Source organism: Schistosoma mansoni, chromosome 1 (assembly GCF_000237925.1).
Source record: "Schistosoma mansoni strain Puerto Rico chromosome 1, complete genome".
NCBI lineage: Eukaryota > Metazoa > Platyhelminthes > Trematoda > Strigeidida > Schistosomatidae > Schistosoma > Schistosoma mansoni.
Genome location: NC_031495.1, coordinates 21,747,307 through 21,995,295, shown reverse-complemented (window position 1 = coordinate 21,995,295; position 247,989 = coordinate 21,747,307). Strand labels below are relative to the sequence as shown.

Sequence of the window (247,989 nt, the reverse complement as noted above, 5' to 3'; positions counted from 1 at the left end):
CTAAAGCATAAATCGAGTGTTGTGTTGAAAAAATTCAAGTGTGAATCGATTTGGAAACATTTCATGGAAGAGGTCACGTATCTCTAGACTAAAAAGTAAGATATTTTGAAAAAAAGTCTCCAAGTGAACATTTATGATTTACAAACATAACTGATTATTAGTGAACCCTATATTTCTTATATAAGAACTCTCGTCTAAATTATAGCGAATAGTTTCACAGTATTTGAGCGCCGAGCTATATTAACCCTTATCATTTCACATCACAAATCTCTTACACACTAATACATATACCTAGTCTAGACATTATTAACGTTGATTGGATGATCTATTCAGTGTACAATGAAACGAAGAACCGTGTACCTATTTATATTCGATAATTTTGATGTTTGATTATAATTCCTTGAAAAAGCTTGGACCAGATTGCCAGGCGAAACGTTGGATTTACTACAAATTCATTCGCCGAGATTTTACAAATATATTATTCCTATATTTCTTAGTTACCAGCTGAATAATATCGAAGTATGGAGTAGGTGGAAAAAGCTGCCTAAAAATACCAAAATGTTTGTAAGCAGTATGTAGGGAAATGTGGTGTCGAAGTTGTAACTAATGTTGGGCAGAGCGAAGAGTTTTAGTGCATCAAAAGCGCGGTGTTGGTAGAACACTTGGAGATCATCGTAAAGTGTGTTATTAGTTGTCTGGGTCATTTAAGAGATTAATTACCATTTTATAATCGACTGAATGTTAAGCATCTCATTGAGTCAGTCAAGATAATTTTTACAGCTACAGTTGCATACAGCCACTGTCTCCATTTGTATTCTGCATTATACCTCTTCATATATTGCAACTACTTTGACTTCACGAAACAATTTATTTTCTCAAGTAGTTCAAGTAACAGGGCTGTATGAAAATATTTGTAGTTGAGTCGAATGTGTTTGAAATCTAAATACTACAGTTAAATGTATTTCAAAATATCAAGAATTCCCGTCGTAAGGTTGTAACAGTATACATGAACGAATAATATTGTTTTCAATCAGCTCTTCATTAGACGAACAAATATTACTGTGTATTAAAGTAAAATCGAACGAAGATGTAATTAAAAGCAAATGTATTTCAGTTGAAGAGCTTAATATTACTTCTTTTGCAATCCAAAGTTTTACCATACTGAAATGTGGTCTGTTGAGAATAGTATCAAAATACAGAGTAAAAGTGAACTACTATAGAACAAATATTAAGAATTATTGTAAATAGAGATTACTTTCACTGACTTTTAAATGTTTCTCTTTTTCATAACCTACTGTGCCTTCAAGTAGATATATGGATTAGATTTTCTCAGGTTAGCTTTAGACCATCAAAATTAACATTAAGGTCATATTTCCCTTTGAAAATGGGAAACTTTCCTCTTTCCAATTGAAACATTCAACAAAGCTAACTTGCTACTCAGAATTATAAAAAAATAGGTATTTTTTTGAAAATGTATACACTACTTATTATTAACTAGTAGTTGGTTACAAATTACTATAAACTCTAAGCAAGGATTGTTGACAATAAACCTCCCGCTACCCGCCTTGATGCCTTCAGGCACTTCAAATCTCACTACCAGACTAATTGTTAACAAGAGCATAGGATTATTGGTTGATTACTACCGTGTTTAGAGATCTGCAAAACAGATAGCCTTTTTTAACCGATCAATGAATTCTGTAAGGTGGTCTGTAGTTCTTATTTGCACTATTTTCGATTGGTTAGATGGAACAGTTTTACAAGGAACTTATCAGTTAAGTTACCTTAGTCGTTTCTCCATCTTACCAAATCACTTGTTCTGTCAAAAAGCAGAAAATTCCTTTTATTCACAACTTTCCGATCCACTAAACATCATCAATGGGATACTAATATATGTTTACTCAAACCCGCGACTTGACAAATCAAAGCTTTCCATTGAGACTTCAAGAAAAAAAACACTGTGATATACAATACCTATAGCTGGGGTGAAACCGATATCCGGCTATTTTAGAATCGTAGTGAATTTATATCACGACCGCACCTGCTACCTTGACGTAATGATCAGACTTGCCTGTCGCGATGAATAAACCGAGCTATATTGGCTGGATCATATTTCTTAGGGACCTAGCACGCAAGAGAGGCAGGGTGGAGAACGGTGTGACTGAAAGAAGTAACTTAGGGTCCGAGGTTGAGGCAATACTGCTGACTGTAGAGGGGTGTGACGGCAGTAAGGTACTTCCCGCGGACAACCGACATCTGCAGCGATGCCGCCTCCTCACAACTGAAGGGGTTAAAGGTCAACCCTAGATATGACAAATCTCACCTTACCCCACGGATTTCCGTCGCCATAGTAAAGCCTTTTGAAGCGTGCAGCTAACGCATCAAAAACTTCCCATAAAATGGCCTTGTGTGACCGGCGTCAAGCAGTTGTCCGTTGAGCTTTGCCGTTACGATCCCATGTCGCTAAAATCAACCCTAATTACGCTTCTTCATTAGGTTCCTCAAGAAATATCCTCCTTTAGTGTGAGCACTCGGGAAGTGACAACCGCCTCATACCTCTATCAACAACCGAGACCGTTTTGTTTACTATCAAATCCCTCCCTCACCTCTTAGTACTTCTGATTTCACAACTAACCCTTCCCATACATCCTTATCACCACACGCCACCAATGCTAACAATTCGACTTCACGACATGTTATTCCTGGTCTCCTGCAACCACACTCTAAACTAAGTGTTGGAGCTTTCAATGTTCGAACCTTGTGTTAGATAGGACATTTTTAGCTAGCACTCTAGCATCTCACGCTATCGATGTACATTTCGCCTCCGAAATGTATATACAGGATCTATGTATAGCCATCCATTTGACGTCACCTTCTTAATATAAAGAACCAGCTCGATACACCCTTAGTGCATCTGGAAAACCTACCGCTCCCCTCGTGTTCTCGCTGGTGAACAGAATTAAGTCCAGAAATAGGACAGCCTCTCCTATAATGGATAGTCACATGTGCACTGTCCGACTTAATGAGACATTAAGAACTCAGGAAGATAGGGACACACACCGTTAACTCCTCGTTGTATATGCCTATGCTCTCACTGATTTTAACTTGAATGAAGTAAAAGATTAATCTCCACCCTCCTCCAAAAACTAAGCGCTCAGATGTGATTTTAAACCCGAAGTAGGTAGACTAAACCAAACTGAAAGGCATTTAGGTGGTTCTCGAGGTGTCGTGGCTCACTGAACGGTTAATGTTAATAGTCTGGTTCACATATGTCCAGATAATCGTCTACTCTTAGCAAGCACCAACTTTGATAATAAGGAAGAAAGTCCTCTAACATGGCAACCCCCACAATCAACTCAACAATAATCTCAAATAGGCCACATTGTCATTAGTCATCGCTGGAAAGGTTAGATAGAAGACTGCCGCCCATTCTGAAACACATATTTGGTCCCAGATCACGCCCTAGTATGACCAAGTATTTGTTGACGTCTTATTCGAAGTAGAAAAGACAAAGCAAGAAAACCCTGTAGAGCTAAAGTTAACGGTGATGAAGTCAAGGATATATTTCAGGAACAACTAGAAAAGCAGTTAGTCAACCATGCAAAAGAGATTCATTATTCTGTATTTTCTTGTTTGCTATGTTCGATGTCAGTCAGTCAGTCAGCTACAACGTAGGACCAGGCACATATATGCATCAGTCCAAGTTGCCATACCTCGTTAGCACAACAAGATGAACACCGGATTCATAGAAGTAATTAATTTAGTGGTGGTAGTATATAAAGAAAGGTTGTATATAAGGATATAGTATAGGAAGGAAAAACGTTATGAAGCAATTGTAATCTTAAGGTTTAAGGGAAGATAAAGAGTGTATACACCTACGCTATTCTGATCGATTCTGAGCCATGTCACACAGAGTCTCCAACAATTGGTTACGATAGTCACGCGGACCCCAACCAGGTAGTCTGCATCTACCAACATGGCTCAGACCAGAAGTTGGTGACTTCAAACACTGATGCCATGTTTTCGTTTGGCCGCCCCTAACTCTCTTCCAACCATCGCCAATACTAGTCAGCATTGCGCGTCGTGGTAATCGGTGTTCAGGCATACGTAACACGTGGCCCAACCATCTCAGTCGATGAAGATTCATCGCCTCATCAACTGATTTACCATCATTCCCTAATAGTCTGTGTCTAACCTCACTATTACTTACCCGGTAATCCCAACAGATGCGAGCAATATTTCTAAGGCATCTGTGGTTAAATACTAGTAACCTAAGAGCATCTTCTACTCTTAATGGCCATGTTTCACAGCCGTAAAGTAGAACAGAGCGAACTACTGCGCAGTATACTCGTCCCTTAATTGATAGACGGATATCTCGTCTTCGCCATAGGTCACGTAAGTTGGCAAAGCCAAATGAGCCTCTTGAATCCGTGCTGAGATTTCGTCAGACACCAACCCATTAGAGCTGATCAGACTTCCAAGATTAGTGAAGTTGTCAACGCGTTCGACTACTTCACTCCCTATCCTTAGTTCAGGTGTTGACGCAGGCCAGTCCTGGAGTAACAATTTACATTTGGATGGGGAGAAACGCATCCCAAACATCCTGGCATTATTACTTAGTTCTAACAGAAGACTCTGCATTTCGTCAGCGTCTTCACCAAACATGACTATGTCATCTGCGTATTCTAAGTCGATGTCTGATCTTTCGTATTACAACTAATACTGTTACTACCTCTAATGATATGAAATCCTCTCATCTCATCTTGCTGTACTAATAGAGTTTGGTAACTTGAATCGTTGTACACACTGTACCGAGCTTTACGATGTGCTTGATTTACCGATTTTATGTACGTGTAGGTGATTATTTCAATCATTTATAATACAGACGGCGGAATGGATATGCGAATAGGTTAACTTATTATCCAGCAGCATGAATAAAGTAATTTAATACGTCTTAGAGAAATTCGATTCATTCTATGAAGGACTAAACATGGCGAAACACGAGACTAGCAAAAGAATATAGGATGCATGTTAACACCTCTTTAGAACCCCTCAGTTGGATGTGGCTGGAACCATGATGATGTTTACACAGAAACTAGGGCCAAGTAGTTTTGCTTCAAACCTCAAACGCAATATCCATCTATCTACTGTGCCCATATAACCATTGGCCTGTTCGACGCAGAGATTCAGTTGCACTTGTGAAGGTTTGAATCTCCTCATTGTTAACGTTCAAGACTGTAATTAGTCATTCTTTTTTGGTATATGTGCATCCTGAGTGGACTGTATTAGCGTCACAAAATTTCCTAAACAAAGTTTTTTTGAGTGTTATAACGCTCGATATTCCACGTCTACACGAATGGGACGTTAATTTGCCTTAGAGGAATATCTACAATAGATTTCCTCCCAGTGTTTGTTCCACAGGACTTCAACACAACTCAGATAAAGAACACGTGATTAGCCTGACTAGAACGTAAATATATTTCCACACGAAAAACCGACACGATCACAGTAATAATAAAGGTAAGAGAATATATAACTCATCTAATACCCGTCGGACTATCTACTTGTCTGACTAAGCAAACAACCCATCATTATCGTCCTCGCCCACACATCAGAGAGGTTCATCGACTCAGCTCAACCACGGAAATTCAAGGTCTAATATTAACAAATATTCACTGAACACATGGTTGTTGCAATACATCAACTTAATATGACATATCAACCATGTTGAAGTGGCTACGGTTTAACCACTGCCTGTATTCCTTTACTAATACTGTTTAAAAGTAAACTATAAATTCCTTTTGAATGGTGAGTAAAGGAGTTTTATAGTAGATCGCACTGTTTTTATTGCTACTTATTAATTATGATTTTTAGACTTTGTCTGTAAACCTGCAAAAAAGATCATTTCTCGTTCTTCAAAACACTTGATATACAGGTCATTTGTTTACTTGTAAAAAATATCTAGTTACTTATCTTAACCAATTGCAAGAGCGGGATAAGAACGTCATAACAGTAAGATGAATTCATTTTATTTCATTTCATACAATGTGTATAAATAAGTAGAAACACCCCGGAAAGGTGTACTAAAAAATATTTTACATTAAATTTTAAGATATTTAGTCTATGCTCTGAAAAAAATACATAAGAGAATATTATTCAAGCATATCAAGAAAATAGAGTATTTTCCAAAATTTAAGACGGAATTAGACCAAAATGGATACTGAATTATTGTTCAGGATTTTTAAAAATAACTAAATGAGCAAACTGATATCATGTAGAGAAGTGGTGACGACTTAAGTAGAAAACATTAGCAGCAGTGTAATTTAAAACAAAGACTCTTCAATAGGATTAAATAAAAAAAACCTATCCTGACTTAACAATAGTCAACCTTAACAAAATCACAAAACTTTAGAGTAGATTGAACCTCACTACATGTATTTCCATCTAGAATCCTAGTCTTTCCTGAACACAAACTCAGAAGTCATTACATATTGACACCTGTGATGAACTGAGTCAATTACGCCAGCTTTTTGTTTGCACATTGATTTAACAGCTCACTATGTGTGAAATAGTTGCTCTATCAAGTTATAGTTGGACAAAGAAGATAACCATAATACCAATTGTAGAAAAATGCATGTTGACTGTGAATAGAAGTCTCCATTATATTCGCTAGGTTCCATCTAAAGTGAAAGTTCCTAGTAGAATTATTTCACTCAGTTATTAGCCTCCATAACAGCTTTCTCATAGTCAACAAAGGATATGAAGCCTATAAACGCAAAAGGATTATCACCCTTCCCAAAAATCACACCACTTCACAAGTTTTTAAGCAAAGCTCTTCAAAAGCTAATTTATGACAATCGATCACTGCATAAACGTTAGTGAACAACACCGATAAGTTAAGACCTGTAAAAGGGAAATAATTTGCCTAGAAAACAACGTGAATAGAGCATCTTCAGGGTCACAAATTCCTTGATTATTTACCCCACTAACGTTCAGTGATAGTGCTGTAAGAGGTATGCCTTAACTGTAAAGTACATAATGTTTCCAAATAACTGTCCAATACTTGATACGTGATCCTGAACTGTAAGATTATTTTGTCCTATCTAGATCTTAGTCCTATATACCAGTAATAAATGTACGCAAAAAACATTTGTTTGGTAACTACTTAACCCGTTTCATAAGATATACGGTACTCGGGAACGAAAACTTGAAATTTAATTGTAACCAAGACAACCTGCTTATCAGTGTTAAAAAGCAATGAAACATATTTCCTATAATGGCCAATTATCAACCTGATCGGAACAATTATAGGCTCTACTTACCATGCTTTCGACACCCACCCGGTGAGGAATAAATCTCTGTATTCCGACAGCATTCGTTACCATAAGGACGTTAGGTCTGTCCATCTTAATGACCGATTTGGCTAAGATACTCGTTTCCATAGAACTTAACACACTAGGCGGGTCGACTAGCGAACAGCAAGATCAAAAACAGGTACGAAGGCGAAGTCTGACTGTTGACCGTACACGAGCGCGGTGGAAGTAAGAAGTTTACCACAACCAATATCAGGAGTGGTACTGCCTTCTTACAGAGGAAAGAATGAGGTAGAAAATTTCTACCCTAAGAAATAGGATATCTTACCTCATCTTAACAGACCTACACAGCCGGCAGTAGTCTGATATCTCGATCCTGACCCATCTAAAACTGCCTACCAAAGACTGAGGAATCATCCTCGTAGAAATTGACACTCGGATGCTACCGTCACTTTTAAGGCAACCAACACTTCTAAACCAGTTTCTTTTTCAGGCCCCTCAAGAAGTATGGTTAAATGGTTTAGGGAAGTGGTGACAACATCCCTCGAAACTCTAACAGAACTCGGACTCGGCTGCGTTCAAAAAACGAAATCCAGTAGATATTTGTCACAATATCCAGTCGTTCGTCATTAAATTCTATTTCGTGCAGGTAAGTCTGATGTATCTGGTGGTAAATTGATGCAAAAATATGTCTTGTTCGTGAACAACAGCTACGGTGAACTCACTACGGGAAATTTCAGTGGAAAGCTTCTAGCCAAACGACGAATAGTTGTATGATCCGACCTGACAGTTGGTTTTTGATTGAAATGCGATTGAATAAATGTAATGAAACAAACTGAAGGATGGGTTTGGTAAGATCCAACCAATGACTGATATGAAACAATCAATAATTGCACACAAGGCTATTATAGAAATCGCAACTAATCCACCTACTTGTTGTGGGTTCATGCATTTCACTTTGAACAGCACACAAATACAGTACTAATGACGATATTCACTGATGTGATTACAGTACTATCCAGTGACATAAATAGTACGAAGTCCCTAGAATGGACAATTTGTTAATACCAGCGGAAATTATTGACAAATTTATTGCCTCTTAATTTGCATTTAGACACTTCCAACGTAATTTACAGTTCGCTGAATAGGGATGCCATGAATATACTTCGTCCAACCGCTTTTTGCGTCATACCAGTTTACTATTAAAATGTGGTTTATATCCTAAATCCTGTAATAAGCTTAAAAAGCAACCATTTTAGTCTTGTTTAAAGATGACACGTGGATTAGTCTTTGACCATCATGTTAACATATTTGAAGACTTAAAATATCTTAATGACACTAACTCGACATATTGACTTTATACGAACACTATATCATTAACAAATCTAGAAAATAGAAGAGCTCATGAACTCAAGTTAGCTTCAGCACTATGTGTGAGGCAACTGCGAACGCTGTACCTACTTAACTGCGATACTTAATAATTCGGCATTTTATTAGGAGGCATACTTTATGAGATACGAAAAGAACTATCCTGCTGATATTTCTAAAGTTACTAGATAGAACTCTACCTGTACAATATTGACTGATTAGTACAAGGTGATTGGGATATCTACAAACTAATACGAGCATGATATTTAACCAGTAGGTAGGACACCAGCCACTATGAGCCGCTGAAATATCAACCTGTAGTCAAATTGCGATCAAGCATTAACGTAGAGTCACGCATCTACTGAATGAACTCTTGTTACTAAAATAATTTCATTCAACATCTGTGGGTGGGATTCGGTAACGAGGTTCGTACTGAAAACATAGAGACCCCGACTAACGCTCACGAGTTTGAAACTGAAAGGAACTCACATTCCTTAACCCGGCACGACTGAACGTCTTTTGAAAGCGTCTCATTGTGTGCAACGAAATCTGAACAATGAAATATGTAATAACCCTACTAAAAATACGTGAAAACCTAGTCCTTGCAGTCAGATAGTAGGATCAAACAGAGAGAACCAGTTACGTAATAATACTGGGACATATGAAAGCAACCCAAAGTACCTGAATCCCATACCTCCAACGTATACAGTTACATATGCACTATGACGGAACCTAACGCGACTAAATCCATCCCAAGAAAAAGAGCATAATCATCACATACCAAAAGTTTATTTGCATCTACGCTGAAGGTACCGATATTTCCCCGGCATTTACTTTTTCGATCATGACTTGAGGGGACTCTCCATCAACTGTACAGCCAACCGATCGTGCCGTTCCCAAAACCTCTTTTACTGTTCCAGAAAGTTCACGAGCGATACTTCTAGGCCTCATCGTTCGTGCAATCTCTATTATTTCATCAAATGTCAAATTCCCATTGTGTTTTATGTTCTTTACTTTCTTCCTATCACGAGGCTCTTCCTTAAGGGCTTTGATTATAAGAGAAGAAGCCGTAGGGACAACACTGATGGTCGCTTGTCGATTTTGGATAGTCAATTTGACACAAATACGAAGACCTTTCCATTCTTGAGTGGCTTTTGCGATATCGTCACCGACCTTTTTAGGAGATAAGCCAAGAGGACCGATCTTCGGCGCTAAAGACGATGTTGCACCAACCTCACCACCAATAACTCTTAGGTAACCTGAGAATGTGTGAGAAATTACTATCCAGCTTACAATAAGTGACGGCAGTAGGATCAAGCTTGGGAGGCATGGCGAGCTAGAGACCTGGCGCCTAAATGTAGCGGGAACTAGTTCCGTAACCTATCACGAAAATTATGTTGAACACTTGAACCAACCATTTGATTAATATACACCAGTTTTACATCAGATCATGGCGAAATCATCTGCGATTACAGGGTGATAAATAAACTGGGTTGATTTTTTAATGTTCAAAAACATTCATTTTGTAGGGCCAGTGAAATGTCACTGAGCCCTAGCCAAAACATCCGACAGTTGGGTCACTGAATATAGAACAGATCATCGATCCCTGTCACAGTCGTAAATAACCGACGCGCATCAATTAACCTTACGTCATGGACTATCCAATTCGGTGTTTATCACACTTTCGCTTGTACATACTTTAACTAATATGTTTCTGTAATAACGTTGTAACTGTAAATAAATCCCCCAAATCAATAGCTCTGGAAGTGTTAGACATTGGATGGTGAACACATTAGTTTTAGTGGACTCATTTAGCTGAAGGCTCTTGATCATGCATCCGTACCAGATCAAGTTTCAGAACGGCGTGCGAAACATATCCTACGATCATTAGCCACATTAGATCAGTCACTTCTCGACGTATTGATAAACCATCAAATATATCTTCCAACATCCTTGCTTCTGAGTTTTGATTCTACTGGGTGGACGCGATTGGATTATAGAAGGTGTTGCTGGTAAAGTGTTGTCAAACTACAATACTGGTGGTATCTTCAACGTTCTTTGTGTTATACGGTTTCAAAGCATGCATACTACCTTGATACAACGAAAGGGTAATCTACGTCAGGTGCTGGCCGTGAGGTGTGACTTCAACGTTAACTCTTGGTCACACTATTCCCGTCTAACTCGAGTAGGTCTCCTATTATTCGACAGAGATCATCGGCGGTGATGATTTACAATTTTAATTGGCTTCATTATGAATGAATTGAACATAATGATTATAAATAGATGAGTACAGTGGACTGTAGAAAAATTTCGAATAGAATGGTTTTTTATTATGACATTTAGCGACTGTTGTTTTGTTCAATCTATCGCATTTTGGATTTCTGTATCGCTTCAAGTGATGTGTAGTTATTCATTGTGATTCACTGGACTTCACGTCGGACCCATAAAACACTCTATTCGCCACAACAGCTCCATAGATAATTTCATTTGCTGGTCAACTTAGTGAACTGATCTGTCATAAGTAACGGATGGGGCTCACAGTGTTATGTCTGCCCTCTAGTCTATCTGTGATTATGGTAGTCATTCCGAACCTTCGACGATACAGAACTTAAAAATATTTCCCCTAATAATACCACCTTTAGTGTATACCATGACTTTCCTGACCCTTTCACCAATGTTTTGCAAGCTTCTACTGATTTTAGAGGCCATGAAATGCGAGTTTTATTGCTTGAGGCTACGGCCGCAACACCCGTCTTTAAGTTGCGACACTTCTGAAACAATTAGTCAACCTTCAATATGTCTGCAACTAACTCTACTTTTTCCCGCGAGTTCGAAATCTCTTAGCAATGGCAAACTATTCCATTGACACAACGTAAAAGTTACGTGGTTATCACGCAGCCATATATCATACAAAACAGCCCGTCACCTCACAATTCGCAGATGGTAGGCCACCAAGTTATTTTAAGTCGCGTCATTGTGCTCCTTCAGTATTCATAGAGCGCTATGTCAGGAACATACTTTTTCGCCAAGCCTTTAAACAAATATACCATATATTTCCTCATCACAGCTCATTCTGCATATTTCGGAATGGAATCCACCGTAGCCACCCTTAACACTAGCTTCATTAATATGAACATATATAATGATAACCACTTTCAAATATATTTTGTAGTGTGCAAGGGTTTAAACAAGTTAACAGGCATCTCTACATGAGGTTTAATACCATAAAAGACAACATTTATCTGTACCCATTACTCGATATTTGAAATTGTCCAGTAAGACAATATACGCTCATTAGTTCCAGATCATGGTTATCCTCATAATCAGCAGCATCGCTAAGCATTTTAGAACACGGGGCAAGACTTGCTGTAATACACATAAACCATGGCAGACTATAGAACACAATCAAATATGGTAAGTCATAACAAGAATTTACACTTCACAGAAATTCCAGCAGCACTCTAACTAGTGTATTTGCGGTGCTTGGTATCACCCATCAAAATAAAAATGAAATGAGACGACAGAATTTATCGATCACACTCACGATAAGGCGAAGACCTCAACGTTTGGGGAGAGGGCGTCGACACCAGAAGTTGAATGGAAAAATTCTCGTGGATCTTCAGAAGACATAGGTCATGTTTTGGTGGCCCTGTATCTGACTTCAATTGGATCTTATTAAAACTGCTATCTAAATACACATCCAGGCTACCCTCGTATACAATCGTTCACTGAAGTCGCGTTAGTGAATAACGAAATTAAGTAAGTCAAATACGAGGATTAAGTTTGAATATGTATATTTCGTGCATTCATCGATCTGAAAAAGCAATGAAGGAAACGAAGCAAAGGAAGCTATGGAGAGAGAGAGAAACGAAACGAAAAGAAATGACGCGCAGTGGAGAAGGCCAGTATGTCGACTTCATTTATTTATGAGTGACTTAATATTTGCATTCAGACCGAAAATAAGTTACAGACACGTAATGAATAGGATAAGCAATTAACACACATACGATCTTATAAAAACATTCAGGGTTAATAAGCGAATAAGTGACAGGGTCAAAATGTAGCTTGGCAAGAATGACTAAATTGGTCTATTCAGAGGCTAGAATAACCTATGTGAGCTTGACACAATACCAGCCATTACATAGTAATACTTGCAATGACCTTCTGGTTGCCAATAAACATTACCTCTGCACATAGTCTCTACCGTGAAAAGAAGTCGATTATCAACTATGTGAGATTACAGAGCAATCAAACAGGAGACAGTATTAGGTGGACACCTAGTATCGCTCATTTATAACTACACTTACAGCCTATGAGATGTCGTCATATTCACTAGAATTGACTTAGGATATATTACAATATATTAACAGCTGAGTATGATATTCTCTAGACAACCACTGTCACACTTTTGGGTTGTTCAGGTTCGTCCTCAGACCATTAGGTTTAGAGATTTGTGGACAGTTTACATCGAGATAGGCTTTTCACAAGAGCACACTTTAATGACCAATGATAGCTAGGATTGATTTTAAACCATATAAGTAGCATGGGAGAGTTGTGCTAAAGCAAGTAGATGAAATGGAGTAAATGTCCATCAAAGTAAGTATACTCCTGGGTTTAAATCTTTGGAATTTCCGAAACTCTACTTTTAACGAAGAACTCTAGTTTTAAATCCAAACAGTTACCGTCATCTACCAAACATAGTCGGACCTACTGTGCACGGCCAAAACGATGCCTCGATGTTTTGTCTTCTAAAATGTAACAAAAGCAATCTTTTATAATTAGCATATCTTGACTCTGCTAGCGCAAAAACCACCAACAGACTGAAAAATATGGGATATATGACTAAATTAGCAGAGAAATGAATACAGAGGGGCTGAAATATGTCTAGCGTGCCGACAATCAGAGATTAACCCTCATATGAATTTATCTATCAAAGTTTTGTCACAGCCACAAGCACGAACTGTCTGAGTTAATCTAGATTTGGTAAGTCCTTTACCGTGTTCTAATGGTTTTTACTACAGATTTACATACTTGGACAGATTCACAAAGATCCAAGTAACCATATCATTAACCGACATCACAGCCAAATCAGTGACCAAGGGTTCCATTCAAAATTGTGTGGCCATTTCTAGTACGTTTATCACAAAAGCGACTGAGCTACTCAACAGCTTGTCAAAACTTTTAGGTTCCAACAAAATATGTTGCAAGCATATCATGTTCATGCTAATCAGTTGGTTGAATGTTTCCACCGTCAATAGGGTGCCCCAATAATTCACGCAAGTCTTACCAAATGGACGGAATTTTCGCCTTAAGTTGTGTTGAGAATAAGAACAGCTCACAAAACTGATTTACACTGTCTAGCAGCTTAATTGGTCTTTTAAATAATTATATATTAGTTTGTTCATCCTTGAACTGAAAGCAAAGGGGTCAACCTAGGTAAATACGTAAACATACTACAGGGTCAGACGTCCATACTTAAACAAATTTACACTCATGAAAATTAGTGAGCTACATATGACCCTAAAGACATGAACATCTGTAAACATATCCGAATAAGGTGTGTAAAAGTAGAGACACCGCTCAATCATGTGTTTGAAAATATATATCATGCGGTCATGTGTAAACCTATAGTGGCATTGGGCACTAGCCACACAATTCTCAAAGCTGAGCACCAGACAACTGGGAAAATAGATGTTCAACATTTAACGCGGGAGAAAAGCCGAACGGTGGAGAAGGCAGGAAGAATGAATTCAATTAATTCAATTGATCGGATGGCATGGTTCGGCCCTGCAGGCATGGTTATTCTAGTGTAACGCACCACTTTGATTCATACCAAATGTATTGTTCTATCTCCAGTCTACATGTGTTACGATACGATGAGTCCGTGTAGACAATGATGTGACTTCCACGTAAGATCGCATAGATTAGGAAGTCACATCATGACAAATCTACAATTTCAGGATAAGGTCTATTTCCAGAGCAGTACTAGCAACGAAGTGGACCATAATCCTACAAACCTACGTATTTATTTGTACGAAAACTTGGGAGCACAGACACAATGATTATTGGTGGACGAAAATTGGCTTATATATATAGAGAACCATTTTATGTGGCCTTAAAGCGTGAGCGGATGCTTACAATATAATGCTAACAGCAAACTCTTTAAATGGTTATCTTAGTTTAATGTTCAGTTCGTTAATAATTGCATTTGTCTTTGCTACCAGAATAACAGACTCAATCCCCAAACTATAAATTTGTCATGATTTGACGACTAAATTCGTAAGATCTTATATGGAATTCACATCATTGTCTATACTGATTCAGCCCATTTGACAGTCAGCAATATACTGTTTAGTATTTCCGAATAATACGTTCTGGCTTAAGATGGAACAGTTTCCCTGGTATGGAAAAGAAAAAGTTGCATAGAGTGACCACACCTTCATTGCCAAGTCAAAACATACCGACCAATTGTTCCCTCCGTTCACCATTTCTGGCCTTCTACAGGGTATTAAATCTTGAGAGTAAATCTACTTGATTCTAATATGCTCGGCTTCAAGGATCATGTGGTTGAGAACCAATATCGCTAGAGTGAATATAAAAGTGGTTCATTCCACACAATATGAGGCTGTATTATTGATGGATGATTTACTACGCTAAGACACTTTTTGGCTAATACGAAGAAGATTCAAGACAGTAAGAAAGTCAATAACGAGAGGTTTGTCAATAAGTCGGTCCAGGGACTCGAAGTAAAGCTCTAAGACACAAATAATAAGTCGCTGGACCTTCAACCTTTAGAGTGTAAACAAATGAAAAGCAATCTCTTGATGGTCCACAACATCATGAGCGCTTATATGCATCCGTAGGAATAATCACCCCTTTCATTAAACTTGAAGAGAATACAGGAAAATTAGAAATAGAGTCCTTCAAAGGCAAGCTGGACATATTATTAAAGGATAAAAATAAAATTCCGATATTTATTTTATTTCCTCCCCTCTTATATGTCTAGAACCTCTCCTAGAGGCATTGTGTTACCACATAACTCTTGGATTTCCTGTACATGATGCTTATCCCCCAGTATATCTACAATTATCAATGCCATATATCATAAACTTATCTTGTCTATTTCCAGATCCGTCTCTTTTCTATTATTACACTTTGGTCTGTTCAAACTATATGCATTTCGAGCTTATTAACCCGTTTATTCATTTCATATGACATTCTTCCGTTAGCATTTGAAATCCCGTCTTATTATTTCCCATATAAAACTGACCTTCATGGTTATAAAATAGCAAATGAGATCTCAAACTCCTGAGAAAAACGCACTCGCTCAGACGAAAGGATATTAAAAGCTACAAATAACTACCAAGCTGACTGGAACCAGGGAAGTCGAGTGGCTAGACTGCTGCCCATTGGTATTTACCAAAGTGTGATGTTTAAATAAATAAATGACTTCTTTGTATTGATGACTGTTGTGATTTTGAATTCCAAGTACACACATTCGTTTGTGCTCATCTAGTACTTTTTGATTAAATTGCGTTATTCCTGGGATTACTAGTTTATACTACAATTCAAATACTTCTGATTATCATATTGGCGTCGCGATTCAGCCTGTAATGGAACGGTTGGATATAAATTCAGATTTTAATGCTTTTGAGGAGTACATGGGGAGGTTTGAAATCTGGGCTATGACCAAGGAAGATGATGAAGATTTTAATATTGTGACCCATTTCCTTACATTTGTCGGAAAAGAAGCATACAACCTAATAAAGACTTTGGCACTTCCAGACAAACCGATTTCACTCCCCTATGCAACTCTCAAGCAACTACTGTTGGATTATGTAAAGTATACAAATTCCGGATGCGGTAAGAGAGAAAAATTCGATAAAATGACTCGCCAGAACATCAGGAATTCCACTACTTTAACAAGTCGTCGCATTTCGATGCGTAATTAAAGTTATTCAGATAATACTTCATTGAGCTGTGAAACAGTCCATGAAGATGAGCACGAGTTTAGTAAATGCTTGTTCTGCGGCAAGTTTCAACCATGTAATTCATGTGTATTTCGTTATTCTGAATGCTTTAAATGTGGTAAAACTGGACACATTCAGTCAGTTTGTAATACCATGGTTCATTTCTCTGAAAGTAATGTTAACATGGATGCTGCTAATGATCAGTTATCATTATCTAGAAGTGGTACAGCGTCACATAACAGTCCAGAGTTGAATGAAACCCAGAATCATTGTGAGACAAAAATTTTTAATCAACAAACTTATCAGATTTCTCATGTTATTGTACCAAATATGGTTTGTCGTAATAATTCACATACTTCTGATTTATTTCCTACAACTCTGAGAATAAAATGTTGAATGAGTCGAATCATGATCAATAACCAGATTCAGTTTTGGTAGATGCTGATTTTTCTTATAATCCATTATTCTCTAATGAAACTCTTGATAAATTCGAGGGAAATATTTCAGAAAACTCAAATTCTGATATCATATTAAATATCATTTACCCTAACAATGAATTTATCTCTAATGATATTCCTAATGAATGTGACAAATATGTTCCGAATGAGTCGAATTCTAGTCACATTTCTGATGTTATCGTATCATATGTTGCATATTCTCACGAACAATTTTTGTTGAGTAGAATCCCTAGTCAGTGGTATGATGAATCACAGGGGATAGCAAAATTTCCCGAAGCAATCAGAGAACCAGTTTTCCCAGATGTGAAGTTTGCACAGACAGAGAATCCAAATCAAGCCCAAGATTATCCTAAGTAAAATACATTCGTTTGTGCTCATCTAATACTTTTTGATTAAATTGCGTTATTCCTGGGATTACTAGTTTATACTACAATTCAAATACTTCGAATCATCATACAAAGACATAGAAGGATAGAATAATAACAAAAAGCGAGCACAAATACGTCTGTTGATAATATGGGTTGTCAAAAGATATTGGTTATACTACATATATAGATGCGGAACCTCGTTCAGAATGGTCTGAACCATTTCGGTCTTGATTATCACTTACACCGAATCATAACATGTCATGATCTCTTACAAAAACTCTACAGACGAATGCTAAATTCATTCTTTGCTGTTCAAGTTTAGCAATAGATGTGTAGAATAATCGAGTATATCTCAAGATAAGATTGGGCAACCATTCGGAAGCGGGCAAATTGTTCTAGATACCTATTCCAAGGTCACCGTTTTGTTATCTGGATTAGGATTTCTCATATGGTTGATGTGAAATTTTTGGTTTTATGCGTTGATAAATCAGTTTTCAAAACAAATTTAAATGAATTGGATCAATGTATTCAGAGAAAAGTTCAGGGGTTCGATGCCCATGATTCACGAGGCATTTATCCCAAAGGGAATTTTCGGTGAATTTTAACAAGAAACCCCACGGTGTTACAAAATTCCGTGGAAATATTCGAAAAAACCCGAAATTCCTCCAAACGCTTCGAGGATCTTACCGAGGCCTGGGAAAGTTTTGTGTCATTTCCTCAAAGTTTTCTATAACGGTTTACCCAAAATTTTCGCAAACTGGACAAAAATTTCCCAAAGGTAGAGAGATTGAGATAACTGTCAGAAATGTATCCGAAGCTTCTATTTTCAACTCGCTTTACCTATGAGCGGGATTTAGCACGCAATAGCCTCACCTGTCAAATTGAGTATATTTTTGTAACAAGCGAAAGATCAGACAAAAATAAAAGAAGACATATTCATATGAACTATATTAGCAGATGTCAGCTCTGTTCACGGTTGTTCTATTAGGTACATATGTAAGTATCTTTTGGGTTGCCATGAAAATGCTCATAGTATTAGTTACCATGCTACTTCCCAATCCAAATTCAGTGACCAGATATACTGCTTCGTAGAAGTAGCAATTCATTGCGACTCTTCTTAAACATCATTATTATGAAGATAAATAATAATTCGTTTAGTTTCATTTGCTTAGAAATCAAATCTGTTTATGAGACCTCAGAATGTATGGTTTTCGTCCATTTGTGTTCCAATGTTAGGAATGATGGTAGTATATATCTGCCGCATACTTTTCAGAAAAAAATTTATAGACTAGTGTTCCTGCTCATTTTCATTTATTGGCTTCACCTCAGTACGAAAAATGCCTCAAGCATCATAATATTTGGAACCTGAGACTGGAAGCATAATCTTAGGGACAGTGTAGAAGCAGAATAAAACAATGTGAAAGACTTTCTGCATATTATCTACAAATAATATGGTTTTAGGGGACTCTTCATCAGTAAAGTTTAAAAAAACTTTGTTTTTCTCTTACCCTCAAACGAGATTAAGTTGCTGGACTTCTGAAAACAGTACGAAAAAGATTATATTTTCCCTACCACTTGTATCTGTTTTGTCAGGATTACTAAAAAAACTTCCAGGACGGAAAATAACAGAGCTGTATTCCGAAGAGATGCATTTATGTGTGCTTTCGAAAACCAAACTTCTAATAAATCTTTCACATATATTTTCTTTTAACTCTGTGGTTTTATACTTATAGGACAGGCCGAATGTATGATGAAACATTCACAATTGCTGTCTAATATTTAGAAGTGCAACAGAGTTATGGTAACTTCTTTATGTGTTATTGTACTTTAAAGAGCTCAGAAGATATACTCGATTCTTTTCGAACTGCGATTTCCACATGTAAGTTTTCATGTCATTTTCATTTGTGGCAGCTGACATAGAAAAGGTTAAATCTCTCCTTTCAGAGGATAGGTCACTAATTAACTCCCATGACAAAGTGAATAATTGGATTTCTAGACTAATTATCTGAATAGGAGGGCTTGTCTCCACTGCAATTGGCTTGTTTCCGGGGTAAACTTCCGATCGTTGAGTTTCTTCTCAAATACGGAGCAAATGTAAATTCTTCTTCCCACAAACAGGGTTATACTGCCCTAATGTTTGCTGCTCTTTCAGGTTTGCCACTATAGGTTTACAATTTTGTAGGGAATATTGAGGTTGTTGAGCTTCTTCTCCATTATGGGGCTCGGATAAATGATGTTAACAGTATTGGAAAGACTGCTTCTCAAATGGCCGCATTTGTGGGTAGGTATTCAAACTTACTTGTAATAATAAATGAGGAAATCATAACGTCGTCACTCTTATTAATAACTATCTGGAAAGAGAAGAAATAGCCATTTATGTGTCGAAGTCCCAATTACTACCTGAACATGTATCTGCGATTCACCAACTAGTTTTGCAGTTAAATATTTCACCTATTAAAGTATGTTACCTCATATCTTTATGTTAGTAGCTGTTGTTCCATCGATAGCCATAATATTCCCGCAATATACGTATACATCTTAGCAAAACAATGCTTAAGTCATTTTATTTTCGCCATTTAACAATAATTTGCCCATTCTATCTTTCGCCCTATTTATGCACTAAGGTCACGGTATTTTAGTTGCAAATTTTTGATGCGCAACTACCGAAAATCGATGTGAAATGACAATCAGTACCTCATAAAGCTATGTCCTACACATTCGTAAATGAAGTTTCGTACGATTCACACCTTACATCAAGTGTTTTGTTAGGTTGACGAAGAATTACATGAAAATTGTGTTTTAATGGAAAAACACCTCGGATCTACCAAACTAAATGCTCATAAAGTAAAAAGAAACTTCATAACAAGTTCCTTCACATAAACCCGAAATTGTGTCAAATTGGTCATTCTGGAGAAAATATTTAAGTAGACAAGCGTATGCAAGTCAAAAATATACATCTTTGTCGTTTCCTGATCAGGCAACCTGTATTAACCGATTGCGTCCACATTCTAAGATGCTGACGAACCAAAAATAAAGACTCAACAACTTTATTGATGAGGGACTCATAATCTGACAATCTTAGCACACTCAACTTTCCCTTCTAAAATACTTTGTCAAATTCCTCTGATATTATGTATAAGAGTTCATCATCTATTAATAGTTAATTCTTTACCTGCAAATATTTCAGCACGATTAAATAAAAGTCATCGAACCGCTATCAACGTGTAAGAGAAAATAATGTCATTGGATACCCAGATCAGTAAAGTTCTTGAAAACTTATGCCACTTGCTTGCTAGTAAAGTGACTTTTTGTTGTTCAAATATTCTACATAAACAGCTATCAGAACAAATACCTGTCAAGTTTTCGATAACTAAAAACATCATTTGAGTAACGCCGTTCTCACTAGCATTGTCACTTTATTGAAATATTTAGTTTCTAATGACATTTCTGGCGTCCCCTTAGTATTTACTGTAGTTTAAGATGATTGAATACTTATCTTAACAAACTTTGGCAGATATTCAAGGTGCCCTGATCCAATTCACACTTTTACATCTAAACTTGTCTTCATTTAATCTAAAGTTGGATATACTTTACATTACGTGAACTAGTATCATTTTAAAACAGGGTTCCATATGTAGTTAGGAAAAATCGTAAAGTACTGAGTGCTTTCGACGCACAGAAATATCTTTTTACTTGGTTCATTCGGAAAATCATACTAAAATAATCCCAGTTTGAAATATTTAAGCGTTACAATGATCTTAAACGATCAAAAGACTTGGAGCAAGTGGGAAGATTTCGTACTGGTGAAGAAAAATGTGCATCATTGTTAAGTGTGTCATAATGCGGTCCAGCCACCATACACGTAATCGAAGTATTCAAATGTGTTAGATGTTTTCATTAAATTTACAGAGAAATATATTAGGTCTGGTTATTTTTTAAACTATAGAATATCTTCCACCCGTTGACCTAATACTCAAATGTCGGTTAACTCACTTTTTTACTATGAGGTAATATATTTATTGAGGGATCGCTTACATATTTTAGGTCTTTCTGCTACTGAACAATGAGATCGAAACCTGTAGTCGCTCGGGAGAAAATTACGAGAAGTGTATGTTGACTCATTGGCGTTGCATACATACTATTTTTGAAGATCTATGCAACAAATATTTCACACCTCATTTAACACACGAACCATTATCCTTAAAATTTCATTTATTGGCCTGTTGTATACGCCAAGCCGGAGAATATTACGATAAAGAGCCGGAAACTACAGATGTTCAAGATCATGCTTTTTCACCATTAAAGCAACTGATTAGGAAATTCTTAGTCGGTACAGAGCCCTATGGTTTGCCGTTAGGTAAGTAGTGTGAAATAGCGCATTCATAACTTATCAAATAGGTCAAGAGCAATTCTTACGACAGTCCTTGACTTCGTTCCCCCACCATCAATCGACCTTATGGAGACATATTGTCCAACAAATATCCCCACTACATTTAGGCCATATGCCAACAGCGTTATCCGTTCTTACAAAAACAATCAACGGTACTATCATGTACAATGCTCGTCCTCTTGAACTATGCGCAACATGTGGAGATGGTCCTGAACTAGGAATACCAGGGAAGTTGAAAGCATGTCAGCAATGCAAAATTACTTCCTACTGTTCAGTCTCTTGTCAACGTTTACACTGGTTTACACATAAGAAATTTTGTCCAGTTATTAAAAGTAAGTACTTATTACACAATCGATATTTATCTACTACCTAGACTAAATAGATTAAGATGTTCTTATACGAATAGGTGGGAGATATTTCAGTTTACAGCACTTAGTATGCGTTTAGTTAGATTTCGGCAGAAGTCAACAGTGTAAGTTATTATAAGTAATGTAACATAGGAATTTGCCCAAAGTCACTAACCGTTAAATGCTTATGGATACTCCTCATTATTCGCTAGAGATACTAAGCAATAAGTGATAATAAATTTCTCGTTTTTTCATTGTTGATCGATGTTACTCTTCATACTTCCAAGCATTCAATAGTAAGATCTGTTATATGAGGTATTAATGAACCTCTTTCATCGTTGCGAATGTTAGCACGTTTTTGATGGGATGTTGATAACTTGTACTAACAGTCTGCGTGGGTTTATCATATTAATTTTTATACGGCAACAATTTTTTTTGTTCATACCCATTCTTAATTTGCGTACCATTCAGACACTACATTAACATGCCAGCATAAATTATTGTTTACTTTACAGAACATAAAAAAGAATTTGAATTTGCCAAGTGAAGCATAAATGACATTGCAATTTGTGATACATACACTAACTTTTATTCCACTTTACAACGGATTTGTTGTTCATATTTAATTTAGAATAATTTATTAATAATAAAGTTTCTAATCGAATAAATGGATTTTTATAGTCTATACATGAAATCAATGTACTGTTGGCGATCATAAAACTATACACAAAAACAACGTATGTACTTTCGAAATAAATCATTTCAAACTGGTGCACACTGACTTCATTGCAATCACAGTTAATTTCAGGTTATAACTTTGAGATTAACAATCGTGTAAAACTATTTGTTAACTCATCAGTTAGTGGTTTTTGCTTCTTTCCGGAATCACTTCACATATTTCTTTGGGAGTCTAAAAAGTAATTAGAAGTCACAAATGGAAGTGTGTTTTTTCTTAAATTTTAAGGAAAATTATAATTAGAACAATCACAGTCACTGACAAGAAATACGGTATACAAATTTAGAAAATTTTAAATCACTCATTCCTTAGGCATTTTATCAAACCGTATTGATAAGCCTGTAGCAAAACAGTGAGCTGGAATTTGCATTCAGAGTATAATTTGATATCTGTTAGTCTGTTGTGCTCCTTGTAACATTTAAGATATTGTTCCAGTGAGCTTACAATCATCGGAAGAAATTCTTTTAGCCGGAATTTCGAGCTTTAAGATTCTTTTATTCATGTCCAGAATGGAGAACATTTAAATTAAATTTAATGCTGCTTACCTACAAATCTGTCATGAGTGTATTATTTTTCTTATTACCAATTAGGCATATCTTAAAACAGGTCTATTATGCAAATAGTGGACCTGGATAAAGATGACACAAACGATTAGCTACTTAGTACCGAAAATCAACCGTAGGCTGCCAATCTCGAAATTTCTGTCGAATTTCCCAGATAAGCAAACTCTACATAATGGCGTACTTTGTAGATGACGGCACTTGAGATGAGAGTGGATTATACTGACCATAGTGTTTAATGAACTAAACTTTATGTAGCAACTTATTAATGTTCAAATATTGCTATGACTTGTATTAGATTGAACTGTTTGTCTTGGAAATAATGTCTACGACTAAAATATAGGAAATTCAACACCTAAAATCAAGTGCTTACTTCCTATAATCTGGTCCATATTCCACATCATCACGGTTTGTAGACTGTCGTACTTCTTTCTCGTAGCTTTGCATTTTTTTCCGGTTCAGCAGCTTCCGCTCAGTTGACTCAATCTCTTTCAATCTGGCTTCGATTTCGCGTTTTCGAGTTAACCGATCAGAAGTGAAGTCAGGAAAATATGCATTTACTGCTTCTAAAATACCGAGATAAAGTGATATAAAAAGAGTACATTAATTAATTAAAAAGAAAAAGTGATGTCTTATTTTTGAAGCTCAATGTTCTACCTGTTTCGAAAGTTCTATGAGTGGATGAATTGGGGTATTGGGAAGTTGCTGTTGGATCTGGTGTCACACGTTCTGAAACTGACGACAACGAGTAGTTACCTTGTGAGAACATTGAGGATGATCTACTGGAATGTTCTTCGGGGGAATGTGATTCATTTCTTGCCCATTCACAGGATGATGTAATGTTAGGATAACTTTTATTACTTCGCATCTTCATCTGAACCTAAAAAAACAGACAAATGAGAATTCTATATCATAAAGTATTTTAAGAAATCGTATGTAATGTTATTTTTTCAGTTTGACTTATCTTAGTAAACTAACTGTTGTGAGGTCGAGACTGAAACAATGAAGATTCCAACGTAAAATTTCTGCTTCTGATCCTATTTGAATGATCAACGTATGTTTGATGGTAGAGCTATATAAGTTCAGTAACAAAACATCGGATATTCAGCAATGTACAATGTTAGACTTTAAATTAAGTTCCATTAAAAAGTATTTCGGAGAGAAACTATCGTTGATATTTCGAGTTCCAAGCAAACCGATATATACTTCACTGGACTACATTGAAGAAACTGGTTATCATCATATCCTAATAGATCAGTCGATATACTGGTTAGCCGAAATCCAAAATTCTAGGAAGCTAATATAGAAAATCTTATAGGCAGAATCAAGAGAATGCTGTTTCAAGAAAGATGGTCAGAATAACAAAATATGACTACGCTTGAATAGATAACTGAACTGGAAAACTCCATCTACTCTGAAAATAAGTCTTAGTTTGAGTACCAGGGACTTTTCTGGAGCTCGGAAATACAGGCCGCTTGATAGTCGGCAATTACAGAAACAAATACAACTTACCACATAATCAGAAGGCATACAAATAAGTTTATTGATGAAGCTAATATAAAATCAACTAATAAATAGTTTAGGGATTGATGATAATAAAACTGATAAAAAGTTCACAATAAGTAACAGTTACGTAATGAACAATTCGAACATGAAATTAAGGGACTGATAAAATTTTGGATAAATCCAACAATAATAACAGGTGTGCAATCATAAACAGATTAAGTAAAAACAATGGTAGAAATATTTTTAACAAGTCACTTGTAACTCACTCAGACATTATGACGGCTGAGGTGAGGATTAAGATTGTACAAATTTCACGTAGACACAGACTCAGCTTATTTAAGTGGATACCGACGGTTCTTGCTATATGGAAAAGACATGCCTAAACCAGGCGGCATATTTGGTAGGACCCAGTGGATAATTTGAAATCGGTTGTTTTTGTCTATTTGATATCCTGTATCCCTTAAATGAGCCTGTATAGAGCTATCGATTAATCATACTTGTCCTTTACTCACCCAGGTGGGATGATATCCCGAAACAGGGCGATAGACTCGCCCAATATATCTGGCTCCACATGAGCGGTTGAAATGATAATCGCACATAGATGAAGGGAATTGGGGAAGTTTACCCTTATTTTTTGTCCTAATGCTCGGTTGGTTGTAAAATAGAGCGTACAATTCTACCACATTGAATGTTCTTTGTAAAGCCTTTTTTACTCGTATTACTAATTTAATTATAGTGTCGTTGAAGAATTGCAGCGTTAGAAATACTGCCTTTTCAGAATCTAGTTTTCTTTTATCTTAACCTGGGTCATGCGCTTCCCGATAGATTCTAACGGATAAGCGTTCACGCTGAGTAAGTTGCGAATGGTACTTAACTATTCTTTAATGGTATCATCGGAGCAAATAATTTTTACAAGATGTATTAAATTCATGTTCCGCTTGCAAGAGGTACGGGACTATAAAAATGAATATACTTAACAACTGATGTTGAATTTTGATATATACTTTTCCTTATTGTCATTCTAGTGTGAATGTGATAGATGGATGGATGCAGTTAAATATTTTAAGTAGACTAACCTTGCACTATAACGGTGTTGTCTATGTAGCGATAATAAAATATCAGCTGGGCAATTTCGTCTGAATGAAGATTTTCACCTTACCGAAATCCACTAGGCAAGGATTCGCGTTAAGGATTCTTAATGAGTATTTGAAATACCATGAAAGGCTTAACCAAGCGAAGGTGAATGTGAAATTTGTAAATCAATTCATTAGAATCAACCTACATCCTAAAGTATATTGGTAGTTTTACGTTCTTTAAGAGTTCGACCTAATGAGAGGACACTGAAATGTTAGACATTAAATGAAAGCTCCACAACACTTCCAAGATCCTCATTTTGTGCTAAAAATATTTCAGATCATCTTGGAATATGCGACATGAGGTCTCTCGAAACTTTTAATAATGTTTAAATTAATAACTTAGACTGAATAACCTTCATGACCTTTCAATAATACATACCATAGAATCTGGTGATGAACGGAACTGATTGGACAGAGAACTGCTCGATGGATAATCTGATTTTAAACGACGATCCATAGAAATATCCGGACTTTTCGTGTAATGTGATTGTCTAAGAGTGTCTGAAAGATGACGTTCAGAGTGGCTTGTTGGGCTACACACCGGTTGATCTATTTCAAAAGTAATATATGGAAATAATCGTTTTATAGTAACAAAATTAATTACGATCGCTTAGCAGCTTTCAATACACTGGCACGTTTCACTAGATGAGTTACTGACCCAACATACATTTACTTTGAATAAATTCGTTTCCCTTACAGTTACTAAATGATCATAAATCATAAGAGACGTTGAGTTCTTACAAAATCTTACTAGGTCATGGAAGTATACATCGATTATCATCATAAGGCTGGACACTAACTGTAACAAAAGCTGTATGTAACGGAGATTTAAAGCTAGCTGGACCTAATTCAATACAAGGTAACAACTTCTTATAAAATGGCGAATACATTAAATGAGTTCCTAGACTATGAAAAAATGTCTAACAGGGAATTTTAGAGTTTATCTAGAATTAAAGCTGTAAGGAAACTTTGAGCTGTTCGTACTACGACTTGTTCAACCTACTTTCTCACCGGCGTCTCATCAGTTTTGCACGTTATCAAACGTAATTGTAACTAATCATCATTCATATATTACACGCGACCACATTTTATTAAACAAATCATGTAATGCACAACGCAAGAGTTTTGTACAAAGAGACTGTTACTTGAACCCATTTCTGTATATTATTGGAGTGTAGTTAATAAAATTAAAATGGGATCCATTTCCTTGTTGATAAACTACATAAATTCCTTACAAAAACTACTAGGTCGAAATTCCGTAAATGCATGATTTCATAAGTACTTTATTTAAAGTAAACATGGTCAGGGTAGGTGAATACTTGTTTGGAACGATCGCTAGGGTTTTAACTGATACTCAAATAAAGCCTTTCCTCAGAACTGGTTGTTTTTGAAGTTGCACAAGCAATTGAATCTTACTTTGACATACTTATGAAACAAATTATAGTTGTATGATATACCTAATGGGCAAAATAACGAAGAATTACAATTCGCTGTTCCCCTTAAGTAGAATATACGAAATCTGCGACTATTACACTTTCATATATAATTCAGAAAATTTTAGAAAGCAAAATGCCCTACATTCACACTATTTTATGATACATATCTCTTTCTAGCATATGTTATCTCCTTACAAAACATAACTCATTGTTCCCATTTTAAATTGCTTAGGTGTAAAATAGTACACATATAATTCTAGACACGGTAAACCAAAATAAATAAAATTGTATTGATCAGAGACGATTTCCGAATGGAAACAAAAAACTCGTAAACTTCATTGGTAAACATCGCAGAACACAGTAAAAGAGAATCTCTTATTAAACGCCTTACTTTTAATCGAAGTTTGGGATCTTCTTATTGATTGACTACTGTGATATATTTCGATTCGTGAGGTCATTCCCGTGGATTTAGTACACCAGTCGTTCGAATCACATAACTGACTAGTAGCGAATGGTGGAGTGGACGACCTTGAATACTTCGTGTGATTATGATTCATACGATTAGTAGATGTATTTGTTGAGTATGAATCGTTATAATCAGACTTTTGTTCATGACATGATCTTACACTTTCAGTTTTAAGGTTCGAAACATAATTTTCTGGATTATATTCTAGAGTAGATGTCATGTATTTATTTCGATGTTTGCGTTCATCGTAAGTGATAGGTGAGGTAGAGCGTATGTAATCATCTGTATTATGAACATTACGGGAGAAAGTATTCTGAACTGATAGGTTCCGATCATAGGACTGAGAAATTGTATGTGGTGACCTTGGAACTGGGGAATGATCTGAATATGGAATCGAGTTTCCAAGTGAGGTAGGTGACTTCGAATTCACATCTTTTTCTTCATCTTCAGAAACATCATCCAACAGTAAATGGACATCATGCCAAGCAATCTGGTTAGGTTGCCGATATGAACTTTTCTCGCTGACTTTAGATGAATGACGTTCTCCGCAGAATTCCGAATTTTCATGTAACAATGACGCAGAGGATTCATCAACAGGACTATTAGAACTTAAAGATTCTGTGAAAAACAAGGAACACAAGTGTAAAAATTATATCTTTTAAGAAAATATAAGTTGTATAATTATTCAGTTGAGATTTTAATTCATAGAGTGAACATTTCGGAACAATTTTAAGACAATAAAACGTAGACAATAGAAAACAACCGAAGAATCGAAATCGTAAGAGAAAATTTATACAACGGGATTGAGAGTCCCATCTTGTTAGCATGATATGATTGAATTAAAGCATATTCCGGAAGGATTGTGTTGGTAAATGCTGATTGTCTATTTCTTAGCCAATATTTGGAGAAAACTATAGAATCTTCTTACGTAAAAATAACAAATATACTAACGTTTTTCTAATTGTGATTCCTACTTTCATTTAACCTTGTTATTTGAGATATAATTACGGAGGGTGTATCTTATCGGCTACTCGTTTTGGCAAGGTGAGGTCAAGTGAATGACCACACTAGGATTCTGTATGTGTATTTCAGAGACACAGCATACATCAATGGTACGAAATTCTAGGGTCTTAGCCAGGGTGGCCTGCTAGCTGATTTGACATAGCGTACGTACATTGAAGGCTCCAATGTGTAGTTTGGAGCGAGGTTTCAGTAGACCTGGGATAGTATTTCACACACTAGAATCGTTGGTCGTGGTGACACTTGAGGGGGAAGTTTAGAGTTGATAGACGAGGTAGGAGGAATAATAGGAATGGAAGGGGGAAATTGACTATGTATATAGCGGTCTTGAGTGTTGTGAGAGTTATGAGGGTGGTTATCACTTCCCGGTTGCCCATAACGTGGAAGCATTTTATCTAGAGGTACCTGAAAAGGAAATTGGGTTAGAAGTGTTCTTAGTGACCTGAGAGCATAACCGCAGTGCCCAAGGGACAACTGCTTGAGGCCGGTCACACACGACCTTTTTGTGTTAGCTCCATACTTGTGGAGACCTTACCGCTGGAGACAGAAACTCGTGGGATAAAGCGAGGTGTGTGTTTATAGTGTCGAGCTATTTTAACCTCACCCTGCCCTGTGGGAAGGCAGCAACGCTGTTATGATGGTTTTATGAGAGACACACCTTAATGCCGTCACACCTCTGTACAGTTAGCAGTAAGACTTTGCCCTCGGGCCTTGGGTTTGCTGCTTTTAGTCTTACCATTCTTCAACCGACATGTCTGGCATAGTGGGACCTTGACGAACGATTGTTCCAGGCAGTATAGCTCGATTGGTTCATCATGATAGGCAAGCCCGACCACCACGTCAAGGTAGCAGCAACGGTTGTTTTGTTAGTATGTGGTGCATATGTATTTAGTTCCCTTTTGTACCAATATTTATGTGTTCAAATAAATAAATTGAAGTAACTCATATGAATTTGGTGTTCATCTTGTTGTACTAATGCATATATGTGCTTGGTTCTACATTGTTTCTGACTGACTGAACAGACGTTATTGTTTAGGTGTGAAAATCGTCTGTTTAAGTGAAATATGATTGCTGAAACCGTATATTTATCAGGCTGAATAATAAGCTAATATTACCAGGGTAAATTTAAGGTGAGGATAAACAGCTTTCGAGTACAAAAAGGCAGTCTGAATTTCCGTATGGCTAAGGCTTCAATAAACCTTAGTATACGCCCTTTTGTACTTCCATACAACACCACAAAACTGTGTTAAGACCAGTCTTATGATCTGTTTCACCTGTGTTTGTCAATAGAGGATGATGGATGTTTATCACCTACTCTAATTGGGTCATTTGATTTTACTTGTTTTTGCAGCCATTTAGGTACATGTTTAGACACCCTAATTTGGAGATCACGACTACTCCTTTCTATGCGTTTACAGCCACACACACATTCAAATTGATAAACACAGTGGGATGTGACGCAATCGTTTTCATGTCTTTTAGGTCTTTGTTGAAGCATGAGCCTTCCTTTTTCTTTGATAACTTTCTCTGAGTAGTACGACTTATTAATAACTGATTTAAACCTTTGTTTCAATAAAGGGCTATTTGAATCACCTGTAAACGATAAGGTGACGTAGACAGGTTTTTTGTGCCAAAGCTATAGTAGGTCTTACTATATCATGACCTTTCCTTCGATTTACAAATTTTAGAGGATAACCACTTTCCATTAATGTTCTGTTCCACAACCAAATGTCGTCATCAATAGCGTCGTCTGTGCAAGTACGCATAATCCTGCTAAATAAGCCCCTTATCAAACCCCGTTTGAATTGCTCTGGATAGTAACTATAATAACTAAGGTATTGACCTGTCCAAGTTGGATTTCTAAAAATAATTTGTTTGATGGGACCGTTTTCTCGTCTACTGATAAGCATATCAAAGAAAAGGAGCTGGTCGTTTCTATTCTCGTATGAAAGACTGATGTGGTTTTGAAGAGAGTTAAGTTTACTCAACAAGCAGTATTATTATTATTATTATTTAAATATATAAACATTAGTACAAGGAGGCACCAAATATATATGCGCCACATAAACCATTCAATTTGTATGAAGGCCGGGATACTTCCCGAGTGCCCAAACCGAAGCAGGTGATTTTCTTAAGGGGCCACACCCGGAGCCTTTGACCTAAGAGTCTAATACACATGGCAGTGGAGCAACGTAAAGATGTACAGTCCTACGGTAGCCGGTGATCAACACTTGGTTCACACGCCCGGATCCTGGAGCCCATGTGCACCATTTGTTTGGAATCAGGGTTTTCCAACTCCCCTAGGCGGACCCTACGTATCCACTAACCCGGTTAAAGCACCGGATATTCGCTTTTCGTCATTTCAATTTAGTAAACAACACCCCTGGTGCGAGAAGGCAGTGAGTAGGACTTCCCTGACAGTGGCTGTATACGCATAGTCATGTAAGAGCATTTCGAGAGGGAGAGCGGACTCTCCACACTCTCGGTCGTACCAGGGTATTTGGGGGCATTCAACAAACAGATGAGACTTTCAACCATAGGGTATTTATGGACTGTAAAAATAACATTTTGACGTAGTTTAAAAGCACTTGTAAAAGCAAATTTACGTAGTTAATTGATTCACTTACCTATATCCATAGGATCATCGCATGGTACTGATTCTTCTACTGTAACTTCTAGGGGTTGTGTTCGAACCTGAAAAACATTTGAGCAATATTTCGCGTTTTGATGTCACCACAGCGATCATAATCAAGCAACAATTAAGTTTAGAATTTTAGACTATCATCTGGATTATTATTAACAAATCTAAAGAGTTTTAATCACATGAGATAGGATGACTAATATCTTACAAACTACACAATCAGTATGAAACTTAACACAAAGTTACCAGTAAAGCACACTACTTGCCAAAAACCGCTGATCTGGCGGATTTTATCGTTTAACACTCCCGTCTTATTTGGGCTTTTGGATCCGATATACGCATACTACATGATAGTACAAAATCCATAAATCTACTGAAATTGGAGCTTTATTACCGGTTTATTGTTCTTATCAATACTTCATAATATTTATTAGGCGCAATGGACGAGTATATGGCTAACCAACCAAACCAATTATATCAGTCATATATTATACGTGATGCTAAGATTGAAATATTTGTCCAAGTATTGGAACATAAGTTACGAAAGCTTCAGTAAACATGCACATAGGCAAAAGTTCCGGCGATTCGCATCAATGCACAAAGAGGAAATTGGCTAGAAGGAAAGTGATGAAAATATAATTTTACCAGGAGCAGTATAATACTGGAAACTAAGTAAAAATATCAAAAGAAACGAAAAGTATTATGTAGCATTAAGTGCAAGGGTTAGAGAACGATCATAAATCGAATCAAATTTCAAAGGATTTTAACCATACCATTTTATCAAATGTCCAGATTTACCCATCATAAATGCGCATCAATAACACCTGCTACTTTAAAATATCAGTGAACAGAACAAAGTACCAAAGGGTAAGTCAGAAAATATAGGAATTACCCTAAATCCAGAATATGTATGTGTTGGTGCAATTAAAGGGTATTATAAAATGAAGAAATAAAGTGGTAAGACGAGTGAGTATGCACAAATAGACAACTGTTTTGAGCTTGAATGTTAACACTGTGTACAAAGATTCCAAGTACTTTAAATCTTCCATTTGTAAATTTTTCAGCAATAACCCTGACATGAAGCTGAGTAAACGACCGAAAGTGAATATAAAGCATGGTGAAAACACCAGACCACTAATATGACAAAACAAACGTTTTAGGAATTTCATAGAAATTATGAACCAAAGAATATTAAAACACAATCTCCACAACCCAAATGGGAAATGATCATATCCCCACTAGTGACTGGTGCTGAGAGGAAATTCTTGAAGTTCTAGCGAGAAGCCATGACAACTGGAATTTAATCGCGTTGAGTGTGAGGTGATCACCCTACGAAGGCAATGAAACGTGGTCGCGCGACATCATAGACTGGTTGAAGTTAGACATTAACGCCATTGGATCCCCGCTCAATCGTCTAGAAGTCAACGGTTCGCGAGCGAGATCGTGGGTGCATACTGTTGAGGAGTCCTATACTAAGACGAAGTGGTCAACCAGAGCTTCCAGGTTTTCAATAGTAATCAAACATTGATCGGTTCATTATTTAAATGGTCTCCGCAATCCCGAACTAAAAGTTTGAGGAACTATTAGACCTTCAGCCTTCCTTGGGGATTTCATGATGCCCAACAAATACCTTGGGATTTATCCGCACTAGTGAGATAAGAAGTCTTAATCTTAGTCATAAAAATTCTACCGGCTCAGACCGCCCAACTATTAAGTGAAACACTAGAATTTGGCGATTCCAAAGCAATGGACGCAAAGAAAATTTAATACCTGCATAACAGACTAATTTTTAATTTTATCTATATTAATTAATCTACTCAATACATAAACATGTTGGTAGAAATGGGTACCAAAAATGTATGGGCCATACAAATAAGTGGTCACATTGTGAAATAAAGCAAAGTGAAGCGCAGTAAACAAATAAGTAAACAAGAATAGCACATAAAAACGGTTCAATTAAAATTTCAACAAACGATTTTTTAAATTAAGGAAGTTCTCGACTATATGACAAATGTAAGATAGAACCACAACAGAATCGTCACCGGCTTCTATTTTGAGTCATTTCTGAAATCACTGGGTTGCATTATTCCTTGGAACCCAACCAGGAATTCGTAATGAATCTATAAGACAGTTTTGCCCTGCTTGCTTTCACGCCACGGTGTAAAAAGATAAACTGACCACCTCTGTTTTTCAACCCCATCTCAGAATCTGCAATATATGCACAATAAGGAAGCCACTGGTGTAACGTTCGTTAGGCATCTCAGTCAGTCAGTTACAACGTAGAACTTCGTACGTACGTACATCAGTTCGAGTTGCCATACCACATTAGCACAGAGATGCAGTTGTCGATTCAAATCCCATAGTGGTAGAAGTAGTAAGAGTATAAGTATTATGTGAAAGATTAGGGTTTGAAGATGTTATTGAAGGAGTATAATACGGTAAAATAAATTTGGAAAGAGAAAAAGGATAGGGACATGAGGAATTCAGAAGATTAGAATTTGGTAGAACACAAAGAGTGGATGCACCTTCGCCATTGCAAACGATTTCGAGCCATGTCATTCAAGGTCTCTAACCATCGGTTGCTATCATCTCGCGAATCCCAACCAGGTAGTCTACACCTACCAACATGGCCCAGTCCACTTGTCAGCGACTTCATGGATTTATGCCATGTTTTGGTCTGGCCGATCCTAGCTTTCTTCCAACCTGCTCCTACACCATAAAGCATTGCACGTCGGGGCAGTCGGTGGTTGGGCATACGTAACACATGTCCCAGCCATCTCAACTGATGAAGTTTCACTACTTCATCAATTGATTTTCCATCCTTACCTAGTACCCGTTTCCTAACAACTGCATTACTTACCCGGTGGTCCCAGGATATACGAGCAATGCGTCGAAGACACCTATGATCGAACACTAGTAGCCTACGAATATCCTCTACTCTTATCGGCCATGTTTCACTGCCATAAATTAGGACGGGACGGACTGCTGCACAGTAAACCCGTCCTTTTGTTGCTAGACGGATATCTCGCCTACGCCATAAATGACGCAAGTTCGCAAAAGCTAGACGAGCCTTCTGTATCCGTGCTGAGATTTCGTCACACACCAGACCACAAGGGCTGATGAGACTCCCAAGATAAGTGAAGCTGTCAACACGCTCAACTACTTCACTCCCTATCATTAGTTCAGGTGTCGATGCAACCCAATCCTGAAGTAACATTTTGCACTTCGAGGGAGAGAATCGCATCCCGAACATGGCTGCATCGTTGCTTATAGTGGTCAGAAGACTCTGCATATTGTCAGAGTCTTCACCGAATAAAACTATGTCGTCGGCGTATTCTAAGTCAACAAGTGAATCTCCCAGTAAAAGTTCAACTCCAGGAGATTGAGATGATAAAAGTGATATCTCTAAAAGCATGTCAACGACAAAGTTAAACAAGAATGGGGAGAGTGGACAGCCCTGACGAACACCACTTGAGGTAACCAATCCTGATGACAGTTCGCCATAGGCTCTAACTCGACCAGTTGTGTTCGAGTAGAGAGTCTTTATGAGGTTAATGTACTTTTTTGGTACTCCTTTCGGTGACAAACACTGCCATAGAACCTCACGATCAACAGAGTCAAATGCCGCCTTAAGGTCAAGAAATACTACTATTGTGGGACGTCTGAATGTATGTCTATGTTCTAGGACCTGACGTAGAGTGAATATCTGGTCTATGCAACCACGTCCAGGTCGGAAACCAGACTGGTTTTCTCTAGTCTGCTCTTCACGAGCTTTGGTTAGGCGTCCAAGTATTATTGAAGCTAATATTTTAGACACTATATTAGTCAAACTGATCCCTCTGTGATTGTCACAGGAGGTCTTTTGTCCTTTCTTATAGACTGGCACAATCAGTGATTGGGACCAGTCAGATGGAATTACGTCCAGTTCCCAGATTCTACCTAAGACCTCAGTCAATCTCGTTGCTAGTATTGGACCACCATCCTTAAAAATCTCAGGGGTAAACCTGTCAGGGCCTGCGGCTCTCCCTCGCTTTAGATTTCCTATAGCTTTTTCAACCTCGTAGAGAGTTGGAGGACTTACCTCAATTTGCCATTCAGGACGACTGGGGATCGTGGGTAACTGAAGTGTGGCTGAAGGCCAGTTGAACTGATCCCTAAAGTGTTCTGCCCATCGATCCAATCTCCTGGATTGAGAATGAATAATATACCCATCTTTATCTGAGTTTCACTGATATTTGGGTTCCTAATACCGGTTTCTTTAACAAGTCTGAATAGCTGTCTGCTGTTACCTATTGCCGCTGCCTTTTCCATTTCTCTTGCTTTCGCTACCCACCACTGTTCACGATCATTGCGTAGGCTTCTTATTAGCCTTCGCTTAAGCTGACTCCGCTCTTCGTTATGTTCAGAGCCAGGTGGGATGAGTTTTCGAGCATCTATCAGTGCGGTAGATGCTGCCGAGATCCATTGTTTCTCCCTAACCTTATGCCTTACCTTACTAGCGGATATCACTGCTGTTTCCACAGCTTTTCGCATGTCATTCCACGCTGCTTCGGGGTGGCCACAACTTACATGACTGCCTGACTGTTTTTCTAGTTGTTCCTGAAATATATTCTTAGCTTGCCTATCATTAAGTAGAACCATAAGAGACGTCCCTGCAGCGTCTTTCCTACGTCTAGTAAGACGCAGACAGATACGTGCTCGCACTAGAGCATGATCTGAGTCTAAACATGTGCTCCAGAATGAGCGACAGTCTTCTATCGAGCCCCTCCATCGGTGGCTGATAGCGATATGATCTAATCGGGTCCAACGTTGGGACGAATTCGGGGGTCGCCATGTCAAAAGATGTTTTTCCTTATGCTTAAAGTTAGTATTTGCAAGAAATAGGCGGTTATCTGAGCACAGCTGCAACAGACGGTCGCCATTATCTGTTCTTTGAGCCACGACACCATAAGATCCACACATGTGTCTTTCCCTTTCATTTAGTTTACCTACTTGAGCATTAAAGTCACCAGCCACTATTACTACGTCAGAACGCCTAGCTTTTCGGAGGTCAGAAAGTTTCCTGTAAAACTCATCTTTTATATCGTCTGAGCTGCAGTCAGTGTGAGAGTAGGCAGAGGCAAAGACGAGTTTCCCTATCTTTCCGAGTCCTTACTGATCCGTTTAGTCGGACAGCGCATAGGCGACTGTCTACTGAGATCCAGTCCAAAAGAGCTAGTCCAGCCCTAGGACTTAATGCTATACCTACTCCAGCGAGGCCACGGGAAGCAGCATCAGGGCTTCCAGATACACGAAGCGTGTATCGAGATGGTTCTTTATTTTGATTAGGTGAGGTCAAATGAATGACGCTACTCGGATCTTGTATGCGCGTTTCGGAGACGCAGCACACATCGATGGTGTAAGATTCTAGAGTCCTAGCTAAGGAAGCCTGTTGTCCTATTTGGCACAATGTTCGGACATTAAAAGTTCCTATATGTAGTTTAGAGCGTGGTTTCAGGAGACCAGGAATAACGTTCCGTGTACTTGAATCGTTTGCCCTAGCGGTGCGAGGTGATAAAAGGACGTGGGAAGGGTTAGTCGTGGAGATAAGAGAGCTATTAGGTGTAGGAAAGTGACCAACTTGGTCTCGTGTGCTGTTACGGGTATGAGGGCTAATATCACTTCCCGGCTGCCCACACCGTGGAAGCATTTTATCTAGAGGTACCTGAAAAGGAAATTGGGTTAGAAGTGTTCTTAGTGACCTGAGAGCATAACCGCAGTGCCCAAGGGACAACTGCTTGAGGCCGGTCACGCACGGCCTTTTTGTGGGGGATTTTTGACGTGTTAGCTCCGTTCTTCAAAGGACCTTACTGCCGGAGACGGAAATCCGTGGGATAAGGCGAGGTGTGCATTTTTAGTGTCGAGCTATTTTAACCTCACCCTGCCCTGTGGGAAGGCAGCAACGCTGTTATGATGGTTTTATGAGAGACACACCTTAATGCCGTCACACCTCTGTACAGTTAGCAGTAAGACTTTGCCCTCGGGCCTTGGGTTTGCTGCTTTTAGTCTTACCATTCTTCAACCGACATGTCTGGCATAGTGGGACCTTGACGAACGATTGTTCCAGGCAGTATAGCTCGATTGGTTCATCATGATAGGCAAGCCCGACCACCACGTCAAGGTAGCAGCAACGGTCGGGTCGTTAGGCATCTAAAAGCCATAGAAGATAGTGTTCCAAGATTGTGACACTAAGTGCATTATCGTTACTGTGCTACATTACTCGTATGGTGTTCCCATTCGATATCAGAAACAATGAATAGTCACCGATCAGCTTCAACTCGGAAGCCGGGTAACAAAGAGAGGACAAAACCCCCCTCACCGGCATGTTGCAGATCCGACCTTAGATGAGTAGACGAATATCACGACAGTTCCAAAAATAGCCTATAATTGCATAAGCCGCTCTGGTTATCACCATACGTAGATTGGTATCACCAGTCACATCACTAACACCAGACAACCACCCAGATACACGAACTCTTCAACTACTTCTAATGACTAGCCACAGAGTGGGTACAGATACAAGCTCCTGGCGGTCTCGTAGAAGTACATTGGACTTTTTAGATTCAAAGTACGTGAAGTGCCTGTAGATAGTAATTCCCGGCCGAATAAGTGTACATTATATAGCTTAAGTATCATAACACAGTGAAACGATGTCATCCACATACTCAAGATCAAAAATCATTTTCATAAATAACAGCTTTATATTCCTTCTGTGACGTGGCTCACAATCGATCACAATGGCGCAGGTGTATACACTCTTTATCTTCCCTTAAACCTTAAGGTTAAAATTGTTTCATATCTGTCTTCCTATACTATATCCTTATATACAACCTTTCTTTTATATATTACAACCACGAAATTAACTACTATGAATCCGGTGTTCATCTTGGTGTGCTAACGAGGTATGGCAACTTAGACCGATGCATATATGTGCCTGATCCTACGTTGTAGCTGACTGACTGACCCCTCTTACCTTCAGATCCGCTTCCAGTATCATCGATGGCAAAGTTCAAGAGAAATGGTGAGTGGATAACCCAATCTAACCCCTGTCGGATTGAAACAGAGTTAACTCAGTGGCCGTCACTCTGTCTGAAGCGTTTGTGTTGAATTGTAAGGATGCTAATGAGCTTCCCAGGAACATTCTTCTTCAACAGACTTATAGACCATGTTTCTGTCCAACGAATCGAAGGGTCTGATATTAAGAAACCGTACCAACTGACGAAAATATTGAGTCTGACACCATGTGAGTTAGTAGACATTGAGAATGAGTGAAGCCTGTCGTAAGTTTGTTTTACATTCAGTAGGGGACATTGTTTTATACCAATACCTCACATTTATAAGACAACCAAAATATAACTCAACACGGCTGCTGGTATGAAAACAAAAGCGGACCACTACATTAGGATTGTTTACGATGGAATCAGAAGGTCTATGAAGATTTATTATAACAAAATGATTTCAGAACTAACAGATTATGCAAACCGTTCGAGTGAACTTCAAACTTACAGAGAACAAATGTATAAAAAAATACGTTAACTCACGTGTTCCATTTCAGAATGAGTGGCTGTTGGGGAAACACTGTTATTCACTGGAGTGTGAAAGTTTTGTGGTGGAACTGATGACTGGTTGTTAAAATGGACAAGTGGTTGACAAAAGACACTTGGGGGAGGAGGGGGTGGTGGAATCAAATAACTTGCACTTGGTCCCACATAAGCGTTGATCGGACATGGAACATTCGCCTGAATAACTGAATGCTGAACAGGAACTGAGGGGTACGGGTATGGAAACGGTGGCTGAATGCCTTGAGGTGTGGGGATGGTCACGGGATTACTCATTACAGATCCATAAGCTCGATCATATGTATCGGTAGGATACGGTCCTGTTGGATTTTCAGGGTATATTGCAGGTCTTAGTTCGACACAATTTTGGTTACCTAGGCTACTAGCTAATAGTGACTCGGGGTTCAAGTCAAAGTAATCGCAAACAATATTCTGAACTTGATTCTTGAAATTTTTAGGCATTTTGGCACTAAGTGCCTGGTTAACGAGTCTGTCAACTCCACAAGACAACATCTTGGTACTTAAGAGTCGAGTCCGTAGCTGTTCCCTTAACTTTAATTTTTCAACCCCAGGATTCCATGACTGATTTTGAAGAAATGATGAAACAAAAGAATTCACCTTCTTTTGAAGTACTTGGTAGTCTGAGTTTACATCAACATCTTCAAGACACTGCTTTCTAATTTTATCAAATAATCCTTGGCTTTTTATCTGGTCTACAATGTGGCTAGCTGTTTGGGATCTTTGTGAGCCTATCTCCATAAAGTACCGTAACAGTAAAGATGAAGCGCTTCCAATGACCCAATATCCAAATAGTCCAAGTGTTTATGTACGGAATGAATGAAGGTATTGCTGAACGACCTTCCGTATTCTGAGTCCTCTTGAGGGTTTAGTGGAAATTTCTATAGGGCTATATAAACTGATAATATATTCCGATACTTGACAATACATAAGGATTAGGTTGCCTTGTAGCGTATAGTACAACTACATAAATGATTCACACTAGTTTTTGGGCAGACTTTAATAGCTCAGAAAACATATGACTGCTGAGTCATTTTCACCTCGATAATAACTATATTCTTTGCATAGAAAATTGTGACCTTCAGCAAGTATATGTTATATTCATATACTTGTAATTCTACGCTTATGATCTTTGTATATAATTGTACACATGTATGTCACTCATGATTTTATCCAATACCTGTATCTTTCTCGCATTATTCATGAACTATTTTGAGCCATACTAACGCTTGTAATGAGTAGTAAAAGGAGGTTTGCAGGCCTGTCTTTTTTTACCTTGCGTCGCTTCCCCGCTTCATGTTTTAATGCCTGTATGAGTAAACGAATGTCTGAAACGAATTCGTCCAACTCAATTCCTATTCGGCTTCTTGTTATAACCAGTGGCCAAAGGGGGTTAGCCTAATTTTAATGTAAGTGATTAAGCTGAAGATTTATGTTCATGGAGTATTTATTCGGCTTTCTAAACCGGAGTCAGACTACGGGCCACTAAAGCTTACAGTCCAACTTTCTGAGTAGTACCGTTAATTTCCAGGCATCGCTGATAAGGTGTGTATCAGGACTCAGTTTTAAAAGGTATTCTAGGAGGTGGTCAGGATTGTTTGGGATGATGCAGTTCATTAAGTGATCTCTGAGTCGCCTATACCCTAATAGATAAAGATCCAGTAATTAAGGATGTTCCCCATAGTGTTTGAATTGGAATTCTCGAAACGATTGGGTGACTAACCTATGGACACGTTCCGGACTATTCTTATGCCTCAAGATTCCAAAAGGAAACATCATATTTCTGTGCTCTAAGTGGAGCTGAATAAAACTTAAAAGTTGAGTGAAAAGTTATGCTGTTAAAATACCCGAAAATACCCTTCAATTTTACTAGTGCAAGGTTCGCCCTAAAAGTAGTTTTGTCGCAGTTAGAAAAGGACTTTAGATTAAGTTATACCAATACATCTATATCGTTTTCTTCTTGAGACACCTCTAGAGAATAATTGTGCTAATTGTCTCAAATGGACTACTTTACACTTCCAGATGTTGAAAGTATATTCAATATTTTTCGCCCAGCTTCGAGTCAAGTCAAACCCTTGTGAGGTTCCAGATTGTCATCCTAGTTTAAATTTCCACCCAAAGTTTAACGTCGTCAGAGAAAAGCAATAGCGCGAACGGTGATTGTTGAGGAAAGTTACTTGCATAAAGTAAAAAAGATCATATGACTGAATCTAGAGGTAACTCGCCAAGATATTCTCTTGTTTGAGGAAACATAGAGCGTAACCTGACCACAGAATGTTTGCTATTCGGATGTAGACCAAGCCACCTTGCCAGTTGTGACTACTTATTCAAAAGCTCTGTTGTATTACTATCGTTCTCTGCTAGACTGTTAGAACGTGACCTAAAAACTCCGGTTTTGGCTTGTCAATAATAGGCTACACAACCGAATATGCCTTCGGGACTAAAAACAAATTTACTGACCTGCTTAATCCGATAACGATGTTTGCTTTCTGGAACTTTTGTGTATTGCTTCCTTGTTTATTTAAACTTTATGTATGTACTTTCATTACAGGTTTATTTGTATCCCGACCGGTAGTATGATTTGAGTTTTAGCTCTCAAAGATTCCTTAAGGCCTTAGGTCGCTTTTGACTTTTAAGGACCACTCGTGAGACAGACTGGTTTGTAGCACGTAAGACTGTCTGCTACATGAAATCACAATGAGGATCTCTACGAAACCGAGGGCGAGCTTCTCAGCCCATCTGCTATAAACCGTCCTTCAAGTTTGACACACTAAACCACTTACAAACCCAATACCAGTTGTCATCAGGATACGTATGTCTAATTTTACCCTGAAAGTTGAAGCCCATGAAAATGGAATCCCAGTTTTCCAAAGAAGTCAGGGTTGAGATTGTCATCTGATGACTATTCGTCGATGAAAATAAATTTTATGCGTGATGGCATTTGGCTGTTACCCCATCAGTTTCTCGACTTCATATTTCTGAACAATCCCAGTTTCCTAATGAGGCTGAAGGAACACACTTCCGTGGTCGTAGCCTCCGTTGCGCGTTTGTTTAAAGAAGTAAACTTAAGGAAGGTTGAAGCCTCTTAAAATTATGACGTATGTACATCCTAGACAAACAAAGAGGTGGCTTATCTGATATCCAATTTTCGTACTGAATTTCAGAGGTAGACCTTCTATGTATAGCTCCAAATAGACATACTGAAAAGCTAGACAATCTCACGGAGTGCTATAAAAATTCACGGTTCTGACGACCTTGTATGAACCAGTATTTTCACCTAGCATGTGTTTTGGTGTTTAGGAGCGGTTACGAGTCTTTGGTGACGTCCAATATGGGTAGTTTAGTAAGTTTCGGTTTGAGATGACTAGGGGGTTAGATGAACTTCAGTAGTTATAAATTTTAAGATCTCTTGGTTGATCCAACATTGTGTCTTAACCTGTCAATAGATGGGGTATAAACTAGGTGTTAATGTGAATAGTTCTATCGGTTTAAAACTGGATAGAAAAACTGACAGCCAGATGGTCACTTGATGATTCTTCATTTCTAAACCTTGCTGAGGTATAGTCAAAAACTTCTGTCACAATAGGTAAGGAAAATGGGAGCATGTCAGGTCGAAAACCGTCGTAAAATAATTTAAAAGTCGTTATTATTATACTTTTAGTCCCCTTGTATGACATCCGGAACAGACTTTTTCAGACAATTTCTTACCGTAAGGCAGCTTTTAGATCCCATGAATCAAGTTAGTAGCAGTTATCTGTTATTCTTCTGGTTAAACATTGTCAATTTTTGAGCAGAATAATGTTATCTGTATGGAACACTCGAATTTTAGTACGGTAAAGTTAGGAATGTCTTAATATTTATGTAGCTAAAAACTATACCTATTGACCAAAAGGCTCTGAAGCTCTTATTAGCTGCTGCCCAACATTGTGTATTGGTTTGTATGTATTATTTGACAACGATTTTTCGGTCACTGTGTCTTGACAGCAGGCACCTGACCATAACTCGCCGTATAAGTACTTGGACCTTAGTGACCAACGTATGTTGTGATGTACTTGTACATTTATAAATCCTCCGCAGCTCATGACAGCGGATGCAGGAGGTAAGGTGATTTATACATATGATGAAAAGCACTTGTCTTTTTAAACTGTATCGTAGAGTGCTACGCTAACCACGGTTTTTCATCAAAACGGGTTGGAGTTAACCTATATTTTTTGTGAACATCTAACTAAGAAATCACTCATCTCCAGAGGTAAGCTTGTAGCAGTACGGCAGTGGGATGTAAATAAATCCCCAAAATAAATAATTCTCTATATCTCCTAAATTTGTCCGACCCTATCAGCCCTACTGTACACAACCTAGCAGAAGGCGCTCGGTTGAGCACACACACCAGATCGACTCTGGGTTCACCGTTCTACGCATAACTCGCAACTACTAGCCAGCCAAAATCAAACAACTTTTTGGTATGCCGGATGACTTCTAGACACATCTTCGTACACTTTCATTCTTATTTCTGTATTGGCTGGATTTGGGACCTTTCATTCATAGAGGTGTTACACAAAAAGCGTTGTGAAGACCAGAATATCCAAACGACTGGCAAAACTAAACCTATTTCCATTGTCAAATCGAAGAACTGGAGGTGACTTGATTAAAATTTTCGAATTAATTATTGATACGTTGTATCTGATATACACTTAATTTTCTTATCTTCCATACAGAGATTTTACAACAAAAACATTCCTCCAGACGCGCTCTATTTAAAAAGGACAGCGGCTTTTTCCCTCTGAGTGTACTTGATAGTAATGATCATTTAACTACGCATCAAGACTACTGTTTTTGTTCTAATTAAATTTATTTCAGTTGAAAGTCGCTCTTCTTCTGGAGAAGTTTATCACCTGTACTTTTCGGGTAAAAATACAGAAAACAAAGGGCACTGTTACCTACTTTTCCTAGTTAATTATATCTCTTAGTATTGTTTGTATACAAAGGTGTTAAGGTCTTTTTGTAACTACTGAGGTCGGATTTTTTTTGGTTGTTAGGTACAGCAATAAACAAACCCATGTTTTTCTTTGTGTCCGGTGCTCGTCACCAATCAAGCCTTAAAAGACACTTTTTCTAGAGATCGGTTTTTGGTGTTTTTTCTTCCTGTGAGACCATGAGACAAATTTACGGCGTAAGTAAAACATCGTTGTAGTAGATTTGCATGCTATATCCCTGTCTATGAGGGGATGCAATGTGACAATGTGACAAAAGATGAGCTAGGTAGGTAAAGGTCAATCTTTTCAGCATCTTTTATTGACCCATAGTTCTCCGACAAGGAACCGAAGGCTAGATTTCAGCACGATCTCAGTCACGTTATGTCCTTAATAAGCTAGCTACTGCCAGAAACAGTTTCAGGAGTTAGCATCAGTAAACATTTAGAAAGTACTCAAAAAAGCCGCCCCTTAAAGGTTACCTTTCTTCGGCTGAAGAAAGAAACTTAACACTGGGCAACTCACGCAAACTGATTGGATCCGGAATATATGTCCGTGAGGAACACAACCTGGCTTACCATATTAAGAGACGAGCTACAGAAGTGGAAATGAGCGTCACCGAAACGGTGAAAAATCCATGTGCTTAAGGGTTTTCAAATTATAAAAGTTCGGAGCGAAACGATTCCCAAACCACTCTGGGCGGTATGGGAAAGTTCTTCACAGAATTAAGGGTGTGTTAAACAAATGCTCGTAGCCTAAAATATAATGGGGGAGCTCAAGATAATGACGTATATAGAAAAACCAGTTGTCACTAGTGTCTCAGAAATATGGTTAGTGTTACAAGTGTTTGATTAAGAAATTCAGTTGATTGGGTTTTTATCCAGTCAGGCTGACAGATTAAACCGTAGGAGAAGTGGGGTTTTCCTGTATACGAAAAGTACCTTAACCATACGAGCTGTCGAGACAATGGCACATGATCCAGGGACATGTTAACTGGTACGTTGCGGGCTGAAATGTATAAGGGAAGATATTGGATTACTTGTAGTATACCGCAGTTCAGAATAATGATAATAATATATTCTGGAAATAATGATTACAAAATTCACACCAGTTTACAGACATGATCAATTTGATATAAATAGCAACATTTGATGTAGAGAATAAATATGTGATACAAGATTGTTTTGTGTTTGCTGGTTCAGCAACTGTTCAGTGGTTTATGACATGTATCACGACAATCCAATACATCAGCAGGGAACTTTTAATTTTTTCTTAAGTGGATAGCCTGATGATTTATGAATGCTGTTCTGTAAGGTTATTTCCAGTGCCAGAACGAGTTATTGATAATTCTCTACAACTAGAGAAAGTAAAATTAAAGCAGAGAGAACGGAACAACAAAACGATGATTGCCAAAATATGTCTGTCAGGTTTACCACTGTTCATGTTGGATATTATTCAAACGAGTTAAGGTTGCTAGTGACAGTGTCAATGTAAAATGACAGCAAGTAAGTGGTTAAACATTTAAAGTTCCTGTAATCTCACTTGTGGAGTAAGATACACTTACAGGCTCTAGAACATTTAATGCATTTTCAGAGGAGCAGTAGAGCGAACAAATGATAATGGGAGAGATTTTATCGTATGGATAGGTTATGGTAGATTATTCCAGAGTCTAGAAAATTTACAGGTAAAGTAATTCATATAGAGAGAAGATCTAGAATATGCTTGTTTCGCTAAAGACAAGCAGTTACGTACGTCGTAATGTGAAGTGTCTGCATATTGAATCGCCTGGTTGGATGTAAAGGATAGTTTGTTAAGTATTTTGAAGAGCAAGATAAGATTTAGTTTGAGTCTCCTCTTCCATAAAGGGTCGAGCCTAAGTTTATTACACCTAGAATTACTTGTCAAGGTACAATCAGTTCCAAGAGTACGAAGTTTAAATCGTCTTTGTACTGATTCCAGCCTTAATTTATACTTTATGCGTGCGCTACTAAGAATAAACGCGCAGTATTCAAGGGGTGGACGAACACAAACCTTGTACATTAAGATACGTGATTCCTTGTTATAAAGGTTCCGAGTTATGTAACCTATAAGGCGTTGAGACTTGGAAGATTGTTTCATTATCTCTTCGGTAAATGACAAGTTGTAGGAGTACCTAAGTCTACTACTGTGTGTAATCTAGATAACACTTAACCATTTATGGTAAGATCGGGTTTAAGTGATGTATCACCGAAGCATAGCCACCCACATTTAGCCGTATTAAGCTCCAGCTACCATTTTGAGCACCACTGTGCTACCTTGTTAAGCTCCGTGCTGATACAATTTTGAATATCGCTCAGCTCATGTACAGAAAATGAATACACTACTTTAAGATCATGCGCATACTAAAGGGACTTACCCACACAAAAACACTCACAAATATCATTAATAAAAACTAAAAGGAGCAAAGGCCCTAAGACACTACTCTGTAGTAGATGATTTCCTCCTAGGCAAACTTAAGTTCTGGTGTAGTAAGGATAAAAACCTTGCAGTAGGCGACTTCGATGCACCGTATATAAACAGGGTAAACTTAGAGGTATGGTGATCAACAAGTTTATTTTATTGTAAACTGTTAGAAACCACAATTGCCCTAACTTTATTCCAGAACTTCATTTCGGATTCAGTCTTCACATACAGTGATGATTTCGGTCAAATACCTTTTCATTCACCTCTAGGCAGAAGGGATCATGCAGTCATCTCATTCAAGTTCATGGCTCAGATGGCTTTTCAAACAGTTGCGCCGGCCCGTCCTAACATATGGAAGGCAGACATGAAGGCGATAAACTCTACAGCATCGGCTGAAAACTGGATAATTGACGCAGGGGCATCAATAAAAGGGACATAAACTCATTTCGGGCAGTTATACAACACACATAACTCAATTGTATATACCGTAGACAGTCCCAAAGAGGAAACTCGGCCATCACTGGATAGGCCGGGGTATTCAACGTTTACCAAGACAAAAGAGTAAATTTTGGAACATGCTATCAGCGATGGGGCAGCAAGTACGGTGGAACGCTACAGGTCGGTAAGAAATAAGTGTAAAATTACAATCAAGGAAGCTCAGAGAAAATAAGAAATGAACTTAGCCCAACCTGCAATCAAGCGACCTATGAGACTATTCTCGTACAGAAATTACAGAACAATGACGCATCATTGGATGCCCAACCTAATTACAGGAGACAATGAAAAGCAGAGGCTATGGCAAACTTTCGGGGCAGTTTTCATTCAGGATATCCTGGGAGAAGAACAAAAGAGAGCTACCTGAGCAATTCCAGGACTCCGGAGTTTACCATACAAAAATCGGCTTAAAAAGCTAGACCCCTTTACAAAGTCCTATCGCAGACTAAGAGGTGATCTGGTTTTGATATGTAGGATACTAAGAAATGATTTGTGACCCTATATGTCCACTTTTTTTCCCACCAGATCAGGCCAGTAGAAAAGTCGGGAACAAACGAAATACCCGTGGTATACAGGTTTTCACATCGAGTCGTCAATTCTTGGAATCTGTTACCCGAAGCAGTGGTGTCTGCATCTTCAGTTGACTCATTCAAGAGACTAGACATATCAGCATACTAGGGAAGAGGTAACATACGCAGCAGGCCTTCTGTCCTTATCACACAAATCTGAATCTGAAATCTGAAATCATATACCCAGAACAAATCACTTGTCAGCTGACTATCGACTTTCCCACCAAATCATCAACGAATGGAATTCATTACCTCAACACGTAATTGGAGCTCCATCTGTCGATACTTTCGAAGGAAAGTTAAACCCACTGAGAAACAACGATTGCCAGGACTAACTCAGGCCACCTGGCCTCCTGTCCTTTCCAAACTGAATCTGATGTGAACTTGGATACTGTCGAAACTAATTTTTAATTTCAACCAATGAAAAGTCAGTTCCGTTCTGATTGTGTTTTTAAATGTGCTAAAAATGTAGAATAATCCAATTACATCACTAGATATAATGACAAAATTATTGTTTTTTTGAGGCACTTTGTCGGTTGTACATCAAGTTCGCAATTCAAATTCACTTTCCGTGATACTGCAGTCTTTGTTATTCGTGTTTGTGCACTAGTATTGACAGGCCTAGAATTGCAAGTTCACCATATTTTTACTGCATGTTATTGTTTTTGGATTTTTGGAACCAGCCTTTTTTTTACGATGATTTGCACCTTTTATTGTATCTGGGTATTGCAGAACCTTATAGCCCCAATTTCCCGATTTTAGGGAACGTTTTGTTGGTTGTTGGGAAATATTGAGGAAGCCTCAATAGGGAATTTTGAGACGCTGCGGAAACCCCGGAATTTTCTATGGTCTTGAATTTTCCCCTTAACATCAACTCGTTTCGGAGAAGTCCTCAATAGTTTGGGAAATTTCAGGTTTCCCCCATTATTTCCCCAGACTCGCGAGAAACAACAAAATTCCTCATAACTTAGTGGAAAACCCTGGAATTCTCTAGAACTGTAAAACCTGGAGACCGGGGCTACTGATCACAGCGTCCAGCCTCCACATTTAGTAAGCAGCAGATTTTTAGATTTAATAGTATTCTGCCTATAAGATGACATTTCTTTTTTCGCTGTATTTCGTAGTATGTATTGGTGCTGAGGCTTCGGCAGGAGCTATACTCAGACAGGCTACAAATAGCCTTGTTATGCGGTACGCTGTAAAATTTTACTTCAGAAGGTGCCTTAAGTTTATTCGGTTCCTGATAATACAAAGTATTGTCCTCGTGTTTTCAAGGTGCCAATGTATTTAGGTTCTATATGTAGAGGTTATCAGACGTTCTCTGCTTTTGTTCTTTTAGGCCCATGAATAATCTTAAGGGTTCAAAACTATTTATTTTCAAAAGTCATTCTAAGTTTCTCAATCATAAAGCATCGTGGTTTCTGTTCACGCCCTGGAAAACAGTACTTACTCCGCCTCTCGTATACGCTTGCGAATGCAATCAGGATTTTTAGTTTACACCTCATATTCGTAAGTAATTCCACTAATTATTAGATCGGAATTTATTAGAAACATCGTCTCCCTGATTCCATTCTGCCCTACACTATTTCGAATGTATCTCACCCTGGTAGTAAGATTGCTTACATATTGACTGACTTATTAGGAAATACCGCAAGTTTGACTTGTCGCAATAAGTCCTTCCATGTCCACTTTGACAAGTGGGATTCCATATGTACAACTTAACTTTGTCCTGTCGTTACTGAAAAAGGTCGGTGGTGAGAATGCTGGAAATAATTTAACTAACAGAACATTCAGCATATGGCGGCTTGATCAGTTGTAGGGTCACTGGTGCTTATTTGTTCTAGTACAGTTCGAGTTAGAATTTTAGAAATAAGTTCGATGCGAAGTTGAATCGGTGACTCAGTGGTTAAGGAGTCCGACTTCCAGCCGCTAAATTCCAAGTTCAAACCCCATTACGTCCACTCTGGTTTCAGTAACTGAATAGTACCATTGGCCCTCGCACTTAGAGTGCAACTCATGCCCAAGTACCTGGCGATTGAGTCGACTTATTTATTTTGCAATCTAGAATACGTTATTTCGGGGTCCTTAACTTTAGCCGGAATCTTTAATTAGAAATCCATGTCTATAAACTAGCGAAAAACCCGGTTGATTGAAAGGCTGTTCTAAGATTGAACGTATTTTTCAGTGTACTGACGTCTGCATCGTAAAAAGAAAATGGATATTGTGTACTTCTATAGATAATCCAATCCTGCATTTCAGATGCTTTACATTCCAATAAGTTTGGAATTATTTTATTAATAGGACTATAACTTGTGGTTGTTCACCTATGTGGTGATCTTGATTGATTGTATTTTTCAAATATTTTCATGCTGATACCAATACTTCAAAACAATGTCTGTATTGGTGTAATTAATTCGTTATGTTAGATGACAATGATATTCAGCAATTTCACTCTGAACTATCACATTATTAAATAGAGTGCATTAATTTCATTAGATCGATCCAAACATAAAAACATGAGTTTGTTTCTTGCTAAAATATCGTCAGTTTGAGGAGCTGTCAGTCAGTTAAATGCAACGTTGAACTTGGTACTTATGTACATTGGTTCAAGCTGCCATCCCTCATTATCAGAGATGAAATTGTCAGACTACATCCCTGAATAATAGAGGTAGTTACGGTATCATTGATGGTTGAAAAGAATTTGCGTCGAAAGTGTGATTCATGAAAATTTAAATTAGTGAAATGAAAAGTAATGAGGTATTCAAGAGCTCAGGTTTTGTGGGAAGATAAAGAACGAATGCACCTGCGCCATTTTGAACCATGTCATTCAGTCTCTAGCCACTGGTTACAATAATCACACGGACCCCAACCAGATGACCTACACCTATTAATATGGCCAAGTTCAACTGTCAGTGACTTCATGGACTGGTGCCACATTTTGTTTTGGTTATCCCTAGCCTTCCTCCAACCTACTCCTACACCAGAAAATATTGCCCGTTGAGGTAGGCAGTGGATAGGCATACGCAACACATGTCCCAACCACCTCAATCGGTGAAGATTTACTACCTGATCAATCGATTTGCCATCTTTACCTAGTACCCTATTCCTAACCCAGACATTGCTTACTCTGTGGTCCCAAAATACACGAGCTATACATCGAAGACACCTGTGACCGAATATTGGTAATTTACGAATATCCGCTATCCTTAATAGCCATGTTTCATACCCAGAAAGTAGGAAAAGCCGAAGTTCTGCGCAGTAAACTTGTCCTTTGGTTGGCAGACTGGTTTCTGGCCTATATCACAAGTGACTCAAGTTAGCAAAAGCTAGCCAAGTCTTCTGAAACCGTGCCTAGATTTCGTCAAAGTTGAATAGGCCCCCTACCATTTATACAAACGTTGTCTCTCGAATTCTAGTATTGTTTGCTGAATTATATCCATTCACCATTCATGTAATAACACAACTTATCAAGTACAAGTTAGGGTACTCGATTTTGAACCACACTTTTTATGTATATAGACTATTCGTAACTCATGAATCTCGAAATAAAGTGGGATGGTGTTCGAACCAGCGATATACTTTGATCAAAAGCCGAGTGATTAGATCAGTTCCATTCTTAATATATCAGTTGTAATTGAATGCTTTGACAGAGCACAAGTTACCAGGTCTTGTTTGGTATATTGGTCACAATTCGAAAGCATCATATGTTTTAAAAATATTTGGTACAACAGGTCGTTTCATTCATCAATAAATGAACTAATGAGCGTGAATTTCATGAGTATTCAGACCGTCCCCCAAATGCCTCCAAATGGCCTAGAGTGTGGAGAGTCCGCTCTCCCTCTCGAAATGCTTTCACATGGCTATGCGTATACAGCCACTGTCAGGGAAGTCCTACTCACTTCCTTCTCTCACCAGGGGTGTTATTTACGAAAGTGAGAGGACGAAAAGCGAATGTCCGGTGCTTTAACCGGGTTGGTGGACACAGAAACTCCACCTAGGGGAGTTGGAAAACCCTGATTCCAAACAAATGGTGCACATGGGCTCCAGTATCCTGAGGGAACAAATGGCGTATGAACCAATTGTCGGTCACCGGCTACCGTAGGACTGTACCTGTTTACGTTGCTCCACTGCCATGTGTATTAGACTCTTAGGTCAAAGGCTTCGGGCGTGGCTCCCTAAGAAAACCACCTGCTTCGGTTTGGGCACTCGAGCAGTATCCCAGCCCTCGCACAAATCAAGTAACTTGTGTTGCGCATATGTATTCGGTGCCCCCTTGTACCAATGTTTATGTGTTCAAATAAATAAATAACTAATAATCAGACCGTCCTCTGTATATTCACAACTTTCTGATCGAATGTGACTAAATTTGCTAATTAATTGTGGTCTAAGGTATAAGCACTCCATAAGACGTTAGTTGCATGTCAGTCCGATTATTAAGGACCTAAGCTCTTATTGCTTATATTCGTTTTTAAGGTTTCGACTAACTTTATTGATATTAGTGTATTGATATTTCCTCCTTTATTTTAATCAGAGAAGCTCGTTAAATGATCTCAATAAGTCATATGCTTTTACTCGTTCTATACTGTAAAGCTTCGAATTATTTTTTATGTTTTGTTTATTGACTGACAAATATTGTTTTTCGTAGACTTCTGAAACGTAGTACTGTTTGTACCTTAATATTGCAGTCTGTCCCTTTTTGATTGTGCTCTCACTACCAATCTTTATACTGGAACTTCTGCATTCCTGAGCAGACATAAGCTACTATTTGGTTGTTTTTGAAAATATGTTGCTCATTTTAATATCTAATAAAAATGTTCTAAGACCATGCATTTAGCTTAAATAGGATTTTTTAATCTTAGTATAAATCAGATAATAAACATATTTGGTTGACATTCTGGAAAATATTGATACTGAAATGTATTGAATTTCAACGATTACTACCAATTAGCTATACATTTATAGACCGCAAGAATGCTTCATCTGCGTTTATCCGGTGACTGTTCATGAAATTACTGTTATAATGAGCACCATGATCGGAGGAATACTTGAGAACAGGAGAAAGTTCAGTTAGAAAAGTTACAACTAAAAAGAGTTCTTCCAGTGAAAGAAGTTACGTCCATTATTTTATGGAAAAAGTAAAAGAAAGTTACACCAGGATCGCCACTGGCTTCTATTCTGAGCCATATTTGATAACGTCTCAAGCTACTGTGTCTCACCATCTCTAGGACCCCAACCAGGGAGTCGTGAAGGACTGACAGGAGCCAGTTCTGTACAACTTTCTTCCATACCACGACACCATGTCATACACTGACCACCCTCCGCTTTTAGCAACCAGTCTCACCGTCGGCAAATAATGCACGACATGGAATTCTCTGGGACGAAATTCGTATAACATGTCCAAACCACCGAAGTCAACGTTTCAATGCTTCAACGGCTTGTAAGAAGCCTTCAGGAACCCAGTGCTCACAAGCGAGACGTCTCGTGAAGCCGCAAGCGACTTTACTCTCCATTTTCATGGCGTCATGCAATTGCAACCAATGTTCATCTATACTTTTCGGTGGGATGGTAGCTAGCCTTGAACCTAGCTCGGTTTGATATTTAGTTGCAACAGAAGCTGCAACCAATTTACTGACATTAATCTGTTTAGAACGATGAATTTGTTGGCCACTGAGAAAATTAAAATTAGCGCAAACAAGGGGATGATCAGAGTCCAGATAAGTACTCCGAAAGGAGAGGCAATATTGTACACAACCACGCCAGGCTATAGTCTGGGCAAAGTTGCAGTAGGTGGTTACCAGTACCTGACATGCGACTAACAAGTCCTCATTGGTCACTCTACCGACTCTCCATTGTGCCTAGATGCCCAACCTGGGCATCCAAGTCTCCGGCTAGTGCTACAATATGGTCTGCGCACAGTTACAGTGGACGGTCCCACTATCTGGCCTGTGACCAGCAAGTCCCCATCGGCCACGTAAACAACTCTCTTCTGTGTCTTCATTTATTTTATTTATTTGAACACATAAACATTGGTACAAGGGGGCACCGAATACATATGCGCAACACAAGTTACTTGATTTGTGCGAGGGCTGGGATACTGCTCGAGTGCCCAAACCGAAGCAGGTGGTTTTCTTAGGGAGCCACACCCGAAGCCTTTGACCTAAGAGTCTAATACACATGGCAGTGGAGCAACGTAAACAGGTACAGTCCTACGGTAGCCGGTGACCGACAATTGGTTCATACGCCATTTGTTCCCTCAGGATACTGGAGCCCATGTGCACCATTTGTTTGGAATCAGGGTTTTCCAACTCCCCTAGGTGGAGTTTCTGTGTCCACCAACCCGGTTAAAGCACCGGACATTCGCTTTTCGTCCTCTCACTTTCGTAAATAACACCCCTGGTGAGAGAAGGAAGTGAGTAGGACTTCCCTGACAGTGGCTGTATACGCATAGCCATGTGAAAGCATTTCGAGAGGGAGAGCGGACTCTCCACACTCTAGGCCATATCGAGGCTATCGCTTAACCACATCGTATCATTGCATATTATCAATTGATAAACATTATGTACATCAATTTTTTAATCCCTAAACGTTTTCCTACTACAAATCGAAAAATTTTTATTCAGAAAACACTTGTTCGATAGTGTTCGGCAGCCCTATTTTCCAAAAATTTCTTGCTTTCAGGTATAACACTAAGTATACATAGTGTCCGTCTCAACGGAGATCACTTCAAAGATCTTACCACTTTAAAGAACCGGTTTCAGTACCCTAAAGATATTTTGCGCATGTCGTCCTAACGGCTACCATCGTGAACACCTTTTTTTTAACTCGAATGCGGAAAAAGGATCGGTTACGATGGTATTTGTTGAGTTACGTGATCTGACGCAACCAAGCTGAATTTTAATTAGAAAAGATATTCCGATCTTTTTTAAGAACTATACAAAATTCAGTATAATTGATGCTGACTTCTGTTTTAAACATTATCTAATAACATCTCAAATCACTGAGTTGTGTGATCTTTACAGCTCTAAAAATCTTTAAGTTGTTGATTCAATTTTAATTAACAATTTGATACTGTTTTTTCTATTCTTCATTAGAGCTATAACTTATTGAGTTGAGACTCATTTTCTAAATAGTTGGTCATGTGGTTCAAAACATCTCTACTGACTGGGTTTAAGTAACCAAATAGTATGAAATTTTAGAAAGTGCTGCGTATAAACCAGTAAACAATAATATATATGTTTGATGTATTAGTTTTTACTGTGTTCTTATGACAACATAGATGCTTACAAACTGTGCAGATCGTTGTTCTTAAAGTTCACAAAAATGGTTAGTATGCCAGTCTAAATAACTTAATGTCTCAGTAAAATGACTTTGTTGGTTATCGATTACAATATTTTCGAATGTAATAAACCATTGTAAAATCAAAGTTTTATCCTTGGCCTCGTTTCTCACTTTATAATTTTCAGATGTTTATGCGCCGGAGTAAATTTAAACATGTCTTCGGGAAACCGTGCAAGAAAGAATGCTGTTATGAAGACATCCGAATAACGAAAAGTAGTTGGGATGCCCGTTTTTGTGCTGTAAACCCCAAGTACCTTGCGATTATTACCGAAGCTGCGGGGGGCGGATCATTTCTTGTTTTACCTATTGAAAAGGTAATTTCCTTTACATTGATTATCATATGTAGATAAATTAAGGTACATCTTGTTAATCGTTTGTTCAACCATCGTGTTAATACTCTTGTTTTCTCCACTAATTCTAAACGCTTTGGTCAAAAATATATTTCGATAAATTCTAATCGGTGTATATCTTGAAGCAAAAGTTATATTGTTCAGATACTAATTTTAATTAGAAGGTCTATCTTCTCGCCTACCAAGGTTAGAAAAACCTTGCAGATTTTTGAGTCATCATAGCAGATGTGGCTCATACTCTGGTACAGTTTTTCTCAAATTTATGCGGATCATGCGTGTTCTAAGTGATTTAGGCTGGTACTATCCTTGTTGCTCTTCCTAACCCCAGATTAGTTTGTATAAAAGAAGTCATATTCATATTGTTTTGTAATAGTCGTAATTTCCGACTGTTGCTGCTACCTTGACGTGGTGGTCGGGCTTGCCTATCATGATGAACCAATCGAGCTATACTGCCTGGAACAATCGTTCGTCAAGGTCCCACTATGCCAGACATGTCGGTTGAAGAATGGTAAGACTAAAAGCAGCAAACCCAAGGCCCGAGGGCAAAGTCTTACTGCTAACTGTACAGAGGTGTGACGGCATTAAGGTGTGTCTCTCATAAAACCATCATAACAGCGTTGCTGCCTTCCCACAGGGCAGGGTGAGGTTAAAATAGCTCGACACTATAAACACACACCTCGCTTTATCCCACGAGTTTCTGTCTCCAGCGGTAAGGTCTCCACAAGTATGGAGCTAACACAAAAAGGTCGTGTGTGACCGGCCTCAAGCAGTTGTCCCTTGGGCACTGCGGTTATGCTCTCAGGTCACTAAGAACACTTCTAACCCGATTTCCTTTTCAGGTACCTCTAGATAAAATGCTTCCACGTTATGGGCAACCGGGAAGTGATAACCACCCTCATAACTCTCACAACACTCAAGACCGCTATATACATAGTCAATTTCCCCCTTCCATTCCTATTATTCCTCCTACCTCGTCTATCAACTCTAAACTTCCCCCTCAAGTGTCACCACGACCAACGATTCTAGTGTGTGAAATACTATCCCAGGTCTACTGAAACCTCGCTCCAAACTACACGTTGGAGCCTTCAATGTACGTACGCTATGTCAAATCAGCTAGCAGGCCACCCTGGCTAAGACCCTAGAATTTTGTATCCTAGTGTGATCATTCACTTGACCTCACCTTGCCAAAACGAATAGCCGATAAGATACATCCTCCGTTTATCTGGGGATCCGACCAAAATAGCATCGAGGCGTCAAAATCATTGTGTAACGACCATAGAGGGATTAATTTGAGTAACATAGCATCGAAAATACTAATCTCAAGAATTATTGAGCGCCTAAAAAAGACTTGTGAACATCAAGCACAAGAAAATCAGGCTGGCTTCAGACCTGGTCGTGTCCACATCGATCACATATTCACCAATAGTGTAAGCGTATACACTCTTTGTCTTCCCTTAAACCGTGAGGTTAAAATTACTTTATACCTTACTCTCTACGAGCTAATTCTTCCCTTTATATCATATCCTTATGTGCAATCTTTTTTTTATATATTATACTCTCTTTACATTCTCTATCTCTTCACATTCCCATCGTTATTGTGTGTCGCATAGGTATTGGGTTCCCTTTTGTACCAATATTTGTGTTCAAATAAATAAATTGAAGTAATTTCTATGAATTCGGTGTTCATCTTGTTGTGCTAATGTGGTATGGCAACTTGGACTGATGCATATATGTGCTTTGTTCTACATTGTAGCTGACTGACTGAACAGCCGTTATTGTTTAGGTGTGAAAATCGTCTGTTCAAGTGAAAGATGATTGGTCAAACCTGAAAGACTTAATAATTTTTGTCTTTTGATTAGGGTTTCTGTAGAAGTCTCAATTTTTAACATGTAATCACTAATATTCTAGGTTTCACTTGATCATCTCTTAAAACTAAAGACAAATTTAATTTATAATTACTGGACTTACAATTTCTATTTAAACAGCAAAAACATGAGAGTCAGCGACGGGATTTCTTTTCAACTTTTCAGTGAAATAGTCATCTTAGCATCATCACTACTACTTGCCTTTAAAGAAGAAAATTCTTCGTAGTTTTGTGTAGATTCATAGTGTTTTTGCCTTGTTTGAATACTTCAAACATGTATTTACACTAGCTGGACGGCTTTAAATATCATCGTTCAGCCATCTTGTTTGTGTTTAAGGACTCCTGAGAAGTAAAACTATTGTCTTGTGAACCTTGGTCTTCATCGGCTGTCAACATGTAATCGACTTAATCAAACTCTTAAAGGGTACTTATAGTTGTTTGCTGCTTATTTTAAGGAATGTGGTAAACAATATTTTAGGAATCAGGATTTAGGTCCTATGACTGGTCACTCTATTTGGTATACCTGTTACAACTATCAATGGGATATTTATAGTTTTGAATGCCAGAAATTGTCATTATTTTCTGGCCATTACTAATAACATTCAATGAACTATTAAAGCCCAAGAAACCTATTCAGTAATCCTGTCCCTATTGGATTGTAATTGATTTTTGTCGGCTGTATTATTTATAATCGACTATTATGTTATATTTTATAAAATATAACGTGGGTTTTTCGAAGAGTTAAAATACATTACTTCAAGTAAAAGGATTAACACACACACACACTACAAACGACTGCCTACACATGAGGTTCACTCAAGCGACATTGTAAATATGTTCATTACTTGACGTTTTACTCAACAGTTTCCACAATAATTGTAAAATAATATATTAAAACTGAATGCCTTTCGTCTTATAAATGCCCTTCATTAAATTGATTGATACCTACTCTAGTTAGTGTTTAGAACAAATTTAACTATTCTGATTGTATCATTGAAAATAAAATACTTTGATACAGTTTCGGGTTTTACGTGGAAGCTCAACACACTGATTGTATACATAAGTTGGCTTTAGGGTGATTGTCAACTTTCCAAACAAATACTCAATATCAACCGTCATTTAGTGTTCTTGATAATCTGATTAAATTGATATCGTTGTGTACTTTTATGTTTAGTATAGTTGAATACCATCTGAAATAAATCATGGATTAAAGCTTTATGCTCCACAATAAGGAATATTAGTAATACGTAGACTATTCACAAGCCATTTAAGATTTTTAATATAATCTCTTAACTCTTCAATTGAAGAGACTGGTTAAGTTATGATGTTAGTTAGTCTCTGAATACATGTAGAACATGATTTTACGTAGTGAAGTTGTGAACCCACAATTTAAACAATTTAAACTATTATAAGATCTGTTATAGATTAATTGTACATCTGAATTCATCAACTTTATTCTAATTAACCAAATTAAACAGTTGATTCTCATGTAAGCGATTGTTATTTAGAACGTAAACTTGAGTTTTTAGGGAAATTATAATTTTTATCTCCGGACTCTTGACAAATTGATGAGTACGAACTGTGGTAATCTTCGTCGGTTGTATGCCACAATCTTCACTTATTGAAACTCCTTTGGATAAACAAGAGTTCAGGATATGCTTATGTTTATTTTAATACCTTTTCTCCTTTTTGGATGCATGCTTTACGATTATTGATGTTGATTTATGTAAATATTCACTTGTATAGGTGGGTCGGGTAGAACGTGATGCTCCTCTCGTTGCTGGACATACGGGAAGTGTATTAGATATACAATGGTGCCCACACAATGATGATCTTATTGCCAGTGGTTCAGAGGACTGTACTGTGAAAGTTTGGCAAATCCCAGAAGGTGGACTGTTACCCAAAACAAATCTGACCACACCAGTGGCAGATTTGGTATGTCATCAGCGCCGCGTTGGGTTGGTTGTATGGCACCCAACAGCTGAACATGTATTATTATCTGCAGGTAAGATTTTCAGTACTACGCTTGAAAATTCTTATTACTAAAAGGTATTTTCTGTAGTCATTACATCTCTAAAATCACAAAATTCGTTCTCAAAGTTCTAAGAATAACACAATATCAAGTAAACAGCAATTTCGAGAAAACGTGTTGGTCATATTATCTTTGTCCACAAAATGCTTAAGCTGCATAAGGGAGCCTTTCAAGGTCAATAAATGACGCTTTACGTTTAGTAAATTAGTAATGGTAGTGCTAATGAATTTTAAACTCACATGTAATGAGATTTAGCACTTGTTTGCAGATTTATTTATAAGAGTCCCTGAACGTAATATTAATGGACGGACTAAACTCGTTTGTATCTAACAGGTTATATAGTTTTTATCTATCCTTTGAGTATTGTACATTAAAATGAAGTTCAAGTTACTAATCAACTTAAGTGATGAAAATAATAGCGACAGTACTAAAGTATTAGAGTGACCTCAACAAATATACGACCACTTTATCATAAATTATCAAAACCAAAGTATCTCCTGAATTCTTGTTTTCTAAATCAGATATAAAGGAGTATGTCCCAAAGTTTATTGAGATTAACTTGAAAAACACGCTTTATTATTATTATCATTAGACTTTCATCTGATTTGTAATTTTTTATACCGTGAACTAATAAGATATACGAGTACTTATTTCCCTTTTCTCACTGATTAGTTCTGGCCACTTTCTACTTTTAACTAATCTCTGCATTCCTAAGTGGTTTCTAAAACTGAATAGACAACATATTTTGTAATAATATGATTTGTTTGAATAAAGAAAGCTCTCTCAAAGTCTAGCATTCTCTTTTTCCTCAATACCTACATCATTGTTTCTGTCATAGTATTAATAGTTCTGATTCATCTGTTGTCTAATATTTTTATTACATCTCTTTGATATATCTGCTATCACTTGTTCATTTCATTTCAATTCAGAATACGACATAACGTCTACAAATCTGCAATAATATTACTACACATTGTACATACTCAAAACAGTCGGTCAGTGAAAACCCACAAAGAGCTTTACACAAATGTCCATTAGCCTAAGTTTCCATGCCACATCGCAACAAGACGAAATTATGAATATCAAAGTAGTAGCAGTAGTATCAGTCCTAGTAAAAAATATATAATGAACAGCTTGGTTGATCATGTATTTACTAATAGATATTTGGATATTTACCTAAGTTGATTTATCAGGTCGTTCAATAAATTTGTGGTTTTTATTTTGGTAATATAAATAATTTTTACTGTAAGTAGTAAATATATTTTTACTTAATTTATTTAAAACTATCAATTCTAACCTTGGCATGGATACCCATAAATTTTTACTGTATCTTGTTATACCATAATGGATTAGATAGCATAGTTGTATGATATGTAAACGTTGAAATTCAATCGGTTAAATTTTACAGTATAGTTAAATTCTTCTTTACTGTCTAGAAAGTCAAAATAAGTTATTGGTTTATTGGTTCATATATCTAGCGTCAATTTCAAATGAAGTTATTGTATTTGTATGAAACGACAGCTTGTTTTGATTATAAGTGTTCACAGCATCGATTTTCATCTCATTTCTGATCTATATTTTATCTGATATCTTAGTTACAGAGTTCTAGTTATTGTCAAATGTGTTGTTGTTGTCATTTTTTTCATTGCGTTATGCACTCTTTTTTTTCTGTCAAGTAAGTGAGAAATCAGCTATAAGTTATATACTTGTTTCTCCATTATCAATTATATCGATAGAATATAGTCAGTGTAAATAAAAGCTTCTTATCAGAAGCTATGGGTTAGCTGTCAGATAATTTAAATTCTAACCACTGCGTTGAAGTATTGCACCCGAACGCACCTACTTTATTTTGGCCACTTCAGCAGTAACAATAACTCACATAAAGCGTGTAGTTCAAAGCTAAGTAAATAAAATTGGGTTCGACAAATGAGTTAAAGTATCATATTTCTGGAATTCATGCTAGAAAGCTTTCTGTGGTGATTTTTACGTCAAATTATTCATGATACATGTGGCATTATTTTTAAACGTACATCAGTCAGTCATAATCAATGCAGAGCGTGGCACATGTTCATTGGTTTAGGTGGTCACATCAACACAGCGAACTCAAATTGTCAAGATAAATACCATACTAGTGGTAATGTTAGTGATAGTGAAAATGATTAGGCACAGGACATATTTAGAGAAGAAACTCAGGATCTAAAAAAAAGAGGAAACTGGGTGTATCTGTGTCAGTGTGACAGATCCTGACCCATATCACTCAACGTCTTCAACTACTAATCGCATTACTTTCAAGGACCTAAACTAGGAAGTCTGCGTCTACCAACATAGCTCCGGCCAGTAGTCAATAGTTTCATAGATTTATATCACGCCATTGTCCGACCCCCTCCATAGCGTTTTTCCAGCCTACTCCTTTACTAGCTGAAATTTCATTTCGAGAAATTAGGTGCTTGCATGTGCATACCACATTCCAGCCACTTCAGTTGATGAAAGCTCTCAACCTTACCAAGTGATTTGCCATATTTGCTTAGTATCCTATGCCTAATCTCAACATTGGTCACTTAGTCGCTTCACGATGTGTGAGCAATGTTTCTAAGGCCCCTGTAGTCAAGACCTACGGATGTCTCCTGCTACCATAGAGCATGTTTCGCCGACACAGTAATGCTAAGTATTTTATGACGATAGTCTACTTATTAGATTATCATAAATAGCTGAATAATTCAAAAGTTATCACCATTGACTGATGTGTGTTGAGTAACTGGATAATCGTTTCACTTATCTGAAGAGCTGGCTCACCTTCGCCAATCCTATGATTTTTAATGAAGTGATAGAGTTCTCTATCGTACATAAATGAACATTTATTAAATTACATGTTTTAAAACCGCTAACTTGTTTCATGGCTATGTATTTTTTCGTCTGTTCTTATTTGTGTGAAACCTGCTTTATTTGGTCCCTTTATTATCTAATAAAAGCTTTAAATTGTTCGTATAGTTTGACGTGTTAATCTACCTTGCTTGCTCAATGGAAATTTATAATTTTATCGGTTTTATCTTTGTCTTGTATGCAACAAACTGAAATCTAGTTTGATTTTTTAGTTTTATTTTTGCGTAATTTACAAGTGAATGGTTTGTCTGCTAAAATAACTTCTCATAGTTCTTAACAAAAGCTATAACGCGTTTACCTTTTGGTGTTTGATGTATTTCTTTGATGGTCTAGTTGTGGCATTATATTATTCGGGTTCCTCTCTATTGCTCATATTCATTGCTAAAATAATATTGACTTAATTACTATTGCGTGTTATAATTTTTAATACCCTTGTTTATGTGTTTGCCTAAACTTTAAATTAATTAGGTGCTGATAATAAGGTGTATATATGGAATGTTTCTACAGAAGAGCCATTGGTTGAAATAAAATTCCCAGATATTGTTTTATCTGCTTGTTTCAATTATAATGGTTCTCGTTTGGTTACAACTTGTAAAGATCGGCGTACAAGAGTGGTTAACCCACGTACTGGAAAAGTTATTGTTGTATGTTTCTTTTTATTGTATTTGCTATAACTTGTATATTTTAATGACTCAGTCAGTTTTTGTATAACGTAATATGTTTTTCTAATAATTTTGTTCTTACATGAAATATAAAATTATGTCTATTCACGGGAACATAAAACGACCAAAATTGATAAAGAATAAAAGAAGACAGTTAAATTAGAAGGCGTGAAAACTAGATTTCTTTCACCTTTATGATACTTCTTGCTGGTCATAAGACAGACGTTCGATAAAAATTCATAACCGTGTTAACACTGTTATTCTCAGCCATACTAAACAATGTTTTAATTCATCATATTGTCGATTCAAAGAGTCTTAACAAATGAGCAACATATGTTAACGCAATACAGTTATCTTCGATTCCTCTGAGCCATGTCACAGTCATCTGTCTGCTTTTCCCACTATCAGTCCAAGAATTAGCGAATAGTACTTAATATGAAAGCTACCAAAACAACATGTGTCAAATGTATACCATTATACTAAATATTTTAATATACCAAGTATATTAAATACCTGGTTACAGCAGCAACAATACAGACAACCTACAAAGTAAACTGTTTACAAAACTTATTCAAAGGCGTGAAAACATATTGCAGTATCACCACTGTATGCAGAAATGGAAGGAAATACTTAGTGGATATATTTTTACGGAAAATAGCTACCTATAAAAAATATTCCAGAAATGTTTATCAAATCCACCATTTAATACAAAATTATTAGCAAAAATTATTCAAGGGATAACTTAACTCCATATGAAGAACATCTCCGAGATCACAAACATTAGGATCATTTGGAACGGGTATAGCCCACAAGCTTACAAAACTGTTCCCCTTTAATATTATGTGAAGCAAAGAACACAGCAACAGAAAAAAACAAGGCGTAAACCGTATAGATAATAAATTGCAGCAGTCGCGATAAATACCATACAAAACAAAGTGACCACTCTATATGTCTACGTTTACACAGACACCTGTTAGCCATTAAATGCCACAACATACTATTTATATCTGTCGACATGAGTAACACATCACAGTACCAGTGCATATGAACATAAGTTCAACTCCGAAAATGTTGGAATATTTAACGGTAAAAACACAAAGAGTTAGCGAATCTTTGAAGCCCTGGCACTCCACTGAAGCACCAATCAATAAATATCGGGACCAACCAAGTCGATAAGCCAATAAAGGGAGCCATTAAAAACTGCAAGGTCAGAGATCAGATCAGGAGGGAAAATAACCAAAACAAAGATGCAGACAACGACCACACAGTTATAGACAATAACCACCAATGTTCCTGATCAACATAAAAAACTGTTAGTTTCATTTGCAGAGATATTTCAATACCTCACCCCTCTTTGAAGTGCATGCTGATTGTTATAACTTGTAGCCTTGTGTCCTATTATCATATAATGTAATGATACTGCCAATTAGAGAACAGTGACTTATCGACCGGACCAATGACTCATAAACCCATACAAGCAGTCTAGAGTCCTTGTCAGTATTTCTTCCCGCCCAGCCCTGCCTGTTAATCCAGAACACAAATTTCACTGATGATGTTGACCAAAACGACAATCAGTACTACACAATCAAACCATCCAGTTCATAAAACACTTCTCCAATATATATCCAAGTCTATAAAATCTTTGAAATGAAATTCGTTAAATGGTCAGTCACTACTGTACCTAAGCATACGTTTTTATGAACTTTAATTTTACTAAAAGTTGTTGGAACGAAATACGCATGGTCATTTTACAGTAACAATGACTAACTGCAACGAGCCAACGAACTTCCTTATTAAGTGAAGTTTAAGACCTAGAATCTCATGGCGTAACTAGCGGTGGAAATAATTCACTTTGCCTCCTATACTTGTGTATATATCCGTTTCCAGGACAATTATGTCCTATGTTTACAAATTGGGTTGGTGTTTTGGGCTTAAGGCGGTTTTATATGTCTAGAAAGTATGTTAGGGCAACAAATCATGATTCCAGATCAATGACAGACTTGAGGGCTAGGATTCTGAAAAAACAAGTATCATGTGATTCTGCTTTAATCATCAGTAGCCATGTCGTCGGTCTGCCGTCCTCTGGGTTCGAAGTTTACATCGAACATGTTTAGGACTCAGCGTTCCATCCGAATATCCACCTGTTTCTGTTTGGTGATTCTAGAAGTGTTGTAGCTCCCCAGTATTTTTTAAATATAATTAAGTTTTACGAGATAGCTTTTATCAACATCTTTTGTTTGTTTGTTGAAATGTTTACACGCAATAGTTTTATTGTTTTAGAATGAAATGTGTTCTATCTAATTGATATTATGGCATGGGTTTATAGTGCATATGATTGTCATACACTTCATGCTTTGTAGCTGAAAATTGTGCTTTTGTGCTGAATAATAACTATTTATCTCAATGCATGCAAAATTTATTTTATAGGAAGGTATTTGTCATCAAGGCACCAAACCACAAGAAGCTATTTACATTAAAGACGATCGAATTTTTACTACTGGTTTTTCACCAATGAGCGAACGCCAATATGCATTATGGAATAAAGTATGTTATGTATTGCTTTTCTGATACCTTGCTTTTTTTGTTTGACAGCATAACTTTTTATGATAAAGTTGAAATGTTTCTTTCTTGAAAATTAGTGCGATTTCAAAGAATACATACTGGCGCATCCTTCAAAGCTGTTCGGAATTGTGCATTAGCTGAGAAAGCAACCGTAGAGAAAAGAGTCAATAAAGCCATTAGCTTTAAAATTATCTAAGTTTTCCAGAACAATACAAAATATAACATGTATCACGTCAGCTTTCTCACTAAATTCCTCAATTAAGATTTCCGTTTTCCGAATATAAGTTAATCTTACCGACTAGTATCACAACTTAATCCCAGGATTCCTAAAACTCCCTTCACTTGGATTATCCAGCGTAGTACACGATGATATAAATTTACCGTTACTCCGTAATTACACTCTACGCTGCTTAGTCTTTCTAATGTAAAGAAAAAAATTTGGTTTCTGCATATTTTTCGTTTTGTTTATTCGTTTAGCTATATAGCGTAACATAGTTCACTTTCCGTCTATACTCAGTGACATGACTTTTTTTAAAAATCATATGGGTAAACTATTTGTACCTTGTACAGTTTTCGTCCATATTGTTCAAAGGATCGTGTTATAAAAATTTTAATCCCATTCTGAAAAGAGAAGAGATTCACAGCTTATGTTTTAAATATCTAGGAATTCAAAGGCTAATGACTGTACAATGCTTTGACTACATTCGTATTTTTGTAATGATAAAAATAAGGGTTTCTGACAGTGAGATGCGCCAACTCTTTTGTTACAATATATCCTCCGTTAATTATGATTAAATTTTTTTTTGTATTTCTGGAATCCTGGCTACTTAAAAATCGTAGAAAACATATTCAAATGCATAATATTTGTTAACTCCTTCGACAATCGACAGAAGTATAGCTTGTATAGCGAACCTTATTTGTAATCAGTATAGTTTATTCCTGGGCTTCTCCTAGCGTCATTGTTTTTCGCTATGGTTTAGTTTCCACTTTTTTATACCATTTTCCCATCCACATAGGATTGTAACAAAGTTGTGAAGTGTACCAGAACTTTATGTGAGTTTTGATAGAATCACATCACACTGGATAGTTACCATGAGTTCTACTTAATAGGTTGAATGCCTTAATATGTTCACTTGTATGAATTTTACTAATCACTTAAATTGTAATTTTAGGACGACTTTAACGAACCTTTACACATTCAAGAACTGGATACAAGTAATGGTGTAATGTTTCCTTTCTATGATTCAGATACCAATTTGATATATCTTTGTGGAAAAGTAAGTTATACTGTCGTTCCATATAATATCTAATGTTGATTACTTATTGGTAGTCTTTTAACTATTTAACCGCTTCCAAATTTTTCCTAAATTTTGAAATTTTCATCATCTCTGCTCGTACAATCATTTGAAATATTTGAAAGATCTGAATATTGTGTCCTTTTACGGAATACATGTCTTTTCTTAAACTGTGGCACTATGGATTACATTTCCCCACCACATGGTTCGAATTATGATTTACGTAATAACTTATTTCCAAGGTGTAATGTAGAAAAGATTTATTCAGTTCTATAGTTTGTTTTATTCAGATAATTACTTTCATTCTTTGCTCTTGCTCACAACTTTTGTTTACTTTGTAATGAATACTTTCTGTGGCATTTGAAAAATCCTTCGCTTTAAACATTCTATGAAACCTACGAGTGAGATTGTTTAACTTGTTAAATCAATTCTAAATTTTACAAACAATATGATACCTTATGATCGCTTGGTCATTCCTTTTCCAAAAAGTGAAGTGGCAAGAATTAACACAAGTTACTCATTTTCATCATTCGTCTTTGTTTTTATGTTCATAAGGTACTTCTCTAATACCTCTTCTGTACAATCATGTAGAAAACAAAAGGTAACCAACAAGAATCGAATATTGGTTACTTTTCATTATCTCCCGAACTTCTTTCCTCTTGAAAACTTACATCCAAAGGAAAACATATTTAATTTATTTACTGCTATATTTCTAATGAATTGGTCGTTGTCTCTGTCTCTGTGTGTGTTTATCATCAAAGGAGATAGAGAATATCTGGTTTTACATCACATTTATCTTCCGCATTAAACTTTATATCCTAGTCACATGTTTTTTCCAGCCACGTGGATGCTATAGGTATATGTGTACAGATATTACTTAAAAGCTTGTTATCAAGACCCGTTTTACTTGTTTTTTCTACGTCTTCTAATGAAATGAAAGTGTGTTAAATCGTTCAGATGATTATTAAAAAATCTTGCACATGATTTTGATGGGACTTAAATCTGACAGATTTGTTATTGCTTTGTAAAGCATTTCTATTAAATTTCTCCTCTCGTCCCTGATTCCGATATAATTGCATGGTTAATGGTTCTGGAATGAATATATATATATATATATATATATATATATATATATATATATCCACTCATGTATGAAATACAGATTCAAGTATTTGGTTATCAGTCATATTTTAAATATTGTAGGCTATTGATACTTCCAGGCTACTCTAATCGAAATAGATGTATAGTAGACCTTGAATCTATTGGTTGCAAACTAACTACTTCTATACATGGTCGAGCTTCATTGAGTTTTAAATCGTTTCATTAGAACTCGTTGTCTGTTATTCTATCAGGAATCAGTGGAAATTTCGTCTAATCTTTGAGGCACATGACATTTATGAATAGGTTCTTATTGTTCATCACATAAATAAGGGGGCACCAAATACTTATGTGCCATGCAATAACAATGAGGCCAGTAACAGTTGTCATTGATTTGTGTCAGGACTGTGATACTGCCCGACTGCCTAAACCGAACCAGGTGGTTTTCTTAGGGAGCCACACCCGGAGCCTTTGACCTAAGAGTCTAATACACATGGCAGTGGAGCAACGTAAAGATGTACAGTCCTACGGTAGCCGGTGACCGACAATTGGTTCATACGCCATTTGTTCCCTCAGGATACTTGATTTTTTTAATTGTTCGATTCGGTTGTTTGTCTTGAAAGAGTTATTTCCGGGAGTGTTTGATGTAACTCCCCATCGTTCTGTGAAATGAAATAAAATAAATATTAACTTCTTAACATTTCTGCTGTTGTGTACATCGTTTCTGCTTCTTAGAATATGTTTACCTTATATCCATTTTGATTAAGTTTGGTCTGACTGATTAACTGAATTGAATATTTGCTGTTGTTCAGTTAATTTCTTACTCAGATGTTCAATTGTAGAAACTTTACATTTGGAACATTTTCTCAACTGAATTACTTGCCACATTTACTGCTGCATTATTCTAATCTGTTTTACAATATATCTTCTACTATTCATTTTGTGCTAACATTGTATGGCAACTTGAACCAACGCAGATCTATATTTGGCTCTACTTTTGATAATAACTAATTAATTGACTAACAAACTTCAATAAAATTAGAAAGTATTATTTATTCAACTGTAACGGCTATCATGATAGACGCCAATTTAGATCAGTGCTCTGTTAATGCTGCTTGTTTTTTTATTTACTTATGTGAATGCCCCTTTATAATAAGGTTTTCCTTTGTTTTTTTTCTTCTTTAAATTGTAAAATCATGTGTACCAAAACAAAATCGGCATATATGATTGCATATTGCTGTTGTATTCTTATGAGTTAGTTAAAAAGGATTATTTATTTATGGAAAATTTACAAGTTTGTTATCGCATATATTTTATGGTTAAAAATAATCATAAATTTCAATATTGGTTTGTTTTTTTTCTTTGACTTTTTCATTAAGAAGTTTAACGTTTTTCTTTCTTTTTTCATAAATTAATTTTTACGGCCATATTTGGTGAACTATTCGGTATTTTTTCTTTCTATCCACATTCCCCCAGTAGTAAATTAAGAATAAAATAATCTAATTCGCGGATTGTTTATCTATTCTATCCACCTACTATACAACGGTAATTAATAATGATACTTGTTTAAGCCCAAGATAAAATTTGTTTGTAACTTATGTGATTACTTCATACAGTAGACAGTGTAATATATATATATATATATTAAACTGCACGTTCGAATCTTGCTCCAACCACTCAGATTTAGCCAGTGAATTAATATTATTGCTAACCCATACAGCAAATCTGCTTAAAGCTAGTTATCTCAAGTTCTAAACGATTTTATCTAATTATTCAGGCTCAGATTCTTACTAAAACAAGTAGTATCTCGGAGTTATTTAATAATTTAAACACTAATTGGATTTTGCTAAATCAATGTCTATATCTTTCGACTATTTTTTTTCATATTTTGGAAAGGCAACATTAATCGCTGTTAAAACATCATGTAGTTTTTTTGAATTATATTTCTTATAAATACTCATGATTTCGTGCTAGATTTTACCCACTCACTTAGTCATACGCTTACTATTTTTCCTCAAGTAAGACATGCAGTGACTATTGAGTCATGTCCATAGTAATCTTAGTCAGTAAATATGTGTTTTGTTTAAAGTGTATGTAGGAATTTTACTTACGATTGCTGGTAGATATGCATGTTTTGCTTTGCAGCGGAAAATAATCAAAATTTAGAAGTTACATCTACTACTTCTGTTTTGCCAACCAGATACTTTCACTAGTCCTCCTATATAAAGTGTGTCTAAAACCAGAATATATCAATTTGTACTTGCTAAATGAGGTATATTATATTGTTACCTATAATTAAACTGAATTAATAGCATATAGTGCATAATATATTGTTAATAAATGACTAAATTGTTAGTAGTCGAAATGCGAAAACAATATTCGATGCTAATTTTTTTCGTGTAATTTACTATGTCTGTAACAACAAATGAACAAAATTAAAATTACTGTAAATATTAATGTCTTTATGTGTAAACGTTTATTCGTATGTATTCCCTATCGTTGGTTGATTTTCTGATTAGACAGGCTGTACAAAAATAGACATATGTTCACCTGACAATAATGGTCTTAAATTGATCAGTCTTTAGTATCATTTAAATGTGTTTTATTTCCAAATCAATAACCGATTGCACTTTTTATAGATATATCTGTTCTTGAGTTTTGGATTTTATTTTCTCGACTATTCACTGTCACAAAGTAAAGTTTATGAATGAAAATCTTTCATTGATATGGTCTGTTTGAGAGCAGTAACTTACCCGTTAGCGCACTCAACTTTGGACCATCGGGTCACAGATTCAGATTTCACTTCATGTATTTTTTTCTCAGTTAGATAATTTCATTAACCTTTATAAATATGGTGTGGTTCAAAGCTAAGCCCTTAATAAATGACTGACATCATAAGTCCAGGTCTATGAAATTCATCGTTCCACATCCACATAAATTACTTTTCACTGCGAAATGTACTATGACAAAATATCAGTATATAGGGTTTATGAAAAGCTGTGCTGTGCTTTCTGGTTTTCACATTTAAGCGCTAACCACTCCAGTGATTCCTAGCTTCAAGTGGTTGTTTAATTATAATGTCATTGACAAGAATTACAAGATTATATATATCAATGAAATCTAGGTAATTGTTGATTCCTACCTTAGGTAAAATGATATGTAGGCTATTCTACACAGATTTTTTCAACTAACGTAGTATTTCTTTGATCGATAAGGGGAATATTTGTATTTCACAGATGTGTTGATGTGATTTACAATTTTCATGAACAATCTTGCATTAAATTCTCTAGACTGCTAATATTTGGATTTGGTTTTAGTTTTTTTCAACTATTATGGTTTCTAATCATCAAATTTTAAATTACTTCCCTTGTTTTTCATTTGTAAAAACAGGGTGATAGTACAATCAGATATTTCGAGATTACCGATGAACAACCATATGTACATTATATCAATATGCTTACTAGTTCGGATCCACAACGAGGAATGGGTTGGATGCCGAAACGAGGATTAGATGTAAATCAAAATGAAATTGCTAGATTTTATAAATTACATGCGAAAGGTTTATGTGAAGTTATCCCGTTCACTGTACCTCGGAAATCAGAACTATTCCAAGATGATCTTTATCCAGATACAATTGGTGATATGCCTTCCTTAACAGCTGATGAATGGATGTCCGGTAAAGATGCAGATCCTATTTTAGTGAGTTATTTATTAACTTTTTCAATAATGTATACCATAATTTAGCTATCAATATAATGTTGAAGATTTTTTTTTGAACTGTGGTCCCAAATCACATAGTGAAATTCCACTACACTTATTTTAGTGGCGGGTCAATAACACTGTCCTATTTTACACTGTGTATGAGTGGCATTAAATTTCGTCTCTCAACATATCTATGACCAAAACTATACATTGTTTTTTCTGCACCGTAGACCTTCCATTCGTTTTTTGACTTAATTACATCGAGTATGAAGACGGGTGGTCACTCGTGACAATGATGGTGGTTAACCTAGATAGGAAGTCAAATGAAGATTAACAATATAAAAATTGTTTAATTTCAGTGCCTGAATCTTACTATAGGGTACTTTAAGGCTCTAATTCTTAAAATTTAACCAATATGCCGTCGAACAGTTTCAAGCCATATCATTTTCCTTTACTTTTTATTGTTTTCTTCAGATAATCTCACTTTAAAATTAATTTAGTCAGTCGTACACAACATGGAACTTAACAAGTGTGTATTTATGTAACACTTTTGGAATGTGATGTTATTCTAATCTTTACATTTTTCTTGTAAATTGACTGTTGTTCATGTTCTAAATTTATTGAATCACGTATGGAAGTGCCGGTTGAAAAAAAAACAAAAAAAATTAGTTGAACACTTCAGTTAAACTCTATACTTAACAAACTACCTTTAAAAAAGCACTTATTATTTTTTGTAGATTAAATCAACTTTTTTTGTGTTAGTTTCAATATTCTTGAGACAAAACTGGTTTTTTATTGTTCAATGATGATATAATTTACAAAAGTTGTGTGATAAAAAAGATAATTAACTGTGTGAATAATGATCTCGATTGATTACGGATACAAGCAGATTTATAAGTGATATGACCTCATGAGTGACCTTAAGTCCATTGTCTTAAAATAAAGTTCTCTTTATTCTATTTCACGGTAAAGTCTGTTTACTGATAAATAAAATGACTTGTTTTAAACTACCTGCATTGTGTCGGTCGGTGCAATAATAATATTAATAATTAGTTATAATACTACTAATGATAATAAACGTTATCTATCTTAATAAATCGGATAAAAGCTTCCTGTATTGACATATAGATATTCAAATACTATAAATAAATATTCCCTATGCAAATCGATACTATCAATCACTTTTCGCTTCCTATCGATTTCTAATCGCTTATTGATTCTTGTACCGATCTGTCTACGTGTCAAATTTAATCGAACGTAAAATTAAATAATAGCTTCTTATCCCCTATTATTTGCCTTCTCTGTTATATACATACTTATACATAATCTAGTTGTAATCAGTTAAACTTGATATCATGTTATTATTATCACTACTGTGTTTTTAATATTGTAAATTTCCGCCACACCATATGTTCGTTCTATGCACATGTACAGGCATATATTTGTATACAATACTTAATATTTTCAGTCTATATAAGGTAAAATACTTTTCATATATAGCTAAATATTGTAACGGTCAATCTCCAATTGCATGATTATTTTGAAGTTGTATAAACACACCTATGTAACCTGACTGTGTGTTCACTACTGGACAATTGTCCACATATTTTGCGTCTTCACGTGCTGCACCATAAATGAACTAACTTTTATGTACGTGAAGGCTAAAAATCAGCTGTTTTTTGTACACGCTTTTATAGTACGTATATCTATAATATATATAGACTGCCAGTTGCTTAGATTCAGTGGGAGATTGCAAATATATTTTGTCCAAATTTTTTACATTTCTAACTCTAATTCTACTGGCCCATAAACTATTCTTTTTAATGAAATCTACGTATGTGAATAAATGTTTATTTCGCAAATAATCTGTATACACTCCCACATTCGTATATTCTATTCACGAGGACATACAATGTATGTTTTGAAGTTTTTGTTTAATCTAGTATTTGTGTATGTTTGGTGTTGCGAAAACAATTTTCACAACTCTTTGCTTATTGATCCTTCGCGTTTTATTATTATTGCTCTTGGATCCATAATTCAGTACAAGTGCACGTGTCTGTTTAACAGTATGTTTTTCAACTATGAACAGTGCTGCTTTATTATTGTTTACACCGTAGTATTTTATAATTAGTTAAGGACTTCAATCTCGTACAAATAAGAATCGCATAGTAATATTCAGTGCTTTTGATTCAAACTGTCCCTAATTATCATTTCTATTAGTTAGCACATTTACTTTTCCATCTTATCTCGCTTCACTGTTACATTAGATCTATTTTAATATATTTGTCACTCGCCCATCACTCTTGTCAAAACTCAGCATTTATTTTTTGTATCCCAGCTTATCTTATCGTAAATTAAAAGGTCGGTGTTAGGTCCTATATTCTTCTGACTCCACAGTGGTTTATTAGTTTTTGTACATCATCTTAATATTTGTCGTTTATGTGCATTTGTTTGAAGAGTTCAAATTTTAAAAATAATAATAATGTATTGTAATTCGTTCATAGTTCATCTGGTAATCATTTTCTCTATTCAGTTTTTGTAATGATAGTGACTAGGGTTAAGTACGTAAATTTTTGTAGAAGTTAACATTTAAATTTTTTTTTAAACTTAACTCATTCTATTCAATCTATTTATTGTATGAAAATAAAATATAAATTAGTCTACTCTTTTTACTAGACAATGAAGATATCAATCAAACTCTTTATTTATTCAAATAGTTCTAGGGTTATATTCCTTTCTATTAGTCAATCATAAACATTATAGGATATGAGATATATATGTGCAACATTTCAGTTACTATACATTATTATCATTTATGTAAAATATTGTCAAGTACCTTCATTTATTTGAAAATATTTACAAATTTTAAGTTAAACAAAATTAGTAAGATTATCACTAAACGATAAGTTCATCTTTCCTTTTTTAAATCTTCATTGGCTGTGTATAAATTACTAAATATAAACAGCTAAACATAAGTAAATTGGGAAAAAAATGAATACAAGTATACTACCGTATTATGAAATAATGTTAGATCAAAATAAAATACAAATATCAAATAAGTAGTATACTTTATAGTTGATAATGAGATGGTGGAGAAGATTTGTAGCTCAGGTGGGTGATTTTGATGGAGTTTTGTTCTCTGAGCTAGATGGTTTGTCCGTGGAGCTTTCATCGTTCTTCTGAACGACATCATATATTATAGTTGATAAATTAAAAGCGATCAAAATTGAAGTTTTAGCTTTCTCTTTTTTTAAAAATAACATCTCTTCGTAAAACAAATGCTATAGGTTCTTGTATATTGATAATATTTAATCGCATCTTGAAATAAATAAATATACTTACAAAGTCATTTTATTTTGTTTTAATAGTTCTGGTTCATCCATTGTATGGTAACATTACCTTGCCTTGCTCATATATAGTAGAGTTTAGTATGAGAGAGATGAATGACTTTGGTTGGTTATCGTAGTTTATTAGTCTATTTGTTTCAAAGACTTTTAAATATGTCTAGCTATGAGCTATTTCATGTAGGGATTTTTCAGTTTCAGATTTAATAACAGCTCCTAAAACACAGAGAACCTAACCCTAATTGCATACATAGTGGTGGATCGCTCGATATTTCCGCCTACGTATAGTCACATTTTCATTCAATCGATTTGTTTTCTCTCAAAACATGGGTTTAATAAGTTACTGGTAGAAAAAAACATACGTATCCTTACGATTAGGACATGTTGACTCCTCTTGTAAAAATATAAAAGCAATATTAATGGTCGAAAGAATGTGAGATTACTGGTCCCCTTAAATCAGAGAAGTTTTCACACAATTTTTTCTTGTTTCAATATTTCAATTATATCATTTCCTATGTTTTGTATGTTATTTTGATTTTGTAGATATCTCTAAAGGAGGGTTATGTTCCAAAGTCGAAACCGAAAAAACGTATTGGGAAGGTAATCGCATCCACTCCAGCAGCAGATAAAGAAGAACAAGATTCAAATTTGACAGTTCCACAAAACAAAGTAACATCGCATCATAATCAACAACCTGGCTCTAAATCGCCAAATACTGAAAATCCTCCCAAAGCTGATCACTTAGATGCAAATCGACAACGATTGACTAAGAGTACTCCACCTAAAGATATTCCATCTTCTGAACCAGTGGTATGCTTCATCATATATTTTTTAATGGCTTTTTAGTTTTTATGAGTCTTGTCTGTTTCACATTGATGACCTATTTTTATATATACTTACAATATTTTTTATTAGTAATTCATATGCGATTCTGATGTGACATTGATTATTAATAATCTAAGCTGTCAAAAATTTATAGCAGTATAATATTCTGCCTATAAACAAGTAATAATCGTTCATTACGTGTATCGCACATTAGCCTAATCCCCTTAGATTAGGATTAGACCTGCGACACTTCTTAACAATGTTTAAATATCAATAAAAATTTGGAAAATAAAATAGCGGTAATATAGAGTCCGTAGACAAAAGAAGTATGTACTAGTAAACCGTCCTGAATCTAGTATGGTTGAGAAGTCAATGGTTTTACACCATTTTAGTCGATCTTTAACTGTGTTACAGTCGACCTGTGAGGTATGTTTTCTGATATTTCGGAAACTTTAAAAAAAAACTGTTGCCGATCCCGACTCAGATCAGCAATTGGCGATATTTTGTTTCATCTGATCACTTCAGTGTTATTCCTACTTCACTAATTTTTAATGGAGGGTGATCACCCACCTATACGTGTAATGCATGTCTCGACTGCCTCAATCAATAAATGCTCACAAAGAAATACTCTTATCTACGGCATTTAAGTTAACATTATTGGACACTCAGTTGTTACACAACAAACTGATTATTCTTTTAGTCGAGTAACTTTAATCTTCTTATTTTCAACTTCAAATCCCTTGTTTTATAGCTGTGTAATTTGTCATTGCTGCTCTTTATATTTGCTTTTTAGTGGGAACTCATTTAAATTCTATGAATAGTAAACATAGTGTTATTTTACAAACGCTAACAGTGATTCTGCTTAAAACAACACAAGCTACTGAGTTTTGTGAATAAATGTTAAATCTTTCTTGTAACAAGAACCATGAGTGCAGCTTTCTCAATTTGTGTTTCCACATGACCTTTAATATTTTGTGATTGGTTGTTGTCGCTTTTAATTTGCCACTTTTTTGTGCGTTTCAGTGTTATATATATATATATATATATATAGAAAGAGGGAGATGTCCCACTTTGTTGTTATCTAAAGAAATATCAAGTTTTCTTCTGGCTTATTTTTTTATTTCTCTTTGGTGGGGATTACTATTAAAGAGAATGTGCCAGTTTGCCGCCTATCATTTGTACACAGGGATTACTGTAGGCCAAAGCAAAGCAAATTCCAAAATAAAACGTGTTTGTTTTTCGTAATGAAACATTATAAGCAACTAATTTTTTTTTGACTGATAAAACCTTTTTAACCTTTTTTGACTGATAAAACCTTTTTAACCCAGTCATTTATTTCCTTCCATGTTGTCTAAACGATTTTGTAATAAATATTACTCAATGATCACCACTCTAAGTTTTCCGAATTTCAAAAATATTAAACAAATTTAGATTTTCATTCAACATGTTCGAAAACCACATATTTTGTCAAACATCATTTATTTACTCTCTATTTTTTTTTAACTAATTGGTTTATAAAATCATTTGCTACAAAATGACATTTCACTAGTCAGTATTTTTAAAAGAAAACTAAAAAACAAAACCGACATTCGATAATAATAGTCGTTGACCTTACAATAATTTCATACCCTAGATTCCCTGATCTTCTGAGTTTTTAGATTCACATTTTATTTTTCAAATTCAAACTGACACTGTAGTTCGTAACATACTCCCATAACAATGTAGTTGAAACAATTAACTGACTCACTTATTTCAAAAGTTGCATATATTTCAGTTGACTGAATCTCTGTACCAGTGAGCAATGAATGACTCAGTTATGGTTTGAAATACATACATGTGATTGCTATGATACCATAAAGATTGATTTTATATTTTATTGACTCTTGTTTTAAGCTATATCATTGGTGATCTTCGTCTTATCTCTTTTAAATTAGAAAATAAAATAATGTTAGAGATTAATTAGTAAGTTTTCGTATCTGTCATATTATCTAATATTTTTGTATTAATTCCATTTTTTCTTTAAAACGACTTCATTTTCCCTTCTTCCACTTTAGAATGGTATTTCAACCGGTGCTTGTCATGTAAATCACACTGGTATTCATCATCTCATGGAAGATATTCGCAAAATGAAGATAATTATTAAAGGTCATGAAAGACGTATACAAAATCTAGAGGAACGTCTAGACTTGACCGATAGTGGTGGTGATTGTGTATCTTCCATGTCTGTTAGCTCAATTAAATAACTGTACACTTACATCATTCATCAGGCCTACAACAATACCCCCTTTTCATCTTTATTATTATCTGTTATATGCTACCAGTAAGTTTACTAAACACTGTGTAGATCATGTCATATTTTTCGGATTGAACAAAGCAACAATGACAATTAATCTCACCATCATATATCCATTGCATGTACTATTCTGTAAGCTTTTTTATTAGTAATAAACATTATCAGAGAAGAAAACAACTTGTCTTCCATTCACTGTAACCAAAATTAAAGATACAAGCTCATTTCTTTATCTCTATGATCAGCTCTTTTCAGTCTTACTCTTTCCCCCTTTATTTATCTGTGTGTATGTGTAAATCAATTGATAATTGATTAGCTGTTCAAATAAACAATACTTCTTAGCATTTATTAACAAAACAATATATATATATATACCCTTTGGGATTTTGCCTTCTTTCTTGTCTTTTCTCTAAAGCATAATGTGCGGTTTTTATAGTTTACAAATTTACATTTTTGCTAATTAGCTTACTTTAACACAACAAACGTATATACGTAGTCTTTGCATTATATCTTTACATGCCTTTACAATTCACTAAAAATGTGCCACAACCATATATGTATATATGGGGTGTGTTTGCGTGTTAACCTGTGTTTACTTATTCAATGTGTGTGTGTAGAAAGAATTTATAAAGTTGACGAATAGCACCAGAGTGCCCACAAATTCTCTTTTCTTCACTGCACGCATATTGTTAATGATTTCGGTGTCTGTTTCCGTTCCTTCGTTTTGACACTTCTAGCAAATGATGAGATGTTTCTTTGCAAATTTATTTATTAATTTCGGTTCAAAAATCTTCAGTTGTCTTACACATGTATGTATTTATGTTTGCTGATTGTTCATCTGCCATTTGATCTTATCAAAAAGCATATTGTTCACACTGTTAACACACGAATATAATGATGACAATAGTTTATATATATAATCACTTTCTTACGCGTGTTACTTGCATGAAATCTGTTTTAATCTATCTTTCTCATTGTTTTCTTGTAGTTTAGATGTTTATATTTCCTGAGTCACTAGATCGTCTTAGACTGTTCATACTAAATTCTATGTAGATTTTTTTAAAAGTTATATTTAACTGTATTTCTGTAATTGTTTACAAACTTCACAGCTTTACCTCAGTTTATTCGTCTTGATATTATATACGTGAATGTGTGTCCTTTCTGTCTTTACCTTCTAATCAATGTATGTGGGATTCTGCTTTTTCGAGGAAATAAAACTGATTATCAAATAGAATTTTCATGACATAGAATTCAGAAATATTCTCATTAAATCAATGCTTTTAGTTAATGTTATTTGTTGTTTATTTAGACGTTATCGTTTATACTGTTACTGTTGCTATTTCATTATTTCCAAGGTAGAGGATAATAAGTATCCTGAAATGGATTTTTTGTTCTTTACCTTTTGTAAGACAGTTTTATTTAATGGGCTTTGATAGGCGACTCTGTATGTAGTCTTATTTCTATGAATAAAAATCAAATTATTTTTCCATGTAGGATAGAATTTACAAAGGCTAACACAGTCAGTCTTTGTGTGCTACAATTGTCAGGTACATCTGAGATGACATGAATTCTACCTGAGAATGGAAAATTTAGTAATGATAATAATACTAATTAGATTGGCTTCTTCACTTAAGTTAGATACTCATACTATTTTATTTTATTTGAACACATAAATATTGGTACAAGAGGGCACCAGATGTATATGCGCCACACAGAAAATTGTCATTTCATTTAATTGTGTAAGGGCTATGGTACTGCCGGGTGCCCAGACCGAAGCAGGAGAATGTTTTATAAGTAAATAATTTACAGTTATTGGAACATTCATTTTTACTACAGTTAACAGATGGGATGTATTCCAAACAAATAAAAAAAATACTTAGGAACTCCATCAACAAGCGCGTTGTAATTAAAACCTTAGAAATTTTAGGCTACCCGTGATTATCACTAGTTAGGAATGATCGTGACGTAGCTGATGCCTACCATGAACAGAAAAGTAATTGGCGGTATTACCGGCGTAAACATTAAGTCGTTTGTCAGTTGTTATAACGAAGAATTTATGAAGATTTAACTATAATTAGATTTTATCCTTCATTTATTTTAATCTAAATAAAGGAATATAGAGGATTATATAACGAAGAAAAGCCGTTCTATAGCCTGTCAACCAGTGGTGGTTATCAAAGTGAAATGCGTACTTCGTTGTGCAATGAGGCTACATGAATGAGTATAAGTATAAACCAGCCTGCTTAAATATCCGGGCTACCTGTTCCTACCGCCTAGGTATTTCGACAAGTTATCTGTTTCCTTGTTTGTTTAAACAGATCATTATGTCAATTAATTGCATAGCATAACTATGCTGTCACAACGATTATAGGGAAAGGGGATTATAATAATCAAATTAATCATTCGAATAATCATACAGTTCCCACATTGCAAATTATATAAAAAAATATATAATATTTTGATAAAAGGTCAGTTATATAGTAACTACATAAGAATCGAGAGACGGACGTTAATAATATGTAAAATGAATTAAGAAATTCACTTAGTATTGTTTGTTTGAATCTTACCATTGATGTTTAGGACTGCAACTGGTCAGTCCCTTACTTGCATATGTGCATACTGTTTGTTTTGAATATTTTTGAAAGAAGGGATTCGATCAAAGTTCAGCTAAAACTCACTGCTATACTGGTGGCAGCAGGGGTAGTTGTACAAAGCTTTTTTGGATGCAAAGGTTAGGTTTGTAAATATGGATTCTGATAGCTTCAGCAATATCCAAAAATGGTAATCGTAAGCCATGTGGTAAATTTTATGGGATATGGTGGATAACCTTAAAAGCATTATTCAACTCAACTTGATGTTCTGTGTTCACCAAGTGGGCGAGAACAGAACTCTTAATCACTTACCTGTCCTTCACTCAAACCAAGATAGTGTTCCACTATGCGATGACGGACTTGCCAAGTTGTACGCTCTGTATAACTGGTTCCATAGGAACAGTTGAGATAGTAAATGCATATGGGTATGACAAATTACGACAGTCTGTCTTTATTGATGCTTTTTCTTATACAAAACCGCACTCAGCGTATCTGAAGTAGATGTTTTCTGCACTGCATATCTTAACCTCTGAACTACAACGTCCTTGTTAGCGTCATTTAATGATCGTAATCTTAAGAATAATACCTTTTTCTAAACAGAGGTTACCTTCAGTCCTCTTTTCATTCAATTCCTGTTTCTGATTAATTTCGTTGGATATATATTCCTACTAGGCAGGATACGAATATTACTCAATTCGTTTACAATAGTGTCATCAAAACAAATCATTCTGAGACTAGTCAGGATTTTACCAAGTTTCTTTTATATCTGATTGCTACAGGATGGATGAATGTTATTCAATATATTAATCAAATTATACCTCTCATGTTCGTTTTCTAATACCATGAAAGTATCACTTATTTATCAACAGTAAGATGTTAAATGACTGATTGTGTCATCAATCGGTTTATTTTCCAGCTTTTATTATAACTTAGGAAATGGACTGGATTGAAATTTAATATACACCTATTTAGGCAATATTTAGTAAAATGTTATTTTCATTTCTCAATAGCTTTGGGCTACTTTAAGCGCTTAACACACACTTTGTATTTACATGGCTTTTAAGAACAGCAGTAGTCTAATACAATCCTCATCTCCATAATTTCTTATGTCATGGTCAAAGCCAATAATTTTTATTCTAGATCCCTCATAATCAATATATGAGTTGTTTAGATTCTTTACAAATACTATTGAAATATACAGAATATCCTTACTGTCATTTATTGATATTCAGTAGAATTAGGTTACATGAAAAATGTCTAACTACTAAAATGATCAAATTCTGTCCGGGTGAATATTTTTTCTCACCGAATATACTATTTTAACCAATTCCAGCTCGCTTGTTAGTGATTGTTTGATTTAAATTTTATGCTGTTACTGATTTTTTTAAGTCTTAATTTTGCACGGCGTTGAGTTCTTGTATTGCTCAAATCAAAATATTAAGTGATATTTTTGATAATTTTACAGTTCCTGTGTTTCACATTACAGAACGACCATTGGTATTATGAAAAGGAGGTAGTATAGAATAAATAAATAAACTGTGGTAATACAAAAGAGAAAGTATTGCAACAAAAGAATAACAAGGTCTGATATTATGCCTCGTATTAAAATTGAATTAGCGAAGAGTAGTCTGAATATAAGGACGTCTAGTTTTACAAAACACAGTCGGGGAATTTTGATGTCCAAGTTTCTGACAAAACTTAAAAACACATTCCTAACAGTTTCTATGAATAGCTTTTATGGCCGATCATCTAGTCAGTTTACATTGTGTTTAGCTGTATAGCACCCTAACTCTTGGGTTTTTGTAGGACTGAGATTCTAATCGATTTTGAAAATATTTAACCACATGTTCCGCCATCTCGATGTGCCAACCTGGATACTAACTATTCATTTTCCCCTGACAAACATTTTAAGTGGTTAATATAGTGGGTACGATCCGGTCAGTGAAAGTTTGCTAAAGCATGAGTTTTGTTTTCTTGAGATTAATAAGTTGGATGAACCACATATCAATTCAGCAAATACTGTTTAGAAAAAAACACATACAAACGTAGATAGAATCGAGTTTGAGGAAAGCATTGAAAAAGCCCTTTCTGGATAAACGACAAAAAAACTCCGTTTAGTGAGAATTGGGTTTCACAAAACTCAGAACCACTATAGAGTATGATCTACAAAGTTTCTTATTACGTTTGACTACAGACTGACATAAGTTGAAGAACAAACACGGAAGACCAGCGAGCGTTGGACAGCTGCTTCATCCCAGATTATGATTACATGATGCTGGCACTTATAACTATCAAGAGGGGTTAAATTAAGCTCCAGATATCAGCTTTCTGTAATACATCAACCTATAGACAAAACTGGTTTCCATATGAATAGTTTTCAAACAACTCCTTACAATTCAATAACAATCGTTTCCCCTCTAGTAATTAGTTTTGAAATAGATTCCCAAATTCCCAGAGAGAAACTGCGATCGATGATATCAGATGATGTTCATGTGATAGTTCAAATTGACTGAAGTTAGTAGTGTAAAACACTGAATTTCGACTCGGTGATCTGTTATAAAGACCCTCTGCTCAATGAGAAGTGTACAGGGTGAATGAGCAATACTGAGGATTTCAAACTGAAAGTGAAGTAACTTTCCGAAGTTCACCAGCTTTCAAGAAGTTCTTCAAAGAATTCATTCATATATGGAAACTGACTTCAAATGGTACAATCTCCATAAACTTTAATTTAACAAAGTTTCTAGTATTTAGTTTAATTTTATGAAAGGTCGACATCTTAAAGCAGTTTTATAAGTGTCTAGCGTTTCATGTCCTCAAGACATAAATATTAGAAAAACAAGTTTATTTTCGCAACAAAAAGCGTTCGTAATCCAATATGAGTCGTTATATATTATCATAAAAATGTCTATACTATGACAATGAAAATCCTCACTAATATGAGATATATATGTTTTTAGTGTTAGACTCTCAATGTCTTGCATATCAGTGTTGTATTTTCGTTGCATAGTTTTCTTAGCTAAATACTAATGGAAAGGTTGTTTTAGTTTAAGTTATCGCTTAAAGTTCAAAATAATATCAGAAAATGTATATTTAAAACAATTTCTTCATACAGCGATAGAATATCCTGTTTCATTCCTCCTGAATCCAATTGCTGTACATCCCACCAATTTAAAAACAATATATACACTTCAGTAAATAACCTTTGATTCATAAACAAATAATGGATAGTGAAAACAAACTAAGCAAATGCATCAAAACGCCTACAGTTTATGGTACTGTTATAACGTGTGCCAGAAATTGTTATTATCTTGTACCCGCCTACAAGAGAGCAGTGATTTATTGATCGGACCGGTGACACAAAACCGTACGAGCAGTCTAGAGTACTTATCGGTCCTGCTTTCTGTCTAGCCCGGCCAGTTAAGTCCAAAACACTAATAACAGCCTCTGCAATATGAATCATTATTTCCGAACATACTGGGTTTATATACCAAACAAACAGACCACATCGTACCATAAACAAAAAAATAACATTTGTACAAGATTTGGCTAAATGTGGCCGTGAATAGAGAGAACAGTAACTAATAGACTGGGTATAACTCAGGAGTGGTAAATCGTACAGTAGTAGTCTATGGGTCAAAATAAAGCTTATAATAAGAGGAACATGAATACGAATAGTTAAGTTACTTAACAACTATAAAATAGGAAATATACGTATCGTATTGGTCCATAGATAGTTCTCAAAATTTACCATCCATATTTCTCTTCGGGATATAACAGGTACAATAACAACTGAATAAATAGAGTAGTTTCAGCGTAGGGGGTTTGTGGGATCTGTTGAATACTTTTATGGTCACAAACCGACCTAAGCTAAAAAGTCATTGGGAAACAGCTGTTTTGATACATAATGGGGATTTTCAGCATCGAGAGTCCACAACTCTACAAGAAGTCGAACACAGAACCCTCAAGTCCCTATGGAGTTCGACCATGTCAGCTGAAACAGTTGCCCACCGTCGACCATAGATGGTTGTTCAATATCACAAATTGATCCAAGTTAGATATGTAAAACACAAGATCCTGATTCAGGGTTTTAAAGACTAGGGGTTACCCATAGGACCCTGGGTTCGATCCCCAGTGGGGTGGGTGTTGATACTCAGGGGTCTCATATTAGAACGATATATCCGCCCAGTGCTTTTTCATTTTTAAATGGTTGTCTAGATTACGCCAGTTCGCTATCCAAATAATATATTTACTTGGGAATCGAAAATAGTCCAAATGACAAGTTTTGATTGAATTAGTTCGGAAATTTAAAACATTGGATAGATTACATTTATCAAGTTGATATTTTCCATTCAACCAATATAAAACAAACGAAGAAACACTCTTTTTGAAATCAGTAGAAAATATGCACATCTAGCAGCATTGTTTGAATTAAGTTAAGAGTTCAATAGGAAGAAAAAGGATTTTTAAAAATCAACTATTGAAAATAAACAAATAAACAAACCAGGAATATCAAAACAACTACAAAATACTAATAGGCACTACAGTTTTTAAGATCGTCTAACATATTTAGTTGCAACGAATGGCATTTTTGTAACTGTATATGGATAGAATTTTTGACGAATTTGAACAAAAAGTTGTCGGTCATTTTCACAATATTCAGATTTCACATACGCCATTGCAATATTCTTACTCAATGTAGGTGAAAAACAACCACTTGTAATGACACCTATTTCCAGTTGCAAAGAATGGTCAAAGATTTTTGCACCATCTATATAAGAATTAGAACAAATTATGATGATGAAAATTTATCAACACTACTCAATGGATGCAACAAATTTTGTATGTTACTGATAGTTTAACGACATGTCTAAATCGAAGTAGGTGGATTAGAGTCCGAAATTGAGATTAATTTGTTGAAAAACAAATTTCAACATATGGGATCTTAGTTCTAGTTTAACTGTAATCTTGATTGATTGCTGACTTTGTTAGTCAGTGAAACACACATCTAAATTATGTATTGGTTGTCCTCGTCAACAAGGTAGTTTTCAGAAAATTAGTGAGATTTGGTTTATACAATAAAATCAACGGTATTACACAGTGCAATCACCTAATTGTGTTGTTGCATGATCAGACATTTCAAGAATATTATTGTATGAACTTCGAATAGTTAGTTAATTGATGATAATAGAGGATTAATTTGCTTTCTACCTTCGTTTTCTGACTGGCCACTGACTGAGTTAGGGGCTCGAGGACAGATAAAAGTTAGCGCCTTGGTTATCGCTCATTGGTTTATGTATCAATCGGTAATTAGGTCACAGGTTCTACTGGCGATATAGGTGAATTAATCGATGATCGGAATAGAGAGAGAGGGTCATAACAACTGATTACCTATCATTACGGCCCGATCACAGGGAACCTGAAACAATCAAAACAAGCAAACAATCTGTTTCTTTTCTTCCAACACAATTAAATGATTGAGCTATGTATGGGTTAACGTGATAGCTCAGTTGTTTATACTATAGTAAGACTTTAATTAGTTATTACACTTAAATTCTAGCTTCGCATAACCTGATGAATTAAAGATCTAGTGTTTTTGAATTCAAAAATACGATATCGGATAGAACTGATAATATTTCAAGCAATTTATTATTTTCTCTGTAACATATGGTAATTTCAATGGGTTAAAGTGAAATCTCTTAAGGAGTTTATGCAGAGTGAAGTGAACTAGTTCAATGTGAATATATAGCACGACAACTTACCCTAGTTGCTGATGATTAGTGAATAAAAGACATATAGCTATTAAATTTCATAGATTGTCAATGACACTAAAATATCGAATATTTTATTTCAATTTAATACGTACTTATCTACTTAGAGAAAAAATGGAGAATAATTAGTAATTGATGAAAATATCTCTTACTACAAGATAATATCACTAGAATAATCAATGAAAGTCGGACATTTCATTCTACAACTTACTACTCAATACTTCTACAATTAAATCAATATCTCTAAACAATCATTTTACCTTCAAAAGGTTTACGAAAATTATTAAACCTTAATGATTTTTATGAATCATAAAATTCAAGTAAAATTTCTTTTATTTTTTGAACTTACTTCTTGCTGGTGGACCTGATTCACAAATCAAACCGATTCGTTTATTTTTTAATGCATTTCTATTTTTCAGTTGATAAGTTATGATTGAGCAACCAGGAAATTTCGGGTCTTTACACAAACGCCTTCGTTTTGCTGAAATATATATATTTTTTTGTTAAAATTACGATTTAGATTATATTTAGTATAAGTACACTGTACTGTCTAATGAACTAATGAGAATAAAGATAGGACATTCATCATATTTCAATGAGGTGAGAGTAAATAAGAAACAACAATAATATCTTTTGATTTTTCACATTACATGGATCATGGAATTCCTCGTTGTCGATTTAGAAGACGGAAATTATTCCAGTACTAATATTTCATTAAGTTCATTTCGTTAGTATATTTTACTAGCAAAAAGATTTCATAGATGATTACATACCAAAACGTCAATTAAAATGTTCTAACAAGAACAACAACTGCTGTTATGCAAATGTTTTACAAAAGACAATTTACTTCTAAAAAATGTGAATCTTGTAATCAAAGTCTGACTAATGTTTAAATGAATAAATAATTACTATTTTTATTTATTTATTTATTTGAACACATAAACATTGGTCAAGGTAGCACCAAACTATATATGCCCCACATAATAAAATGAGATTATGAAGAGATGGAAAAAGGACAGTGAGTATAATCAAGAAAATAAAGAGAAATTAGTGTATGAGAGTGAAATAATAACAAAAATAAAATAATAATCATAATAATGGGAGAAGCAGCTCCGTTAAGAAAAATACAATCAGAAAGGATTCTTTCAGTTAAATTAGTTACTCTCAATTTTATCAAGAAATTAAAAGAAAGCTATACCAAGATCACCACTGGCTTCTATTCTGACCTATATCTGATAACGTCTCAAGCCATTGTGTTGTATTATCTCTTCAAGCCCAACCAGGGAGTTATGAAGGACCAACAGATGTCAGCCATGTACAACTTTCTTTCATACCTAGATAAGATGTTATAAACTGATTACGTCTCCGCTTTTTTCAACTAGTCCCAGCGTCGGCAAATAATCCACGATGTGAAAGTCGATGGAATAGCATTTGTAGTACACATCCAAGCCACTGAATTCAGTGTTTCAAGATGGTGTGATCAACTGGAATGTTGACATTGTGCCTGAACACACGTTGCTGAACATCCATATTACTGATATGGTTTTGCTATTGAATGTTGGCAATCTTTTTGAGACAAAGATGATCGAACACAGAGAACCGTCTAGTATCCTCACTTGGAGAGGCCAAATATCACAAGTGTGGAGCAAAACTGCTCTCACCGATGCGTTGTAGATACGACCATTTACAGCCAGACTAACATCACGAAGGCGCCAAATGTGGTCCACATTGGCATACGTCGCTCTGGTTTCCATGATACGTGAATTGATCTCATCACTGACGCCACCACCAGAATTCACACAGTAGCCCAGGTGCATGAACTACCCGACCACTTCTACCTGCCCACTATCAAGAGTGAGTGCAGGTTCAGGGTTCTTCCAGTCTTTTAAAAGTACTGTGTAATTAGAAAGTGTAAAGGATATTCCATACCTACGGACACTGATTGGTAGCTGATTAAGTGGATATCATTGCACATTAAGACGATATCATCCGCAAACTCGAGGGCGAAAAGTACTTCTCCAGGTAACAGATCTACGCCATCATGCCCCACATCCATCAGAGCTAATTCCAGAAAGTCATCGATGGCAAAGTTGAAGGTGAATGGTGAGATTGAGCAACCCTGCTTAATCCCACTGTTCGTACGAGATAATTGAAGAGGGGTGGATGTACGCCCTTACTCTGCCTGAAATGTTTGAATGGTAGGCTTTTAGGGTGTTAATAAACTTCTCAGGCACACCCTTCTTCAATAGACAATCCCACAGCACAGTCCTTTCCAACAATTAGAGGGCAGCCGTGATGTCAAGAAACACGATTGTTGGCTTGAAAAAAGTATAGAGGTGTGTTAACGTTTGGCAGAGGAAGGAGACACGACCAACACATTTTCGGCCAGAACTAAAATCAGCCTGATCCTCGCCAGTCAATCTTTCTCGGGTTTTGAAGAAACCGGAGGGACGTCGGTAGACGTTATTAAATGGCGTCTCATCAGTTTGACAGATTGTTTGAAAGAGATTTCGATAGTTATTAGATGCAGCAGCCTCTTCCAAATCGTTAGCACGCTCGACCACCAGGCTTATCAGTCCTTACGCAAACATTGCACAATTTCATTACGTAACGATCTTCGCTCATGGTCAAACTCACGGTTAGCCGGATTAGATAGACATGTTTCAGCGGGTTGTAAGATGCCTTCAGGAACCCAGTGCTCACAAGCGAGACGTCTCGTGAAGCCGCAAGCGACTTTACTCTCCATTTTCATGGCGTCATGCAATTGCAACCAATGTTCATCTATACTTTTCGGTGGGATGGTAGCTAGCCTTGAACCTAGCTCGGTTTGATATTTAGTTGCAACAGAAGCTGCAACCAATTTACTGACATTAATCTGTTTAGAACGATGAATTTGTTGGCCACTGAGAAAATTAAAATTAGCGCAAACAAGGGGATGATCAGAGTCCAGATAAGTACTCCGAAAGGAGAGGCAATATTGTACACAACCACGCCAGCGGTAGCTAATCGCAATATGATCAATCTGAAACCAGGCTTGGGATGCAGAGGGAGGATGCCAGGTGGCACATCGGCGATGACTATGCTGGTAGTTAGTGCTAGCCAGAAACAGGCTATAGTCTGGGCAAAGTTGCAGTAGGTGGTTACCAGTACCTGACATGCGACTAACAAGTCCTCATTGGTCACTCTACCGACTCTCCATTGTGCCTAGATGCCCAACCTGGGCATCCAAGTCTCCGGCTAGTGCTACAATATCTGTCGGACGCACTTCCTGCAAAAGAACACTCAACTGATGGTAGAAACCGTTCTTGATCACATCCAGACTGAAATTTGTCGTGGTGCAAGAGGAGATGACGAAGACATCGTTGCTCAGGCCGATTTCTTCGCACTTTGATGGAACTTTCTCATCTAACAACATGTAATAGAGATCCAGTCTATTTGTACCACCTCAGCTCTAGCGCCTGGTGAGACACCAACACTAGCGAAACCGGACAAAAATATCACAGTGTCCCTGGATGGACGCACGCGAAACAAGCTTTTCAAAGCGACAGATGAAGAGAGAATTTGCAGTACTTCACTATAGTCTTGAAAACAGGTCTCGGATAGACAAAATACATCGATCTTAAGAATTTCTAAAGACATAGCTAACCCTGTGTTGTCCGATTTGTATTAGTGTGCGAACGTTGGAGGCCAGTTCGAATGGTATACATGGTTTTAAAAAGGCTGGTTCGGAATTCATACTCAATGAAAGAATTCAACCTTCGATCAGTCAGTGACTTGATATCGTTTAGATAGAACAGGATTTTCATCATAGACAAGTTTTTGTATGAAGTTAAGAATAAAGGAATATACAAAGTGGAGATAAAGGAATTAACAAGTGACCCAATGTAAAGACGACTATCAAATAGTTTTGAGTATGGTTTACGAAAATGAGATTTAAAGGACGAATACATTTCTAGTTTTGGTCATCTTTTAGTTTGTGTCGGCTGAGATACTGCCCGGAAGCCCAAAATGAAGTAAAATGCTTGGAATATCAATGATTTAAAACTTACAAATAAGCCATGATAGAGAAGCTTCGACTGGAGTTGTTTCCTCCGATATGTCGCTTCCATATAAACACAAGCCAGCTTCTAATCTCAAGGTATCACGAGCAGCTAATCCAATAGGTTTTACAGAAGAGTTCCTTACCAGAGCCTCAGCAATCGGGATAGCTATTTCTGATGGGACACTGATTTCGTAACCATCTTCACCTGTGTATCCGCAACGTGTTAAACGAATGTCACTATCAGGAGTATTCAAACCGTATAATGAATCAATGAGCATACTTTCCATAAAAAAAAGATTTTCAAAGTTTTGTATATCAGAAGATGAGATACCTGCACGGAGAACTGAATATGCATCTGGCCCTATAAAAAAATAAACGGGTATTTGTCAAGGAAAAATAACAGGTAAAATTTACGAAATACTCGACTACTTTCAAAAATTCGATTTAAAAATTCAACCACCATTCATAATTCATATAGTAGAACAACTACTAGGGATCTACGGAGGTTCGAGTCATTTAATTAAAAAAAGACTTCAGTTTTAAATATTTAAGCTGTCAACAACGATTGCTACAAATGACAACTCACTCGGTACATTAAATAGCTTCTGTAAAGCTGTCATTTTCCGAAGTGTATTAACATTGAAAACCGGTTTAGTTGGGTCGCAAGTTGTACATAATTATTGTAAATTTACATTTTATTCAATTTAACCTATAAACCAGCTAAGTCATCAAACAGCCAATACCGAATTTGGTAAAGTAACGCACATATATATAACCTGTAGTAACAGCTTTGAACCAACCTTCAATAAGTGTACAGTGCGGTACCGCTTTTAAAAATTGACCTTTTTGTAAACATTTATACAGTTAATTAACTAAGTTATAGAAAAAAGACCTATTTTCACTTTACAGACAGGAATTCAATAAACATGTTCAATTTTCGATGCTTTACACTATGGGATGGCAATGATTAGATAACTATTAGAAGTAATAGAGTATTGGCCGTCTTTTTTAGTTTGAAGTTTCTCATTGGTGCGAAACTCTGACTGCACAGCGCCTGGGGTATCCAGAGTTAAGGATAAGTGTAGTATTATCCAGTTTGTGGTTTCAACCAACTTAGAAAGTGTCGCAGCAATTTTTATACCATTAAACAGAACCGGAATAACTTTGGACTTGATTGATTGCATAAGTTTATCACAAAACCAGTCACGAGCCAGCACTGGATTATGAAAATTGGTTACAAGAGGCTGTAAGTGGCACAGTACACAATCGGTCGCAGACGTGATCGCCTTTTCATTGTGAAGACCAAAAGTCTCGTTGTTCTTCAATTACCTTATACCGTGACCAATATTACTTTTGTCAAATTCAACACATCCTCAGTTTTATTGACTGTTTATTGTTGATAAATCTGTTTATGTACAATCTTTGATGTTCATAAATATTCTTATATGACCTCTTTGGTCTTGTGAGCGGCCATCAACCGGTCATATCATATCACTGAGTATAATCTATCGACTGACACTTTCCCACCTTAAATTCCCTCTCGAAAGTATTATATCTTCCCCCACAATTTTTAATGCAGATTATAAAAATTAAAGTTCTAACACAAACTAAATTACTTATACGAAGATAAACAGAAAAGGAAATTATTACCAACGTTTTATGTACTAACTAATACGTTTGAACGACCTGTTTTGTGACTAGACATTTCGTATCACAATTTGACATGGCTAGAGCTAGGACAGCAACCCTGACAGGTGCTAGAAACAACAGTAAACTGACTGGTGCAATTTAAATACGTTTTGGTATGTTGAAAATGCCTTGTAAACAGCTACTTTAAAAACCTGGAACTTAAAGGGAAATTTTGCCATGAACTAAGTGGTTCTTATTATATTGTCCTGAAAATTTAAGATAATTATAATAAGTATTTTCCATTAGAGATTACTACATACAATTTGGTACTCTTTGATTACTTCCTATTTGCAAGTAACTCGGACCTTCAGAACATTTATACAGATTTAATATGACAAAGAAATTTAACGACAAACAGCGTGCAAGACAACAAAAAAGAGTATCATTCCGAGTCGCTAATATTCATATCAGGACGAGAAAAAACTGGCAGGAAAGGGAAAGTGAAAGTATTTATACCGATAGTAGTAGAAAATTGATCTGAAAACGAACGCAATCTAACTAGCAGTGAATGATCAAGTACCTAGAACAGTTGTTCACACTAAAAGACTGGTTAACAACTCATAATAGTGAACCCTCAATGCACAAAAGCACTTACACGGAATTATTAGGATGGTTTGTAATTTATAATGAGAGTTGCACTGTGTTGTAGTTTCTCTTATTATGACCCAGTTATTTCTATTGCTTAGTATTCTTGGACACCAATTCACTCAACAAGTCCCCAAATCAGAACACGGTTGAACAGGAACGAAATTACGCTCCAAATAACAAGGGTAGATGGAAGTAAGGAACGCAACAAGAAAAACGTTTGTATATTTATAGTTTTTACATGCGAAGATTCTAAAGTGTTCTCCAAGTATTGACTAGCACTGATTGGATAAGAAATAGCCAGTCAGCGTGCACCAGCGCAATCGTGCACGAAACATGCTTTAATCCAATATATATCCCGCTAACACTAAAAATTCAGTGAATACAGATGGGAACAAATCTAAACTGCAATTAACAGATCGATAGTTAAGTATGACGATGTTATTTGGGTTTATCTTAACAAACATTTAGTACTGGACCATTCATTTAGGACTTTCGAAAGGTACGAAGAACAGTTGCTAGGACCGCTTAGATTTTCTCCGTATAGCAGATGAGTGCTGTATTGCTAAGGTCTGTTACCTTCATAAAATATAATAAAGGACTACCTTCTGACAATCAACAAGCTTTTGGATGAACATTTGCCCCCAAATGCCCTGGTACGGCCGACAGTGGGGAGAGTCCACTCTACCTCTCGAAATGCTCTCACATGGCCATGCGTATACAGCCACTGTCAGGGAAGTCTCATTCACTGCCTTCTCGCACCAGGGATGTTGTTCACGAAATTGAGAGGACGTAAAGCGAATGTCCTGCGCTTTAACCGGGTTGGTTGACACGGAAAGTTCACCTAGGGGAGTCGGGAAACCCTGATTCCAAACCAATGGTGCACATGGGCTCCAGGATCGTGAGGGAAAAATGACGTATGAATCAATCGTTTGTCACCGGCTACCATGAGACTGCATCTCCTTACGATGCTCCACTGCCATGTGTATTGGACTATTAGGTCAAAGGATCCGGGTGTGGCTCCCTAAGAAAACCACCTGCTTCGGTCTGGGCACCCGGGCAATATCACAGCCCTCACACAAATCAAATGAGATTTGTGCGGCGCATACGCATCTGGTGCCCCTTTATACCAATATTTATGTGTTTAAATAAATAAATGGATGAACATAGTGGCTCTCATACTTTACTTGCTTCTTATAGATACAATGTTCTTAGACCATGTAAGGAAACAGAGACAAACCACTTGTTCAGTTCCAGGCATTTTAATTATTAGTTAATAAAATAAACCACTACATCTACCTAAAGAGCAAATGACGTTTGAGAATATTCATATGAGTGAAAATTACTTTAAGTGGAACCCTAACAAACTCTTACGTGTGAGTAAGGGCACAATGACATTACTTCATTTTCTTAGTATTTAATAAAAATGGCTCATTGCTGAAAGATAAAACCCGTGACATGCTGAATTAAGGAAATACATACTCTACCAAAAAATTACTAGGTAGTTATCATAAAACAAGTGAACAAGTTAGTTCTAGTATAATATGGTGTAAGCTACCCCTACTCCTCAAAACTTGTGAATCTATGCTGAGCACACTCTATGCAACTTGCTTCAAAATTGTATTAATTCAAGAGAAAAGAATATTCCTCGTAGGAACCATGTAAGCTACTTTAAATGAAGCTTTACAGGATTGATATTGACTATACAAGACAAATTACCTTGCAGTGCTAGGAGAGAATGGTTAAGAACTTTAATATTTATTTCTTTACCATCATTTACGCCTTTAGTCATCATTTCCTAAAAACAAAGGAATTATTTCAATTACTCTCTTACTGTAACATGAGCTATAATCTTTGATGAACATGCTGCATTTGAAACGATATATAAATAAGGTTCTTTGCATTTCATTATGATGGTATCATCTAGTATTCCGCCACTGTTCAACAAAAATACAGAGAGAGTTCCAGATGAAATAGGCAATTCCTCAATATCCGCACAAGTGAGGGATTCTAAGAAGCTTACTCTATCCTTTCCAGAAACTTGCATCTGTTGTAAATAAATATAAGTAAAATAACTTGCCTGCAACATATGGGAAACATCAAAAAGACCGCAATGTTGACGTACAAACTGATGACTATCAATGATACTTTGGTCTGCGTAGTGTAATGGCATGGAAAAATTGCAGAAATCAATCATTTTGGCTTTTTGTGAGATATGAAAATCATAAAGTGGCGTTCGTTTTAGGATTTCATTGCTAAATGATCGTAAGACAGTTATGCAGAGCCTGCAAACTTGAAGTGGAAGTCTCATCTCAAAAAGTGGCCAACGTTTTCCGAGGTTATTATGAAATGTATATCCAATGATTTTTGTAACGACAAAAACCACATTTTTTCCTATTTTTCACACTTTATATGTAACCACATATTCATATTCAATATATATTGTTTCTCTGTATCAATGGTAACGAAACGTATATAATTGTTTGGTTATATCTAACATATGTACACTACCGCGATCGGTGAAATATAAACACTTTTTCCGCCTTCAGTTTTTCTGCTTTATTGGCTACTACCTTTGATAGAAGATTATGATAGTGTTATAACATTGTAGCTGTAAATAATTCCCCAAAATCAATAGCTCATTAAGTGTTCGACATTGGATGCTGACCATGTTGTTTAAGTGGACTTGTTTAGCTGAAGGCTTTTGGTCATGCATCCGCACCAGATCACGTTGCAACACGGCGTGGGACACAGCTCCTACGTTTCATTAGCCAGCTTATAGAAAAAGTCCTCGATATATTGGTAACGAATCAAATATATCTTTCCTGCCTCTCCTCGTCTGACTTCTGGTTTCTATCTGACTGGGAACGATCGAATATAGAAGGTGCTACTGGTAGCTAGTTGTAAAACTAGAATATCCGTTGCATCATCAACATCCTGTCAGGCCTTCCCACACTACGTTAGAGATTTGGTCCGGATTATTATTAAATAATGCTGTTGGATTTAATCTTTCTCATTACGCCGTTGGTGCCACCACATACAACGGAACTTTTGTCAATCAGGTGAGCTCATTTGTGCTTGATATCTCAAAGATCAGCGTACAATTGTACAATTGTTACTTAAGTAACACTCATTTCTTAACAACTGTTATCATTTTGTTGTTTAATATACCATTAGTATTTTGACTGTAATTTGTTGCTTTTTGCGTTACTCACATACAGGCACTTCGGTTTGTAGTGTTAATTCTTTTCGGTATATCATTGACAACCCTGCGTATTGTTATATCTTGAATAAGCCTTTTTGCTGGGATCCACCACAAATCTGGTGAGCCCGTACATATTTCTCAAAAACTGTAACTTATAAACATTGTGGCGTTACTTTTCCTCCTGATGGTGATTATTTTTTGTACATTTGTGATGCATTCATCCGAATCTGAAGGCATTAGCCAGGATAGCCATTCAAAAGAGTTACACTTTCTGAACCTGATAAGCGTGCCCTCATTCAGTAGAATAAACCCACGTATTTGGTTTGCACAGGTGGAAGTACAGTTTCAGCACCTTAACATACGTTCACGGACGTCAAAATACTCTTTTGTGCTTGACATCTTGCCGACAGAAGTATCATTTGAGGTATCGGATCTTGGAGATAATGTCCCTGCATTTGATGCCTATGATCAGATGAAAAAAATTACACCAATTGCTGCATGAGTGCGGGTTAGGTGACAAGTCACCATCTCAATTATTACGCCAGATGAGATACTTGGTTGGACCTTATAAGGTTGGTGATTCCTTTTTTTAAAAAATTTAATTACAACGCTTACCGACGATAGTCAGGCCAATTCTCTGTGCTTCTAGCCAATCTTTAGATTTAGAGAGTCTATCCAGCATGGCTGACAGGATTTTAGAAGTAGCACCTGGTATGACACCTCACGTACAGATGGTATCAGAACCACCGGCTAGCGCGCAAACCCCGAACATAGCATCGTTAACAGTGGAATTAAGTGACCAACGTACACACCACGCACGCACTGTTTCCAGTCTTGAAAACAAGCTAGATGCATTACGACCATTTATTTCCAATCTCACATCTCGAAGGTCTTACTCCAGATCCCGACACACCACAAGAACGAATAAATACGACGACCATATCTGTTGGTCCCATGGTAAGTGTGGCGATAAAGCTAAGAATTATGTTACGTCTTGCAAACTTTTTAGAATCTTTCTCCTTGCCAAAACGTGTCAACCAGGCAGTAGTAGCGACAAATATTACTGGTCATGCACTTAGTCACCTCTTCCACTTCCTTTACAAGACTTCCAGTTATAAATTCTCAGTAGACACTGGGGCCGAAGTTAGCGTTATTCCAGTTACCTAAGCACATAGACCTATTGATAAACCTGAAAAACAATCATTAAGAGCGGCTAATAAAACTGAAATAAAGACACTTGAAGAAGTCCTGACATTATACTTCAGAATAAGATGTAGCTTAGGCTGGGTGTTTATTATCGCTGATGTCCATCACGTTGCAGACTTCCTAAGCTCCTACGACTTAGTAGTTGATGCTAAAAAACGAAAACCTATCAATGCTTACACAAAACTTCAAGTTCTGGGAATTCAGTTGGACTATCACATACATGGTATTAAAATCAACACCCCGGCAAACTATATATTCGCTAACATTTTATTCAGACCTCCAGAGATAACGAAACCAGAATGCAGTGGAAACACTATCCGACATACTGTAGTACATCGAATCACCACAAAAAGCCAACCAATTTCCGCACGTCCACATCGATTGCCTCCGGACAAGCTTACTTTTGCAAAAGCCGAATTCGAGAACATGATGCAACTTAGAATAATACGTCCGCCAAGTAACCCTTGTGCATCACCACTCCACACGGTGCTCAAGCGTGATCGGGATTGGCGACCCTGTGTTAATTATCGGTCACTGAATATCTTGACGTTACCTGATCGTTACCCCATTCCTCATTTGCACGATTGTTCGCTTACATTCCTCGGTAAGCAAATTTTTTAAAATCAATCTTGTTAGAGCACGTCATCAGGTTCCACTAGCATCTGAAGATATAATAAAACCAGCCATCGTTATTCCTTTTGGCTTGCTTGAATTTCTGAGAGTGCCATTTGGATTAAAGAACGTCGGACAGACATTTTAACGTATTATGGGTAAGGTCACCAAAGGCCTAGATCTTTTTTTAGTGTATATCAACGATATATTAGTAGCTAGCAGTTCGCTCCATGAACACATTAGTCACCAACATCAACCATTTGAAAGATTTCAGAAATTTGGTATAGTTATTAATCCATCCAAATACATTTTTAGAGTCGAGAGCTTAGAGTTTATAGATCACTCGATTGACAAACGTAAAGTCAAACCATAAGACACGAAAACTGCGGTCATCAAAAGTTTTCCAGAACCAGAGTCATTAAATAAACTTGGACGTTTCTTGGAAATGATTGATTTTTAGCGTCCGTTTATTCCACGCTCTTCAACCTTTAACAGAGGCGTTAAAAGGCAAACTCAAGGAGTCCATATTATTCTCCGTAGCGAAAGATGTCTTTTATGAAGCTTAAACAGCGATTGCTTCTACTACCATGCTGATCTACCTAAGTCCTGACCCGGATGCAACACTAATTTTGTGTACATATACGTTCCAATCAGCAGTGGGTGCGATACTGCAACAGCGAGTAAACAGTAAGATCAAACAAATTGCTTTCTTTCATAAGAAACTAGAACCAACCCACTTTAGGTAAAGAGTTGTTGGTTATTGACTTAGCGGTTTATTATTTTAAACATTTACTGCAAGGTATAGACTTCGTGATATTCACTGATCACGAACCTTTGACTTACGCTTTTAATGCCAAAACGACCGTTATTCCCATAGAGAAATTCGACAACTAGATTACATTTCCCAATTTTCAACCAACGTACAGTAAGAGGTTAATCAAATGTTGTGACAGTTTTTTTATGACGTTTAAACGTCAACGCTATTTACTCCACCAAATGAATGGATTTATTAGACATTGCACGTTTACAGGCGGATGATTCTGATCTTGCCGCTTGCAAAAACAACTCGGGTATAGTGTTAAAAAGTATTCTAATACAACATTCTGACTCTGTTATAATTTGTGATACTTCGACTGGATCACACACACCATTTGTGCTAATAGTGCATGGGAAAAACCTTTTTGATTGTCTTCACTCATTATCTCATCCAATAATCAGTACTACCGTGAGACTAATCTCAGAAAGTCTTGTTTGACCAAAAATGAACTGAAATATAAGGCGATGGACCAACAATTATTTAAAATGCCAGCGCAGCAAAGTTGACAGACAAACAATCACAATACCGTAAACATTCAGTCTAGCCGACCGTCATTTTTTACATGCTGTTGTACTGATTTAACCTTACGTTATCAACTTGTAATGAGTAAGGGCACATCTGTATGTACGGGACCCCCATCCTTTTGTGAAAGACTGATGAGCCATATGAATAACCTTAGGCCTGTTGCATCTCGACTAGTTTTCTTAAGAGAGCGAATTGGCAAGCAACTAGATACATTTAAATCCGTATTTGTTCATGTTGACTCCGCAAGTTTACGTTTACAACACCCTTATGAAGGACCTTATGAATTAGTAGAGAGGGAAGCGAAATATTTTACAGTCAAGAGAAATGAAAAAAACGAGTGTTTCACCTGATGGGATAAAACCTTTTTTAGAGTCTTAAACACACGGCGGCCGAAAGCTGTCCAAAGACAGCAACATTTGCACAACACAGCTTCCTGCATTTCCAGCTAATTCTTCAGCTACTTCTGTGAAATCAGCGCCTCTTACAACCGCTAATGCTGATATTACAGCTACTACTAATTTAGTTCCCAATTCCATCAATTTATCTATTTTGAAAACAACTCGCATGGGAAAACAGTGACATCTTCTCTGATGTTTATTCATTACTAAATCTTCCTTCTATCACTTTATATGGTGCAAGTAAATAGCTATATACTAAGATAGTTGCTAATAACATTTTTTCGAACAATTTTTTTAAAGGAAGCATTTCGTGTGTACTACTACTGATAAATTCATTATTTATCAGCCATAATTTAAAATGATATCTGAAGCATGGACTACCATTTGTAATTTCTGATTTAGATGTATCTCTTGACAACTATTTTCTATGCAGAAGTGATACGTTACAAGCTAGAGGCGGGAGCTGCCATATATACACCCATTCAAGCCTAAACTTGCTAATACGTGATAAGCAAGGACTAAATAAACTACGAAATTCTGTGTGGATGGTTTTGGGGCCCTCAGACTCAGTTTTCTTGCTGTGTTCACCGTCAACCCAAAGTATCAACAGCAGAAGCAGCAACGTTATCAGAACTATTCACATTAGTCTCACCCCCACCATTCAGATAAGCTTATGTATGGAGACCTCAAAAAGTTTGAAATTTCTTGACTTTAAGTCAAGGCACCAAAACGTTTCCAGCCATTTGTTGAGTGCTTAGTGCTTGGTTAGTGGACCCGGTATACAAGTAACCCTGCCAGACATCAAAATATCTTGCATTTACATCGAGTAAAGTATGAATTGTAAAAATTCTTCCAGGTAATGGTCATGATAGTATCATCTACAGTCTTGATACGAAGACAGAAAACGTAAAACTACCACATTTCCTAGATTCCATTGCAAGTTTGTTTGTAAAAACTACCTAAGAGGCATTGAATAAGGCAATTTCTTTTTACCACAAACGTTACCGAATAACTGACATATTCTTTTACAACGACGGTTATACTTTCTATAAAAATATACATTGAGGATACTGAAGACCTAGGATTTCCAATAATCTATATTTACTGGTTCATACACGAACGAAACCCTGATGAATTTCCCCTTTGGTTATTATAACAGAAATGTTTTTCAGGGAAGAGACAATACGCACACAAATGATAGTTGCATAGTAGAGACTTGATAATAACTATTCAGTACTCATCAAAATCCTTCGAAAAAATCAAAGGTGTTTTTAATTGAAAGGAGGAAATGTATTTATTGAAGCTAACCAAGTATACAAAGGTCCTAAACTTCAGAACTACTTAGCAGACTTGTTCAATAACCAACCTTCCTGCTAAGTAACTTGTGAAGACAGTCAACATAGACTTACCTTATAATTCGTTTCTGTTGTTCCTTGCATGTTTCCACCAATCCTCATACTTGTACAATTACAATTATTGACTGTAGGATGGTTGTTTAAAGAGGCATAACATTTGATCTTCCGTTCCGGTTTGTGAACACACAGCATGACCCATTGATTGTCGCTCTCAAATGCATTGTTTTACATATAGGCTATTCTAGTTTCTTGACAGACCGATTTATTAATCCTTCTCAAGACACATTTTGTCCTTTTCACGCATTGGCTTTTAAACCTTGACTGTTTCCATATGATCAAATGTGTGTCAGTAACCTGCCCTATTCATTACATGTCTGTAATTTATTTTTGGTGTGACTATGGATAACGAGTAACGCTTGATCAAAACTACTTGTCTCACCCGCCTTCTCCATTGCATGTCATTTCAGTTTGCTTTGAGCTCTCTTTCCTTTCTCCACTTCGTTTCACTGATTGTATATTTAAATCAATGAGTGTATGTAATGTACTTATTCACAAATCATTGTCTTATTTGACTTATTTTATTCCCTTATTCTCTAAGGCGAACTTGTACGATATTGGCATACGAGGATTGATGGCATATAAATTGCTATGGCAACCATAATACATTCCAATAAGAGTCAGATAAAGGGCCTCTAAAATTTAATGTAGACTTCAGTGTTCGAAATATTTTAAGACAATCGGGACACTGAAATACTGCTACGTTAGAGGACCACATGGTATCTTAGCTAGCATGGTGAAAAGTGGAAGTCGTGATCTATGAGTTTCCAATATCACCCTAGAGTGTACTACCCTATTAACTGGAAAACGACACCTATCATTTTCAAAATTAAGTTAGAACCTCCAGTAAATGTTTAAAATCTCCAGCCCATAAACATGACCTCAGTAGTATCTAGAGCAGTGGAGAAAGTAGTTAAAACAGCACTTGTTCAATATCCTGCTATTAATCTCACATCCACCTCTAAGTACAGGTTTCTTTGGATTAGATCATGAGGAACTCACCTGACAGACTACCTGAATTTTATGATTGTAAAACGAGACAACAAGCTTCCTGTGTCAGTCCTATTCTCAAACTCAAATAAAGCTTTTCACAAGCCTCCAGGCTTTTCACCGAATAAAAGTCCTTTGGAATTGAAAATTCATTCACGACCGGACGTAGACAAATGGTAATGCACGACGACCCATTCTCACCAGCAAAAGCAATAACTAGCTGTGTTATTCAATGAAATGTATTGGATCCACACTTTTTTCTCAAGTGTATAAATGGCATATGTAAAACCAAAGTATTTGAGAGACTATGCTCATATGCTGTGGTCTCAAAATGCTGAGCCGGTTTAAGCATGAAGCCTTAAGTTAAAGTATATTCAACATCCGAATGGCCTTGATAACACATCCATCTCGAGCGAACAGTGGCCGCCATCATTTAACTACAAGTTTATGATCATGTTTTTGAGGAAACATCAACATGACATACCACATCAGTTAAATAAATAACATTCAAGCACTCGGTCACTACACGATCCACGTAATAATTAAACAGGAAACCTAATATTTCAAGAATATGGCTCCTCTACTATTTATAAATCTAGGCGACTAATGAGTTTTATAGCGAAGAATTTCTTTATAAGGGGGCTAAGCTAGATCTTTTCAAAATATGCATACGACCCACCCTTGGGTTCAGCTCACTTATTTACTTAAACATGAATACCACAGTGCGGGTACGATTAGAAGTCCCCCACAGAAACTTCACATGTCGACTGCTAGGATGCGACTCCACTCCCGACTACACAGTTAGATGCAAACGCCACTCCAGAGAACCTTTGTGGTGCCGGCTTAAAAAGCAACCAATATTTCCTACAAAATAATATATGGCCTCTTGTCTCTAACCTCCCGGCCAATCATGATCCGTTACCCTGCCTACAGACTCAAAACAACGTATATACGCTAATAATAGTAATAATTTATTCCCAAATAACAGTTTGTTATATGAGGCATGCCGGTTTACAGGCAAGATCAAATTGTTACAGAAGTTACAACTTTCACTGTAGAGAATTACTCAGCTGGGTTATTATTTTATAAGATTTGAATGAAAGTGGATTTCGTAAGAAACATGTTGTCAACATCACACTTGGCGCGCTTTATGAAGGTAGCGTTGCAACATACAGCTGATGATCGAGAATAGATACATGCGAAGTTGGGGGCTTTTAGAAGCTTCGACCTTATATCCCTCCGGAATATCTGGGGCTTTAATAACGGTGTAGGATGAAGTCACCAGTGCCATATCTGTTTTCCGTGGGGTATCTCCAGGGGGCTGAAAAAGGTGTAAGAAAAAGGAAGGACAAAAAACAGAGTACACACTATTCATGGAGGAGTAGTTAGGGTATAACCATTTAGCCTATTTTTCCGTTACTGAAGTACTTATTATTATTATTATTATTCACAAACACCTTATGGGTACATAAGTGCTGTGAAGAAACCATTTCGGGTTTCTTCAAAAATGCGATAATACACAATTTTCAATAATGTTAGCATCACATTTGCCATGTTTGAGAAAGGAAGGAAAAGGAAAATAAAATATTAATAATAATAATAGTAATAATAAATCAGGTTTTGCGTAATTGGCAAGAATTTTGAATTGATTTTGAAGGAGGAAAGGAAGAAACTAAGGAAATAGAAATAAAGGAGTCGCGGAATACGTAAATATCTCAACGCAGAACAAGAATAAACAACTATGTATGTATAGCAAAACGAGTAATAAAAATAAAATAAATTAATAGGTAAATAACTTATTATTGCGGTAAGATATGACGTTAGAATAAGTGTTTGTTCGTGCAGATATAGTTTTGGGTGATGCTATGAAAGTCCCAATTAAGTGCAAAAGATAATCAATATGTATGAGGTGTATATACATAGTGAAGATAAAACGAGTCTGATAAGTTGAGTTCAGCATAACACAAGTTATTGTCTCAATCCAAAGCTTCGTAATCTTAAGAATATTTATTTAGAAGGAAAAAAAGGGAGAGAGAGTAAAGAAATGAACACATAGTGAAAGGGTCCAACCATGATCATAATAGTGTAATGGATATAGACTTTTGAGATAAACGAATAATTTAAAAAAAATAATAATAATAACAATAGTAACAATAATAATAAACCTTTACTGCACTCGGATAAATACGTGTAGAATTATGTAACAGTATACAGAGTGAAACCGGGTATTAGTATGAACATTAGTACAATAATAATAATAATAATTTAGAATGATGCTATAATAGTCACAATTAATTGCAAAGGATAATTTGAATATAAATTTCTATATGTTATATATATATATATGTTGTGGAGATTATAAAAAAAAGTAAGAGCATACTAATGTGTTAAAGAAAAATAAGTGTGAACAAGGTATGAGTGGATAAGGAACTTTATAAATGAGAATAGTTCAGATAGAAGTATAGAATTATGTGTAATTATAAAATAAAGTGCCGAAAACAATATTCCGATACAAATGACTGTCTCCCTTTTTCTCGAAGCTGTTTGAGCTCTCTTTTTTGTTTTTAAATTTTATAGGGTACGGAGTGGGCTTCATTTTTAGCCAATTGTCTAGTTTGCTTGCAATAGGATTACTCGGTAGGGAGTGGAACCAATTCAGCTTTTTTAAACGTGGTTTAAAGAGGTATTTTGCATGAATAAGTTCGCATTAATACCGTTGGTTCACGACATCCCACTTGACATAAGGAGCCGTAATTTAATATGTTCTGTCCTACAGACACGGGTGGATTGAAGTTATTCCCCCCCAACTACTAACCGTAAAACGCTAAAAACCATTTCGTTGACGTTTTACTATATGACGTACTTTATTATTGAACAAGCTCTCATTACTTATTTGTGACAGTACGTTTTCAATTCACTACGAGTTGTAACATAAACTTTCGCAGCTCACATACATTTCACGTATTGCTGAGTGCATTTTGCCAAAAAAGTATGATTCTCAGTTTTAGTGGTAATTATTACACTGGGGATGTCTTTGTCAACTCATATCATTAAAACAGTGTTAATAGTACATTTACACTAATTACATAAAAGACTAACCCTTGAGTCATTGTAGTTACGGTTTTAAGAATTGTCTCTCAAGAATCGACACATTTCTTCAGAGAGAAACGACTTTTCAACCCAAGTCTGTAACTGGTTTTATGTTTAATGGTGTGCGACAGAGAACACCATTATGCCCAAAATAATCCATAGGTAATTTTTGAATTGAGTGAAGTTTGTGAGATGATATGAGATCAACTGCGAATAAAGGGTGAAGAGTTTCGTGTAAAATGGGAACTCTGAAGATCTTTCAATAGAGTCTATAGGACTACCTGAAACGTCGAAGAATTCCTCGGGAATTTTCCTAGATTATCAGAAGGCATGGATATTTACCAACAAATTTCAATGGAAAAGTTGATAGGAACCCTAGTTCAATGGAAATATGGGATATTTTAGTCTCATTTTCATGGAAATTTCGTCAAAATTTCTAATGAGGTATCCCTGAAACTGCCGAATTCGAGAGATTGGGACAATTTCATCATGCCCGTTATTAATAAAATCTTAAATTATGACATATACGCCAGGACTCTAGTACTCTCAACGTTTCTAGTCTACACTGGAAATTGATTTACTAAAGCTACACGGATCTTTTAAAAGTAGGCCAGTTTCAGGGTCGTTAAAGCGAAACGGCGGGCGGCTCTGAGAGGTTCCAACGTTTTTACCATACCTTCAAGGTAAGTGTTGCAGTTGTGAATGAAAACTAGTTACATTATCCTTATACTCTAAAGAATCAAATATTTTGTTAAAGTTTATTGTATATGTTTGGGGTTCTATGCGCTTTGTTTAACCTTTGTGAAGCATTAAATCGTAACTATGTGGTATACCACCTAGCATATATATCTACTACGTTCTGAATTATAATTGCAGAATGAGATTCTTTTCATGAATACGATGATTAGCTAACAGTTCCTTTGCGAGCTCGGGCATTACATGTTCTCGGTCGTCGCGCCTTCTTAGATCAGATACTATATGCTTATAGGCATTAAATTCGACCGTGCCATGCGTTTAGGGTTGCTAAGGTCATCTGAGACGTTTCAGGTATTTGTCAGTTTACCGGGTATAGTACTCAGGGGTTGGTATAGTACACGAACACGGGCTGATGCGTAAGCCATGATAATCACTCAGCTTCAGTCTAGAAAGCACAGGAGGCTGGATGGCCTGTGCTAGTCCTGTCAATGGTAATCTCTCAGTCGGTCCAACTTTCTTTTAAAAGCGTCGACAGATGGAGCTCCAATTACGTGCTGAGGTAATGGATTCCATTCCTTTATGATTCGATAGGAAAGTCGATAGTCAGATGACAAGTAATTTGTCCTGAATATGTGAACATTTTTGGAGTGTCCTCGCAAATTTTCTGTTTTGAAAGACAAGAAAATGAGGGCATATCATATGCAAATTTATCAATAGGTAATTTGAAAATTGTAATCAAATCACCTCTGGTTCTTCTATATGGCAATAAGGCTAGGTTTACTTTGGCCAGTCGAGCATCATAGGAGAGCTTTGCTATCTCTGGAATCAGAAGGCTCACTGTCTCTCTTTAGCCAGGGGCTAGCCAACTGTACACAGTATTAGAGTTTAGGAAGTACGAATACTGTGTGGTAGACTAAAAATAATATGGACCCAGAAATGACAACAAAGGTATTAAGTCTAAAAGTTAACGTCATAATATATCAATTATAATCTATAAACACAAAGAAAAGTTATGTGACGTTACTTAAGTCGGTAGACTTGGGCTTGTTCCAGCTGCATTTGGTATCGGAATCAACAATTATAGGTAATAAATAATTCCAATAAGGTTGTTGTAATTCCAGAGATATAGCCAGATGTAGTATATAATGGAAATATAGTTGTAGTCTATAAACGTAGGTGATAGATATTTTATAGTTAAATTATCGTAACCACAGGCGATTGAGAACAGGAAACGTATGTATAACAGTGTATTTACGAGCGGTTAACAGTGTATCATGCCATGAGTGATTCAAAACAGAAGAGAGGGAGAGTTCAAGGTCATGCATTTAAACGACTTTGACAATCAGTTGTGGAAAATGTACAAACTATGAAAATTAACGAAACGAATGCAAATAATATCAAAAACTAATCACGAAATACATTTTACCTGCTTATCTCCACAACTGTATACAAAGTCGAAACGGTTTCAGCATCAACACTGCTAAAGGCCCTATGTTTGACCATAGGGTTCTAAAAACTTTAGCAGCTACCGCATGGCATTGTGCAGTAGTTTTTAGGCCTGAAGTCGTTTTGTTTCAGGACAACAAGTAACTCACTGTTATTCATCGTGTATGGATCTGTACCTTGATGATAAACATGTATCACAATATACCTGTAAGTACTTATCGGCATCTGCCAAGTTTGTGATCATTCAGATAATTTCTACAAGTCCTTTTGAAGCTTTAAGCTATCACCTTTACATTTTATCGCTCTCCATATCCTGACATCCTCAGAAAATAGCAAGACAGATAACGATAGAAGACGAGGAAGGTCATTTACATACTAAAGAAGCAACACTGGCCCCGAAACTGTATCTTGAGGCACTCCGTTAAGCACAATTTCTCAGCTAGACAACTTGAAGTTCATCCGTACTCTTTGTTGGCACCCAACAAGGAAATCCTTTATCCACATTCTTAGGTTGCCTCCAATTGCGATATTTCCTAACTTATATAACAGATGGTTGTGAGTAACTTTGTGACCACTTTGTGACCAAGTATTGAAACCGTTTAGCAAGACCTCATTCACATCGCAGTTTGGACTTTGGCAGGCCAAATTAATCAACACACCCTGTCGTTTGTATTTCAAGCGGCGACTGATTCTCAAATCCCACTCATGGGATACGTCATCAATAATGGTAAATGGGATTGTATTTTCATTCAACAAAGCCACTACTCCTTTACACTTCTGGATTCTGTCGTCTCTGAGTAACTCGAAACCTTCAACATCAAGTTATTTACTGTCTATAGACTCCGTCAACCGATTTCCTGTGACTGCGATTTCATCTCTCTTGGTAGTCTATTTGTGCAGTTAAATCCGATAGCTTATTAAGCAAGCTCTGAGCATTTGTGTAGCAGATCCGAAGCAAATTTAAATGGCTTCCTGCTTCACCCATAGTGGCTTCGATATCATTCCTAACCACTCGAAAATTTGCAATTTTGAAGTCTTATTCGCGAGCATCGAACCATAATTTTATTTCTTTTTCAGCTTCTCGTCTTTTTACACTGTCTACCAGCGGCATGTCTTTACAGACAAAAACTCCTGACCCCTTTACTTTATGTGCATTCTGTAGTATTAGGCCCCTTTCGTTCGGAGATTTAAATGACATTAGCAGCCTGGTTTCATTCTTATCCAAGTTCATTTGGCTACCTGTTATATCCCCCGGTGAATTACGAATGGTAACTTTTAGGTTTATTTATGGATCAATGTAATATGCCTATTTCCTATTGTACAATTATTTCGTAACTGAACTATTCATATTCGTATTTCTCTTATCATTAGCTTTATTTTGACCTTTGACTTATTATCATACGATTCTTGAGTTATAATCAGTTTATTGATTGCTTTGGTTTGCATAAAAACCCAGTGTGTTTGTAAATAATGATTCATATTGCCGAGGCTGTTATTTGTGTTCTGGACTCAACTGGCTGGAATAGGCAGTAGCAGGGCCGATACGCAATCAAGACTGCTCGTACGTATTTTATGTATCATTGGACGTTTATGTATTAAGAGGGCATACGTTATAACACTACCTGAACGAGTTTTAGGTTTCCAGCTTTCAATCCTCGAATGCCCTGGTACGGCCGACAGTGAGGTTTGCTCTCAAATGGCAACGTGCATACAACCACTGTCAGAAAAGTCTCATTCACTACCTTCTCGCACCAGTGGTGTTGCTTACGAAATTGAGAGGACGAAAAGCGAACGTCCGGCTACCGTGGGACTGTACCTCTTTACGTTGCTCCACTGCCATGTGTATTAGACTCTTAGGTCAAAGGCTCGGGGTGTAACCCCGTAAGAAAACCGCCTGCTTCGGTTTGGGTGCTCGAACAGTATCCCAGCCCTCGCACATATCAAGTGACTTGTGTTGCGCAAATGTATTCGTTTCTCCTCTGTACCAATGTTTATGTGTTCAAATAAATAAATAAATACAAAGGAAGATAAATGACCTGTCACTATTATCAGTCTTCGATTTCTCAGCTACGTTTTGGACGACTGGCTTTTCTTTAGTAATTTTGTTGCATCGTTTTCTTGATCTGTACCCACTCATCAACTTTCATTGGAGTAGCGATCACAGTCGCGTCACACACGCTGTGAAATCTTGAGTGATTGTGGATGACTTGGGTGGTAATTTTTGTTCTTCCCGCCAGAAATGGATCTAGTCTTGCAATTAAATCTTCTGGGCGTTTCCTGTCCGCTGCCATTTGGAGGGAGAGAAGCAGGTGAATTTTCCTTTCTTGAGCTTTTATTTCTGGCAGACCTCTTTTAAGTCGGTACTTTCTCCTTTGGCTCATGTAAGTCAATCGACTTTCAGCTTGTTTGAAGGAACTTCACACCAATTTGAATGACGACTGAGAGATTACTGTATGATGTGTTTCGACCACGTTTGCCAATACTCGTTTTAGCAGCACTGCACGTTGCAGTGGCTTCGGATAGCAAGCTGTGTGCGTTCAAGCAGCACCGCCGGTATAAACATATACAAATCTTATTTCCATACCATTTAAAAGCACCAGGCGTTAGATTCGTGCGAACGTCGTGGTACCACCCTTTGCAATTATTGCACTGCATTCCACTTTCCACAGGGCATCGACAGCTTGGGGGTTGGCAATTGCCTTTCACAACGTCTAGCTATCGATCAGAGGTTTTCAAATATAACTAGACACAAACAATACCCAAAGACCAGAGAAAGTAGAAAACTAAGTTGTTAGAACAAAAAGTGCAAACAAATACTGATGGATCAAAGTACTCCAAAGTACAGCTGATAAATTACTTTCGAAAAAAGCGATACTCTTGACGATTACTTTAAATGGAATAAAATCCATTAAATTGAAAAATAGTTTTGATGCGTAATTTACGATCAAAACAATGAAATAAACTGAGAGAGGAAAAAAACTATTGTCCTTTTTTAAATAGCATGCTTAGTGTTGAGCTCTTATTATTTGTAGTAACCACTTCATTGAGCACTTAAACGGTTGTTACTATTATTAAATAATGTTCATTAAATATCAATAACAGCAGTCACTAATTTTCGTAGTGAGTCACGTCATTCTGTTCAAAGAAAACCCTACTGAATGACTTTGGATTCTTAGGTGTATAAACTTCGAACGGACCCATCAGAGACTGTCAGGTCGCTTCATGGTCTGATCAAGAAATTTTATTGCTTACAAGATCTAAGTCCAGAAAGAAAGTCTAGTCATGTAGAATCGATATGTTCAGACCAACATGGGAATAAAAACTCCCCAGGCTACTAGTTTTATTCAAGTTAAATTTAAACACGTTATCTAATTGCATTGAAACCTTTAGGGAGTTTGAGTTCACTCATGTTCTTTAAAGTAGGGAGTTTTGGTCTTGTAACTACTACATAGTTGGTCTTCAAGCCAGGATGATGTTAAGACATAAAAGTCTGTGAAATGTACAGTGATTTATTTTCCTTAAGATGTGTTAACCACTCATTAAATGACCAGGTCTCCATAACTTGGGAATCACTGTAAGGAAAAAGTAATCATTCTCATAGTTAAGCCTAGTTTGTTCGTGCTTGAAAAGTACCATTCATGAGCCTTTTTGGATTAAAAGGAAAATATTTTGCGGTTCTAAAGGTCTATCCGAATGGCATGATAGTGTAATTTGCTTACCACATGACTGACTGAAGTTGCCATACTATATGGTATGTGGGTTTTTGTAAGCAGTTAGCTAACTACTAGCCATAACGCTCGTCTTTTTTATGTGGAGGTGGCGGAAAAGAAATTAACTTGGGCACATAGTAGTAGTTTTTAGTATGAGTTAACTTATTAGCACAGGAACATCTCGTACGAGCTTTTGGAATCATTGTCCAGCATTATCAATTATATTGCCTGAAATATTAATTCAAGGGATAGATGTAATCCCACTTGATTGGTTGTAATTTTTCAATAAAGAAAAACCATCCTACTTCAGTAAACACAGAAAAGGACTTACTAACGTGTCTTCGGGTAATTTTGATTACACCGTTGTCCGAAGTTTAATTAGAGCTGAGAGTCGACACGTTCCAAATATGCACATCGTTTGACTGACTGAATCCCTATCGTGCGATTGATTTTGATACGCCGATTTACTTTGACAGTGGAGGTGGGTTACGTGTTCCTTGAACATGTGTTAGTAAATAACTGCAATTAAAATTTATCATTCTAGGACTTACCATCTTAAAAGAAGGTAATACTGTCGGAGAGCCTGTTAACTTCTTTTTCATTTAATTTGATACTCATCAACTGGAAGTACACCGTTAAGTTATCCAAATTAATTGGATGAAAGTACAAGATGTTTCTCATCTAAATTCAAGATGTTACCTTGAAGCTGGTCCGCGTTAATGGATTGTTTAATGATAGCGAGTGACGTAATTGGGCGTGTTAACCACTGTTTCAACGTCTTTGGTAGTGAGATGAATATAAAAACTACAACTGAATGCCACCAACTTACCTCACCACTTAACTGTATCAACGTATATATGACATACATCTGTGTTGTGTGACGGTTGTAAAACATTTGAAGGTTGAAATCATGTGCAGATTACAAGTATTTGAACCTGTATACTCTATTCACTGTGTCATGTATGGTAGAACCACTGAGTAACGCTAATGTTAAGGAGAGTGATAGTTTGGATTCGTAGAAAAGGTTGATTTATGTTGAAACTTCATCGACTAAAGTGCTTTGATATGTTACTATGAGTGTGTACACGTCTTGTGATTGCTAGCAAATGATACCGTTAAAAAATTAGAGACAGATGGATGGTGGTGTAACACAGTTCACATGACCACTGACTTTGTCCAGTAATTCATATAGCATTGGTAGAAAAGGGCACCAGATACATATGCGCCACACAACAGAAATCAAACAAGTAGTAGTTATCACTGACTTGTGTGAGGGCTGGGATACTGTTCGAGCACCCAAACCGAAGCAGGCGGTTATCTTACGGGGTTACACCCCGAGCCTTTGACCTAAGAGTCTAATACACATGGCAGTGGAGCAACGTGAAGAGGTACAGTCCCACGGTAGCCGGTGACCAACTATTGGTTCACACACCATTTGTTCCCTCAGGATCCTGGAGCCCATGTGCACCATTGGTTTGGAATCAGGGTTTTCCAACTCCCCTACGTGGATCCTACGTATCCACCAACCCGGTTGAAGAACCTGACATTCGCTTTACGTCCTCTCAATTTTGTGAACAACACCCCTGGTGCGAGAAGGTAGTGAATGAGACTTTTCTGACAGTGGTTGTATGCACGTGACCATGTGAGAGCTGACTCTCCACCCTTGGTCATACCAGTGCATTTGGGAGCCATGCGTAACATTAGAAAAATCACTTACGTTCAATCCATATATTTAACTGAAACTTTGCATCTTGTCATTGCTCACTTTTTTAATTTATTTGGACCTCGGTTATATTCAACAAGTCCAAAGCTTTATGTTGCTACTTGACCAATGTAAACCCCTGAACACAATGCACTATGGTAGTAGCTGTTTCACTGAAACAAAATATTGTTGGCCGCATCTAGCAAGGATCAACAAAAAACAACGAAGTTCTACCACATCCTTTGTTTTCAAAAACGCGGTGCATTTGGATGTTCAGCTTCAAATTCATCTTTGGACGTCTTTTACTTATTTATCATAAATTGACGTGACTGAGTGATACTACTGTGTTCACAAACAGTTTATTGATTATTCCACCAATTTATTATATGACTAAATACATAATAACAATATTTTCATGATTTTACTGTGCTTTATTTAGTTGTTTTTCACAGTTATAGAACAAGTTTCAGTACTCTCGGTTTGTACTGATGTGTAAATCAACCAAACTGATTCTCTAAAACTACTTATTTGGTTTGTACCTACAACAGAAATGTTGTACTTTGAAGATTTCATGGAAGGTAAATCTCAATTTCTCAAGTTACATCTACAGCAATTGAAAATATGCCATCTGAGCTAAATGAAAGCCTTACAAATGTTCGACAGCTAGACCTACAAGCCCAAAGTAACTTTACAAAAGATAATGCTCAATTTTTAAGATATTTTAGATTCATTATCAGAAACCATCCAGACATTTTTTGAAAACTGCAGGTTCGGTAAACTCTTAGAATATGAGAAAAGTACTCAGATTCTTAATATTACCCGGGTAACGTGTGGCATTTTATCACGAATCTCAACAGGAATATGAGCGAGCACTCAATCATTGCAAGGACAAACGAGAAATAGTGGAAAATATATATAGCATAGTATGACAATTCGTTATAACTCTTATCTCAAAGTATCGTAAATTAGTGAGAAAATTAGATATTGAGTTGGAGAAGTTCCGAATTGAGTTAGAGGCTGACAATTCAGGAATAACAGAACAAATAGAAAAAAGTAGGTTATTTTATTAAGCACATTACACCCAAGGAGTTCAGAATGCACTGGGGAAAGCGATAACAACGAATTCGAAGGCAGAACGTTGGTTATTTCTTAATTAACATACGCTTTTAGGTAGAAGACAAAGGCTGCGATTTCAGCAATCTAGTCATTGCAAAAATAACTTCTCAGTGAGAAGACGACTGGTTGGGCCGGCTTTCAGAGCAGCACTTAAATCTGCTTGCATGAGACCCATGCAATCGGGAGGAGTGCCGTCTCTGGAAAATACTAAATTCTCACTAAATGGTGATCAAAAGTCCTTCAATAACTCCAGTTTAATCTCAACTTCTGGATGTCATGTTCAAGATACAGGTTCCTACAGAAAGAACCCTGTTCATACGGATGGTCTAAGTCCTCTTAAGTCAATTGACGAAAGTAAGTCTACATTTCTTAATATACCCCCACTTCACTCAATAGTAAAACAAATTAATATTGTGTCCTATAAAGCAAAACTCAGCATCTTTTCTTGTGCGCATGCATTTGAATTATGTACTTACTACTACTTTAGATAAAATGGATATCCAGCAACATGAAAACCCATTGTTTACTAACTACTGATGTTTGTGAGATTTATGCGTAATTTTTCTTGGCTTGGATACTATATTTAGTGCTTTTCACCAAAGTTCTCATCCGTCAAATAATACCACAGGGCATTCAGTTATAAGTATGCTGTTGCCTGTGTTCTCAGTTGAAATAATTCTCTCAAGCTGTATAGGGTATTATTAGTTGTATAAAACTTAGTATATAATGAATGTATGATAGCCTTATGATGACGCCATCTAGGGATTTGCTTAAGGATGTGTTTTTGAAGAGTCAGTAAAGCATCATTACACCAATTTTTAATGTTCTTACTTTATGCCGCGCAAATCCAAGTGGTTCCAGTCTCAAAGTTTAAGCAGTAGGACCACGGGACCCCACTGATTCCTGGTTGTCAAGTAAGGGCAGTAAAACTGTGAACCCAACAGAGTCGATAAACACATAAGTGCGACGTTACGTCAGACAACACGTATTCGCATAAAAGAAGCGGACGTCGATATCAAGTCACTCTTTTCACGCTATCTATCCACTTTTGAATCGATAGTGGTAAAGATCGGAAAACTGAACCAACTACAGAGTTAGAAATCAACAAGACTGGAGTTTAAAAACAAGTCTCTCAAAAAACTGACGCCAATTGAAACACTATTGAAAAACAAACACATATGAGCGGTTCTCTACTTGCGCATTCCTTAGATGAACCCTTGTCAAAATTTGAACAGCTTTAAAAACAACCAAGTAGTCTGCATCTACCGACATAGCTCAGACCAGAAGTTAGTGACTTTATGAAATGATGCCATATTTTGTTTTGGTCGTATCAACTGATTTACCATCATTCCCTAATACTGTGTCTAACCTCGCTATTATTTACCCTGTGATCCCAGCAAACGCCGACAATATTTCCAAGACATCTATGATCAAATACTAGCAACTTACGAGTATCTTCTACTCTTAATGGCCATGTTTCGCGGCCGCAAAGTAAAACAGGACAAACTGCCGCACAGTATACTCGTTCCTTAATTGATAGACGGATATCTGGCTTTCGCCATGGGAGACGTAAGTTGACAAAAGCCAAACGAGCTCTCTAAATCCGTGCACAGATTTCGTCAGACATCAATTCTTTAGCGTTGATCAGACTTTCAAGGTAATTGAAGTTGTCGACGCGTTCGACTACTTCACTCCCTATCCTTAGTTCAGCTGTTGACGCAGGCCAGTCCTGGAGCAACAATTTACCTCTAGAGGGGAGAAACGCATCCAAAACATCCTTGCATTATCACTCAGTGCTATCGAAAAACTCTGCATTTTGTCAGCGTATTCTAAGTCGATATGTGGACCTCCTGGAAGGAGATCGATCCCTGAAAATTCAGACGACGAGAACCTTATTTCCAGCAGTAGGTCTATGATGAAGTTAAACAAAAATGGAGATAGTGGAAAACCTTGTCGGACACCAATTTTAGGTTGCAAAATCAGATGACAGTTCGCCATAAGCTCTCACTCGACTGGTAGTGTTCGAGTAGAGAGTCTTCAAAAGGTTTACGTACTTTTGAGGTACACCCTTCAATGATAAACACTGCCATAGAACCTCTGGGTGTACAGAGTCAAATGCCTTTAATTCAAGAAAAACTATCATTGTTGTACGCCGATAAGCATGTCTGTGATTTAAAATCTGAGGTGTAGTAAATATGTGGTCGATGCAGTCACGACCAGGTCTGAAACCAGTCTGATTTTGTCGTGTTTGCAGTTCACGAGTCTTAGTTGGGCGCCTGATAATTATTGAGGCTAGTATTTTATATGCTATGTTAGTCGAACTAATCCGTCTATGATTATTACAGGATGATTCCGATTCTTATATATTAGGACAATCAGTGATTGAGACCAGTCAGATGGGATTACGTCCAACTCCCAGATTTTAGCTAAAATACTAGTCAAGCTGATCGCTGAAACTGGACGATCATATTTAAGGACCTCTGGAGTTAGTCCATCTGTGCCAGCTGCCCTTCCGCGTTTCAGATTAGTTATACCCTTTTGAACTTCAGGTAGGGTAGTGGGACCTACTTCAATGTTCCATTCAGACTGTCTGGGAATAGTGGGTAGTTGTGCAGTAGCTGAATGCCAGCTAAAGTTTTCTCTGAAGTGTTCCACCCATCGTTCTAAACGTCTGGGCTGAGAGCAGATGAGAGTGCCGTCTTTTTCCGAGATTGTTTCGCTTACACTTGACTTATTAATTCCGGTTTCTTTTATTAGTCTGAATAGTTGTCTGGTGTTGCCTACAGTCGCTGCCTTTTCCATCTCTTTTGCTTTCGGTTGCCCACCACTGTTCACGATCGTTCCGTAAACTTTTGGTTAACCTAGATCTGATTTGTTTTCGCTCTTTGTCGTGTTCAGAGCCCGATGGGATGAGTTTACGAGAATCTATCAGTGCATTAGACTTAGGAGAAATCCATTGACTTTCTGTAACCCTTTGGTTTAAATTACTAGTAGATAATACTTCTGTTTCCACAGCTGTTTGAAGGAGATTGATTATGAATACGGTGATCTTGAGTGCTGTTCAAGGTTGCTCACACCGTGGAAGGGTTCTTCTAGAGGTACCTGAAAAGGAAATTGGATTAAAAGTGGTCTAAGTGATCTGAGAGCATGACTGCAGTGCCCAAGGGACAACTACTTGAGGCCGTTCACACACGACCATTTTGTGGGTAATTTCTGTGATAGCTCCGTACTTGTTGGGACCTTACCGCCGGAGACGGATATCCGTGGGATAAGGCGAAATGTGCATCTTTAAGGTCGATCTTTTCAAACCCACCCCTCCTTGTGGGTAGGCAGCGTCGCTGTTATGGTGGTTTTCTGAGAGTCACACCTCTGTACAGTTAGCAGTGCGACTTCGCCTTCGGACCTTGGGTTTGCTGCCTGTAGTCTAACCGCTCTTCAACTGACCTGTCTGGCATGGTAGGACCTTGAGGAACGATTGTTCCAGGCAGTATAGCTCGATTGGTTCATCACGATTGGCAAGCCCGACCACCACGTCAAGGTAGCAGCAGCGGCCGAGCAACAGAGGTGGTTACTTCATAAACTTATCAGTATTAGACCATTGGAAATCTGAAAGCACTGGACGGCCGCCGTTCTAGCACAGGACCAAACTGCACACATCATTGACTCTGCACGTTGACCCAAACTCAGGACTTTTGTTCTCGCGCGCAAGCACATGATTGTCAGTATATGGGTTCTAGGTAATTTAAGATTGGTCGGTTCATTACATTGAATGAAACTCAACAGTCTATAAACTTATGCTGACAGTTTTATAAATGTTAAAGCCCGGGTTTGTAGCAGATATTCGAGGTACGTTTGTAGAAATTCGTTTTACAATTGTGTTCAGAAAAGAGAACAAGTATTTGCTAATAACACGGATCCTAAAGATGCCACAAGTACATATATTTTTCGAAGTTTTCTATGCCATATGTTGACGTACGAAATAACCAATATTTAAGTGGATAATCCTCGTCAAATTTCACTTTACTTTCTTGAAAACATTTTCTCATGTAGACTCAATATGTTTGGACCATCAGTCCAGTGACAGTTCATACGACCGAACCTTTGACGCGTGAGTCCGAATTCCCTTTAAATAATTTAAAATGTATGAATTGCCTGGGAAAGTCTCCTTTCGTTTTTAGTGTGAAAATCCTAGCTTTATGACGCCTAATTACGATCAAATACAACTTTCACGGTTTTCAGTTAGTGTTGATAATGATGAGAATACAATTGGATAATCTGTCATCAACGACTTCAGCACGATATTGACTTTCGCCTAATGACAACGTTCTAGTAAAACAGTAGAATTTGTGCAGTTATGACCATCATCAAGAAATTACAGTTTCCTTAAATTTATTGGAAGTAACCGGAATATTTTTGAGAATGACTTGATATATAGTTTAACGAGAATCAGCCTCTTATAATTAGGACTCCAACAACTACTAGGTAGTTACGTATACTATCTCCCATGTTTGTTATCCCTTTAAAATAAGTAAATTTCATAATGATCTCCAAATACTACGTTTACAGGCTTTACTAGTTTTTCATTTAAGCCATGTTATGACCCAGCGAGTATTAACATCATTTAAAAAAGTTAGGGTTAGACTACCTACTAAGTACTACGTTAAGAAATCGAATGATACAACTGAATCTAAATAGTCTGCGTTAGGACTTCAGAGTATTTACTTATCTTAAATAATCATTTAAGTTATCTGCTTTACGTCAATTTGTGTCATCGACATTTCTTATCAGTGGTTAGAACCTGTAGATGATAGCTCAAAACTATTCATAAATAATTGTTAATAGTTGTAACAAAGATACACATTTTCGCTGCATTGAATATTTTACATGGATTTACCCTGAGAATAAACCCGGTTTTTGTGAGCATTCTGAGTTTTTCTTTTAATCAGATATGATGTTACCGAAAACCCATGGTAATCTTTTGTTTCGCGTTTTACAGGGTTAATCCACAAACTGGAGGAGTTACAAAGTTTGAAGAGGATACTATAAACGGTCACAACGCAAGTTCTGGATTCCCCACAATTTTAAAAAGCAACCCATGCTTGCTACCAGACATGTCACTGGATGCTAAAACCCATACTGGAATGCACGATCGTGTTATTAAAAGTGCTAACTCTTCCAGTAGTCATTTGTTTTACGACACAGCAGAACCTAACTTTGCAGATCGTGACAAGCTCAATTTAACACCAAGGACAGGTTCAATTGATAATCAAGTGACAGACAACATCAGTTCACCCGGATGGCACGGTTTAACGCCAAGTTTCTCTAGTACTCGGGAAAAACGCCGATACCCGCGAAGATATGATAGGATAGGTCTAGCATGTGACCTTACGGTTGATGAGTTCGGAAAGCTCGATGATTCACCCAATTCTAGTGTCAATGCAACGCTGGAGCATGGATTTGACGACCAGACGTATGAATTTAGTGGAAATCCGAAACCAGAAGATTCTACTGACCCACCAGATGATGATGAAGATTACAAGCGTTACTGCATATGCCGAGATGTGAGTTATGGTGACATGATAGCATGCGACGCCCCAGACTGCCCCTTCGAATGGTTTCACTACGCTTGCGTGAACCTAACCGTTGCACCGAAAGGTCGATGGTTTTGTCCTACTTGCGCTAAATCCCTAAACAATAAAAAAAGCATCAAAAAAAGTTCATCTAGGAAATAATGATTGCCTCAGATGATCAGGGAATGCAAAAGAACCAATAAAGTGCTTGAGAGCAATTCTGATATATTCATGACTTTTAAACTTGTGTATAAGCTCATGAAATATAATGTAATACGCTGCGATATTTATCGACAAAATTTAGGGTGAACAAAAAAGAAAAAAAACAATATTATTTATATGTACATGGTCACAGTGCCTGATACACCAAAAATGCATAGAAATTCGTTTGTAAACAATACGATTTACAAAATCACTCTATACATTATTCAAGTAGCTTGTTGGAAGCGTAACAGAGCGTACGAATTTATTTTTATTTTAAGATGACTGTGTCGTTGGCGAATACATGTTTGAAGTCCCAACTACAAAAAAAATGAATAATTAAAACGAAGGATTATTAATCATTAATCAACATTACTTAAGTACCGTTTCTTCAACTTTTGTGCGGTATATAAAGTATAGGGAACAGCTGCATGATAGGTATTTTTTGTAATATCTCAGCAAACAGTAGGATGTTTTTACAAAGTCTCGTCACCTCATTTAGTTTTCAATGTAACTTAGTACCTATATCCTTCCCTGAATATTTCTCGGTAATATTTACATCAGCCTTTATGTAGTCAATGGTATTTCAGTTTTCTGGGTTTTCAAAGTCAGAAGCTATTACACTGGATGTAGGGAAAAATGCATTTCATTTGCCGTCTATTGATTTAAACCATATAAAACAATTCTTTTAAGTATCACGAGTACTAAATTTCAATGTAATCTGTTTCATATCTAAACATTAGTTGGTACTAAAACACAGACATGATCAACAAGCAGTTTAGCACCCAACATTTAGTCACATATCCGAATCCTGTTATATCTACTTCAGTTTGAACAACTCGATAATATACTATATGTAGCCCTCACACGCAAAGTTTGGTTTAAAGCCATGCATGTGAGTTTCTGCTGGGTCATTGAGTTATTCACTTTATCTTATGAGAGTTTTGAATTAGAATTGTTGAGGTTATGTGAAGTTGCATGTATTGAGGAAGGTGTTAACCTAAAAGCACGTTATTCATTTCTTAGTGGCCCGTGATCTGACTCCGTTCCAGACGAACAAACCCCGTCTGAGCGACGGCGGAAATGAAAAGCCAAATACGTATTAGATAGAATTAATTAATTTCGAGCATCCGTATACACAGAAAGATAGTAAAGATGAGAAGCGAGAAAGCGAAGCAGACTGGAAAAGCCAAACATGCCTACTCAATTTGATAAAAGGTGATACAATACTAATAGCTAGACAAACATACGCTGAAGACGTGAGGAATAGTGTAAGCAATACACACTCGTAAGGTAGTAAGCGAATATTTGAAAAAGTCGAAATATGACTCAGGTAAATGCATAAATTGGTCTGTCTGAAGGCTAGAATAACTCACGTGGGCGTGACAATACTAGACAATATAGTCTGAATCTGTACAGACACGATAAGTACATTTCGTAAGCTAGTTTTATATGCAACAGTTGCTGCTACCTTGACGTGGTGGTCGGGCTTGCCTATCGTGATGAACCAATCGAGCTATGTTGATCTTCTTGTGCTAATGAGGTATGGCAACTTGGCTCGATGCATATATGTGCCTGGTCCTACGTTGTAGCTGACTGACTTATACAAGCTTCCACGATTTAATTCAACATAAATCTAAGTGTGCTGAACTTTACAAGATGGATTTGTGACAGATCAACTTATTGCAAATAAAGTAGGACTAGGTACAAATGCGCATAAGTTCAAGTTGTTAAATTTCATAAATGTCATAGAAAAGAAATTAAAAAGACGAGATCAAATGAGTCGAAATGTTAGGATTAGTACTGGTAAACGACAAAACATGGTTTAAGTATGACGAATGAAATCTGAAGGATTTTAATCGCATTTTTAACACCATATAGCCATAAAGTTATTTGTGAAAGGTAGCGAGAAATAGTCGTATGATGTGGGCGATTGATGAAGTTATAGTACAAGAGTGCTTGACATATGTAAAAGATACTGATAATTCTAGTTTTTTGTTGTGACTTTCAATTTAAAGACAATAGGAGGAAATCATCTATTAGTATGAGAAGTATTCACCAGTCTTATTTCAACGGACTCGCAAGTTGTGCTACAAGTTCGGTTGGTAGATCTTAATCTACTCTAAGCTGACTAAATGATTCAGTTTTTTTTGTAAAGGTCTTGAGCTACATAAGTATACGTCCTAATTTGGACACTTTTTAAGTAGGTACTCAAACATAATAAGGAGAAATTACGTTTTATGCTCCTCCACGTGTTGTAATAGGCGTAAGTAACGTTATATGTGTTAACAGCTTTGCATGTTAAATCGGAGTCATTAAGTGCTTTAGGTCATATGCTCGGAATTTACTGTCCACTTCCAGGTGACTGTTTGCTCCCGTATAACGAAAAGACAACTAAAGTTCTGCTTAACTCTAGTGTACTGAATACCCGAAGGTCGATTTTATTTATTCATGGTCACAAATATTATAAATAATTAAGTCAATTACGGTTACGCAAATTTATCAAATAGGTTACTTACCACCGTGATCATTTTGTTCGTGGCTTCTTCGTGACTCTGTATCAGGAAAACACTTCAAACATTCATGGCAAGCAAACACCTTTGAAGCTGAAAAGCCAAATGTTCAATTAGTACTGTTTCACAATTAATCATAGAGAAATTCAAAAAGTAGGGAACTCACTATTATGGACCGTAAGGTTGTGTTCAAGAAGAGCGAACTTCGATGGAAATAGCATATTACACGGGGAACATAAGCTGATTGAATCTATACAGTTTTAGAAAGATAAGATTTGTGGTTAGGCCTATGCACTGTTGATTGCGCTTATACTGATAACTGAAATAATCTTGGATCTTGTTTACAAAAATATGTAGAAAGATGCAAAGTTTTACAAATATTAATGATCTCAGAAAATTAGACAACACTTTGAGAGGGTAATAGGGATTAAATTACCTGAGTGCACAGTTTTTGTGTGACGATTAAAGGCAAACTTGGTTGAAAAACTCCTGTTACACAAAGGGCAAATGCACAATTCCGCACCTAAGTAAAATATTTGAAAACGGTAGTAAGTGTTCATCAAGTAATAGAATGTCAAATGCTAAAGCCGGTGTGAGAATACTCACTTTCGTGTATCAATCTCATATGACGCTCTAGACCATGTTTGGCAGAGAATTTCTTCCCACAACAAGCGCAAGGAAGAACAAGTTCTGATATACCTAAAAATATTTGGAAATAAAAACGATCCTTAGGAAATTGGAAAATATAAAAGTACTTAACAATTTGGATGAACTTAATTTTTTCTAAAGCCAATTAGGTATACTTCTGCCTTGTTACATAAGACATCTGCTTGGGTGTGAGAGATTATATTTACCGTTCCTACTTGAGTACTCAAATCTACCATGATAAATAACAGAGTTACTTGTTTAATGAGGAAGGGTGGGTAAACGACGGGTCAGTATTGATAAAAGACTTTCTTCGTAATAGTGTAAATTTATCTTACTTTGAAAAGGGCAAAGTAGAAGTCGAAAGCCCGATGTGTCCACCTGATGACTTAAATGTTAGCATTCCACAAAACGTTTTGTATCTTTCTGCACGTAAAAGATAGACCTATAGGATCTGGGGACATTTACAACAAGCGATGATAGTAAAGTGTGGAATACCGAGATCGGAATTTCATATTTACTGTATCATCTTCCCAATGAACTAATTTATAGAATTAGAACACTGGTCTTGAAGTTAGCTAGAATGGTACAATAATATCAAAAATAATGGAAATGTGTAATGAACAGGAACACGAATGTGGACAATCGAATGTATTTGAGCATAAAACTACAGAATATCTCACTAAAATCTGACAACCATACAGTAAACAGTTAATTTGCAAACTATCATTCAGTCGTCTCAATCTTGACTGTTCCTTCTGCTAATATCAGTCCATTGTCTCTGATTTTATTGTTTATGCATTTTCATACCAATCGCGTTTCGTTCCCGTTATTTCCTTATTGATCTTCTGCTTAAATACATCCTATGCCTGACCATCATCATATACTACTTATGTGGATGTAAGTAACCCACACCACAAATATAAATCTTTAAATGTGAGCAGTGCGTGCTAAAACTTAGTGTATCAGATTAAGATTAAGAACAAATGCGAAAGAAAACCACTTATCAAATTGGTAATCAAAAACTTTTAAACATTAATCTAGAAGTTCGGCTTCATATTATGTCATCACATGATTTAGAAACATGAATTTTGGGTTTTGTATGGTATCTTGTTTAACTCACCTTCATGAACTTTTCGAATATGCCGATGGAGGGCAAATTTTGTGGTAAACTTTCGTCCACATGAGTCACATTTACATTCTTCGAGACCTGTGTTTTCAAGCAATAATGACAGTTGGATTGATTTTTTAATAAATAGGCATAACATAAGAAAAAACAAAAATGATTAGCAAATTAAGATAATTTTACGAATAGTAAAGATAAATTCGGATTAGTAGAGTTCTATGGGATATTTCACTTTGATTCTTACTTACCTAAATGTTTATGAAAGCTAAAGGATTTAACCTCACGATATTTCTCATGTCTGTACTATTTTCTTTAGCAGTACTATACGTCTATTCCGAAATGCTTAGACTCGCACGGTTGATGAACGAGTCAGTTTCTTCGTTTGATCCTTGACGATGTTCAAATATGACAACGCAAACAATGCTGAAAGTGTATACACATATGCTAAGTCTCTTGTGAAACAAAATGAAGAAGGCCTAAACGTAGAGATATAAATTCAAATAATCTACGGTATATATTCAAACCTTCGTTATAAATCACATGAAATCCATGACGATTAAGGGTATTATTGGCTGCCTAATTGATGACGCATAAATTAGGGTTATTATGTGCTTTAGCGACCAATAAATGTTGACAAGATCAATTAAGCGGAAAAATATAGGCCCTCTATCTGCCGGGTTTTAAAAAGTAAAACATTTTCGTTGCAGAACTAGACAACGCTATATTCGAAAATATGTATAAACATACAATGTTCAGAACTTACCTTCATGAACAATTTTTAAATGCCTAGCCATACCGTGTTTAGTAGAAACAACCTTTCCACACAAGGCACACGCCTGGTCATTGAATGCTAAAGTAAAATGGAATAAAATTTACTAGGCAATAGCTACTACTCATTTTACACCCGCCTTAACAAAAGGTTGCACTTGTTGACCATTACAGGTTTCGGTCTCCGTTGTTAATGGTACAATGAAGTAGAAATATAACCAATTTATTCAGTATTACAAAAATAAGTGTAGACATATTTTTTGGTTGACTAAAATTTATATTATTCCAACGTTTCGTTCAATAATCGATTCTGGACTTCTTTAGGGTAATTAATTACCCTGTGGATTAATAACCACTTGTACACACTCAGCGCCCAACCTCTTCAAGATTAATTGCTTAGATAATGATGGATATTCATATAAACAGGAGTGTTTACACTGCAACAAATAGTTGTCAAAACTTTGGAGCAATGAAATTAAAATCTTCATTGTTATTACTTTTGACGTCACTTGTAGTTAAACTAATATCAAAATTTTCACCAAAATAAATGTATTCATCAACAATTCAGTCTATGCTGGTCCATGACTATGAAATGCAACTATTGAAGACAGAAAAAGCATATATATATATATATATATGACATTAGATTAGAATCATCTTTCAGGCATCACGCCGTGTTTAGTGAGTAGTGCTATAACACGAAATAAAACCCCACTACATAGGTCATTCGATGAAGCAGGGTATGCTTCACGCACACTATTCTGCTTACAAAAATTTCCGAGTGCTGATTCTCGAGTATTTTCAAAACTTCAAGTGTATATGAAACCCAAATTTTAAAACTCGCGAAATAGTAGCTTTTGATTTTATTTCATTTAGTAAACAAAAGTTTTGGTACAACTAAGGATCAAAAAGCTAAACACCAACAAAATAAAGAAATAACATTGATACATAAATAAGGGGAGGGGAACGGGTCAGAAACAAGTTTTAGTCTGCATAAAGCTGTAGGAGACGGTCATTGTTATTTGAACCGGGAAAAATGACCACCCTTTATGCCTTGTGAGCTTGAACTCCCGGGTAGCACTACAATATCTGTCGGATGCACTTTCTTGAAATCATTTAACTGATGGTAGACTTCATTGTTTATTGCGTCCAAGCCACAATGTCTAAATACAGCTAGGGGCTACGTAAAGACATTGTTTTCTTTAATCTTAATGGAGCCATCTAATCTAACAGAACAATCATTATCGTCAATGATTTCCAGTGTAAATTGTTTGATACTACTGAATTTTCATAGCTAGATCTTGAGCTACTTTTACATCTAAAAATTTAGTCTCCGTTAGATAACGAATCATATGTAAGATGTCCTGGCAACCACATTTGTTTGACAAACCAAAGTGATATGGTTACATGTTACATGTAGTTAGATCTTCAGGAGTCATAATTTGACTTCGTCAATTAGTTATACCTGCTGGTTATAGATGCTTAATTGTATGATATAGTAAATATGTTCACAAGGCGTTATCAATTAACTGATGTTGAATACCACTGTTTAATTAACACAAACCTGACTATTAAATTGACTAAGCAAATCATGTTAACACGTAGTGTATTACTATATCAGCTTAATCTATTTCGAGGGTCAAATAGATCCTTATCACCAGTATTTTTCACCTCACGTTGTAGGATTTACAGTGGTTCCTGTTTCCAAATATAAGCGGTAGGACTGCCAATAAAAACATTTGCGATGGAAAATATGTCTTGATGCACATTTATTATGTACTAGAGATACATTTAATACTACATGCTAAATAATTTCTCTTTTGAAAAACCAGTAAATGTATCTGGTATTCATTTGATTTAATTTAGATAACAGCTCTGGAAGAGGATAAGTTTGAGAATCAAAAAAATACATGAGGGATAGCTAAACATTAATTAACTAATAGCGCAAAATACAATAGGCATATGTATTTTTTTGACTTACAATTCATGAGGATTGAATAATATTGAACCTCAACGATATTTGACTGATAACAGATCCGAATGGCTAGAACGGTAAGTTAAAAACAACTTGGGAATTAATTTGGAGCAGTTTCATGCAGGATACCCAGGGGCAAATGGGATAGAAATGTATATGCCCCCGGAAGACCTGGTACAGCTTAGGGAGAGGGAGTTTTGTTTTTCCTATCAAGATACTTTCATGTATCCATCCGAATATAGAGACCGCCAGGGACGTCTTGCCCCCATCTCGCAGCGGGTCAGTCAGTCAGCTACAACGTAGGACCAGGCACACTTAGGCATCGGTCCAAGTTGCTATATCTCGTTAGCACAACAAGATGAACACCGGATTCATAGAAATAGTTAATTTAGTGGTGGTAATATACAAAAGATAGATTGTATATAAGGATATATCATAGGAAGGAAGAACGTTATGAAGCAATTGTAATCTTAAGGTTTAAGGGAAGATAAAGAGTGTATACACCCACGCCATCGTGATCGATTTTCAGCCATGTCACACAGAATCTCCAACCATTGGTTACGATAGTCACGCGGACCCCAGCCAAGTGGTCTTCATCTACCAACACGGCTCAGACTAGAAATTAGTGACTTCAAACACTGATGCCACGCTTTGGTTTGGTCACCCCTAACTCTTTTCCAACTATCCCCAATACTAGTCATCATTGCGCGTCGTGTTAATCGGTGTTCAGGCATACGTAACACGTGGCCCAACCATCTCAGTTGATGAAGATTCATGACCTCATCAACTGATTTACCATTATTCCGTAATGCCCTGTGTTTACCACCGTGGGATTTGAATTGACAACTGCATCTCTGTGCTAATGTGGTATGGCGACTTGAACTGATGTACGCACGTACGAAGTTCTACGTTGTGACTGACTGACTAACAGCCAGAAACTGAAGACGACACAGAAGAACGGACTGTAGGCACACTTTCTACTCCTTAAGTGTAGTCAAATGCTGGAATCTGCTGCTGGATGAGCTGGCCCAAGCGACTTCCCGAAGTCTTTTAGAAGACTAGACATATTTTTGAGGACTCAGGACAGTATTTCGCTATAGTTTACTGATTTTTCTACTTTCATCGAAAAATATACCTGGGTGCTTACCTGAAGGTATTGGTGGTCCACTGCAACTAGATACGGAAGCCCGCTAAGCGTAACCTCCTTTTGCTCTGTTCAGGACGTGCTTTGGTTTGGGCACCCAGGCAGTATTATAGCCCTCACACACATGAAATGATTTGTGTGCCGCATATATATTTGGTGCCTCGTACGAATGTTTATGTATTAATATAATAATAATAGAACCATTTGGAACGCTCTATCCATTTTGTGACTCAATAATTTGTGTGGCATACTCATTAGTGATTTGGTGGCTGAAATATTATTCACATATCTTTTACTGACATCTAGACCGTAAGACCTTTATTGTAACCAGATGGTTACGATAATGGAGCTAGTTGGACAAACCGATGGCTCAACAAAGATATTTATGACCCGGGTACCTGGTTAAGTCGTTTTAGAATATAAGAATTCCATTCAAATCAGGGACTGATCAACGTTAAATAGGCAAATATTAGCTGTCGGACAAGTTGTGACGACCTTAAAATCTCATATGTAGGAACACAGAGTCGAGCACTAACAAATCCCTTTAGGATTTTTCATCATTCGACTTGTTTTTCTTTAAAGTTTTACCTTAATCTCAAGTAAAGGACCTTTAGGTAATAGTTTATTCAGGAAGTCAACTTGAAATTGTGATTAATGAAAACTTGCCACTTATAAAAAATTATGAAATCGCATCCATAGATTATGGAGCTGAGCTGCTTGTTTACTCACAATGTGTGCTTTTGGTGAAACCTAGTAACCATGAGAGATATAAATAATTCAATCGATGCACAACCCCGGATTTTTAAAAACATAGCAGTGACGAAACCAACAGTTTCTAGTGGTTAAGAAGTATTTCGAACATGTTTACACAAAAAATAATAGTGACTGCTCATAAAACAACATTAGTCCAAAAATTAAATATCTTCTAACAAAGGGAAACCTCCAACGAAATTAAAATTGCGACAACCGCATAACGCGCGTCCCTTCAATATACAATTCATTCAAGAAGAATGAGGACAAAGGATTTTAACATTTGTCTTTAGTCTGAATAGAGGAACTTCTAGTAAGAGTGAAATTTCATTGCGTACACTGAAAGGAGCCACTATAAAACGACAAGTTTGTAACTCAAAGTAGGGTAGTGATTTCGTACTTGTGATTATCGTTGCTTTAGTGTATTTATTGCATCAAAAAGCATTCTTGGCCTACTTTAACTTGAATTATTTTAGTCAACACTTAAAATTTTGTTGAAAACTTTGTCTCGTGGTACCTTCTTTCGCATTGACTCTGACACTTGTGTTTCTAATGTGATCATATTGTGTTTTAAACCCTAATCTGACTACAGTGGTTGGCAGTACTTACAAATATGGACAGCCGAACTGATTATTCTACATGGATGAAGGTATGCAGTGTGGTGAATGTAAAAAGTCGTTCCACAAGATGTATACCCGTCTTAGTCACGCTGCATACAAAAGATGCTCTAAGCCTAACTAGCATTGGCTTTGTATGTTCTGCTGTACAAATAGGCCGATATTAATCCACAAGGCTATGAGCCTATTAGCTCTGGCCTGTAAAAAGAACAATAGTAGTTGCGCTGGTGACACAAGTACTGACAGTGAAGACTGTGTCTGTGCTGTACGTGCTGTTACAAGACACTTTAAACAACCTACAGTGATTGATAGAAAAGTGAAATCTTCTTTACAACTAACGAAGAGTGAATCACACTTGATATTGACATGAGCAATCATGCATCTCCAGTAAAAATCGAGGGCCCGGATAAAACCGTCACTGTTCCAAATAGTCCCGATGTGGCTGTCCTGAGTGATGGAAAATGGACGGTAGTACGGAGAAAAAGAAAAGAAAAAAGCTGAAGGTAATAAGCACATGGTTGGCGATTCATTGGTGAACTCGCATTCTGAGTCACTCAATGCACTACCACACTCTGATAGTAAGACAAAACACCACCCTGGCGTGACTGAGAAGAACTCAATCTCATCAAATATCGTTGTGAGTAAACTGCTAGACTCGAACGATCCAGATCCCAAAACTAGACACGCCCATGTTTTGGAGAGGCTCGGAGAATATATCCGTACCATATTACCAGATAACTCTAGAGGTGTTCATGTCAAAAACTGGTTATAATAGGTATAAAGGCTGATGATAGTGTTCAACCACGACCATGTAGACTCCTTGAAATAATCCTAAGGTCGGAGAAACAACGTGATCTTCTGTTAAGTAGCGCTCGTAGTCACGACAATTCTGACGTTTGAGTAGGACCGTATATGTCACTTGAAGATAGAATAAAAAGGGAGACGTCACTAGCTGAACTAGAAACCCGTCAACAAAACGGTGAGAATAAACTCCAATTAGTGGGTTTTCGAATAGTCATGTCTTCGAAGCGAATGCTACTAAGGCCTGTGTGGATAGGTCGCTCTCCCTAGGAGTTTTATGTGTCAACGCTCGTAGTCTAAGACATAAATTCTATGAACTGGGAGTATTAGTGGACAAATTAAGTCCACTCACTGTAGCTGTGACGGAAACATGGTTAGTCCTTGACTTCAACATCACCCCAAAATTATCTGCATACCACTGCTTCTGAGGTGAGAGACATAGATGCAGGAAAGGTGGCGTCCTTTTATACATAGTCAATAATATAAATACCCACTCCTCTGTTTGCGAATTCCATGATAGTGGAACTAGTGAGGTCATTAGCTGTGAGCTAACTATCGGATGTTGTACATTTGTACACGGTGTCATCTATCGCAGCCCAATCTGCTTAGCTGATGACTTTATTTTAGAGCACATTCGAGTATGGAGTGCAAATAACAGATGATTGATATTAAGAAGACTTCAATGCACCTAACATTAGTTGGACTGAGATGACCATGAAGGGATCTATAAACTCCTTTAATAGTAGGTTTCTGGTAACGGTAATGGAGCATGTATTAGTACAGCATGTATCTAAACCTACACTTTTTGGTGTAAACCGAAGTTCTCTGCTGGACTTGGTAATAACTCATGAGACTGAGGATATTGCCAACATAAATATTCTTCTCCCGTTAGTGAATAGCGATTACGCTGTTTTATCATTCACTTTTCCAGCTAGTGAAATGATGTACGGTCACGTTAAGCCTCGCTCAAATGTATCGAGAGCTAACAAATCAGCCATTCAGGATTGTACTGCTAAGACATATTGGTTAGTAGATATTAGCTTATCAGTCGAAGCAGCATGGTATATATTTGAAGGCAAGTTTAATTCAGTCACGTCCTAGTTCATACCATACTTGGTACCACGTAGACCGAATAATCGTCCACAATGGATAAATAAAAAATATCAAGAAACTTCTTGGACGTAGGAAAAAGCACTAGAATATGTTCATCTCTACTGGCTTAGGACAGTACATATCCATTTATTGGAAGATTAGGAATACTTGTAATGCTTTAATTAGTAAGACTAGACGGTCATATCAAAAACAATTGGTTATGGGTTGTAAATATAGTTCTCATATATAAAGAGGCGAACTCAGAGAAAATCCGTTAATATTGGCAAGAAATGGTGTCGAAAAAGCTGGAGCTTTATCGGAATATTTCAGTAAAGTTTCTTCTATCAGTAGTGTGAGACAATCACCTATTCATTGTGATTGTGGCGGCTAGTTGATGGACCTTGTAGTTATTGGGAAAGATACTGTCCTAGGACTACTTCAGCATCTTAAACTTGATAAGTCCAGTGGCCCTGATGATATTCATCCCAGGATTATGAAAGCCTTATCAGATGTAATCACTGAACCTTTAGCGTTACTGTTTGAAATGTCCCAGCGGCAGTCCAGATTGCCCGGAGGCTGGAAAGACGCGATAGTTAGTCTGGTGTATAAGGCTCGGAGTAGAGATTTAGTTAGTAACTTTTGACCCGTTACCTAAACTAGTGCAGTTGTAAAACTGGTGGAAAACATTATTTGGATGACTCTTATAAACTATGTGGAAGGACATGATCTTTTATCCAGGGGAAAACATGGTTTTCGGAAAAACCTATCATGTTGGACAAATCTTCTTATTGCAAGAGAAGATTGGGCTGAGGCAAAAGATCGCGATATTCCTGTAGATGTGATTTTCATAGATATAAGTAAAGCCTTTGATAGGGTCTCTCATTCTGGTCTTAAATTAAAACTAGAAAGTTTTGGAATTCGTTGTCCAGTCCTAAACTGGATAAGTGACTTTCTACATGACAGGAGACAAAGGGTAAAAGTAAATGGAGCCGTCTTTTCGCGTGAACCTGTAGAAGGTGGAGTTCCGCGAGACACAATCCTCGGTCCTCTTTTCTTTTTACTTCATGCGAATAAATTACCAGCTGTAGCTATGTCATCCTTCCTACTCTTCGGCAATGACGTAAAGATTTGGAGACTCATAAACAACATGTCAGATAAAATGGTATTACAGGATGATCTCAACTCATTAATGGCATGGATGGGCGGGTGGTTACTGGAAGTCAATCCTAACAAGAGTGTGGCGATGCAACTAAATAACTACGATGATTCGTATTACTGCCCAAAGTAAGAAACTATAAAGATCTAGGAGTCATACTAAGCAATGATCTCAAAACAACCAGCAACCGTAAGGCCTCTGCTGCAAGAAACTATAGGGTATTATGGTCTATTCGTAAATCTTTCTAGTATTTGGATGAGGAAATGTATAGATTATTTTACCTGACTTTTGTGCCACCACATTTGGAATATGGGATTCAAGTAGCGAGTCCTTGTTTCAAATATGAGGTGGATATGCTGGAATGAGTCCAAGGCCGAGGGACTAAAATGGTAAAAGGTCTATCTGGCCTATCTTATGAAGAATTATTTCCGTTATCTTACCGTAGAACACGGGGTGATCCAATATTGGCTTATCGTACCCTGGGCGATGACCTTGGTACTAATATGTCGTTTTCCACCCGTCTAGGACTGACCATTTGAGAGGACATTCGAAGAAAGTCTAAAAACTGAGCTCATATCGTCTAGGTCTGGGGCTTCGTTCCTCGCATCGAGTTGTGAATTGCTGGAATTCTCTACCAGAGCATGTAATATCAGCACCTCCTGTTGATATATTCAAAACGAGATTGGATCTCCATACTGTAACAAACTGCAAGGATTAATATAAGTCAACAGGCCTCCTATCCTTATTACTGGAGACTGAAGAGATAATACTGTGAAGGGAAATGAAACTGTTAAAACTCATTGTTCTGTGCAGCCTTTCATCCGTCCTTAAGGCTCCTCCATTTGATTTTTTAATGCTTTCGACCTACAGTTTTACTGTACCTGCCTCGTAGTCTGGCTATTTCATGAACTCTTCTTTTCTAAACTAACGTTTCTCACAGATATAAAGATGTCAAGATACCCTGGGTTATACATGGCTTATGTCCGTAACAACTTCATAATCTAGAAATACCAATCCATTCAAATCAGAAGTCAAAAAATGAATGGGGTTGAAGTCAAATTTGGAAGGAATCGATATGTTAAGAAGCGTTTGATAGAAGTTGGCTAGTTATTGCGATGTATACGCAACATGGCGTGCCACATAGGGGTCTGCCGAGGTACCTGACCGGGCGCCTTCAACTAGGATGTGTCCAGTAAAACCAATGAGGTCAGCACTGTTGTCGAAGACTTATGAACTATTTTTTCTAAGGATTATTTTATAGCTACATATACATCTTAATAAGATGGGTTTTACTTAGTTGTTTTTACTTAAGGTACCCATTTAACTTGTCTTCGATTTTTACTTTCCTTACATCTATGTCAACAACATCGCAAAGGCCAGTAAGGACATACTTCTACTTCGTTCCATCAACATCTGACCAATCTGGTCGGATAAGGATATTCAAACTACAAGTTGTGTATAACTTGCCTGGAGCTCCCCTGGGACTATTGCCGTGGCGGCAAATAAATCCTCAAAATCAATAGCTTTGTATGTGTTCGACATTGGGTGCTGACCACATTAGTTTTAACGGACTAGCCTCGGTCATGCATCCGCACCAGATCACGAGTGAGAACGCTGTGCTCAACTTCTCCTGCGATCGTTGCCAGGTTAAGTCACTTGTCAATATATTAATAAGCTATCAAATATATCTCCCAAACTCCTCACTTCTGATTTTCGATTTCACTGGGTGAGCACGATTCAATTATAGTACGTGTTGCTGATAAAGTGTTGTCAAACTACAATACCTATAGCATCTTCACCCGGATAAAGTAGGAGGGCAAGGTATCGGGTTAGCGACCCCAACCTGTAGGAAACGAACTCGCCAAAATACTCTAACCAGAAGAAAGTAATTCCATTTACAATTTGTGTACACATTTGTCGTGGCATTGATCTTAACTACAATCCTCAAAGTTGAACAGGGGACAATTTTGAAAATAAGTAATGATAAGTCGAAAATGGTGAACGTGGGAAGATTCATTCGAAATTCAATTCATCGAAAGGCGTGGCTCGGGCTTGCAGGCGTGGTCACAATTATGTTACACACTTTTTATTCATATTAAACATACTGATCTATCTCCAGGATGGATGTGTTCTCCGTCGAATACCGGTTATTTTTACGATACGACGAGTCAGTGTAGACAGTGATGTGACTTCCACGTAAGATTTTGTAGATTAGGCAGTTACATCATGACAAATTTAAAATTTTGGGATTAGGTGTATTACTAGAGCAGTACTAATGATGAAGCAGACTGTAATTCAGCACATTAATAAGTGTAAATTCACATGACAGCATTTAATACACTGACACATTTTTCGCTACCAGTACTCATATTACCAGCCCAGCCCTCCTAAGCTTTCTTGCTTGCCAACAGCAGAAGGCCGATTGCCTCTTGGATCAGCAACGTCCTACTCGAACAACAAAACACACAATGGTAGCGGGAGTTAGGCTTCGAGTACCTTTTATATGCTGTGAGATTCAAATAGGAATATATATATATATATATATATAATATAATCTATTAGATGAATAAAGGTAGCAGTACTCATTATAAACCACAATTATCGTCAACTCATAAATTGTTTCTACTTGATCTTTTATACTCAGAAATTCGCTAAGTTTTCATCGGCATAGACTTGATTATTAGAAAGGTTTGGACCTTTCAATTAGTTGGCAGAAGCCATAAGTTGCATGTCAAAAAGCGAAAAAACACGAAAATTGACGTGTGACAGGAAAATGCTGTTAATGGCTGATAAATAACGACACATTAAATCCGTGACAGCATGTCATATGAGCGCGAGATTTCATGGTGTGACTTCTTGACCGTCCCCTATTATGAAATTATTGCCCTTTTAAAACGCGCGCTAATACCAATTCCATTGAGTGATTTCTATATGTTATTTCTACTGTTTAGAAATTCGTTAAGTTTACTGATAAAAAAATCAATACAGATAATCGGCTTTTTGTCCTAAATATATATTTGGAATGTGATATTTCTGTTGTCATGACTTAATGTACAGAGGAATGGCGGACGCTTTGGACGTGATTAGTGGGTCGACAAAAGTGCCCGTTCTTTTTTATCTTTAAACAACCCTCTATAGTTTGCCAAAAAAGGCAGAAGAGCTGAAAGAATGGTTAAAGAAAAAGATGATCCAATTTTGAATGAGTTTAGTTTACGTAAAGCTAATGATATGAAGGTAGGTGTTTTCGTGTTTCATGTCAATAAGACCACTGACTTTCCGGAATGTAAAATAGGCGGTTGGAATGAGGGTAAAATTTCGCACAGCGTGTCGTTTGGAAGGTATCTATACGTTTTAGGCGGATGATCCTTACTCATAAATGTTTTCTCTTTCCAGGAGGTATGTACTCTATTTATATTTCAACAAACATTTTCACAGAGCTGAAGAAGATTCACTGGATGTTTGCAAAGCATTACGGAAGGAAGGTAAAATCATTCTTTGACTTTATGATGAGCGTAATCCGGAAATATCTTTTAGAATCTGACGAAGAACTCGGTAATATTCTATTTCTGTGTTTAGAAATTAACAGAGATCCCTATTGTTCCTGATCTAAGTAGTGTTGAAGAACAGTCTGTCGCATTTCAGGGTGCGGTCGCACCGAGGTACATGAATTTCCTATTAATTTCTTATATATGTTATCAAATATTAGTAAAAATATGAATGTTAAAAATGATTTTGGAATGTATCTTTTAGGCTATTTCAATAATTTAACTTGTAAAAGTTTAAACAAGTCTGCATCAGCCTTTATTTCAACCACTGAATTACTTATTCTCATCCCTTTCCAAGTGTTTTGTTTAGATAGTTGTTTCCATACTCTTTGGTTAATCTTCAGTTGATTATAAGAAAGTTTCAGTTATCAAAGTAATATAAAAACAGTGTTTGTTATCGATAACCGATGTAAAAAGAGTACTTCTCGTGTCAAATCGTGTTCATTTACTTGTTGGTATATTTTGAGAAGTTCACTCTTTTAGTCATTTGTCAAACTAACGCCTTAGTGTTATGATGTGAACTGACTAAAAAGAAATTTATTGTATCGTGCTGATCCCCTCTTCCACCAAATTTTTGTACTGTTTTTCTTATATATTCAAGTTTACTTCATAAGAATACTATGTTAGATGAGCTTTTTTTGATTGTTAAACGGATAAGCCTCTTAATTCAGCTCCCAATTTGAATAAGTTTTCAGAGCAGTCGATGCCACTTGCTACTTATATAAGTTAATGAGGATGACTGCTTGATGGGAGTTACGGAAATTTTTCGTCAGTAGATTTGGTAGGGAATTTTGTGGTTGAATTAAAATAGCTATTAACAGAAGGTGGGTAGGGTAGAACTATTAACATCAATGTTGTGGGACAAGATGACGAGTGATAATTCAATATGACGTTCCAAAATAAAACACGGAAGAAAGTTGAAATCATCCTAGTTAATGTTCAGAAAAACTTGGCCATGAACTTAGTAGCAACATTTTATACTCATCATATTGTATTGAATTCTTGTGTGAATGAATCATAGATCTTATCCGATGGAAATTTGGGTTAGTCCAGCACTGCGTTCTCCAAAATGATTTCCATGGTCTCTTATGCCACCGACTGATCAGTTCATTTTATGTTAACGTATAAAGTGGATCTACGCTACCAAAAATTGTCCTAAACTACCGCGCTATCTGAAATTAAGTTTGAAAACAAAATGGCAACGCGCTGGAATAGTATAAGATAAAAATCCAATACACTTTCGCGCCATAAGATAACCCGCTGTTCGCTAGTTATTGTAGAAAGAACGTTATATCAAACTTCCCTTGGATAAAAAAATATCTCCAACAGACCTGAATTTCCCCATTATTATGAAAACTGGTTAGCTTGCTAATCAGATTTACTCGAAGAATTTTGTACAAGCGCTTAGTGGGTTCATTAATTTCTTTGTCCGTACCATACAACAAAATACCAAAAGTTCCACAACATTAGAACTATTCTGAGTATTTTTAAATGGCCCGGTAAAAGGCTTGACAGGCTTATCAGTTAAGATGACGAAAGAGTAATAAGATGAATGTAGTCTATTTTTCTTTAGCTGGCATGTAATAATACAAAATATATTTTTTAGTCTTTAAACAATCAAGTCTAATAAAGAAACACGGCAAAAATTCTCATTAGTCCTTCATCGAATACGTTAACCAAAAATATAGCTCCTCAAAGCTTAATTACTTTTAAGGCTTCACTATACTAGAAAAGTGAAGAACTAATCAGAAAGTTGGCGGTGGGACCAAAGTGTCAACTCTTAACCGATTCAATCATAAAAACTCCCAGCATATTTATCTAGCTGGTTTTTTAGGTGCACTATTTAGTATATAATCTCAGAACTAAACCATACACTAAAATAGATTCGTGCTGGTTTTTCGGGTTAATAGATATATGTTTATCCGTCAACGAACACGACATCCGTTTTCTTCCGACTTCTACTTAATGATTTGATAAAGTGCAGTTCAACCATTGTTTTTGGAGTTAATTTTGAATCAAATGGAATCTACTTTTTTGTTATTGTTGATTGATCGATTTATGGGTCGGCAAAACTAATAAAATTCATCGTCTCTTTGCTTCTATCAACTGTAGTGGATGTAAATTTTAGTTGGAGTAGCTGAGAGAATATCTAAATTTTTGAACCTTAGCCACATCGTGCAATATGTATTTAATATTACACATTCCCATTGTTTTATATGTTAAAACGTATAAGGCTAGGCTAAGCTAATATACTGAACAGAAAAGGTTATAAAATATTTAGAATCAATAATGTTGATAAACGACAAAGATCGTTGGGTCTTACATCTTATTCTTATTCAAGTTCATCTTTATCAGTAAGGTATATCTAGTAAGTCTATAGAGCACATTTACTGGTCACGTAGTGCGTTAGTTGATGAATCCAGAAATTATGGATTTATTCCAATTTTTACACCACTAGACCCTGGCCATCAAACCAGAATTGCTTAAATACAGGCTTTAAAGTACTAATGTATGTACACTCAGATGGATACATGGTAACAAGTAAGGTTGTATAGCACGGTTAACTAAATAGTTTGGATTTAAACTAAGGACTTAATTTTGGGTTTTTATTGTTGAGAGAAGTAAAAGTAGGACAAAAAAACGCTTGGCGTTTCGCTTAGGTTAATGAGGTAAGCAAATGTCTGTTCAAATAGAATGAGGAGATGTAGCTTTGTTTGATATATTTACATAGATGAATTTAGACATGTAATACCTCTTATATCTGGTTAATTCATGAAACTTATTTGATCCATCTCAGTGTTTTTTTTGCTTTAGTGTGGTCATAAACAAGATTCCAGCGTACAGTGAACTTAGTCAAGATCTACCCAATCATGGCACGCTTCCGTTGTTGGTAAGATAACATTTTTAGAGAGAAGATGGTGAACTTGTTTAAATAATTTTTATCATAATCCATCTTTCTTTTAGGACGGTGACATTAACTTAAGGGTTTTGACGAAAAATTTGTTCTCTGAATCCGAATTGCAAGAAGTAAGAGTATATTTATTTAAACGATTTAAAAAATCCATTTAATTGTCGTAGATTGATGAAACATGGAGTTGGGACTTTTTGTTCTCTGAATTAAAGACATTGAAATAAGACACTGATCTGATCAACATTTTAAACTTATCTACATATTTCGTTTTAATAAATCTAATTGTTTTGTATCAGAGAAACAAGATATAGAAATAATATTCTCTTTACAGTGTTACTTTTGACTTTTACGTAACTATTAGCACAGGCGATACTATAAACAAAAATTGGCTAGTATTACTGATCAATGAAGTTGTAAACTAACCAAGTGAAGCGTAATCAAAGATCTGACCTGATATTTTAGGGTTTGGCAGCCAGTCGTTATTTATGATTGGTGACCTTGGATAATGTGGTTCAATATCAATCGCAGCAACCCATGTCTATTGATTTCCTTTCTCACCTCAAATTTTGACTTTAGCGATCGTTTTCGCTCATTGTATTTTTGTTGAATCGTGCTTTTTATCCTATTTTACCGAACAATGATACTAACTTTTAGGCTTACCAGATTTTTTCTTATTAACTCCGTCTGTTTGTACCGGTATTAAACTCCACAGACTAAGTCTATGCATATTTAGTCTAGACCTTATGTTGTTTATAAATGACTGACTGAAGAAGGACTTCTTTTGAGAAGCGTAAATAACATTAATAAATTATCTATCAATGAAAGTGTTGAAGTGAAAACTGATAAAGGACAAACGTTTGTAATTTAATAACAGTAACTTGATAATAGTGGTAATATCGAATGTATTTTATCTCTTAATGAGCCAAAAAATAAACAATTATTGGCCGTAATACGATGGTTCACTAAGGACTTTCTTCTCAACCAACTTTGCTTTTATTTCTTGAATGTTTCAATCTTCTTCTTTGTAATCTAATGTTTTCCCGAATTTGTCTGAAATCTCTACCAATAGTAACTAAATCTAACAATAAAATTATCCCCAAAAATATAAAAACCATAACGAACATAATTGAAGATAATTTTGATGCAGATTCAGCTTCTTTCGGTTCAGTATAGAGTCGTCCAGTAAGACCTACAGAGACTTTCTCAATTCTTGCTATAAAAAGTGGATTTTAGAAAAAAAACGTTTTATTAGATTAATAGAATGGATGATTGAAATAACAGTAAATATTATTATTAGATTTTTCTTTCCAGCTAACCGTAGGAATGATTGACCTCTACAGCTTCGTCATTAAATCTCGTAATAGACTACCTATTTTCATATTTGCTTTCTACGAGCTTAAGTTAGACAGGATTATACTTGGTTATCAGATTTTAACTAAAATCTCAGTTAATTTAACTGCTAAAACTGAACCACCATCCCTAAAAATCCCGGGATTTAGTTCATCAGACTCTACTGCTCTCCCTCCCTTTACATTGCTTACGGCCTTCACAACCTCACTAAGAGTTGGAAGACTTGTATCAATTCGCCATTCAGGTTGACTGGAGATAGTGGGTAACTGGAGTGTGGTTGAAGGCCAGTTGAATTATTCCATAAGGTGTTTTGCCCTTCGCTTAAATCTCATGGATTGGAAGTGAGTAATAGTCCCGTCTTTTTCCGAGATAGTTTCACTAATAGCCATATTTTTAATACCCGTTTCCTCGAGAAGCTTGGACAGTTGTCTTATGTTACGTTTGACTGCTGCGTTTTCCATCTCTTCTACTGTTTTCGCTACTCACCACTGCTCATGATCATTACGTATGCTTTTTATCAGCCTACTTTTAAGCTTCCTCCGCTCCACATGGTGTTCTGAGCCAGGCGTGACAAGTCTACGGGCATCAATCAGTACCGCAGACGCCGTTAGGGTCCATTAGTTTTTCTCAACCTTTTGGTTCAAGTTAGTAGTAGATATCACTGCTGTTTCCACAACTTTTCGAATATCATGCTGAGCTACCTCAGGGTGGACATCACTTTCACTGTTGACTAACTGCTGCTCTAGTTGTTCCTGAAATACATTCTTAACTTTCTTATCATGAAGTTGAACTCTTTTTTTGTATACATCATTACTCATACACTTATTTATCTCTGTTGTTTTCCCTCATTTGCTGAACAATCAAAGAATAGTTTTAATTGCTCTGATAGTAAGTATAAAGTACTGTAATGCAAAGGAATAATGACTGAGAAAAGAATTTCCAAACTGATGAATTGATGCTTTTCTAAGTGATACATTCTTATTACAGGTGAATATTTGAGATTGACAGGCTATTTTATCATCAGATATCCATAAAACAAATAAGGGTTAAGTCAGTGAATGGCATAAAGTCATCAATGTGTTTCGAAAGGCCACCGAGTTTTCCTGTATACGATTAGTTTATGAAAACGTTTTATGGATAAAATAAAACGCCCAAGAGCAACTTACTTCCCTCTGCATTTTATATGATCTTTGTTCCATAAGCAGGAAGAAAATTGTGGTTTGTTACTGATAGCTACAATTCCTTGGTATATACCTCTCAAACTAATTATCGACTGCAAGCAACGTTTTTTTGATTAGTAGTTAGTAAAATATACTATTACTGGTAAACAGTGAATCACTCACATTTTCGTCTGCTTGAAAAAATACAACCATACTGTTAATTATTAATGTAAAAGCCTATTGGATCTACAGAGGGAAATTTTAAAAACAAAATAACCAAAAAAATGTTTGATTACCAATACAACCAATTAGTTGTGGAGTCCACTGGCCGTAATTACCGCATGTGATATTTAATCCTGAATTTTGATAAATACTTTCATATCCATTTTTGCAAAAGTATCGAATCACTGTTCCACGTGGATATGGGACCCCACTGTGTTTCGTTAAATTCATCACGTCTATGTTACTTTTCATGACAATGAAATATGGTTCCATGTTATAATCCGGTTGTATTACGGCTTGTTCATATAAACAAGTTGCCTCTAAAATTTAAAAATGAACATATAATTTTGGAAATCAGACTATCGATGCTAGTATCTAGAAAAAATAAATAAAGTACAATGGGGGTTGGTTAGTCATAGAAACCAATATGATCTTCACTTTACTTCACCAGGATAATCACCATCAGGAAACTAATGGATACACATTATATACATTTACATCTTGCAAAATTATCATATGTAAGCATGTTGAACAGTTTTGAAAATTCGTGATTAGTGAGTTCATGTAAATAGAGTTTTAACACAAATTTGATAGAAAAAAAACAAACTTCTATTTTTCAGCCGATGAGGTGAACACGTTAGCAACACAAAAGGGGAATAAATAAACCTGGACTAAAACCCATTTTATTTGCTTGTTACTATCGTAATCCATCTTTTCACGTCTCATCACTATCTCGTGAATTCAAAATTTAGGTCAAAAGACCAGTGATAGTCATTTAGGAAGCCGTCTGGTTTAGTCTAGACTCTTACAAAAGTCTTGGCAATCTGAACAAAAAGTAAATAAAATAGTTACAATTTTTAGCTAATAAACGCAAAGTAATTTTACTGTATTTTGCCTTTCTCATCTTTAATTATGTCGAATGAGATTTGTGCGTGTTCCTAACTTAATTTCTTTCCCTTTAGCTTCTTATCTTCTGAAAGTTTTGACTCATTTAAAATCTGCAATTGCTAAATTATTGCCTTCCGAAACTTTTATCTTGAACGCTTTGAATAATGCGTATACTTCAGAACCGTTCATAACAATTAAAAATAACACTTTCAACTGTTTCATTTAAAAAGCCCATGGGATAAGTGCTCACTCTTGTTGGTGTCTGTGTTGAGTTAACTAATACAGCTAAAACAATATTGATTGACTGAATCAATATAAATATTCGTTCATGTGCCCCTGAAGTATAATCTAGAAAGAAGTAGTAACGGAAAAGAGAAACAGTGAATTTCCAAACCTTAAAACGCTATCGAAAGGATTGAGGTACTATTCTTGGTTGTCAGTGAGAAGTCTTTAACCATAGAGTGGATAGTAGGAATGATCTATTGAAAATTATTATGGATTATAAAATATTTTTGACTAATACAACTAGTATGTTCTCGTCTACTGCTAAGTGGCGTCATATCTCTGCAACTGAAATAAGCCATGTTAAAACCAGCTACAACTAGTATGGATGTGTAAATAGCTGGTGTTCGTTTTAAAGCACCTGTCCGTATTTTCCTACTGTTCGAGTATTTCCCAAGGGCACTTTCCCCCTCAATGGTCAGCAAATGCATCTCTCTAAAAAGTTCAATGAGAAGAACTGTTTTTGTCTATCAATAGAGGGTACAAAGTTACAGAAATTTGATTACAAGTGTTTTCAAAACATTGCTGTAGATTTTTTTAGACTATTAAAGAAGTTAGTTGGGATCCGGCTGTAGACTTCCCTTGGATCTTGTAAAAACGTCATGTTGCTTTCGGGGAGATCTTTTTTAATGTTCTCATTTTTCTAGTCACATAGCTTTCTTTTGTTCATAAAATTTAGTATCATGTTACAAATGGGACACTTCTATGTTCCTCGTTGTGTCAAGCTTTTTTCGGCCCAGTGGTCTAGAGGTTAAGCGTTCATGCGCGAGACCGATAGGTCTTAAGTTCGAATCTCGCGGGGCGGAATCGTGAATGCTCTTTGTTGAGGAGTCCCATAATAGAACGAAACGGCCGCCCAGTGCTTCCAGGTTTTCCATGGTGGTCTAGTTTCAAATGACTCATGAATTCAACTATGAAATTACTTAAATCTCCACAAAACCCCTTCTGATAGTTTGAAAATTGTTTAAATTTATGAAGCAGATCACATGCACGAAATTTTTAGAAAGATAACCTTCCTTGACTAATTACCAAGTTATTTAAGAACAGAAATGACAGATTAAATGTAAAGTACACCAACTACCTATTATTTTCTAGATTTCATACATCTGTCAAATTGTTTTTGTATTTAAAGTAATTTTATCCATCGAATCTTAAGTGCAGTGCTAATAATTCCAAACGTTAGATTGTATGTGACTGAGGTTTCTTGTTTTTCTGATAAAATAACTTGTCATCAAGCAAAAGCGTATCAATCATTCATTCCATTTACATCCTTGAATAATCTACATGTATATTTGTTATTTGAAAAGTAATGTATTAGGTTTACTCTACATCAGACATTGACAATTAGATTTAGGAGCAGTAGTTTTCCGTGAAGTTTCTCGAAAGTAAATAAGTATAAAATGTACAAATGAGTGATTTCTCACTACTTTGACATAACACAAGAATTTACCTAACTCACCTTGACATTCTGCTGGTAATGGTAGTATTGTACCAGAATAACCACGATATTCTCCCTCTGTATTTGAACCAGGCACTAATTCACAAGATACCTGTTTTTCTGTGGTACGATCATTAAACAAATATCCAGGATTACATCTGATAGAAATCACATTTCCATATGAATAGAATTGATTAACCTGATGTAGGCCAAATACTTGTTCCGTGATACGATTGCGTGCAGTAACTAACTTTGCGTTTTTAGGAATAGTGTTATCCAATTCCGTTTCATTACAACGCACAGCTATAAACAATGTAAATATTTGATGATAGAATTTTGTTTAGATTTCTTTGTTTAATGAGTTTATCAACCTGAGGAAAAAATTTGGCATAAATGAGCAGTGGCTAGCAGTGCAATTCAGAAAAGGTATTTCGTCTTTTATTGGTCCCGTCAACTAAATTTACTTCTGTGTGTTGGTGTTCACACCGAGACTGAAACCCTGTAAATTTCGCTTCAAATACCAACTCGTCGTCCGTTGAGCCGCTGCGTACAAATAACAACTAGCCTATGAAACGGGTACGAATTTATTTTGTAGGAGTTTTTATTTTCCCGTTTTAATATTCAGTACCACAACTAGTAAGACTTTATTTGTAAACGTTCATCCTGAGCAGACTATCTAGGTATGGCAAGTTGACGAGTCTGGAATGTGATAAAACGCTTACCTTGGATTCTGGGATGAAAACAAGCCGACATAAACTGATCAGAATTTATTTACGAATATCAACAAATGTATAAAACAAATCCTTACTGGTAGACTGGGATGACTGTGTCGCTAGACTGTGATAATTAATTTAGAAAATTTTATTTCGGAAAGGCATTCTCTTGGTTTGTGTGAAGATGTAAGCTTTTGTTCATGTACAGTAGCAGCCATTGTAGCTTGCATAAAGGAATGCTTTACAACAAGTTTTTCGGAAGTATTCGGAAACCGGTATCACCTCTAGTTCATTTGCAGTTTCCTTTTTTATTAGCGTAATCCCATTTTTACAACTTATTTCAACATATTCAGCAAAGTCAACTGATTTTAGTTAGTTTACGAGTGAGAGTCAGAACTGAATAAGGAAAAAAACATTATTTTATGAAAAAATTAGAAATAAAACGGAAGTGTTCATCAACACAAAATATTGTAACGGAAGCTCTTTTTACAGAAGTCCACAAATGAATCACAAAATAAAACTAATCTCTAGATTTCATAAACTCTTCTAAAATTAGCATAATTACTTAGTACTTCCAAATTAACATATTTTAGAAGCGGTATAATAATATATACTTAGACTTTAATATTCATTATTTATTTCCATCTAACAATTTCAAGCTAAATATATGAATTTACAAGATTTAGAAATGACCACTGGAAGCAGAGATGTATAGGGATTAAGAGTGGAATCCACGACGCGCGCTTTGTCTCATTTGGGACTCGTCAGCTGAATGTACCTGCATCCTAGAGTTGTTCACTCCAGGACTCGAACTTTGTACCGTGCATCTCTGCTTCCAATGCTTGTGATTGAGTGACAATATAGAGGCGACCTGCACAGGATGCACAGGATGTCAGTAAGAGATTGATCAATCGCAGTCCTAAAAGTCGATGGGAGAATTCGAATAACCAATACAAATGAAATTAGAGATGACCGTTTATATCATATTTAAAGATACATATTTTGCAATAAGAGACTTGAGGCCAATAAAAAATCACCACATTATTTCCCATTCAATTTAACATTAATTAGTTTGAATAGTTGTTTCTTCATAGAAATTTTTTAAATGCAAATCCAGTTTTACCAATGAATTTGGCAAATGGTTTTTTATCTGTACAACCTGTAAGAAATCGGTGAATTTTATTCAGCAGTTGTTTTATAAATCGACAGCTTAACTTTCCACGAAACGAGGATAGTTTTGTTAAAAGGCTGAATTCGAAACCTAATAATTCAGTGAATTATAGGGGAAATTGAATAGTTGCAACTATGTTGGAAGTAACATTTATAACAACAAGTTTTCAGACTCAGATATTATATTAACTTCACAAAATGTTTTAAACAAAATGAGACTTCAGAAAACTATTTAAAATCTTCCAAAGGTAAAGTGTTATTCTAACATTCATGCTTTTTACAAGCGGGAAAGAAGTATAATAAGTTGAAATTATTTATTTAAGAAGAGATCAGAATACATGAAAATATCCTCAACAATCCACCGACTATGTAGTATAGATACTACTTATGCATGTAAAAATTAAAATAAAATGAACTTGAAGGTATCTTCCACATTTATTAGTATGAGCGACCAAATAAAAAGCAAACAAGCTGGAGATCATTCAAAAAAACAATAGGAAGCATTAAATTTACTGATGTCATGTTTATTCAGAGGGATATTTGGAAGGAATTTATAGTCACTGTTTTGAATTGAAAATGTTGTAGTTGATGGTTTTTCGAGGTGTCTGCACCTGTCACTAGTTATAAGTAACTAGAAAGATCTAAGATACTATGGTGCTTACCCACTTATCATCTGAATAAGTTTTAATATTTTATTATAGGTTATCAGTTGTTAAAGGTTCGATTGCAGTAATAATTGAAGGAGCCTCATAAAGTTTAGAATTTTATGTCATTCAGCCGATAAATAGTGGCTAAGCGGTGATGGAACTTTACTCCTACAAATTATTTTTCAAATTGTGCAGTATAATAGTGTGGTAGTAGTATACATAAAGAACATCAGAGACATTAAACATAGTGAATATGTATCACTTCTCAAATAACCGCACTGTACTTCTTGATTTTCATCTGAACATTTGATTCACTGAAATTTAAGTCCTCAATGTATCAAATTTCTTTTGATATAAGTGGTTTGTAAAGATTATCGAATTTTTTTGTCTATATCGCTCACTAATCTTAGGCAAACAATGAAAACTAGACAGCATTATACAGCCGTTTCATCTTAATGTTGAACTCTTTAACAGTGCGCATCCACGACGCTGAGAAGGATTGAACCCAGGACCTTTAGATTTCGCGGTGACGGCTCAATCTCTAGATCGCCGAACCATCATCATTCAAACTGCAATATTACTCATCAGATTCCAACTGAATATTATTGGTGATCAATAATAGTAAAATCAGAAGTAAACTAAAATCTAGTCATTTCGGAAAAAAACTGGATCAAAAATGACTGCTCACTAAGAATTATTATGGTCAAGATAAAATATGAATCAGAGATTTTCAGACTAATGATTAACTACTACGTTTCAACTACCTTCACTATCTTTTGCATGGAATCATGGCAGAGATTTTTATAGTTCTAGAAACGAAGAGGTACAATAGATATTCTATACTCTAGTATAAATCATATTAACTTTGAAAGAAATATTATTTTATTATAAAACATCAGAAGATTTGTTGTCGATCTTAAATAACATTCAATCAAATATTTTTGTTAATACGTACTGCATAATTAATTATTTTCATACAATTGGGTACCTTGATAAACTTTGGTAAAGTTAGAAAAAAGTAAACCTACAGTATTCCGTATGTTTTAAGTCATCCACATACGCACTGATTTTTACAGAGAAACGAAATATTTTACTAATTATCAGATGGGGTTTTGTGGAGATTAAGTATTTTCATAGTTGAAAGCGTGAGTCAATTAAAGCTAGACCACTATGGAAAACCTGGAAGCACTGGACGGCCGTTTCGTTCTATTATGGGACTCATCAGCAGTGAAAATACTAAATCTCCACAAAACCCCATCTGATAATTAATATAATCATATGCTCACTAGTGACTGACTTCGAGAAGTACATCAAGGAGTTCTAGTGAGAAGCAGTGACTAGTGGAGTTCAAACCACGTCTGTTGTGAGATAGGAACTCGCTGACGACAATTGGTAAACGGTTGCTCAACTTCGTGGATCAGTTGAAGGTAGACATTAACACCGTTGGATGCCAGCTCAGTGGTCTATCGGTTAGGGGCTCTGGCTCGAGACTGGTAGGTTCTGGGTTCGAATCTCGCGAGTGCAGGATCGTGGATGCGCACTACTGAGGAGTTCCATAATAGGACGAAACGGCCGTCCAATGCTTCCAGGTTTTCCATGGTGGTCTAGCTTCAATTGACTCACGCTTTCAACTATGAAATATTTTACAATAGTAATTTTGTGTAACATGAAAAAAAACAACAAACTCATTCATCATGTTGTTTACTTTAATCATAACAATTTGAGCATGTTACTTATATCTTATTGCTTCATGATCTTTATTGTTTAATACGTTTATCTATTAATTGAGGTTGTATAAACATGGAGAGGATTTATATTAAATTTTCCTTTTTCAATAGTTAAGATGGGTTTTGTTTAAGTGATATGAAAACACAATTTATAAAAGCTTTCGTTTATCTATATTAGTTGATATGTATGTTGTTATGTTCAAGCATGCAAAATGAAATGAAACTCACTTCATTTCATAATTATTTTCACTCGAAAATAATTTTATTAGTATTAAGATACTAATTTTGTAAACTACTTTTGGAAATCTTTTGTGTAGACTAAATTTTATTAAAAGTTAATTCATTAAAATAAAATATATTTAGAGTGCCTGCCTAAACCTCATCACACTCGATTTAAGTAAATGGGAAAATAGAACTGTTATGACGCTCGGTTTTCCTCATCTACATGGATGCGATGCTAATTTGCCTTAGACGAATATCTACACTAGATACCCTCCCAGTATCTATTTTAAAGAACACCGACACAACTCAGATCAAGAACACATGATTAGCCTGACTAGAACGTTAGTATATTTCCACACCAAAAACCAACAGCAATCACATTAATAATAAGAGTAAGAGAATATATAATTCATAGAGTACCTGTCAGAATATCTATTAGTCTGACTAAACAAACAACTAATTATTATCTTTCTCGCTCACACATCAAAAACAATTTAAATCCTGAATAATGTGCGATTGATTTGTTTAGTGTTAAAGTTTGACAAATTGCTTTATTCACTTCATGGGTTGAGTATCATCTTTGAAGAAATCTCAGAACACCAATATGCTTCCTTAAAACTTGTTTGTTATCTAAATTAAGGGATGTTACCGAGAGGAAGTATTAAAGTACTGTCTACTGCTTCTTGGTACTGATAATCAAAACGTCTCTGAGGCCTTGGAAAATTGATCGAACGGTAAAGATTCGAATCCATTTCATTTAAGCACTTTATCAATAAACTACTCGGATTGCAATTATAAACCAGTGTACGACCGGAATAAGTATGAGAATGTTTAAAAAAGAATTAACAATTATCAAAATATGTGATCCTAAATAATGCAGTATTTTAATCGACTACTTTAGAATAAAGTCGTTAAGATACACTATCCGATTTGTGCACTGTACTGTTGATAATGGTGAATGATTGAAAACAGTTGACATAAAGCCCCTTAAACAACTGTCATTTGAAAAAAGCGTTTGTCTCAACTTTGAGGTACATTTAACTCCATCAGATATCCAAAAGCTAAGTTTACAAGTCTATTTTGATTATTTAAAATTAGCCAATACTACATGCAGCCTACCTTAACATTCAGCAATTTATATTACTTGAAAGATTGCATATTAATTGAGCTTAAATCTGACTGTATTGAACATTGTATGTCTGAAAACGAGTTGTTTTTCAGCTATGAATGAAGGTATAATTTGTTTATAATGTCTACCACAGAATCTAGAGATAAACGTGTATATTTGATAAGTCTTGTTAATAGAACGCTGTACTCGGTTAATAAGCTATTCTCTGAATCCTCAAGCTAAAACTATACAGTAACTTGAATACCAGAGAAAAGGCGCAAAATATGCGAGAAGCACTTTACTCCAAAGGTTCATTCATGTGCAGAAAATATAAGGTTTTTATAGTATTTTAAAAGTCCTTGGGTTCTTCTGACAAATTCTGGAATGTTACTAAACATAGTGACAGTAGAGTAATCAGCCATTCACAAACTCTACACGTGACTTTTCACTTTCGTGATGTTTCTGGCAAAACGTCCAGTGAACGCTGATTGGATAAAATGCGTCTAAGCGTTTCCTGAGCCTTTCGTGTCTTTTGCGAGAAGTTTTCTGGATCACCGCAACAATATTTGATTGCGAACAAAATAATGATCTCTTTAATGTACTAGGATGGATTTTCATAACATATTCATAGTGAAAAATAAATATCATTTTTCAAAGCACAAATTGAATTGTAATATTATGCTTCACTAATTTTATTAGTTACTGCCAAAATTATATTCAGATCTTGTGTATATTGAAACCCCACTAAGTTAGTCTGTCAATAAACTGTACAAGTAACAAAGTTTGCACACAGCTTAAGTTGATAAATAACTGTTATATAGATATGCTCATATTAGTTAAGATAAAACTTAAGCTGTGGTCATATACTTGTAAAATGTAATTTTCCTGAGTATGCATTATAATACCTGATTTCCAGCTAGTTTTCGGCTTTACCGTAGCAGATAAATAATTAACTAAACTCTAATGTGAATAAAAAGTAGTCGATGGTGGCCTTTTGAATTAACTCTAATTTCAAACTGTTTTCTGACTAGATCGATATAATGATTTAGTTTTACCTAAAATATAAACCTCATTCATAACTACATTTTTTTAATATCGAAATTTTACGCCTACTTAACAAAAAACATATAGATGGAATATACAAATATTTCCAAAACCTAACGTTTACCTACCTATACAAGCCTGATAATTTTCCGGGTCCCATAAACCCAGATTAAACGTTGTACTAGCGTGAGCACAGACCATTGTTGCTAATGTACTATTAGGATTTTGAAAGCTCACATAACCTCGACTGCATTGTAATGTAATATTTTGTCCATAATCATAAATAAGACTATCTGAACCAACTGGAACTTGGGGTTTATTTTCTATATTTTCCATTAATTCTGGAAAAAGTGGACATTTCACATCTACAGGGCAAGAATTTCGTTATATTTAATTAGTACTATGAATATTTTGTCTGGTGTTCTGTTTTAACAAAACAAAATAGTAATTTCACTTGTTTTACAGGATTCTTTTTACTTGTGAAGTAATATAAATTTGTAAGATAGTTAATTTAAAAAAAAAATTTATTGTATCATTCAAAATGAAAAATATGTTGTAATTGTCCGTCTTATTATAAAAGAGGATAATTGAGTGTTTGGGTGGATACAGCATGACAGTTATATTGTGGGGTGTAACAGTGAGGTGTTCTCACCATCTCATTGTATGGAGAAAACAAAATAAAAATCCAGATCAACAATATGAACTAGGAGACGGAGAAGAGTAAACCGGAAAGACAAAAGATAAGAGAGGACAGGTAATCAATAAGTTCTGAATAGTAGTAACAAATCTACGACATGGGACTGTAATTTGACTTCTTTCAGTTAAATTTTCTTATCACAAATGTAGGGAATCTTGGAGACTGTAGATAACTGACCACGTCACCTTTTACATATCAGGATTTTATTGAACAGTTCTCCAGCTTATTCTTAGGTTAATAGAATTATTCTAAATTAAGTGGGAATTTCGTAACAAGATTAGTAATTAAGACTTATAAGGAGAATATTTAGCAAGTAGCTTACAGTTTACCGAGATCAACAATCTATCCAAATGATAAATTTTCTTTTAGTTTAAATATTCACTTGATATTTCAATAGAACAAAAGTTGTTTTACAAATGCACTTGGCACTAAACCGCTATCAGCTTTCCATTTCACTAACTATGCTTGGATAGTAAATGAAATAGAAAGTTTACACTGTTCGGTAATCCCACAGTAAGTGAATGAACATTTTGTTGAGTTTTTCCTCTTTAAAATGTAATAATTACAGTAGTTTCGGCTAGTCATATAGTGCTGGTTCATGTCTCACTCATTTGAAGTTATAGGAAATGAAAACTACTGTAACTATCTATTAGAAATCGGAAGTTACTACAATTTTAAATATTCTCTTAAAAAATGATATACCTTTTAAGAATAAAATTAAAGATTAATGAACAGAAATTCCTAGTTGAAAATAAAATCAAATGAAATAGTAATCATTCTAGAGAATACTATTTTCCTTGGTAAATAAGGATTGAGACCTATTGAATAAAGGCTAGAGATAAAACTAGTATAAAATAAATGTATTGAAACAAAATATTGTCGCTAGTAAATCGAGAAACGGCTAGAAATACTACCTGGTTTCATTTCTAAATCTTTATAAGATATTTCGCGACTATTCTTATGTCCATTACAGGTTAGTCAGACTTAAATAAGATTTAGTACAGGTACACACACTTAGCAGTGCATTTTAAAAGTAACTTAATCGTATAATGACACATGAGAAATGTACAAATGTAGGAAATCAAATTCTCTAAAATTTTATTCTACCCTTAAAAGTTGTTGCGATGGAAACTACAACTCAATTAGAGAATTTATAAACCATATAGTATACCTTGAAGGCTATATCTTTCTATGTTATGCTTACTGAGTTAAACAAATTATGAAATTGGTGATAAAGTACATGTATTTAGTCCACTGCTAGAAAGAATACTGAAAATCATTCAATGGCTATTATATACGTTAACAGTTATGCAGATAATGATAGTCATTTATTAAGTCATTTGCAACGTAGAACTTGGCAGCTGTGTATAACGGTAAAAGCTGTCACACTCTATTAACATAGAGAGATGAAATTGTAAAGAAAAATCCAAATGTAGTGAAATTGGTAACATTATCAGAAGTAGCAAAAAAGTTAGAAATAGATAATATGATTCGAAAATAAAAACGAAGTCGTGGAGTAAAAAAAAGGTGATGTAATTTTGAAATTCAAGATCTAACGTAAGACAAAGAATGAATCTATCTACACCAATGTAATCGATTCTGAGCTATGTAGTTCGATTTTCTCTAACCATTGGTTACGATAATCATGTGGATCACGACCAGGTAGTTTATGTGCTGTAGTTCAACACTCACTTGTTTCATAGACTGAAATCGTGTCTTAGGTTAGGCCACCCTTAACATTCTACCAAATTAATCCTTCATTATTCATCATCGTGCGTAAAAGTAGGCGGTGGATGAGTATACGTAATACATTTTCAACCGCCTTAGTCAATGAAGATTCACTATCTTGATAACTGATTTCCAATCTTTGCTTAGAACCCTACGTCTAACTTCAGCATTTATCATTTGTTGTTCTAAACGCGCAAGGAAAACGATTTGAAGGCATGCGTGATCAAGCAAAATAATTTGATAGACGTCAGTCGACCTTTCTAAATCTATGTCAAAGACTTCATCAGACACCAAGTTAACAGGAGTGATAGGACTTCCAAGATAGATGAAGGGGACGATAAGGTAAACAAATTTTTTTAAAATCTCAGTCCACAAGTTGATGCAGACCAATCGTATATCATTCAGATGAAGAGGAGCGCATCCCAAAATTGCTTGGTATTTTACTCAAGGAGGTCAGGAGATTCTGCATTTTGTCAGAGTCTCCTTCAAGCAACTGTTATCAGTCTATTCTAAGCCAACTGATGAATTTCTTGGTAGGAGATAAACTGAAAAATTAAACGATGAGAGCGTTATCTTTGGAAGAATATCTATGATAAAGTTCAGTGAAAATGAGGAAAATGGATTACCCCTTATGAGATGGTGATGATAAGACAAAATAATACTTATTAAAACTATAGGAAATAGGTAAATTTAATTAAAATCTACTCCAGCTTTATTCAATGTTTATCTAAATGAATTACACATCCTAAAACTATACTGTATCGTTTAAAAGATTCTCACTTGAAAGTATACAATTTCTTGCCACCTATTATTGATATGAGAGAACAATCAATATTTAAATATAAATGGATATTGGCTTAGTAACATGATCTAACTTTTTTTCTCCACTTCGGATGCCAATCCAGAATAACGTATTATACTATATAGATAACAATATAATGAGTAGGATTTAAAAAAACTGCTCAACATTTATTTTGAACAGTATTTCAGATTGTAAACAAACACAGCCACACCAAAACTAATCATTTAAATAATAGCACCTATGATGATTTTGTTTATACATAAATATAAAAATTATTTTACAAAACAATATAATTAACCTATATAGACTGAAACACTTACATGAACATGTTGATAGTAAATATCCTGAATAGAATAGTTGTGGTTGAAACTTTAAAGGATCTTCAGGATTTGGGTTATCATTAAATCGTTTCCCTGTGCATTTATATGAATTTTCTGATAAGCTTAAATCTACTTCAAAACCGGATAATCTGTTACCAGATGTAACAGGATCTTTTATTGTACCAGGTGCACATTGTACTTGTACAATAGATCCTGGAGCCATGATAGATGGTTTTAAAATCATTGTCGTTGAATTAAAGCCTCCTGGTGGATTTGTACAAAGTGGAACTAAAACAAATTGATTTTTTAAAATAAAAATATAGAAGTATAAAAGGAGATTCTGTATTAGGAAGACATCTATTGAACAATTAGAGATGTATAGGAGTTCGTTTAATTTAAGGAGAATTTTCGTAATGGACTTTCATGAATTAGAAGGGGATTATAATTTAAACAAGGCTCCGATAAGAGGTCTCATAGGAGATAGTTTGTGATAAATGTTACCTTTCAATTGATCTTTTCAAGGCTATTTAATCAAGTAATAATCTAGTACTAATTGACAGGTATCTTCAGGTTGGATTGCCTTAAACTCCAAGAGGAAGCTGTGATTTGTGGCATAGGGTAACATAATAACTCAGTGATAATATTTGGTCAGAGTCATACCATCGATTGACTAAATTTAAAAACATCTTGATGGAGTTTTTTTTGAGCTTGATGGCTTGGTTGCGGAGCTTTCATAGTTCTTCTGAGCAACATCATCAGCATGAACTGCAGGTAAATGTAGAGTATTCGAATTTCTCCACGCATGACTCACAGCTTGTCCTGTAGACGTCGATCTTGATAGGCTATTATTTAACTTTAGCCTGTCATTGTTTACTTCTTTAGTTTGACTGTATCTCCTATTGATTTGATTCTTGATCCTATATTTGTCTACGATTTTTCTGATTATTTGATAGATTGGATCGATTTCAATGTGTTTATTGATGGCTGATTAACATGAGTGCCAAGCTTTTATAAATTCTCTGGTGTTTTTAGAAATCCCTCTATCCAAGATGTCAACATTTTTCTACTCGACACACTTTTGAACACTTCATTTCTACCTTTAGTTGTTGTTCAGAAGAACCATGAAAGCCCTACGATCAAACCGTCCAGTTCGGAGAACAAAACCCCACCAAAATGGTTCGAATTAATACTGTATTATGAAAATTTACTTATAATAATTAAAGCTAAGAATTCAATTTCTATATTTATACTGAAATTATATTATAATAAATCACTGTATCCTGACAAACCTTTATGTTCACAAATGAATGAACGCATAATATCACATGGTTTATTATCGATCGTTTTGATTATAGTCCACTTATCAGTTCCAGATATTGGTTGAGTTGTATATGAGAAGCCAATACAATTTCCTGGTTGTGCTCCTTGAGACCAATCAGTGTAGCTGAAAAGAGCTGTACTACCATCCATATACCAAATAAATGGTTGCTTCGCATCTAAAATATGAGTTTAAAACAATCCTGTTCAGTTGACGTTTAGTACAACCATTATCGAGTCTTTTGACCAAACAGTCGACATAAGAACACAGTAGTTAGTCACTAAAGACCAATGCATTCACTGAACTAATACTAGTTTATCCTAATAGTATCCTACATTATCCAGTATAAATTTATAAGACTTCAAACGATTAGTCGATTTTTAGTGGGTTTTGTCTTAGTAATTTCGATAGACGAATGTATTAATAAATAAATAAAAATAAGCTATATCCACCACTTGAATCTCTCAAGTTAACTGATAGAGTACTATATCCTTTATTTATACACTAGTTAAGTACTTTTACAAATCTTATTTTCAGTGATGGTCATTAATAGACTGTTAGAGAACTGATGTAGATTGCAATACAAATGCTGCGCAGTGATAATTGTTGTAGAAAAATCCGAATATTTGAAATGCCAATATACTCTTCAATGTAGTACATTTTTTAGGTGGTACTTAAAACTATGGTTACAATGTCCACCAATAGTCAATCCATGTTCATTTGGAATTTTGTATGATGATGAAAAAGTTTAACAGAAAGTAGAATAAAATGCACCAAATAATGTGAGGCACTTAAGGAAAGCTATGAAGCTACTGCTCAGTATAATTTTAAGTCAGTGTAAAGCCTATAGTATTAAGTGTATGAAAGACACTCTTCAGGTTTCTGTACCCAATCAATCAGTTTGTATTCATTCGTGGTAAAAGCATTTCTACGATAAAATTCAGAAGTTAATAGTCTTATTATCTCATTGAATAAAGTAATCACCAGAATATAGGAACTGACTTGAAACGGTGTTGTGTGAAGCTAGTTTGACGTTTTCAGATATTAGACTGATTTGATTTATAAAGAATTATACTGATGTTGACGACCGTCATGATTATATGAACAGAAGTTTCAAAACCACATAGTTCATGTAGAATGACCAAAAATTTCATACTGTTTCAGCTTATGATTGTTTTCAACTTTAGAAATCCTAATCAAACTAATGGAAAATAAATAAATACATTTGAAAATATCTTACCACTACGATTAGCTCCAATCCAAATTGTTTCTTTAAAAGCGTTTTCAGATAACAATTTCACAAATGCATCAGCTTCATTTTCATCAGAAAGTTTTACTAAATTTATTGAAACTTTTGAAATATTTTGTAAGTATGTTTTGCATGCTTGTGAAGCATTCGAAAATGGTAATTTCTGTGCTCCCATTATCGGTTTATAACATTTCCCGGTTTCGTTTGAATAAAACCATGTATCATCATAACAAGGAAAATCTAACGGGATGGCGTATACTTAAGGTAAAATAAAAAAAGTTAAATGACATAAAATATTCTATATCACTTCAATCTTTGAATAAGTTCAAAACATGTCAAACATGGAAATTAAACATTAGAAATTTTTATAATATTCTTATCATAATTCACTTCTAAAGTTCATGGGCTAAAGCGTGTATTGTTTGGTATAATCGTCGGTACAGATGGTTCAGTTTGAAAGCAATTTTGTCACTGACTGACTTCAGCTGAAAAAAACATTGTAAACCACTGAGCACTAAACAGCTGTTACATTGCTGTGTATTGTTGAAAAGGCCCAAATTAGGAGGAAACAACTACACAGTAATAAAAATTAGAGATAAAGCAAAGTCATAAATAATAATATCATCATGGTAGTCATAGATTAACTCGACTCTTTTTGGATTACAAATTTCAGGCTTTAGCTTTCTATTTGAAATCACCTCTACAAATCGTTTATTATGTTTTGATCGTTGCTAGTTTACATTTAATAATAAGTAGGAATGAAACAATTTTTAACAAAACATTGAAACATTATGAAACAACTTACTTGATGTAATCAAAATAAATATCATCAACATGGTACGAGAGAAAAAAATATATTCTGAAGACGTTTCCTTTCTCTATCACCAAATGAAATGGATCTACATGAAGATTATGCATAGAAATAGCTCAAAAATTACTATTAAAGCAAACAAATAAAAAATGTGAACCAATTAGATTTTAGATGTAACCATGTAATTAGTAGTTTTATCCACATGAATTTATTACTATTAGTAGTGTTATTCTTAATATCATGAATAGTATTAAAAAAAGAAAAGAAACAATGAATAGGAATTTATTGTTCACGTAGTCATGACATTTAAAAATGTTTCATTTCTTAAATAAAAGAAAACAGAATAAATGCCAAGTAAAAACAATTATTTTGATAAGCTCTTCATAATATAATACTTTTAAATGAATGTTGAAAGATAAATGGAAGATTTTGAATGCCTTTTATTGTTTATTATAATCATTTAATAAGTCATTTATTGTTTTAAACCTTATTTAATAGTAAATATTAATTAAATGCTTTAATTACACTCACCTTGACTATTTAATGTGTACTAATACACCGTTAAAAATAATTGGAAACGGAAACTCATAGACTAGTAAGTGAATCAAACATAATTTTTGGGAGAGAATATATTACCTACTTTTCTAATAATATGTGACTTGGATATTTCCAAAACGTAGTCTCAAATGTATATTAGCTATTGACTACCAATTAAATAGTATCGTCCACTCTGTCTTGTTTACCATCCATACTAGTTCAGCTGTAACTCAATAAAATCTCGTTATTGCATGAATCTACTATACTTATCGATATCTTAGCTGTTTACTTTATTGAAATTTCGTCTATACGCTAGACTATTTGTTGATATTATTTCAAGGCAGTGGTAAGCTAAATAGTATTGCTTGAGATTCTCAGTGAGAACGGTAAAAATGATTACAAAAAAGTAGTATATCAGTACAAGTTTTAAACGTGATAGGTGATCAATATTAGGAACAATTACTATGTCAACTTTGGGTGTATTTTTAGTTAACATGCGACTCTAGAAAGAAAAATAAAACTTAAGAGCATGAGACAAGTAACTCGTATTTCTGAGAGCAGACAGTAATTACAAATGCGGAGTTTGATTTAGTGAACATTTTTAACTTTAAAAAAGATCTAATTTTAGAATTAATGAACAGCACTTGTAAATGTCTCTTCCTGAATCATATCTGTGGTTATTATTGGTCCCAAGCCAGGGTAAATTAACTGGGTTTAGGATTTGTTGACTAACCCCGTCTAGTGTAAAACGATCCTACAAAATCTCTGGTCAGAGTAAATAAAAGAGTTATGACACCTTATGGTCAAAGCCAGGAGTTTCCGTAAATCATAAGTTCGAAGCTCCTTCTGACAACAAGGGAAACAGTGAACACAGAGATATGAAATGTCCGAAGAATGAAGGAGAACGGGAAGGCAATTCAACTGTTTGTAGGAATATGAAGATACAACCTGGTTCTGGTTGTAATAAGTGAAACGCGTAGGACACAAACCCCACAGAAAATACTAACATCAGGAGAGATGTTGTATTCTAGTCATGAAGGAGAAAGTATCCCCAAACGAACGAGGATTTGGAGTGACGTTGTCTACGAAGTACTTATCGGAACGGAAACTCAATACTCTAGGATCACCCATGAACCTTTAAACAAAGGAAGAAAGGATTACAATGAATATCGTCCAGTGCGACGCATCCACCAATAGTAGCACCGAAAAGAGCAAAGACCAATTTGATAAGTGTTTCCAGTCCTCCCTAGAGAAAGTCCCAAGAAAAGACATGATCATACTAATGGAAGTTTTAAACGCTAAGGTCGTGATGGACAACATTCGGCACGAACGCATCGAGAAGCAACATAAACGACTGGGAACGAATAAATGATGAGAGATTAGCAGATTTATATTCAAAACTATCAAGCAAATGAGTAATAACGTAGCAGCGAGACTAGCTTGAATACCAACCGAAGTACTAAATTCGGAAATAGAGGCAACTGAGAAAAATTTCGTTCACTCCAGAAAGATCCATCAACCTTTATTAAAGATCAAGCCCTAACTTGAGATCCTCAAGGGGAAGAGGCAGGCTAAAACATATTATATTTAGAATCGTTGGGAGACACCAAAATTGTATCACTTGTCACCAACTGGAACGGAACGCGCAGGACAGAAATGCTTGAAGATCCGTGGTTGAAGGCATATGCCCTATGAGAGTTAACATGCTTAAGTAAGTTATCAACAGCTCAGTTTAGTATTGAATTAACAAAACCTTAACCAAAAATAATGTTTTAAGAGAGCTGATTACTGTTTTGGCAACCTCAAAGGAAAAAAGTGCAACCTATCTTGTTGTAAGTGGTTGTTTTTACAGATAAAGAATTATTCATTCTGTGCTTTGATTGCTAACATCTTAGGGAACTAATGTTATCTATTGGTTAACAACTACTAGTGAATCTTCTGAAACCAAACTAATTTTTGTAATTCACATGAGCGAGAAAATAAGTGTACTTCGATATACTTCTAGAGCCAAAGTTTTATACGTTCAGTTTTTAAGGGACAGATCGTTTTGTAGATCCTGTGGTGAGCAAAATTAATCTTACTGGATATATATTTCCAGAGGAATTAAGACAGTCTAGATACCATAATTGCGGATTTTCGATGTGTATTCATTATTGTGTAAAAGGAAAATTCGTGATTCGTCTGTTGAAAAAACTTATTAATTTGCTTATTTCAGGAGAATAATTAGCTCTGGAGACCGACATGCTCCCATCAGTTATGTATAAAACTTGGTTAGGACTAATCAATTTGCCCAAACCTTGACTAAGATTTATCCAGATATCTTCTAAAAGTTGACTTTTACTACTTAGTGGTTCGAGGGGTTTTTTTTCGGGAGAAGGCATAAAGAAACGGATTATTGTCGTTTAGAATGACGAGGAGAGGACTCCTGTACTATTTATATGATGAAACAATGTGTTGCTGACTGAAATGGTTAAGTTATAGTTTAAGTACTTCATCATTTATTTTGACTAGCCAATAAAATTAATTTAAGCCCAAAATTAAGAAAATCAAACAAGGTTTAAGCTACAGAATGTAATTAAACCATGGAGAAGTAATCGTTATTTTGAGTCTTATTTTTTCTGAATCACAGTGGTATGATATTCAACATGAAGTACTCACAAATGTAATTGGCGAAATTTTTGCTACACATAAAAGACAGGTAAATGTACGTCTTTTTTTAAAAGATATTTCTTGTATTAATTAAACTCGTCAAAATCCTTGAGAAAATCTAGGACAGGTTGTAAAGAAGAATATTTCCTAATTTAACAAGGCTTTTAAAAAACGCTTTTCTGACCTCGAATAGTGTTTTCTTTTTCTATCGGAAAGCTTACTCGTGACCATGTACCATACAGTTTCTACCACAGAACATTAGGACGTGATAGGTTTTATTTGGAAAAGTGCAGAGGTCAAGAGATATATTAAGCCATAATGTATTAGTAACGAATGAGTGCTTTTACGAAACTCGACTTTGGCTGCTACCTTGATATGGTGGTCAGGCTCGGCTATGACGACTGGAACAATCGTTCCTCAAGGTCCTTTTATGCCAGACAGGTCGGTTTAATAATGGTAAGTCTAAAATCAGCGAACCCAAGGTCCGAAGGCGAAGTCCTACTGCTCACTGTACAGAGGTGTGACAACAGTAAGGTGTTTCCTTCAGACAGACAGCATTACAGCGATGCTGCCTTCTCACAGGGAAGGGTGGGGTTTAAAAAGGTTGACACTAAAAGCGCACACCTCGATTTATCCTACTGATTTCCGTCTCCGGTCCCAACAAGTACGGAGCTAACATAAAAATTACACACACAAAGGTCGTGTGTGACCGGTCTCAAGCAGTTGTTCCTTGGGCACTGCGGTCATGCTCTCAGGTCACTAAGAACACTTTTAACCCAATTTCCTTTTCAGGTACCTCTAGATAAAATGCTTCCACGTTATGGGCAACCGGGAAGTGGTAACCACCCTCATAACTCTCACAACACTCAAGACCGCTATATACATAGTCAATTTCCCCCTTCCATTCCTATTATTCCTCCTACCTCGTCTATCAACTCTAAACTTCCCCCTCAAGTGTCACCACGACCAACGATTCTAGTGCGTGGAATACTGTCCCAGGTCTACTGAAACCTCGCCCCAAACTACACATTGGAGCCTTCAATGTACGTACGCTATGTCAAATCAGCCAGCAGACCACCTTGGCTAAGACCCTAGAATTACGTAACATTGATGTATGCTGTGCCTCTGAAACACGCATACAGGATTCTAGTGTGTTTATTCACTCGAAAGGATAAGGACACACGTCGTTGCCTTTTCGTTATTCCTGCTTACATTCCCACTGACTGCAACCTGTATGAAGTGAAAGATGACTTTTACAGAAAGCTCTCTGAACTTCTTCAAAAAGCTAAATGCTCAGACATAGTACTCGTTGCATGTGACTTTAATGCTCAAGTAGGTAGCTTAAACCAAACAGAAAGACATTTAGGTGGGTATTTTAGTATCCGGGCTCAGCAAACAAATACTGGTGATCGTCTCCTGCGACTGTGCTCAGGCGATCGTTTATTTTTAGCAAGTTTTAATCCTAAGAGAAGAGACATAGTCTAACATGGCGACCCCTTGCACCAAATTAAACATGAACTCTAATGGATCGTATTGCCGCCAGCCATCGTTGGATAGGCTCGATAGAAGATTGTCGCTCGTTCTTGAGTATATGTTTAAACTCTGATCTACTCTCAGTCCAGATGTTTTGAACGATAGGCAGAACACTTCAAGGAGCGGTCCAGTTACTCTACAGCTGCCCACTACTTCCAAACAGCCCGAATAAACTTTGAGATAGGCCCCCCATCCGACTTTGATTAAAGTTCAAAGAGCTATAGTAATCTGAAACGAAAAAGAGCAGATGGTTTAACTCCAGAGGTCTTTAAGGATAGTGGTTTAGTTTTAGCGACTAGGTTGACTAATATTTTAGCTAAAATCTGGGAGTTGGACGTAATTCTATCTGACTGGTCTCAATCACTGATTATCCCAATATATAAGGGGTCAAAATCATCCTGTGATAACCATAGAGGGATTAGTTTGACTAACATAGCATCCAAAATAATAACCTCAATAATTTGCGGACGCTAGACAAAAACTGGTGAACTGCAAACATGACAAAATCCTGCTGGTTTCTGACCTGGTCGTGACTGCATCGACCATATATTCACCACACGTCAGATTCTAAATCACAGGCATGCTCATCGGAGTCAGACAGTGATAGTCTTTCTTGACTTAAAGGCAGCATTTGACTCTGTACAGCGAGAAGTTCTATGGCAGTGTCTGTCATTGAAAGGAGTAACTCAGAAGTACATAAACCTTATGAAGGCTCTCTACTCGAACACTACTAGTAGGATCAGAGCTTATGGCGAACTTGTTGTGTCCTTGTGAAGACATAAGTACAGGTAACTTTCGGGATCTATTAATGGACTATGATTCTATATTTATTCTTATTGTATAACTATTCAGTGATTAGATTTAATCTATATATATTCATCTTATTATAAGCTTCATTTTGACCTATGAATTATTATTATACGAATTACTATTACTAAATTATACTCAGTTAATTGATTACTGTTTCCCATGTTCACAGACACATTTGTCTTGATGTTGTACAAATATTATTTTCTACTTTATGGTGTGATGCGGTCTGTTTGGTATATAAACCGAATATGCTTGAAATAAATGATTCGCATAGCAGAAGCTGCAATTGGTGTTTTTGGACTCAATTGGAAGGGCTAGGCGGACAAGGGACCAATAAGGACTTTAGACTGCTCATACTGGTCGAACGTCATTGACTTGGTACAGTGTTAAGATTAAACAAGTATTCCGACTGGTGGATAAATCACGTGATGAAAAGCCGGAATGATGGTAAATCAGTTGATACGACCAAACCAAAACATGGCATCAGTCACTAATTTCCGGTCTGAGCCATGTTGGTATATGGAGACTACTCGGTTGGGGTCCACGCGACAATCATAACCAATGGTTGGAGATTCTGGGTGACATGGCTGAGAATCGATCACAGTGGCGTAGGTGTATACATTATTTGTCTTTCGTTAAAATTACCTTATGCCTTTTTTTCTACGAACTAATTATTTCTTCTTGTATTATATCCTTATTTGCAATCTTTTTCTATATATTACCACTATTAAAGTAACTGGTTCTATTAATTTGGTGTTTATCTTGTTGTACTAATGGGGTATGGCAACTTGGACCGATGTATATATGTGCCTGGTCCGACTTTGTAGATGACTGAATGACGTTTACGGAAATCGAAAGTTCAGTGCATGAAGGTCATTTACTAATTAATTGATTACAGTTAAAACCTGTTTTCATCTATAATTAAACGAAATCATCTTATACTACTAGTGTGGTATGTGCTACTTATATCGACATAAGCAGTATATGTCGCGAGTCAAGAACAGAATGTCTGGCAGAAGAACACCGAGAAGATCGAGAAAGAAAGAATGGGAACAGAAAGTGCTTGGTACGTAAATGAAGGAACAGTGAAGTTTGAGACAACTGATTGACATTCACAAAGGAACAGTCAAGTTTGAAACACTTGATTGGTATTTTACTAATTGAACATTTGCTGTTTGGTTCTCAGATTCGATTCGATTGTCCCCACTGATGTTCTTGTTCAAAACACTAGTACTCTTACTAGACGCGACCTGCAGACTATATAGTGTGTTCTAGCATCAAGTTAGTTGTTTACGCAGTAAAACAGACACAGGAGAAATATGAATTCACTCAAATGAGGGATAACGAAGACAGGGACTAAGTTTCTTTTTCATATCCAAATACTAGATTTCCAAATTGATATCTCAAGGTATTCATTTATATACGGACTTCTTACTGATGATTAGTTAAATTTAAACAACCTTAGCTTAGACAAATACCGTACTAAACTAATCTATGTTTGGAATTATTAGGCAATAAACGAACGTCATGCTAAATCAATCCATAATCTCATGCTTAATCCCACCCTAAAAGTTATGCACATGTTCTCAAGTAAAATGAAAACAAATAAGCACCATCCCATTATTAAAAAATAAAAAGTTCAATGTATATGTACAGATATTTACAGACTAATGAATGATTAGTTACATCCAGAAGAAAAACAGTGAACAGACACGAAACGAAGATCTCCATTCCAAAAGTTCAATATTCTAAAACGTGGTAAAAGAAGCAAATATAACGTGCTCATATATATATATATATATATCATCCATTTTTGTAGAGAAAAACTATCAAGTAGGATTAAATCACTTGAAGCTAAGGGTAAGTTCTTCATTTCAAGCAATACTGAATTCGGTAAGTCTATATTATTTCTAAACTCCACGAGGATGAAATACGAAACATAACACATTATTTTATGTTTGATGATTGATAAAAACAATCCAGAAAAGATCGCATTCTCAACAGGTAACCTGTAGCCAACATCATTTTCATAAACTAGTCATGCAGTAAGTAAAGACACACAAATTTCTATATGCCAGTATATGTAAATTTTTTCAGAATTTTTGACTAAGTTAGAGTCGTAAGTCTCGGTTTCGACTAAAGTTCACGAAAACTCTCCGTTTCAAAACAGATGGAAATATATGAAGAACATGACAGTTTTTTTGTTTGAGAAGAAAGACTTAAGTCTTACTTTACTGAATTATCGTGAGTCGGATCTATTAATTATCTGAAAAAGCGACAAGTAAACAAGTGAATTATGACGAACATAATATGAGGACATTTACTACGGACAAGAGAATGAATAAATTGAATACACCCCTGAAATTATACACAAAATTTAGGTTCATGGGTGAATAATTTATCAGTCGAATAACATATTTCATACCAAGTTCATGAAAAGAAAATAATCAAGACACAAACAAATTGTTGCACTTATTAAGACCACAAACTCTATAAATCAGTTAACTCACGTTTTTCTTAATCATCTTCATCATCACTTAGACGTTCAGTTCGCCTTTTGAAAGTGTTCGACGAGTCATTCAATTCTGAGAAATTTCCAGTTCTGCTTCGCTTTAGATCAAATTGAGGATTAAATTCTGACACTGCGGGGCGTTGGATTGAATCTCTTTCTAACTTCATAGTATTTGCGTGCAACATCTCACACTCCGAGTAATTATCTTCTAATTCTTCATATTCTGGATGCATTTTCGAAAGAGGAATGCCTCTACCTAAGCATTCAGACTTATATTTGTTCAGTTCATCGGTATACTCTATTTCACTAGCCTTAGAATTGTTTTCAGATATATTAAGTACAGATCTACCTTCCTTGACTCTCACTAAAAGCACACCTTCTGGAAGAGGAAGACAAGTTGGGCGACGATTACCGTAAAGTGTGTAGTAGAGTTCAGCGACTGCACAGCGAAGTCGTGGATCACCGGTGCATCCATAATTCATCAGTGTCCAAAGTCTTTCAACTAATTGAGGAGTATCTAATCGGCTACCCGACTCACCACGTTGGAATGGTGGCATGTGAAGTAATAACTGGACAGCTTCAAAGCGAAGGCGAAAATATGAAGCATCACTGGCGTCTTCTCGTTCTATAATGTTGCTAAAGAGCCAGTCTAATGCCGACTGATCTCGCTCACCTCTGATGTAATCCACAACAGCTTCGATTGCAGCTACTCTGATATCACAGTAAAAGTTTGACAAAGCATATTGGTAGAACAAACTTGGATCTATGGGTAGGAATCCAAGTCGTTGTAGCCGTCTTATAGCTGCTAAACAGACAACGGTTACAGTACCTTTATAACTAATTGTCTCTGATTCCAAGTTTAACAAATGAGAAACTTCTTCGATAACGGTACGGGCTTCAAAAGGTAGTGTCGAGGCAGACATCACTCCACGAACAATAATCGCAGGTGTTAGAGTATCTTTCATTGCCTTTACAAGGTCGGCAACGTAATAACTATCAGAATATGGATTACGCGAGTTATCATTATGCCTTAATAAATCACTAATGAAAATCAAGATATCATGAGGACAGACTTGTTGCACACGCAAAGTTGACAAAGCTTTGACCATAGCTCTTTGGAGAAAATAAAATTGTAAATTAGTGAAATTATTCTGACGAATTAAACCACGAGCTGCAGGTGAACTAAACAACTGCCAAAACATCGGCAACAAACAAGAAGTTACTGTAGCCGAAGCTACTGTAGGGTTGTTACTGAGAGTACTTAGTTCGTTCACAACATGACACAATGTAAAGCATGCTTCCATCCTAACATGATAAAAAATTCTTTCATTTAAAATAATATTACTTAAAACATGACGTGTTTCAGGAGAAGCAAAATCTTTAAGAGCATTTACTGCTTCCAGTTGACCGAGACAATCCCTATCATGAGCTAACATAAGATGCCACATAAAATCTGGTTGGTCAACGTGAATATCATGTATAATAGCTAAGTCTGGATCTATTCGAAGCCAGAGTAAAGGTGATTCTGGATCAATACGAGCTAAATCCATATCAACTTCGTCGCCATTGGCTAACGAAATTTTCTTTTTACGATGTTTTCGACTTTTGGAATGACATGGTAAATCACGAGACATACGGCCTTCTTCTAATTTGAAAGTGTGTATAAACGCTCCATCCAATTCTTGGAGCATAACTGTAATTGGTCCAGTATAATTCAGAGTCCCTCTGGATTGTAGATCCTAAAATTTAATTTAATTTTTAAATGTTTAATCCTTCACAGTGACATGTAATGCAAGTTTCAGTTTTAGTATTGATTAAAAATGAAGGTCGAACAAAATTAATATACATCTTAAATTTGTACTGATAATGAGAAACTTAATATTTAGGATTATTATCACAAACAACTGTAAGTTACCACAAAATATACAATTCGGAACTGTTGGTAAGAGTTGTTCATTTCAAAGTGAATCCAAATAAGTGGTCTCAGCTTAATATTACGTTGGGTCGACAAGTTCAGGTATTGTTTATAATAAACCAATCAGTAAGACTAACAAATTTCTTTATGAGACCCTGAATATGTCACTGATGAAAGTTTCGAAAAAATGATTACACCATATTGGTGAGTTCTGAAATTTTATATAAAAACAAGTAGTGTGAACCATCTGTATCAGAGAGGCTACTTTGAACTTACAAGGGACACTTTCATAGTTAATTCCATAAACTGATCTTAGTTAGACCACTATTGAAATCCTAGAGATACTAAACAGCCGTTTCGTCCTAGTGTGAGACTGCTCGGTGGTGAGCGTCCACGACTCCATATCCGAGAATCGAATCCAGGACTTTCGGTCTCGCATGTGAACGCCGAACCTCTGGACCACTGAACCAGTATCCAATGGTATTAATGTTTAATTTAAATCAATTGGCGATATTGCACAACCCTCATCCATTGCCTGCAGCGGATAACTGTCCCAAAATCGACACAGTTGAGCTCCACTGGTCAAGGCTTTTAATAGATCCCCAGGAGTCGCACCTTGAAGCTAGTCACTAGTGAGTGCATGATTATTATTAGTATAGGAGGGTTTGTGGATAATTTAAAGAATACGTACTTAGCTGAGTCAGTTGCGTAACAGGAACTACATTTCGCTTTCAAGATTGCGCTACGCTTCGCGAAGTTGATAAGTGATATAAGGACCTAATCCGGAGAAAGGGTGATAAAAATGCTATTCTAGTGACAATAAAACATTTTATAAACTACATATCCATTAGACCATAATGCTGCATTCTTTTCTATATAGTTGCTCATTCATAAAAAGGAGCTTGACAATAAGAATGTTGTGCATAATAATTAGTTAATGATAAGGTTAGAATTTTATTATACTTGAAGTTATAGGCGAAAAATAAACCAGAGAAGTAAGCGGAAGTTATGGGTATTTAATTATTAATTAATACCTCTGATTAATTAGTTATTTAGTCAACAGATTCTTTCATTGTAAACATGTTACTACCAAACTGGTTGGATAGTAATCGATTTGACGAGATTCACCAACTAATCCTATATGATTAACTGACTTTCATCTGAGGCCATCATAAAAATCATTTTCGGAATAATGAAAGTTTGTAACATACTAAATTAATTACTATTCATAGCTCGTCAAAAAGACGCTTGGAAGATATACGTCTAACCTAGGTACGATGCAAATACTTTAGGTATAAGGTCAAAGGAATCAGAAGTGAAAAGAAACATTGAATAATTAAAACTCATCACAATCTCTACTAGGATAGATACAAAGAACACCAGCTGATATATTATGGACGGATTCTAATAGAGAAGCTCCAACGTCACGGAATTCGAAGACTAAATGCTCAGATCTGGAGAAGTCAAGAGTCAGAGTTTTTGACAAGTCCAAAACAGACATTAAGTACACTTTTGATTCTATAAATTCGCTGACCAATATCAGTGAAAGTTACATCCACCGTCCATTTATTAAAATGTCTTTAGCGAAACATACAAATTTTATTACACTTTATAAAAAATGATCACCTGTTTTAATTCTAATTCTACAACATTCCGTTTACGATTGAAATGAAACTTAGCAAATATTCTGACATGACCAGCATGACAAGCCCACTGATTTAAGAAATTTCGGATATCTTGACCTGTAACCATAGAAATAATCCTCCGAAACGAAGCTGTAGATAGTAGAATATTGGCTCTATGTTCATCTGACATACAGGGAGGAACTGTGGGATTTTGTTGAGGTAGAGTGTTTGAAGTTACTGAAACAGAATCACCTTCGTTTCTTCCACATCCATTTAATCCGACCGACCGACTGTGATTTTGATCTGTAGAAGAGAGGATTGATTTAGTCGAAAGTCGAGCAAGTACAAGCAGCTTGTTAAGAACTTGAAGTAATACGGGTTGTCCCAATCGCAATTCCAGCATACGAATCACTAAGTGAGATTTTTTCTTATAGGCTGATAAATAGTCCGGTGATATCAGCTATTAAAAGGCAATCAAGAGCGAAATTAAGATAAAGATAGTATCGATTTACCTTTAGTGATTTGCATTACCTAGTTCTGATAGTCTTATGTAACAAACCACTATAAATACTAATAAGCTGTCCTATCCACGCGATTCAAGAAGGATATATCTGAAAACAACTGTAAAAAGACGTTACCAAAAGTATAGGTTGTTTAACTAGAATCATGAGAAAAGATATCACAGGTAAGAGTGATATTAAACCGAATATTTTGAAAGTAATTGGGGAATTGAGTTTTGTCTGGCAATATCGTTGTAATAGGTCATGAGAAGAAGCGAAACGAATGAAATTTACACGGAAAGGACCTGAGGACGTTCCTATAGTTGCGACAGACAAATAAGCAGGAGTAAGGAATTCAGGTGGCAGATTACAATTATAGTACGGAAAGTTATTAGGGATCGGAAAAAGGCCGTAACCTGAAAAGTGGTGTAAAACATGGTCATCATTATCCGACCTGAGATAAAGAAGTCTGAAATATTCATTTAAAAAACTTTCCTCTGAGTTTAGACGGCCAACTTGCACATGCATGAATAATTTCCAGTAGTTTGCTAAAATACAGAATATGAATCTCCAAGATACACCAAACATCAGTCGTCAGATATTCTGGAGTTACACACAAGTCTATGTATCATCTTATCTGGACCACTGTTCAAACGTTAGAGGTGGCGAATTTAAACGGTACATATAATTTCAATATAAATATTCCAGATTTTGCATTTGAAGAAGGATTTTAAAGAATGGCCAGTCAGAAACTTAATAAAACATAGACAGGGAAAAATTGGTGTCCAGTTAAAATCATTGTAAGGAAAGGCATAATCCATATGAGTATAAAATAGAATAAAGTTGTCATTCGGTACGACGCAATGTAAAACCTGGCACGTATGTATATCGGTTCAAGTTGTCATATATCGGTTAACATAAACAGACAAAGTCGTTAGACCACATCGCACAGTAGTAGAAGTAGTAACACTATCACGATAATCACCCAAACCCCAACCAAGTATTCTACATCTATTAACATGAGCTAATACAATTGACAATGACTTCGTGGACTGGAACCACATCTTGGTTTGGCCGTCCCTAGTTTTTTACGACTTATTCTTACACTACACAACATCGCTCGTCGGTGTAGGAGGTGGATGGGGATCGGTAACACGCATCCAAGTCACTTCCGTCAATGAAGATTGAAAAACCCACTAGTCGATTTGCTACCTTTACCTAGTACCCTATCCTGTCTCTAACGTAAGTATTGCTTACTAGGTGGTCCCAAAATACACAGGCAATGATTCGAAGACAACTATAACCGAATACTAGAAGCATACAAATATCCTTTATTTTTAAACGCCACGCTCTGCACCCATGAAGTAGAGCAGAGAGGACTGTTGCGCATTTATCATTTATTATTTGAACACATAAATATTGGTACAAGGGGGTACTAGATATATATGCGCCGCACAAATATCATTTGATTTGTGTGAGGGCTATGATACTGCCCAAGTGCCCAAACTGTTGCGCAACAAACTTTACCTTAGATGGTAAACGGATATCACGCCTACGCGGCAAAGGACGTAGGATGGAAAAGCTAATCGAGCCTTTTGAATCCATGCCTAGATTTCATCAGACACCAGCCTATCAAGACTGATGAGACTACTAAGATAAGCGAGGCGATCGATACGCTTAACCAATTCACTTCTAATTACTTATACACGGGCTGGCGCAGGCCAGTTCGGAAACAACATCTTAAATTAAAAGGGAGAGAAACGCATCCCAAACACACTAGGATTGCTGTTCAAGAAGATCAGAAGACTGTGGATTTCGTGTCTTTATCAAACGGCAGTGTCATCTACGTAAGTGTACCTCTTAGTAAGAAATAAACCCCCACAATTTCAAGCGACGCAAGCGTCATTTTTAAAAGAATTTCAATAACGAAGTTAGGTAAAAATAGTGAAAGAGGACTACCCTGACGAAGACCATATGAAGTAGTCAATTCCGACGACAGTTCACCATAAGCTGTGACTCGACCAGTAGTGTTCGAGTAGACAGTTTGTACAAGGTTAATGCAACTCTGATACGCCTTTCAATGACAGACAATGCCACACAACACCACAACCAACGGAGTCGAACGCTGTCTTAACTTCAAGGAATACCACTACTATCGGACGCCGAGAAGTATGTTTATGTTACAGAACCTGTCGGAGGGTGAATATTTGATCTATACATCCACACCTAAGTTTGAAACCAACATGCTATTTTCAGGTTTGCTTTTTACGAGCTTAATTTAGAAGTCGAGTTAATATTGAAGCTAATACAATAGTTACTACATTAGTCAAACTGATTTCTCTGTGATTTTCACAAGAGAATTTTTGTCCTCTCTTATAGACAGGGACGATCAGTGATCGAGACCATTCAGACAGGATGATAATCGCTTCCCGAATTCTAGATACGATCACAATTAATTTCGAGTTTTTACTGTCCGTTTAGTCGGACAGCACAAGTGTGGGTGTGACCCCGTACGAAAACCACGTGCTTCGGTTTGAGCACTCTGGTAGTATTACAGCCATTCCACAAACTAAATGACTTACGTGACGCATATACATTTGGTGCCCTCTTGTACCAATCTTTACATGTTTAAATAAATACTATTGGAATGTAGTCCAACGGAGACTATTCTGCTTTTGAATTCAATGCTATACATACATCAGAGACACCACGTGAAGTAGCAGTGAGGTTTCCAGATACTCAAAGGGTAAATCATGCCGCTTATATATATTGACAACGTCAGGTCAAATGAATGATTGTACATGGATCCTCTATGCGCGTCTTTGAGACGCAGCATACATCGATGTAGCGAGGCTCTGGAGTGCCAGCTAAAAAAGTCTGTTGTCCTATCTGACACATGGTTCGAATATTGGGAGCTCCAACACGTAGTCTAAAGTGTAGTTTCTGGAGACCAGAAATAACATTTCGTGAACTCATTGGTGGCGCGTGAGAGAAATATAAATGAGAAGGGTTAGTCGTGGGAATAGGAGGATTATTAGAAGGTGAAGGAGGGAGGACAGCTGACAGAGGCATTCCAAGTGAGGACCAGAGTCAGACAAGGCTGCCTACTTTCCCCCTTCTTTTCCCTTCTGGTGGTTGACTGGATTATGAACACCTCGACATCTGATATGAAGCACGAAACAAAATGGACATGTTGGGTGCAATTAGACGATTTAGACTTCGCACATGACCTAGATCTTCTAACCCATACACATCAACAAAGGCAGGTCTAGACAAACAGTGTAGAAGCAGCCTCTGTATCAGTAGGCCTCAACATACACAAGGGAAATCGCAAGATCCTAAAATACAATACGGTGAATGAACACCAACCCAATCACACTTGATGGAGAAACTCTGGAAGATGTAGAAACATTCATGTACCTGAGAAGCATCATTTATAAACAAGGAGGATCGGATGCAGACGTAAAAGTTAAGGATTGGCAAAGCAAGGATAGCATTCCTACAGTTGAAGAACATTTGGAACTCTAAACAACTCTCAACCAACATCAAAGTCAGAATCTTCAACACGAACGTCAGGACAGTTCTAATGTACGGAGCTGAAACTTGGAGAACTAACATAACCATCATCAAAAAGGTACAAGTATTTATAAACAATTGTCTGCATAAAATACCCGATGTTGGTTGGCCCGATACCATCAGAAACAGACTACTGTGGGAGAGAACAAACCATCTTCCCGCTGAAGAAGAAATTAGGAAAAGACACCGGAAGTGGGTAGGATACACATTTAAGAAATAATCATACTGAATCATGAAGCAAGCTCTAACTTGAAATCCGGAAGGAAAGCGGAAAAGAGGAAGATCAAAGAACACACTGTATCGAGTACTGGAACGAGACATCAAAAGGTTGAATAGCAACTGGGAAGAACTGGAAAGGATGGCCAAGGACAGAGTTGGATGGAGAATGCTGGTGGGAGACCTGTGCTCCTATATGAGGGGTAACAGGCCTAAGTAAGTAAGAGGGAGGGGTTTGACACTAAACAAGGTGATCTCGGGTGCTGATAGAGGTATAAGGGCGGTTGTCACTTCCCGGCTTCCCACACTGTGGAAAGAGTTTACTTCTTGTTGGAGCTGAAGAAGAATCTGAATTAGTGTTGATCTTAGCGACCACTAAGCCCAAGGGACAACTGCTTGAAGCCGTTTACAAACAGCCTTTTTGGTCTTATAATTCCCAAACCCTACTGCCTGGCATGGTAGGATTTAAAGAAACATGGTCTAGACAACACCTAAGCCCGACCACCACGTCAAGGTGGTAGCTACTGTCAGAATAGAAAGGGTAACATGAAACAAATTTACTTATAGTAAAGTAACTACGGTTGAAAAATGCCATGATTGGAGTGCAACATGAGTAGTTTATTAACTTCATTTAAAATTATCATTAACTGCGTAAGGATAGTGATACTGTACACTCATCCAAACCCGCGTAGGGGTTTTCTTGTGGAGTCTTCCACCCCCGAATTTTTAATCCACAGTCTTAACCACGGATCAATTAACATACTATGGCTGAGTATCTATTTTGAGGGAGAATAATACTAGACTTAAATAAGAGAAATAAAAACTCTTTATATAATACTCAGACTGTAAACGTTTTTTGACAACACTTAAGCGTGTACATTACGGAATATTTTTTAAATGAGATTGAACATACACTGGTATATGTTAATATCTAATCAACCGAAAGTATGTTTATGAAACTGAAATAATGAACTCAATTTAGCATACATGAAAAAAATTTACAAACCATCATTTATTTTAGATTGTTTTAATTAAATATATCAAACACTCCATCAAGGAAGAACTCAACAGATACTAATCTAACTACCAAAATTAAATGTCCCTGAAGTCAGTTAATCTCAGAGTCAAAAAGCAATACTATCTTTGGGAGTTACGGTATTTTAACCGATAAACAAAGTTACTACGCTTGTATAAACACATGGGGATCTTAAAATCTAAAGTAGTGCTATTAGCTTGTCTTTTCTTGAGGGCAAGAACAGACGCTCTGGGAATTTTGTTTAAGTGTTTTATACACTATACTTCGAGACTAAAGTATCTAACGTAAGTAGAAGGCTGATAATTTCTGTATTTACATACGGAACAATCAAAACAAGAAATACTAAGATATCATAACAATGAAAAATCAAACGTAAAGTTCCATTACTTACATGGGATGAGCTCAAATCGAAATAGGTTAACTTCGAAGTCAATTTTGATGGATCGAGTACAATCCCATATCTCATATTCTCAAACTCTGTTACGAAGTGCATCTCATCAAGAACAATTTTACGATACTCGTTGTTTCCAAAGACGCGTTTTTGGTACAGACCAGATAAGTATCCTGCCAGGCCGTATGTAAGCCAAGCATCACACCACGTCTCCATGATAAGGAAACATCCGAAGAATTGATGGGCCACAGCTAATGATAATACTTTGCGTGTTTCAATCGCTTGGTCAATAACTCTTGGTGAGTGCAGTAGGTCAAGAGAAAGAATAATCAAAGAAGCGAATGACTGAAACTTTGAAAAAGCACAATCTACAAATACACATTTTATCGTGGAAAATGGATACTGTGATGCCAGTATAGACTCGTAATATTCGATCATTTCAGAGAGAGGGGATATTGTGTATTGTAAAAGGGTTAATAGTCCATTCGGACAGAAGTGTGTTGCTCCGTTGGAGAGCCGTGGGTCGGGAAAAATCTCAAAAGCCCCAACAGCCAATCCAATACAAGGGGCTGGTACTGGTTGGGAGACATAAAAGTGGTAGGTCTTGTGTGTTAAATCCTCAGTGTAGTATGGAGCATCTATTAACTCTCCAGGGGCAACAGCAACTAAATCTTCGAACACTGTCACCTCAATTTTCCAGGTACATGGTTCAGAGCAATCGATACAAGGAAACCATAAACGAGAACAGTTAGGTGTAAAAGCTGTGAATGCATGTACTCCGCGTTCACTTAACGACCCTTCTCCATCAGGAACAACAAAATAAAATCCAGACTTGGGTTTATTAAGCGAAAATTCTATGGTTATTATAAAAGGAAATTTTTGAGAAATTAACGGCCAGAAATCTGAAGGCAATCGAACTGTTACTTCACCTGCATCTTCATCCGGATCGGTAGACGTTACAACGGAGGTATATCGGCGTTCAAAGCTGTCCAAAGTTCTCAATTTAATATCACGTTCACAAATTTCTAAGGTGGGATCAGTATATAGGATAGGGAGATCAGTTGGTGATGGTGTTAATTTGGTCTTGGAAATACCCCAACCTGAAGTCCGCCCTTTTCGGTCACTTTCGAACTCTGCAGACTCATTATCAGCTGCTTCTAATAAAATGCGATGAATACGACACTGACGACAATTTATGTGAATACGTCTCAAGGTTGATGTGATGGGCCATATCACTAACTGAGTAAAACCTACGACCAAACGTTGCTCGAAGTCAATGTGGGTGATACACAACGTCTGGTGTGCAAGCCGATACTGTCGTTTGGAAATTGGTTGTGTAGGCGAACCTGGACTTGTGTTAAAAAGATTCCAAGGCTCATCTGAAATTAGGCATTATTAAATTATTTAACTGAGAAATAAAAGCATGAAGAATATTTCGGTCACTTAATTAGTATATATTAATTAATCTAGAACACAATATAAATGATAAATTAGCCACGCAGTAGCAAAACCCCATGACAAGCAGACGCTTTGTATGTACAGCAGCGTCCTTAACCCAAAGAAATCAGCACAAAATGTAAAAAGACCTGGACTGAAGAATAAATATAAAATGAAAAGCATTTTCAGAGAACAAAGTCGATTCCTACTGGTCTTTTGTGATTCATCAGGAGCTAATAATCTAAGTGATATTACCTGACCTGACTATCAACAGTATTCAAGCATGTAATGAAACATTAATTTACGTAGTTGTCTGATAACCAGTTTAATTTCAGTATCCATACCCGTAATCAGGAAAATTTGCCATCCAAAATAAACATCCTAGTCTCATACATGAGTGATGGTGTGTTTACAGACAAACCGTTGAGTCTCTTTGGTACCAATCAGTTGACATTAATAGGTTCGTATAACCAACTTCAGAGTTGGAATCAAAAATAATATAATATGTCAGCAGAAAACACGATCAAAAGCAGCTATAGATCTCTTAATGTTGTCTACGACACCCAGTCGACGTTAACTGGTAGAAACATAGATAAGAATTGAGTTGTTGCTACCTTGACGTGGTGGTCGGGCTTGCCTATCGTGATCAACCAATCGAGCTATAGTGGCTGGAACAATCGTTCCTCAAGGTTTTATCATGCCAGACAGGTCGGTTAAAGAGCGGTAAGACTAAAAGCAGCAAACCCAAGGTCCGAAGGCGAAGTCGTACTGCTCACTGTACAGAGGTGTGACAGCAGTAAGGTCTTACCTTCAGACAACCAGCATAACAGCGATGCTGCCTTCCCACAAAGAGGGGTGGGGTTAGAAAAGGTCGACCCTTAAAATGCACACCTCGCCTTATCCCATGGATATCCGTCTCCGGCGGTAAGGTCCCAACAAGTATGGAGCTGCCTCCACATGCCCTGGTATGGCTGAGAGTGGGGAGAGTCCGCCCTCCCTCTCGAAATGCTCTCACATGGCCACGCGTATATAGCCTCTGCCACGGAAGTCCTACTCACTGCCTTCTCGTGGCGAGGGTGTTGTTCACGAAATTGAGAGGACGAAAAGAGAATGTCCGGCGCTTTAACCGGGTTGGTGGACAAGGCGAGTACACCTAGGGGAGTTGGAAAACCCTGATTCCAAACCAATGGTGCACATGGGCTCCAGTATCCTGAGGGAACAAATGGCGTACGAATCAATCGTTGATCACAGGCTACCATGGGACTGCATCTCCTTACGATGCTCCACTGCCTTGTGGGTTAGCCCTTAAGGTCAAAGGCTCGGGGTGTGGCCCCCTAAGAAAACCACCTGCTTCGGTCTGGGCACCCGGGCAGTATCACAGCCCTCACACAAATCAAATGAGATTTGTGCGGCGCATATGTATCTGGTGCTTCCTTGTACCAATATTTATGAGTTTAAATAAATAAATAAGTAGTACGGAGCTAACACAAAAAGGTCGTGTGACCAACTTCAAGCAGTTGTCCCTTGGGCACTGCGGTCACGCTCTCAGGTCACTAAGACCACTTCTAACCCAATTTCTTTTTTAGGTACCTCTAGAAGAACCTTTCCACGGTGTGGGCAACCGGGAAGTGATAACTGCCCTCATACCTCTAACAGCACCCAAGACCACTGTATTCATAATCTAACAGCAACACGTATTTTCGTTTAGATATAACGGATTACAAGAGATTCAATTTGTGACTGTTATTTTAGAGGACGAAATTAGAAAGCCCAGGTATTTTGATGATATTGAAAAACAATGCGTCTTTGTTGTTTACCGACGAAAACGCTTTTCAGTGACAAGATATTCACATACTTTAAATCCCGTACTGATCTCAATAAGACAACTATTGAAAACCAGAAAGCACCAGATAGGTTTTGCGTCCTAATATGGGACTTCTAAGCAGTGAGTACCAACGACCCAATCAGAGACTGAAACAGGTACATTCGATCACACGCGCCAGGCCCTACAGACCGCTGAGAAGTTAATCAATTGTGTCTAGCCTCATTGCATTCGCGGAATTACGCGGCCATTTTCCATTGTTTGAGATGGATAACTGTCTCACGCCAGATTTTGTCGAACACTAGTTAGACCAAATATTTTTTGTTTAATCGCAAATGTGGTCGTGAATCCGCGCTACTGAGGAGTCCTGGACTAGGAAAATCGGCTTTCTATTAATTCCTAGCTTTCAACAGTAGTTTAACTAGGATTTGTTTGTGATGTAGATGGTTAAAATATGGCAACCTCCACAAAACTGCGACGCTAAAAGTTAGGTACTTATTATGTTTTGTCGCACTAGACATGTAATTTGCCGGATACGAACTAATATTCTCGGCTTTGAGTCACACTGTACGGGTAAGTGGAACTACTCACTTCCCTAAAACGAAGTAGACAGATAGGAGTTTGTACTCACTTTAAACAGTAAGCCACTATTGCAAAGTGAAGTTTCAAGTTATTGGCATATAAGTGTGAGTGCAGAGAAATTCCTCAAGTCATTAAAATGTGCCATTTTGAAAAGACCAAAACAAATTCTTGAACCTCATGAGTGCTAGCGGAAATTAGAAACATCATTTGCTTAGAAGATTTGGTAAAGCCACAGACACAAGTTCAAGTTACTATGCATGCAGGGCTGGTATTGAGAATATCTAGATTCACAGTGTCCTGTAATCAGTTTCAGTTTGGAAGGGACAGGAGGCTTGATGGCCTGTGTTAGTCCTGGCAATGATGGTCTCTCAGCTGATCCAACTTTCTTTTGAAGGAGTCGACGGATGGAGCCTCAACCACGTGCTGAGGTAATGAATTCCACTCGTTGATTATTCGATGGGAAAGTCGGTAGTCAGCTGACAAGTAATTCGTTCTGGGTTTGTGAACTTTTTTGGAGTGTCCTCGTAGATTTTCTGTTTTGGAAGACAAGAAAAATGAGGGCATATCAGGTGCAAATTTGTCATTAAGCAATTTGAGAACTGTAATCAAGTCGCCTCTGATTCTTCTATATGACAGCGGGAATAGGTTTAGCTTGGTCAGTCTAGTACCATACGGGAGCTTCGCTATTCCGGGAATCAGCCTAGTTGCTGTTCTCTGAACCCTTTCCAAGAGTTCACTGTCTTTTTTTAGGCAGGGGCTAGCTGCTTGTATGCAGTACTCAAGTTTAGGGCGTACGAACACTGTATACAAAGTCAGAAACGTTTTAGCGTCGAGATGCCTAAAAGCCCTGCGTATGGACCATAAAGTCCTAAAACCTTTGGCGGCTATTGCACGGCAGTGTGCAGTAGTTTTTAAGTCTTGACTAACGATGACGCCTAAGTCATTGTGTGCCTGAACAATAGGTAACTCAGTGTTATTCATCGTGTATGTATCTGTACCCTGGTGGCCAATATGCATCACAATACACTTGGAAGTGTTTATCGGCAATTGCCAGGTTTGGGACCATTCAGATGATCTCTCCAGGTCGTTTTGAAGTTCTAAGCTATCGCCCTTGCTTTGTATCACTCTCCATATCTTGACATCGTCAGCATAGAGTAAGACCGATGACGATAGTAGACGAGGGAGGTCATTTACGTACAGGAGGAATAACACTGGCCCCAAAACTGTACCCTGGGGGACTCCACTAAGCACAGTTTCCCAGTTAGACAACTTGGAGTTCACCCTTACTCTTTGTTGACGCCCAACTAGGAAGTCTTTTATCCACATCAATAGATTGCCTCCAATCCCGACATTCCTTAGCTTATATAACAGCCGGTTATGTGGAACTTTGTCAAAAGCTTTGCTGAAATCGATGTAAGCTACATCTATAGGTAACTTTTGGTCCTTAAGAGCGCACCAGCTTTCACGAGCGACTAATAAGTTTGTGAGACAAGAGTAACCTGTTCTAAAACCATGCTGCTTTTCGGAGAGGATCCGGTTTTCATCGAGATACTTTAACAGCTCCTTCCGAATAATCTTTTCTAAGATTTTAACAACCACACTAGTTAGGCTAATTGGTAGGTAATTCTCAGGCTTATGTTTTGTACCTGTTTTGAAGACTGGACTTACTATGGTGTTCTTCCAGTCTTTTGGTAGACGACCCTGGGTTACGGGTAGATTAAAACATACACTTAAAGGGTTCGCAACAAAGTTAGCTAATTCCTTTAGTAACCTAGGATGCAGTTCATTGGGTCCAGTGGATTTACCTATGTCAAGCTTAACTAGCAGACCAAAGACATCGAGTTCTTTAATGGTTACGCTGTCCAGTGCTTGTGTGGGGGGATTTTCATGGACTGGTGAGAAGGGTGTTTCTATGGTGTATGCATTGCTAAAGTATTTAGAGAATACTTGAGCTTTGCCAAAGTCGTCCTACACTAGTGATGAGGCAGTACTGCCTCCCCATAATAATGAAGGAACATTTCTTCTTCTTTTTGTCCTTTGGTTTATATACGAATACAAGCGTTTAGGGCATTCTATGGATTCCCTTACGATTTTCTCTTCGTACAGCTTTCTGGCCTTACGGAGGGTCGAGGCACAGGTATTTCGAGCCTTTTGATACTGAGATTTCGCCTCGTCAGTCCCCAGTAACCTAAATCTGTCCCACATTTTCCTTCTTTTACGGAGAAGGATGCGAACCTCCCTACTGAACCACGGTGGGCAGTTTCTCGGTCTCTTAGGTGTAGTCCAAGGGATGTGGGGGGTGGTAACTTTTAAGTATAAATTCCGGAATACGTCCCAAGCCGTTTCGATTGATGACTCTGGGTCTATTTTCCAATCTACTGATGATGCTGATTTCATGATGTCTGGTATGTTGGCTTTCCAGACGTTAGGTCTGGATTGAGCTGAGGCGTGCTCGTGATCGACAGTTATATGGAAGTCAAAGGTTAAAACTGCATGATCACTTTTGTCTAGGGGTGGCATGTAATCCAGGTTTGCAACGTCATCCTCATAATGAGTCAATATAAGATCTAGTAGGGATGACGCAGAATCCGGGTCGTACCTAGTTGCTTCCTTCACGTGTTGCACTAGGGCACATGTGATTACCGCATCAACCAGTTCCTGTTCGAAGGAATTTGCTGACGATTCGGTCCGCAGGTTTCTCCAGTCCACCATGGGTGCATTAAAGTCCCCTAGGATTAGACATCGATCACTTCGTGATAAAGTGTTGAGACTGCTTAGCAGGACCTCGTTTACCTCACAGCTTGGACTGCGATAGATCAAACTAAGCAGCAACTCTTGTCCCCTGCATTTCAGGCGGCAGCTAACTAATTCATACGTCCCACTCTCATGGGATACACTGTCGATAATGGTGAATGGAATAGCATTCCTAATGAATAGAGCTACTCCCCCTACTTTACGCATTTGTATTCTATCGGCCCTTACTAATGTAAAACCCTCGAAATCAAGTTCCCTACTATCTATAGACGGCGTCAGCCATGTTTCTGTGACTGCGATTATGTCTGGCCTAGTTGAGTCAATCTGTACACCTAGTTCCGGTAGCTTATTTAGTAAGCTCCGGGCATTGGTATAACAGATCCGAAGCCTATTTAAGTGGCCTCGTGCTTCACCCAGAGTGGCTTCGGCATCATCCTCTGTCGAAGCCTCACAACCCGAAAATTTACAATTTTCAGGTCTTTTTCGCCAGCGTCTAATCTGAGCTGTAGTTCTTTTTCGGCTTCCCGTCTTTTAACACGGTCCGCCAACGGTAAGTCCTTACGGAGAAAGCCTCCTGAACCCTTTAATTTGTGTCCATTTTCCAAGATTAAGTCGCGTTTGTTTGGGGATTTGAAAACGACTTTGAGTAGTCTAGACTGATTAGGCTTCAGATGCGCCAGGTTTCCTAGTCTATACACCTTTAGCAAGGTGACTCCGGTGATGTTTTGGGGCATAACTTGGTTGAGTAATTGTTTTATCAACACAATGTCATGCTCAAAACGAGCTTTCGGTTCTGAGCTGTCACTCTCCTTGACTCTAAGGAAAATGACTGATCTGTCGCTGTGATCAGACTTCGGCTTGTCGACCCTTTTGGTGGGGGTAGGATTCCCTTCTACGTCATTTTGCCGTTCTTTCCTTACGACCCGTACCCAATCGTCGACGTTTTTTGGAGTAGTAACCACAGTCGCGTCAGGCGTACTGTGGGATTCCGGAAGGTTCAGAACGACTTGGGAGGTTGGGTCATCTTTCGCGCTGGAAACCGATCGAGCCTTGCGATTTTGGGTTCCGGAAGTTCCCTTCTGGGTACCATTTTTGATACGAGGGACAGAAGAGACTTTTTTCTCGAGTTTCTGGTTGTGACAGACCTCTTTGGAGGCTGTTCTTCCTCCTTTGGACGGTGTGGGTCAGCATTTTTTGGACTCACTTGGGCCTGCCATATGTCAATCTGCGTGTCGACAGATCGAGTTCTGGCCAAAATTATTTGTGTTTATCAAGGGATACACTGAAAATGTGAACGTAAATGGGTGAAAATTATTTGTTTGGACATGGTTACTCTTGAATATATATATATATATATATATATATATATCACGATGTGAACAACAAACACGCATGCTATAAGACTAGTAAACCTGCCCACAATCACCGACAAATTCTGTGGGTTTTCGTTGTCTCGTTCGAACAATTCGACCCACAATCCCGCTAGATAAGAAATGAAATTCTGGATGAAGACTTTATTGATCGTCCCTTTTCAGCTGACTGCAAAAAAACCCGATACAATATACCCAAAACTTAATAGCGCACTAGTCTTAAAAGAATGACAAAGTAGAAACTTGAGATACACTACAAACTTATCGAAATTTTTGAGGGTAAAAAAGCTGAATTTATGTGCAGTAGACAGTCGGTTTGCAAAACAAGCAATAAAACGAAACTTTATTTAAACTATCGTGTTGGTGTGTAAGAAATTATGCTCTCTTTAGATGAGGCTCAATGGAAAAGTAAGAGACTTTTGAAAAATTCATATTAACTACCGATATTCATAACATAATCTAGGGCTATATACAAAATCTGATGCTTCAAAAATAAACAGAAACAAACGCACTCATTTGAAGATCCGCACATGGGATTCAACACCCAATCACTGTACCTAAGTGGTCCATATAATAATTTTGATGAGCTGTGTTAATCCACAAGTATTATATTTCATTGTTCTTCTTATCTCAACTGTTCGTTAAGAAAGATGATACCAGTTGTCCAACTTTGGTTTTTCAGTTGCTATCTACAAGATGTAGGAACGAAAATTCGACTTAAATTTATTCTCTAACTTATTTTGGAGATTTCACTCTTGCGAGTCACATCACATCTCAGATCTGGAAGCGAGATTGCCTTTAAATTCTCTTACTTAGTAAAGCGACCGAACATGTGTCACAATATTTCATGAGCAGACAGAGGACCTCAAAGATTTTATAGGGTCACTGAATATCGAACAGATCATTGATCCCTGTCAAGGTCAAGGATAGTCAACGCGCACAAATCAATCGTACGCCATGGACTAGCCCACGCACCAGTGGTTGTTCTTTCACTTTTGTACTTCCGTGGTTGTACCTTAACTAATATATTCTTGTAATAACGTCCTTTGTGTTGTAGTCTCCATAGCGTCCATTATCCTTTGATGCGTCGATGGTTCAAACCACGTAAGGGCCGGTCGCGAGGTGTGACTTCAGCGTTAGTTGGTTCGTCACCACTCTTCTAACTCTAGTAGGCCCCCAATCATTTCGACATAGATCATCAACGTAGATGATTCTACAATTTTTTCATGAAAAAGTAAATCATAAAATCCATTCACCTGTCATACCAGCATGCCGCTAACCGAAGATCAGGCAGAGCTAGGCGACAGAGCTTGTTCTTGTCTAAAGTTTCGTACGTGTACTCTGTTTGGAGGTAGTAACGTATGTAGTTTATTAAATTCATGGCTTCAGTCAGCTATCAGCTACAATGTAGGACCAGGCACATATACGCACCGGTTGAAGTTACCATTATTGAGTGTGCCTGTATAATATTTTTGCTTTATATTTCTCACGTAAACTTGCGTTACAAGACATAGATAATGCCTACTTGTAGTCTGGGAAAGACGTAAAAGGTTGTTTATAATAAATCTTCGATATTTTGAAGGTGGTAGAAAAGTTATAAACGTAAATCAAAGTTTTGCAGACTTACATGGGATCTCCTCATCTCAAAGGCTGTGAGTGAATGTGTATCTTGTGTGTCAATGGGGATTTACACACGGATATCACGAATAACTTGCTCACAAAAGTTTACTGTATCATCTATTTAGTCCAGTTCTCTAACAATCTGGTGGTGACTAAAGTTTTGTCTTAATTTCCGACTGCTGAGAAGCACATAGCATATTCGAGGGTACAATATACCAATTAAATATATGCATTTGACAAAAAAGAGTTTATAGTTGTAAATAAATCCTCAAATAAATTGTTCCGTATGTCTTCGATATTGATTTTAGGTTTACCGGACGCACCTTAGCCGAATTCACTCGGTGACGCATATGCACCAGATCACGAGTGAGTACTCGATGCTAAGCCTTCACTTCAACTGCCAGCCAGCTTAGAACAAATGCCTCTCGATATATCGACAGCCTTCCAAACATAGCTTGGGGCCTCTACATCTCTGACTTCTGATTTGGCTGGTATCTTTAGGTTCGGTTTCCATCAGAATCTTTGTTCCAATCATTTGGAGTTGTGTAAATATGTCTTCTACGAACACGTCAGTGTGGCAGGTTCTCAAATATAATGAAATTTAGCTTCTGGAATGTTCTTTGGATTATATCCCCATTTGATCTATCGCAAGTTCGGGAGCCATAGACTGAAAACACATTTTTGCCATATATGGCAATTATTATTATTATTATTATTATTCACAAACACCTTATGGGTACATAAGTGCTGTGAAGAAACCATTTCGGGTTTCTTCAAAAATGCAATAATACACAATTTTCAATAATGTTGACATTACATATGCCATGTTTGAGAAAGGAAGGAAAAGGAAAATGAAGTATTAATAATAGAATAGTAATAATAGTAATAATAAATCAGGTTCTGTGTAATTAGCAAGAATTTTGAATTGATTTTGAAGAAGGAAAGGAAGAAACTAAGGAAATAGAAATAAAGGAGACGCGGAATATGTAAATATCTTAACGCAGAATAAGAATTGTTGCTCACTTTCATAGTATCTTGAAGTACTGAACAGATCTGATAAAAAGTTACAGTTTGTAAGAAGACGAATACACTGGCCTTAATTAAGCGCAGTGTGCATTTTTTCACAGTAAGAACAGCAAGGTGAAAGTAAAATTTTGGAAACCTGCAGCTCGACATTTCTCCTCAAATAAAGAGGCATCCTAAAAATGTGCGACTCAAACGTAAGATGTCTTATTTTGTATCTGTTTGTGAGTGCATGGGTGTGAGTGGGAAAGCTTCAACTCTATGCAGGCGATAGGAATTGAAACATTCACCAGAACTTCTAAAATCGAGGTCTTTTCAGTCAAAGAAAAACATCAGACGACACGAAATGACGTTACAGAACTCTGTCGTACTCTGACACCTCACCTTAGTTTCTACATGGGCGTAGAGACTCCCAAAATCTTCACGGTACTTCACGAAAACAACCTATCTCTAGATCACGAGAGAAATCTTCCTGAAGTTGCAGAAATTCCTGTGAACGTCTGAGATTCAGACAGAATTCTAACGACTGAACGCACGAAACAGTTTTCAACTTACACGCAGCAAACGGAAAACCGAGTGCCATATTCGATAAGCTATTTGACTACCCTAACATGGGTTTACACATTTTCACTCATTGGATTTTAGTTATCGCAGATGTTCCTATGCCAATCAGTGGTACGGACCTCCTACAATGCCATAATCTACTTATTGGCTGACGCAAATGGAGATTGGTAAATGGAAATACTGAACTATATACTTGTGTAACTTCTTTTTCTGGTAGTAGATTGTGCCCAGTCAGTGTTAGGTACACAAATGATCCATACTATCAGCAGATACTCGACAAGTACCCTGAATTATACCAAGCACAACCAAAACTACCGTACATAACTAGTAACGTTGCACACCGTATCAAGACAACAAGACCAATAGTATTCTCGAGAGCGCGTCGATTGGCTTCCGAATAGCTGAGGTTGGCTAAAATCGAATTCAATCATATAGTAAACTTAGAAACCATTAGGACATCTGACAGACTACGGGCTATTACAATATGTATATATATATATATATATATATATATATATATATATTTAAAAAGGACAGTGGTATTTTTCCTCGTTGAGTAAATTCTATTGTTTTGATCGTTATTAACGTATCAAGACTACTGTTTTTATACTTTGATTGAATTTCTTTCAGTTAAAGTATTCTATTAGAGTATCATCTTTGGTATCCTAAATAGTTTTATCGTCGGTACTCCAGAGTACCTTTTTTTTTTTCCATTGTGTCTGTTAGTACTTTGGTCCTAACTGTTTATAGTTTTTTTTTCTACTTATAGTCAACACTCACTTTCGCATCTTAAAATGACTGGAAGATGCAACAAAAGCATTTGCCACCGCCCAGGATGTCGATATCCTGTTGATAGCGGCATGCAGTGCGATGAGTGCAAAGGTTGGTACCACGATGTTTGCACGAATCTAACACCTGCAGCTTTCAAGCGGTTTAGTAAAAATGGATGTGTATGGCTATGTCAACAGTGCTGTTTGGATGCAAATAGCCTGCTAACCGAGGCCATTTCAATAGTAAATGCCGCAAAAAAGTGTCTCGGCAAGCGCGGTCGGGATACATCAGTCAGAACTCAATCTGTCGACACGCAGATTGACACAAGGCAGGCCCAAGTGAGTCCAAAAACTGCCGACCCACACCCTAGTAAGGAGGAAGAACATCCTCCAAAGAGGACTGTTACAACCAGAAACTCGCGCAAAAAAGTCTCTTCTGTCCCTCGTATCAAAAATGGTACCCAGAAGGGAACTTCAGGAAGCCGAAACCGCAAGGCTCGATCGGTTTCCAGCGCGAAAGATGACCCGATCTCCCAAGTCGTCCTGACTCTTCCGGAATCCCACAGTACGCCTGACGCGAATGTGGTTACCACTCCAAAGAACGTTGGCGATTGGGTACGGGTCGTAAGAAAAAAACGCCAAAATGACGTAAAAGGAAGTCATACCCCCACCAAAAGGGTCGACAAGCCGAAGTCTGATCACAGCGACAGATCAGTCATTCTCCATAGAGTCAAGGAGAGTGACAGCTCAGAACCGAAAGCTCGTTTTGAGCATGACATTGTGTTGATAAAACAATTACTCAACCAAGTTATGCCCCAAAACATCACCGGAGTCACCTTGCTAAAGGTGTATAGACTAGGAAACCTGGCGCATCTGAAGCCTAATCAGTCTAGACTACTCAAAGTCGTTTTCAAATCCCCAAACAAACGCGACTTAATCTTGGAAAATGGACACAAATTAAAGGGTTCAGGAGTCTTTCTCCGTAAGGACTTACCGTTGGCGGACCGTGTTAAAAGACGGGAAGCCGAAAAAGAACTACAGCTCAGATTAGACGCTGGCGAAAAAGACCTGAAAATTGTAAATTTTCGGGTTGTGAGGCTTCGACAGAGGATGATGCCGAAGCCACTCTGGGTGAAGCATGAGGCCACTTAAATAGGCTTCGGATCTGTTATACCAATGCCCGGAGCTTACTAAATAAGCTACCGGAACTAGGTGTACAGATTGACTCAACTAGGCCAGACATAATCGCAGTCACAGAAACATGGCTGACGCCGTCTATAGATAGTAGGGAACTTGATTTCGAGGGTTTTACATTGGTAAGGGCCGATAGAATACAAACGCGTAAAGGAGGGGGAGTAGCTCTATTCATTAGGAATGCTATTCCATTCACCATTATCGACAGTGTATCCCATGAGAGTGGGACGTATGAATTAGTTTGCTGCCGCCTGAAATGCAGGGGACAAGAGTTACTACTTAGTTTGATCTATCGCAGTCCAAGCTGTGAGGCAAACGAGGTCCTGCTAAGCAGTCTCAACACTTTATCACGAAGTGATCGATGTCTAATCTTAGGGGACTTCAATGCACCCATGGTGGACTGGGGAAATCTTCGGACTGAATCGTCAGCAAACTCCTTCGAACAGGAACTAGTTGATGCGATAATCACTTGTGCTCTAGTGCAACACGTGAAGGAAGCAACTAGGTACGACCCGGGTTCTGCATCATCCTTACTAGATCTTATATTGACTCATTATGAGGATGATGTTGCAAACCTGGATTACATGCCACCCCTAGGCAAAAGTGATCATGCAGTTTTAACCTTTGACTTCCATATAACTGTCGATCACGAGTACGCTTCAGCTCAATCCAGACCTTACGTCTGGAAAGCCAACATACCAGACATCATGAAATCAGCATCATTAGTAGATTGGAAAATAGACCCAGAGTCATCAATCGAAACGGCTTGGGACGTATTCCGGAATTTATACTTAAAAGTTACCACCCCCCACATCCCTTGGACTACACCTAAGAGACCGAGAAACTGCCCACCGTGGTTCAGTAGGGAGGTTCGCATCCTTCTCCGTAAAAGAAGGAAAATGTGGGACAGATTTAGGTTACTGGGGACTGACGAGGCGAAATCTCAGTATCAAAAGGCTCGAAATACCTGTGCCTCGACCCTCCGTAAGGCCAGAAAGCTGTACGAAGAGAAAATCGTAAGGGAATCCATAGAATGCCCTAAACGCTTGTATTCGTATATAAACCAAAGGACAAAAAGAAGAAGAAATGTTCCTTCATTATGGGGAGACAGTACTGCCACATCACTAGTGGAGGATGACTTTGGCAAAGCTCAAGTATTCTCTAAATACTTTAGCGATGTATACACCATAGAAACACCCTTCTCACCAGTCCATGAAAATCCACCCACACAAGCACTGTACAGCGTAACCATTGAAGAACTCGATGTTTTTGGTCTGCTAGTTAAGCTTGACATAGGTAAATCCACTGGACCCGATGAACTGCATCCTAGGTTACTAAAGGAATTAGCTAACTTTGTTGCGAACCCTTTAAGTGTATGTTTTAATCTATCCGTAACCCAGGGTCGTCTACCAAAAGACTGGAAGAACGCCATAAGTCCAGTCTTCAAAACAGGTACAAAACATAAGCCTGAGAATTACCGACCAATTAGCCTAACTAGTGTGGTTGTTAAAATCTTAGAAAAGAATATTCGGAAGGAGCTGTTTAAGTATCTCGATGAAAACCGGATCCTCTCCGAAAAGCAGCATGGTTTTAGAACAGGTTACTCTTGTCTCACAAACTTATTAGTCGCTCGTGAAAGCTGGTGTGCTCTTAAGGACCAAAAATTACCTATAGACGTAGCTTACATCGATTTCAGCAAAGCCTTCGACAAAGTTCCGCATAACCGGCTGTTATATAAGCTAAGGAATGTCGGGATTGGAGGCAATCTATTGATGTGGATAAAAGACTTCCTAGTTGGGCGTCAACAAAGAGTAAGGGTGAACTCCAAGTTGTCTAGCTGGGAAACTGTGCTTAGTGGAGTCCCCCAAGGTACAGTTTTGGGGCCAGTGTTATTCCTCCTGTACGTAAATGATCTCCCTCGTCTACTATCGTCATCGGTCTTACTCTATGCTGATGATGTCAAGATATGGAGAGCGATAGCTTAGAACTTCAAAATGACCTGGAGAGATTATCTGAATGGTCCCAAACCTGGCAATTGCCGATAAACACTTCCAAGTGTATTGTGATGCATATTGGCCATCAGGGTACAGATACATACACGATGAACAACACTGAGTTACCTATTGTTCAGGCACACAATGACTTAGGCGTCATCGTTAGTCAAGACTTAAAGACTACTGCACACTGCCGTGCAATAGCCGCCAAAGGTTTTAGGACTTTATGGTCCATACGCAGGGCTTTTAGGCATCTCGACGCTAAAACGTTTCTGACTTTGTATACAGTGTTCGTACGCCCTAAACTTGAGTACTGTATACAAGCAGCTAACCCCTGCCTAAAAAAAGACAGTGAACTCTTGGAAAGAGTTCAGAGAACAGCAACTAGGCTGATTCCCGGAATAGCGAAGCTCCCGTATGGTACTAGACTGACCAAGCTAAACCTATTCCCGCTGTCATATAGAAGAATCAGAGGTGACTTGATTACAGTTCTCAAATTGCTTAATGACAAATTTGCACCTGATATGCCCTCATTTTTCTTGTCTTCCAAAACAGAAAATCTACGAGGACACTCCAAAAAAGTTCACAAACCCAGAACGAATTACTTGTCAGCTGACTACCGACTTTCCCATCGAATAATCAACGAGTGGAATTCATTACCTCAGCACGTGGTTGAGGCTCCATCCGTCGACTCCTTCAAAAGAAAGTTGGATCAGCTGAGAGACCATCATTGCCAGGACTAACACAGGCCACCAAGCCTCCTGTCCTTTCCAAACTGAAACTGAAACTGATATAATATATGTTCTACATCCACACTGATTCCATCGGCTAATACTTTTAGTGATAAAACCGCAATTAGTAACTAATGGAGATAGAAATGTTAAACCGTTTTGAGTTTTTAAAAATTGTTTTATCCCCAAATATTTTTTCGTTATGATGCAGCGAACACTAAAAGACACATTGAGGGTGGAACTTAAATAATGTATTTGTTTTCGTGAAGTCAGCGAAATTTTGGTCATGAACAGTAAGCTTAGATTTAATCACTAAATTTTCCGTGTTCAAGAAGACTATGATTGTGAAGATTTGAACTCTAGTCCGGAAATACGAAGAGGTTTATGTGAGTACTGGTTTTTATGACCGCTTTTAGGTAAATATGACAATAATGATTCTCTAATACGAGATGTATATCAGTTTCCCCGTATGTGAAAAACATTTGACTGATTCTTCTCACTAAGTTTCTCCAGACATCAAGAACTCTACACTTAATGCCGGTGATGGTGTTAATATCACTGACGTTTCCCAATTGAAGTTTAGTCCTATATGTGAGTTTGAGAGAGATTTTCAAATGCTCAGATTCGCCGTCTTATAATAGTTCACTGGTTGACAATAGTGGTTTTGATCTAGTGGACTCAAGTGATGCTTCCTTCGGTCATCGCTCAAGTTTACTTGGTAATTCTGATGAAACGATGTATCCCAATATTTTGAAATTGAAAGGAATACCAGAGATTTCCATAAGCCACATTCCTGAAAGGTATGCATTCATTCATCATATTTCGTATGTTTTTGATGAAATATGAGGTCACTTCCTATTTATTTTTTTATTTTTACAAATAACTTACAGGTTCTTACAACGAAATGGTTCTAAAATAGATGTTTTACCTAGGTACTTTATCGTTTCTCTAGTTTAAAAGCTTTTGTCGAGTACAATAGCAACTATTACAGGTATAGTAGTAGTTGTTTGCACTCATACATCAAAGCATATTTCTTGTTAACTGATAACGTACACATTTGTTAATTACGATATTGTGACCCCGTACAAAGTTCCAGTTTCAGTTTGAAAAGGTTGTAGCCATCTAGTTATCTAGTCGATCCAACCTCCTTTTGAGGGCGTAGAGAGATGAAGTGTCAATTAAGTGTTGAGGTAATGATTTCCGTTCATCCATGATTCTATGGGAAAGTCGTTAGTTAGCTGAAAAGTAATTTGTTCTGGGTGTATGGACGTATTTTTGTAAAATCTCTGTTTTAAAAGACAAGAAAAGTGAGGGTATATCAGATACAAATTTATCACTAACTAATCTGAAAATTGTGATCAATTCGCCTCTAGTTCTTCGATATAGCAATGAAAACAGGTTTAGTTTTGACAGTCGATCGTCAAATGTGAGCTTTGCTATTCCAGGAATCAGCTTAGTTGCGGTTCTGTGAACTTGTTCCAACAGCTTACTGTCCGGCTTTAGGAAGCTGTAACGAAAAGATCCTTATTTTAGCCATACATTTTGCAAATATGTTTGGGTATTCACTGACGTTAGTTTGATGGTATAAAAAGCCTTAAAAGTAATCAGATGTTAGCTAAAATGATGCATAAGGTTGAAACACAGTTAAAATTTCTCGTCAAAATCATATGGAGATCATAGCTTATTATCAAACAAATGACATTTTTCTTCGATCATTTTACATGCCTTTGCTGTTGCTTGATGTTTTGGTGATGAAGATAATAAACCGGATAGGAATCTGAGTGTTTGTCAAAATTTTCCACTTATTGATGTACTTAAACCCGTATAAAAAACAAAATACTCGGCGAAAGTATGTGTTAAAGTTAATTTTCGAAAAGAAGAAAACCAAGAGACTAGCTGACCATATTTTATTCTCATTAACATAGAATACTGCAACTAAAGTTTCCCTTTTATAGCTACAATAATGATAATCTTTAGTGCCTGATAACATCAGTTGTTAAGAATTTTTATTTTCCAGGAGTTTTTAGAAATGACTGTGTTGTTGAATACTCAATATCTTGTTACTACTACAGACACTCTAAAAGAAATAAATTCATATCGAGGTGTTTATTAAGCTTGCAAAGTTTGGAATATTTCGGATCGATTTCGAACTTATAAACCTTTATCCGCCTGAAAAAAGTGATAGAGTAAAGACATTGTAGATGCAATTCGATATCATATCTACCTATCCAACTTTATTCGAGATCAATTATCAAGCAAATCAATCATCAAAGACTTTGCTATTTTACGCTTTGTCAACTCACTTAGTTTTTCACTGGAACATATTTTTTTAACACACCAAATTTGAATGAGATAAAAATTTTTATTGAAGTAAATACATATCTAGCTAGTGTGTTTCTACCGTAACCTAATTATCCTTAAAAGGGTCATCAAATTATTTCTACATATTCTTATATGATGCTTCACAAATCTGTCAAAGAAGATGAATCTTAATTTGTCCTGTACCCCTTACTGTCTTATCCTGAATCAATGATAGTGATATTTATCGATGATTCCTATGCAGTTGCGGAGATAATTTAGCTATGAGATATGATAATCTATAATGGACTTATTTTTTGGTATATTGAAGTAATGAGTAGTTGTTACACCATAAGTAATACCCGAATTACGATAGGTTTGGGCAAGTTCACTGCACCATAGAAAACCGAAAACTACGGACTCTTATGTTTATGGCTAGAACTACAATTAATTAGTTTCTAGAAGGAACTTGAAAATTTTCTTTATGGAAGTCCAGTAGTTCATGAAGTTGAGTTCATTGTACATGAACCATTAACTATGGGATCGGTTTTCCTTTATTTAAAAGTACCATAAAATTCCCGATTTTATGAAAACTGGATATCTCATCATATCACAGTTTATCCATCTTCCTGAATTCTTCGTACATTTTAAAACATGCCACAAGCTATGGTAGCACAAATGCATTTGTTAGATATGAACTGTCATGAGAATAAAGCATCGACAGAAAGAGTTGAATATTTCAATGTGTAGAAAAATTGTGATGCTTGCAAAATGAAAAAGCTGCATGATTGTTCAGGAAGCATTTAATTTTTAGCTCGTTTTGATGACAAAAACTGTCAACATTGAATTATCAATATTCTTAACGTTTGATTCAAATTCCATTTTGAGTTTTTAAAGAAAAATATTACGATTTTAACCAAACAGTCATCGAAGAACAAATCTTACTCCTTCTAGAGCCCTCCCAAAGTTAATGCTAGTCACCAGCTCATACAATGGTTAAAGGATGGACATAGGATTAGCAACCACATCCCGCAGGGAAAATCCTTGTCAGAAAACGCTAACCAAAATATTAGTTTAAAACATTTAATCTTTAACTTAAAAGCTGAAGGATTATAATGTCTCATTCTGAAAGCCGAGATTTTTCGGGAGCCACGATATCGATGGCCCTTGTAATAACCAGAACAACTAGTAATTTAGGTTTATGGGATTTTTAAACAATGTGAAAGACCAGTAAGAGCACATCAGTAGTTGCATAAATGAGAAGATAAAATCTGAAGGTGCTAGGAATAAAAGAAACCTATTGGAAGCAAGCTGGGCAGAAAAGGTTAACTTCGAGACAGGTGCTATTGCATGCTAGTCATGAAGAAGGAAAAGCTTTGCACACACAAAAAGCTGTACTAATGTTGTACAAAAAAGCACTAAAAGCACTTATAGGATGGAAATTTCTTGGATTAAGAATCGTCAGGGCGTTCTTTGAGAAAAAGGAAGGGATTATATTGGATTTCATCCACTGTTATGCCTCTACCAACGAAGGAGAGGAAGACGATTAGGACCGGTTTTGTCAAAGGCTGCAGTTGATCTCAGAGAAATGGCCAGGGCAGGACATTACTATCCTGATGGGGGACCTAAACAGCAAGGTCTGAATGGACACTAACCCATTCACAAAGCTACATGGGTTTCACAGGGTACCTCTAAAGAGAACCAGATTGATCGCATATATGTCAACAAAATATCCCGAAGGTCCTTAGATAACATAAAAATAAAGAGAGGAGCCAATATAGGTTTAGATCTTCATATGATTGTTGCCTATATGAAACGAAGTCTAAAGAAGCACTAGACAACTGCAGAAAGGATGCTAACAAGCTCAGCGAATTCAAGATAGCTCTCAGTACTAAGTTCCAAGACTTACAAGTTCTATTCAAAGAGGAGGAGAACAACTATGGAGAAAAACGAGAAGCGAATAAAAGAAGTAATTATGCCACCACACCAGAAGGCGTTAGACCTTAAGAAGCACCAGCATAAAGAGTAGATTTCTATCGATATCCTGGGTAAGATACAAGAAAGGAAGAATAAGAAGACATCAACCAGTAACAGTCGAACAAATGCAGGAAAGAGCAAGATACAGGCTGCACACACAGAAGCAAACGAGAGAATAAAAAGAAGCATTAGAGCCGATGAGTGAGGGCCAAGAAACGACAGCGGAAAAATCTGCAAGAGGGTAAAGTATACAAAAGCTATATGATACGACGAAAATCTTTGGAGAAATTCAAACACTTCACTTCTACCCGAAGTTTGTGCTGATGATGTCGTTCAGAAGGACAATGAAAGCTCCACGACCGAGTCATACAGCTCAGAGAACAAACCCACATCAAAAACAACGAAAAAGCTTGCAGGAAAATATAGTAGACTAGAGCGACCAGTTGAGAAAAAAAGATGCAACCTAATCACTGAGATTAAGTTGCAGCGTAACAGGTGGGTAGTATACTTTGAAGAACTCTTGAATAGACCAGCCTCGCTGAATTCATCAGACATCAAAGCAGCACACATGAAGCGACCTATAGATGTCACCGTACTAGAAATCAAAAAGTAACCATGACCACCAGATAAACAAAGATTGGAAAATCAGAATAAACAGTCTATATACCAGCCAAATTATTGAACTGACGCATAGAAGTTACTGTAAAAATGCCCCATATTTTCTTCAGAAAGATTTGAGAGGAAAAACAAGTAACAACAGACTGGAAGCAGGTCTACCTTATCAGGATACATAAGAGAGGAGATCTTAGTAGGTGTGATAACTACAAAGGTACCACACTACAATCAAAGTAGTTTTCAAGAGAGTGTTTTCGAATCTAATTAAAGATTTGGTGGACGGTCAACTTCGAGATCAAAGGTCTGGATTTCGTAAAGATCGATCATGTAACGACCAAATGGCAGCGCTATAGATAATTGTTGAACAGGCAATCTAATGGAAATCATCACTATACATCAGTTTCTTTGAATATGAGAAAGCGCTTAACAGCGTGGATATGAGAAACTCAAGGAAACTTCTTCCACACTACCATATATCTGAGATTGTCAGCACCATACGGAATTCATACGACAGACCACACTAAAAATTTATGTATGGAGGGCGACCCACAGATGCTTTTCGAGTAAAGAATAGCGTCAGACCAGTCTTTTCACTCTACTCATTTCTCTTTCTTCTGATGATTGGCTGGATTACGAAGACTTCCACATCTCAGGGGAAGCACAGAATATAATGGATGTCTTAGATTCAACTGGGCTATTTGAATTTCAAAGACGAATTAACTCTTCTATTCCATACATAGCAACAAATGCAGGCGAAGATAGTTAGTGTGGCAGCAGCCCCACATATATAAAGGGAAAAGCGAGATCTTGAAACGCAACACAGAGCACCAACGCAATCACGATTGATAGAGAAGCTCTGGAAAAAGTGCACATTTTTACGTACCTGGGCAGCGTCGTTGATAAACAAGCGGGATCTGGTGCAGATGTAAAGACAAGGATCGACATATCAAGGGCAGCATCCCCACAACTTGAGAACATATGGGACTCAAAATAACTGTCAGCCAATATCAACGTCAGGATCTTCAATGCAAACGTCAAGACAGACCTACTGTATGGAGCGGAAACTTGAAGAACTACCTTAACCATCATCAAAAAGTATAGCTATTTACAAACATCTGTTTGCACAAGATACTCCAAAACTGTTGGGCAAACACCATCAGCAATGACCAGTGGCAGAGAAAAAACTAGCTTCCTGATGAAGAGGAAATAAAAAAAACTCTGGAGGTGGATAGTATATTCTTAGTGGAAATCACTAAGTTGCACCCAAGGCAGACCCTATTCTGGGACCCACCAAGCAATAGGAAAAGTGGCAGATCAAAGAACACATTACGCCGGTACTTTGGGGCGGACACATAAAGAACTAATAGTACTTAAGAACTACTAGAAAGCAAGGCCCAGAACAGATTTGGCTGGAGAATCATAGTCGGCAGTGTATATAACACGACGTGTAACAAACATAAGTAGGTAGCCAAAAGAGTAAATCTGCAATCATGGTGGTTTCCCTCTAAATATGAAAATGGCTTTAAAAGCCGAAATTCGAGGCAAATAAAATAAAAAAACTGCCACTGTGTAGAACAATTCGATTTCAAAATATTCATCCTAGGTAAACACTACTCGTGCTCTAAAGAATTTCGGAGATTAATTTAAACTACTGGAAACATCTAAGACTTGCAGATGTAAAAGTGAAATTTTTATAACATGACACCAGTTGATATTATTCCAAGTTTCAACTGACTACGTAGTTACTAAATGGAGTATTTTGTCTACTCTGCCTACACTTACCCGTTGGTGTTGAACTAGTTATCACAGGAACACATTGTCCTGGGTTACTCTATGAAGTTAATTGCTGTTGGGCTTGACCATGTTAGAAATTTCAAACATCTTGGTGTTAATTCACAAAATAACTGGTGTTTATATTTCAAGATCTTGGCTAACGTGTGTCAAATAAATGGAATTAGGTGGACTAGTAATATCTTATTGGCTTGATCCTAGCTTTAGTTTTTTTATCATCAATATCATTGATTTTTTTTCTAATTGTACTTCCTATACTCAGATTTTCACTACTACTGTAATTTTTTCGAATATTTCTCTCATAATTTTGACTTCATACAATAGTTTAAATTGATACTTATTTGTGTTAAGTTTCCCTCTGTTTATGGTTGAATTTAATCTTCTAATTAAAATAAATAGGACCTTTCATAAGAATCTTGTTTTCAAAGTTATTGTTAACAAATTATTTTTTTGATTGTGTATCTGTAGAAACCAAATGGTTTTCGATACGGCCACGAATGATATTCAAGAAAAAAACTATGTGAACTGTAATTTTGACAATGCAGTTATATACAAAGTTTATATTACAATTAAGCAATTTTTTGTTTGAAAGCTACATGAATGTATGTTGTGTACCAGATGGGCTTCACATATAAAATATTTTCAATCAAGATATTTATGTTCATCGTTTTTCCATGAAAGTAACATTCGCCCACACAATAATCGGGTTTAACAGTATTCGTTTGTTAAAAATAAGTGCGACTGCGAACAGTCTTAAACTAGTCTGTTGGGATTACGGATCTTTTTGTTTGCAGCTACACCTAATACTTACTCTAGATTTGGATATGATAGATAAAATATCAGTTCCGATATATCAAATTGTACACATAAAATGACTAACTTCAGTGACCGATATTTCACGTACACAAATATTTAGATGGTGAAGTTTATTCTCTTTCATTAGCCACTAAAACTCAATCAATATAAGATGGTCCAAGAATTAATTCAGTGTTGTCAGTCAACTAATCTGTTAGCCCCTTTTGTGAATCAGGATTAGCTTCTTAAATTTGAAGAAAAACCGAACAGTCAGCAAGTTGAACTAGAATTAAAATACTTTGAAATCTTCCAAAACTAAATTTACTTTTATTCGTGAATCCTAAAATCTGATAGGTTTATTCTCGAGCAAATTCAAGAGAGACTCTTTGTATTTCAGTTAAGTTCCACAAGTTGGCTGAAAAATAGACTGGTTTAGAATCAAAACGCGATCAAACAAGATTTTAAAATAAAGTCCCCAAAATAATTTCAAATTACCCCATTTCCAACCTCATTTACAGGTATTTTAAATGACTTCGTGTGGCGCATATTCTACGTGGATCATTCCAAGTCTTACATATTTTATGAAATTGGCCTTAAAATATCTTCATAGTTCACAAAAAGATGTTTTACTACTTATTCCATAAATATTATACTTTGTGTTTTAAAGTAGAGATGGCATTTGACGACTATTTCCTAAGATCAGTTGAAGTTAGACATTAACAACGTTGGGTGCCAGCTCAGTGGTCTATCGGTTAAGGGCTTCGGCTCGAGACTGGTAGGTCCTGGGTTCGAATCTCGCGAGGGTGGGTTCGTGGATGCGCACTGCTGAGGAGTCCCATAATAGGACGAAACGGCCGTCCAGTGTCTCCAGGTTTTCCATGGTGGTCTAGCTTCAATTGACTCATGCTTTCTACTATGAAAAATACTAAATCTCCACAAAACCCCTTCTGATAATTAATATCACTATATGTTCGTTTGATATACAGTCAATATAGGGATGAGAAGTAATTTCACACTATTATCGGTCAATCAGATAGGGTTTATTGTAACTTATACACTTAAGGATTCTCCTTTCTGAAGTTTAGAAATAATGTATTAGTCTCTGTTGGGCGAACGGCTTTTATTACTGACGCTTCGCGTAGTTTTCTGAAAGCATTTTAGTTTTAAAATAATATTAGGAATACTTCTTAATCGACTTTCACTAATTAATGACACAAAAAAGTAACATTTATTTATGGAAGATTATATTGCGTTATTTATTTTAGAGAGTAGTCAAGAGAGAAGAAAAAAGAAAACGAGTGAGGTCATGATTATGCTAAGTAAGAACTATCCAGAAAGAAATGTCTACCAAAATATTCACTTGATGTCTAAATACTGATAGGGATTATAAATATTTCTACCATATATGGTAGCAAATTAAACTTTAAATGACAATCTTTAGATGGACACAGATGATTTATTTGGACTCCGGTGACTCTCACTAATTATTTTCTCTTTATGCTCCCATTAACTGTTCTCTGTATTACCCAATACTTTCCAATCTTCCATGGATCGATTTCAACTACCTGTTGAACTTTGACCGTATGGCTGAAAACTGTCTAGAAACTGTAGTTCACATCTGTTTTAACCTGTTAGCATTCCAGCAAAAAAACGAGTTCATTGGGAATGACATTTCCACTACTTTCTTCTAAATACCTAGATATTTTCCATTTCCTAAAGAATAATATTGCACATCCTTTAACTAAAATGCTGGATTTCTTAAGAAATCGAAGAAGCAGTAATATCACTAAAGTTTTTAAGAAAGTAATTAGTACTTACTGTGTTTACAAATCAACCCTACCATAATAATATACGTTGACGTCTAATGTTTAGTATGTTGACGAGATTGAAGATGTAATAGAAATACGAACTAAATTTGTTTGATGAAATTCCGCGAAGTACAATTTTCTTCTAGTATTTCATGACATTACTGGTATTGGAATCATTGTTAGGCAGCACTGAAGTTTTCTATAAACTTTTCGGAAATTTCTTGATATTCTTTCCAATATTTTCAAATACGCAGTTTTCTGGCATGATAGGTTTCTCCTAATCTTTGACAATTATGAATTACATTTTTATTTCAGTAGGTTCTGAAGTAATTCGAGTGACGCCATTACAGTTTAGTTTACTCGCTCATTTATCTTCACTTTTTTAATAGTGAACAATCACTCGAACGGTCTCGAAAAAGTCCAACTGGTTTTAGTGAAAACGATGAGATTGAAAAGCGGTATTCTTCTGATACACAAAAACAAGTAACTCCAAATCTTCTGCTAAGGACTAAAAATTTCATGAAGAAACACCATGTAAGTAATAATTTAAGTGTTTCTTTTTATTCAGTTACAAAACCTAGATGACTGTACAGAATGCTTTACTTACTTACTTACTTACTTACTTACGCCTGTTACCCCCAATGGAGCATAGGCCGCCGACCAGCATTCTCTAACTCACTCTGTCCTGGGCCTTCTTTTCTAGTTCTATCCATTTTCTGTTCATTCTTCTCATGTCTGTCTCTATTTCTCGGCGTAATGTGTTCTTTGGTCTTCCTCTTCTCCTCTGACCTTCAGGATTCCATGTGAGGGCTTGTCTTGTGACACAATTGGGTGATTTCCTCAAAGTGTGCCCAATCCACTTCCAGCGCTTCTTCCTGATTTCTTCCTCCGCTGGAATCTGGTTTGTTATCTCCCACAGTAACTTGTTGCTGATAATGTCTGGCCATCGGATCCGAAGTATCTTGCGTAGACAGCTGTTGATAAACACTTGTATCTTCTGGATAATGGCTTTCGTAGTTTTCCACGTCTCCGCCCCATACAGTAGAACTGTCTTCACATTTGTATTGAAAATTCTAACCTTGGTGTTGGTTGACAATTGTTTTGAGTTCTAGATGTTCTTCAGTTGCAGATATCCTGCTCTTGCGTTGCCGATCCTCGCCCTCACATCTGCATCTGATCCACCGTGTTCATCAATGATGCTACCCAGGTATGTAAAGGTTTCCACATACTCCAAAGCTTCTCCGTCAAGTGTAATTTGATTGGTGCATATTGTATTGTATCGAAGAGTCTTACTTTTCCCTTTGTTTATATTGAGACCTACTGCTGCTGAGGCTGCTGCTACACTGGTCGTTTTCTCCTGCATTTGTTGTTGCGTTTGTGATAGAAGAGCCAGATCATCCGCGAAGTCTAGATCGTCCAGCTGCATCCTACCTGTCCACTGTATCCCGTGATTTCCTCCAGTTGTTGAAGTCTTCATGATCCAGTCGATCACCAGGAGAAAGAGAAAGGGTGAGAGTAAGCAACCTTGTCTAACACCGGTCTTTACTTCAAACGAGTCGGTGAGTTGCCCTCCGTGGACGATTTGGCAGTTTAGTCCATCATAGGAGTTCCGTATGATATTGACTATCTTCTCAGGCACGCCGTAGTGTCGAAGAAGCCTCCATAGTGTCGTTCTGTCCACGCTATCAAATGCCTTCTCGTAGTCAATGAAGTTGATGTAGAGTGATGAATTCCATTCGATTGATTGTTCCACAATGATACGTAGAGTTGCGATTTGGTCTGTACACGATCTATCCTTACGAAATCCAGCTTGTTGATCTCGAAGTTGGGCGTCCACGGAATCCTTCATCCTGTTTAACAATACTCTGTTGAAGACTTTTCCTGGTATTGAGAGAAGAGTGATGCCCCTGTAGTTGTCGCACTTGCTGAGATCGCCTTTCTTTGGTATCTTGATCAGAAGTCCTTTTTTCCAGTCTATTGGTACTTGTTCTTCATCCCAAATCTTACTGAAGAGGATGTGGAGTATCTTGGCAGTTGCTGCTACATTTGCTTTCAGTGCCTCTGCCGGGATGTTTTCTGGTCCCGCTGCTTTGCCGCTCTTGATTTGTCTAATGGCCATGCTGATCTCTTCAATTGTTGGTGGGCCAACATCGATTGGGAGGTCCGTGGGTGCTGCTTCGATGTTGGGTGGGTTCAGTGGAGCTGGTCGATTCAAGAGTTCTTTGAAGTGTTCTACCCACCTGTTTCGTTGTTCTTCAATGTCGGTGATTACTTTGCCTTCCTTGCTCTTCACTGGTCTTTCTGGCTTACGGTAATTTCCAGCAAGTTTCTTTGTTGTATCATACAGTTGTCTCATGTTTCCCTCTCTTGCAGCCTTTTCCGCTGTCATTGCTAAATCTTCCACATATTTGCATTTGTCGGTTCTGGTACTCCTCTTCTCTTGCTTGTTTGCTTCTATGTATTCGGCTTGTGCCTTGGCTTTTTCCGCTCTTGTTCGGCTGATATTGATCGCTGCCTTCTTGTTCCTCCTTTCTTCAATTTTATCCAGTGTACCAACAGTGGTCCATTCCTTGTGATGGTGCTTCTTTTGACCTAGAACCTCTTGACATGTTGAAACGATTGCTTCCTTGATACCTATCCAGTTGCTCTCCATGGTAGTCCCCTCTCCATTGAGTAGATCATGAAAGGCCTGGAACCTGTTGCTGAGTACTATGTTGAATTTGTTGAGTTTGTCAGCATCTCGAAGAAAGGCCGTATTAAACTTCTGTGATGTTGTCCGCGCCGTTGTCCAGTGCTTCTTGAGTTTTAGTTTCATCTTGGCGACCAGCAAATGATGATTGGATGCTATATCAGCTCCTCTTCTGATTCTCACATCCTCCATCGTCCTCCTGAACTTTTTGTTGATGCAGATATGGTCGATTTGATTCTGTGTAGTGTGATCCGGTGAAATCCAAGTGGCTTTGTGTATGTTTTTGTGTGGGAATATGGTGCCACCTATGACCAGTTTATTGAAGGCACATAGGTTTGCAAATCTCTCACCATTTTCGTTCCTTTCTCCCAGTCCATGTCGTCCCATGACGTCTTCGTATCCAGTGTCGTCCTTTTCAACCTTGGCATTGAAATCTCCCATCAGAATGGTCAGGTCCTTGGTTGGGCACTTCTCGAAGATCGACTGCAGCCTATCGTAGAATTGGCCTTTAGTGTCTTCATCGTAGTCGTTGGTAGGCGCATAGCATTGGATGACGTTCATTGTAATGCCCTCTCTCTTTGTTTTGGAGGAGGCTTTGATGATCCTTGGTCCATGAGATTCCCATCCAATAAGTGCATTTTGTGCTTTTCTGGACAGCATCAATGTAACTCCTTGTGTATGTGGGGCATTTTCTTCTTCATGACCGGAGTATAACAGAAGTTCCCCTGAAGATAGTCGTTGTTGTCCAACCTGCGTTCCGAGTGTGTTTCACTGATTCCGAGCACCTCCAGGTTGTATTTTCTCATTTCTGCAGCAATTTGGAAGACTCTTCCGGTTTCCCATATTGTCCGGACATTCCATGTACCTATAAAAATTGTCGCTCTGGTTGTTAGAAGGTGCATCGGCCTCATGACTTCCGAAGGAACTCGGCTTTCATCATGAGACGTCATAATTATTCCTTCTATTCCCAGGGCAGAGTTGGAATGGTTTGAATGATTTTTTCTGGTTAGCGTTTTTTTAGCGAGTTGATTTTCTACGGGATGGGGTCGCTAACTCCATGCCCAACCCTCCTACAGAATGCTTTAAGTTATTAGAATCTTATTAACGACTGCTGATGAGTTTTCGAATGCTTAAATGTTACTTTTAATTCCAGTTCATTAACATAAAGCCATCCAACTGGATTTTCTTACTCAAAATATAGTACACCTGTGACCTAAACAACATGAACTATATTGTGAGTTCAGTTTCAGATATTCGGATATTTACAGATATTTTGTGAAAAATTGTTTAAATAAATTTATACAGTCGTTTTAAGTGTAGAAAGAATAAATGAATGTAACTAGTACAGCAATTATCTCATTTTTATTTGAGATGAAGACTGATAAGTCAAAACAGAGAATTTTATGGTAATAATAATTCTGTATCAACAGCGTTGTATTATGTTTCGGCCCTTCTCACTCAGTTAAAAGTACCCTAAACAATTAATAAAGCACAGTAATACTGACATGAGAGACGGTAACCAGTTTCCTACCAAAAGTTTTTTGACTACCTTTTTGTTTGAATTCCATACAGTAAGAAATTAATGTTCTAACCAATTTGTTTGATATATTAATCTTTACGCCATTTTTTAAATATTCATATAATAGGAGACAATTGTTTTGAAACCTGATTTCATACTACCCACTTAATATTAACAAATAATAACCTTTGGGACAAACAAAAATATCCTAAGCTGATTTGTATATGTGCTGTAAAGTTTATGAGTTTAATTAAAAAAATTGACTTTTCCTTATTTCAATAGAGTTGCGTTGATGCCCCTCCAGCTCATTGGATATCAGCACCGGTGGCATTAACACCAAATCGTGACCTAGTTCATAGTTGTTCTTCTATAGAGAACGAAGTTTGTTTATTGGTTAGCCAAGTACAAGGTAGAGACTTTATCACTTCAGCACAATATGCTCCGAAATGTTATATAAAATCACTTGATTACGCACCTTCAATTAGAACCTCATTTAATGAGATTGGTAACCCACCCAAACCGCCGGTAAGTGCTTTTTTGTTTAACCCTTACTACATCTCCAAAATAGAGAAACCAGGTTTCAATTTGTGATAAAAAAAAGTACTTCGATGTATTTTACTAAATTACAAAATCTTACAACCTCATTTATTTGTGGTGCTTTTAATTATGTATTTTTAATTAACTTGAAATATTTGTCAGCTGTAAGTCGCTGATAATTTAGTCATAATGACAAATTTTGAACAGTAGCGGATGTCTTTACTAAACAATCTACCAGGTGATGGAAGTCAGTCATTGTTTGGAGAATCATCAACACTATCGTCCATACATTGTAGAAGCAACAGTGATGAACTTCACCATAACAAGGTTTTTACGAGTTGGATAAGTAGCGGGTATTTGAGTGCTTATTTTCATGCTTCGTAAACAAGGTAACTGTCATTACGATCATTACCAACGGTATATGCTCTTCCAATGGCTAAAGAAATTAGTTAGAATAATTTATTTCGGGCACACAACTCAAGTGGTGCAGCCAGCTATCAATCAGTGAGACAGGAATTAGTATTTACCATGGAAGTAAATATTTAGGCGGATGAGTCATTGTCAGTTAAGTATGTATACAGGTGGTTTAAGCGATTGCATGAGCGAAATATGTAGGCTAGCACATATATACAACCATACATTTTGGAAGGTTAATTATATGAAAATATAAACGAATTATTAAGGGTTATAACGACACATTTTAATAAACATGGCTCATAACTGGCAATGGGACCTAGGATCCTGTTTGGATGTCGTCTACTGGATGTACCTGCATCTCAGCGTTGAAGTCAAACCAGGACTCAAACACAGTACCTTTGATCTTAAACTCTGATGTGTTCTCCTCTTACCTACTTAGTTCAGACAGCCACAGGGTTTGAATCTTACTGTCGTTGACGTTAAGAGCCACAAATGAGTGTCTTAATAAAAATCAACTCTAAGATCCAAGTACATCCAGATGATGGGCCAAGGGCGGGGATGAATTCTATTTTTTATTTGTGTGAATCTGCTTGTTTCTAGTGTTAACGCCTGAGTTTTGATTAGTCACTTTTGGAATATGTGGATCCTTAGCAAATAGCTTCAGTATTGCCATCAGGTCACAAATGTTTAAGTAAGGATCAAGACCTTATTATCAACAACCTATACAAACGAAGAAGCATTTGAGAGAAGACCCTTAATATAACTAAAAAAAATTTAAGACTAAATAACCGTTGAGGTTCTTCTCCATCAAACAAAATGGTATCATATTGCTAACGTTCACTTGATCTTTCTCTAATTCATAAGTTAACTTTCAAATAAACTCTATAATTATCGATCAATCTCTTTTAATCATATTTACAATTCAAATTTTAGGTTAATTTATTATTAGTTAATGTATCATTATCATCTAGTTGATCACTGTTCATACTTTAGATATTCGATTTTTTTTTGTTTTTAAAAAACTGACAAAATTAGTGTATTATAAATTTATTAATTAGTATTCATGATTATTCAGTAGACAGAAATATAAAAAGTGTTATGTAAGACTGGAACTAAAAAAGGGACAACATGATTTAATGAAAAGTCGAATTAGGATATTTATCGACAAGCCCTTAATTAAATGGGACTATAATGTAAGGAAATTTATTGAGTGAAATTCTTTATTATTTTATGATAGATATGATGTGATGGGAAATAAAGGGATTTTTCTATTTATCACAATAGAATAGTACTACTTAGATGCTAGATACACGTATAAACACATACATATAATATCCGACCGACTATTTTAAAACCAAATAATAAGTTAAGATTACAGTCTGTTGATACAAAGTACAGAACAGTCACACAAAGTGAAATCAGAATAAAACTATGATGAAATCATTGATAGAATAGATTTATGATACTATTTAATTATGATATATTTTTTATACATGACGGTTTGTATTCGCCTACTAGGCCATCATAATTTACTTTCACTGGCCACAAATCATTCTTCTTTGTTAGTGTAATTAGTTGTCACTTGCTGACTGACTTACGTTGCATGGAATTAATGCATAAGATAATATACACGTTTACTATAGAGAGTAAGGATATTGTCATAAAGCTAATGGATTTTGAATCCGAAGTACTTATAATAAAATGAGTGATGGGGAATGATATACAATGTATCTAGACGTGTATTTTTTGCAGCTTATTTCCTCAAACAGCTGTTGAGAAATATTAGTATGAACACATACGAATTTACTTTCTTCATCAGTCTTTCTTTTCTGTAAAATAATAAACTAAATATCTGCACCGTGATAGTAGACTATAATTGTTCAAATGACTGAGAGCAATACTTAGAGACATCAATTTCCCATGTATGTTTAGCTGTCAACAGTATTTTATGAACAGAACATTTATCGTATCCTGTTTAGTAGAGAAAATTTGTTTGAATCCTAGTTTTCTGTAGTTGCTTTAGTCTTCACAAAACATCACTGAGAAACATTTATCACCACAGCTAAATATCTAAGTTGTCAGCATTGTCAACTTTAAGCGACTTGATTGACACGCAAAATTAAGGGTCATATTTACTTAGACTAAGTTAGATTCAACTGCGTTGGATAACGCCACATTTACTCTGAAATTCCAAACCATTTCTATTAGTCAGTTGCCTTTTCATACATATTTTGTGGCTTCTGAAATAAGATCAAGGCTGGAAAATAGAAAAACGTTAAGAAGTATTTTGTGTTCTTATTGATATGGTCCAGTCTTTTTCTCGTTTAATGACAAGGCAAACGAAAGACTGAAGTAAAAATGAATTAGTGAAGTCAACTGAATAATTCAGGAGTAGCTTTATTTTCTTAGCATTATTCCTGAAAAAGCTAATCCAGATAGGATTCTGGTTGACTTATTGAAAACCAAAAGTAACTAATTACGAAGTTAGGAAATCTCTGTAATACATAAAAGCTCTTTCTGTAGTCGAAATTTTTGCCCTCGTCAGAATACTTATTGATCTTCATAATTTAAATGAGATGATTGTTTTTGCAAGGTCATATTACCAGTCGTGTAGAAAAGGACTCAGACGGGATATTCTAAGTTATTCAAATGAAAAAAATCCGAGCTAAAATCCAGACAAGCAGCAAAGTGGTTAATAATAAGACTACCTGACAATAAACTTCTCTGAGAAACACTACTAATAATTGTTATGTCACAATCATACCGAATTAGTGAAGTGCAAAACAAGCCAAATGTAACTGACTTGATAAGTTTATACATTTTTGATATTGTAAAGTAGATAAAATAAAATAAGAACATATATATATATATATATAATACAGAAATCACAATTCATTTTTCTGAAATTTTTATTTGATTTTAAAAAATCTCAACACAAATAGAATTTCGAAGATAACCTAACTGCTACAGTGAGTGAAGTGCGTATATGGATCAACAAAATAATAGACGACAGCTAGTCAGAATTCATCACAGATATGAAGATCATAATATATATTTTTTGGAACTGATGCATTAAAAAAGACTATGCTTAATGGTTTCTTCTTTTAAGTAAAATGAACTTAATATAATCTTTTATGTGTTGAATTTAATTTGCTTCTATTATTTCTTAATACTGTGCTTAAAAGTGAGAAGTGTGAGTTTTTCTTGCATACTAAATGTCTATAGGGAAAGTAATTGGAATAACTGTATACGCACTCGATTATGATTGCTCATAGATAAACGAACTTAATTCGAGTCCAGGAGAGAACACCAACTCAGGGATGCAGTAAATCCAGCTGCCGAACCCCATATAGGACGAAACGCGCATCTTGGATTCCACTTCTAGCCAGCATCCATCTGTCCTTAAGTGGACTATATATCTTGACAAAGTAAATTACTAACTGAATTCTTTTTACCTATTTACTAAAGATGTGTGTTATGGTCTTGACGATATTTTAGACAGATGAAATGAAGGAGATAAGCGTACTTTCAAATTAGAAGACAAAAAAATGTGCACAGTTTTATTAGTTAATAGTGATAAACGTTCAAATGATCATTGGGAGATAGATTTTTATTATAAAAGCATGGTAAACATTTTGCTGTAGATAACTTTATCACATTTGTGATCATTTTTATTACTAGATGAAGCTCTTTAGTTTCATGCAAATATACAAAGTTAAGTAAGTCAATTATTAAATAAATTAGATACTTTGTACAGAAACCGACCAGTTTAAATCACTTTTGCAAAACAGAAGAACGGTGTTTATGTTTGTGAAAGATATAAGGGATTTACTTGAGAAGAGGGAAGAGGCAAAGAATAATTAATTAAATCTAGCGAGAAATAAAATAAACCACAGTTTAAGTGTAGTCTAATTTAAAAAGGCTATACTACAGAATGCAAAGTATAAAGTAATGTGAAAACATAGTGACCATAGACATTACATTCTTAGGGGATCGGATGGCAACTTGGACCTCCTGGAGCAGAGGAGATTAGGGCTGTAGATGCAATAGAAGAAGCAGGATCTGATAACTGTCTGTCAGCTGACGCTACACTTGTAATCAGAGGACCAGAAGTAGAGGTATTTGTAACAGGCAGTTTCAGAGACTGAACAGGCGTTTGTACACAAGATGAATCACAGGTACTCGTTACAATATTTTTTTGGCTTGAAGGCATAGTGTAACATGGTACTGAGTTCATAACTACACCGACACTAGATGATGTACCAGTGATGCCACTGTTACTAGTGGGTGGTAGAAGTCCAATATTTGTATTATGAGTAAGAGGATTTGATAGATTTTGATCAGCCACATTTTCATTATCATTTGGATCAGGTGGGACTAACAAATAAGTAATGAGATATTCAGGATAGGCTTGTTCACCTCTGTATATGACATACTCAGAGAAATTGAGTCCACCTGCGCTTGGTCGACCAACAATTGAATGGTGGCCCGGGGGTGCATGAGCTACTTTCATGGCATTGAACTGAATGAATGACCGTCCTAAAGCAACGCGACATAATAACAACTGACGTGGACAAATGTAACATGAACGAGATTTGTGAGCTGGGCAACCGGCTCCTCCACCAATTCCATATACATACTAAAAAAGATAAAGTATTGATAAGCTAGATAAATATTCTTAGATTTTTGATGGGAAAAGTAATTAATGGGATGTAAAATGGTAATATTATTATTTTACTTGGAAACAAATAATGTGTAAGCTTATTGAATAATTGATAAGCTGTAGAAGGCTACATACTTAAAGTATTAAATATTGATTACCTATGTAACTAACTTTCGTTACATAGTTTATCCAAATCAGTTTTCAAGGCCTTATCCACGTTTTTAAGCTTTGTAATTAGTGAATGTATTTTCAAGCCTTTACCTAACTTTTGAGTGAAGGCCAGTTCATACAAAAATTGCCTTGATTGGTAGTTTTATCAAAAATATGACATACATTGTGGCTAGAAAAATGATAATGTGGCAGGCAAGGTTCGACATAACATTTGTCACACTTAAAAGGGAGCTCAGTTGTACAGTAATGACTAAGTTTATAACTTAGTAGTGTACACTTTTGTACTAAAAAGAGTAGAGATGTTAACATCAAAAAACACAAACATGGGAAAAGTAATATTTAGAGTAACAGCTGTAACAACAACTAATAAATTACATAATTAGTGTACAGAATGTGCATATATACATGCACGAATTGGGATTGTGGTGATTACGTACGTAACGGGGTATAAAAATAAGTATGCAAAGTCGTAAACACATACCGCTTAATGACAAGGTACAGTAGTAAAATGAGTACATTAGGTTTGAGCTTGTGACTCAGTCGTTGACGGTTCAGTGTTTAAGGTACTGAACAGACCTGTTTTAATTTCAGAAATACTTCAAGTGGTAGCGACATATTCATTTCTTGTATCATTATGGAACTAACTCAGTTTTACTTTATTCATTGATGTTTTTTTGGATTTATTCTTCACTTAAGTGAACTAGTAATTACTGTTGTAACCTACAATCAACGAAAAATCCAAAATTTTATACAGTCCATCAATAAATTTGAACAAAGCACAAAGAACAAGATTCATTGGATAGACTGAAGTCACTCTAGTTCAAGGATTCTCATCAGCTGTAAACTGCTCTACTTTACATGACATAATATTCAACATACAAATATGGGTCAATTTCAAACAATATGTGCAATGTGTCATTCTTTAGTGTTTATAAGTTACTGTAAAGTGGGGAAAATTCATTTTAGCCTCATTGTCTAAAGTTTTTCAAAACTTTGTAGTAACCACATCATTATTTTTGATTTGAGGGTAATTTTAGCTAACAAAAAATCTTAAAATAGAATGAATTTATTTAATTTCGGGAACCATAGTCTTGCTTGATTTAAACTTGATATTACTAAATTCAAGTGTGTTCAAAGGGATGACAATGACTCGCTTTAGAGTGTGTATAAGCGGGATTACAACTCAAGATTTTGAACATGAAAAATATTATACCATTAAGTCTGATACTGTTTATTGATTAGTATAAAGAAAGTAAAAAAAAAAGGGAACTAAGATGACTGTATTTTAATGTTGTTAAAGATATGAAATGAAAACAAAGTGTTTTCACAATAATTTGTTGCTTAAAACAGTGTAAAAATATCATTTCTATGTAAACAAACAAAAAAGAAATTGAGTGAGAGGTTTAAGGACTCGTCCTTAAAGATAATTTTTGTACTTTGAATTGAGAGTATATATTGGTCTTGATATTCTATCAATTGTAGGACAATAAACAAATATTCATATTTCTCGCTATCAAAAGTTATTTTAAATCAAAGATCGTTGTGATCGAAGATGATTGCATTGGTATAGTGATAAAACTAAATACTTCCACAATGTGAGTGTCAAGAAGTTTTCCATTCGTAACCAAATGCAATAAAATCAATATGGCGTTCGTCAATCAACATCGACTACTGACTCAGTGAAATATGAAAGTTGAACTATTCGAGCCTCAATATATTCAGTAGCTTAAATATTAAAGCACTCAAAACTGATTTATCAGATAGCAGGTTTGGAACTTCCTTGACGAGACGAACCGATTATGTCAAGACTACATGGGGTGATACTTCCGAAAAAATCAATTTGTTATGCAGTAAATAAATACTAATAGAACCAGAACACATACAAAAATGTGGCTCCCCAATGCTCTGGTACGGTCGAGGGTGGGGAGAGTCAGCTCTCCCTCTCCAAATGCTCACACATGGCCATGTGTATACAGCCACTGTCAGGTAAAACCTACTCACTGCCTTCTCTCACCAGGGGTGTTATTTACGAAATTGAGAGGACGAAAAGCGAATGTCCGGTGCTTTAACCGGGTTGGTGGACACGGAAACTCCACCTAGGGGAGTTGGAAAACCCTGATTCCAAACAAATGGTGCACATGGGCTCCGGTATCCTGAGGGAACAAATGGCGTATGAACCAATTGTCGGTCACTGGCTACCGTAGGACTGTACCTGTTTACGTTGCTCCGCTGCCATGTGTATTAGACTCTTAGGTCAAAGGCTCGGGGTGTGGCCCCCTAAGAAAACCACCTGCTTCGGTTTAGCCAGTTGGGCAGTATCACAGCCCTAACACAAATCGAATGATTTATGTGACGCATATCTATTTGGTGCCTCCTTGTACCAATGTTTATGTGTTTAAATAATAATAATAATAATGATAATAATAATACAAAAATGTCACTAAAAAATGGAGATAATATTTATAAACATTCACCTGGTTCGACTTAGATGAGTTTTCTGCGAAATATATACCAGCTCCAAACATCCCACCAATATATGCATAGCGTTCATCAAACCCTTTCATAACGATAGACTGCAAAAATGGGGATCCATGAAATAGAAGTCTTTCGTTATAATGCCCAGAATTATCTTCAGCAATTTCGGCACACCGGTGTAGATAACGATCCCAAAGACGTTTATTTCTAATTCTAGCAACTTTTAGTATACGATATCGTTTGTAAATCCCACCACAATTATCTTTATGTTCTCTTATTGTGCTCTGAATCTATGGGTAGAAGGAAAAACATTTGAGAAAATATATTCAAAAAAAGAATAAATGTTGAGCATAATCATTACACATTTATACGAAAACTATTTTAGTGTCGATGAACTTTGTGTGTTGTCTTCCTGTATTTTATTACCGACAACAGACAATCATATCCACGCTAGAAAATGTAAGACAATCGCAAAAATTATTCAAACAGCAGGGATATTTTATTATTCACCAATGAAAATAAAATAAAGGCGTTTATGATATAAATGGAGAAGAATGATTTCAAACTAACAGTTTCATTTAAATACAAAGGCTGGGATGTAAAACAAGTAGCTCAAAGTGTATATCCGAAATCGTTAAACTACAGTTTTGCAGAGACATAACTAATAAAAAATTTTCTGGATGCAAGGGATCACTTGGAGTGAATCCATATCTCACAAAAAATACTAATAAATAATGACATAAGAACATTACCAGCTTGACAACTAAATTTTAATTAAATGAATAAAAACAAACATGTTTCGTAACGCTAAAAATATTATCCATAATTGTTAATATTGGTAGACAACAAAACTATAAATAATTTCTAGTGAGAAGAAAAAACTACATATAAAATCATGGTAATAAAGACTTACTTTAAATCAAATGATAAAAAAGTGATAAATTTTGAAATGATCACACCATGTTATTTAATTTTACCTGTTCCTCAACAGCTAGGAATTCTGAATCTGTACAATCGATTTCTATCATCACAGTGTTTTTAGCTGCTGCTGCAGGGAAATAGGCAGGACCAGTTGGAGTGGCTTCAGCTACACCAACACCATGAAATTGAGTTGTTGTTGAACTTGTAGAATGTAGACTAATGGAGGGGTATGAGGTGCTTGATGAGGGTACAGAAGACTTGAGAGTATCATTACTGGGATTTAATGGGGACTGTTGTGTTATACAATTAGAGCGCCATTTCTGTACGCCTTTGATAATTTTATGACGATGTCCATAAACAGTTACACCAAGTTCTTTTAACTCTTCGTGACCCATTTCTAAAAGTATATCCATTGTTACCTGGTAAAAAGTAAAAATATCGATCCCCATAAAACAAAACCACACTAAAAAAGTGAGAAAATTGTGTAGTATATATGTGGAAATGGACTTAATTTAACTGTAATTTAAGAAAGTAACTTGATAGAAATCAAAACATAAGAAAGTATATCTCATAGTAAGTTTAGGGTAATATTTCAAGATGCTGTAAATTCTGAGAAAAAATTTTGTATTTACTAACGCGAGTAACGGGAACAAGAAAATAATTATTATTTCTAGCAAGTTCGTTAAGTGTAATAAAAAGTGAATGAATTTGTACCAGTCCAATGGATTACGAGTCAAACTATTTAAAGTTTATAGTTGATCACGTGGACCACAACCAGTTAATCAGCATCCACTAACATAGCTCTAACTAAGGGTTAGTAACATTAAGGACTGATTTTACGTTTTGTTTTGACTGTCTTTAGTTCTATCCCAATCTAAGACAGGATTATATGTACCTAAATATTTTTAAACCATTTTCTACTTTCTACATATAAACAAGCATACAGCCTAATTGAGATCTTAGATGTTACCTTGACGTGATGGTCGGGCTTTCCTACTGTGATCGCTCAACCAAGCCATATTGCCCGGAACACAGGTTTCTTAGGGCCTATCATGACAGGCAGGTCGGTTGGAGAACGGTATTACTGAAAGTAGCAACCTAAGGTCCGAAGTCGAAGTCGTACTTCCGGCCGTAGACGGGTGTGGCAGCAGTAAGGTGCTTCCCTCAAACAAACAGCATCTGCAGCGATGCCGTCTTCTCAAAAAGGATGTAAGAGGAGGCCGGCACCAGGTATACCACGCTTCACCTTACTCCACGGATTTCCGTCGCTGTAGTAAAGTCTTTTGAAGTATACAACTAACGTATCAAAAACTTTCCATAAAATGGCCGTACGTGAGCGGCCGCAAGTAGTTATCCCTTATGCTCTGAGGTCACGCTCCTACGTCGCTAAAATCAACACTAATTACTCTTCTTCTTTTTCTTCAGGTCTCTCAAGAAGAAATATCCTTCCACAGAGTGGGCAACCGGGAAGTGACAACCGCACTCATATCTCTATCAACACTCGAAATAATCTTGTTTGCTGTCAAATCCCTCTCTCATTTCTTAATAATTCTCCTATTCTCACGACTAACCCTTCTTATTTATATTTCTCTCACGCGCCACCAATGCTAATGATTTGAGTTCACAAAATGTTATTTCTGGTCTCCAGAAACTACACTTTAGACTACGTGTTGGAGCTCCCAATATTCGAACCATGTGTCAGATAGGACAACAGACTTTTTTAGCTGGCACTCCAGAGCCTCGCTACATCGATGTATGCTGCGTCTCAAAGACGCGCATAGAGGATCCATGTACAATCATTCATTTGACCTGACGTTGTCAATATATATAAGCGGCATGATTTACCCTTTGAGTATCTGGAAATCTCACTGCCACTTCACGTGGTGTCTCTGATGTAGTTATAACATTGAATGCAAACGCAGAATAGGCTCTGTTGGACTGCATTCCAGTAGACAGTCATTTGTGCTCTGTCCGACTAAACGGGACAGTAAGAACTTGGAAAGATAACAACATATGCCGTTGGCTTCTCATTGTCTCTGCCTACACTCCCTTTAGTTGGATATTGGCGAAGCTAAAGATGAATTTTATAAGGAGCTATCCAACCTCCTAAAACTCAAACCCCGTGATGACGTCATGATAGTGGGTGATTTTAATGCACTAAGCAAGTAGACTAAACCAAACGGGAAGGCACTTAGAAAGGTCATACGGTATCGTGTCTCGGCAAACAGATTATGGAGACGGTCTACTGTAACTATCCTTAGATAACCGTCTATTTCTAGAAAACACCAACTTTAAACATGAGGAGAAACATCGTCTGACGTGGTGACCTTAACAATCGACTCATCGATGAACTCAAATAGATCTCATTGCCGGCAGCTTAAAAGTAGGCTGATAGAAAGCATACGTAATGATCATGAGCAGTGGTGAGTAGCGAAAACAGTAGAAGAGATGGAAAACGCAGCAGTCAAACATAACATAAGACAACTGTCCAAGCTTCTCGAGGAAACGGGTATTAAAAATATGGCTATTAGTGAAACTATCTCGGAAAAAGACGGGACTATTACTCACTTCCAATCCATGAGATTTAAGCGAAGGGCAAAACACCTTAGGGAACAATTCAACTGGCCTTCAACCACACTCCAGTTACCCACTATCTCCAGTCAACCTGAATGGCGAATTGATACAAGTCTTCCAACTCTTAGTGAGGTTGTGAAGGCCATAAGCAATGTAAAGGGAGGGAAAGCAAGAGAGTTTGATGAACTAAATCCCGGGATTTTTAGGGATGGTGGTTCAGTTTTAGCAGTTAAATTAACTGAGATCTTAGTTAAAATCTGGTAACCGAGTATAATCCTGTCTGAATGGTCTCGATCACTGATCGTCCCTGTCTATAAGAGAGGACAAAAATTCTCTTGTGAAAATCACAGAGAAATCAGTTTGACTAATGTAGTAACTAAAATATTAGCTTCAATATTAACTCGACTTCTAAATTAAGCTCGTAAAAAGCAAACCTGAAAATAGCATGTTGGTTTCAGACTTAGGTGTGGATATATAGATCAAATATTCACCCTCCGACAGGTTCTGTAACATAAGCATACTTCTCGGCGTCCGATAGTAGTGGTATTCCTTGAGGTTAGGACAGCGTTCGACTCCGTTGGTTGTGGTGTTGTGTGGCATTGTCTGTCATTGAAAGGCGTATCAGAGTTGCATTAACCTTGTACAAACTGTCTACTCGAACACTACTGGTCGAGTCACAGCTTATGATGAACTGTCGTCGGAATTGACTACTTCATGTGGTCTTCGTCAGGGTTGTCAGTTTTCCTCATTTTTATTTAACTCTGTCAGGGAAATAACTCCGCCTCCAAGTTGAAGGAATAATTATGACGTCTCATGATGAAAGCCAAGATTCTTCGGAAGTCACGCGGCCGATGACACTTCTAACAACCAGAGCAACAATTTTTATAGGTACATGAAACGTTCGGATAATGTGGGAGATCAGGAGAATCAGCCAAATAGCAACGGAAATGAGGAGATACAACTTCGCGGTTTTCGGAATCAGCGAAACCCATCGAACCAAAGCTAAACAGCATTAGTTAGGTACGGGAGTTGCTCGAAATGTACTTATTGAGTGATCCCATGGATCCAGGATCATCAAAGCATCATTCAAAACAATGGAGGAAATCAAAATGAATGTTATGCACCCACCAATGATAGCAACAACGACATTAATGATCAGTTCTACGACATGCTGCAATCAATCATAGCGAAGTGCACAGGAAAGGACCTAACAATCCTGATGGGAGATCTCAACGCCAAAGTTCGAATGGACAACACCGGATATGAAGATATAATTGGACAAGGACTAGGAGAGAGGAATGAAAATGGTGAGAGATTTGCAAATCTATGTGCATTCGACACATTAGTTATAAGGGGTACAATATTCTCATACAAACGCATACAGAAAGTTAAATGGGTCTTACCGCATCACACCACACAGAATCAGATCGATCATAGTCGCATCACTAAAACATTCAGAATGTCAATGGAAGACGTGAGGACCAGAAGAGGAACTGACAAGGCTTCAGATCACCACTTGGTTGTGGCCAAGATGAAACAGAAGCTAAAGAAACACTGGACAGCTGGGGAAACAGCCCTACAAAGGTTCAATACAGCCTTCCTTCGACATACTGACAAACTCGACCAATTCGAGATAACTGTCAACAACAGGTTCCAAACCATACAGGATATACTGAAAGACAAAACTACTATGGAGGACAACTGGAAAGGGATCAAAGAAGCATTAGCTTCAACGTGTCAGGAGGTTTTTGGACGCGAGAAACATCATCATAAGGAATGGATCTCTATGGAAACCTCGGACGAGATTCGAGAAAGAAAGAACAAGAAGACAGCAATTAACAGCAGCTGAACAACAACAGAGAAAGCCAAGGCATAGGCTGAATACAAAGAAGCAAATAAACGAGTGAAGAGGAGCATTAGAGACGACAAGCAGAAATACGTGGAAAAAGTAGCAACGACAGTGGAAAAAGCTGAAACAGAAAGAAATAAGACACACCGAAGCGGCACACATACAGACCTTCCTATAGATGTCACTCCGACAACGATCGAATAAATCAGGATGTCCATCGGACGAATCAAGAGTGGGAGAGCAGGAGGACCTGACAATATACCAGCTGAAGCACTGAGCTCACACACAAAAATAACTGCAAACATGCTCCACGTTTTATTCAGGAAGAGCTGGGAAAGGGAAGAATTACCACAGACTGACTGAGAAGAAGGAAACCTCACCAAGATACCAAAGAAAGAAGATCTGAGCAAGTGTGAGAACTACAGAGACATCATACTAGTGTCAGTACCAAGAAAAGCTACTAGCAGTGTTGCTGAACCGGATGAAAGATTCAGTCGACGCCCAACTATGAGATCAACAGGTAACTACGGTTGAAAAATGCCATGATTGGGGTGCAAGATGAGTAGTTTATTAACTTCATTTAAAATTATCATTAACTGCGTAAGGATAGTGGTACTGCACACTCATCCAAACTCGCGTAGGGGTTCTCTTATGGAGTCTTCTCCTCCACAAATTTTTAATCCAATAGTCTAAACCACAGAGCACTAAAGCAATTTTAGAAGATGGATTCCCATTTTAGTTTTACATGGTTTTATGTGATCAATTAACATACTATGGCTGAGTATCTATTTTGAGGGAGAACAATACTAGACTTAAATAAGGTAAATAAATTGGCTTGGGTCATAGCCTGAATTAGTGATAGGGAGTCAAGTAATTGGACACATCGATCGCTTCACTTATCTTGAAAGTCCCATCAGTCCTGACAGTCTGGTGTCTGATGAAATTTCGACACGGATACAGAAGGCTCGATTGGCATTTGCCGACCAGTGTCACCTTTGGTGTAGGCCAGAGGACGAATTTAATGCGCAGCAGTTCACTCCATTCTAATTTACGGATATGAAATATGGCCATTAAGAATTGAGGATAACCGTAAGTCACTGGTATTCGAACACAAATATCTTCGGAGCGTTGCTAGTATATTTTGGGGCCAAGGAGTGAGCACACTGAAGGTTAGGAGAAGAGTACTAAGTAAAGATGACAAGTCGATTGATGAGCTAGGAAATCTTCACCAATTTAGGTGGTTCGGACAAGTATTACTTATCTGGAGACACTGCATACCTTGACGAGCGGTGTTTTCTGGTATAGGAGTAGCTTGAAAGGAGGATATATATAAGCAAACCAAAACATGGAATCAGTTTATGAAGTCACTGACAGTTGAACTTAGCCATGTTAATAGGTGTAGACTATCTGGTTGAGGTCCACGTGATTATCGTAAACAATAATTGGAGACTTTAAATTGGATTTCTCAAAATCATTTGTAATGACGTATGTGCATCTATTCTTTGTCCTCCTCCGAACTCACCGTAAATTTTTTGTGTTTCTGTTTCCCTAATTTCTATTGTATTCTCGAATCGTATCGTTGATGCCAAATCTTTCCTATTACCACTGATACTGTTACTACCTCTAATATTCTGAGATTTGGCCTGACAAATTCACCTCTCTGTGCTAATTGGGTATGGCAACTTGAACCGATATACATACGTACAGGTTCTACGTTTTAACCTAATGACTGACTGGCACAGCTTGATGGAGCACCTACCTTATTTCATGTTTCGATATGTATAACTTAAAGGTGATTGGCTGATAAGAACTTGTTAAACTTAACACAGTAAAATATAACTTCATGAATCAAGGATTAAAAAATAAGTGTACAATTGTAATAGGTTAAATTTAACTCACTAATTCCTTTTCGAATAATTCGACCAACTGACCCAAACCAAGGGATATAAGAAAATTCGCCGTCGTTAGTTTACCACTACCTGAACAGCTTGGGTTATTCAACTTAACCAAAGTCATATTTGATGGAGAGGTTGGGTTTAAGATATTTGCAGATGGAACAATTGGTCCCGGTAAATTAGACTCGCGACCTTGACACTCAATTCGTGGACCGATGGACATAGATGGTAACAGGTTACTAAACGATGTTTGCTGAGGTAAGGATGTATCCAAGTTAGATGTAGGTAAGGTAGTAGAACTGAACGAAGATGAAAGAACATTTTCCTTTGAGACTGTTGTAATACAAGCAGTCGTGTGAAGCATTACATCCAATAGCAAAGATTTAACGTCATCAGCTGTCGCCAGTTCGAAAGGTGTTTGATCTAAATAAAACATAGTTTGTTATGAGGTACTTTATGAAATAAATGTAAAATAACTCAGTTACTAAGCAGAATTTATTGATTTTTTGATTAATGATGAAACAGTGTAAAATGCTATATTGATCGATAGAATTCGATCAGCACAAAAGGATAAGAGAAATATGATATTAATCACTACTTAGTGATCACTCAATTGTGAATATCTCAATCTCATAGGACATCAGTCGCGACCCGAAGAGCTCAGAGGTATTGTCCCCAAATTAGGAGCTGGGTTCAACCTATATAGGGAGCACCAGTTTACTGAAGACTGCAAATAACCCTTAGTGACGAGTACCAACAAGCAGGAAAGATGAATCTAGGAGTTTCCTTCAGACTATCTATTAGCACACAACATACTTTGATTGCGTGGCGAAAATGTGATGTGATTAAGTTTGTCTGGGCAGAACACTATCAGAATTTATAAAAAGAGATCACCGTTTGGAATTCGAAAGCGTGAATATATTGTTTCTAATTTTAGTTAAGTGTTAGTAGCATACCAGTCGACATTCTTTGTCGTGAATAAAAACTTAAGTAAAGATATTATATTTTGTAATTACTCAAAAGATATTTGTGTTGAAAGTCAGTTAGATTTAAAGGGGTTCAAGAAATCGTAGAATATTTTGAAGTAAAGCGGTGTGTAAAGAATGTTACACTCAAGACGGTGAATGCATCATACTGAGTAATAATGCCAGGATGTTTGGGATGCGTTTCTCCCTTTCTAAATGTAAATTGTTACTCCAGCACTGACCTGCGTCAACACATGAACTAAGGATAGGGAGTGAAGTAGTCGAACGCGTGGACAACTTCACTTATCCTGGAGGTCTGATAAGCCCTGATAGGTTGGTGTCTGACGAAATCTCATCACGGATTCAAAAAGCTCGTTTGGCTTTTGCCAACTTACGTCACTTATGGCGAAGAAGAGATGTCCGTCTATCAATTAAGGGACGAACATACTGCGCAGCAGTTCGCTTTGTTCTACTTACGGCTGTGAAACATGGCCATTAAGAGTAGGAGATACTCGTAAGTTACTAATATTTGACCACAGATGCCTTAGAAATATTGCTCGCATCTGCTGGGATCACCGGGTAAGTAATAGTGAGGTTAGACTCAGGATATTAGGGAATGATGGTAAATCAGTTGATACGACCAAGCCAAAACATAGCATCAGAGCTTGAAGTCACCAACTTCTAGTCTAAGCCATGTTGGTAGATGCAGACTACTTGGTTGGGGTCCGCGCAACTATTGTAACCAATGGTTGTAGACTCTAGGTGACATGGCTCAGAATCGATCACAATGGCGTAGGTGTATACACTCTTTATCCTCCCTTAAACCTTGAGATTAAAACTGCTTCATATCTGTCTTCCTTCCTATACTATATCCTTATATATAACCTTTCTTTTATATGTTACCACCACTAAACTAACTACTATGAACCCGGTGTTCATCTTGTTGTGCTAACGAAGTATGGCAACTTGGACCGATGCATATATGTGCCTGGTCCTACGTTATAGCTGACTGACTGACTATGACACATGGTGAATAGTAACGAAAACTGATATCATTTGAAGATTACTATGAAGTCGCTGTTTAGTCACTGCTTTTTAATGAATAATAACCAAGCTGAATCAGTTAATTCCTATTTTAAAGAAAATAATGTAGAAGAATAAGTTATAGAGCATATGAAACCGAAAGACAAGGATAAAGGTAGTTAACGAGGAAACAGTCAGTACGTCGCCCAGCTTATTGGTACAGAACAACAAACTTAACATCGAAGAGAGCTCATTAGACAATTGTGCATTTTCGAATAAGCTGTAAGAAACAGTGGGTTATATATATATATATATATATATATATATATATATATATATTTGACTAATTTTTTCTTATGGCTTCCTCAGATTGTATTAGTTCTACAGTCTTTCTGTTTACATTCCATCCAATCACAAAATAAGTATTTAAAAGCAGAAGAATGAACAAACAAACAAGAATTAAATGTTATATCCGTTTACTTGTTAAGTGTTCCTTGTTTCAGTTTAAATTCACTAATATTTATCTACCTTATTATTAATATAAATAAAAACATTGTACAGTAAGCATATACACACAGTAAAAACAGGTATAATCGATAATATAGTACCACCTAATTATCAATCTTCACTAGTCATAATAAAAACAATGATATTGTTCTTTTCTTTTCTTCTACAAACTCATGTATGAAATATAGATTTATGTATTTAACTTTTCTGATGCTTAAATCGAAGTAATTGGAGCTGAGGTCAGAAAGTGATCTAATGGTTGAATGTCCAGTGGTTCATGAAGAGGAAAAGTATCACATAGTTGAAGTAGTAATAAATAGGTTTTATAAAATACTACATAGGAGATATCCACCAATCTAACTTTTCTATGGTTCATAGATCACAATAAAAAGATTCACTTAATATAACTACAGCATACTCCACCGGTGTATAATTACCAATTCTAGATTATCGTGTAAACCTATATTATTATGATTATTATTATTATTAATGAGCTTTTCTTATTAAAGTAAAGAGATGATTGGTCAACAAAAGTGACGGAATATGAACAAACATCTTTGTAAGTGGTCATTGTTTTGGATGAGCCTAAATTAGTGATGATAAATGAAATCACAAAATTTCCTAGTGATAATCAGATTATAAAATCAACAGATTTCCATATGAATTTTATCATATGACATTATCCATGACTTAGAATACATGAACGAACAATATTAAATGAGATTTTATTGGAAAAGAAAGCTTATAAGAATGATAGATAAGCAGATTAACAGAGTAATTCAATGGTGCTATGGAAACTGTAGATTTACACATAACCTGTCATAATTGTCCAACAGTTCAAATTACAGCACATCACAGAGAGAGAAGGAGGAAATAATCATAATCGGAAACAAAGAAATTAAAATTAAAATAAACACGGAGAATGGAGTTTGGGAATAAGGAATAAAAACAATGAATGAAATTATGGAATAAAATTAAAGTATTAAAAGATAAATAATGAATATATCTGTCATGTCACATCAAGTCTCCAATCAATGTGATCAAATCGCAGATCTCAAGCTGTAAATAATTTTATGAACTAATCCCATGTCTGGCTGGGATTGGCTTTTTCCCAGTCTAGATTTATGTTAGAAAGGATAAAACATCAAAGTAAGTAATGGTTAGGAATGTACAACACATGTTCCGATAATCACAGTCAATGAGAATTCACCGATTCACCACATCTACCTGGTAATTCATACTTAAAGGCAGTATTACTTACTAGATGGTCCCTCCATACACAAATAATGAGTGGGAAACATCTACGATCAAATACTAGCAAATTATTCAAAATTTCAACTTTTGAATGTTATGCTTCTTAGTCAAAAAAGTGATAAGTTAACCAGTGCTCCGTACACTTGACCTAACTAAAACAGAAAACCATCTTTCCTGCTCTAAACTCTCCAAAAGTTAAGTGACGTTTATTCACGTCTGTATCAAGAGCTCGCCAAGCACTAACCTATCCAGTTTGAAATAGCCCCAAGATGAGTGAAGAGATCAACGCGCAGAACTAAGTAACCAACTACATTAAGACGAAAGATGTACAGTCTGAACACGAAATTAGTAACATGTTTACACACGCAAACTTATATGCATTGTACTATGTACATTGAACATATGGACAGATATCGGGAAAAAACATCACAGTTTCAGTTGCCACACTTCATGTAAACATAAGGGGAAATCTCTCAGGGAGAAACAAATGAGTGGGCATAGAAAGCCAAAGAATATGGGATAATAAGATGCTTAATACTCAAAGAAACATAACAAATTGAAGTATACGTACAACTGCAACTAATTGTAAGTATATCAATTACAGTACTCAGCCATTTATTAAAATAGTTTCGCAACACAAATGTAAACAAAGTATTGAATTTAATAGAATTCTAAATACCTTTATCAACAATCTTAGTGAAGAAAGATAACTACCTTGTACATCATAACTAAAACTTAGTAAATATAACTAAACAAAAATGTAACATACTTTCTTGATTTCTTATTTTTGGATCTGCTCCATGAGCTAGCAGAAGAGCACATAACTGAGTTCGTCCTTTTTGAGCAGCTTCATGCAACGGTGTATAACCCCATTTGTCTACAGCATTTACTGAAGTTCCATAGCGAATAAGAAGTGCAGCTACATCAACATGACCGTATGAACTGGCATTATGTAATGGGATTAGACCACCTTTATCTTTGGCGTTTACATCGGCTCCTGATTCCAGTAAGAATTCTAATGTCTTAATGTTCGGAAAAAGAAATAAAGATTACAAAATATTAAGTAAATTTTCAGACTTTTGTCTTTAAGGTAACTTCAGTTCAAGATTTAACGAAAATTTATTATCTGATAATTTCTTACTGGTAGGAAAATACGGAGAAATACTTTTTCAGGATATGAACTACGGTCACTAAGAGTTAGTACTATGACTAGTATTTCGTGGATACAAGTGAGACAAAAGTGCTGTCAGTTTTTTACAACTATGAGGATCATTTTATATTAGCATCCTTTTTTATAATCCACTTCTTTGTCTAATTATTTTCGAAACCATATTTAGAACGTACTCGCCCATTGTCGTATGTAAGCGGCATTGATAAATCGTCAATTTAAAAAGTTTTACCACAGTGTTTAAAATTCTTTAGAGCACATAGATTTAATTGGAAGTTTCAAAAACAATGCCAATGCGCAATAACAACCTGTTACTTTAATCTGTACAGTCATTTCAATCAATCGGAATATTTCATGAAGATAAAGACGGTAAACTGTTGCCGATACACTGTTTGATCAGTTTAGGAATCCTAACTAAAAGACATTATTGTTAATCAAGGTGTCGTAGTATCCAGTCAATTATATTGAAACAACAGAAAATAATATTAAAAATCGTGCATACAGATAATATCATTGAACATAGGACAAAGACAAATTTTTTATCTTCAAATGAAAATAATTTACTTCAATATTATTATAGCCAGCAGCTAAATGAAGCGGTGTTGAATTTCTTCCTTGAGTATCACGACAATTGATATTTTCTGAAGTTACTAATCGTTTTATTTTGGTTAAATTTCCTTTCTTAGCTGCTTCTAAAACGGCAATATCTCCGCGTAATAGATCATAAACATCACTGTCTGTATCCTAGATAAATAAAGGCCAATACATAAAGGATATTATTATACACAAAATATATCTGCTCATATTTCTTAGTGTATAACTATTGAAAAAGCTATTTACTTCATCTGTGTTATGCTTTCATATGGAAATATGTTCTTAAATGAAATTCATCAATTTAGCATGAAACAAAATCTTTATAAAAATTATTTATCTACAGCTTTAAAATATCATTAAACTTTTGACAAAATTGAACTTTATTTCAAACAAAACGACTTAGTGAAAGTCATAATTTTAACCGAAATTCTACTTCTGTCGTCTAGTTTTTTTGCTAATTGTATGACTATTATTACCACGATAAAGAAAAAGTCTATTAATGAATCATTCAGCTGAAGTTCAGTTAGTTTACTGTCACGAAATAAAACTATGTGACCATTAAGATCAACAATATGATTATCTAAACTTAATATTATTATATTTTTTACGACATTTGAAATGATCAAAATCTTAAGTATATATATATATATATATAACACCAAAGGCTTCCTTCACAGTTCATTGACTACTTTACGCAGTGGGTGGGGGCTGATAATTTATTGTTGTTTGAAATAAATGTTATCGCAAAACTTTGATCAACGTCTATGAAATACGACCAAATGTCAATAAGAAAAAATTCAGTTTCTGAAAAATTAGCAAAACGAGTTACTATTAATAACACCTACCAATGCCTGAAAGGAAAATGTGAATATTTTAATTTAGTAGTTTAGTAGATGTGTGCCGGTATTGTGTCATAAACACTAATGTACACTATCAATATATAAGAACGGAGGTATTTCAAGCAAAATCACTGAATTGTGAAAAATAAAGATATTACAAACAAACTTATTATTATGTAATGAAGAAGTGGCTTAAACTGAGTTGCGAAACGTCAAAAAATCTAATTTTTCTACTCACTGGGATATTACAAATATATTAATTTATTTAAAACAATCTACCCAATGCTCAATTTATTCAAAAAAATAATGAATACATACTTTAACCAGATCTATAGGTGTATGACCATCGCGATTCTTTTTCAACGGATCGGCACCATGCTTGAGCAATAATCGACAAATCTCGAACTTGCCCTTGGCTGCAGCCTCGTGTAGAGGGGTGAAACGCCACAAGTCAGTAACATTAACATTGGCTCCATGTTGAATAAGGAGTTCAGCAACCTTTTAAATAAAAAGTCACCAAATCATTATTTTGTAGCTAGATTTTCAATTACTAGTTACGTGTGATGTCACCAGATAACAGGCACAAACATGTATCACATTACGCTATTTTATTCCCAACTCATATTTATTCAATTTCTTACTACATGAATAAGTTGTATGATTAGTAATAAAACAGTTCTAAACTTAACAGCAATAACCATAATAATTTTTTATAAGTCAAATGATAAGTCAAAAATACCATGTTATCAAAATTTTACGAGAAATCAAAGGCCGTCTAATGATATCCTTAAGGAAAACTGCGTGTCATAACAGTGAACATCAAGTCTAGTATTAAACGATAAAGTGAATAACAAATCATCTTTCCAGAAGTATCTGAGCTTTATTTAACTGCTTCAAGCGCTTTAATGTTACTCAAGGCTGTCGAGTACATAAAGTATCAATCAAATTCTCGGTATTTAAAGTACTCAGAATCTCGATATCAGTTTACTGGGGTCAACATGGTCTTAGTTATGTTAAGTTACTTTAAAAACAACCCTTCTGGCAAATCATCCAAACCTGACACGGGATTTAACCGATGTGTGAACAGAGTCAATGATATTATTATATTTCAGTCAGTCAGTTTCAAACGTAGAATTTAGTATAAAAATGCACCAGTCCAAACTGTTATACTTGACAACAAAACAACAAGAGGAAACTAAAAACACGAAAATGAAGTTATAATCATGATATCCATAGAAGCAAAACACCATACACTGAGAACGTAGTTCGAAAAGGAGTAAAACCGAGGAACATCTGTATGAAACAATGTTCACACTCCAGATTTAGAGAGATTAAAAAGTATGCGACCTGACAAACTGATGTAGCTGAAAATCTAGTACTCTAACTGCCAAGCCACTTCCATCAGAAGTACCAGTTGAACAACACAATTGTACGGAATTTGTTAATCCGAATAACAAATAGTTTTTAGTTAAGGTTGCTAAGCATGACTAAATTTCAATTAATATACAATGAAACTTGTGGTCAGCATAAATTTAAAATAAGCTTACTGATGAGATTAAGTGCCTTACCTTAGCATGACCATAAGAACAAGCATTATGCAGTGGTACTAAACCACCTTTATCTTTAGCATGAACATCAGCTTTGTACTGTAACAGTAATTCTACGATAGCTAATCTATTATATCCAGCGGCAAAGTGTAGAGGTGTTGAGTGTCGACCATCGATATCACGACAATTGATTAGATCCAGTGGAGCAGTAACAGTATACGACTCTGACGACTCGGTACATAATTCATTTGCAGCACCATCCGGACAAACAGAATAATGATGTGTTGTAATAAGACGACGAACCATTTCTACATCACCAGATTTGGCTGCTTCTAACAACTGTAGTACTATATCCGCCCAGCTGTGACTCCCAGACGGGGAGACATAATCAGCACTTGGAATCGGAAGAGTAGTAGTGGTGCTACGATTAGCAGACGAAGGATTGTTAGAAGTAGGTTTCTGAGAGTATTTGGGGTCATGAAACATGTTCGAATTGTCCAGTGAATGTGACCCAGAACAAACTGAAAATGGAATAACTTGTTGACTACAAGCAGCCGTACTTTGGGTTTTCTCTGCATCTAAATTTAAATTTGGGCAATGAAAAAAAGTTTAAATTGAAATCAAACAACAGATTTATTATATTTTTACTTGTTGGTACTCGTCACTAAGGGTTATTTGCAGTCTTCAGTAAACTGGTGCTCCCTATATAGGTTGAACCCAGCTCCTAATTTGGGGACAATACCTCTGAGCTCTTCGGGTCGCGACTGATGTCCTATGAGATTGAGATATTCACAATTGAGTGATCACTAAGTAGTGATTAATATCATATTTCTCTTATCCTTTTGTGCTGATCGAATTCTATCGATCAATATAGCATTTTACACTGTTTCATCATTAATCAAAAAATCAATAAATTCTGCTTAGTAACTGAGTTATTTTACATTTATTTCATAAAGTACCTCATAACAAACTATGTTTTATTTAGATCAAACACCTTTCGAACTGGCGACAGCTGATGACGTTAAATCTTTGCTATTGGATGTAATGCTTCACACGACTGCTTGTATTACAACAGTCTCAAAGGAAAATGTTCTTTCATCTTCGTTCAGTTCTACTACCTTACCTACATCTAACTTGGATACATCCTTACCTCAGCAAACATCGTTTAGTAACCTGTTACCATCTATGTCCATCGGTCCACGAATTGAGTGTCAAGGTCGCGAGTCTAATTTACCGGGACCAATTGTTCCATCTGCAAATATCTTAAACCCAACCTCTCCATCAAATATGACTTTGGTTAAGTTGAATAACCCAAGCTGTTCAGGTAGTGGTAAACTAACGACGGCGAATTTTCTTATATCCCTTGGTTTGGGTCAGTTGGTCGAATTATTCGAAAAGGAATTAGTGAGTTAAATTTAACCTATTACAATTGTACACTTATTTTTTAATCCTTGATTCATGAAGTTATATTTTACTGTGTTAAGTTTAACAAGTTCTTATCAGCCAATCACCTTTAAGTTATACATATCGAAACATGAAATAAGGTAGGTGCTCCATCAAGCTGTGCCAGTCAGTCATTAGGTTAAAACGTAGAACCTGTACGTATGTATATCGGTTCAAGTTGCCATACCCAATTAGCACAGAGAGGTGAATTTGTCAGGCCAAATCTCAGAATATTAGAGGTAGTAACAGTATCAGTGGTAATAGGAAAGATTTGGCATCAACGATACGATTCGAGAATACAATAGAAATTAGGGAAACAGAAACACAAAAAATTTACGGTGAGTTCGGAGGAGGACAAAGAATAGATGCACATACGTCATTACAAATGATTTTGAGAAATCCAATTTAAAGTCTCCAATTATTGTTTACGATAATCACGTGGACCTCAACCAGATAGTCTACACCTATTAACATGGCTAAGTTCAACTGTCAGTGACTTCATAAACTGATTCCATGTTTTGGTTTGCTTATATTTATCCTCCTTCCAGCCTAATTTTTTACCTATACTTTTATATATTTCTCGTGTACTCATGATTGTAACTTTTGTTTTAAAGAGTTCACTAAGCAGTAACATTGGTCGAAATAAATAGTGGGTATACAAAACACTGGTTGTTTACGTCCAAAGACAAATTGTTTGTAAAATATTTGAAGACTCACAACGCAAGTATTGTGTTATAGGTACGTACATGAAAGTTATTAGTGATCATCTGAGTCAGTTAACGTTTTAGTTTCATGAAACTATCTTTGTAAAAATTTAACAACTGTTTTCTTGGCAGCGTCATATTTGATCATAAAATAGTGTTTAATTTGTGAGATTTTGAACTTGCATTATGGGATTCAGACCCACTGGGTAATATTCGTCACTGATCTTACTTTGTGATGTCTCTTCTTGACCAGTTTGATCATAGTCCTATTAATCTAATAACTACGTATTGTTAACAAACCTAGGCGCAAAGTTGGTATATGAAATGAAGATATAAGAGGTACAGCTTGAAACACGTTAAAAATACTTGCCTCATATATTATTAAAGTGTTATTACTCAATCCTTAAATTTAAGTTTTTGCTAGGCAAATAGCACAACTTTATTAATTGAAAGTGAAAGGAAAACTTACTAGTACCCAAATAAAAAAGGAAAAGTTACCTGGCGAAGAAGGCATGTAATTTGACGAATCAGTAACATGTCTTTCAGTGGATGATTTTTGTGAAGAACTCAGAGTGTTATTCACTGGATTAAGACTTAGTTCTGCAATAAGACGTCTGACACACTCAGTAGAAGCCAAAGAGGCAGCAGTATAGCCTCCTGGTATAGTAGTACAACTTAAGTCTGCACCAAATCCTTGAACTAAGAGCTGTATAATATGAGAATGTCCATATTTAGCAGCCAGGTGTAAAGGTGTGAAACCATGCCAGTCCGCAACGTTTGGTTCGGCACCGCGTCGTAGCAAACAAGCAGTTGCTTCAAGATATCCGTAACGAGCGGCTAAGTGGAGAGGAGTTTGACCCTCAACATTGCAATCTGAGACCGAAATACCTTGATCGATAAGCCATTCAATCAACTGTCTACCCAAGACTGGTGAAACATTACGACTGACTGGTTTGACTAACAAGTCCTTGGTGTACTGTGTGTGAGATATAAGTTGTTTGTTTTCTGGTGAATGAAATCCAGGATAAGAACCTGAACTAAGGTGAAATGTTCTCGTGATGGTTTGTTCTCCAGAGTTGGTTGCACAACAGGCAGAATGAAGAGCAGTGTTACCGACGAATGGGTGTCGGAAATGAAGGAGATCCTGATTAATTTGAACAGGCATAGGTAAAATGGATTCTTGGTGTTGACTTGAAGACGATACTGGAGAAATACTACAATTTTTCTGATGTATGCACTGCCCGTCATGAATAGAAGAACAAGTATTAGAAGGAACACTTAAACTGACTGATAGTGGTGGGGCGATTGAAAAGGTATTGCTTGACATGGTACTAGTGGGTAAAGAGAGCAATTTTCGAATTTGATGGATGTCTGCACTCTGACAAGCTTCAAGAAAAAGATATCCTGTAAAAGAAAATGGTGAACGCTACATTCATCAAATAATTGTACCGATTTAGAGACGTAAAGAGCGAGTATAAATGAAGTTTCTATTAAAGACTGGCTTTATTAAGGGTACGGAGTAAATCATTTGTAAGTATAAAATGTTGTAATCCAATATTTTGATAGCTAAAATTTACCCGAAAAATTTATTGCTTCATGAAATACTTATATGGATGGTTAAGATGTAGAATAAGATACGTTACTAATAGCAGATGCAAACGTTTATATTGATACAAGGGCTGTATAAGTGTAAAACGGATTGAGGATTTTTGAAAAGCTTACAGATTATGTTTAGCACAATGTCATATCTCTTGACAATAATTATTTCAATAAAAAGAAAATTGGGATATACTTAAGTATGGTCACCAACTCAGATAAATTACCGAAAACTATTATACTATAAACTATTCATAAAACTATCAATTTAAATGAACCTTTTAACGTCTTAAATAGAAACCAGATGATGCTTAATATACATTTCCTTGTTATCAGATGGTAAACATTGATTCTAGATAATCTGCACTGGCTCAATGCTAAGCTATTGAATATAAGATTGTCATATCAAGCTTAGTGAACTAGTGAGCAAGAAAAAGTTTACCGACTTCGAGGCGAAATCTGCAGTGTATCGAGACATATCTCTTCAACTACGAACGTTATAGATGCTTGATCACCAATACCTTGGGATTATACCACAAACACGATGGGACCACTGATGGAGAAGCTACGTTTGTACACTATGCTTAAATCAGGGCCGAGAAACCAGTGGATGAAGTTGCTACACTGGTCAGAACAAGATGAGAAGAATATTGGTTACATATTCTGAGTCACAGCCTAACTCGGGGAGAGATAATATTTGAAGTAGAATCAGAATAAAAGAAGCTGTAAACTCTTAAATCATAACAATTTTATGTGGATTTCAATAAATGAGTTGAGCTGTGCATAGAAAGTAGTTTTTCTAGCCACATCTAATAAGAAGAGGTTAAAAACTTGTATGTGAACACCTGAAATCATACTTTATTATCACTAATTCCATGCAGTTCGACTTTTTGAAAGTGGATTCACTCAATTTCACTCCCCTAATTACAAATGATATAAGTTCCAGGACAAAATAAGACAGTTTGCAAACATATCTAAATATTTGTTTACAACGCAAGCTGTCTCTATAGTATTATATTAGATGACTGAATGGAATACCATAATCGCGCAACCTATTTGGCTATTTACCATCGGATAGATCGTTGGTTAATACAGTTGTGATACTTGGAACAAAAGACGTAGTAATTAAACAACCAACAGTGAACAAAATACCCATATCCATTTTGTGAAGCCTTTCTTTTGAAGAGAACGAACACATATACAGAATAAGTCCACAAAGATATACTAATTGTTGAGTTGCTACATTTAAAGAATTGATTCCATTGCGTTGAACATGAGGTCATTACAGAGCTTTGATAAACCAAACATTCCTTCTGAAAGAAAACTATTTAATCCATGTACAAACTATGTCGTATCTGTGGTCAATGACCATAAAATTCGAACCCGGGTGTTGGAATCTAATAACACCTTTAGTTACAAGGATTCATATACATAAATGGTGGTGTCATAAAACAAACGCACCTCGATACTCAAAAAGCAATCTCTGTCTTAGATCATTATTCGGCACCAAATCTAATGCAGACTTCCCATGGCAGTTTGGTTGGGTTGGATTTGCACCATATGCCAAAAGTAGAAAACACACTTCTGCACGTGATTTGCTGGCTGCTTCATGTAATGGTGTATACTGCCATAAATCAGCGGCATGTACTTGAGCAGAACCATAACCAGCACTAATTAACAATTCACAAACGTCCAAATGACCATAGGAACAAGCATTATGCAAAGGAATGAGACCACCTTTATCTTTAGCGATAACATCAGATCCATTTTTTAACAAAATTTTCACAATTTTTGTACTAAAAGATACAGATCAAAAGAAGGGTTTAATCAGGTGTAGTGTGATGATATTCTGTGAAAGCATATTATCATCAAATAGTTAAATGGGATTGACCCTACTACACTTTATCCAACAAAAGCATATATTTAATTGGAATATATTGAAACAAGCTCTTCTACAAAACGAAACGACTACTCATTCTTGCCCTCATAAAATTGTTATAATATTGAAAAAGCCGGCAAAATATAATGCCCTGAGATAGGAATTTGTAAATCTCGTTAACAATTGTCAAGTTACACTACTTATGGCTTTCAATACATCCTATAATTCCTTGTATAACATTAGTCAAATTGAAATATATTTGGTATTTGATGTGTATGAAATCTGTACGAAAAGTTATTTACCAATAGAGAAAATAAATTATCGGAGATAACAGTGGTTTTCGCGTGAACAGATTTCTGTATAAACGCGCTAGTAATGACTATGAGCAGAGTGGAATTAAGCGAATGAAACTTCCGTTTAATTAAAACTGTACTTTTATCCAATTTTTCGCACTAGTATGATAAACTTTCATTATTAAGGGTTATACAGAACAAAACAATACATGCAACTGATATTACTGAAACAACTACGCGAGAAGCTTAAAATTCAGTGTTTGCTGTTTAGATAGGTAATCCGAAAGGAGCACTAGTCTTGCACACGACCATAATAGCCGTAGTAATGTAACCAATCTGAGTCCAGGTATGGGTTGTACAGAGAGGACGTCAGGTTAGCGCTGTCGAGAAACAAGCTAAATTCTGTGCAAAGCTGCACGAGACGATCACCGCTACTTGATCGGCTACCCGAGAGACTCTCTCTGTTTAACACTACAATATCTTCATAGTTGAAATCATCAGTCAATTGAAGCTAGACCACCAAGGAAAACCTGAAAGCACTGGACGGCCGTTTCGTCCAATTGACTCATGCTTTCAACTATGAAAATACTGAAATCTCCACAAAACCCCTTCTGACTACAATATCTGTCGAATACGCTTTTTCAAGATCATTTAATTGATAGTAGAATAGAGACTTGATTGCATCCTGGCTACGACCTGCCGGCGCTTAGCCGAAGATTACGGAAGGATATCTTTTTCCACACCAGTTTCTCTTAAAATAAACGATTTTTACCGGAGATCTAATTGACTGGTTCCGCCTATGTTCTGGCGCTTAGCCAAACCATTAGTAGGTACAACAGGGTCCCTGGATATAAGCATGTGTAAAATGTTTTCGAATCAACAAATTTGTGACGCTATCCTTGAGTAAGAGTCTTAGAGATACAGCAGACATTGACATCAAGACTTTCCAAAGAGATAGTAAAACCTAGATCTTGTCCGGACTCTATCAATCTGCGAGCACTGAAGATCAGTTTAAATGACACATGCGGTTTCAGAAAAGCTGATTAGAATGCCGTATTTGGTAGTAGCATTTAAAACTCCAACCAGACAGAAACCTGACATTATTTAAACAGGACAGAACATTCACCAAGGATGAGCCAGTGAGTTGGAAAATAAAGGTAAAAAATAGAAACGAAGAGAAACAGAAAGTTAAAATGAATAAATTTGCAATATTCATTGTGACTATGGCTTGTAAAAGTAGCTAGGTGGAGCGAATAGAACGCTTTCTTCATAATTGTGCTTTATTTTCTACAAGTATTCTTAATCACAAAATGAACTAGGGTGATGTTAAAATTAAGAGGAAATAATAGTACACAGTTGTTTTGATTCTCTAATGGAAAATCTGGATCTATGACTTAAAGATGATATTAAAAAGACAGAACAGTGAAATGATAGATTACTTACCGGTTATAACCAGCAGCCAAATGTAATGGTGTAGATTTACGACCATCTCCAGCATGACAGTTTACATTTTGTGGAGTCAACAGACTTATGAGCTTTTCTTCATTCCCACTTCGAGCAGCTTCGAGTAGTTCATCTTTCCTATACTCTCCAAGTAAAGCTAAACGGGCCGAACCCTCAGCCAAATCAACAGGGGTTTTCCCATCTAAATTTCGAGCGTGAGGATTGGCTTTTGCCTAATTTAAGTAGAAAACAATGTACTACTTACTAATCCATCAGCTTATTAACTTGAACAATAAAAAGAGCAGTTTTAATATGTTTAGAGTTAAAGTTCTACGTTGAAAATGGAAGACGCAATTCTGTTTTACATGATTCACAACCGAAAGAGGAAATAATGCACATCAGGATCGACAACAAGCTTAAGTGGTTCAATGGTAATCCTATGCTTCACTACAGATACTCTGTAAAGAAGAGGCAATATACAGTATGAAAATACAGCCTTTTTAGAAAAAACTACTACGCTGAAATATGGAGCTTAAACTGGGTGCTACAAGTATGTTTAGCGATTTAGAGTAGATATATAAGTGAATGCTTTCTGGTTCGAAAATATTTATCATCGGATGACTCACATTTGGAAACCTGATATAAATATGTATAGAAACCCAATTTAATAGTATAAACTTTGCAACCTAAATCATTACGTTCATAACTAAGATAATTACACAATACAGTTCTTCCTACGTAACAATGATCAGATTTATACGATATAATTAAAAAGTGAAATAAATTCATACTTTGTCAAGGTAACAAGAAAAAGAATTATAACCCGATAATCCTCGAAAAAAAAGACAACACCAAATGACATACCTGAAGCAACAAAATGCAAACTTCCACTTTTCCTTTTATAGCAGCTTCATGTAGAGGTGTGTAGTTCCAGCAATCCTCAGCATTTGGGTCAGAACCTGCTGATAGTAACAGGTGCACCACATCAACGTGTCCGAATGAGCATGCATTATGCAAGGGAATCAAACCTTAACATACGAAAGAAGTACCGTGAATACTATATATATATATATATATATATATATATATATATATATATACAGAAAAACTGACAATGTGTGGTGTGAAAAATGCGTAGAAAGAAGTTTGTATCCAACAACCACACGCCTAATATACTACAATCTAATGACTAACACAGAAAAAGATTTCTGACAATATATACCGAATTCATGATCTATTTTGCACCGAAATATACATAGATAAATACATGAGGATGTTATTAATGTCTGGAAATTTAAATACACTAGTGTTTATTTAGAGTTATGTCTCTTCTGTTAGAGGTTTAAGTTTATGGCTTTCAATTTATCGTGAATTTTTCTTGGGACAAACGAATGATAACGAACAACATACATCGTTAAATAAAAAATTTAATCCTAAACAAAATCCTGACAGATCAAGTACTAGAACGGACAAGTTTATAATTGTACAAAAAACAAAATCGAAAAGTTTTCGAATTAAAGTTGTAGATCCAAAGCGATTCGCAGTCTAACGAAATTATTCTTCAGAAACATGGGGATTATTTTAGGCAATGGTATCATCATTATCACTCTTTGAGTGATAAAAATACGTCAATTTCTCCTTTTATTAAACAAAATATAAACATTTTGTACCGTCATGATTCAAGTGATGAAACTCAGGGGGAGGGAACTAACCTCCTTCGTCTCTAGCAGAAACATCTGCATTGTGATCTAAGAGAAGACTAACAACTTCTCGACGGCCGTATCCAGCAGCAAAGTGAAGCGGCGTCGACTTTCGACCTGAAGTATCATTGAGGTTAACATTCACTCCATTTTCCAGTAGACATTTTACAAGAGCCAAATCCCCATTGCGACAAGCATCAAATATTTGTTCATCAAACGAAGGGACAGAATCGTCATTTTCTGTGTGGAACGTAGCCCCATGAGCATTGAAACTTGTAATTTGCTGTTCACTATCTCCAACCATGGTAGTGCGACGATGTGACAAACTGGAATTCTGACTAGCCATTAGATGTAACTAAGTGGTGGAAATTTGGAAAATAAATATGGAGCCTTGATATTAAAAAGTTATGGGAGCGTAATTTTTGGATCAAAAAGTTACTATCAATAGGTTTATCCACAAAATACAGAATCTAATTATTTTTCGGATTAATGATGTCCTACCATTTGATGAAAAATCTACAGATGGAGAGTAACCATATTCCTGGACCTTGATAAAGGGAAAATATGATGGTAACTAAGTATGGTCAAAAAATTGTAGCACCTTAGGAGCCCTTTTACTGATAAAATAGAAGTGGTCTGAGTTTTGAGTGATTGCTAAACAATGTTCCTATGATCGGCTTTCTGCTACTTTTTGTAAAGGCTGAGAAAGGTATCAAAATTCCTAAACAGTAGACAGAAAATGTTCAAACCTGCAATCTAGTGATTGAAAGTCGTGTCTGACCACTTAACCAAGCTAATGTAGTATAAAGGTATATCAACCTAAGATATGTAACAGGATTAGCATACATTTTTGTACATATAGCTGAGTAAAGAGACGAGATATTATGACTTAATAAATACTGATGAATAATCGCGAATCTCAACTAATCACTATCCTCAATGACTTCATTTAATATCACCAAGAACTAAAGCCTAGCCTATTAGGCTGATCGTCCGGCTCGAAGTGGGTGTAACAAACATCTATAGTAGCTGAGCATAGGTGAGATCACTTACCAAAAACATTGTAACTCGATGACAATAATTAGGAACGACGAACGACAGTGATGAGAAACAAACGTATAGTTTATCACAGAATTACTACACTAAATAATTATGAATGATAACGAATACGGTTATGCAATTACTTTGAACGGATGAGATATTGGAATGAGGAACATAAGTGACGTTGAAGCGCATCTCTGGGCAGTTTGACGGTAGAATCTCCCACTTAATCAACAGTTTTATTTGACCCCATTTAGAGTGTGAGAATATAGTGTTTCCCTCTTGACTCCAAAAAGATAAGAATACATAAGAACGTATCCAAAGGCGATCCACGAAATTAGTTCGGGGACTCAAATTCAAACCTTATGAAGGGTATATCAAACCACTGAATCCTTATCCATTAGAGTATAGGCGTCCCAGAGGTAACTTTCTAGTAGCTCATAGCATCATAAACACTCTTGAATAAACCCTAAAATACCTAATTAAGCTCATTTCTAACACGAACTTTAGGGGTAACACCCAGAAATTGGAGACCCAACATAACAGAACGGACTGTAAGTACACCTTTACTTTTTACGAATAATCAAATTCTGGAATTCTCATCCGGCAGAGATAATCCTTAAGAGCTAAGGACGGTATCTCACTATAATTTGCTAATATTTCCCTCTTTTATCGTCAGATGCGTTTAGGTTCATACTTGATCCACTGCTACTTGATACGGAATCCTGTTAGGCAAAAGCTTTCATTCCGTCCAGAACCATCTAAATGAATGATCCGTACCTCAGCGAGCCTTAATCCACAAATAATTGTTTGTTTATAAACTCGCTAAGTAAACATTTAACCCTCATGGGAAGCTCTTTATACTGAAGGGAAATTTACAGACAGATATAGGTAGACTTAATATATGTTGACCGCCTTAGTCGATTGTTGACATCCAACAGTAACCTACCCTTTAGCTGCCACGGCTTAATTAACCACTGAAAGTCAGGGTTGATTGGAGAAAGGCACAGGAAGAAACTGCCGTGATATATATAACTGAATAATAATCTGAACTTTAGATCTCTTTAAATATCTGAGTTAAAATATACGACTTTCAGATGGAAGTTTAATTTATGAACATGAACACAACTATGAAACCACGGTAGCCATAATATACATAAATAATCTGTGATGAAACTATCCTAGTTATACTTATACATTCCAATAACTAAACCTTAGCAAACAATAAGCCAAGACTTTACCGCCACAGAGATGTAAGCCGCCTTGATGGGCAAGGTCAAACTCAGACTTAATATAAGTTTCTTGCTTTGAGGTCAGAAAATCAAGGGTCTGTGTCAGTTCCTTTCTGGCATGATTCTATGTGTCTTTAAACTTTAGGGAGTTAAAAGAGGGCTCAAAATTCCTCCAATCGCTAGTGTTCAACAGGCGACTTTACTATTGATTCAAACCTCGAATGTGTAGACATTGATCAATTGCTTCTCAAACTGGAGGCCAAAGCAAACTACTTGAAGAATATGAAAGAAGTGGTTAAGAATGAATATCTAGACTAATCACCCTTAGTGTCTGCAGAACCAAAGTAAAATCGAGTCTTCTTATGGAAGACTCAGAATAATGTTTCATTTCTCTTGCTTTAAGTCATGAGTTTTGCAAAACTTTTACTACTTTTCGCCAGCCCAGATGTGGTTTAAAGGAAATGAGTGTCCTCTCAAGCGTTTAAGTACTCTTTTAGGACGAAAAGGATTAGGAGAGCCATGATGCATTAAGAGCAGGTTCCTCTCAACTCTCCGCAGTATTTTTACGAGTTTTTTCTTTAAACCGAAAGAATTTTCAGGTAATTTCCAACTCCTCATCGTTCTGTCAAAGGCTTGATTTAGTTGATGCCTTCACAAATATGAGACTTAGAAATCGGAACGACGGAAAATATAGTCTGTTCTTCTTTCAGTCAATTCCCAAATAGGTTACGTTTTCTTCTATTCGTACTGTTGATTTGGGAGTGCCCCATTCGATTCTATGTAAATTTCTTTTAATGAGGGAAGGTGGAAACGTCTCTTTGAATACCATTATTTTGTAGACACTTAGTTACCTTACGGCTTAACACAATAAAGGCTGGGCCACATAGATACTTTTCCCTGTTTCTGGACTTGCTGGATTAAAGTCAGGAGATTTGAGTCAGTATGTCAAGTAATGTTCAGTGTGATGCACGTTCCTTGAAAAAATACTTCACTTTAAGTCTCATCTTAAAGTATAATCACTAACTTTGTTGTTTGATTCGGATTCAGAATTTTTTATTGATGACAAAAGTCCTTCAGCCTGTGTTACTATTTTACTGATGAGTTTTTGGTAGGATCTGGTTCTCAAGCTAACGAGTCAATGTCAGAAGCGGATACCACTTCTTCAGATAATAAATTTCAAGAACTGACTATCTGGTGCGAAAATCTGTACTTCACGGGTATTTTTGCTCGTTCTTGGCTTCTGTACTCTTCTGCTATTTTTTCTGAGTTGTCATGATCTGTTAGTAAGAAAAAAGAGAGGGTATGCGAGGTCTAAAATCATTTCTCAGTTTCCCATGAATCAAAATCAGATGACCACTTTATCTACAGTGGGACAGAATAATGTAGCCCAGTTTCTCAAGTCACTCCGTGCATAATAGACCCTGGAGTATAAAACATTTACTTCCTCACATCGGAATAGATTAATGAGAATCTTTATTTTTTTTATTTCTTTTATATCTGTTCAATTTTGAACACAAAAGTTTTCTAGTAGGGCATATAACTTTAATTGCAGCCTCAGTTCAAATATATGCATCTTAAATTATTTGTGACAGTAACATAACTAGGAAGCAAATTAACTTAAGTTTGCCTTACACTTGTGGATGTAAATATAAAATTCTTCTTCCTTTGCCACTGAATATTTCATTTCTCTCTCCATTCAGGAGTACAGAATTGATAACACACTTTGTCGCGTTGCACATTTTTTTCTCTATATCTTAAAGAGTTCTCAAGCTGTAATATGTATATGTAGATCATCGATGCAGGTTACCTGTGTGGATAGTTGCAGTCTACTCAGGTAGAGAGGAATGATGAGACTTCTCAGCTTACGTTGAAGTCGTATCCAACTCGTATTACCCTGACGCGGAATCCAGGGCCTGATTTCACCTCAATGACCGTAAAAGAACAAACAGTACATCATCAAAGAGACTTTTTGGTGAAAATAGGTTAGAGAAACAAAGTGTGGCCGCTGCTATATGGGTCAGTCGTCCTCATTCGACTGGTTTTTCCGTGGTAATCACCTTCGACAGTGACGATTTTTAACAAATCGTCTGGCGATCAGCGATCTATCGTCTGGGGCAGAAATGTTTAAGACTGACGGACGAGTTTTCCAGGGCTCAGTGAAGTCCTACCGACTGTAACTATATATTACAGTTGTCGCATCCTATTTTATTCATCCGCATGTAGTTTTAGCGATATTTTGATATCACTCACTAGTAAAAATATCATATTAGTATGAATTTTAGCGTACATTGAACTATATTTTAGTACATCATATTGTATGATGTCACACTGTTAAGCATGAAATCAGTGTGCAACAAACATTTATTTTTATTGTTTTTATAGGAAGACTACCCAGATTATGCTTTATTAAAAAATGCATAACAGTAACAGAATAATAATGACAATAATATATTTGTCGTTTTTGATAGTGACATTATTATTGTGTTATATCTAAATGTCAATTAATTTGATTTTTCACAGTTGCCAACGTGTTCTTTTAACAACTATCGAAAAGAGACATTCGTAACAATCTCTTCGTGCCGAACAGAGTGTGATGTGTCAGCCTTATTGTAATAATTATGCTACTGTAACAATTATATATCTCCAATGAAGTGACAAATGAATCCCCAAAATAAATCGTTCTGTCAGTCTTTGACATTGATGTTGACCTCACTAGTTTTGCAAGACAACCCAGTTGATGTAGCTCAGTGAGGCATATTCACCAGTTCGCCATTGAGTACTCCTTGCTTCTCATTCCACACAACTACTAGCCAACTTAACTCAATCACTTTCCAACATATCGGCAACCTCTCCAAAAATATTTCTGAACTCTCTCATTTCTGATTTGACCTGGTCACTATCCTTCGATTATAAAGGTGTTGTATACTAAAGCGTTACCGTACAGTGAATATCTGTGGCATTTTCGCTGGTTTATGCACAGCAGGATTGCTAGAGGATATATTTGTCTTTAATTTTTCAACTCTCTCTTCTCCGCGCTCCGTCTTGAATTTCAGTGCCTATTATGAGCATCGGAAAAATAAAATTTCACACATCTCAGGTCAGTAGTCGTTTCAACCTTATATTTAAACACGACTGTAATATTTTGACAGAACTAATCATTATTAGTGAGTCAGACGTTTTCATACCCATATATCAACTATATTTGTGTAAGACTAATAAAAAGACAGGTCGAATTGAACAGGAAGAGGATGATGTAGTTCATTTGTAACTTGCTATGGAGTGTAGGCTAAGTTGATGGTCTAAACAGAGAGAAGGTTTATAAGAACCTCCATCTAAATTTTTCTGAAGGTTTGTTTAAATTTCACATGAATGTGGTGTTTAAGCTTGTTAAGTCAAACGCTTATGTATTGAACCAAATACAAAGGAGTTTTTAGTGGATTGTATAGATTGTACGTTTTAGAAATAGGCAAAGTTCATCAAGAGAAATAGCTTATTTGTTCGGACTTTGGCGAAGCTAAGATTCTGTGCTCGATAGTCTAGCGATTGTTTATAATTGAATATGTAGGAAATTATTTCCTACAACGTTTTGAACGGCGAACTCGGTATACCTAATGATATGACTTCCAATAAGTACTATAATTACGATAAGATTCCAGAGATGTCACCTGATTATCCGGAAGAATATGTCAAAGACCAACGTGAAAAGGATGAACTCGAAACCAGTCAACTGACAAAGTTGGCCAGATTATGTGCAACTCAGTCGGAGAAAGAAATTAAACTAGGAAAGTTACGTCAACAGGGGAGTGGAGGTTCTGACCAATCAGTAAGTAATAGCGGAAATAAAATTCTAAAACATCCACATTTGCCAATGAGAGAAAACGTAAGATTCAATAGTGCACCATTAATTTACTGAAATTTAATAAGAAACTCTAGAGAATGCATTGGCAGTGAGAACACTGAAATTAGAGTCTAGTCGAAATGCTTATATCAGCATTGTGACGGAGAAGAAAGAACCGCTATAGCTCCTTGTATTATGCTCTAACTGGAGAAAGGTTATCGTTGAGCAATGAATATTTTGGGGAAAACATCTGATCAAAGGCACATTGTAGCACTCACATTTACTGACAATTTGTCAAATTTTCCTAATATTGTGAGGAAATCAACCAGATGGTTTGTGAAGACTGTCTAGAGAAATGTAAGCATGCTCTCTGACTCTCAAAAAGATGAATTTGTCTCTGACTTGAATTTCTACAGAACTATTAGGGCTATGGTTTTGAAATTATAAGTGGAAGTTCAACAAGAGTGGCTAAACATAGCTTGTAAAATGATTTAGGGATATAGAGAGCCTCTGTTGTGCGATTTTACCAAGTTTGTAAAGAAATAAGGTGATTTGGCCAACACCAGATATATCCTACTTGTTAGCCTAAGTAATAATAATGATAATGGAAATGCTGATGTTGAAAGGGGAAATTTATTGCAGATCACAATATAGCAAGGATATCCTATGCAAGTGCTAGTAACGACAATATCCCCTCACCTGATGGCTATTGTTACCGAAGTTCATCTCCTTTGAAGTGCTCAGTAAATCATTCTTTGAATCAGTGCCAGGGGTCCAAAATAAGGATGTTAAAGAAAGGAGGGAATTCGTTCCGAAACACGAGCTAGGTAGTGTTTGTGTGATAGCAAATCATGCAACAAAATACCACGGATCACTAAGAAGGGCGCGGTTTGTAGCATCATACTCTGCTTCAAATCAAGCGGGTGGAATGGAAGAACACTGTCGAGAACGTCTACGTCGATGCTAATCAGTGAAAAAAAGTAGGGGATGGCGGAGAGATCGTTCAGTTTTGAGCCCTTCTAGATAGTGAAGTAGGCAGTCCTCTCATCATACATGACCTAGTCCATGAGCTCAGCCTCGACGGACGACCGAAAGTACTTTTTTAGAGGCTGCCCAATAAAAAATCTTCGTTTGTATGTATTAGTCGATGTAGAACTGATTTCCCTAAATTTTTCGTCTTCTGATAAGATCCAGAAGGTGTTGACGGTCTAAAAACTATAGTCAGCCTACAGAACTGTGCCATCAGCACATCAAATATCGTCCTGATTCCACCTGGAGGACATAAATTTCCCAAGAGTAGAAGACCGAAATGTTACGCTGCTTGTTGGATGTAATGCACCTGACGTACACGGGACGATGCAGATAAGGGCTGGAAGGGCGAATAAGCATTACTCTACAAGGAATCTGTCAAGTTGGACGCTGTTTGGGCCCTACTAGGAAACTCGTAAAAGCCAAGGAGGAAAAGGAAGATAAGTTTGAACGAATATGTCCGACTGATTTTAAAGAACGGCTAAGTTGTACCATATCAATGTATTTATATAATATATGTCAAAGTCAGTGAAAATGTTAGATAAGCATTGTCAAAGATCTTTGCCTTGGAAGCCTAAAGATGGGCTACCGAATAATAAGAAAGCAGATTGAGACGTAGAGCTAACTATGTACTGTCAACAAAAGTAGAATTTTCGTTGTGAGCATATGGAAAGGTTGAGTGACTTACAAATACCGAGATATGTAAAACCGAAGTTCGAGCCATTGTCTGCCCAAATTGATTGCTTCGCTAATTCTCTTGAGGTAACATATAGTGTTGTCACATATATTCATTAGGAATGTGTTTCTGTTCAAATTCACTGCGCATTTCTTCTGACTAAATCTAGGGTTTCTCTTTCGAAACTTGTTGCATTATTTACGATGGAACTAATGGCCTGCGTGCTGTGAGCTAAGACTGAGAAACATGTGAAAGAATAGTTCAATATCTCCATTTCCCCATTCATTGTTTGGACGGACTCTTTAAGAGTCCTTCAATGTATAAAAAATACGACTAAAAGAATTGAAAGGTTTGCAGGTAATAGGTTAGCAACTATACATAAATTATCAATAATATCAGTCCCTTCTTGTACGTATACTGTCAGCTCTCAACTTTAAGCATACGTGTTACTGTCCAACTACTTATTTTCAAATCCTTACCCATTGTCCTAAAATTATTAGATTCCATAACTCTTATAACCACTAATTTGTTAGTGCTACCATATTTTATTTGACAATTCACACTATAACCTATGCTACTATACAATACTATTTCGATACTCTACCAAAGGCCTACCAACCTCAACTGTCCGATATGCTTGTTCAAGGTGCTTGGAGAATTCGCGTATTCTAACAGGCTGTGGAACATAGGACTTGGAGGTTAGAAATAACTATGATCTAACCAACAAGTTAAAAGGGCTTAACACCAAAATATGAGAGAGGACAGAGTTACTGGGCACTTAACATTGATGGTGTGGGCGATTATCCCAATCCACCCAATGTTTGTAAGGCAGAACATTTTGGTTGTCCTCAACTCTTTACGGTTGATAATAAGGCAACCATTCAAAGATATTGAGGTTGTCATACCATGTTTGCTGCTTCTAAGACTCGTGTATCCTACCTTATGTTGGTTTCGCTACTATGCCAAGTTGTCCTTCCGCATCCATTTTCAAACGCTTAAGCACAGACATGAGAGTTGGCATTCGATAACGATAGAAAAGAGCAATAAATGAATGACGGCCATAGTGATAAATCCACATAGAAATACAAACAGTTTACGTTAATATCAGTTTTTCAGAACCAATAAACGTTTACCCTACTTTATTCTTCAATCTCCCACTAAGGCCTGTTACTTTGTTACAGGTCTCCACACACTGCCTTCGTATAGTTTATCTGAAGTTACCGACGCTAGGTCTGATTGGAAAAACTTGGAGAAGTGGTCAAATTATGACATTTTGTCGTTGTATTAAAGAAAGCCGAGCAAGACGGACATCTGTTGGTTCTTCATGACTCTCTGGTTGGACTTCAAAGGATAATCCAACACAGTGGCTTGAGAAGTTATCAGATATAGGTCAGAATACTATTACTATTATGGTTAGCTTTGTTTAATATTATATTTTTGGTGCAATATGGAATTCTTAACATAAAGTATTTCAGTGAGTTTCCATTTTCTCTTTCTTGATCGATATTGACAATGAATATTGAACGGTCGCCAGTTAGGTGTTAGCATTTCAGAAATCGTCATCTAAATAATGTTCATTCTTTTAAATCCATGTTGCCTGCAATCACGATGTCTCTGATTGTACATTTTTGTAACTGAATAGGTTATGCAATTAATTGACATAATGATCTGTTAAAACAAACAAAGAAACATAACTTGTTGAAATATCTAGATAGCAGGAACAGGTAGCCCAGATGTTCAAGTAGGCCGCCAGTGGTGATCTTGGTGTCACTTTTAATTTCTTTATAAAAATGACTGGAAATTCGTCGAGACGATAATTTATGGATGATCTCTGAGTGGTTCAGAGGTGATCTTGGGTGATGAGTACATATCAGAGCAGATAATCAGAGGTTAGGAATAAGAACCAAAGTTAATAAATAATGCCGAAATGCCATTTAGCTATGTAGATGGATGATTTTCACCCCGAAATTCAAGAATCGCGATCTTAAATTTGATTGGTTCGTCAACAAATTATGGTCACGCCATTATTTTTCACTTTCATACACCAGTTTATTCTTGTTCTTTTTCACCACACCTTTATTTCTTTATATCTTCATTTTTATTGTATCGGAGAGATACATTTTAATGTTCCTTTGATCCAATTCTAAAGTATTTAAAGAAATAAATAAATAAAGTATGGAAAAATCACTTCATGTCTCGTAATTGTTTATATTCCATTTTAACACAAAATAATAAATGTATAACTAAAGTATTCGCTTCACAATCAATGCTGTTCGGAGAATACAATCACACTTTTGATAATTCTTGAGAAATGACCCTAAAATTATGAGTATAGCGTTTGGCTGATATTTAATCCATGATATTTTTAAGATGATATATATACATACTTTCAAGTAGTACCACAATAGGCTATCACAGCCTCCTGTTTCATGCTTGAAAAATAAAGATCTTTAGCATTAGGTGGGCTTTTAAATAAGCATGAAACTACTTAAAGGGGACTAGAAAACAAAGTTATTGACTGCCTATGTAAACTACTGTCTAGAACTGTTTGTTATGTACACAAAAATTATGAGATCATTTGATGAACCACTATTACACCTATGTTGTATAAAACTTGATTGTTGAGCATACTTATTTAATCTTGAAACTTAATAAGCATAATGATTAAAGGTCAGTTTATTATATTTATATAAAAATATAATTGAGGCTTATATATTTTTAATCCAATAAATGGAACAGTATGAATTTTTTGCAGTCTAATTGAAAACGAATAACTTGTCACATTGTGTTTAATGGATATTGACCGTTTTATTTCAATAATTATTCTAATATTTTCTGTACGGTTCGACTTAATAAGCTGTGAACCTGGTAGACATAAATATGAATCGACTTGCACAGAAGATGATTCAGAATATTTATATTATGGGGGTGATGTTTTATTGGGTGGTTTGTTTCCAATCCATCAGCGTCGAATTATTGATAAAGGGATATTACAGGAACCTCAATTAACGGCAAACGGATATAAGGTGAGAGTAATCATTCTGTTAGTCTGGAAAATATCTCCATCATATTTTTTAAAACATTTTGTTTACTTGAAGTGACTGGATGGAAAGTTAAGAAAGTCTGAAGAAACGTCTTGATGTGATTATTGTTAACTAGGTTGTCTAACATCTATCAATGATACGAATATGTACACTTGCTTACTTACTTACGCCTGTTACCCTTCGTGAAGGAGCATAGGCCGCTCACCAGAAATATGTACACGAATGTGTACAACTTTATTATATATCGATAGTGAATACAGCATCCATGGAATGAATAGAAACATATTGTATGCAATATTCAGAAGGGGATTTGTGGAGATTTCAGTATTTTTCAAAGTTGAAATCATGAGTCAATTGAAGCTAGACCACCATCGAAAACCTGGAAGCATTGGACGGCCGTTTCGTCCTATTATGGGACTCCTCAGCAGTGCGCATCCACGATCCTGCACTCGCGAGATTCGAACCCAGGACCTACCAGTTTCGAGCCAGAGCCCTTAACCGATAGACCACTGAGCCGGCATCCAACGGTGTTAATGTCTAACTTCAACCCATCCACGAATTATGAGCGACCATTCACCAGTTGCCTTCAGTGAGTTGTTATCTCACAACAGACGTGGTTGGACTCCACTGGTCACTGCTTCCCACTAGAACTCCAGGATATGT

At 36.4% G+C, this 247,989-nt stretch overlaps 13 protein-coding genes across 17 annotated transcripts in view; 5 read left to right on the top strand and 8 right to left on the bottom strand.

Moving 5' to 3' along the window:
- Window positions 1-9,448: 9,448 nt before the first annotated feature.
- Smp_012750 (putative 60s ribosomal protein L12) lies at window positions 9,449-10,053 on the bottom strand. Its single transcript, XM_018793664.1, has 2 exons — window positions 9,972-10,053; window positions 9,449-9,937 (listed from the first exon to the last, which is right to left on the bottom strand). The coding sequence occupies exons 1-2, from the start codon at window positions 10,006-10,008 to the stop codon at window positions 9,477-9,479; spliced, it is 498 nt and encodes a 165-aa protein (XP_018648154.1). The 5' UTR covers window positions 10,009-10,053; the 3' UTR covers window positions 9,449-9,476.
- Window positions 10,054-17,866: 7,813 nt separating this feature from the next.
- On the top strand, window positions 17,867-22,873 carry Smp_012740.1 (putative ankyrin repeat and mynd domain containing; the record flags this gene model as incomplete). Of its 2 annotated transcripts, XM_018793663.1 has the most annotated exons (9): window positions 19,273-19,275; window positions 19,308-19,353; window positions 19,386-19,450; window positions 19,488-19,626; window positions 19,657-19,755; window positions 19,791-19,933; window positions 21,519-21,831; window positions 21,873-22,196; window positions 22,727-22,873. In XM_018793663.1, the coding sequence occupies 9 exons, from the start codon at window positions 19,273-19,275 to the stop codon at window positions 22,756-22,758; spliced, it is 1,164 nt and encodes a 387-aa protein (XP_018648153.1). In that variant the 3' UTR covers window positions 22,759-22,873. The 2 variants fall into 2 exon arrangements, with proteins under 2 accessions (XP_018648152.1, XP_018648153.1); XM_018793662.1 differs by lacking the exons at window positions 21,519-21,831; window positions 21,873-22,196 and adding an exon at window positions 17,867-17,887 and having other exon boundaries at window positions 19,208-19,275.
- A 1,003-nt stretch (window positions 22,874-23,876) lies between these two features.
- Window positions 23,877-40,085, bottom strand: Smp_128990 (hypothetical protein; the record flags this gene model as incomplete). Its single annotated transcript, XM_018793661.1, has 6 exons — window positions 39,293-40,085; window positions 31,699-31,765; window positions 27,977-28,669; window positions 26,529-26,698; window positions 24,165-24,381; window positions 23,877-24,073 (listed from the first exon to the last, which is right to left on the bottom strand). The coding sequence occupies exons 1-6, from the start codon at window positions 40,067-40,069 to the stop codon at window positions 23,877-23,879; spliced, it is 2,121 nt and encodes a 706-aa protein (XP_018648151.1). The 5' UTR covers window positions 40,070-40,085.
- Window positions 40,086-55,124: 15,039 nt separating this feature from the next.
- Window positions 55,125-77,999, top strand: Smp_012720 (putative coronin; the record flags this gene model as incomplete). The annotated part of the gene is made up of 9 exons (XM_018793660.1): window positions 55,125-55,127; window positions 55,268-55,456; window positions 59,103-59,361; window positions 62,737-62,912; window positions 65,358-65,474; window positions 66,665-66,769; window positions 71,276-71,584; window positions 75,475-75,741; window positions 77,811-77,999. 9 exons carry the CDS (start codon window positions 55,125-55,127, stop codon window positions 77,997-77,999), a joined length of 1,614 nt encoding a protein of 537 aa, XP_018648150.1.
- A 7,142-nt stretch (window positions 78,000-85,141) lies between these two features.
- Window positions 85,142-111,382, bottom strand: Smp_128980 (aminomethyltransferase; the record flags this gene model as incomplete). Its single annotated transcript, XM_018793659.1, is given in 7 exon segments — window positions 85,142-85,405; window positions 86,755-86,886; window positions 90,455-90,808; window positions 94,441-94,519; window positions 94,556-94,738; window positions 94,744-94,875; window positions 111,380-111,382. Coding segments are annotated over 7 exon segments (1,104 nt in total). The 3' UTR covers window positions 85,142-85,184.
- A 2,437-nt stretch (window positions 111,383-113,819) lies between these two features.
- On the top strand, window positions 113,820-119,502 carry Smp_128970 (hypothetical protein; the record flags this gene model as incomplete). Its single annotated transcript, XM_018793658.1, has 3 exons — window positions 113,820-114,000; window positions 117,697-117,754; window positions 118,643-119,502. The coding sequence occupies 3 exons, from the start codon at window positions 113,820-113,822 to the stop codon at window positions 119,376-119,378; spliced, it is 975 nt and encodes a 324-aa protein (XP_018648148.1). The 3' UTR covers window positions 119,379-119,502.
- Window positions 118,642-126,666, bottom strand: Smp_012690 (putative zinc finger protein). The gene is made up of 8 exons (XM_018793657.1): window positions 126,451-126,666; window positions 124,465-124,551; window positions 123,699-123,785; window positions 122,537-122,629; window positions 122,367-122,453; window positions 122,097-122,180; window positions 121,937-122,023; window positions 118,642-119,737 (listed from the first exon to the last, which is right to left on the bottom strand). Exons 1-8 carry the CDS (start codon window positions 126,455-126,457, stop codon window positions 119,694-119,696), a joined length of 576 nt encoding a protein of 191 aa, XP_018648147.1. The 5' UTR covers window positions 126,458-126,666; the 3' UTR covers window positions 118,642-119,693.
- On the top strand, window positions 126,510-155,263 carry Smp_012670.1 (hypothetical protein; the record flags this gene model as incomplete). 4 transcript variants are annotated; one of them, XM_018793651.1, is made up of 9 exons in its annotated part: window positions 126,510-126,521; window positions 135,143-135,238; window positions 135,269-135,342; window positions 135,440-135,486; window positions 135,539-135,556; window positions 135,591-135,663; window positions 138,364-138,439; window positions 138,514-138,576; window positions 154,932-155,263. In XM_018793651.1, the coding sequence occupies 9 exons, from the start codon at window positions 126,510-126,512 to the stop codon at window positions 154,968-154,970; spliced, it is 498 nt and encodes a 165-aa protein (XP_018648142.1). In that variant the 3' UTR covers window positions 154,971-155,263. The 4 variants fall into 4 exon arrangements, with proteins under 4 accessions (XP_018648142.1, XP_018648144.1, XP_018648145.1 ...); XM_018793653.1 differs by lacking the exon at window positions 154,932-155,263 and adding an exon at window positions 138,628-138,795; XM_018793655.1 differs by lacking the exon at window positions 154,932-155,263 and having other exon boundaries at window positions 138,364-138,787.
- Window positions 139,438-150,767, bottom strand: Smp_012680 (hypothetical protein; the record flags this gene model as incomplete). The annotated part of the gene is made up of 4 exons (XM_018793652.1): window positions 139,438-139,673; window positions 141,309-141,512; window positions 143,822-144,103; window positions 150,560-150,767. The coding sequence occupies 4 exons, from the start codon at window positions 150,765-150,767 to the stop codon at window positions 139,438-139,440; spliced, it is 930 nt and encodes a 309-aa protein (XP_018648143.1).
- On the bottom strand, window positions 155,239-156,720 carry Smp_012660 (hypothetical protein; the record flags this gene model as incomplete). Its single annotated transcript, XM_018793650.1, has 2 exons — window positions 155,239-155,474; window positions 156,537-156,720. 2 exons carry the CDS (start codon window positions 156,718-156,720, stop codon window positions 155,239-155,241), a joined length of 420 nt encoding a protein of 139 aa, XP_018648141.1.
- An 8,682-nt stretch (window positions 156,721-165,402) lies between these two features.
- On the bottom strand, window positions 165,403-183,884 carry Smp_128960 (Tata binding protein associated factor (M01 family); the record flags this gene model as incomplete). The annotated part of the gene is made up of 4 exons (XM_018793649.1): window positions 165,403-167,136; window positions 168,939-169,397; window positions 174,657-176,035; window positions 183,878-183,884. 4 exons carry the CDS (start codon window positions 183,882-183,884, stop codon window positions 165,403-165,405), a joined length of 3,579 nt encoding a protein of 1,192 aa, XP_018648140.1.
- A 25,064-nt stretch (window positions 183,885-208,948) lies between these two features.
- Smp_128950 (putative tankyrase) lies at window positions 208,949-236,832 on the bottom strand (the record flags this gene model as incomplete). Its single annotated transcript, XM_018793648.1, has 14 exons — window positions 236,479-236,832; window positions 235,631-235,794; window positions 234,767-234,999; window positions 232,613-232,947; window positions 230,054-230,959; window positions 227,430-227,632; window positions 226,180-226,359; window positions 224,993-225,172; window positions 224,030-224,282; window positions 219,596-219,934; window positions 213,498-213,656; window positions 213,250-213,353; window positions 212,272-212,562; window positions 208,949-209,602 (listed from the first exon to the last, which is right to left on the bottom strand). The coding sequence occupies exons 1-14, from the start codon at window positions 236,810-236,812 to the stop codon at window positions 208,949-208,951; spliced, it is 4,335 nt and encodes a 1,444-aa protein (XP_018648139.1). The 5' UTR covers window positions 236,813-236,832.
- A 5,565-nt stretch (window positions 236,833-242,397) lies between these two features.
- The window catches only part of Smp_128940 (putative metabotropic glutamate receptor), a gene marked incomplete at its 5' end in the record, with an annotated part of 32,889 nt that continues 27,297 nt past the window's right edge, over window positions 242,398-247,989 (top strand). Inside the window, 3 exons of the mRNA XM_018793647.1 lie at window positions 242,398-242,566; window positions 243,766-243,907; window positions 247,140-247,308. Coding sequence (XP_018648138.1) covers window positions 242,398-242,566; window positions 243,766-243,907; window positions 247,140-247,308 — 480 coding nt within the window. The remainder of the gene's footprint in view (window positions 242,567-243,765; window positions 243,908-247,139; window positions 247,309-247,989) is intronic.

What these genes read in the sequence shown, in the direction of transcription:
- Smp_012750 (XM_018793664.1), bottom strand. Translation starts at nt 10,008, where the DNA reads ATGCCTCCCAAGCTTGATCCTACTGCCGTCACTTATT. An exon ending in TCCTACTGCCGTCACTTATT is followed by an intron (nt 9,938 to 9,971) that starts GTAAGCTGGATA and finishes ACACATTCTCAG; the next exon opens with GTTACCTAAGAGTTATTGGT.
- Smp_012690 (XM_018793657.1), bottom strand. An exon ending in TTTAAAAATTGTTCATGAAG is followed by an intron (nt 123,786 to 124,464) that starts GTAAGTTCTGAA and finishes TTGAAAACACAG; the next exon opens with GTCTCGAAGAATGTAAATGT. An exon ending in CAACCTTACGGTCCATAATA is followed by an intron (nt 122,024 to 122,096) that starts GTGAGTTCCCTA and finishes TTGGCTTTTCAG; the next exon opens with CTTCAAAGGTGTTTGCTTGC.